Consider the following 288,358-nt stretch of genomic DNA (forward strand, 5'->3'; position numbering starts at 1 on the left):
TGAACATAGGGATTGGCACAGGTCCCTTGTGATACCAGCGACAGCTCTACTTTGTCAACTACCTGTTATTGACTCTTTGCTATCTGTTAACCTTGACAGCAACTGTCCCCCGTACCTGAGGTTCAAAGTCCAGACGGTCTTTCCCTCCTTACCTTTCACCACTTACGAGAGTGTATCCCGGGACACGGTAGAAATCAAGTCACTAACACACCTGTACTTATCCTCCCTTTTGACACCTCCTGGACAGCAGCTAGGGCAGGAGATTCACCCGGCCTCTTCGTGCAGCGAAGAGTGTCCCTAAGGATGTGCACCTTTCCCGCCGGACCCTGCAGCCGCTCTCTCCCGCGCGGTACGCTGCTCGCTTCCCAGCCGGCCTGTCCCTGCGTCTCGCACGGGGGCGGCCGCGGGGCCGCTGCGTTTCTCCCGGGCGGGCGGGAGGGGACGAGGCCAACAGCCCTTGGCGGGACTTGGCCAGGGCGGGCGGTCGAGTGCTGGGCAGTGGCGGACAAAGCTGCCGGCGTCACCTCAAGCTCCCGCCTCCGCGGGCTCCCCGCGGCAGGCGCCGGCCTCCTGAGGGGCGGGAGGTGTCGCCCCCCACCCGTGCCGGGGCGCCGCGCCTCCAGCGGCCGCGGTGGCGCTGCCGAGCAGAGCCGGGCGCTGGGCGCCGAGCGCCGGCCGCCAGCCCGCCCGCACTCCCTCCCCGGCCGGCCGGCTGGCTGGCTGCGCTCACGGCGAACATGGCGGCGACGGTGGGGCGGGACACTCTACCTGAGCACTGGTCCTACGGCGTCTGCAAGGACGGGAGAGTCTTCTTCATCGAGTAAGGGGGAAGGGGTGGGGGGTGGCCCTGCTCCCGCAGCTTCCCGCTCGCCTTTCTCCCTTCCGCCCAGCCGGCCGCACGCAGTCACTAACAGGTGCATGTTTTCCGCTTCTCCCTCCCAGCGACCTGACCCGCACCACCACCTGGCTGCACCCTCGCACCGGGGAGCCCGTCAACTCCGGCCACATGATCCGCTCAGGTGGGTGCCGGGGGGCGGCGGGATGGCTGCACCGCTAACGGCTGCTCCGCTCGTCCTCCTCGCCTCCCTCCCCGCGGCCAGGGGACCTCGGGGGCCGCGGGCGAAGTTCTGACCCGTCCTTTCCCGCTTTCTTTCTTTCTCTCTCCCCGCTGCCTTGCAGACCTGCCCCGAGGATGGGAGGAGGGCTTCTCGGAGGAGGGCGCCAGCTACTTCATCGAGTGAGTACTGCCCTGCCCTGCCCCGCGCCGGCCTCCAGCGGTCGATGGCGGGGGGCGCTGGCGGCGCGGCCCCGGCCCGCCCGCCGGGACGCCTCAAACGCCGCGCCGCTTCCGTTCCCCCTTGTGCCCCCCAACCGGGCACGTCCGCCGGTTTCATTAAAGATCAGCGCGAGGGAAAGTGACATCGCCGTGGGTGCGATGGGAAAGTTGGCTGCGGGGAGCGGAGGGATGTGTGGATCCCCCTGGCTGCTGCGCTCTCGCTGTGGCTAGCAACAGGTTTCCCTGGAGGCAGCTCTTCAGTTTGCTGGGGTTTTTGTGCATTGGTTTATCCCCCCTCTTCCCCCCTTCTCTCTTCCTGGTATTTAAAGTGCGGTTTGTGGCAGGTGGAGCGACTCGTTGCTGAGCGCGGGTCATGGTCAAAGGTGGATGGTTGGTTTGGGGTTTTATTTTCAGCGGCTCGTGGCTGTGGGTGCAGCACTGGGAAGTTTTGCAAGCAAAAAGCTTTTTCAGTGTTTCTTAACACGGCTGAACACATGGAGTTGACTTGTCTGAGCTGGTGGTGGCCACCGCATCTTTCATGTAGCATATCTTATTCAGAGAACAGTTAAAAACTTGAGATGTTCTGCCTATTTAAGGCTCTTTTACTCTATGAGATGCAAGCAAGTTGAAATAAAATAGGATAATTAAAAGAACTTCTTTCAAACATTACATATATAAGGCTTTTACAGATGTGAGCACTGATGTAATAGTGGAGGTTTAATCGAATCAGTAAAATTCTGTTGCATCCTGGATATAAGAGTTGTGTGTCAGTTATGATGTCTTCGTATTTTCCTTTGAAAATCTGAGTGCATGGCAAATTCAATGAAACTGACAGAAAAGGACTGGGAAACAGTCTATATTATTGCTTCAGTGCAGAATTGGAGCAGTTAACCCAGGTATAGTCCCCTATAACTGCTGACAGCTGTCTTGCAGATGTTTGCTTTTGAAAGGCCTGCAGAGCGTACTCCAAAACCTTTGATGAACTTCAGGTTTTTAGTAAAGATCAAACTTCAAAACTGTACTGGGCTAGGTGAAGGAAAACATCATTAATAACCTCACATGGTAGGATGTTTATTAAATAAAATTTCCCATGATTCTAGAATGTTGGTTTTTTTTTTCCCTATGAAGGACAAAAATGGTAGTCAGTCCCTCTTTGGCAGAGCTAGAAAATTCCTTACAGTGCTGGTCTGGGCAGTTAGTTTAGCCCTCAGTTTGTGAATAGGAGATAACAGCAAGGCATTGGAGAGCAGTTGAATACCACTTATAGCATCCACCCTTTAACTGTGGCCAGCCTGTTGAAAGAAAGGAATAGAATATTCTTCTGGTTCTATAGGTGGCCAGTGGAAATCTCTATTAAGATAACGTAGGAGTCTGTAAATGTAGTGTAAACAGCTCCTTTACACAGGTACAGCAACACAAACTTCTTTTCTTTGTAGGAATACATCTATGTGGTTTTAAGTCCTTTCTAGAGGCTTACTAGCGCAATTTTAGAACAGTTTAGATGCCTTTTCCCAGCTGCTCTATCTGGAAGACCATTCTCATGCCTTGTTTGTCAGGCAATTATGAAACTTTAAATTTCTGATTTATGTTAAATGTTAAATTACAGTTGTGTGCAGCACATTGTCATAACTTGTGCTAATAGCATTCTTTAGCTTGGGCTGGGATTGCTGCAGGAAAGGCAATAAAGAATGGAGAGTGTATTTTACAGAGTAATTGGATAAACTTGACTATCTTTAGCCAAGCAAAGTTTTGTGAGGAGCAGTAGCATTTTTTTTTACATAAATCTGTTCATCTGTGCTACTTCAGACCAGAGATTCACCTGATACAGTATCCTCTTCAGCAGTAGTACTTCCCCCATAGCATTGCTCTAGCCTCTCTATTTTCAGCTCAGAGGCTTTCTGAGCCTAGTGGAGTTTCTCAGTTTTATTTCTGTGAACCTATTGAGCTATCCTTGTGCTCAAGTAAACATCAGCATCCTTAGATGAGGCTTTCTATACCTCACTGCTCTGTTCCTTTCTCCTATGTTGTTTCCACGTGATGAGTTCTCAGCTTACAGAAAAGGTTACTGGTCCCTAAATGCATGATTTCACATGTTGTACTATTCAGTTTTCTGGCATTCCAGCTCACAAACCCATGAGCTCTCCCATGTAACTACCCAGTCCTCCTTATACTCGTGGTAATTTCCAGTCTGGTGTCATCCACAGAAATTTCATGAGCACATTGTCACTGCATGGCTACTAATTTATTGAAGAGTGTCAGGAGGAATGCTACAGATAACCCCTCTCTCTTGTGATAATTTCCACTATTAATACAACCTATTGTAGTTTTTCCTCTTTGGTCAATTTCTTTATTAATCTTATAAGTCTTATTTCTATTTTAAGTATTATTTATTATTTCTTTAATGAAATTATTTCAATTTTAAATAATTTCATGTGGGACACAGTATCAAACATTTTATGTAGACTAACTCCACTTACATAAGTGATTTCTGGTACAGAAATCAAAACATTAGCTAAAACATTGGATGTGAGCTATCTTTGACTTAAAATTAATGAATCCTATGTCCATTTTCCATGTCTTTATTACTTTATTTGGTACTACGGACAACCTTGAAACATCACATAATAAAAGAAAGGTTTATAAGCTGATCAAGCTTAATATCAAAACCAGGTACACTTTTCTTTCCTTTCCACATACTGAGAATTTGAAAATTGTCGGAACTCCACTTCTGTGGTAGAAGCTTTCCAAATTAATGAGCTCTGGTTTATAATGGTTTTTGTATCTTAGTGCTGTTCTGTAGTTAAGCAGCTGTGTTGTAGTTTGAGGGGGACTATTTTTCATTTGGTTATTTGCTTGAGCTGTTTATCTGAAATCACATCTCTTAGTTTTGTTTTGCCCAGCTAAATAAGCTGTGTTCTTTGTCCAGGCCTTTAAAAAGGACCCTCTGTCTGATTATCCTGTGGTTATTCTCTACACCTCTTGCAAAATTGAGTCATCTTTGTTGTGTGTGAGTGAACAGAATCATACATTGGAGTGAGCTGTTGTGAGACTCTTAAGCAGCAAAAGTGCTTTCTTGGCTCTAAAAGTTTCTCAGTTTTCTACTTTTTAGGTTGTTTGCCTATGTGGGGAAGACACCCACACTGACACCACATGTGAATGCTGTCAGTTTACTGACAGATCTTTCTGACATCTTTCTTTTCCTTTGCTGCTTTAACTTTTAAGACTGTAATTTATATTAGGAAGCCATCTATAAAGCTACATTCTAGTTCTTCCCATATATGTATGTGCATGTCTTCCTGACTGATTTTCTCTGTTCTTATTCTTCAAGTTTTCTTAGTAGTTGCAAACTCTATTAGTGCAGCACGTCCTTTTATCCTAAAATCACTAAATAAAACATTCATAAATAATGTATAAACTGATTTTTCTGGATCTCCATTTAGTAGTTTTGGTAAAGTCTCTATGTCTAAAGGTATCATGGGTGTTGTGTTTTCTGATTTTGAGTGCCAGGGAAAGCTTACATTACTCTTTTCCATTTCATTTGTTTGTTTGTTTGCTGATGTTTTTAAGGGATCTTGCATTTGTTGGGCAATGGCTTTATGTTACCAGTCACTGTAGAAAGGTTATTGCTGAACATATGTTGAATCGAATGAGAAACTGACAGTGCTTGGTCTGGTTTGTTTCTGGTAGTTAGGTTGCCAATGGGAAGTGGTAAGTGATTGGCAGACTCTTTCTGGGGAAGGAGATGTGACATGCAAGAAAAATGGTGACTGATGGAAAAACAGTGCATGTATGCATTATTATGCAGGCTTTTGTTTCCATTTGCTTTTTATCTATTCCTGATCATCCAGAAGACGTAGGAAAGTCTGGAATGGTTCTTTTGTTACCTTCTTACACCTTTGAAAGATTGAGATGAGTATTGATGTCAAAGGAGCCATTATTCCAGTATTCGATACCTAACTGGCTTGTATTAAAGTACGTTAAAAAAGTGTACTGCTACTAGAGAAGTTGTTTTAGGATGCTGCAATAATACTGCACATGTCAAAGGTAATACTGCATTCAAATTGTAGCCTAAAATAAAGAACAAGAAAGCGGAAATTAGCATTTAAATATCTGAAGTTAACCCATTATTTATTTATGAAGTTTTTTTTTTTGGTCCAACTTGGCCTCTTCCTTAGTTTGAGTGGATGACCAACAATAAAACTTTTTATGAAATCACTATTGTTCATGCAATAGTCTCTAGCTCTTTGCAACTGTTATTCTTTAATTCTTTTATTTAGGTTTTACTTTGCTTAGAAAATACAAGTTCTATGTGTTTCGTAGAATTGTAGAATCGTAGAATCGTTAGGGTTGGAAAGGACCTTAAGATCATCTAGTTCCAACCCCCTGCCGTGGGCAGGGACACCTTACGCTAAATCACATCACCCAAGGCCTTGTCCAACCTGGCCTTCAAGTAATTAGAAATAGTAAAAGAGCAAAGAACACCCAAATTGAGATCTGCCTTTGTAGCTTTGTTTCTGCCATGCCAAATGCTTACGTTCAGTACCAAGTCACTGAAAACTATACAAGGGCTCTGATTACTCGGTGTGGGCTATAGATGATACCCAACTTATGATTATTTAATCACAGAAGCCCAAAGGGAAAGATACCATCTGAATTATTGAGTTCAGTCCTTTTGATTATCTAAGAAGATTGTCTTGGAATCTTATTTCTAAATTTAATCAACAGGTTTCTTCTGCCCTGCAGAAATTCCTGTCTTCCCCACTCCTAGTTGGGTATTGAGGACCGTTTCTTTTTTGTGGTTGCTTAGGTGGGTTAAAGCACTGCTTACTGTATTACCTACTTAATGTGTTTCATGGCCTGTTGTAAACATAAATCATGTTTTTGGTTTTTTCTTGCTCTGTTTTCCATGATGGTTATCGCTGTACAAGCAAAAGGTACTGGAACATTTAACTACTGTAAGGAGTAGTGATGTCCTTCATCATGAGATCTTCAGTATAGGTTATGTCCTTTGTAGTTCCTCAACCCATGTTTAGATAAAAGGTCTCAATTTTTAAGTAAGTACATGAACCAATACGAAATTCACCTGTGAGGGACTGGCCTGTGAGGTACTTCACTTTGATATTGATGTGTATAACTAGTTTGAGTTGTGTGGAGTTCCTGAGGTGGAATAAAAATTATGTAGCTGGAACCACATGAAAACTTCACCAGCCAGGAGTGAAGATGTTTACATCATCACTAGCAAATTTGAGGACAGTCTCTGACAAAATGAAAGGACTTTGTGTGCTGCAAAATGTCATGGAGAAACTTTCAGGGAAAGAAGCCTGGACTAGTTCCACAGCAATGGGTAAAGCTCTAGTTGGGGTAAATCTTGATGGGCACCATCTGCAGCAATTCGTAGGTTATGACTGGTTACTAGAATTAAATCAGGAGTTGCCCTTGAGGGGATTAGACTTCATGGAAAAGCGGGTATGAAATTGAGAAGTGGAAGAAAAATGCTGGAACTGTGTTGAAGGAGGAGGGTAGGGAAGCTGTCCCATCCTGCAGTTCTGAAGCGATGGATGGTCTTGAGCGGCCTCTACTGGTTCACTGGCAGGAAATGAGGCAGCCAGAGAAAAGCTCCCACGATGCAGGTGAATCTGTGTTGGTGTTTATTGTTACTATTTTTTAATTTCTCATAAGACAGTGTTCCATTTGGGCAATGGAAGAAAAAGGAACTATATGCAGTAACAGTAAATAGTATTGCTTGCATGAATTTCTCTATATCTCTCTTCTTGTCCTTTATTCTCTGGTTCTGGGCTTGATCAGATATCCTGTTCGATAAATTGTGTTCTCCTGGGTAGTGAACAGAACTGAGCTGGGAATATTGGACCTGCTGGGTAAATAGAACAGCTCTGTTTCATTCAAGTGGTGTAAACAATTAAGTGTCCTTTTTCAGTGACAGTTAAAATGAGAGATTACTCAGTAAAGAGTGAAGTAAATGCTGATAAATTTGTACTCATGCAGAGACTGCTGATGAATGCAGACAGCAAAAGAAGTACTTTGTAGTTTAGCTCCCAGAATGCAGGAAAAGGGTATATTCATGCTGCCTGAATTTCAGAGCAACCTCTGGAAAACCAAGCTTGGAACTGTGCATAAGGAAAATGCCATGCGCGGTTTGATTCAGCGATGTATATGAATGAAGAGGAGTACTGTGTACGTTCCTTGTGAGAGGGAGGAGTGTATAAGGGTAGGTGCTGGGTTTTGTTTGTTTTTAAGGAAAGGCTGCATCAAAAAAAGTACTTAGCTTGGTTTGTGAATCCATGTTTGCCTTCCAAAATACATGTGTTGGAAAACTGAATTTTTACTACAGGGAGGCCAGCAAGGGTAGCATACACTTAAAGCATAATTCCCATTAGATTGAGGTGTTTGAGTGTTGAACACTTCTGAAAATCAAAGTTGGCAGGGAAACAGAGGAACATTCTTTTGTTCTGGTTGGGGTTATATGGCTTACATGTATTGTAGCTCAGAAACAAGGGTATGAACTGGTTCTTCAGAACTGCCAGCATCCACATTTTGTTCAGTATGCATTCTAGCTTCTTTAACATGAATGTGTCCGTCATTCATTCAGCCTCTTTGCCAAAGTAGTGTCAGCTTCTGCTTTCATTTAATCTTTGCACAGGTGAACATGCGCATATGTTTTAGGAAGCTGCATGTTGCAGTGAGGGTTTTAGTATTTCTGAAAATGTGTCTAAAATATAGAGATTAGAAATAAATACAGTTGTACTGAGTAGGTATTACCATAATCTTAAAAATAGTTTTTTAATAATATTGTATTACATTTCAGACTGCTTTTAGAAGTGTGCAATAGTCTACCGCATCAGATGAGGAAATAATCTATTCAACGCTTTTAATTTTGTTTTACTTTTTATCCATTATCTACCAGAATAGAGAGAATCTCAAATATTTGGGATAGCAGAATCTTGATATTAATACTACACGTTTTGTTGAATACTAGTGCTTCTTCAATATATCAGTAGCTGTTAAACACTCTAGCAACTGGACCTAGCTAAAAGGATTATCTGTCTACAGGCAAATGTATCATGCAAGATGTTTTTGTATTTTATAATGAAGTACCTTTTCTAGGCAAGTGAGGCAAGACTAAACAGTCTTAGCAAGTGCTTTAGTGAGAGAGAAGTGCATGCTGTGAAGTACATGGATGAATTTTTGTTTTTTTTTTCTCCCAGGTTCTATGCCCTGCATTTTCCCATCATCCTGTTTGCTGCAGAGGGTTTATACTAAAATGAGGGGTTTTTTACCTCACAGCCGATCAAAGTTTGCCATCATCTCAAATATTTACATTTCATCAGTATAGATTAATGTACTGCTTCAGTACTGTACTGCTGCATCCCTGCAAAGGCCAGCTAGAATAATGTGGTGTCACATCCAATTCTATCCAGTATGACTGTACTTTCTAATTTACTGTTAGATCTAATTTCTTTTGTCTTTGCCTCCTAGATATGCTGTTTTTTTAAAAAAAATGGTTTGGTTTGTGGTGTTTATTTATTTATTTTTGACTTTGTCTTGAGTAACAGTAAAGGATGGGGCTAAAACCTCATTTTATTTCTAATTTGTCTTTTCCTGCAGCATTATTAGACAGTTTTATGAAGTCTGCTTTGAGATACTGTCCTTAGAAACAGAAGTTTTAATTTAAAAGCAGATTTATAATTAAAGATGTTAAAATCTAAGAAGAATCTGGTCACATGCCCAACCCTTTTTTTTTATTGCCTGCCATGTAGTATTTGGCAGGAACATCACGGGCTTGTCTAGACAGTTATAAAAGCTTGTTACCAATGTGTACTAGGTATGTGATTTTCTGCCTGAAGTTTTCTGTTTAAACCCTTGTTTTCCTTATTGCTTATCTGTGTCTTTAAAGGTTCTATCTTTAGTTTAATAGAAAATACAACCAAGAGTGACAGAACACTGGAACAGGCTGCCCAGGGAGGTTGTGGAGTTTCCTTCCCTGGAGACATTCAAAACTCACCTGGACACATTCCTGTGTAACATTATCTAGGTGTTCCTGCTCCGGCAGGGGGATTGGACTAGGTGACTTTTTGAGGTCCCTTCCAACCTCTAGCATACTGTGATACTGTGTGATACTGTGAAAACCACCAAAGCTTCTGGAATGAGATTTGGATACACTGCTGAATTTGGATACACTGCTAGATTTTATTTGCAATTCTTTGATAAGTGAGGACTTTTATTATGTTTTCTTTCTAGAAGCCAAATATCCTGAACTAAGAGCAGAGTACTGAGCATTTTGAAAATACATGTTGATTCTGCAACCTGTAGGTGATTTTTTTTTTTTTCAGAAGCTCTGCATAAACTGTGATTGTCAAGTATGACTAAGCAGAAGAGCTGCTGTTAATTTTCTACTTTATTTAATCTGAAAAAGTGTAGTTACTGGCTTTTTGCAAACTCCAATTGTTTCAAAATGTCATAGTTTCACAGTCATCCTCAAACAGGAAAAATGCTTGAGCAGCAGCTTCCATTGAATTTTGTGTTTACTCGGTTCTTTGCTCTTTGCAGTTACTCCTCTGTCCTTTTTCTAGGCAGAAGACAGACTCATTTTGATTAATGTAGGATATCGATATTAATGTAATGGAGAGAAATGAAAAACTAGAATTACTTTGTTTGTGAAGCAGTATAAATCAGAGTGCAAAAGTCAAATGCAATTTTTTAAAGTGTCTTTTTAGGCTAATTTTTAGGTGTTTTATATGTGTGCTCTACATGTTAACCTTTTAGGGCTTCAGTTCAATGCCTGCTTTGGATCAAAGGAAAAGAAATAAGGCTTATACTGATACCTCAAATAATATATCTCTTAGATCTGTTTCAGCAGAATGTTTAAACACATCTGCAGACAGAACTAAGCTAATGAGTGTGATTCGCTGTATGTGATTTTCACTGATTGGTCAAGCAGCATTAGTAATATTTTCTTTATATTTTTCTTAAGATCAGGAGTTATAACATTAGGTGTTTGCATGGTGAGATAAGACTGACAAAATCTAGATGTAGGAAGTTGTTCCACGTAAGACATGGTGGTTCAAAACCATGTTCAATTGCCTGGGATAACTTAAATTAATAAAAATTAGCTGCAAAATGGTGAAAACTCTTTTTCTTAAAGGACGGTTATCACATACTTCATCTTTATTGTTACCACCTCATGATCCTTTTATTATCCTTTTTATTTTTTATTTAAAGCAAGCACTTTGAGAAACATGCCATTTTTTTTTAATGTGAAGTTGTTGCTTGCTTTCCAGTTAAGACAATGATATTGTCAAGTGGCTTGAATAAATATTTTTATTTCCTTCCTTGCAAATCATAAGTTGATGCTGTTCTTTAAATGCTACTTTTGTGCTTTGTTAGTGCAAGGATTTATTCCTTCAACTCTGTGCATATTATTACTCCTAGTATTGAATTTTTAAATAGCCTTTTGCTTTTCCAGTTAGCTATGTAGTGAGTTGCTGTTTGAGCTCATTTATATTTAAAAGGAGAATAAAAATCAATGACTTATTTTTACTTGCCACATGGGAAATCATTAAATGAGATTCTTTTAATGAACAGATGACAGGTATCAAGTTAGGCTTTGGTATGCTCCTTTAACAGTGTATTTAGTCCTTTCAGTTGAAATATGAAGTGATAAATCTTTACTTCATCATGGTGTTAGAATTAGTGTAATAGATATACTTCAGTGTCACTGCCTGTTTTTTCTCCTCTTAATGCTGTTTTGTTTGGGAAGGTGGACAGTCTCCAGATGAAGTCTTGAGAGTTGCATTTCCATGCCTTTGGAGACTATTGAATTGTTGAAGGAAACATTGAAAGAAGAGAATGAAGGAAGGATAATTGAAATTACTGAGGTCTATGACAATGTCCTTTGACACAAAAGTAAACCAGCATTTGCTTTTATGACTTTTCAGTCAGAAGCAGTGTTCATGTTAGATACTATAGGTTGTTTCAAGTTTATGGGGGAGTTACAATAGCCCCTTCCCTTAAATCTATGTCCTCTTTCTGCAACTTTTGCTGTGTGAGTACTGCTTATAAGGAAGTTCATGGTGTTTTCATTTTTTGATTGACCAGGTGCAACAGTCAGCTATTTTGCCTGAAATCCTTGTCATTTCACTGATTAAACATATGGTTCTGGTAGTGTAAAGGTAGCTGGGTAATGAGGTACCCAGAAAACTGCAGAGATGAGCAGGTGAGGCTCAAGTGAACGATGGAGCTCTATATGTATCAGCCACTGCTGGGGAGAATTAATTCTTGAGTGAGTGATGGACAGAATGTAAAATTTAGTGATGTTGAAGGGTTGGAAAGCATTGGCTTAAACTAGCTGCAAATAAACTATTAAATGGTATTGATAACTAAGGTGGGTTAAATACAGAAACCAAGGAGGAAAATTGAAGTTTCTGTGTATGGATAATGTGACTTTTCCCTCATCAGAAAAGTAGGGGAGCTACAGGAGCCTAATTTTTTACAGCTCATCTTCCTCCATAGACCTAATAGAGGAACTACATTTAGCAATTTGAGGGGTCTCTCTGATTAACAGTGTGCTGCTCCTGCGTAACTGTGGTAGTCAGACAGCAGCAGCAGAAGCTGACGTAAACTGGTTTCTGGAAGTCAGATTAAGTGTTGCCTGAAATATTCGAAAGAAGTAGTTGTAGATTGTGTTTTTAAGTAGTGAGTAGTGTAGCTACAAGAGTTTTTGAATTACTGCTGTACAGAACAGAATTTTGTTTGGTTAGGGAGTTGAGAAGAGTGTTTAGTCTGTCTTACGGCTATTTCCTGAGTGGTTTCTGTAAATATGATGAGAAACATTGTAAATAGGCCTGCTTTTTTTTTTTTTTTCTCCTTTTTATTTTCCTTTTTTTTTTTTTTTCCAGATAATGGCCTGAGTGAATAATGTTTGCTTCCTTTAGAAAGAAAATTTCAAATGATTTATTTCTGATTAATTTTTAATATCTCTATGATTAGAAGTACAACAATCCATTCTATTAATGAGATGACTAAACTGTGAGAATTCTAAATGCGGTATTGCAGAAAGAGTCAGTTTTCCCCAGAATGTGAATGATAAATTAGCTTTTTTTCTTTTCATCTTATCTTTTAGGAATTTCATTAGTGATAACAAGCAGGTTTTATACCTGCTGTTTGGTCTGTATAAAGATTTTGGATGAAACTGAATTAGTGAGACATGCTGAAAACGCTGTTCTTGGTGAATTTTGGCATTTGTAAAACATGTAGGTGAAAATACAGAATAAATCTAACATGATTATATGTTCAGATGATTTAATGAAGTTCTTAAATATTCTGTCACAAGGTTTCTTCATTCTGCAGTAGTACAAAAATCTGGGAGACTGGTGAGACCTCTGGAAATATATTTAAAATTCTACTGTGTTATTTTCTGTGTTTTATTCAGCTCAGCAGCTTCCATGCCAATTAACTTGACATTCCATTTATTTTGCTACTGAAGTTTGTAGTGAATATGAGAAACTGCAGTGTCTTTTCTACCAGGAAGGTGAATAGAAATATGAAGAAGGTAAGAATTCAGAGTGATATGGTCTGTGAAAAGTACCCATGTGAAGAATTAGAGTGGAGAAGTAGTGTTAGGAAAGCTCCAGTCTTTCCACCTGATTTGGAGGTAGTGTGCTTGTTTCTCAGTTGTTTTGTGACCTTCTTTATGTTGAGTTCTATTTCAAAAGCTACAAAAAATATATCTGGACATCCCATGTTGGGATGGATTATTGTGATTAAAAATGAAACTTTCTGGAAGCTTTTAACTACTTGTGGGATAGACAAAACAATTTCTGACTAATGGTAAAACTTAGTTTTTATGGAGGAGTCAATAAAGTTGCCATTAGTTTAACTGCTTCATTATATCTTCATAAATGAAATGCTATTTATGAGATATACTCTGCTTAACCATTGAAGAGCTTTTGCTTTGGGGTTTTTCTGAATTTTATATATGAAATCCTTCAGTGGGTATTTCATGTCACACATGTGTTTCCAGAAACAAATGTCTGTTGATCTGGTTAGAGGTCACAAAGCAACTTACATTGTGGCAGGAAATATGTGGGTCCCCCTTTGCATTTAGCTTCTGAAGTGAGCTAAAATAAAATGTCTCTTATTAGTATGTGATAAAAATGATGCTTTTTTTTTTTTGAGTGCTTCAGATAATTTTAAGTAGCAAATCTTAATTTAATTTTCTATTTTCAAGCTGGTTTTAATCTAGAACCATGTAATTTTTTTTTCTTCCATTCCTAGTGGATCATAAATTGCAAAAAGAAAAAGCAGGTTGTGTTCCTAGTATTTTTCCTTTGCTTCTGACATAGCTGTTAACTGAATTAGCTGAATAAGAAGAGGAAATATTTCCTCTGTGCCTGTCCAGAAGCTAAAGCATTAAAGAGACTTTTGAAAACTGTTTAGAGGTACAAGAATTACTTTATCACAGTATCTTATGGGCAAGTTAAATTAACAAGGATGGTGTTAAAATGCAGAGTTTGTGATACAATAGGAAGGGTTTGTATTGAAATAATCATAGAATCATAGAATAGTTAGGGTTGGAAAGGACCATTAAGTTCCAACCCCCCTGCCATGGGCAGGAATACCTCACACTAAACCATGTCACCCAAAGCTCTGTCCAACCCCATCTTGAACACCACCAGGGATGGAGCATTCACAGCTTCCCTGGGCAACCCCTTCCAGTGCCTCACCACCCTTACAGTAAAGAACTTCTTCATGTATGCATGTATTTTGAAAAGCTCCTGATATGGTCTCATATAAAGGTCTTGAAAGCAAGTCTTGACACTTCATCTGCTCTTAGGAAAAAAACAACCACACACCCCCCCCCCCCCCCCCGGAATTTTAAAGGCTATATGTTAAAATTGTTATTAAAATAATTATTAAAAATTAATATTATTATATCTTTGTCGTTCTACCTAAGATTGCTTTTATAGTGGCTTCCATTCTTTAAGAAAGATGCAGGCTTCTCATCTTGGAAGATTTGGACAGTGAAGATATTCCCTCTACCTAATTAGTTTGTATCAAAGTGCATTTATGTTAAAACACATTTGTAATGATGTAGCTAGCATCTCCTACCCAGGCAAAAGGCTCAAGCAGGTCACATACTGTCTAGTGGAGGGTTTCTTTGTATCTCATGGTGGATTAATAAATCTTCTGAGAGATGAACACTTGCTATTTTTGTAAAACAACATTATAAATATGCTACTTATTGAGACAAATGGCTTTGAGGAAGTATTTCTGTAATGGGTATTTTTCTTGATGCCAGGAAAAAACAAGTTGTATCTCTTTTTGAAAAGCTTTGGAAAATGGTGGAGCAATTCTGTCATAAATCTTTCCTGGAATTTATGCTGTTTCAGCTACTAAAAGGTCAGTCTGAGATTTACAGTGAACTTTTAGCTTGCAGATGTTGTTCTGTTGTTTTCCTTTCATTTTTAAAGCATGGGCCTTTACCATTGATTGGGGTAAAGATTCTTTTCGCTAACTCGATACTCAGATAGACTAGGGTCACTGTTACAGTGAAGCTTAAATTAATTTTTTTTTTAAATTTTTAAGGTGGATACTTGTGAGGATGGCTACTTTCTTGACAATAGATGTAACAATTAGAAGAAGGACTTTGTATTTATTCCTCTCCTGTCGTGTTTCAGATTGTCCTTTAGAGTTCTCTAGCTCTCAAGTTGATACCTCCTACACCCCACCCCCCCTGTTGAAAACAGTTTCTACAGGGCATGAAAAACGGCTTTAAGTTTAGGTAATACTTCTCTGGAAATAAACTTCTACATGACTATAAGAAAAGCAGTTTTTAGAGATGTTCTGTTTTGGAATGAAGCTATTTGCAGGTTTGGAAAAAAGGCAGAGGAACCCACTCAAGTGGGCTACTGCTTAGTACATAATAATAATAATAATAATAGTAATAATGTGAGGGGTTTTTTGTATAGGCTTCTCCTTAGATTGCCTGCTAAAGAAGTTTACCTTAAATGTCATAGCTGGCTTTTTGAAGTTGACTTGTATAAGGATATCCTGTGTACTGTGTTGTCTTAATTGCACAGAGTAGCTGCAAACAACTAAGGTGCCTGCAGAGCTGAATACTTGCCTTCTTTACACAATTGGTACTAGGGATGGTGTAGATACTATAACTGATGGGAAAGGGTTCCTAGTTTCAGGAGAACCAAGGTACTTGTGACCTGTGTAATCAATGCCATTTGTTTAAACATGCATACACTGAAGTGAAATTGTAAATGACAGACCTTCTTAGCATTCAAGTGTTCAGGGGTTATGAGGAGTTATTTCCTGTAGGGGTTGGGAAATGGTGTTCTCTGCCAGAATGGGTAGGCTGGTGCTCTGGAGAGGAGATTTGCTGAGTCAAGATGGGTGGGTACAGAGATTGAGAATTTCCTTCCAGGGTCAGAAGATAGAGAGACTAAGAGAGCTGCAGACATCCTAAGGCATCACTTTGTTAGTGATTTGGGGTAAATTACAGAGAGAGGAATTCTTGTTAGTATATTCCTGAGGAAGGCTGGTTGAAGAGGAAGCCTTACATGGCTGCATACCACTGACTGGAGACTTCTCCCTTCCCGTCTTAGGTGTGGCTTAACAGCTATTCTAAGGTAATAAGGAAACATGCTGATTTCTTCCCCAGCCCATACTGCTCCTTTTGTATGGGTGTGTGTGCATACATGTTTTCTTATATTCTGCAGGCAGTAGAGGAAAACTGCATACAGCTGTATGGTCTGCAGTGTTGATAGGTTGGGATCTTGACCAGATAACTGGGTTTGTAGATGTTCCTGTGGCTTTGTTGGCTTTTACTGAGTTTCTGATAGTTAGTTTTCCTTTTAGGTAGCAAGACAAGGATGTAGAAATAGACACAAGCTAGGATAACTCTAGGAGGAAATGGTGATTTATTGGTTTAAAAAGGGATGAAAAGCTTGGTTGTACCAAAAACCACCACCAACAAAAAAAACAGCAACAACAAAAAATGCTGTTGGGCTGTAATACTGGGAAGGATGCAGCTTAGTGACTCCTGATTTTCTTCCCTTTGAGAATCTTTACTGGAAATGCCGCATGAGCAGAATGATAAAAAAATACCTCAAATCCTACTCATCTCCCATGTTATCATGCTGTGCTGGTAAACTGTCTCACCATAATCCTGTGTGGTTTCTGAGCTGTCTGAGCAGCTTTGCAGTGTGGCTAGCAGGGCTTTGTCCTGAGGAATCTGCACTTACGTTCAGTGGCAGCGGTGTGTGTGTTTCCATGACCATTGTGTGAAGTGTTCTACAATCTGGGGTGGGGGGGGGGGGGGCAGACTGATACAGAAATACGGGTTTGGTGCATGTATCTGACTCCTCACAGGGCGTCTTGCATCTCAGGTACATACAAACCGAGTTCTGAGAAAAAGATCAGTGACACTTGTCAAAAAGGATTTAATTTTGTAAAGTTTACATCTGTGCTCTTACAGGTGAAGTAATAGTGATTTCACTAAGGACTGAATGACTGCTTTAAAAGGCATTCTTTTCATAACAAGTATCTCAAAAAATTTTCTGGGAACTTGAAATTTCAGTTGTGAACTTTGAAAATACCTTTGTATAAACCAAACATGAATGGCTTCTCTCTGAAAAGAGAAAGTTTCAGGTACTCAAATGATTAAAATGTTTTGTTATTTTCTATTGTCTTTCTATTCCAAGTGGAATTTTGGGTTTTTAATAGTTTGTGAAAGTATTGTGGGGTTTTTCCTCATTTTTAACTGTTGCACTGAGGTAAAAATACTGGTTGAATGTTTTCTTGTCTGACCAAAATGCGGTGTGTTTTTTTTTCTCTCAGATTTAACACTTTCAAATTTGCCTGCCCACTCCCGCTGCCCAGTGCGGCGTGTATATCCCCACCAGCTCGCTCTGAGTGCTTGTTAGAAGCAAGCATCCGTGAAGTATGACCGTGCTCTGGGTTGTTACACATTAACTGGCAGCTGAAATATGGTATTCCTATGCTTACAAACAATTGTTCCCTACTTGAACTGTGTCTTTCAAACACAAAGTAACACCTTTCACAACCGGCTGTTTTCACAGGAGCGGGACGAGGGAAACAAGCTGTTAGTGACTATCCTCATGAATAATCTGGCGGGCTGCCCAAGCAGCCCGAATTGCCATCGGGTGGGAAAATGCAACCAAGAGTGATCTGTTAAAGAATGTGCTCTTAACCGTGCTGTATTGTAGACGCAAGATGTAGATGCTAGACTCCCCCCTCCCCTGGCTAGACATTAAGATTTTAGTGCCTGGTGAGGTTTGGCCTCAGTTGAAAGGCTCTCTTAGTGGTTTTTCCTTTCGATTTGCTTGCAAATGAACCACTAAATTAATGTTATTTTTGGCAGACTAAGAGTTAAAAAGCAGCAAGAAGAAAACCTGTGTGAAAAATGCTGCTTTCAAATAAGGCAACTGTGGCTGCCACAGTCACTTTTCTGTTAACTGGAAAGTTTGTCGTGGGCTAGCTTTGTTCCATGGGAGGATAAATCTGCTCGATAGTTGTCTATGATTGTAGTTGTCTTTTGATTTTCCTCTTAAGTCCACTGGTACATTTCTGAGAATCTGTGATCTATGGGGATGAGAGTGAAGCAGCCTTGCAAGTTGTCGCCTATTGTTGGAGATGTCAAAGTGCACAGATATTTCCCAGTGAATTTTTTTTTACATGTATTCCTTAATACGAGATTCAAACAGCACAGATTCCCTTTTCAGGAATGTGCCGAAGTGACAGTGTTCTCTTCCCAGAACAGCTTTCACCAGGAATTTGATTATTCTTAGATTTATGGGAGGGACCAGATCCTCTCACACTAAAACTCAAAAAATGGAAAGTGAAAGAGCCACATAGCCAAACTGGGTTCAGGCACTAATGGAAACTCTGAACAATGCCAGCAGTTCTAGTTTAGCTTATTACGAGCTTTTCTTTCTCATTTTAGTTTCAAAATAAGCCTTGAGTAATACAGTCTTGTCTTAAAACTTACATTGAAAAACCAGAGGGTGGGCTCTGCAGGGTTCTGCTGTGCCACAAGAGGGCAGTTTTGGTGCCAACTGTAAAGCTACTAAGGAATAAATGTGCTTTTAAATGTCTCACTTTGGATGAATTAATCTTGAAAAACAAAATTGAAATGATACATCAGTTCTCCAACCTCCTTAGTTTCATAATGAAGAAAGTTTGAGATCTTTGTTTTCATAGTTTACATGGAATTGTTGAATGGGTTTTGTAATTACATAAAGCCTGAGAATTCACAATAGAGTTGTGTTAGATTCAGTTTTTGTGTATGGTGAAGTTTATTTAAACGACCTGTGTAGTGTTGATTGCAAGGAATTAAGTTGGACACTGAAGAAAATAGGATGCAAAACTGTTTTCCTTTTAGAACCAGTAACTTAATGTGGTTCAGTGTGGCAGATGTGATTATAAGAACAGTTTATACTTTTGTTCTGTTTATATGAAATACAGGACCAATGAAACTAGGTGAAATGTACTGTAAATACAGCACCATAAAGTACTTTAAATAGGGCAAGATATTATCATGCTATTTTGTGGAGTTTGCATTTTATCACTGAAGATCAGTGATACTGTAAATGAGAGAAAAAAACATGCATAGTAAGTTCAACTTGCTGTTTAATTCAGATGCCCACCCTTTGTAGTGGGACAAGCCACAGTTTCAGTAAGCCCCAGAAGACCTATCTATGCCAGTTGCTTCCTCCTTCTACATGAGGATGTCTGCATGAGATTGCTTCATCACAAGCTCCTGGAACATGCATGTACCTGTAACCTGTGAGTGCATATCCTCTTAAACAACACGGAGGCATTCTCCAACGTGCGCTCTTCTCAGGTGAGAGGCCACATTCATGTACTTCAGTTGTTTTATCTTGATTCTGAAACTTGTCATGTGATAAGGGGGCTGTTTACTCATGAAAGAGAGTTGCAGGAGCAGGATGCCAGGAAAGTTTATTCAAGTAGGAATACGCCTGCCTTTAAGCATTCCTCAGGAAATATGGCTGCAAGGAACAGCATATAAACCAGATGAATTGTTCTGGCAGGTTCAGTTTGTTATGCCAGCTCAACTAATCTTCAGGGACTTTCCAATCTCACTGAACAGAAAACATAATTGTGGTAGGATTTTGTTTGTTTGTTAATTTTGTAGATTGTGGCAATTTAAGCTCATGCTCTTAGGTTGGTGGGCCAAACTTGGGATGAAGACATTAACAAATACTGGAAAAACACCATAGAGAATTTGGAAAGTTGATCTGAAAATTTTGTGGCAGCAAAATGTGGCTAGATGGTTTTAATGTAATCTGTTCTCCACCAAATTCACACTTAAAATAAAAAAATAACATTTCTTTAATAACCAACCCATGCATTATTAGCTTCAAAGATAGCATCAGGTCTCTGCCTGTAAAAACTGAAGGTACGGGAATACCTTTAGCTTTATTTACTTCAATCACTTGGCATTTTTTGCTGTTGTGTTAACATACTAAAATACTCCAATTCATAAATAAAATTGTACTGAAGTTGTGCCTTTAAAAGTCAGCAGTATGCTGTGTGTCAGGAAAACAACTGTGTTTTTATCATTTGGTTCTGCATCATGTCTGCATGATAATGTGAGGGATGGTTGAAGCCTTCTGAATGCTTTATGTGGAGGTGTGTGGTGACACCAATAATTTTTGTACATCAATTAAATAATGGGGATGATGCTTTTTAATAATGCTATTCATTTGGATTTGGCATGGTTTGTATTGGGAAACATGAATTCTTTTGCTGATGTAGTTTTCCATTGGGAATTTTTAAAATTGTGTTGTATATTTTCCCTGAGATTTATGTGCTTTTGTATATGATGTGCCTGGTTTTGAGGCTGGCTTGCCAATAATCAGATTACTTCATTGCTTTTTTTTTTTCTGTAAAAGAAAATTTACCTCACTGGTTTTTTAAAAAAAAAAGTTTGTGCAAACACTGTTGTAATGTGTGCGCTTTGAAAGAGGAGGGAGAAAACCTGAATGTTTTTTTCTTGTGTTTTTTCTTTTTTGGAACACAGTTCTGCAGTGCTCCTTCATTTGAGGTTGTTAAAGAATTTTTATCTTTTTGCAATAAGAAGGTGCAAGTGCTGGTAACTCGTGTTGTTTACCCTTAAGGAAGAGGGTTTCAGTTGTTAGAGTTTATTAACACTAGGATGACAATTAAAAGCATTTTACTGATGTTTATTTTTAAACCTTTCTAGCTTGTTTTTGCATAGAAATGCAAAAATAGCTAGTTCCAAACTGAAGCTCTGTTTTTTTTTCACAGTGTTAGGGGCAACAATCAAAAATGCAGAAAATTGCTGGGGATTTGGGGTTATACCTTCTTGTAGAGAGATTCTGTTAAATGAATAAAGGCCAAGTATTTGCAGTCTTTGTTTGGCTAGCCCTTCTTGGATTTATAAGGCATGTTCATATAAAAAGTACTGTCATAGTTGGCACCAAGTAATTATTGTTTTGGAAGTCTTAATTGAGGTTTGGATTGGATTACTCATGGAATCTCTGTTGTTTTCCCCTATAAATTCTGCTATAAATTGGTGTTGAACTGCAGGGGAAGCTGGTAGAAATCCAAAGGTATACAGCTCTGCAAGAGACGTACTTGCCTGCAGATACATACGTGACTTGGAACTCATATTGCCAGTAAAACACTTTTGAAAAACCCTTCTGTCCTAAATCTAGAGTCTAGGAAGCATGACAGGTTCTGCTAGCTGTATTTAAAAACAAACATACCCTCCCTCTTCCCACACATGCACATGTAGAAATGACAGAACTTAACATTTGCGTCAGCGTAGAACTATGGAAGTTGTCCCCATACACGAAGAAAACCCATGCAGGTCAGAAGTCATGTTTTGGATGGTAAGCTTTTGCAAAGATGTTGCTAGTATAGTAAATATTTCCAGTGTAGACCTGTCCAGCAAATCAAGCAGTAGATTCTGGGGAAGTTCCATTAAAACTTCATGGTTACTTCAAATTAGTAAAGCTCTTGGATGGTACGATAAAGGGCCTTTTGTAGTGTAAAGTATTTGCAGTCAGCCTTATTCAGACAAGACAATGATTGCTTTTGTTTGCATATGTAATGTAAATGGCACTTTTCATGTAAAGATGTTTAACTTCTGGTGCCTTCAGAATGGCTAAAATGGTGGATTATTGAATAGATTGTAATCTACAGACTGGATATTTTTCATAATAGAGAATTTAATATCATAACTTCTATAGAAAAGCATTTGTTTGAAACATCTTAAGTCATACTTTTTTTTTTTTTATGTTTTTGAACTGTTAGAACAGTGAATGGTGTGTGTATGTGCTGCCCAAGAAATTTTTAGTTGTTTGCACTTTGTAATAGAAGAGGGAAATAATTGTGGAGGGTTGTGTGCAGAATGAGCTTTTCCAAGAAATTGTTATGAGATTGTTGGGCTGTTTACTGGTCTGTGAATGAGTAAACGTTAATCTCCACTGTTATGGTTGCTGTATTACTTGGCATTGAAAAAAATACAGTAGTGACCAAAACAAACAATATAGCATTATAGGATATAAGTAGAACATGTCTACTTTGTGGCTTAAAGCTGGGGCCAAATCCTTAATTTGGCCACAATGCACATGTTCTTATTTGCAGTGCTTTTGAATATGTCATGTGCTGACATTCTGTTGTGGACAAAATTAGTGTAGAGAGCACAGTACTTAACCATGGGCATCATAGTTCTGAAAAATCCTCTAGGTGTGAGGGTTCCTCTATGTCCAGGGTTTTAAAAAGGAGAAAGATATTTAAGCTGGAGAAAATATCTGTTTGACTGGAACTAAATATTTTTTGTGTGTATTCCTTAAATACACAAATGGCTTGCAATTTCCACACTTGAAGTAATAGAACAAAACCAAAACAAGTAATAACACCATATATATGAAAGCTTTGCTTCTTTATAAATTCTCTCCTATGAATACGTAAGAACTAGGAGAATAATAAAATTATTAAAACCAATAAAAGTTGTTTTTTGTATGACTTAGGACATGTAGTTGTTTTTTTCAACTTTATCTATGAGGGTGGTGAGGTGCTGGAACAGGTTGCCAAAGTGGTAAAGGCTCCATCCCTGGCAGTGTTCAAGGTCAGGCTGGGCAGAGCCTTGGGCAACACCGTCTAGTGTGAGGTGCCCTCTGCCCATGGCAGGGGGTTCAAACTAGATGATCTTAAGGTCCTTTCTAACCCTAACCATTCTATGTATCTATGATCTCTACATTATTTATTATATTTAGTAGAGATATAATAGATAACCAGCACAAAATAAGGTGTCTGTACTGTCCATATGCTAGTTATATACACTGTTACAGATGTGTGCAGTTATTTACTGTCCTGTTTCCCTTATGGTTATTATGGGAGGGCAGATCTTGAAATATAGTAGGTGATGTCTGGATTTGTTAATGAATATAAACATTATTTAATGATGATTCAGCTGGTGACCTTGAGAGTACCTTTTTACAAAATGAGATTTCTTTAGCAGTTAATGTTCAAACTTGTTATTCATTTTGAGGCACTGGTTTCGGCCTTAGGTTTTTAAGCTAAATGATTAAATTAGTTGGTAGATTATTGCTTCACAATTTTGCATGTTATCAGAGTTGGGCTTCTGTCAGTACTTAAACCTACCAAATTTATATAGCTAAGCTACTCGAAGTAAGGAAATAGTTCTTGTTTATTTCTGAAGAACATAATCACCATATGTATTTCTTAGGTAATTAGATCCTAGTCTAAAACTTTGTAGAAAGATAGTGTGTTGGTTTTGGTTTTGTATACATGCATTTAATTTTTTGTAGAAGACTTAGATAAACTACCTTGCTATGGCTTAGATTACTATGCCTTATGGTAGTACTGATGTTCATCTTTGTCCTGTCTTACCTCTTTGAATGTCACTGTAGTATACTTGTTGCTTTGCGCATTAGAATTTGCTAGGTCTGTGTAATTGTTACAGTAGCTGAGGTTTTGTGTGCCCATAAATTTAGTTGCATCATGTGAATATAATTAACTCTAATTATGTGTGCCTCAAAAGTTCCATTCAGTTATCTGAGTTGTAATCAGCTGAAAAAGTAGTGGAGATAGTGTGTTCACCAGCTACACGGAAGAAATGTAGGAATGTGTAAACACTGATCTGACTTATATTGGGAAGTGCTGGACCTCAGTTGCCCGCATTGAGTAGCCCTCCAGGACAAGAAAATCAAGAATCCAACAAAGATGTAATAGTATCAGTAAGTCAGAACAGTATTGACTGGCACTGCGTGTAGAGGGAAGCACATGGGAAAATGTTAACAGTGTAAAGGAGCAGGATATTTTATAGCATTTCTTCTTATTAATTCTGTAGCTATGGATGTGCTTATTGCTCTCCTAAAATGATTGCTGAAGTACTCATCTCTTCACCACACTTCTGAGATTCACAACCCTTCTCTTTAGTGAGTTCTCCTTGCATATGTTTTTCCAGAATGTGCGTCATCCTTTCTGATGGATATCCTACCAAGTTACCCATAAACAGTGAGTATTAGCAAATAAATGTGAAGATAGGAGGCAAAAATTGTGTGGGGGAGAGAGGAAAACTTTGACGAACCATGTTTACTTGCATGCTAATAAATTAGCATATTTAGATGATCCACTGAATGATAATTAAAGGCTTTAGTTTGTAATCTTTAAATCTCATGCACTTTTTCCAGAAACTGTTTCTGTTATCTGAGGTAAGCTCACAGTATCTATCCTTTTCTTTATATGAACTTTAAACAATAGTCTTTCAAGTATGCAGAGTGTGCTGACAGTTGTGAGAAACTGAGAATGCTTACTGTCAAGAGTTCTGCATTGTAAAACAGTAGTTTTTAAAGGAAATATGATTTCTGTTTTATGTAGAAAATATTGTACTTTAACATAGCCAAATATCTTGATAAAGAATTAAGTTTTCAAGGTGGAAATTGTAGCAAAGTCTGTGGTTGCCAGTACAGTTCTGTTTTTTAATTTAAAAAGGTCGAGAATAAGTGAATAAGGGACAGGAAGGTATTTGGGGAACTATCTTAAAGCCAATATTTTTCTATTTTTAATTAAGCTTTGAGCAGTTTTTATTTATGCTTGTTATGTGTTTGCATGCATCTCTGTTGGGAAACATAAAGTGAAAGTGGGAGCTATATAGAGTAAGATTTATTATCAGGCAGAGTATTTGTTATTCTCTGTTTGCTTCATGTTTGGCCTCCTACCCCATCCTCTCCTCTCCCTCCCCGTTCAGATTCCTTTTCTCTCTCTCCACACCAGATTTTTTTGATTAATAATGTGTTAAACAATGCCATTCCAAACTAGGTGTATTTAGACATCTTTTCCTTCAGTGTGAAGACTAAATATTTTGGGGGTCTTTATGTGTTTTTTTTTTTTTTTTTTTTTTTTTTGGGGGGGGGGGTTTGCTTGTTTTTTTTTTTTTACAGTTTGAACCAACTCTAAATATTTGAGGTGACTTTATTAGAGATACAATCTAATACTCAGATTATAATTCAGTGTACTCCCCCAATGTGTATTTGGAAGTTACACAATGCGTAATGCCTTCTTTTTTAAAATCCTTTCCAAATTGGAGTCCTGCTATACAGGACTACTGTACTCCCTGCTCATCTAGCACGAGCTGCCGTGCTGCCTTAGAAAATGGACAAATGCTCCTTGGCATTTTGAGTTCTCAGATTTGGCATAGATAGTTCTAATGGTGTCCACTTCCTTTATGTTCTTGGATGTTACTAACATAGTCTGATCCTGAACTCTCTAACAGAAGGTAGCAGAAGAAGAGCATTTCTCGGGCAACTTCAGCTATCTTAAAGTTGACATCTAAAGTGTTGTCTTTCTTAAATTCATGTTACTATTTCAAAGTGTGTGGTTGCTTCTGTGTTGTTACATTTCGAGGGGTTTGCTCATTTACTTGTGATAGTGTCTGCGATAATCCAAGTTTTGATTGTAAATAGAGCCTGAACACCGATTCGGATGTGCTGTTTTTCAATGTTCAGTTTGGCTATAAAACGTATTCTGCCTGTAAACTGTTCAACAAAGTCTCTAGTTTTGCTTCTCATTTAAGACAGTAGCTGCTATGAGCTTTCAGATTCCAAACAGCTAACAAAACACTGTCAGTGGCAGTATCTAAGTGAAAGACAAAGAACTGGAGTTATTAAAGTCAGAATAAAGCATTAAGATTACCTATTTTGGAAGTTACATTATTAAAAGATGCTTCCTCGTTTTTCCTTCAATAGTTGTCTTTGTTTACCTTTTTCAAGTTATAAAAGTACAAGGAAAAGAACCAAGACTTTTGAAAGCAACTGACCTTGGGTAGTTTTGTACTTTTGTCTTCTATTTGGTAGCGTTTCCCAAGTCCACTCCCCACACCCCATCCTAGGTGTGTGCATTGTGTATTCTGAGAAGTTTTAAATGGTGCCCTGTAAAGGTTCTTCTTGCTTCTTAAAATTTGGAATTAATTTCTTTCTTAGGTTACTGTTTTTGTTGGGGGGCTGTTATTTGCTAGTTGAAGTAGTTGTTGCCACCAGACAGTGGGCTACTTATATGCAGCATGTGGGAGTGGAAGAGTCAAAGGAATTAACATGTGCCCATTTCTGAGCATTTCTGTAGAAACAAAGGACAAGAAAAATAAATGATGTGCTTTCACCACTCCAGGTCATTAAAGGTCTAATCTGAAGCTTGCAGGTTTTAGTGAGTTTTGGATTACTTTATGACTGAGTTAGAGGCCAATTAATTCAGCCTTTTCAGTTTCAGTAGAAGAAAAAGTTGTGAAGTCCTATCCTGATTGCTGTGAATGAGAGGGATGTGAATAGACAACCTGAGTTTCAGTAAGGGCTTAAATTAATCTAAAAATGAGCTGTCAGTGAAAGGGATGCTAACATTTCTGCTGTATCTTTGCAACCCTTTCCTGGCCAGTCCTGGAACACTTTTTTTAGCAGTGCAATGCTCCAGCTCACTTCTGTGATCTAGCTGAAAGACATCCTATAGGAGACTGATTTCAGCTAAGCAACTTGCCCTTCACGTTCCTGCATGACTGCACAAGCACCAGTGCTAGTGCAGAGGAAGCATTGGGAAGGCAGGAAGTCAGATTGTGCCTTTCAGGAGCAATGGGATCTTAGTTAAACTTAAGCTCTTCAGAAAAGTATACATTCAGTGGAACTGCATGACAGGAATAAGTAGAGCACATATTAGCAATTTAGACCTCCCAGGAGATTAGACATTCCTTGAAACAGCTGTCCTTTAAGAGTTTGGTTTATATACTTCCCAGCTGAAGTAATTTATTTTATGTTGATTTTTTTTTTTTACATTCACTTACTTAAAATACCTCTTACCTAACCTTTGCTTTTTATGCCTGTCGCGTCCCTGAGCAGAACTAAAATAGCTCCAGTCAAATAAAAACAATGTGTAATTAAATAGTTTTATCTGTGAAAGCTTACCTTGGATTTCATGTGAATTTTGAAATGAAGTTATTATGCCAAAACTTCTTTGACAGAGAGAGGAAAAATTAGCAATTTACTAAATGACACCTATGTTGGTGTCATTGGAAGAGCATTAAGCTTTTGTTTTAAAAAATGAGCACTTAACAAACTTATAGACAATGTCTTACAGAGTTCTGAACACAGACATTTATGCATGCTTTTAATGTAATTTAGGCTTTAAAGTACCATTTATGGAGTCTGCGTGTTATATAAGGATATATGGGCACCCAGGCTAGATCACTGATATGTTCTGCTACATATTTATGGGGCATAGACTTCCCTGGGGACATGTGATAGTGTTTGGCACTTGGTTTGTTTTGCTACCCTGTAAGATTGGGAAACTGAGTAAATTTGCAAATACTGAGACATTGCTTTGGTGCATGGAGAGTTAGTTACTTTTGTAAAAAACTGGGTATTTTTGTCCTGTTTTCCAAACAAGGAGTACAAAGGAACATTCAAATCTACAGCTGTGGTGGGAGGCTGTGGTTTCTGCAGGGACACCATGTACATTCCGTCTCATGGAATGCGCTTGGTATGACCTTTAACAAAATATTTTGCTTAACAGCTTCAAAAAAGACTGTCTTAATTGTAAAGATGTATGCAATGGGGACAATTCCTGCAAGATGACATGCCTTTCGTACAGTTCAGCAGGGGACATTTATTGCCAAGGTAGAGAACGGGACTGTGGTGCTGGAGGGTGTTCTTGAAGTATTTGTGGTTTAAACCAAACAGAAGGAGGCATGCTTCTGTGCATCCCAGAAAGCAGAAGGATTACCTTGCCATGTATAGTTCCTGGTGAGCAAATTGAAATGATTCAATTAAATAAATAAGATGAATTGTTTATTGTTCGTCAAATGTTTATGTAGTCATGTTGAAAACTCCAGCTAATATGCAATCTTCTACTGTGTGCTTTTTATGCTAATATGGTGTTATTTGCAAAGGTCTAGGAAGAAAGCCTGTTATTGGGCTTATTGATCTTTGTGGTATTGACTGACTGCAAAATAGCTTCTTTAAATGGCAAATCAAACTGATATTTCCAGCTTGAGGTGGTGAATTTGGATGTTGTCCTACTTCTGTTTCTTAATGAAATTCAACAAAGAGCATAGGCATTGTGAGTTGGTTTTTGATGTTTTGTTTAGTTGATTGTTTTTGTTATAACAAACCTTACAAAATGTTTGTTAGCCTGTAACAGTTGTTTGATAGTATGTCTATTTTTGTGGTTTTGGGAAGAGGGAGAGTTGGTAACAGTAACTTTTTATTTCCAGAAACCAGCTATGTGGGTAGTATGTGGTAGTAATTGTGGCAATTATGTAATCACTGAGAGATAATGACAAATTTAAGCTCCAGTGTATCAGTTGTGAGGATTTCTAGATAGCAGAATACCGTTTAATATACAAGTAAAAAATTTTATAGGAGTGATGGATTTCCTAAGGGTCTGCCTGCCATGCACTCTATTACCTGCATTTCTTCCTCACTGGAAACATCAGATGGTATTTAAAGCAAGATGACAATTGGTTTAGGTGTCTCTGTTTTGATGAATTTTCAATATTACAAAAATAGTTCCAAAGAATTTAATAAAATTACAGAAGCAAACAAGATAATAAAAATTAAACAAAATATTTTCAGAAATGGCAGTCAGGAAGAATTTAAGAATTGGTGTTTAAAAATGTGTTTTAAAGACTAGATGTTTAAGCCAAGAAAATTTCTTGATGGATCTGTAGAATACAATGGTGTGTGGTTATATCCAGGGTTCATGAGTATTCCTGAGGCACTGGGAGAACAGCAATAGTAAAATAAAATGTAATGTAAAAAATTCTTATTCAAGCCTGTTTTAGAGCAGTATGGTGTATTTTTAAAGTAGAAATACCTTACAAATCTTCATACTTCAAGGAGCCAAATGTTTGTACCTTTCTCAGATAGGCAATGATTCTGTGTGATTCTACTTTTGCATTTTTACCTTTGTTAAAGCTTCATCTTTATTCCTAATGGGAACACTCAGCTTCTTGAAAGTAATGGAGGTGTGCTCTGGAGAGTACAGCCAAAGAGTTCTGTGTGCGAGCAAGGTCTTTTTGGAAACTGCAGAAGCTGAACGTTGTTGAAACTGACTTTTGTCAGACCTGTTTCCAGGCGATAGGGACAAAGAACTTAGACTTGGCAAAATATATTGAGGTTTTCATAGTTGTTTTTGTCAGCCTGTGCTTTTCTGCAAGAGCATGTCAGTCCTTATTAGTGAGCGACCTTATTTTGATTCACTAGTTCATGGTTTGGAGACAAGGGCTATCCGTTCCTTTTCTCTGTTTTCATGGTAATGCTTGTTCTAGAAAACTTAAAATGTGTGTAATAATGTCTTGGTGTAGATTCTGTCTTTCATTGTTTGTTTTCTGCATTTCCCTGTTGTAAGGCAGTGGAGAGGTCAAGGTCTAGAATGAAAATTGTGTTATAAATAAATTGTGTTTACCTTCTCAACCCAGACCCATAGGTCCCTTTGTACAAAGCTGTTTTCTAGCCAGTTGGCCTCCAGTCTTTACTGCTGTATTGGCTTATTCTGTCCCAGGTGAATGAGCCTGCATCTGTTCTGGCTGAATGTCACGATCAGCATGGTCAGCATATCTCCCAGACCTGTCAAGAGCCCTGCCCTTCAGTCTAGTGTCGTTTAAAACTGAATTTTTGTAGTAAATTTAGATGGTTTATTAAGCATGGCTTTTGGTGAGCTTTTGCATTGATTTCCTCTTTAGTTCTGTGTTATGAAGAATGGCTATAACTAAGTGTGGTAAATTGACAGCCTTAAGGCAAGCCTGAATTTTAGCATCTTATTGCACTAGTGGACAAAGTGCTCGTCTATTCTGTCTCAATTTATTTACATAATATAGTATAAGTATGGCACTTTGTAAATTGGACAAACAGAGAAGATGAATGCTTGGTGTATAGGACTTTTTGATGTGTATGTGTTGAAAGAATGGTAGAGAGCTCTGTAAGATTGTAAGAGATTTGCTGAAACCTTCATTGTTCATTGTGCTTTTCTGTGTGTGAGCTAAGATACTTGTAAGTAAATACTTAAACTTTAAAAAAATGCCTCTTTTTATTTTTTTCTCTAATCGAACCACTGTTATTGAAGAACTCTGTTACTGTCAGTGATACCATAGCAAAACTTCAAGCCAAGTTAGAAATGCTGGTGCAGGCATCTGTGATTCTCTTGCTCTAATTACTCTTCAAGACTTGACTGTGCTTGGCTCAGCTGCTTAGTTATACATGTGTGTGTTTTGATCTTCATTGTGAAGGACTACAACAGCTTTGTGAGAAAATCACCAAATAGGCTTTGTTTGTGCACAGAATTTACTTGAATGGAAGTTCTTGCACTGCTTATGCTTGCAGTTTAGATGGCTTGCTCATTTTTGTGAGGTTATATAGTAAATTAGGGGAATGGAAATGGGGGGGATGCATAGAGCAGTTGAGAAACAGTGCAGCCAAAAAAATGTTCTTATTTTATGGAAATTCACTTTGAGTTTGAGTCTCTAGAAGGTCAGATTTTGATTTTGATTTTGGGGGGGGGGGAGGGGGAGGATGTAAAAAGAACACACAAAAAAGAAATGGTTAAGGTTTAAAAGTTATGAAAATCTTCTAAGTAAAATGCAAAAAAAGAGAGGATTTTTTAATTAGCATATTTGTGGACCTTCTTATAATTTTTCTGTGAACAATTCTACTATATTTCTTGAGTAGAATGGCATAATGATTTCTAGATTTACTGGCTCTTACTCTCTATTTATACCCACATATTTATATCTGTTTCCTGAGCCTGTTCAGAACCTGTTTTTTATCTCTAACTATAAGTATCAGGAACATCCTTATACGATGAAAGCAGGCATTCTTAAGTCCTTACATGATTGCAAGAGCTGGGGTTTTATAAAGTTGCATAAATATCATTTCTTTTTTGCAAATGGCAGCAGTTTACTAACTGCCAACATCTTTTAGTTGCATTAAAGGCATGGGTGGCCCAAAATCCTGTAAATGTGTATATCCCTGACTAATGCTTCTATACATTGATCTTCTTGCTGAAGTGCTAATGAGCAAGTGCCTCTTTAGCCAAATATATTTTAGTATGATTGCTCTTGTCAGCTGTTCTCAGGCCAAATCTGGTACTTATATTGATTTGGTTAAAAAATATATTCATATTTAACATAATATTTATTTCTAGCATAGGTAAAAGCTTAGTGAATCTCTTCTTTCCCCCCCATATTTGACAAATGCACACATGAGAAAATTCATGCATGTCAAGGGTTGTGCTTAGGTGCTTTGAGGCTTGAAGGGGCTGCGTAAGCACTACTCTCTACCATGCAAGTATAGTGTTCACAAGCCTTCACTGTCATCTTCAGTCAGCCAGGAGAGGTGATTCTGCATTGTGAGAACAATTAAACATTGGAGTAGGTTGCCTAGAGGAGGGGTCAAATCTCCCCTGCTGGAAATATTCAAGGCTCAGTTTGGATTACCCTGGATCACTTAATCTAAGGTCTTGCTTTCAGCACAAGGTTGGACCAGATAACTGCCTGAAACACCTTCCAGTCTAGGCTTTTCTATGTCTTTGTGATTCTTAGCTGGGAAAGGGTAAGGCTTACACACCAAAGTCTTCCTCAGATTAGTTAGAGGCAAGATTTTGGGTATTGCTAGTTGTCTTTTGATGGATGAAGCAGGGTTTTCTTCTTTTCTCTAGATATAGTTTGATCATTTGAAGCTTTTAACATTCTTTTCTTAGCAGGTCAGGCACCCTGACCCTGTATGGGTTGGACTGCAATAAAATAGGTTTTATATGTTTGTGATAATTTAATGATTCTAGAAGAAATTGTGATTCTTCACATTCTGGACTTAGGATCATATCAGAAGAAGGTATATTCTTAATGAAATTGTGACTATTTGAGGCCCTACTTTACCTGACATAAGATGCCCTTGTCATTCATCTCGTTGGAGAGGCAGAAGGAGAAGACTCTAGTACTGTTGCTGGAACCAGACATACATTGCCTGATTAGTAGCAGTGTGTGTAAGTAGGCTGTTGTGGACATAAAGTAATTGTTTTAAGAATTGAAACAGTTTTTAAGTATTACATAATGCAATGCCTTCACGACATAGGAAAACAATTTTTGTCTGCAAACTAAAATGGAACGTTTAAAGAATTTGCTGACCTCTGTTCTAAAATAATGCTTGTTAGCTCCTGCTTACTGCATATTTGAAGGGCAGTTTAAGAAAAAAGAGAAAAAAAAAAGAAAAAAGAGTTAAATCTTAGTTTGCATAGTAGCTTAGCATGGTAAACTTCTAACAAATTATCTTCCAGTATGCCACAGATCAAAGACTTCTTTTGAATATTCTTGATTCAGAAGTTTCAAAGTTCACAGGTCGTATTTTCACAATTGGAGAAGCTTTCAGGCTTCAGAGATATAGAAGAATCCAGGATATTTATTGATATTTACAAACGGCCATGAATTCTTTGCATGAACATCGTTATGAAATACTAATCACTATATAAATTACCTTTTGTTTCTAGTTTTCCCAGACAATGGGCTGGTGTCTGCAAGCAAGTATTGACTCAATCATGTCTTCTAATTTTCACCACATCATTTAAACTATCTTATGGACTGAACAATCTGCATCTGTTTCTTTCTGTGTGTTTGCAATTTGTTTTCCTCTTTTTTCCTGTACCTTCTAGGTTGCATTAGAAATAAAGGAATTTCGGGAACCTTGTTTTAGTTCTGACTTGTATTAACAAGTGGCATTCTGGTGTCCGTTGGACTCCTGCCATTCCTGTTGTTTGACAAAGGCAACTTTCCAGCACCTACAATAAATGCTCAGAGCAATGTAGAGATATTCCAGCCACTCCAGCCAATGAGCTGGCTTCATTTGGAGCTCGGCTCAGATGCCTGTATACAAATGCCTGTAGCATGGGGAAGAAACAAGAGGAATTAGAGATGTGTGCACATCTACGGGGGTATGATATAATAGGCATCACAGAAACATGGTGGGATGGCTCCTATGACTGGAGTGTTGGAATGGAAGGTTACAGGCTCTTTAGGAAGGACAGGCCTGGCAGGCGGGGAGGGGGAGTTGCCCTTTATGTTAGGGATAGGCTGGAGAGTATGGAACTCTGTCTGGGGACAGGAGAGCAGTCGACAGAGAGTTTGTGGGTCAGGGTTAAAGGGAATATAGCTATGGGAGACATTACTGTGGGGATCTGTTACAGACTGCCTGAGCAAGAAGACTCTGTGGATGAAGCACTCTACAGACACATAGGAAAAGCCTCACGCTTGCAGGCTCTTGTTCTCATGGGGGACTTCAACCACCCTGGCATCTGTTGGAACGATGGTACAGTCCAGCACAAGCAATCCAGGAGGTTCCTCGATTGTGTGGAAGACAACTTCCTTCTGCAAGTAATAGCAGAGCCAACAAGGAGAGGTGCCATGCTTGACCTCGTGCTCACCAACAGGGAAGGGCTCATTGGAAATGTGACGCTCCAGGGCAGCCTTGGTGGCAGCGATCATGAGATGGATGAGTTCTAGATCCTCAGGACAGTGAGAAGAGCATGCAGCAAGCTCACTGCTCTGGACTTCAAAAGAGCAGACTTTGGCCTCTTCAGGAGCCTGCTCAGTAAGGTTCTATGGGATATATAGCCCTAGAGGGCAGGGGGGCCCAAGACTGTTGGTTGATATTCAAGGATCACCTGCTACAAGCTCAGGAGTGTTGCATCCCAACTAGAAGGAAGTGCAGCAGGAGGGCCAGGAGACCTCCTTGGATGGATAAGGAGCTGCTGAGGAAACTTCGAGGGAAACAAGAGTCTTATGAAAGGTGGAAGCAGGAACAGGTGGAAGGCAGCCTGGGAAGAACACAGAGATGTTGCCTGGGAAGCTAGGGACCAGGTTAGGAAAGCTAAGGCCCAGTTAGAATTAAACTTGTCTAGGAATGTTAAAGATAACAGGAAGGGATTCTCTAGTTCCATCGCAAATAAAAGACAGACTAGGGACAACATGGGCCCTCACTGGAAGCTATCGGGAGAACTGGCTACACGGGATTTGGAGAAGGCTGAGGTTCTGAATGACTTCTTTGCCTCGGTCTTCACTGGCAAAAGCTTTGACTGCACCACCCAAGTCTTGGAAGGCAGACGCAGGGACTGTGAGAATGAAGACCTTGGGCCCACAGTAGGAGAGGATCTGGTTCAAGACCATCTTAAGAACCTGAATGTGCACAAGTCCATGGGTCCTGATGAAATCCATCCGTGGGTCCTGAAGCAGCTGGTGAATGAAGTTGCTAAGCCACTGTCCATCATATTTGAGAAATCATGGCAGTCAGGTGAAGTTCCCGATGACTGGGAAAAGGGAAATATAACCCCATTTTCAAGAAGGGGAAAATGGATGAGCCAGGGAATTACAGACCAGTCAGTCTCACCTCTGTGCCTGGCAAAATCTTGGAGCAGATTCTCCTGGAAGGCATGCTAAGGCACATGAAAATCAACAAGGTGCTTGGTGACAGCCAGCATGGCTTCACTAAGGGGAAATGCTGCCTGACCAATTTGGTGGCCTTCTGTGATGGGGCTACAGAACTGATGGACAGGGGTAGAGCAGTTGATGTCATCTACCTGGACTTGTGCAAAGCGTTTGACACTGTCCCACACGACATCCTTGTCTCTAAATTGGAGAGACATCAATTTGATGGATGGACCACTCGGTGGATAAAGAACTGGCTGGATGGCCACACACAAAGAGTTGTGGTCAATGGCTCAATGTCAAGCTGGAGACCAGTAACGAGTGGTGTCCCTCAGGGATCGGTGTTGGGACTGATCTTGTTCAACGTCTTTGTCAGTGACATGGACAGTGGGACTGAGTGTGCACTCAGCAAGTTTGCCGATGACACCAAGCTGTGTGGTTCGGTTGATATGCTGGAGGGAAGGAATGCCATCCAGAGGGAACTTGGCATGCTTGTAAGGTGGGCTGATGCCAGCCTCATGAAGTTTAACCATGCCAAGTGCAAGGTCCTACACCTGGGTCGGAGCAATGCCAGGCACAGCTACAGGTTGGGCAGAGAAGAGATTCAGAGCAGCCCTGCAGAGAAGGACTTGGGGGTGTTGGTCGATGAGAAAATGAACATGAGCCAGCTTCAGTGTGCGCTTGTAGCCCAGAAAGCCAACCGTATCCTGGGCTGCATCAAAAGGAGTGTGACCAGCAGGTTGATTGACGTGATCCTGCCCCTCTGTTCTACTCTCGTGAAAGCTCACCTGGAGTACTGTGCACAGTTTTGGTGTCCTCAACATAAAAAGGACATGGAACTGTTGGACCAAGTCCAGAGGAGGGCCACGAGGATGATTGGGGGCTGGAGCACCTCCCGTATGAAGACAGGCTGAGAAAGCTGGGGCTGTTCAGCCTGGAGAAGAGAAGGCTGCTTAGACACCTCATAGCAGCCTTCCAGTATCTGAAGGGGGCCTATAGGGATGCTGGGGAAGGACTCTTCATTAGGGACTGTAGTGACAGGACAAGGGGTAACAGGTTAAAACTTAAACAGGGGAAGTTTAGATTGGATATAAGGAGGAAATTCTTTCCTGTGAGGGTGCTGAGGCACTGGAATGGGTTGCCCAGGGAGGTTGTGAATGCTCCATCCCTGGCGGTGTTCAAGACCATGTTGGAGAGAGCCTTGGGTGTCATGGTTTAGTGTGAGGTGTCCCTGCCCATCGTAGGGGAGTTCAGACTTGATGATCTTGAGGTCCTTTCCAACCCTGACTATTCTATGATTCTATGACTCTGTGGTTCCCTTCTCTGGTATCTTTATTATCTATTGATTTGTTTGTTTTTAAAAAGAGCAGTCCTACACCCTACAAAATAAAGTGTTGAATATGTTTCATGTAAATACTGTGTGCTGTGTATTGTACATGAGGCCCAGCTCATATACCTGTGTCGCACAATACAAGTCATAGGCATTAGTTTTCAGCCAAAAGCAGTATAGTCATGTCTGCATGATGATGTGCCTGGTGTCTTATTGTGTTCCATCTTCAGTCGGTCTGGTTCAGACACTAGCTTGGCTTGCTTTGGCTCAAGTTTCTCTGCTTGTGCTGCGTTTCACAAAGTAGAGGTGCTCTAGCTTGTTGCAAATGACAGAGAACTTAATGTGTCCCGATCTCTTTCCCAGATACAGAAAGCCTTTTTTACATGCACCTATTTGGTGTTTTCTAAATCAATGTTATCTAGAGTCATGCATGCTATTCTTGATAAAGTCTTGCTGAAACACTTATAGTTAAAGGCTGCTTGAAATATTTCCTTGTCCCTTCTGGAAATACCTGTCATGATGTATCTTGGCATTTAATGTTGTCTTTCACTGCCATATTACAGTGGTGGCTTATGCCAGGGTACCTCCTGCTTACTGATCAGTTTACTGTCAGGCATGCATTATGCATTATCTGCATTTCTGTACTTTCAGGTGCTAGATCATACTTTGGATCTAATTTTGAGTGTTCCATTTTTTTTTGCTTTTTAAAATTTTTGAATTGTTTCCTATATGGGAAGCCTTTTGTCTGATAATTTAAAAAAATTCTTCATGCTGTATTTATTGCATAGTTAGATCTCTGGAAAAATTAGTCTTTTCTGCTGGTCTCTAACAATGAGAGACAAGACTAGAGGAAAAAATAATTTGGGAGTGAAATTTTGTCTTGTCAAATACACCTTTTTATTAGAATTTTTCTTTTTTAGTTGACAGGCTGTCATACAGTTCCCCTTCCTTCTTTTAAGTTGGTTGTAGGTTCTGCTGTCACAATATGGCCATGAATATTTCATTATATGTTTGAAGAAGTGCCTTGCTGAAAATGGTGTAAGTCATGGTTTCTAATTACATCTGGGTATTTCTTTTACGTAACTCAATTGACCTCATTGTGTTTCTTGAATTAAAGGACTTAAAGGAACAAGAAGCTGTTAATTCAGATAGGGCTTCTAATATAACATTGTTGTTGTTACATAATAAAACCCACAAATGTACATACCGTCAGCAGAGTCTTGATTTCAGGCTGTAATTTTTAAACCTACTAACTTGTCTTTTAGATGTAGTACTTGGCTTTTTCCTCTACTTGATCTATTCTGTTTGTTGCTACTAGTAATGGGACAGTTCTCTTCTGAAGCTCCAGCTGTTCCCAATATTTGTTGCTCATTTGAAAAATCCTGTTAGCAGAGGAAATGTGGTAAAGATCTGCTTCTGTCTTAGCCAGAATAGGTGTACTATAAGGGTGTATGGAGAAGAAAAATGTGAGGTCTCTGGAGGAATAATGATTCTATTAGAAACCATAAATGTTCAGATGGGCTTTCTTTATAAAGCTACGTTTTCTTTGATGTGGTAAATGTTTGCTGTGCAGCGAATATATTGCTTAGAAACAAAGATGCTGCTGGTTTGTTTTAACCTTCTTATTGTAAACCCTCAAATTAAGATACATTCCGTCTTTTCAGTCAGTGTAATCTGAATTTGATTTGAGAAAATTGATGTTAACCACTCTCCTTACTGCAGTGGAAAGAAAACTGCCAAGACTTGAAAAGAGATAGGTGAGGAAAAGTTTAACTTCAGCCAAAAAACCTCACTGCTGCTTTTGGCTGTTAACATTTGTGTGCAGGCATGTTCATTTGCTCTGTCCAGGAATACCAAGCCGTGTAAACTGCCTAGTTGTTCAGGCTGTGATATTGCAACATGGGTTGCAAAGTAAAATTTTAGAAGGAATAAATCCATTCTGCATTTCACAGCTTAGAAACCCATTTCACTTGTGTTTTTCCTAGCTTCTATTTTATCTATATGAGACTGTTCTGTATGTGTGTTGTGGATCTTTTTCCTTTCCTTCCAAATATTTGTTCTTTCAGTCTTCAGCAACATCTAGAAATAGGGTGAGTGGCAGTTTGGCATCTTCAGTTTGAGAGAGTCTCAAGATTGCTTCCTTTAAGCAGTTGAGAATTAGTCAGAGATGGTGTAAAACTACAAATAGTTAAGGTTCTTAGGTGTATTTAAGCATAGCTAGTCAGTAACATGAAGATAAAATAAATTAAGATGCTCTTCTGATGCTTAAATTGTGTGGGGGTGTTCTAAGAGAGGAAATGCTTAGCACACCTTTAAAGGCTGTAGACACATATGAAGCTTGGAACTGAGCAGGGCAGTAAGGTGGTCACTCATTCTTAGCTGTCTGTCTTTTCTCTGTCAGGAGTTTGCTGTCCTCTTGGATCAGCCAGCAAGACTGTGTGTATTGCCTCTTCCTAACCAGGTGTTTTAGTGATGCAGGTTACTTTACTGCATGGTTTAAAAAAACTAAGTTTATTTTGGTAGAATTGGGGTAAGGAACAACTATATGTACAGTTACAGTGGCTGATCTAAGGGGGATATTAACTGAACTTTTGAAGTGTGCTGTGATGAGCTTTTTGAGGTAGCAGCTTCAGCAATGCCTCATTTGCAGCATAGTCTGAAAAGAATGAATTGCACTAGTAGCAGCCTTTAAACAAAGACTTTCCAAACATGATGATCTTTTTATCTTGAATCTATTCTAAATAGACTTAGACACAAACTTAATTACTACAATTTATTTATAAGCAGGAATCTATGTAGATTTTGAACTAAGTGTATTTCATAACTTAAGAAAGTATAAACTGGCTATAAATACTTATAATTTATAGACTGTGGAAGGTCAGTAAGATACAAAGCAAGGTTTTCAGAATCCTGTCTGGTTTTGATATTATTGTTACTTCCAGGAAAATAAGGGTGTCTTTGGAGTCCTGGTATTGTCATCTTTGTAATGCAGAAACATTAAAAGCAAACAGAACTTGATTGAAGATCGTTCTTCAAAAGAGTTTCATAGATCATGATTGAAACCTCTACTTTGTGATTCATACAAACGCATAGATGGTGCAGTTGTCATAGACATTTCAAAGTAGAATATACAAATAACACAAAAATCGAATGGAGCATATGGGGTAGATGCATAAAATTATTGTTAAAATATTCTGTAGGGTGGTGCCTTTTCTTTCTTGGTAGGTTTTACATGGGGAGTACAATAATACTCCTGTGGGATTCTGGGGACTAAATAAGAAGACTGAAGCATTGTTGAAATAGCACTTTGAAGAGGGAGAAAATTAAAAGTAGTGACCACTATTGCTGGAGCAGTTGAGATCTGACTGTTTTGTGTGAGCGGGAATGTATATTGTCATTTAGCACTTCATCAGAATGGTTTATGCTGCCATCATGAGGAAATTTTATTGCAAGTAGCTGCTGCTTTCTTTCACCACTGTGGTACTTGTTCATGATTTATACCATTCTAAGTTAACACTGTTGAAGCGCCTTCTAAATTTCCTTAAGTATGCCTATGGAATTAATAGCATGCTTTGAATAATTCTGTTAGTTTTAATTTTTGTTTTTTTAAATCTGTCAAGCGCACGTATTTGCAAATAAGGTGAAGTATAAAAGTGAATCTGGGTATGGCTGGCATTCAGGTTTCTGCATTCCTGATGATCTTTATTTTTCTTGAAGAAATTCAGAGAATCCTGCAGTACACTTATCTTCTGACATTTTGAATTAGAAACCACAGGACTTCTGTAGTCTTCATATCCTCATTACGCTGGTTCTAGCCTCCAGTGCAGAAGGAAACATCTTCTAGAATAATACCACATCATTTATGATGTGAAGTTCGCGATATGTTTTTAGGCTGAACAAACACTTGGAAACTTCTGTAATGGAATTGCAGTGCTTTTATCTGACTTAGATGGCAAAATTAATCTGTTGGAACACAAGTAATGTGGGAATGGCTTAGACATTTTAGGCTGTTAAATCAAGAATAAACCAGAATTTAAGGTATCACGTATGATCTTAGAGGGCAGTAGTTTCACACAGTCTCTGGTATCCCAGCTGTAATTTCTTTATAGTACCAAACATGTCATGCATCAGGGGATTTGTTCTCTTGGTTTAGAGACGTCCATTGGAGCTTTTTTTGTGTCTTGTATCATTGGAGCCATGATAATTTTAATTTGAACTTCTTACAAAGTTACTTTTTCTGTACCAAAAGCTTAAACATTATGAAAGCTGTTCACACAGCTTCACATAGCTTCAAAGTGTTTCTCTATGCAGAAAAGCTGTTTAGCGTATTGAAACTTCCTGGGTCTGTTTCATTTTAGATGTCATACCAGAGCTAGAAGACAGGCCCACAAATCATCACAGGCATCTTACGTGTAATCTTGTCCTCTTTACAGGACATCAGTAACACAGATCCCATAGTTTAAGGTTCCTATCTACTAATTTATTATAATAGCCTTTTGAAAATCTGAAAATTGTATTTCATTTTATGCTTAATACTTCCTTTCTCACCATTAGTGTAAACACTAATCTGTCTCCCCTTCCTCCTTTTTTAGGTGAGAAAAGTGTTTAGGTATAATAGAGTAAACATGAACTAAGTTTGAGATCTTGTTGAATCTAAATGCTGTGGGAAAAGAGGTGGTCCTGTTTCATGGGATTTTTTGCAGTATATTTATTAACTATTCCTTTTTATTAGGGAATAAATTAGCATGTAAAAAGTTGAGTATTTCTTGGTAATGAGGCAGTTCTGATTTTTGAAGAGTGGTGAAGTGGTGAAGATATGAAACTTAACATTTTCCGCAAAGCCAAATTAAAGCTTGAAACAGGTTGAGAAGAAATACGTCCATGAGGATTGGTGAGGATTTCTTAGTCTTGTATATGAATAAAAAAAAAAAAAAATCTGATTTGTGGATGCCTGAATATGATAAGAAGATTTCAGATTATAGACAGTTCCTAAATTTGAAAGTTGTCAGGTACAGAAGCAGCAGCTGAAGTAATGGGGAGATCCAAGGAATCTAGAAAAAGGGAGCAGGAAAAAAAAAGAGTCACCAGGGTGGTAAGTTGTGATAGGGAGAACTGGGAGAATTTGGGAAGGGAAGTGGTTACTTAAATATCCAAAATAAGTGGATAGAGCAATCTAAAGAAAACATTACTTAGCAGATGTGTTGAGTAAAAATTTCTATAGGTAAAAAGACTGCTTGCAGGGGTTCTAAGAATTGATTTTATTAGTAGCTCAGTGTGGAGAAGGCATTTGTGCCTGGTTCTGAAAAGTGATCAGAAGGACGTGACACTGGGATTTCAGCAATTATGTGTACCACTGCAACAAGAAATCCATCCCCTTCTGCCCCATGAGCAATGTGGGAACTGGTATCAGGTTATGTGAGTAATTACTGTTACATTTGTATAAAATTGGAGAGTGCAAGTTTGTCAGCACTGTGCAGCTGAAATACACCTTCTTTCTGATGTTATTCTAAACCTTGTATGTGCTTGTTTCTGGTTTGATGTACCCCTAGGAAGTATGCCTGGGATGTATTTGCTGGTGTGACATTACGTAAATACTGCTTTAAAGCAAAAATAAGTTACTTGTGACTCATTAGTGTTCTGATTCCAGCTTAAAATATTTTGAGACTCAGTGTTATTTTGTTACAATTTGTGAGCACCTGCTAGTAAATGTAAAGTAATCAAAAACAAATGTTGAATTAGGATGGATTGCCGCTTACTAGATCTCATCATCCAGTAGGTTTTAATAGAGGGACTTGTATAGCATTTACTCCTAGAGCCACTTCTTTGCATGTATTTTCATTCTCATTTATGAGGTAAATAAGGAGTAATGGGAGTATTTCCAAACTTAAGGTTTTAATCTCGTGGTGATGAGTAAAATAAAAGCTTAGGAAAAAGTTTAATTCTCACACGTATGTTTGGTGAACTGGAAAGGAAACTGAAGGCTCATAGTTTCACAGTTTTTTAAATTTTATTTTACCTCATTTTAAAATTATATCCCTTAGGAAAAAGAGCATAGTAATTTTGCCTTTTATTCTTTGCATTGCATTTTATTTCAGTCAAAACACTTATTTTTAAATGTGTACTATATGTAAAAATAGCTAATACATGCTATATGTATACAAGCTATAAAGATGGACCTCTTCCAGTTTTGTGTCATGCCTTGTGTCTTGCTGTTTTAAGCACAGCCATAATACAAATACAGGAAACAGTGAAGATGACAGGAGCAGCAAAGAGCATTTCAGTGATGAGAGAAAGTTATAGCAGCTTAATGAAAAATAACACCCCTTTCAGCCCCCTTCTCTTCCTAAATATGGAAGGAATTGCAGTTGTGTAATTATAAATGATGGTATTTTCACAAAGGCTTCTCTATGTGTCTCCAACATAACAAAATTCATCTAAAATACATGTTCTGTCCTTTGATATAACTGGCAGAAAATGTGTTCAGTCTCTCAAAGACTGTGGGTTGCCTAATGTATAATTTTAAATGAACAACTTTTTAGAGAAAATAAGGCAAACACTTCTCTTCCAATTAGATTTATTAGGAAGAGCTTTAAAGCAAATCTAATAGAAACAGTATGACCTAAATTACCACATGTTAGATAATTGTTTTAACACAGCATATTGTTGAGACAAAATTTAGTTACCGAGAATAGGGACAGTGCATTTTCTTACTGGTTTGTGTGGAAGTTTGTTACAGAGGTGTTTTAAACTTGCTGAAGTTTTTGGACCAGAAGTCATTTTGTGATAGGCAGTATTTTGAAGAGAGTTTTAAAATAAAGCATAATAATTCCTGATAACCTTTGAAGTATGAGTAGTGGAACATGGAAAGACTCTTTGATAAATTTAATACTCCACAAAACTGCAGAGATTTTTAATTCATACCACTGAGCAGAAATTTACAGATTTAATCCTCCCATCCCAAAAGTGCTCCAGTTTTTTAAGAACTTCCATTGAAGTCATGCTTGCAACAATGGTTTCGGCTTTTCTTTGAATAATTAATCTGAGGAGGGATATTTTCTTGAATGGTTGTATGTAATTTGGCTTTTTATAACAAGATGATTAACTTGGTCTAGATGGGAAGAAACTCAGAAGGTGATTGTCTGCAAACGTAATTATTCAAAGCTGCTGTCATCTCAGCCACAGAAGTTGTGTGGCCAGCGACTAATGTTGAGAGCTAATTAAAATAATGCATCATTTAAATATTAATTTCCTGTTTTTAGGAATTATCTGGGGTATAATATAATAATTATAGTTTCTTGATATTTGGTATTTAAATTTATTGCCTGTCTCTCGAAACATGCAAAAGACTGATGGCAGTAAGTTGATGTGGTCATGTTAGGGCATCTCCAGGAGCAAGTGGTTTTAACATTGATGTAAAATCAACTAACACTGAACTTAAATCAGTTAAGTAAAATGAGCTGATTGTGGTTTGTTTCTCTTGAGCCAGTCTGAAGCACTGAAACTGATTTATAGACCAGGTTTAGTCTTTTTTTCTATGTGTGGATGACCTGTTGGGAGGAAATGATGGCAATGAGGCAGGCGGTATTCAGTTCTAATCATCTTCCCTCCCCTCTAATCGTCTTCCCTCCCCTTTCATGCCTTTCCAAGGCAGAAGGAGTGGAGTGAAGGCGTTAATGATTTTTTTCAGCAAGTGGGGAAAGGGCAAGCTCGGTCCTTTTTAATGACCATGCTTTACTTTTGAATACTTATGAATGCTTTAGGCTTAATCATGAGAACAGTTAATGACTGACTGAAGCTGACTGTAACAGTGCTATGAAATAGTACTATCTTAGGTATGTATCAGTGTTCAGTCCTTGCAGAAATATTGTAATGTTTAAATAGAAACCCTGTATTTTTTCATGTGTTTCATGTACTGAATGCCAGAGATAATATAAGGATTTTGTACTTATTTCTCACTAACCCTTTTGAGTTTTCCATCCTGTAACTTTAAATGTGCGGTATTTACTTAGTACCATGTTTTTCAAAGTTTGCTTTGTGTTTAGAATACCTGCCTGAAGGTTGAGTACTGTTATCTTAAATAATTAGAGCGATGCATGTTGGATATTCCTGGCACATACTGTTAACACTGGCTTTCTCTTAGTAGTTACATTCCAGTTTTGTGAAAGATCCTGATGAGAAAGGAAGAATGTTTCTTGGTCATTGTGGACTTTACCTTCAAACTGATTATTAATTCTTATAAAAGAGAATAAATATTTGTATTATTTCAAAATAATATCATTGAAATATGCAATATAATATCATTTAAACAAATGTTATTATGAGGAATTAAGAGTGGAATTATTTGTAATGCCTTCTGAAGTAATGAAATTGATCTAGGAATCAAAAGCTCGGTTAAAAACAAAATCATGCTTTATCTTGGCTATTTTTAATAATGGCAAGTCATAGGTTTTACTGTCCTGGTTTGAGTCTATATCCTTTGCATTTTTATCCTTGTTATTCTTGTGGGGGTTGGGGTGGGGGATGCCCTTTTGTTTTGCCAAGCACCTGAGGTTAGTCAGGTGTTGTAAACATGAATCAGGCTTCAGAAGATTAATCAGTATATAATTAGTGATTTTTTTATTTGTGTGTGTAAGTCAGTGTAAATTTCGTCTGCTCTGTTTTGCATAGAAATGCATCCCATGCCCTTGAAAAGCACATGGCCCCTGTTTCCTTGTACACTGCCATTCCTCTTGTTCCTAGGTATATTTGTGTTTCCATAAATCTCATTGTTCTTTTAGAATTCTCTGCAGACTGTTCGGTTTAAGAATGTGTGATTCAAATGTGTATTGTATATTTTATCATTTCACAGTTAAGTTTAATTTCTACCATTTCAAGATTGTGTATGGTAATGGAAATCATAAAAATGTTACAGAATACAAAGGATTCTTTAGCATTATATTTTTCCTGGAATTAAAGTGACCTACCAAAGAACATGCCAGAAGTAAAAAAATAAGTTCTTGCACCAGCAGAGAATTAAGAGTTTAAATGACTGACTGTTTAAAAAGACTCATATGAAATATTTACATTTCAGAGAACAGGTTAGATTTTTATCTCTACTTCAGTTTGTATCCCTGCTTCAGTTTGTAGTGCTGAATGGCCGTACAGTGGCACACGAATTGACCTAGCAAATGAAAAAGTTTTGCTATGCAAATTAAATTTCTTAAGTTCAATGAACAAATGCAAGTATGATAAAAAGTGCCATCTGTCTAATTAAACAAATGTTTCTTCAGGGAGGCTGAGATGACATGAACTATGTATACAGTGTTTCTCTTTCAACTAAAAAACACAGGCTGCTTTTTAATAGTCCAGGTGTGCGTGTGAGGACAAATAAGTAGAATTCAGGAGAACTAATCCAAGAACTGATGAATACATTGTTTCTTTTTTTAATGCTTAGATTGATACATTAAGATGATAGTTATAAATAAGCTCGAGCTAATTGAAGTACAGAGTTCTCAAAATATTTTGTATAGTGTAAGGGATGAATTTGTTATCTTGTGTGTCTGAACCCTGGGGGTTTTTTCATCCTCATAATGACCTTCAACTGGTTTTAATATGCTGGAGTTGATACTAAAAATATTTTATCAAGAATATTTCAGATTATTTATAACAGTGCTAGTAACTGAATGCAAGCCAGCTCTGGTTCAGAAGCCTTTATTAGGAAAGCTTATTTTGGAAGTAGTTTCATTTATCACCCTGACCTCAGGAGTTTGTACACCCTACAGTTTTTCTTTTTACTCTTATTCTTTTGAGGTACATTGAATTACAAAAATGACTAACTTTAAAGTGAAATGACTGTGTTTTATTTGCCTCTAATTGTAACGCTTTTCTGTAATCTGATGCATGATTTGCACAATTTACAAGGCTACAGTTTATTTGCTAGTAAGAATTTTGAATAGGTTTTTCTTATAGATTAGAATTTATCGTGATTGTTAACATCAAATCTGAGTTAAAAAGGACACTCTATGACAGTCCTCTTGATATAGAAGACTTCATCTTATTTATCCCGATGATCAAAAATAGCATCTGCTTTCCGTATTTGTAATTCTACAAGACGGAGATTATATATTCTGGAGTTTCATCAAGGGCCAGCAAGGTGAAGTTTGGATGCTATTAAATAGGCATTTGCTTAGATTGTGTTAATGAGTTGTGTCTGTTTGAGAGAGAAAGTTGCTATGTTCTGGTAGCTCAAGCAAATTAAGACTTATTTGGGTCATAATAGAGAGGAACCTGACTTTTAAATTCAAAGTAATTTTAAAAATTCCTCATAAGATCATTTTTGCAGCTTCTGCATATGTTTGTAGTGACTATTTTTATTAAATCCCTTCAGCCCAATTTACATGCATCCACACTCAGTGAAATACTAGATTTCCTGTTTGTTTTTTGTAAAAGTTTATTCCTTTAAACTTTACTTGGCTGACTCGGGGGATTTTGTGTTTTGTTTTGTTTTTAATTATTTTGGTTAGTTTTCTATTCCATATTTTCATGTCATTTGGCTGTAAATATTTGTCTCTATCCAGTATTCATTTTTAAGTAGGATAAAGTAGCTTAATCCCATTTCAGACTCTGCTTTTTTATATATATATATATAGTAATGTCTTCATGAATACTTTTTTCTGTTCTTTAGAAGACTTATTTCAGATTTAAGAATATGGAATTATTTAACAGAGTGAGAGAATGTAATATGATTATGTGATTTTCTTTGAACTGAAATGTGGAATACCTGCTGATTCTACAGCACACGAGATTTTTGACTCCTGTGTTTACAAATGCAGTACGCAGAAAATGGAATGATCTCTCCCAGGATGGTCTTTAAAGATAGTCAATACCTGGTACAGGCCTTAAAAATCTTTGCTCTGTAGAACTTTTTGGAAAAGTCTTGTCCAGATGGGTTAAGTTGAACTTCCTTTTATTAACTCAGTGGGATTCTGTTTTGATTTGTGCTTCTTTAGGTTTTGGGGGGGCAGGGGATGAGTGGGGAGTGGAGTGTTGGGTTTTGCTTGTCTTGTTTTGGAATTCTTTCCTCTTTCTGGCCAGTGATGAGTCTGGCATGGATTCACAGCCTTGCAGTTCTGATGGCACTGGATTTCAGACGTGAATCCTACAGCCTTTCTCCACCAGACTGGTATCCCTGACATGAGCTTCCTCAGTGTATTTTTAGGTGGCAGCGCTTATGACTGTGTATACTGTAACGCTGAGGGAAGAGGTGTTCAGTCCCTTAGCTGACTCCTTCCAAAGCCCATGTGAGGGCAGTGCAAGGCCAACCAGACTCTGTTGAAACAGTCATTGATGCTCATTGCTGCAATCTGTGCTGTGGCCAGTGAACCTTTTGCTTTCCAGAAAGAGCAATATCCCTCTTCCAGCCTACTGACAGATGGTGAATTGCTGGTAATGGTTGTGTGTGGCCAGGTGATAAGTTTGCTTTGTTTCCTGAGTGAGCCTCACGGGGATGAAACAGAGTGAACCTGATGGTGGAGGGAAACACTTCCTACTAGCATGGAGGGTGAGATCATCCCCCAGAGTTCACATAGGTTAGACTTCAAAGATGTACAGTACAGACTGTTCATGTGTACCTCTGACTGTTGGTACAGCTTAGGTGAATCCTAGAAGTTAGCTTCAAATTGCAGGTTACTTACAGCTAACTGTTTCAGCTGGAATTGCAGTTAGAGAGGAGGCAAGGTCTTAAGGAGGGTACTTTCCCCTTCCTGTCTGTGTCATGGTCAATGGCTTTATATCTGTGAGGTTTCATGACCTGCAGTAGGTTAATTTACAGCCCAGGTATTCTCCTTCTGCCCCAGAAGAGATCCTGATGCTTTATCATTGACCAGAATTTTTCTTTCACATTCTGCAGATTGCTGTAGGGCAGAATGGCTTGGTTGAGAACACAGTAGCTGGATACATAGCAACTTCATTGTACTTCATTTTAGGTTTGCAGGCAGGAGGATTCACTGCTCTAGCTCAACAAGACAGGATTATCTCTGACAGGCAGGATGCCAGCTCTTTTCAGTTACACATGAATCAGTTGAGAACCTTTGACCGCAATGATGAGCTGTTTAGCTTCTGCCTGGACACTTGCTAAACAGTGAAGAAACATGCACTGGTTATCTGACATTAGATCAAGATTCCAGTTTATTAACTTCAGTTTAAGTGTGTGCTTTATTTCATATTTGCTATCATGCAATATTTGTGAGAGCTGTTGAGAAGTCTTGGCTGACTGTTGAAGTGTCTGGTGGTAAAAGTTACCCAAGATGTAGAACAGGTGAAATACGTCAAATGAAATTTGTCTGTTACAGCTTCAGGCTCCTAAATGGTTTATTTTGGCCTATGAGCTTTAGGGTTTTGCTCACAATTGCTTATTTGCCCATCCAGCCTGAAGAAGGTTCCTGTCTTTTGAGCACTCAGAGGAGAATACAAAGGGTGGAGCTTATACTTATAAATGGGGAGTTTCAACTTCCAGGAAGAGTGGAAGAGGCAAGAGAGAAGGGAGATCTGCCACCTTCAGTTTTCACACAAAGGCTGAGAAGATGTGCTTTGAAGTACTAATGGTGATGTGTGATTAGTACTTAAGCTGTGATTTTTGACTTGATGTAGAATTTGAATGCATAAGGTCAAGGGAGACTGTACAGGCTGCTCCATAACTGCTTCCAGTAGGAATAGCTTTAGGGTAATGCTGTTCAGATTGCCTTGCAAGTCAGGACCCTGGTGCTGGACTTCTGAGCATCTTTGTAGCTTATCTAGGAGTGAAGTAGCTAAAAGCAATTTTGTGTTTGGGCTAAAAATATAATCTTGTTTAGATGGGAGTTTAATATTTTTTTCTTTTTTATTCCAGATTGGAACAAAGGCATCACAAATATTATTTTGCAATCCAAGTAAGAATGGAAGGAGTAATGTAGCAAGAAGATGTCTCTGTCTTTGTAACTCCACTATGGATTCATAGATACTTAAAGTAAATTCCAGGCTTTGCTTCAGGTGTAAGAATTTTTAAGATCTAGTTTCAGACTCTGACAGGAAGACTCAATCCAGATACACTAGTTCTTTAAATCTACCAAATAAAGTACTCATTGTGGAATTCTTCCAAATCCAATGTCTTTTTCAAGTAGTATTTAGCTTTTTATTGTATGCTTTTTGATGACTGATTCCTGGAATGATGTTGAGAACACATCATTCTGAACAAGCCTCTGTCTGTCTAGAGGACACCTAGTTTTAAGCCAGTGCTGATGATGTCTCTATGTGACTTCTGTGTTTCTGAAGAGGAGCATGGAATGAAACAGGTTTGCTTTCACATATGGCATCTTAAGATTAAGCTTCTGGGTGCAGGAATGTGTCTGTACCTAAAATAAAAAAAAAAACTATGGGAAACTGGAAAAATAAGTCTTTGCTCAGTTGTTTGACTAACCCCTTTAGGAGTGCAGGAGAGGTTATGCATTGTCAGTGAACCCACTAGTCTGCCTCAGAAAAGACTGAAAGACACCTTCAGCAGCTAGGTTAGATCGTTTGCTCACATAGATGTTTTTTCTCAAGTTCTGGTGTTGTTTTTAAGTCCTCTTTCCTTCCAGTGTTTTGTTGTTACTACTTTGGGTTTGGGTTTTTTTTTGGTTTTGTTCTTCCCTGCATAAATATCTAGCTAGTCTTTAGCTTCTTCAGTTTCAAATTTGCCATTCTTCAGTGTTATTGAATATTTTCTTATTCTTGTGTTTCATACTGAAAGGAAGAAAAGACTTTCCATTGTGTCTTCTAAGTACTGCTCATTATATCAAATATCTTTGTAATATGTTCCTTGTAAGTAATAATGTTATTTTCAAACTCCAAGTAATGATTTTCTCTGCATTTCCTATATTTTTTTTTCCTTTTTCCTTCTGTTTTAATGTTTAATGTATTTCTTAGCAGGCAGGGAAAATACCAAATTTAATTTTTATGGAAGTAAATTATTGATTTATGGTATTGATGTTACAATAATTTCTACATGACATTTATTCTGTTTTTATGAATACTAAACATTTTATATTCATTTTGATATATCATGACGTAACTGTCTACAGTGTGCCAGCTTTCACTCTGAGACTTGATGAAGTTTATTTAGGTTCCAGTAATGAGGTTAGTTTCTGTTTCTCCTTCAGTCTGCCTGTTTAAACGAATTTTCCATTAGTTCATGAAGGGTGCTGCTTGTTTGAAATACCTAAAAGTGGTCATGAGCTTTCAGTCTATCCTTGCTCTTTGAAGTGCAGTTACACCTCAGTTAAGTATTGCATAACAGGTCAGTTACTTCAGTATTAAGGTCACTGTAAATTCTGGAACACACAGTATTTGAGCATTAAACTTACTTTCTTTGTTTAATTTTGTGCCAGCAAAGTAGTAAGTCCTACATGGCACGCTATGCCTAACAATACTAATGTAGTTACTTTAAAGTAAGTTTGTTGGCACTAAAACACAGAAGTAAAATTCAGACAAACATGACTACAGTTGGAATGAAACCCACTTGTCTGTTTTATTGGAGGTGATATTTGGCAGGTAGGTCTGGATCCCAGAAGTAGTTCTTTACTGTAATTAAGCTTGCATGTGGAAAAAAATTAAAGGAACACTAGGTAAATGTTTTGTATTGTTGTGTAGAGGCCTTCTTTTTGCTCTTATCAGATTTTTCTCTTCCGTTTTTCTTCCTATTATGCCATACTTTCCCTCCTCTTTCTAGATCACTAAACTGGTGTGATGCTTTCCAATGAAGGGTTCTGCTTCTGTAAAGATCATCTTAAATTCAGTTTTTTGTCATCTCACTTATCCCTATCTTTAAATGCTGTGTAATGCTGTTAACCCATCTAAAAACTGTCTAGTTTTCACCACATTTTAAAATTTAAATGGCTTTTACATTTAAATTGAAATTTTTTAGCAATAATGCTTCTGTTGTGTAAGAGCTAGGAGCAGGAGACAAAGAGAAAGCTCTATTCTGAATATTCCCACACATCTTTTCCCTCAAATGCTACAGCTGTTTTATCCCTTCATAAATTTTTAGTCAGAGGATTTCAGTACTTAATTACAAAAAAAACCAAAACCAAACAACCTCGCATCATTCCTTTGCTGCCAGCCAGTATTTTCCTTATTATGTGGATAAGTTAGGCATTAAAGGACTAAGTGATTTTTGCAGTATGGCATAGTGAGCCACTGGCAGCTTCTAAAACTCCTGTTTTATAATCCTGTAATCTGCTGATTTGACATGAATGTTCTTTTCAGCTGGCATATCAAATGGAAACACCCTAAATACTGGTTGGGACTGAGAAGAGTTATTCTGAGATAAGAATTACTGCATAAATGCGTTAATACTATGATTATCATTGTCAAGGAGTTACCAAATAAAAAAATGAGTGAATACACAGAGTAGAAATGTAAGTGCTTTAGGGATGTGCACGCAAGATGTCTCAGGGGACCCAACCACTGCAGTGTAGCAAAATGACTTACATGGCCCTCAAAAGATGTGGCAGTGGGGGTGAAAGCTAACAGTACTTATCCTAGCATCCCCAGTTATGTGATAGGGAAAGGTGTCTTGAGCAGGCCTGGTAAGAGTTTTCCTCTCATATGCACACAACTATTTTTGCTGTTACTTGCATGGCTTTTGTGAGACGTGGGGTTTGGAATTAATGCTCCATACTATACGACGTAAGAGAAATTCTGCTTATAGAAGCTCCTTTTCCAAGTCTGTTTGTAAAAATTCAGCTGATACCACAACATCATTTGTGCTTAAATTGCCTTTTCAAGCTTTTTCTTTACATCTAAGGGAGATATAAAAAATTCTGCAAACTGATGTGCCTAGAATCTTGTTTGTTTTTCCAGACACATCAGTTGGGCTAATAAAAGAAAGTTTACTTCTTTGGCCAAACTGTGCTCTCCTTGTATTATCCCGGCGTGTTTATAGGCAGAAATTTGTACCATAAGCAATGACCTGTGGTACCTGCATATTATTCTGTGTCGAAGTGTATGTTGCATTTCTTGTATACACTGGCCTGTGATTCCCCAAGTTGTAGGTAGTCAGTTAATGGCCCAGGCCCTTATTCTGTAGCCTGTGATTGTTTGGGTGATTTTTGTGATTATTTTCCCTGCAGTTTCATCTCCCTTTGAAATGTTGTTACCATATTTCACTAATAAACTGCCTGTTTTTTTATACCTTGACAAATAGGCAATGGAAAACATTGCTGTTAAAATGCTGTAGAAACAGTTGAGTTATTTGAACAAAAAGCTAAACATTTCACTGAGATCGGATTTAGTTTTAAATTTAAGATACTTTTCAGGTAGAAGAACAAGCTTCCATTCTTTCAAGTTAGACTTTAAATGGTACCTAGAATAGTGACAGAGTTTTGTCCCATTTTCTACTAACTGAGATGTTGATTATAAAGTTGTGACAAACCAAATGAAACTGATGAAGTCTTTTTCCAAAACAGAGACAAAACAAGAGTAAATAGTATGTTGTGGGGTAGAGCTAAATGTTAAATTCAACATTCTAATGTTTTCCTGTGCAACTAGCACAGATAATGAAATAATTAAAAAATCTGTTTTATTTAATATTTTGCTTGAACTAAGCATGTCTTCTTGTGAGGGCACTCTACACCTTCTTTATTACAGGAGCATTACTTTAGGTAGATAATAATTCAAGTCTACTTGACATCAGTCATGCCTCTGGGCTATACTGTGGCTACTCACATGTCTTCCTGCTTTCCAGCTGTATTTTCCTCTACTAAAAAAGGCATACCCAAATAAACTTTCACATAACTTACCATTGTGCTGTATATCAAAAGAAATCTGGCTTTTGATATTTCTTTAATTTAAGCTGTAGTAAAATACTACAGGAATGCATGTGCATAATTTTATTTCTATATTCAATAGCTTAAATAATGTGGTTTAAGATCCCATCTCCTAGTCTTCCCTCCTGCTTTCCCGTGGCTGAGACTGTAGCGTGACAGGTTTTTGGTTTTTAGTGGTGGAAAACTCAGTGTGCTTTTTCACACTACTGTGATGTGAGGTCCAATCTGATGTTGCTTATAAAATAGTCGTATGCATTGTATATTATACTGAAATATTTAAAAGATTTGTCATTAAGCTCAAGGTCATGGATCTTGTGCATTTTCAAGGAAATTGTTGTCATGGGCTAAAATCATGCTTCACCTGCAGTCTGGCTCTTCGTTAGCTGGTAGGAGGGATTTGCAGCATTGGCAATAAGTTGTGCTGGCTCTGGCTGTCTGCCAAAGCAGGGCTGCTGTTTAAGACAGCAGGTCTCGCTGCATTTCGCCAGCCTGAAAGGCACGGGGCTTTCAGGAGGAATGCAGTGCAGGATTTTGTGTCAAGTCAAAACCGTCAGGCTGTCCTTGCTTTACTGAAACAATTGCGTGTTTATGATACTGTAGTATGTGATGTCATGAGGGTGTTGGCTTTCAGGAATTTCACTACTGAGGAAGCAGTTTGAAATGCAGGCAGAATCTTCAAGACCTTTGAAAATGTACTTGGTTTCTTTTTAGTTAGCTTTGAACAGATGTACAGATGGATACATACAAACTTTTTTTTTTTGGTAAGAAATTAACATATGGAATATAGAAGCAATTTAAGTGGATACGATACCTGAAGGCAATGTCGAGTCAGTCTGGATTTTCAAACTCTCTTCCTCTACCGGGATATCCATTCTACCAGGTGTCGTGCAGGTATATCGTGTTTTAAGTTTTATCTTTTAGTGCACTTGCGTAGAGAGCTGCAGCATGATGCTTGTGTTAACAGATATTTTGTTTCCATTTCTTTTTTCTCTGAAAAAAATATGAAATCGGAGAATGTAGAAGCTGAAAAACGTTAATACAGTTTTAGAATGCTTTGTGCCTGACTTTATAATTTGGTTTGCATTTATTTAAAGCAAATATCTTTATTTCAAACATACTAAATATATTGAGAGTTTTTCCAACTGGAAAAATGGGGTAACCTTGGAGATTTTTAAAGTGAGTTATGTATTCACATATGTTCAGTTATTAGGAACAGGTATCTACAGTATTGAGAAGTGGAAATTATACAGGTTTCTAGAATCATGACTAAATTTTATATCTTTTCATGTTGAATTGCATAATGCAAATAAATAAGAGTACTTATTATGCTTATAAGATAATTTGTAAAAACGTGCATGCGTGGAAAGGTGATAAATGCTAGCATTGTGATAAAGCTTAATCATACAAGCTTCTCATTGTTTTGTCCTTTTGACTCAACAGTCCAGTTTTATTAAAAATCCTTCCTTCTGAGAGTGCTGTGTAACAGTTCCCTAGTGAATGGGTTGGATTCTAACCATGAAATTACTGTTCCTGTTGTGGAAGACTGTAATATTGCATAATAATTAGAGGGAATGTGTTACAAAATTCTTTGGCTGAAAGATCTCAGGTTTCTGGCACACCTTAATAAAGGAATGTAATCTCTGTTTATTGTGTCTAAAGCTGAAGTCCCTGACTCTCGTGCTGCAACAGTAACAGAGGGAGGGGAAAATTGGAGTTAGAGCAGGAGTTTTGTGATATTACTCATGTTTCTGTAGCACGTTTGAAGAATAGGATAAGAGAATAAGTTGTTAATTAACACTTTCTTATCCAGAGAATGACTATGACAAATAATGGTTATAAACTGCAGCACACACAGTGGTGTGGGTTAGTTTTGTAAGGCTGCAGGATAGTCATTTTTGAGCAGAAGCAAAAATGGTTCTGCAGAGTTCCTTTAACCACTTTTCTGTGTGTTTCTTGAAAGAAATTCCTGCATTTATTTGCATATTTGTATCTCTGTAGCACTACCAGGCTTTCTGGTCAAAGGTACCAAAGGGTTATAGAAGCCAGAGTTACATATTTAGAGATCAATCACAGTCATTGCTCATGGTTGTTGTCCTTTGGCCTAACTTTGGAGAATGCTGACATCTAGTAGCCTTTCTTTTTCCTGGGTTTTTTTTTTTTTTTTTTTTTTTTTTTTGGTTTTGGGTTGGTTTTTTTTTTAATTGGTGATTATAGGCATGAATAAGCTGGAAATTTAATACAACAGAAATTTAGTAAAAAGCAGCTGATGTAAAAGGCCTTCCCTTCTCAAAAGTATGTTAGATGCTTGCTCAAACAGACACCTTTCCACTCCTATTCCTTAAGATCACAATGACCAGAGCCTGCCGCCCAACTCCCTGATTTGCACAGTGGCCTTGTGGACATAAGGAAGGTCTCATGAGTGAGTACCAAATCCTCACCTTTCTCTTGTGAAAAGAGGTTGAAGTTTCTGAACTCTTGGATCCCTGTTGTTTAACTGCATTTTGTGTTTTAGTCCTCCCTCTCTGTTTATTACATGTTTTTAAATAGTTATGCTGCATCTCAATGAAGCCCGTGTTTAATAATTTTCAGATAAGGAGTTTCTGTGGTACAGAACTCTAGAGTATTAAATCCTGTTTTATATATGTAGAATTGGGTGGACTTCCTTTCTTGACACCAAGTCAGCCTGACTTTGCAACTTTGTTTCTGCTCTGGTACCTATAAAAAGAAATTTTTTACATTGTGTAAAACTATTGAAAACTTAGCAGCTCCAGCTCTGTAAAGTTATCATCCTGCAGTCATTTCAGAGCTCATCTTCAGTGCAGAATTTTCTTTCAGAATGGTAACATATGTCAGTTTCTGTCTGGGTCTGTAGAGACAGAACTGAATTAGGAGTTGTATTCCACTCTAGTTGTCATATTCTGGTGATTATTTTTGAGTAAAATAAGCAGGCAGTGAGACTGCTGTTTATCGTAATTGGTTTGTGATCTCTATAGAATGGGAAACTAAGTTTATATGTTGGCAGAGTCATTCATCTAATGGCAGAGACTGGGGTGGTATAAAGGTCTTGAACAGAGCTCTGGAAAAGGTCTTTCTGCAGGAAACTTTGCCTTTTGTGTAGAGAAGATGAATTTTCTAGAGATCAGATTTATCATTGAAATTGCATGGTGTTTGGAGTGGATTGCATTTTCTATTATGCAAAAGGAGTAAGAGGTTTGGTATGATATTTTTGTGGAATTGTGATAGGAAGTATCGATGGTAGCCTGTTCTGGGGGAGTGTGTGATAAGTATCTTGTTCATTTCTGGCTTTCTAAAGATTGCTGGGAATATTATTTATACTTCATCTTGGAGATGACCAAGAGACAGTCTCCAAAACTAGGTCACTCAAGGTGGCATGGTCACTTGGCTGGCTGTGAATTATGGAATTGCATAAATCAGGAGTTTTGTGTGGGGACTTTGAGCCACATTGTAACTCATTTTTGGTGTCCCTGAAATGCGGAATTGGAGTTTCATGGGAGCACTTCCATGTTTGGACAAAATTTACAGATTAAGAGAATTTATGCTGAGGAAGATAAAAAATTTCTTGTTTCTTTCATGGCACAACATAGGAAATCTGATCTAGATATTGATTGTAGAAAATACTGCGTGTGATTGCAAAAAACTCACTCAAGTAATTTATCATCTTTGTGTTTTACAGATTTGGTGTTTGACATAGAAGTTGAAAGAAAATATTACCGTTTCTGGTTCCTGTAGTAGCAACAAATTTAAAATTGGTGTTAGTGGTTAAACCTTGAATGGTAGTCAAAGCATGCAAGTAAACCTGTTGTGTGCCATCTTAAAGAGGCTAGAATGGCATCAGCAGGGTAGCTTGCATTTTTTTCACCTGCTTAATGTTGTAATGTTACTTTTCCTTCATATATAGTGTAGAAGGAAGTCTGTTCAAAAGTCTTTGAAAATACGCTTACAATGGTTTGATTTTCATAAGCTTAATCAGTAGAGATTAAGAACAAAGGTGCTCATGTCTTTTTCCCAGTTACCCTGGTATGGCAAAAGACATTTTTTTCTAAGAACATTTGCTATTTCTATTTTGCTAGAGGGATATGGTAGCCTTATGGATTTTCCTTTGGCAAAGAGAAAAGGAAGAGATCTAGTGTCCTATTCATGTTTGACAAGAGAAGCCAGAGTTTTCAGCTCTACTGGGGTATTAGCAGATTGTAGGCGTTTTAGCAAATGGTTATTGCTTTTGTTTGCCTCAAAAATACAATTCAAAACCATTTTTAAGTAGGAGGACTTTTTTTGAGTAGGAGGATTTACACCTCTTTCCTCACATGGAAACATGAGATAATGCAAAACCCAACCCTGCCTCAGCTACAGAGCAGTTACTGTTGTTTCTGTGATGTAGATGGAGTTCTGCTGGTGAGCTGTAGTACTCTTCATAAGGTGATTCCTCCTTGGGAAGAATCGGACTGTTTCTGACACAAATGCATAGGGGTCAAGACATGGGTGCACTGCATAGCTTAGAGGTCTGATCATTTTCAGTAGTTACATTCAAAGTAGCAAAACAGTGTTAGGGTCTGTAAGGGCTGTCATAGTCCTTTGGCCTAACCAGCATCAGAACCTTCTGCAGCCCTTTATTATACTGGAATTTCATCTTCTAGCGATGTTGACGGAAACTATGTTCACAACTAAAGGCTGCTCTTCAGCTCAAGACTTCCTTGGAATCACGAATGCTATTACACTTTTTCTCTCTGCTAAAAAAAGAAAAGAAAAAAAAAAAAAAGAAGCTATCCAGCGTGGAAGAGTGAATTCAGGATCATAGAATCATAGAATAGTTAGGTTGGAAAGTACCTTAAGATCATCTAGTTCCAACCCCCCTACCATGGGCAGGGACACCTCACACTAAACCATGTCATGTAAGGATTCATCCAAACTGGCCTTGAACACGGCCAGGAATGCATCATTCACAACCTCCCTGGGCAACCCATTCCAGTGCCTCACCACCCTCACAGGAAAGAACGTCTTCCTTATATCCAATCTAAACCTCCCCTGTTTAAGTTTTAACCTGTTACCCCTTGTCCTGTCACTACAGTCCCTAATGAAGAGTCCTTCCCCAGCATCCCTATAGGCCCCCTTCAGATACTGGAAGGCTGCTATGAGGTCTCCAAGCAGCCTTCTCTTCTCCAGGCTGAACAGCCCCAACTTCCTCAGCCTGTCTTCATACGGGAGGTGCTCCAGTCCCCTGATCATCCTCGTGGCCCTCCTCTGGACTTGTTCCAACAGTTCCATGTCCTTTTTATGTTGAGGACACCAGAACTGCACACAGTACTCCAGGTGAGGTCTCACAACAGAGAACAGAGGGGCAGGATCACGTCAATCAACCTGCTGGTCACACTCCTTTTGATGCAGCCCAGGATACGGTTGGCTTTCTGGGCTACAAGCGCACACTGAAGCTGGCTCATGTTCAGTTTCTCATTGACCAACACTGCCAAGTCCTTCTGCGCAGGGCTGCTCTGTATCTCTTCTCTGCCCAACCTGTAGCTGTGCCTGGCATTGCTCCGACCCAGGTGTAGGACCTTGCACTTGGCATGGTTAAACTTCATGAGGCTGGCATCAGACCACCTCACAAGCCTGTCAAGGTCCCTCTGGATGGCATTCCTTCCCTCCAGCATATCAACCGAACCACACAGCTTGGTGTCATTGGCAAACTTGCTGAGGGTACGCTCAATCCCACTGTCCATGTCAGCGACGAAGATGTTGAACAAGACCGGTCCCAACACCAATCCCTGAGGGACACCACTCGTTACTGGTCTCCAGCTGGACATTGAGCCATTGACCACAACTCTTTGTGTGTGGCCATCCAGCCAGTTCTTTATCCACCGGGTGGTCCATCCATCAAATTGATGTCTCTCCAATTTAGAGACAAGGATGTCGTGTGGGACAGTGTCAAACGCTTTGCACAAGTCCAGGTAGATGACATCAACTGCTCTACCCCTGTCCATCAGTTCTGTAGCCCCATCACAGAAGGCCACCAAATTGGTCAGGCAGCATTTCCCCTTAGTGAAGCCATGCTGGCTGTCACCAAGCACCTTGTTGATTTTCATGTGCCTTAGCATGCCTTCCAGGAGAATCTGCTCCAAGATTTTGCCAGGCACAGAGGTGAGACTGACTGGTCTGTAATTCCCTGGCTCATCCATTTTCCCCTTCTTGAAAATGGGGGTTATATTTCCCTTTTCCCAGTCATTGGGAACCTCACCTGGCTGCCATGATTTCTCAAATATGATGGCCAGCGGCGTAGCAACTTCATTCACCAGCTGCTTCAGGACCCACGGATGGATTTTGTCAGGACCCATGGACTTGTTCAAATTTTTAAGATGGTCTTGAACAGGATCCTCTCCTACAGTGGGCCCAAGGTCTTCATTCTCACAGTCCCTGCATCTGCCTTCCAAGACATGATAAGAAAAGGGCGATCAGTTGTTCTTAGATGCTTCTTAGATGGATAATTCCTGTTTCAGGATTTAGCAAGAACTAGTGAAGAAAGGCGGTGCTGCTGTCACTAGCTCCTTTATGTCTAAAAAGGAATATAGTAAATTCAGATTTAAGTAAGAGAGGGAATGATTAAAATCTAAAGGTGACAATTTTCTGTAGTTCATCCTCTGCAATATTTAAAATGTGGGAAGGCTATTTTTTATTAAAATGGTTTAAACATGCTGTAATTGCTTTACAGGAAAATGTAAAGTTTGCTTTTAAGCAAAAAAAATTTTTTGCTTTTTTTTTTTTTTTTTAATTTTCCAAGGGGCCTCATGATTAGAATGTCAGCAGTTACTTGGGCTTGACAGAACAAACAACGCATTAAAAAGCTTCCCATAATAAAAGGTAGCTCATTAAGCAAGATTGAACTTGAAAAAAGAGTTTTGCTTGCAGGGAATAAATCTTAAGTACAGGCTGATTTCTGAGAAGACAAAAGTGGTAGAAAACCTGTTAAAGATGAGGCAGGTCACAAGATCACCATCTCTAAATTTTGTCCAGAAGACACAGGCACAAAACTGTGAGTGAGAAATGTTGATGAAGGTGTAGGCTGGTGTTGCAGTTCCCTCCTGATTTTCCTCAGTTGCTTCCTTGAAAGCAGAGCTGGGTAAGAAGGCTTTTCTTCAACAATGCCTCTGATACGGGACGTCTCTTCTCTCTTCCTTGTCGCGTACCTCTTGTTTTCCCCCAGCACCCCTTTTTGCCTCACTCTGTTCACTTCCTCCCCCTTTATTTTTAATCTCCCCTGTTTTGTCATATCAGAACTGGAAATGGAAAAACCTCAGGGCTGCGCAAGTGATCGGTAGATCTGCACAATCCCATACATGGCTGCCTTGTGATTTGCAGGACCAGCTGTGAAATTGCACATGTATTGATGCTGTCCCAGTGTTAAACTGAGCCCTTGTGAAACTGTTGGCAGGGGTATGTTCCTAGTTTCACCTGTGTTGAGTTAGACTGGGTATTCCCTTTCTTTAGGCATGTGTGTCGCTTCTGGCTTTCCTAACGCAGGATACCTTCTGGCTCCTGAGGTCTCTTTCCACATTCCTAGCATGGCTCAGGTTATGCTTGTTGGGTAAGGGTGTAATCAGATGAATGTCTCTCAGATTGCAACAATTCACTATAAATCATTCTGTCAGAAAAGAGGAAACTCTGAGGGAAAATGTGAACATTATGATAATGTTACCTATTAAGTGTCCTTAAAAGGACACAAGAGTATAAACTGCACATGGTGCAAAGCAGTAGCTCTGATGTGGATTAGTTTTCTCATGAATTCTGACTGAAACTTTGAATATTTCTTTTTGTTTGTTTTGTGATATCTGGAATTTCAGGCTCTTACTCACAGAAATGTAATTTTAGTTCTGATGACATTGATGTTTGGCCAGCATAACCAGTTACAACAAGTTCTGCGTTACTTTTTTTCTTAACAGCTATTTTCTAACATACTCTTCATTATTAAAAAAGGAAAATGTCTAGTGTAACTAGAGATGCAGATGTAAAATCTTTTGTATTTTCATTGTTCTGAGGATATCAGCATGGAAGAGCAGTTTGTTTCCTTATTTTTGGAACATTGTGCATTATTTCTGTTGTTTTAGAGGAATTTGTGCATGTGTGTGTTACAAAACAAAATTGCTCTGTTGGTATAAACACACACTGACTTGTTTTCCTGAATGATGATGGTTGTTCAGATTTCTGTTCAATTTTTCTTTCCATTACTGTTTCTGTCTCAGCATTTGGCTAATCTACTTACGGAATTATCAGAGTTCTTAGGTCAGTAGTGTGCTTCCCAAGATTTACACTGTAATTGCTTCTCTTAGAGTTGAAGCTGCCTGAATACCGCTTGGATCCTTTTAAAATCCTTACAGGGGTGTGTCTGGAGGTTTTCTGAGATTTACTCTCTGTATTTGGGGGTTCAGGTTGTGCAGCAAATTGTATGTCAAAGAACCATCCTATAATGCTGAAACCAAAGAGGTGGTAAATGCTCCATCCCTGGCTGTGCTCAAGGCCAGGTTGGACAGAGCCTTGGGAGACATGGACCTAGTGTGAGGCATCCATACCCATAGCAGGGTGGGTTGAAATTAGATGCTCTTAAGGTCCTTTCCAACCCAGACCATTCTGTCATTCTATGATTCTTAATACATTGTGTTTGAAATTAAATATGAAAACTAACTTTGTGTCTTAGAAAAAGACCCTGGAGAGAAATACTGTGCTTTCTAGTATACGTAAAGGAAACATTGACTAGTACTAAATCCTGTAGTTAAAGGATGGTCCTTGAAATGGTCCTGGCTTGCACATCATTTAGTTGATAATATGAAAATGTAAACTGGGAATTTGTTACAATTTGGTTTGGAGAAAAACTTTGAAGAGCTGGCAGGAAATTTGAAAAGCATAAATTTGCAAGTTTCTTCTTTATGCAAATACGAAACTTATTAAATCAGAAATGAGGGCATTGCAGAAGCTTAAAAGTTATTTTCAGAACAATTAACTATAGGAAAATTATAACCAGTACAGTAATTTATGTTAAAATTTGAATAAGTGTCAGCTAATATTTGAATTACAACAAATTGTTAAATACAGATAGTATCTATGCAAATAAGTAGATTATATTTAGTTTCACTTTTTATGCTGTTACTTTGGCAGGTGTATGATTTATGACATTGTTAATCCAGTTTTTTGAGTCCTGCAATTCATTTGAAGGACATCCTCCAGCACAAAATGAGCATAAATTTGAGCACTTAGTAAATAGATACTTATATATTCCACTTTTAGATTTTTTTGTGCAGAAAATAGACTAATTCTTTCTCACATGCTGAGGAGAGCCATCTTAAATTTAAGACACTTAATTGAAACAGACGGCCAGTGCTGTTGACGTGTAAATGCCTCTGTACACTGCTGAGATGACTGCAATGCAGATAATGCTGATGGTGCTAGCCTTTTCAAAATTTACATCAGATTTTCAGCTCCTGTAAGAGGTTTCATTTACTCAGAACTTTAGGTGAGGAATAATCATCTGCTGAAGACAATTACAGTGGAAAAGATTGTAGTGGCTGAGACAATGACCTCATGTGGGGAGGCTGCCAGGGCACTGCATAGCCTTTCTGCTTCCCCAGCGTGTCTGTCTCGGATACAGCTTTCCCCAAGTGACAAATCTGATGGCATAGAGCACTTTCTCAGAAATTAAGACCTGAATCATTTTCAGACATCATGGTGCGTTATTCTCATTCCTTGTAAACTCTTGGATGTTGAGTTATTATGTTTATGTTTTGCTTGCTGTGACATTACTGATATTAGTCTTCCCTGTGGCTTTCTGCCTTCTCCCAGTGTGGGACAGCGTCTCTGCTGTTTTGTTTTACTGTTCAAATTCCAACTGTGCTGCTTCTTCCCTAAAATGTGGAAGACCTGTCCCTTTTCCCTTAGGGTTTACAGAGCCCCCTCTTAGAGGACTTGTACCTCTGCTGGGTTATTGCAACTTCTTAGAGCTCTGTAGCACTTTCCCTCCCCTTCCTTATTCCAATGTAAGTAATCCACATTTTACCTACTCCTTTAACTACATCATCCATTTAAAAAATCTGTTTCTTGGCTCTCCTGTTAAACTGCATCAAGTTCAAGCTTGTCTTGCTTGCTTTAAGGCATGGCATTAGCTCTGTCCCCACTCTGGTTTTTTACCAGGTTACTCCCCTTCTGTTTAAGTCTATTCAAATGTGTCTGTAGTAAAAATGATTTGTTTTACACTTGTCTGCTGTTGCCTAGGTGAAATTTCCAGATTTAAAATATACCCTGGTTTGCAGAATTTGTAACTCTTGTGGTATTAAAGTAATTACTGCTTTGAAAACTTCTTTGTCTTTCTCAGCCTATTTTGGCTTTTACTGATCTCTCTCCCCTTCTACTGTCTCAGGAAAAAACTAGAGTATTTACTTTCTTTTTTCTACAGCCATTCTGTCTTTTCCATTGCTCTAGAAGTTGCCTGAAGTAAAGGACAAAAAGCATTACCCATCATTATGGAGTCTTTTAAATGTTACCTTTGTCTTCTTCTGGTGTGATGGGAGGGAAGATGGGTTCCAGGTGATGTCAGAGATCCAGCAACATTGTTCACAAGAGTTTCTCTGTTGTAATTGCTCACTCTAATGAAAAGTCAGCATGAGTATATCGATTTGAGAAATGTATGTATATTGTCTTGATGGTCAACTGGATTTTAATTAGAATAATTTTCAAGTGTGTCCACTAGATACTTCTGATTTAGTGAGCTGTTCTGTGATGTCTGAAGAATGGTATCCAGTGTTGATAGAGCTTTTGGATGGGGAAAGATGCAATTCAGTCTTCTGTTAGGATTCTGGCTATTCATGTGGAAATCTTACAGGCAGGTTTATTTATTCCCTGTGCTGTCTTCCCAAGGATGAATAAAATGCAGAATATTTAGTACATGGCCTGTGTCAACTGGTAATACTAAAATCTGAGTTCACAATTCACAATTGTTCCAGTTGAGGAAAAGCAGCACTTATGTACTAATGCTTACTAAGTCTTTTATGTTCCTTCACTGGCAGAGTGTTTTTTCTTTTATGGATTTATTGTTGCTGTCTGCCAGGCTAGCCTTCTTTCCATGTGCTGAAAACATTAGGCAAATCTGCAGTGGGTTTGCAAATGTAAACTTTTCTATTGCTATGCACCATGGACCTTGATTTCACTCTATTGAGCTTTCTCTCTATATTCTTTTCTGCCCACTTTCACCCTGCTGGGTCATGATTTGCTGTATTTCAGATGCTAAAAGCTTCTAAAGATAGCCCCCCTCCCCTTTGTATTTCTTTAAGCACAAGCTGTTCTGAAAACCTCAGTTGCTTAAATGTCATAATTCTTCATAGTTAAAAACCTAAATTTTTTCTTACCAACTAAGCCATTGATTATTTGTACTTAGTAAGCTTTCACAGTCTACTGCAGTGGTTTGAAAGAAACTTCCTATGTAGTTTACTAATGTTAACAGTACTCTTCTAAAATATTCTCTACTCTTTCTGGATTCAGCTTAAACTTGATAGAACATGGTTTTCCAAAGTTCACAAGCATACTCCCATAATATACTATCTGTTGTGGTGTTTTGGTGTTTGTTTATTTGTTTGCTTTTTGGGGTTTTGTGTTTGTTTTTTTTTCTGTTTCTGTTTTTGTTTTTTGTTTTTTTTTTTGTTGGTTTGGGTTTTGTTTTTTTTGGTTATGACTGAGGTTTTATGAATTGGAAGCATTATAGATACGTAGGAAGTTGCAGAATTTATTGTTTCATACTTCAGTACGAGGTGGGTCAGAACTGCTGTAAGTGTTTGGGCTTAGATTTTTTGAAGCAATGCTGTTGCCTAATTAGTTCTGTTAAGTAGTTGTGTCCACACGAATCCATTCTTTGATCTGTTATTTTTAAACTATTGCCTCTTCACTGATTGTTTTTGCAGTTGTGAATATCCTCATGCTGTTTTGTTTTTCTTGACAGTTTATTCAGGTTCTCATTGCATCACATGTAGCAAGCATGTTAAACCCAGCTTGAACACCAGCCAGAACTTTCTTAGTGGAATGATCATTGTTAATCTGCTGATCATTGTTAAGTGCACTGATTTGAAAGTGTGGGTCTGCAAGTGTTAGGACATGTGTCTCAGTTCCAAGCAGTAAATGTTTATATACTTCATAGAAATCTGATGCAATATTGGCAGCCTTCACTGGAACCCAGCTGGAGGCATTGTGCATTTTGCAAGCTTTTGTGGTTAAAGGAGAACCACATTCATTTAGAAATGTAACTCAGATGGTTGAATTTATTTTTTTCAAAGAAAGATTCCCTTTCTGAGCAATGAAAAGAAAAACTGATTTAGAGCAAATTCACAAACTCATATGGCATCAATTGTCCCATATGAATGTGCAGAAAGTAGTTTGAATGTAAGGGTTGCTTTTACTGGGCCATTCTGTCAGCCTTCTGATACATGATAGTATGTATCTTTAAAACCTGCAAGTCAGAGCTATGCAAACAATGATTGGTACTCAGTTCTAAGGATATCCTTTTGAGTTTAAAACATTGTCATTAATTTCCAGTTGGCATTTGTTCCTTTCAGCTGTTGACATATTCTGGATTCAAAGTTGTCGTGATGGAGCTCAGGTCATGATTCACTTATTTGTGCATATTGGTGTGTTCTTGTACGGAGAATTCTCATGTATACAGAATCATAGAACAGTTTGGGTTGGAAGGGACCTTAAGATCATCTAGTTCCAATTCACTTGCTGTAGGCAAGAACACCTTCTACTAGACCAGGTTGCTCAAAGGCCCGTCCAGTCTGTCCTTGAACACTGCCAGGGATGGGGCAGCCACAGCTTCTCTAGGCAACCTGTCCCAATGCATCACTGCCCTCCCAGTCAAGAATGTCTAATCTAAATCTACCCTCTTTCAGTATTAAACCGTTACTCCTTGTCCTATTATTTTACTTTCTGATAAAAAATCCCTTTCCAGCTTTCTTGTAGGTCCCCTTTAGGCACTGGAAGGCTGCTATAAGGTCTCCCCTGAGCCTTCTCTTCTCTAGGCTGAACAACTTTTCTTGAAGTTTTCTTTGGTGATAAAGAAAGGGCAGAAAGCAGAAACAGGAGATGTCGCTGTGATAGAGGTGACTTTGCAATCTTCATATCAGACAATGCATAGACTTCAGTGAATATTTTCACAAAAATCCCACCGTAATTCTATTGCCTTGGTCAGATGTGATTGGTAATTTGCTTTTGCCTAAACAGGCATCCTCTTGCACTCTTCTGGAAAAATGCTCACAAAGTAGTGAGGGCAGAAGCAATAACTCAAATGGTGTTTGAAGAAGAAATTAAGTTTGTTTCCCTGCATCCTGCATCCCTCTGTCATCATGCTTCCCATCCGGTTTGTTCTTCGTATTCTTAGTGGTAAACTGGGTTTCTTGGGGTTTTGTTTAAATGAAAATGGTAATAATTTAGTTTTATTTTTGTTACATGTAACACATTTATTTTGTGAAGTACCAATGCCATGCAAGCATGTTCCAATGTGTACTTTGTTGCTGCCTATTTGCATCACTGAGTTTTGGTGCTAGCATGTGAAATTGCATGGGAATCTAAACTGACAGTAAATGTATGCAGTTACTGAGTAATCGCTAGGAACCCTCCTACTCGGGGTATCATCAGATTAATCCCTTGAGGATTTCTTTTGTTGCTTGATTAGTGAAGAGCAACAGATTTTTAAGTATGATTTATTGTGGATGTAGAGCCAAAAGGGCTTCCACATGAGAAACAACAGTGTATTTGAATATGCTGATTTTGTGCAGTAAACAATTGAAGAACTTTTTCTCTAAATATTGGAAGTACTAAGTAGAACACAAACCAGACTATTCTTCTATTTGCTACTTGGAAAAAGGCAGTTAGAATTTTAACTTGGAACTTGCTTTCCCTAAAGTTATAGCACATGCTGAATTTTTGCATCGTTTAATCTCTAATATTTGTATTTTGCTTCTAGTATGCTACCTTGTCTTGTGTAACACATATCCTGATATTTGGGAATTTGGAATTTCTTTGTTTTTATGATTTTTCAGGAAAAAGATAATGATTGAAATACTTTCGGTAGCCCTTGGGCTAGAAACAGTCTGATTAATACTGCTGGTATCTGGAAGCTGTTGCTACTGAGTCACTGCTCCCTTCTGCAAGTAAAACTAGTGTTTTTCTTTCTGATCCAATAGAAACTAAATGCTTTTATGTATAGTACAAGTTGTAGCATAAATTGGAATTACTAGCTTTTATTTGTATTTATTTTTAGTTTAATATTATGAGTTCATGTTGATAGTTGATACTGGCTTCCATCACTTCATAATTTTAACAATCAACTTTAAAATATCAAGAATCCAACATGAAAGTGTTGCAGAGCACAAATGTAGTTAGATATTGCTAATAGATGAAGTTCCTCCAGAACAGAGGAAAGCCAAAGATTGCAGTGATGGAATCTTTCTTCTTATCCCTTGTATGTGTTATGCATATATGTATATGTATATCATATACAGTATATGATTAAGGTTGAAGTCAAAGTGCTAAGGATAGGGAGCAAAATGTTTAGAATGATTTAAGCTAACAATTAGGTAGTCAGCAGGATTAAAGTTTATTCCTTTATTTTAGATATGACTTTCAGGAATGCTTCATTTTCAGTTAATTAAAGGTGTAGTAAATCTCCATGGAGCTAGGATTATTTCTTTCTCACCTGACTTGTAATACTGATTAAGCTGTATTTCTTTCTAATAAGCACAGCTGTGAGTGATCAACTCTAAGACAAATAGCTGGTTCTGACACTTCTTAAAAAGGCTTGGATTTTTCAAATGATACTGGCAATTGATATCACTTGAGGCTTTTGTGATAAGGATTGATTACATTAATATTTCATAAAAACCTCTATTCAGGCACTATATGTTAGTGATTTGCTGTGTTTATTGACCCAGTCTGGATTCAAGATACCGATGTAAATAATTCCACTAGTCCCCCAAAGTAATTTGGTCCTAGTAGGAAACTTGATTTATATCAGTGTTGAGGGTAAATCCTCTACAGGTTTTGATAATTAACTTCTATAGTGTGATGGTTTAAACAAAGTAAACTGGTTATCAATGGTATTGATTTTTATATAGTTGATTTTTCTAATCAGTATACATGCCAGAATGTTTCTTTTTTTTTTTTCTTCTGATTTAGAACAGTCTGCCTGTAGAAGTTGTTGTGTGAATAAGCCTGCCCTTATTGAATGATGCATTTGAGAAATGCAATCAGCACTCAGTATTGCTTGCTCATGATTTGGAACAATATGCAGAAATAAAGGGCTTTGATTCTATACCAGTACTTGCCCTTGCAGAAATAAGTAATTCAAAACTAACTCTTTGTAGAACACTTTTTTGTTGTTGTTTTTGTTTTTTAGGAGAAATATATATGGATTTTCTAAGAACAACCAACTGCATTTTTGTCCTTTGCTACTTGATTGAGTGCCTTAGCGAATTCTGGATGACAATAGAAATGATGTCCTTGATTTAGAAAAAATGGCAAACCAAACCATTCAGCTGCTAGGAAATTAAATACTGAGAAGAAAAATGTTTTACATACTGTATCTAACAGCAGTGGACTTATTTAACATGTACTGTTCTTTCTTTTTCCATCTGTATCCTTTTAATGATTTAGGGATTTAGGCATATTTCTGTGCAGAAGTTCTTGGGATGTTATTGCTAGACAGATTTGAGGCTTCTGCAGTACAAGTGAAGTACTTTGCTTCAGTGCTGCTTTTGACACTTCCGATCAGGTTTTCTGAGTATATGTGATTTTAGTGAAACTGTTTATTTGGTTCATACTTTAATTCCTCAAATGCTCAGTTTCATGCTTCCTCCCAAAATTTTGAGTTTCCTATCATCTCTGTTATGTTCAGGAGATCAATAATTCATGATTCTCTGTGTAACACTACCTTCTCATTGATGTGAAGATCTTACTGATCAATAAAATCTTACTCTGGGCAGGAACAACCCCAGGTTCCAGTATTGGGGAACGACCTGTTAGAGACCTCACATTTTTGTTCTCCTGGAACTACTGACTGTGATACTGTGATACTGTGATGTGAAGATCTTACTGATCAATAAAATCTTACTCTTTCTCACTATATGGAACACATTTTTGTTCTCCCTACTGAACTTGAAACTTTTCAGTTTTGGTGGTTTCCAGCTATCCTTCTTGAATATTTGTTTTAGAAATCTTTCACCAGAAGTGCTTTTCTAGATTGAATCCATATTTGCTATTAGGACATTCTGTAATATCAAAGTAACCTTTCTTTGTTCCTGTGTGTTTTTCTTTTGTTGCTTTCTTTTGGTCTTTGTATTGCAGTTCATCAAGCTGCTGTAGTCTGTGCTTAAAATGTTCATCTAGGTTTCGTGCCGTAGAGAATTTGAATTCATTCTTATTAGTTGTGTCTTACTCGTCATCTTTTTTATTCTATTTTTCTTTTTTTTTCTTTTCTTTTTTTTTCTTTTGTAAACAACTGTTGTTAACTTGTTTTGTTGTTCAAGCAAAGGGATTGAAAATGTCATGTGTTCACATATTGTGTAGTTGTTACACACATTTCTGTCTGTGTAAATGTACACATCAGTGTATAATAGAATGGCTTTTTGCCATCCATGAATACTTAAGAATCTGTCTGAACATAACTGTTATACTTCAAATATGTATGCAGTATTAAAAAAACATGGGAGGAGGAATCCTTCCACTTTACTGATTAGGATCACATATATTCCATATGAACTTATTTGCATAATCTAAATTTACATGCCTAGTGGTCCAGGGTGGTGTGGTGGACTTTTTTGTCGTGTGTGTGTGTGTCCCTAATCCCCTTGTGGTGTAAACAAATGTCCTTAATATCAAAATAAAAAGTAATTTCTGTTCCCTGAGCAATCTAACTACATTTCCAGTTGATTCATTTCCCCTATTTGTATCTTATGACACTTTTAAGCAATGTGTTTACTCTGAAACCTGGTACTAGATTTTCTGCCCTTTTGCATTTTTATCTTCACTTATGTATTGCATCATATGAGTGGGTTTGTTTTTTTTTATGTTTCCTGGTCAGACATGTCATGGTGGATTTAGGCCAAGAAGTAAATTTTTTTCCTTTGTTCCATGATATAGCCTGATGTTCCAAATGTACTTTAAATATGATTCTCTGATGACAGGCTGTATTATCTGAACAGCTACAAATAATAGCGAATTATGAGATTATCAAGATGTATCCATTTGCCGGCTTGTTAGAGAAAAACATTGCTGTGTGGTCATACAAAATAACTCCTGTAGTTTGTGTTTTGTGGTAGCATAGGGAAAAATTACCACCAAGTGCTTCCCTCTTTATCCCCTTGTATATTTTTGTCAGGGAACTGAAATATTTTCTAATCTCCAGGATTGTTTGTGCACACTGTGACTAATGAATAGCCCTGTCAAGTTAGGGGTTTCTATTAGAGAATCTGCAGGATCCAAAACGTGACGGCTTTTAAGTTATTTTTTAAATAGTATCTAGCATATTCTTTTTAAAAAACCCACAACAGCACTTAAGTTTGTCTTTATTTTTCCCCAAAGCTAAAATGTAGCATTCTGTTGGGGACAATTAGAAAAGCCATGAGATGCCTCATCCACTGCTGCATCTCCAGTCTTTCGCAGTTAATCCGTGTGTGGTGATCTGAGTTAGCTCAGTCTATGAGAAACAGTTGAGCCTTCCTAGTGATGTGCCTTGCAAGCCTTACAAAACTTAGTTTGCACTGACATGAAAAGAGTTCTTTCTGCCAGCCATCCTAAAATTCATATTCACCACAGTATTTGATAAATAGCAACTGTGAAATCAAAACATGGGGAAAAACATAAAGAGCAGGATGTTTGAGGTGAAAAAATCCTATTATTCTTGAAATCTTACACTGTGATTTGTAGTGTGGGGTTTTTTTGGTTGGTTTACTTCTTTTTTTCTTTTTAAAGTAGAATTTTGTTTCCTTCAAACTGTCAGCAGAATGAATGTCAGTAATTCAAATTCCCATTCTCTTCTCTAGGCATGAAAAGGTTTTTGTTGTCATGGTGACAGTTGAGTGACAACTTCAAAGTGAGTAATTGCTGCTGGGAGCTTCATTATGAACACTTACAATGTTTCAGAAAGAATTTCAGGACAAAATAGGATTTCTTTACCGGGCTTTCAAAACATCTTTTTTTAATCTGGTGGTTTTGTATAAAGAAATAGTGTCTAGATGACTTTGTTTCAGAAGGTTCTTCTTAAAAACCATGTGACATCACTGCTAATTGCTTTTTCTTGCCCTGCTCTGGTGAGAAGGGGCAAATTCACAGGAACTATTAGCTGATACAGTTGTTTAGAATCTGCAGTACCCTGCAGGTCCTCTGTATTGAGCTGTTTTTGAACACCTTTTTACGGCAGGGGTGTGTTTCATCCAAGAAAATGCATGTTGTATGCATGTGCAGTCTATATGTATCGTGTTGTATTTACTGCCTTTGGATGATTTGTGTTTCAGGTGCTAAGTTCTAATGAAGAGAATAGCATTGGGTTATAAAGATTTTCTTATGTGTACAAAAGTTACATGAATTTATTTTTAAAAGGCAGGATTGGAAAAGTCAATTTAGAGTTGTACTTGCTTTTCAGAGCCTAAAAAGTTGCTGTAAATTCCATCAGGGAGTTTTGTATTCTTGATTTTACAGTTTCCACAGTACTTTTACCACTATCAATTCCATGATTTTAAGAATGCCAGGGGAAGTGAGATTTACAAGGTATAAGGAGGGTATTTGCGTTAGATAGTGCTGCACTAAAGTGTGCTTTTGTCTTAAAACCCTGCATGCAACAAGTATCCAGCTATATGCATGCTTGTTACCATATGTGTGTTTTTCTTGAAATCTAAGATACTTTATTAAGTTCTGACATTTTTGTTGGGAAAAATTTTCCTGATGATCATTATTATATTTTCACCAGGCTGTCTGAGTTTGTGTTCTTCTTAACACTGGTAAACACAAATTAATTTCTAGTAGCTGTACTGATGTATCAGCTCTCTGATAATGAGTTGTATTAAAGCTTTCTCTTAGATTTTAACTGCTTCATTCTGTCCTTGATAGTGCTTCTTAGATTTGTGTGCTTTGATACCTTTATCCTAAAAGGTGGCAGGTGTCCGTGACACCAACCAAGGGGAATGAAATTAGATGATCTTTTAAGGTCCCTTCAGTCTAAACCATTCTGTGATTCTAAAAGGCATTGTAATTAATTACAGGAGCACCATATAGTCTAAACACACATGCGGTTCCTAAATATGCGAAAGATCAACTAGGTGAATTTTACTACTTGTAATCTTCAGGAAATCTGCCTAACTTCTGATGTGTCTAGAGCCTCAACATGAAAATGAGTATGAGCCAGCAGCGTGTCCAGGTGGCCAAGAAGGCCAGTGGCATCCTGGCCTGTATCAGGAATCATGTGGCCAGCAGGACTAGGGAAGTAATAATCCCCCTGTACTCGGCACTGTGTTCAGTTTTGGGCTCCTCACTGCAAGGAAGACATGGAGGTGCTGGAGAGTGTACAGAGAAGGGCAGTGAAGCTTGTGAAGGGTGTGGAAAACCAGTCTTATGAGGAACAGCCGCAGGAACTGGGATTGTTTTGTCTGGAGAAGAGAAGGCTTGGGAGGAACTTACCATTCTCTGCAACTACCTGAAAGGAGGCTGTAGCGAGGTGGGTGTTGGACTCTTATCCAAGTAACAGAACGAGAGGAAATGGCCTCAAGCTGCACCAGGGGAGCTTTAGATTGGATTTTAGGAAAAAATTCTCAATTTTGTCAATTGTCGAGCATTGGAACAGGCTGTCCAGGGAAGTGGTTGAGTCACCGTCCCTGGAGGTATTTAAAAGCCGTATGAATGTGGTGCTTAAGGGCATGCTTTAGTGGTGAACTTGGCAGTGCTAGGTTAACAGTTGGACTTGATCTTAAAGGTCTTTTCCAAGCTAAATGATTCTATGAATCATAGAATCATAGAATAGTTAGGGTTGGAAAGGACCTTAAGATCATCTAGTTCCAACCCCCCTGCCATGGGCAGGGACACCTCATGCTAAATCTGTAAGCTCAGTCAGTGTATATGATTTTATAAGCTCAGTAGTTTAGAGCACATTCTTACGTGAAAAGCACTGTTTAAAAACAAGGTTGAAGGCATTATATTATGAGCAGTGAGGTATTTTTTTACTGCATTGTAAGCTTTAAATATCATAGTTTCTGTTTTGCAAGTAGACTTACACTTTATAAGATTACCTCTTTCTAACTCAAGTTCTTAAGTATGGTTCTTAATATGTCTTTTTACAAAAGGGTTCATAAGAATCCTTTATAGACTGACAAAAGATGACATACTGGTTCTTCTGTTTGCCTATTAAGTAATCTAAATATTTTCAGTTAGACTTTTAGGTGATGCCATTGAGAGGTTTGAGCTATGAAAAGGCTGTTATTGCACTGCTGTAAAAATCCTAGGAACTTGTGGCACCTGTCACTGCATAATTTTTTTCTTCCCCATGAAGGCAGCGCACTTTCTTGTTAATCATTTAAATGGTATTTTGTTTGGTTTAAACTATGTTTTGTAAATATGTGTTTTATTTCCTAACTAGCAAAATTGCTTCTGGTACTATAGTCATAGTGTCTGTTATAATTAGTTTATGTTAAGAGAGCATTTGGTGTGATGAGTCGTTTCTAGGCATTTTAAGTACTGGTTCAGAAAATACAGTGGGTGATTCTAGTTTTGTCTTGGCTACAGAGAAGAGAATGCACACAGAAGTTTGTTATTTAAAGAAAAATAAACTGAAGTATGTCAAAGCAAAGTTTCTTTTAATATGGTCAATATATGCATTATGAAACAAAACAGATTTGTGATCCAGTCAGCAAATGGTATGATCTTTGCCTTTTGTGTAAAATAACCGTATTTCGTGATTGAATATGATAATAAGGGCCTATAACCCTAGCCTTTTCCATAGTCTTATGTAGGAAATCTGCTTCTTGCCAGTTAAATAATGTGATTAGACATTTAGCTGCAATAGATTAGATGGACAAAAGCTTACACAAGCCAAGAAAAATTGTCATCTTGCATGTTCTGCCTTAATCTGTACTTTGCTATCTGCATTGTGGTAATTCTTGATTTGTGATCAGGAAGTGTTACTACAATTCAGGTGTCTGTGGATGTTTAAGTAAATTAAATGGATTTAGTTGTAATAAATTTTATTCATGCTTTCTAGAAGTATTAGCTGTTAAAATTTGTTCTTGGAAACTCCGCAGTGGAAATACTGAGATGAGGTGGTACAGTTTTCCCTCTTAGGTCATTCTGTGTTTTCAGTAAGAAGAAAACATTTGTGAACAAAACCACCTCAATATATAAAATCATATTCTGATAGAGATGAAGAAAACAGAAAGGTCAAAAGAGATGTGTCTTGAACTTCAGCTTTTTTTTTTTTTTTTTTAAAGCTACTGTGCGACTCTGCAATCTGTCTGTCTGCTTCTAATTCAGAATTTCTATGGTGACCACAGGGGTAAGACAGGCTGGTTGGACTAAAACTGCAAATCCTGTTAGGAGGTGAATAGTTTAGGGTGTCTGGGAGTGAGAAAGCCTCAAGCAATACGTGTACAGCATTGTTGTAATATCTGGAGGTAGGAGTGTCTGAAACTTCTTATTTACAAAATACTGTAAATACAGGCCCTGAGAAAATTTAAGACAAAAAGTCTTCTAAGAGTATTGTATAATGGAGGTTGCAGTAGAAGTGGTGCCTTGAAGACTGAACCGAGAATTCCATATTAATTATTTCTTGAGAAATCTGCTAATTGATACCGTTGAGATTTGTTAAAACAACTGCTGCTGCTAATGGCCCACATTCAGCATTGAGAGTATCCTTCATTTTAAAGTGTCTGCACTATCTGGAATCTCATAGGTCCATTAATACTTCGGTTTTGATTCTTGAATTTATGAATACATAGTGATCTTGATTGTAAAAGTTGTATGATTATATATGAATATAACATGGTTATAAAATGATTATAATATGTTTTTACATTAGTTATTGTGTGCAGAAAAGGGCAGGATATTTCTTTGGAGAGCTGGAATTACCTGTATTTCCAGCTGTGGGGAACAGTTGGGAGCTCAAGGAACAGAAGAGGAGAACATCTCAGTTGTACAGAGTTAGGAAGTAAGGAAAATCCCTGTAGTGCTTATATGACTTCATTGCTGGAATTTAGTTTGCCTGAGGTAAAATCCTGTGAAAAGCCAGTGGCCTGGGCTGTGTGTTTTGCAATGCCATGTGCCTTTTGAAGAATATACACTTTCTTGCTTGACCAGCCCTTCATGTGGTGATTTTAGGTAGTAGTTGGTTTCTGAGCTTTAATGATAATTTTCCTGTAATAGAACCAGAACTCTTACAAACTTTTGCTTTTAATTCCTCAATGGCAGCTGCATGTAATTCATTTTGTCACCCTGTATGCATCCTTCCACTTGCATGTGCTGTACCTTATTGCTCCTGCATCCTCACTCTCCTTTGCTCAACTGTTTGCACTGCAAGATAGTATAACACGAAGAATAGGTAAAATTAAAAATCTCTAGCTGCCTTGAAGATGTTATGAGAAGAATTTGTGGAACACCTAGTTCACAAAATACACATAATACTTGGATATTTTTATCAAGTATAGGAAATCCTGAGCCATCTGCAATACAGTTGTTACTGATAAGACTACAAGCAGACAATTTATGTTAAGTGTGCATATTTTTAACATAGGTAAACACTGGTTAAAATACATTTTAAATTAACTTCATGAAATTTCAGTGGGCAAATTTCAGTAGCTAGCAGGTTGAGGGAGGTGATTCTGCCCCTTACTCTGATCTGGTGAGACTCCACCTGGAGTACTGTGTCCAGGTCTGGGGCCCCCAGCGTAAGAAGGACATCGACCTGTCGGAGTGAGTCTGGAGGAGGGCCTCGGAGATGATGGGACGGGCTGGAGCACCTCTCCTATGATTACATCCTGAGGTTGTTCAGCCTGGAGAAGACAAGGCTCCAGTGAGACCTTAAAGCAGCCTTCCAGTACTTAAAGGAGGCCTTCAAGAAAGCTAGAGAGGAACTTTTTACAAGAGCATGCTGTGACAGGACAAGGGGGAATGGCTTTAAACTAGAAAGAAGGTTGATTTACTTTAGATATTAGGAAGAAGTTCTTTATTGTGAGGGTGGTGAGACACTGGCACAGGTTGTCCAGAGGAGCTGTGGCTACTCCATCCCTGCCAGTGTTCAAGGCTAGATTGGACAGGGCTTGGGAAAACCTGGTCTAGTGGAAAGTGTACCTGCCTATAGCAGGGGTCTTGGAACTAGATGATCTTTAAGGTCGATTCTGGCATAATTATGTTGGAGTGACATTACTTCCTATGTATGCATCCCATTATATTGACAGAATTTTAATAGAATCGAGATAAAAAGGTGTGAAATGTGTGGCCTGCAGCTTATCAGTACACTGATTGTGGAGCTGCACTGGTGCTGGAACCATATAATGCTGTAATTATCTCATGGATTGAGGTAGTTTGTTGTCTGCAAAAACTTCTTAACAATTATATAAGGTAATAATGGAAATAATGTAAACTTGATATTTTAAGTGGCCTCTTCATCTATTCTACAAGATACATGGACAGCAGTTCTAGAAGCATGTAATGACGTCAGGTTGTGTAAACTGCTAATATAACTTAAAGGACAGTCCCTGAAAAAGCTGTTATTCCCTTGTATTTATTTGTTAATATTCTTATTAATGATTTCATGAAATAAATCCTTAATATTTTCTCCTCTTTTGTTGGGAAGCAGTTAGAAAACTGGCATCTTGCATGTGTCTTAGATACATGCCACATGGCATTAGGTGAAGTTTCCTTGCTTTCAAAAATAGTTGGTGTTATGTGTCATGTATATGGATTTTCTTCTTTTTCGTATTTATTTTTTTTTTCCTCTTAAGAATATGCTCTTAACTGTAGCTGGAAATATTTTTAAAATGGGACTATGGTCCTTACACTTTTTTCTTCCTTCAGATAAACTTCTTCAGAAGACTCTTAAGAAACATAACATGATTCTTGGCCCTGCTGTCAAGGATATATTTTTTTGTTTGTTTTGTTTGTTTGTTTGTTTCCTGCAACAGCACTTCCAGATAAGATGCAGGCAGGTGATCTCACAGTTCACAGCAAAGTACCTGACTGATTTCTTATTTTTGTCATCCATCCCTATAGGGCATCCTGACTAATCGAAAAAAGTGTAGGAACTTCAATCAGTGACATTGCTTATTTTCTTTAAATCATGTTATTTAAAACAATAATATAACTATTTCAAAGTAGAACTCTAGTATGCTTTTTCTTCCCACAGTAACTCTCAATTGTCATTTTCTAATGCATCAACAAAACAGCTTTTGTGTCTAGTTTGCATGCAGACAAAGTTTACATTCATATCAATAACAATATTTGAGAGTGAGAACAGGTATGTAGGTATGTAAGGAATGTAGGACCAGACATTTCAAGGTGCCAGAAAGTTTGAGCTGCTTTTTCTCGATGTCTCAAGAATACAAGGTCTTACTCTGCAACCTGTTCATGTCAGAAGAATGTAAAACATGCCCATGGTATTTGCAGAATCCATGAGCTGTCTGAGTTAAATTCAGAGGTATTAAAACTTAAAGTCACGGGGTGTAACATGAAGGTCCCAAAATGCTGGATATAAAACAAAGTCTGTGTCATACAAGATAAGTATAATTATTTTATTTTTCCTAGAGCAATGCTGGGGATAGACTCTTCATTAGGGATTGTAGTGACAGGACAAGAGGTAACAGGTTAAAACTTAAACAGGGGAAGTTTAGATTGGATATAAGGAAGAAATTCTTTCCTGTCAGGGTGGTGAGGCACTGGAATGGGTTGCCCAGGGAGGTTGTGAATGCTCCATCCCTGGTAGTGTTCAAGGCCAGGTTGGACAAAGCCTTGGGTGGTATGGTTTAGTGTGAGGTGTCCCTGCCCATGGCAGGGGTTGGAACTAGATGATCTTGGTGTCCTTTCCAGCCCTAACTATTCTATGATTCTATGAGTCTAATTCTTATTCAGAAACAGGGCATTTTCCCTCCCTTCACTCTCATTTGACAGGCATTTGCATTACAATGTAGTTATGCCTTTCCAATGTTGTACTTTGAGATGGATGAATATTGCCACTCATCACTTCTGGAATTTAATCTATTGTATTAGCATCATTAATTTAGATTCTTACATTGTTTTCAAGGAACAGTATTAAGATGAGAGTATGTGGTACCACAAAAGCAAACATAATCTGGGGCATGTTAGCCTAATTTGATGTTTCAATGCAGTTATAAATTGTACCTGGGTGAGTTAAGTTGATAGCAATTAGGTGGTAATGAACAAATTAGGTGGTAATAATGAACAGAAAGATTTTGATTAAGTACTGTAGGGAAGTTAGTCTCTGAGTGAATTTTTTGGGGGGGAGGACTTACATCTAGAGGCGGAAGATTTCAGGTGGCATTGATTAGTTCAGTTTTAAAGAACTGGTCTGGCAATTTAATCTTGCCAAATAATTTTGTCAAACTTGCTTTCTGGGTATTATATTAGTGGTTTAGTGGTGATCTTGGCAGTCCTGGGGTAATGGTTAGACTTGATCTTCAAGGTCTTTTCCAATCTAGTTGATTCTATGATTCTATTTTTGCCCCAGTATGGTACAGGCTTGTATTGTGGTTTACAGTGTGTTACCTCACAGCTGTGAAAAAGTAGACTAGTATAAAAGGCAACCTTATTCTTCCCACATCCATATGCTTAGTACTTAAAGTTAAAAGAATAATTAATGTAGCCAAAATGTTGTCTTCAGAATAAAGGTGATTTTATGTTTGATATAAGTATTCCAAAGGACAAACATCTGTGCATTGGAAGAGATTTGCTGTAAATCTGTAAACAAACTTGTGAAGCAACAATGTGTCTTGTTGAGCTAGATTCAGAAATTTCAGCCTGTTCTTGCCTTCCCTTCTTTAGGAAGATCAAGTTAGTCCTTTACTCTGTTGAAAAAAAAATGCAACTTTTGCTAGTACGTTCTGCAGTATCACCCCAGAAGATGCATCTGAGGTCAAGACTCTAAATTGGTAGAAGAAATCTTTTCTGTCCGTAAAGTCTTAAATTTTGATAAAATGGTGATTTTACAAAAATAGGATTACTCAACAAGAAGTCTGCTTCTGAGCTAACACCTGAATAGTGACCTCCCAAATCCCAACATAGTAGTGCCAAAATCTTTTATCCTTTAATGATGCAGAAAAGCTTACTGCAGTTTTTGTAAATTTAACCACTTCTTTCTCTCTTTCTTGTGGGGGAATCCCATTTCTCTGTAAAGATGCATTTCCAAGTCCTAATCCAGTATCCAAAATAACTGAAATGTCATCACTCAATAAATTCAAATTGTTTCAACTTTATAATGCAAAACTGATTAATATAACCTTGAAGCAGAATTACTCTGTGAGTCAGCGACGACTTATTTGGTAGAAATCAGTCAATCTGAAGTCTTACTCTTCTGTGCGACTTACAGATTTATTGTTTTTTTTCAAGTCCTGTAATTGCGGTGTCTATTAAGTTATGTTTTAGGAATAAGCATCATTTGTTGGTCACTTTATTAGTATGAAGTAAGTATGGGCAGCAAATGTTCAGAGTAGTGATTCGTGACAGTGATTAGTTCCAATAGCTGACTGGGAGGCATTAAAATAGAAACTAATTTGAAATTAAGTTTCTGTATGTAGAACACAAGAAGAAGGTCCTCAGGAAGAAATAATACAGGGTTTGCCCAGTTACTTACTCATCTTTAAGAGGAGCTGTTCCCTATCTGGAAGTTTTGACTTTCTCTAATCAGAGAAAGTCCCAGAGAAAGTGAATGTGGCAGTTACAGCTAACCAGCTTCCAAACAACAGGTGTGGAGCTTTTGTTGGAGGTTATTGCTATAAGCTGCAGCTTTTTCATAAGCACGCCAAATTCATGCGTCAGAATGAGAGGCCAAATAAGTAGCTGTACGGGCAAATTATTTTATTCTTTGTAACTACTTAGGAAAGCAGATAGGATGCTTGCAAAAGATTAGTTAGCATATTTTAGTCATGCAAAGCAAAAAAAGCAAACAAACATAAGTACATTTTGTGAAGTTAAAGCTAAAAATTTTTCATGTAGTGTGGCACGCTGTCCAGGGAGGTAGAAAGAAATCTTTGCTTTGGTTTCGATTGCTGTAATGCCAAATGCAGTTTTGCAGAGGAGGAGAAGATCACGCAAATTCTTGAGAAAATTCTTAACAATGTTGTGGTGTGGTGGTGGTTTAATTGTACTGAGGGGTCAGTGTGCAAAGCAAAACAAACGCACCAAAGAACCCCGAAACTGAAATCTTCTTCTGCAAATAATTAAATTGCTAGATTATACATTTATCTAAGTGGTTTTTAAAACATTGTGCATGTTCACTAAGTACTAAATCAAAATGCAACTGAAGCACTGAAAACATGAAAAGCTACTGTGCTGCATGTAATGCTCCTGAGCGTATGTATCCATATAGTATTCATCATGTTGTGCTCGGGGTTTTTTGGTTTTGTTTTTTTTCTTTTTCTTTTTTTTAAAGTTAACATTAAATAAAACCGTTTTTACTAGTGCTGGTCTGAACTTATGTGGAGTGTCTAGCTCTTAGTCTGTTTCTACTCACTCATGTGCTTTGGAGCGCTTTATTTTTGATCTTGCTGCATCTGAAAGGCAAACAACTCTTTTAATCCCTTGAATAGTGAAGGACTGTTTAATATCTATATTTCCAAGAGGTTACAGAATTTTCTGTAAGTGGAAGATGCACATTTTTCAAAGGCATTCTGTCATTGTATGTACTGTTAAATAATTACCTAAAGAACAAATATTATTTCATGTGAAGTTACTTCACCGTCATAGCTGCCAAGTTTCAGTCACATGCTTGTTAGAGCCTTGCTCGGCATTGAAAGGATTTAATGCAGGATCTGAAGAAGTTTTTGGAATTTCTTTCAGTCTCTAATCCTGCCAGCGCTCCCTGTCCTCACCCCAGGCCTTGTCAGCGTTGTGAGAGCTTGCCCGCTCCCAGATCCTCTCGCTTCGGGGTTGCCCTTGCCTGTGTGTTGGCTGACCGGAGGAAAGCTGCTTGAGCAGTGAGACATGAACTAGAGCACTCTAGAGTGCTCTGGCCATGTTATTTGACAACAACAAACAGTGGAGGTACTGTGAAGTCAGAAAATGAACCAGCGTTAGAACTGTCCTGCCAGGTCACTGCCCCTTTTGGGGAGATGGCAAGAGAACTAGTCCTTGCATTACAAAGGTGAGAGGTAGGTAATACTGGCTGGGCATATTTCTCTGATATTCAGCTAAGAGAACTGTTGTGGCGTTGTGTAGGCTGTGAAAAACCTGGTGATAAAGCAGCAGCAGAAGCAGTGCTGTTGTACACTTAGAGCTGTTATCTGTACAGGCTTCACTTTGGTGGGAAAGAAGTGCTCCAGTGGGGGCTTCACTACAGTGGAGCTACAGGACGAGAACCAGACAAAGCAGCCATAACATGCTGCTCCAGTGGTGCAGGAGGAATGTAGCTGATAGATCTACTATATATAGCCACGTATTAAGAACTACATTTTGGCTGCATTTTGCTGCAGCCTTGCACCCTGAACCAGAGTTAAGGAGCCTGATTTCATCTGGTTTGGCTGTTAAATTTGGCTGTTGACATCCAGTTGTTGACTTACTGTGAAAGGTGGTAGTTGCTTCATCCTTCCAGTTACTTTGAAAAATAATAACACTCTTCATGCGTTTAAGGGAGTAGTTTTCATCTTTCCTGATGGGATAATGTGGTTTCACATGGAGTTTAATTCAGACCTGATTTTGAAGATCCATGCTGTCCCTGGACGATTGCATGCTAGCTATTTGGTATTGCCTATTGATGTTTGCTGATATAAATGAAACCTCCAAACCACTTCATAGAAGCCCAACAAAGTAGTTTTAAAAATGTGTTTGCTAGCTAAAGCTGTTTTTTGTGATGGAAAGAGTGAAAATTTGTTTCTTTATGCATTCCTTGTGCTGTTTTCCTTAGCCATTAGATCTTCATATTGTCATCAGCAGTGTCTACTGTGAGCTTTTTTCTGAGCTGGCTGGGCACTGTTAATGTGTCTGCTTAGTGACATTAAGAAAATGCAAATGTTTCTTCCGTGCCCGGGTTGTTTTCAGTACCGCTTTTCTCACAGCTGTATTTTTTATTGTACTTTAATATTTTATTCTCAAATTTTCACCTTCTGGTCATGCAGTGTGTGGGTTCAAGAAACTAAACTGAGAATGTGATTATATGAGAGTGTTGTTAAAATTTGTTTATGTTTGGTTTACATACTGAGATATTCAATATGCTAAACTTAGCATAATTTCTGCCAATCATGTAAATTGTTATTAGCCCATAGCTACAGGTTATGTTGTGACTTAACATGCTTTGATTACTTAGTCGTGGATTTGGGGTCTGGGGAGGAGACACTGGATGACTGAAAATAATTGCCTTTGTTCTGCAGAATTCATTCATTGGTTTACGTTTAGCAAAGAAAATTCTGGTATTACACACACTAAAAATGTTCATTTTCAAAACAGTTTGCTTGGGTTTCTGCATTTAGTAAAATAAGGAGTATTAAAACCAGAAAAGTTTTAGAGATTGGAATTGTTTTATCCAGTGTTGAAATTCTTAATACCTTAATGGGTTTTGGTTGGTTAGTTTTGTATAAAGGTTTTCTTAGTAGTGTTATGTATATTTTATCATATTTTCCATTTTATAGATGCCAAGGGGAATACTTTATAGCAAAATATCTGTGATTGTTTGGAAATGTCTTAGGAGTTTCTCTGCTTTTCTTGGGACTCAGAGCCACTGAGTATTTCTGCATCTCCATAAGGATGACTTATTCCTTTGAGCAAGTTTGACTGAAGTCATCAACAACTGATAGCTTTTTTTTCTGTTGATGTTTTTGGATTTAAAAGACATTTGTGTATAATTAATAAACTCCATGCATAATCTAAAAGGGATATCTTCTGTGTCTGTTTTACAGTTCCAGTCCCTAAACTGTTAATCTGGAATTAGTTTTAGGCTATGAACTGTAGTGGATTTCTCAGTCCACTGTGGGTAACTTCTATGATAGAAACATTTGGGGAAATAACATTTTATTAAGGTTTTATCCACTTTATAGCTTTGGCCTAAGAACCATTTTATATATGAGGTATGAGTGTGATTAATACACAGTAATTGATAATAGTGCATGATTAATCTGATTGTTAAATTTTATTTTAATTTAAGAATTACTGGTCTTTGACAGTGCAAATAATTGCTTAAATTTGGCTCTGGGTTGGCCTGGATTTGTATGTGACTTACAGCAGCATGGTTTTCCTATGTGTCAGTATTCCAGTGCTGTATGTGCTGGGCTTCTTTGGAAAGGAAAGAAACCAGTAGGTGTGTAATGCAAAGCTCTGAAGAGTATGTTAATTTATACTTGTTGCTCTAGGCAAGATGATCTTGTATTGCTAGTCTTTTCAAGCAAAAGCTTGATGTTACGTGCCTTTCAGGAGTACTGTAGTCCATTTTATATGAAGATTTGATAAAAAATGTTTTACAAATGCATTTAAATTTGGAGGAGATGCATCATGTTTTATCCAACATAGTGAATTGAATGAGATTGGGTCTGGAGAAACTCCTCTTAAACTGTGAGGAATCACACAAGCCAAAGGAAATAACTTTGTTGCCTTTTTTTTTTTTTTCCTGGTTTAAGCTGAATATGAATAGATTTTGAAGTGTTCCAGAATCAACCATAAGATAGGCTGAAACAGTTAGTTACTAATGAAGGAACTTTTATTAGCATGTGTGCCAGTAAACATGAACAGCCAACCCACAAGAATAGGTGTGCACTGTGGGAATTGTGATTTCTTCATATTAAACTGTATGTCAGCAAATATGATACTAATGTCCTTGTTTATTCTTTGTCCTGGTGTCTGAGGGATTACAGTCAGTACCTCAACAGCATTGTGAAGCAGTAGAGGGTATCAGTAGGGCTAGAGAGGGACTGAGACAGACCCATGCCTGTTTTGAATGACCTTAACTACAGGAAAGGCATTGGTTGGAACATGGTGTCCTGTAAGATAAGAAGCACATAGCCGCAGGAAGTCAGGCTACATAAATTCTCTTCCTTCATGGAATACTTATTAGTAAAATGTAGACTTTGGATTTAATTATTTGGTGATAAAGTTAATTCATTCAGTTATTAAAGGTTGAAGGAAAAAAACAGGTTTTAATGTAATGCTGTTTTGAGTTTTTCTCCCTACGTGATGTGGAGTTTTTGCATTATTCTATTCTGTGAAACTTTTGTGTGTGTGTGTTTTGATTGCATGGGTTTTTTTGGTTGTTTTGGTTTTTTTGTTTTGGTTTTTTTTTTCCCACTTTGTGGTAGAAGCAGGAACTATACCCAACCTTATGGTAATAGGACAATTTGGTTTGGGTGAGACCTGAGGAGGCCTCTAGTGCTCCTGCTCAAGGCAAGGTCAGTAGTGAGGTCAGAGAGGATTGCTCAAGTCTTTCTCCTTCAGGTGTTGAAAACCTTGTGGAGGCTACACAACCTCCCTGGGCAATCTGTTCCAGTACTTTACCATCCTCATGGTGCATCTTCATATCCTCATGGTGAAAAACTTTCTCCTACATGCAGTCTGAAGTTCTCCTGTTTCAATTTGTGCCTGTTCGCTCTTGTACTCCCATTGTGCACTACTGTGAAGAGACTTCTTGATTACCTCCTTGCAGGAGGCTGCTGGTGGGTCCCCCTGAATCTGTTCTTTCTCCAGGCCGAGCAAAGCTGGCTCCTTCAGCCTCTCCTCAGCACTCCTGACTGTCTTGGTGCCCCTATGTTGAATTTGCTTCAGTTTGATGATGCGTTTCCAGTACAAGGAGGTTTGAAATTAGGTAGAGTATTCTAGACTGTAGGCCTGAGAGAACTTGATGGATACCAGCTGTAATTCTTAAATTCTGTTCTAGCCACATGTGATTTTGTAAGAAAATGGTGTTTGATTAAAACTTCATTCCCATGGTATATGTTGTAGATAAAACATTTCAATTTTAGGGAAAGGGGTAGTGTGTTTCCACATTGTCCAAGGGCACACCACACAGCAAGGTTCAGTCTGCAGTATTGTCCTCTGATAATCACTTTTTCTTACTATGCATCAGAAGTGTGCTTGTCTTAAGAAACTGAAATCTGTCTTCATCATTAAAAAGCCGATGAAGAGGAAATATTTTGAGGCTATTATTACATGGCAGAGGAATAAAATTTTTTGGAAGCTGTTTTATTCAGTTTTCATAGATGTTGCGTTAAATTGTTTCAACTTTCTTCACTGTATGGCTTGTTACTTAGATGAAAGCTGAATGCTGGAAAACTTGTCTTTGTTCTCATGTTTAGAACAATGTGGATCATAGTGTCTATTATTATGTAAGTCTTTGCAGCAAAGTAAAATGTGTTCAAGTAGGACTGCTGGGGGAATTTGGTGTCTGTTGGGAATTTTAGATACTATGCATATGAATATCTCTTTTATTTTGAACAGTTTTGTTATGGCTTAAAAACTGAGAGAAATACTTTTTTGTGTGTAAAGCTTCCCTTAAGTACTTTTCCCAAAATACTATGCTTATAAGGCAATCCCTGTTGTACTGCTTCCTCACCAAACTCTTTAAATTGCGGTTGACATTGGAATTTGAGGGTATGCTACTTTTACCCAGAGTGTTTTAATCATATTACTTAGTGACATCATAGAATAATTAGGGTTGGAAAGGACCTTAAGATTATCTAGTTCCAACCCCCCTGCCATGGGCAGGGACGCCTCACCCTAGACCATGTCGCTCAAGGCTCTGTCCTACCTGGCCTCGAACACTGCCAGGGATGGAATCATTACTTTTTTTGTTGTTAGTAAATTTATTGATTTAGTTTGTGTAGCGGATCCAGAAGAAATAAGTAATGTCACATGTTGCTCTCTGTATGTTGTTGCCTTGTGGCAGGGTTGGTTTATAGCAGCATTTCACGTCTAACTGTTCTGCAACTCTGCTGCTGTAAGGTGGTTACATTAGGTTTACATAGTTCTTTTGTGTGAATGGCTTTAGGGCAAGTGCTGCTTTATGTGTAGTACAAAACTGAGTAGTGAAAAAGTTAAGTTGCTGCTTTCCTGTCATACCAGTGACCCCCGGTGGAAAATCAAATACCTCCATACTTCCCAAAATGTTTGATTAAAAAAACAAACTTGCTTTCTACGTGAGCATCTGTCTTCAGAGTTGCTGCATGAAATTGGACTGCTGGGATCATTTGTCCCAACCCTTTAATCCTATGGAAGTCATAGTTATTGCTGAAATATCTGTGCCAGCATTGGACACAAGAGGGGGGTTGTGTGTGTGTATGTGTGTGTGTGTATATATATATATATGTTACACATTATTTATATATATTATACACATTATTTATCTATATATACACGCACATTATTATTGTGACATTAGTGATGTTTCATTGTCTCTAAAAGATTGCTTTTGTTAGGTAGTAAAGTTCCAAATTAATTTAGATAGATAGTTTTAAAGGTACTAGATTTTATTTTGGAGTTTGATGGAGAATTGCCTGACAATCTTCAAATACTTTAGTGGGAAAGACAGAAACAGTCTTAAGTGAGTTTGAAGCCTGAATTAAGATGATGTGATATAATAATGTGAGGTTTTACCTTTATAATTTTATTTTTCTGTGATCAGAGAATTTTTAGATTTAATTTGCAATTTTGAAGGCAGAGACTGTAATTTTCCTAAACTGCAGAAGTAAGGAAATAGAATCAAATTTCACTTTTCAGGAATGTTCTGTTTTCTAAGGAGTTCCTTGTCTTTAAAACCTTAACACACTTCCTTAATTTCAAGTTACTTGAATGTGTTTTTTGTGAGTTAATAGAAACCTGATGATGCCTCCTGATATGCATCAAAAGGAACTGAGAATAAGGAGATGACTTCAGCCTGTATTACTTATGGAAATCTGTGATGATCCTGTGATGATAGTATATTCATCTTTTATCTATTCTTTTAGTGATGAAATATCTCTGTAGTGATTCTGTGGCATTTTTCATATTAGTTTACCATTGATTTATTAGATCTGTTCTAACAAGGATGTTCATTAACAACAAAACCTTTCCTGCCAATATTACTATTGGGTAGTATAAATTATTTTTTGTAGTTCATTAAGACAGGAAAAAAAGATTGACTTAGTTCCAAAGAAACTTGCAGTTCATTTTTCACCTTATCATAAGTGAGCTAGGTAGAAGGAAGGATGCTATGTGAGAGCATGACTGTCAGTTTACGATCTAATCTGATGTCATGCCAGCTGTCCCCTTAACTGTCTGTATAAGCACAGGCTCTTGTGTTGACTGATTGTAGTCACAGACATTGCTGCTCAAGATAGTTCCAGAATTGTATTCTCAATAAATAACTGAACACTTGTGAATTCTCAGGGTGATAGCATAAGGAGGGTGTGAGATTTGAAACAATCACTTTGTGATTCTCATGCAGTAGTTTATAGGTTAAAACACTGTATAAAGGGGTGAAATTTTGGCCCTAAGAAGGTCTTCCAGACGCTGATTACAGTGCAGCAAGGATTTGAATGAAATTCTGAGGAGACACACTATTATTTTGAAATGGGGATAACATTTAGTATCTTGAGAAGATGGGGTTTTGTGTGCTTCCAGCTTGAAGTGATGCTATTGCTTGTGTAATACAATTTTTTGGTTTTGTTGTCAATTCTTCCAAATTAAATCTGTATTACACTGCATTTTTCTTCTAATAACATTATTTGCAGAACTTTGATGGCACTGATTTCGTTGGACTACTCATTGATATTCTTTCTAGCTAATTCTGAAAGCAAGTATCTAAAAGTTACTCGGAAGGCAATGCTGGAACTATTTTGAAGCTATTGATATATTTCAGAAATATGTTATGAAATAAAGCATAGTATGCCTGGCTGTTTGCCTGGTTGGATGCAAGCACTTTCTCCTGTTTGGAGTAACAGTTTCCTGGTTGAACAGCAGTTCTTCACTCTATGAGTTCTCCTTTTATACCAGTAACTCCCTGTAGAAGTTTGGGTGCTCCTGCATAACTATCATCAATGGGGAATTCAATATAAAGGTGTTAACGCTTATCTGGTCTTGCAGGTAAGTGTAAAACCATCAGCCTATGTGGAAAATAAGTACTCTAAAAAAGGCTTATAATAATTTATAGAGCAGTCTGTCCAATGACAGCATGAATTATTCTTGCAACTATAGATTTGTTAATGTGATGTAGATTCAATCAGTAGTTGATTTGTACATTTCAACTTCATCTGCCTGGACATGTAGATTACTCTAGAGGCAGTCTATAAACTTGCTTGACTTCAAATGAAAGGTCATCAGCATCAGTCATGTCCAAAAGTTAATTATTAAAACCTGGCTTTGACTTCAATACAAAATGAAATGAAAGAAAAAAAAAAAAAGAGAAAAAAACCACAACCCCCTGAATAGGTGAAGTCGTGTAATTAGGAGTTCTGCAAAAGTATCCATGCAGTTAAAAATGCCTGCCTATGTCAATTGCACTATAAGAATGGAGACTAGATTGTAATTGTGTGGTTTTCCTGTGCTTAAATCACTTAAATTTCATCATATTGTAGGTTAGGTTAGTGCAAACAAAGGATTGGCAATGTAAAATTTGCAGACTTAATCAACACCTGAGAAACGTTTTAGGATGCGTGCTGATGGTGAGCAGAAAGGTGTTATCATATCATCACTCCCATCCGCCCAGCAGGAGTAATCATCCACTTTGTAAGGTCATCTGGTTCCACCTCCTGAACCCAGGGCCAACTTAAAAAATTACATTAGGTGCTCAAACAGCATGCTTTCACATGTGGCTAATGTTAGCCAGATAACTCTGTTCACGTCTTGAACGTCTTGAGTCTTTCTAAACTGCTACAGTACATCGGTCTTAATGCAGTGGGTGACTGCCCACACTTATGTTTGTAAGTGTTGTGTACGCATGCTGTGAAATGGTAGAATTTGTCTTGTAATATCTAATGAGAAAGAACTGGTGTTTGAACTGTGACTCTGTTATGAAAAGTCTGAGTCTTAACTATTACAAACTGTCATGGTTTAAGCCCAGGCCGTAAGTCAGCCACACAGCCCTTTCGCTCAGTCCCCACCTTTCTTCCCCCCTCCCCCCAAGAGGGAGGGGGAGGAGAATCAAAAGAACGTAACTCCCACGGGTTGAGATAAGAACAGTCCAGTAATTAAGGTATAACACAAATCACTACTGCTACCACCAATAATAATGATGATAAGGGAAATAACAAGGGAAGAGAATACAATACCCATTGATACCCAGCCCGACCAAGCAGTGATCTAGCCCTTCCGGGTAACTCTCGATTATATCCTGAGCATGACGTGCTGTGGTATGGAATACTTCTTTGGCTAGTTTGATTCAGGTGTCCTGTCTCTGCTTCCTCCCAGTTCCTCTCCTCCCTGGCAGAGCATGAGACCCAGAAAGTCCTTGGTCAGACTAAACGTTACTTAGCAACAACTAAAACCATCAGTATTATCAGTGCTGTTCCCAGGCCGAAAGTCAAAAACACAGCACTGCACCACCTACTAAGAAGGAGAAAAAATGAGTGCTACTGCTGAACCCAAGACACAAACCAAGAACAAGCCTTGGAAAATGGTGTTCTGTAGTTTTGAAATTCAGAAGTACTTTTAAATGGTCTATAGTGTAATTTAATAATGATGGTAGTGGTAGATGCTTGTGAATGTAATTTTTGCATGAATTTTTGATGTTTTCATACTTGCTTTGCCTTGGTGGTTAAGTTGATTAATAATTATACAAAATCAGAGTAATACAAAACTGTTACAATTAAAAGATGATTACTAGGGAAAATGGCATAATTTATCACATGGAAAATTCATAGTTTTACTAGAAAAGTTAGCTTGGCATTTCACATGAATGGTGGTGTACCGATGCAGGTTACACAGTGTTCAGAATTCACATGGTGAAGCATCATAAGCTTTCCCAGTTTTGTTTTCTCTAGTGGGAGATTAAAAAAAAAAAGGGGCATGAAGAGTAAAGCAGCACATTGTGTCCTTTTATTAAGGCTCATTTATTGTGCCTGTTATAAATGGTAGATTTCTGGACAATAGAAACACATATAGCAGTTGCTATTTGAAGGAACTACTGAGAGTCTTGATTGGCTGATGTGTCTGGAGAACAACTGGACTAAGTCTTTTCTTGGTTTGTGCTTGGAAAGGAGGGAGAACTTTCACTGCAACAAGTTTACTAGGTCACTACCACTGGAGACATTATTGTAATTATTTTTGTGTAAGCAGGTATTACTGTGAAGCAAATATTTAAAGGATATGAAAACAACAAAAACCAAAATCTAAATCTGTAAGTCTAATACTACAGTTTCTCTTGTTCTGATCAAAACGAGGTACTACTGATATTCTCAGAATATGTTTATTTAAATACTGGGAAGGCTTCAAAGGTATTTTAAGATTTAAATTATATTTGCAGAGAAGGATGGAGGGAGCAGCAGACAGAACAGAATAGTTTAAGTTGGAAAGAACCTCTGGCCCCATCTGACCCAGCTGCTCCTGTTCGCAGCTAGGCCAACTTAAAGTTGGAGCTAATTTACAAAGTCCGATTCAGTTGCTCAGGGTCTTACCTGGCCATGTTTCAGATTTTTTCCGAGGATGGAGATTCCACAGTCTTGCTAGGCAACCTGTTCTGTGTTTGCCTGCTCTCATTGTAGACAAAAGTCTCCCTGCTATATAATTCCTTGTTGCAGGGCATTAGCCATCTGTTGCATAGATTGTTTTAAATAGTATTGCTTATTCTTAATGAATCCTGCGAGGCAAAACACTTAAACTCTCACTTTTCAAGTTCAAATAAACCACTATGTGTCTGCAACACTAACTATTAGTGGCAGTGGTTTAATTTCTGTCTTCCCAGTCAAGTCCTAAGTATATTGAGGCTGCAGATTTGCAGAAAGTTTTGGGTTTTTATGCCTTCTCCTTGGCTGGGAATCACCATGTGCATTTTATGTAGTAAAGAAATTATCCTTCTGTTTCACTGCTCTTACTATTCAAAGTGCAAAACTTGTCCCAAAATGCAGTTGTTCAGATATTGAAGAAATGTATGCTTTCCAGCTGTAACTTTTATTATTGGCAAGTAATATTTAGTCTGTTAGTAATTTCAGCAACAGGACTAATTCACCTTTGGAAGGCTTGGTGAATTTAGAAGCCTTCAGATGAGAGCTTGTTGACAGTTTAGAATCATAGAACAGTTAGGGTTGGAAAGGACCTTAAGATCATCTAGTTCCAACCCCCCTGCCGTGGGCAGGGACACCTCACACTAAACCATGTCATCCAAGGCTCTGCCTAACCCGGCCTTGAACACCACCAGGGATGGAGCATTCACAGCCTCTCTGGGCAACCCATTCCAGTGCCTCACCACCCTCACAGTAAAGAACTTCTCCTTATATCCAATCTAAACTTCCCCTGTTTAACCTGTTACCCCTTGTCCTGTCACTACAGTCCCTAATGAAGAGTCCCTCCCCAGCATCCCTATAGGCCCCCTTCAGATACTGGAAGGCTTCTATGAGGTCTCCACGCAGCCTTCTCTTCTCCAGGCTGAACAGCCCCAACTTCCTCAGCCTGTCTTCATACGGGAGGTGCTCCAGTCCCCTGATCATCCTCGTGGCCCTCCTCTGGACTTGTTCCAACAGTTCCATGTCCTTTTTATGTTGAGGACACCAGAACTGTACACAATACTCCAAGTGAGGTCTCATGAGAGCAGAGTAAAGGGGCAGGATCACCTCCTTCGACCTGCTGGTCACGCTTCTTTTGATGCAGCCCATTATATATTTGCCTCTAGAGAATAAAGCTGACAAGGTACTTTCTTTTTTTTAAAGTTAACAATGTATCTGCATTTTAGTTAGTACTCCTGGCCTAAATATCAGAGGCTAACAGACTGCTTCAGTCCTGATTTGAAAGACTTTCAGCTTAAAATGGGATGGTGTGGTAAATGTTATTTTTATACTTAGGTATTATTTTCTTTGAAAACATCTTCAAGTTTCTGTTTATTTCTTTGGATATATACCCAAAATTTGAATATGAACTCACATAAAAATGCTTGTTTCTAAAACAATACTCCTCAGTCCTTTTGTGAGAAAAAGATGATGGTTGCTTTGTACATGTTACACTGCAGGCTTAATGGAAATACTTTCTCCTGATCTCGGATTTCAAAGGAAAACTGAAGAGTTAGAAACTGCAAAGGAACTTCATTAACCCACTTCTGTAGCAGAGGTCAGTTCTCACCAGCCTAGGGAGTGAATGCTGTTGCTGGTGCCATGGGGTAGTTAATGAAGTAATATCTTGTTCACAGTTTTTAGTGGCTATAGGGTTAGGATTTTTGCAATAGGTGAGGCTGGAAAAAGTCCTTTCATGTAACATAAGTTGTCACAGCTTTCAGTTTATTATTGAAAATGTTTGCTTTATTGGTCCCTTATATACGACATCTCGTAGCAAGGCATATTGGAAAAAGGGGTGAAAAGTTCATAACACAGAAAACATCCTTTGCCATTCATGGTGTAAGTGGGACTTTATGTGAGTAATTTGTGGTTTGTTTGATTTTCTGGTGGGTTTTTTTATTTGTTTGATTTTGGAGAGGGTGTTTTTGGAGGTGTGTGTGTTTATTGCATTCGGTGGTTGCTTTTGGTGGTGTGTTTTGCTAGGTTGTGTTTGGTTTTTTAAAATCAAGGCATGTTCTGAACTATTTACATTTGAATGTTATGGCTGCGTGAGCTGTTTGATTTTTAGATGTCCTTTACTGAAAAAGTGTTATTGCTTTGGAATTTCATTACTTTGAAACCCCGAAATATTTTTTTTATATCTTATTCTATTCCTGGTGGAAATCCTGCAGTGCTAGACAGTTAAACCCAAATCTTCTCTAAAATGAAAAAAAAAAAAAAGAAAATGATGAAGTGTTCATTTTTGGATCTTTGAGGTCTTACTATGTTTGTTTTCTGAACATACTCAATGATATTTTTCTGCATTTGATGGGAATTCTAGTTTTGGATGTTGTTTACCTAACTATTGTGAACTAAACCCATAAAAAAATCAGAACCTTATATAAGTGAGCTCTCGGTTCATTACTTCGTATAATTCTAAGTCTCCTTAACTGCATGTCAGCCGCAACCTTTCTAATTGTAGCCAAAGTAAGAACTTTGGTTTCTTATTTCTTTAAAATTTGTGATTTTCACGGGTTTTCTAGATGTTTCTTTTGACAGGCCTGCATAACAAAGGGCTTATGACGTATGAGAATCTAGAAATTGTCTTGTGTTCTCTATACAATTAATTGAAATGACTGACTTTGGAGGGGAGGGAAGACTATCAGTTTATCTTGAAATAAGCTTTCTTCACTCTGTATTTTTGCATTATATGAGTACAGTTACACAGATACAATAATTGTCTTTAATAGATAGCACTATTTCTCTGAGCATTGCAAAACATCTAGATAGTACTCTGAAGGGATAGTTGATGGAAAATCCAGACTCTAATTCAACTCAGATGAAATGAAATACTAAATTATGTTTATATTCGCCATGCAGCTGAATGGCTAAGGTTATATAAACCTCTGCATTGAGGTGTAAGGGAAATAACATTGAAGAAATTCCATACTAGAGGAAAAAAAAAAGCATGCAACAAATAGCTTCTACAAAATCTGTCAGTGATCTTATTAAATATTACAAATTGTGTAAAATGTCAAGTGACATTTTTAATTATTTTACTGGTTCTAGTCTGTGACATTTACAGAAGAACAAATCAGTAATTTATGTGGTGTCATTTCTATGTTATGCTTAAATAATTTGCTAACCATCAGGTGTAGATAATCATAAATTCAACTGTGTCTCCCTAACTAAGGATTGCAACTAGCTTTCTTTTAAAACATTAACCTGTTTAATAATTAAATGGTACAGTGTGTCATTGACAAAGGCAACAAGAATGCAGGAAGGAGCTGAAAACATTTCTTAAAAGTACATCAGAAATATGTTTCATTTCTGGAGTCGCAGCAGCAAAGCTTCAATGTAAAAAGTTCTTCCTTTTAGAGGTCATAGATATATTTTGCCATATTTAGTAATATTAATTTCCTTTTTCTTTTCTTTTTTTTTTTTCTTTTTTTTTTCATTTCAGCCATAATCAGCAGACCACGTCATTTAGACATCCTGTGACAGGACAGGTTTCTCCAGAAAATATTGAATTTATTTTGCGAGAAGAGTAAGTAGTTTTACCTGCTGTAGTTTAGTATTTTGGCAGTTCTTCTTTTCGTAGAAAAAAATGTCATTGATATGGTTTATGCTTAAAAATTTACTTCTCATTGTGATGTTTTTGATTTTAGCACTGTTCCATGCTAGGGCTTGAGAGAAAATCTTTACCAGATCTTTATAAAAAACAAAACCAAAGAACCGCCACTCCCCAATAAGCAAGCAAAAAAGACAATATAAATAGGATACTTAAGCAATGCTGCTTTAGCCTTATAGAAATATCAGACATAGAGAACATAAATGTAAAGTGTCTTTAGAACAAACTGGTAGGTTTGTACTGAAATTGTAATGCACAAAATATTACTTGTTTCCATTGTAATTCCATGGTTTTCTTAGGTTTTAGGTTTTCTACATTCCCTATCTTGGGCTAGTATATAAAAAAAAAAAAATAAATATAAAGGTTGATTAGGCATTTTTCAATGTATTCTAGAGCAATGGAATAACATCCATGGGTTTCCAGCACATTTTATCTTGATTGTCTGATTATTAAAAAAAAAAAAAAGAAGAAATGCATGTGTTCAAAGTGGCGTATCTGGGCATTTTGATGGTTCACTGGATCACTCCCTGTCTACTCCTATCATCCTGCATGCTAGATTGCTCCTGTAATCCCTTCTGTAATGGGATGACTGGATATCTTCCCTAGATGGAGTCTAGGAGAAAGTTTTACATTACTTCTAAAACCACTCCAAAGGGCAAGAGAATGGGACAACACCAGATAGCTTTTCCCTTTCCAGCCTAATCTTCTAACACTATTTAAGCAGCCTTCAGCCCTTCATGTGTCACAGAGGCTGGCAGCAGGCTGTAGTGGCCTGGATTGGTGGTTTGTATGGCTGACCATACAATTCTTAATGCTTTATGTTTCAAACCGTGTAACATCTAATTCGCTTTACATTTAATTTAAAGCACTGTAAAATCAAGAGAAAGGAGGCTCAGAGAAGGAGCATGCAAGACTGCCAGGAGACTGAGGACAATGTCTTCTCTTGTGGACTTGGAGAGAAAAGTAGAGCATGACTGCATAGGTCTCTGCTCAGAGGTTCTGGAACAACCTTGAGACACTGAACTGCCCTTCCCCAAGCCCAAAACAAGTCCAAGGGCCAGTGCTATGTTAAGGCACCTGCTGCGAACCAGTGTGATATAGGATGTTGAACATATTTTGCAGTGTATGGAAGAGGCCTTTGCACAAAGACTGCAGGACAGCTACCGAGCTGGAGGTCACCCCAGGTGTTACATGGTATGCGGATGGCTTGCTGCTCGGAGGGATTTGGCTCATGACAGGTATCCAGAGGAGCTGCTCCAATTCATTTAGTGAGGAGAACAGGTATCTTGGAATGGAGCAAATCTCAAAGGCAGTCTGGACAACAGCCACTGTCCATCTATGTTCCAGCTTCCACCTGTTAATTGATTTTTTTAATTACTCTGTTGTAAAGGTCCAGTCATATTTAATACAAAGAAGATTTGTACATGTGTAAGGAAAAACAGGTGTTTGGCTAAAACTCCTCTGAGTGCCTCCCTGGGTTTGCCACACTGTTTCTGCTTTTGTAATCTCAGTAGCAGATAAAATATTACAGGCAGAAGTGAAAGAACAACGTGCTGGTGATGACATAGTTTGAGTGACTTTTTGTGTACGGTAGAATTTTTTTTTTAAGAGAAATGAAGGTGTTTATTTGGAGGGCAGTCAGATGAATGGGCACAACTTGTCATCTCTAGACTTTAGTTACTCATACTGAGATGGTATCAAAAGCAGGAAAAATCTTACAATGTAGTAAGATTAATGTTCTAAAAGATGAGGGAATGGGTGAAAGGATATAGAGAGGAGTATGTGTATAGTGACTACTCAGGAGACAGTTATCGGAAGAACATTTTTCTAAGCTTTATTATTGGCCTGAAGTACATACAGAGTGTTTTTAAAATTAGATGGTTTTAAGATATCAGTTAAAATTGCTTTAAAGGTGTCATTTTCAAGTGTGTGGGATGCTCTGGTTTCCTAAGTTTTGTACTGCTTCTATGCGACAGTGTGGGTTTTACACCAGTGCTGTTCATCACAGTTGTATCTGAATTCCTGTCCAATGACACTGTTGACGCATTGTGGGTGTCTGCTGAAATAAGGAGCTATTAGCACCTCCCTGTCTTTAGGCCCAGGAATTGTAATGGAGTTATGCCATGTTTTCAGTTATTTTCCCTCAGGCATCAGGGATTTGTGTGGAAATGGTTTTGGTGTGTGTTTGTATGGATTGTATATTAGTTTGGAATCAGTGTTGCAGATCATACCTTGTGATGAAATGACTTTCACAAACAGAACACGGTTGGAAGGATAGTCTCTGGATTTACAAGGTCTGTGGAAACTTTCCATCATGGGATCCTTTTGACCAAGTGTACTTTTGTCTTACAGATAAAGAATCCTCTCTGAAGTAGTAGGATTTCATAAAAGGCAATTTGTTCTTCAGTGCTGTTGTGATGTTACAAGTTGATTCTAATTTATGATTAATGACAAATCCAGGAGTGGTCACAACATATTGACTGGGAATTAGTGGTGGGTGGGATGGGGTGGGTGGGTGGGCTTAAGCACAAACTTGTTCAGGCTGCAACTAACTTATCTATTGAAAGGACACATTTAACATCAGAAAACTAATTTACAGTAATTAGGAATGACAAATGTGTGGACTGCTCTGGCCATTTGTTATCCAGGAAGCAATCTTCAGTCAAAAAGATTTGAAAAGAAGTTTTGGAAAATGATACCAATAATGACCAGGTTTGACGAGGCCTTGGGTGGCATGGTTTAGTGTGAGGTATCCCTGCCCATAGCAGGGGGGTTGGAACTTGATCTTAAGGTCCTTTCCAACCCTAACTATTCTATGATTCTATGATTCTGTGTAATTTTAGCTTGATTATGAGTCAGTTGTGAACCAGATGCCCTTGCTTCACTTGATGAAATGACAACTTGGATACTTTCAGTAGAAGGCTGAGACTGTATTTCACTACTGTTTTTCCTAAGGCATTTCCCTTTTTAAGTAATATCACATCAATTCTGCTTTTTAAGCCAAAATCTGATTTCCTTAACTCTGTTGTAACTGCAGGATGAAAACATAGCACATTGTCAGGAATCTGTAACTTGAGCTGCGTTATCTTTTGCCCCGTGGAGAAGGACTTGGGCATGTTGGTCTATGAGAAAATGAACATGAGCCAGCGTCAGTGTGCATTTGCAGCACAGAAAGCCAACCATATGCTGGGCTGCATCAAAAGGAACATGACCAGCAGGTTGAAGGAGGTGATCCTGCCCCTCTGCTCTCCTGAGACCTCACTTGGAAAATTGTGTGCAGTTCTGGTGTCCTCAACATAAAAAGGACATGGAACTGTTGGAACAAGTCCAGAGGAGGGCCACGAGGATGATAAGGGGACTGGAGCACCTCCCGTATGAAGATAGGCTGAGAAAGTTGGGGCTGTTCAGCCTGGAGAAGAGAAGGCTGTGTGGAGACCTCATATCAGCCTTCCAGTATCTGAAGGGGACCTACAGGGATGCTGGGGAGGGACTCTTCGTTGGGGACTGTAGTGATAGGACAAGGGGTAACAGCTTAAAGCTTACACAGGGGAAGTTTAGATTGGATATAAGGAGGAAATTCTTTTTTGTTAGGGTGGTGAGGCACTGGAATGGGTTGCCCAGGGAAGTTGTGAATGCTCCATCCCTGGCGGTGTTCAAGGCCGGGCTGGGCAGAGCCTTGGGTGGCATGGTTTAGTGTGAGGTGCCCCTGCCCATGGGAGGGGGGGTTGGAACTTGATGACCTTGGTGTCCTTTCCAGCCCTACCTATTCTATGATTCTATGCTAAGGCTGCTGGACAGGTGTTAGATTTACTTTAACCACATTGTTACATGTGCATTCCTTTGAAAAGTCGATGATACAGTTACTTAGGTTAGGTGTATGTAATGTTTACATTTCTTCTCTCTTATCTTTCTTTAAGTAACAGATCTTTAATAATTGTATACCAAAAGGAAGCAGCAGGCACTTATAGCCATGTATTGAATTGTACCTGTTGGTAAATACTAGTAGTTGTGTATTAGAAGCTTTACCATGTATCTGTAATAGTATGTTTGCAAATGAGAAGATAGCACGTTAAAGTTAAAAAAGGTAAGATTTTAACATAAATGTAAAAAAATAGGTAAAAAAATATTTTGTGCTTAATCCAATGAGAGTCATCCTCTTTTTTTGCGTGTTTTTCGTGCAGCTGCTAAAGCCTGTGTATCACCTCTGTGGAGAGAGCTGTCTTATTTTGTCTATTGCATTTTGTTGCTATAGCAGCAAAAATATCAGGTGGAGAGAATGGAGGAAACTCAGCCAACCCCCAAAGAAATATCTGCCATGTTTACATGTATAGAAATACTAGGACAGATTTTTTTTTTTTATCTAGTTGAATAGTAAATTTACTAGACTTAAAACTAGATTGACATGATATTTTTGAGTTGTATATAGTTCCAACAAAAGAAACTTTTTATGTTGCTGGTATGAATGTGGATCTTCTAAGTCAACTAATCTTCATGATCTTTTAGAGACAAGGAGTGTGTTCTGTCGTATTTTGTTCTCATTATGGGCTACTGGTGTATTAAATTTTTTTTGTTGTTGTCATTGTTCAGTGTTTGTTTTAATAAGCCAAATATTGGCCATGTAGATATTTTAGGTGGTAAATGATTTCTGTAGCCTTACTAGCATTGTTTAAGTAGATCAGGATGTTGCTTGACAGGAGGTACAACATAAAGTGTTATTTTCAAGTATTTTAAAATATTTAGAAGGGACTGGATCTCTGAATGTACATACTGCAATTTTGCATATGTCTGCACACCCTTGGGGGAGGCAGTAAACAAACTGTCCTGCAAATAGACAAAAACATCACTATGACCAAGACAGAATGAACTGTTGGATAACAGATGTTATCAAACATCATTGGTAATGGTGATTTGAACAAATGTTTCTGAATGCAGAGAAATAACGCTATAGTCACTTATGTTTAAAGATGAATCCGTAAATACGGTCAGAACAGTGTTAACTCCATTAACATCCTGGGATATTTCAGGTAATTCTGCATATTTTTATTTGCTTTCAAAACCAGGCTGAGAGTATTAATTAGCAATTAAGAGATGTGAATTCATGAGTTTTGTTATGTTTTGATTTCATGCAACAAATCTTATTTTATCCTTGAAATAGCATATACAAATAATTAAATTAACTTCAGTATTGTTTAGGGTTTTCTATTACATATCATTTATGGAAAGTTTGGATCTCAAGTGTTGGCTGCCAGAAATGTTTTGTAGGAGAATAATAATGTGTTTTCTCTTTCAATGGACTTGCTGTCTCATTTTCCTGACTATTTGAGTTCTTCCACATGGCAACAACCTCACATTTTTTAAAAAACATCTTTTCCCTTGTGAAGTTGAAGTTCGTCATTAATCTTGATGCTACTAGAAAAGGACAGCATGATTTATTGGCAGTGGTCATTTTCAGTAGCAACTAGAAGAGAAATTGCTTAAATGTCAACATTACAAATGCTAGGAAATTGAATTTAGTGTTCTGTATTTCATTAGGATTTTTTTTATAGTGATGGTCTTGTTAAAAACGTATAAAGCTTATCTTCCTCTCCAGTTCTAAATTTTTTACTGTTTTTCTTTAGCTGCAGTATTTTAACCAATGTGAAACAGTATCTTTTGGAATAATGAAAATCTGTGCAATCAGAGTTGAACTTGTAGATTAAACCCATTCCTCTGGGGTTATTTTTCTTCCCATATTAATTCCCATACAAATAATTTATTAGAAAAATTAATTCAAATTTGTTGAAGCTTAAATGTTATTGTTCTTTTTTTGTCTTTCCTGAGACAGTTGGTTCTCTCTGAAATAGCTACTGGTAAAAGGAAAAAAAATTATTTAACCAAACTATTGTTCTGGACATGTATGTTAAATCCTCTCTCCTCTTCCCCCACTACTTTATTTCCTCCCTCCTTGCCACAGTGAGTATCTGGACAGTATCCTGTGACTGTCCTACAGAACAAAACTCAGTAGTTTGTATTGTGGACATTGTAAACAATATAAACCTTAAGGAAAGAAGAGAAATTTTGTGTCTTCTAAGCCCAAACCTTTTCCTTGGTTATGTTTTGTTTTCATAGGTTTGCCACTCATTTCTAGTGGCCTTATTAAAGATATAAAATCTAATGCTTTCAATTGATCTTGAAGCAGATTAAAATTCTCTGTCACATCCCTGTTAGTGTTCCTCCCTTATTGAAATTCCTACTCTCAGTTTAGTTGCCTTGAGCAGGGAAATGGAACCTTTTTGATGATAAATATTAAGAAAAGCCAAGTAAGATGCGGGCATGTTGCAAGTCTGCATTTTCTATCTGTTTTGAAAGTTTGTAAAGTGGAAAGGGAACAAGTAAAAACAGAGTCAAAGCAGATAATAAAACTGGTTGATCAACAGAAATAGCTTAGGCAGCATTAGATATGGGAAGTGTCTTAATCTGCCTGTTGCTGAAACTGTATATTCCTAAAGTTGATTAAACACTGAAGTAGGAGACTTGGTCTATGGGAGGTTAGGCAAATTGACTCAAACTGATGTAATGAAGCTCTTGTGCATTGAAGGCTGGCCAGGGATTTTAGGGACTTGCTGTAGCTTGTTCTGGTATTTTGGACTTGGACTTATGTATGAAAGTTAGAAAGAAGGAAGGGATTCATGACAGATAAGGGAGGCATAAAGGAAATGGGATCAAAGTTGTGTTATTTCCTTGCAAGCTTAATTGAAACTTTGTGGTCACAAATGGAAAAATATGCTTTCCCTGACACCAAATCAATTATAAAAGCTTTTGGACAGACAATTGTTTAGGTTGTAACTGAGGAAGAGCAATGATGGCAAACACCTTGTCCTCAGCTAAACCTTGTGTTGAGCTACCACAGTCATGAGTTCTTCTCTGTTCTTATGAGTGGTAACTGCTCACAATTACTCTGTATTAAATGGCTTTGGTGAATTGCTGAAATGTGAAAAGGAAAATCATAGATGTTTAATAGTTTGATTTGTTTTGGTTTTCTGATGTGACTGTATTGCTACTTGTTCCTTACATATAATTCACTAAACTATGTTGTTACTGATTTTTGAAAATACTGCCTGTGGGTTTGGTTGAAAAGTTGTCAAGCTTGGCTGCTGAGGCTTCTCTTCACAACCTGCATGTGGGATTCCACAGGATTTTGCACTTCTGTTTATCCCCATTTTGGCATGTAGCTGTTTGTTCTGAATTCTTACACATTGAACAGGTACTTATGGTAGGATTAATCTCATCTATGCTTTAAATGGGTATCTGCATCTGAGCTGGTTTCTTAAATCTTCGTATGACTCAGAAGTTATTTATTTCTGATAATACCTGCTATTAATTGTGCCATCTCACTTAAAATGTGTTTTAATAATTCATTTTTCAGTATGAATCATATGTTGGGAAGATTTAAAGAGCTAACATGAATTTAGTGAAAGATCTAACAGTATGCTAATATATTAACTAAAAAGTTTGTTATTGCAAAGTGCTGACTCCTATCATTCCCTCCCCAGTACTGGCTCTTTCACATGTTTGCAGCCAAAACTCTAAAATTGGCAAAATTTCGTTTCTCTGCATTAGACTTATCTTTTCAGAGTGGTCTTTTTTTTATCATGATTCTCTGTTAGATTTGGCAGGGTTTTTCCTCCTGATACATAGAAAAATGGCAATCATCAAATGTCGCTGTCAGGATCTGCTAGAAAAATACTGAAATCAAAATAATAGGGGTAGTACCAAGGAAGCTGTGGATGTGTGGGAAATGTTTGTGTAGCCTGTCATTCATTCGCTGACTGTGATTCTTAAATATGAAAAGGCAAAGATGACTGTTTGAAACAATGTGCTTTTGATTATCTGGTTTTGTTTGTTTTCTAGGCAGAATTCATCTATGTCCAAGCAACAGATAACCCAAAGACCTTCAAGCATGGTCAGTGAAACATCCACTGCAGTAACTACATCTGCTGTTGATACAAAACCTGTCTCTAAGGTAAAGGAAGAATGCTATTGTTTCAGCTTTGTGAATAGAACTTCAGTCACTTTAATCCAGTAATATTTTAAACCTAATTTTAATAGGGCTATGGGCTTAGGCTGGGAGTCTAATAACTTACCTCAAAGAAGAGGTATAGGAGCACTGTGTATCCACATGATAGTGTTGAATGATAATTTGAAAAAGAGTAATTATTGTGAGGCTTCTTAAGAACAGAAGTAAGTATGTGTAATACTAGTATTCCAGCAAGTCTTTTGACAGTCCAGTGTATACGTCAAAAAGTTCTAGGAATAGTAGGAATTATAATTTGCAGTTATTACTTTTCCATGAAATCTTACTGCTGTTCCTCTTTCTAGTAACAACTTGGATCCCTTTCTGCCATCACTGTAGTGCACGAACAGTGAGGACACCATTTTCACACACAGAATGTTTAATAATAGAAAAATCCATTATTTATCATTACAAAGGGCCTGTGTTTATTACTGCACAAACTATAATCGAGCACTGTGCTTGAAGTGTCAGCAACTATCTTAATGCTTCTTTGACCTTACAATATGTTACAGTACAGTAAGAATAGGAAGGGGTTGGATACTGGAAGAATTAGCAGAAATAAGATTTCTTAACTTTGTCTGCAGTTTTTCAACTTCTCAGTTTTGTTTTGTTTTGTTGAAAAACTGCAGTAGTGCAAAGCCTGTTAAGTAATTTGGTTGAAGATAGGACTTTGCCAAATTGGCTGCAAAGATATTTTATTGAGTTGAAATCACTTAAAATCTAGTGTTTTGATATGCTTGGGTGAATATTGGGGAAGATTAAAACAATTCTATGAAAAGCTAAAAAGAAAAATAAAATAAGTTTTTTTCTTAGATCTGAAGTGTATAGGTTGTTGGATCAACACAAAGACTGTCATGTGTCAAATCTCAAGAAGATATTTATCTTTAATGTGCTAAAGTTATCACTTAATGTGATTAAATTATCACTTAATGTGATAAAGTTATCCATTTCTTTTTGATGTTCTAACAGTTGAACTTACCAAAGTACCTGGGACTTGGGCACTTGTATTTGCTGTATTTATGCTCCTTATTCTGATTTTTTTTTTTTTTCCTGAAAAAACAAACCCCCGAAACCAGCCTTGAAAGCACAAGGCTTGTTTTTTCACTCTTCAAATCAGCAAACTTAATGGGGACCTGATACTGTACTTTCAGCTGGGGATTTCTTCATTGTCACACTTCTGCCAAAAAGCGTGCATCCTCTGTCACCTTCCCCTCTGCTTCCCTTTGTCAGCATATTTGCACTGATACAATCAGGCTTTGCAAAGCAGTGAAATCAGAAATGGTGACTGGATAAAACTTACAGGGTCACCCGTATGCTAAAGGCTAGTTCACTGAAGATACCAGAACCGCACAGCTAAAGGAGATGGAGAGCTAACGTCCATCTTATACATGCTTTATTTCATCACTGCATGTATTTCCAGGCTTGAAATCACTCCTGTTGTTCTGTAGAGTTGGAAGATCTGTTGAATTCCTAACGCAAAATTTTAACTGAAGTGAGCTGGCAATGAGAACAAAGGCTATAAAGTGAATAACCTGTGTCCTCCATTTTGAGGTTGATTCTTGGCACATTGAGTGTAGATTTTAAGATGCTTTTTTCTATTTCTGAATGTTTTCTTCCATAAATTCTGTAATCGTTCTTTCAAAGACTGAGTTCCCAGATGCACACTTGAGACACAATCTCGAAGCCAGAGACATATTCTGTCTTTCACAGCAAACGTTTCTAGCTACCCATAGCTAATTATTATCTTCTACTAAATGCTTTCAGAATTTTGCCCTGCGAATGCCATCACAAAACCATGTAGGATTAGTGTTGGAATCCCAGCCAAATTCAAACTGATTTTTATATAGAGCTATGCACACTGAAGTAGTGCCAAATCAGAAAATGCAGGAACAGGTATGCGGCTTTGCACTTGATTCTTCTGCAGAAAGTTGACAGCTAAGGATTACTCCATTTGGGATGGAGGGTGAAGGTAAGCTGCCAACTGTACAGGGGATTTGTCATTCTTAGTTCAAGATGAAAGAGATGAAGACATCTGGCTTGCTTGTTGCAGTGTTCAAAGTCTGAATTTGGATTTAATAAAACTTCTGAAATAAATAATTTTGTGGAAAGAGAAATTAATGTGTTCTGTCGAAGTGTCACTTGAACCATGTACAACAATAAGAGCATGTTGGAAAGAATAAAAAGAAAAAAGCCAAAATGTCATGTTTCATTGATGTGTGTATAAATACACAAGACATCATTCTGTAAGACAGCTGAAATGGGCTGTTCTGCAGAAATACACATAGATTTTTTGGGTGAGCCTCACCGTTTTGATGCTGATGCTGAGTAAGTTGTCTGCAGACTTTATACCAATGTAATCTACCCTTCCTTTTGAAATTTGAGGAGTTGAGAGAAAAAAAGCAGAAGAACAGGCTGATAAACCACAATTGTTGTCTGTCCCAAAGATCTGCTTGTTCATTGCCAATTCAATTACATTATTAACCATGTTAAAAGCCATTTATATTGATTACAGATGAAGGATATGTAGGAATAAAGATCTATTTCAGTTTGAGAGTAAGGTATGTTTAGAATTTAGTCTGTTAAAGCATCTGATGATCTGAATGGAAACTTGTAAATGTTACTGTGCTACGCAGTACTTTGGCCAAGTCAGAAGCATAAAGGATAGCAGTGTAATGCGTATATTATTACTTACATACATTGATATGCTGGAGGGAAGGAATGCCATCCAAAGGGACCTTGATACGCTTTTGAGGTGGTCTGATGCCAACCTCATGAAGTTTAACCATGCCAAGTGCAAGGTCCTACAGCTGGGTCGGAGCAATCCCAGGCACAGCTACAGGTTGGGCAGAGAAGAGATTCAGAGCAGCCCTGCCGAGAAGGACTTGGGGGTGCTGGTCAATGAGAAAATGAACATGAGCCAGCTGAGGAAGTTGGGGCTGTTCAGCCTGGAGAAGAGAAGGCTGCGTGGAGATCTCATAGCAGCCTTCCAGTATCTGAAGGGGACCTGCAGGGATGCTGGGGAGGGACTCTTCGTTAGGGACTGTAGTGATAGGACAAGGGGTAATGGGTTAAAACTTAAACAGGGGAAGTTTAGATTGGATATAAGGAGGAAATTCTTTTTTGTTAGGGTGTTGAGGCACTGAAATGGGTTGCCCAGGGAAGTTGTGAATGCTCCATCCCTGGCGGTGTTCAAGACCGGGCTGGGCAGAGCCTTGGGTGACATGGTTTAGTGTGAGGTGTCCCTGCCCATGGGAGGGGGGGTTGGAACTTGATGACCTTGGTGTCCTTTCCAGCCCTAACTATTCTATGATTCTACATTTTGAGAGTGTGTTTTGGGTGGATTCTGTGGAAAAGAAGCAATTGAATTGTCAACGGTGCTGATTATTACAAGTGTTTTTCCAAGATGAGCTGATGAGGATTGCAGCAGTTAAAAAAAGAACGTGTTTAACAGTTAAGAGAAATAGGCAATGGTGCCAGCTCTGTGAGGCTGTCTGAAGCTGGAGTGTAGAACACAGTTTAGTTCAGAGCCACTGTAGATGAATGCTCAATGTCAAGAGCAGGGATTTCTGAGAGTTTCAGTTTTAACTATGTGAAAATAAAGGATTTTTTACTAGTTTTCTTAGAGATACTAGAAGGATGCATGAGTTCATTCATCAGTGAAACACTGAGATTATTTTCAGTGGAAGAGATTATGATTTTGAAAGGTGGGCTGGTTTTTGGTGTTGTGTTTTTTTTAATTCCATGTAGGTTGCAAGTTGAGTGTTCTCTTATGTGTACATATTTGCATATTTTTACCAAGTTACAGTCTTCCTTTTTTTATTTAGAAAATCTGTTCCAAGGGGAAGGCTGTCTACATTTGGGTTTTTGGTTGTTTTTTTTTACTGTCCGCTTTAGAAAAAACAATAAATTCCATTTTATAACTTAAGTTATTAACTTCCCTCTTCAGCTAGAGGTTATTGTAAAGAAGCAGTGATGAAAAGGAGTTTGAAAATTTTGGCTCTTGACATTTTTGTTTTTTTACAAAAACTTACGAGTCATTCACAAACAAGCCAGCATAACACATGTACTGAAGTCAAAAGCAGCTTCTTTGTCTTCAGTGACACAGGCAGCTGCTCTGACCTGCATTTTCAAAACACATGACGATGATTTCAGAATATTTTAAATTAGGAAAAGGGTACTGAAGTACAGACAAATAGTTCCAAAAATATACATTTTCTTTTAAACTATCCTTTTATTCTAGCAAGGTGTGACATTCAGTATCTGTTACACTGTCTTATTCCAGAGCATAATGAGAGGATCAGTGCTATATATGATAGGAAAATGTAAATGATATAAAGCATTATAGAATTATTCTTTGTTTCTACTATGGATATTATATTGATACAGAAGGCACACCTTTAGGAGAACTTTTCCTTCTCCTATGTAATAGAAATTGGTCGGTCCTTAGACCAAGTCCAAGGACAACTTTTCTATTTTGTGGTCTCCATATTTTATTTTATTTTTTTAAATTAAGTAAGGTCAGAGAATCCAAGTGCTTTATCACTGACAGGTATCTGATAAAAAAAAAAATCAAATTTGAACCCTGCTCTATGTGTAAATCAGCCATACTTTAGTTGTACCTCAGTTAATTCATCCTTCATAGGATAAATATGAGAAAGAAAATTCTGTACCTTTTGTAAGCTGATTTCTGTTCAGGTGCAAAGCACAGATTTTTGACTTTCAAAGCCATAAATAGTTTGGGCCTTGTTTTTCATCACCCTTGTAATGTAGCTGTTACATCTAACATTTTGCAACAGGTTTTTTAAAATCTTGACTCAATTGATTCTCATTTTTCTCAAAAGAAAATACATATGACTTAGCCTGACAATCTAGAGCTTGGCTGTCCTCTTTGTGTGGTCATTTAAAGCGATCTTTGGACACAGGTTCACATTTGAAATATTTTCAGTAGCAAACACGAAATCCAAAACATCTTTTTTCTTTCTTCCTTTAGTGTCAGATTTGCTGCTTGTAGATCTGTTAGTTAGTACTGAGAAGTTTTGTGGTCGTAATTGACATGCTGTATTTTCACAAAGCTAGCGCTCTACAGCCTGTTAGCTGATGCCTTAGCATATGCATGGCAGAGAAATGGGCTGAGAGATCTTGGTGATACCATTCTCAGCTGGCTTTTACAGTGAACTAGTTCTTGCCAGCCGAGTGGCAGGGGCAATGGCCATGACTAACTCTTGGCCAGACTCCTCTGAGGTATCAGGTAAGGTGTCTCCGAAGTGTCACAGCATTTCACAGAAATGACCATGACATGTGGCTCACCTGACTTCTCAGCAGAGCAGAAATCAGCATGCTATTTCCTGGTAAACACACCGCAGGGAAGCTATCTAGTAAAATCTGCCCTTTGATATCTCCTTACAAGTGTTAAATTAATGTTGCTGTTATATATGCTATAGCACCAAAGAAAAAGTGGATTTTTTTTTCTTACTGATTATTGCCATTAACTTAATCCTGTGTTAAGATGTGTGCTTATGTCTACTGAAATGTGTGAAATTCAGTGCAGCTTGATAAAGTCTGTCATCAAAATTATCAGAATCCATCTAAAATTATCATATTTTGCTAGCACGTTATTATATATGCTGTCTTCTGATCCAGATGTTGTTTGACTGGCAGGAGGCAGTACACTGAAATATTTTTATGGTGTCACCCCTTGCATCAGATTAAAGTGCTTGTTTCCAGAGCTGCTGCTTGCTTGTAGATGACAGAGCGTCAGTACCCTGACCAGCTGGGAGGAGAGATTCAAACAAAGGAGAGATATTGTAGGAAGGAAACAGCGAATCTGGACAGCTGTTTCCTTGGCGTGAGAGCAAACGTAACGGTGGTTTGTGCACCTGAGGTTCCTAAAGCAACTGCAGTAACAAACTGTGCTGAACTTGGAGAAGAACAGGCAGATTATTCATCCAGAGATTCTCGCTTTTTCCCGGACCAATAGACTTTCCTGGTTTGTTTTTGAAATAATTTTGCTCACGCGTGTCAAAACTGAGGTTGCAGTAAAACACAAACCATTGCCTAGTTTGTGATTTCCACTTACTGCCATCTAGGTTTCTTCCTTAACAGCATCACTCTGTCTTCTCCTTTTGTTTGCCGGATCAAAGTTCAAACATTTATTAAGCTACCAATATTTGAATTTGAACAGGAAGGAATACAAAAAACAGCCAAACCCCTCAGGGACAATGAAGAGCAAGAGTAGGATTCATGTGCATAAAGTCCTGTTTGTAAGAGACTTGTACTAAGTTGCAGAGAGAAACAGGCATGCAGCTCTTGTAGTACAATCAAAAATACTTCCCAAGCATACTGAAACTTCAGCAGTGCTGCCTTTCTGACTTGATTCACCAGTGCTGCTGCTGTTCAGCTGGGAGTAAGCAGACCATCCTGGCACTGATACATTGATGAAAGTGGAAGATTGACTTTGCTATGTTGTAAATATTGTTGTCTATTTACTTGCCCTTGAAAATGCTATAAATACTTTGTTTCTGTGTAATGAAGTATGAATTATTGCAGTGAGGCTATTTGTAATAAGAAATTAGTCTCAGTACAGTTTTAAAACCTCCACTACATTATACTTTTTTACAGGTTATGAAGGCTGGAAACAAAGTTCATAGCTTTGGAAAGAGGGATCAAGCTATCAGGAGGAATCCCAATGTTCCTGTTATAGTAAGAGGCTGGCTACATAAACAGGTATGCATGTAATCATCTGTTTCTATTCATATACCACATCAAGCAAAAGTAAGTGCCTTTCATGTAACTGCAAAACCAGAAGCATGAACATTGGTGATGCAAGGCAGCATTAGGTGCTCCCACAAGCTCCTGTCATGAGGGGCTTGTGCTCAGCAAGTTTGAAAACCAAGTTCTATGTACAGGTTTGTTTCAGAAGTGGAAACAGTGATAAATGGACATGAACATCATGGTTAAATGTTGAGGCTATAATTTTGTTGTCTAGATCTTGTTATTTTCCCTGTTTTATCCTGTCAGCTTGCTGCCATGCTGATCTTGGCCTCCCTCAGAATGCGCTGTAAACCTGAGGTTGGCTGTAAAGCCCTTATTCCGTCTGCTTCCTTATGCCCTTATACCCTGATCAAAGGCTTAATTCTAACCCATACGCCTTTTATTCTTTGAAAACTGGAGGGACAAAATGAAGGGAGATGGGGATCCATTCACCACACATTGCTGTGGCCATGACCAGTATCCAAGCAAAGGCTGTATTGTAGGATTTCATCCAACAAACAGAATTTTACAGCTGCTGCATCTTGAACTCTTAAGCTGACAGTAGCACATCCTTGCATGCAAAAAGTAAAACAAACGGTTGTATGAGAGTACTTCCCTTCTTCTAATTTGGCAGTCTGCATCCATCAGATTATCACCAGAGATTCAGGGGCTAGGTTTAGGGATGAGGAGGTGAAGGCTGAAAACTGAGTCTTACAATTATGATTCTACATATACATGAAAGTGTAATCGCTGACAGCCGTTGGCTTCCTTCTGCATGGAGAACTGCTGTCAACTCTCTTGACATCCACTACCCAAGTCCATTAGTTTTCAGGACAGAATCAGAACTCAGATACAGTATGTGTTGACAGCATTGTAGCATGAAAAAGGAAAGAGAAGAAAGTACTTGCATACTTAATATGACTGCAGAAAGAAGGGAAATAGTATCTGCAACATTGCTCTAGCTATTTCCTTCTGTCTTCTTACGTCTACTTTTAAGCACTTAAAGACTGAAGACACTTTCTGTGCTACTGGTTTCATCAAGGCCTACCTCAGCTGAATAAGTTGTACTTGCTTAGGTTACAGTCTGGCAATTTTGCAATCTTCCAACATTAATTTCAATGTAAATATTACTCATTTTGACAAGGTGATATATATTTTATCTAGAGAGGGAGGCATAGATCTCCACAGGCATATTATATTATATTTCATTAGAATTTGCACATTATGCAATCTGGTTTATTTCCTAAGGAATATTTGATTAAATTAGATTTTAAGCAGGGGTAACATACAGGAGAGTGACTGTAAAATTATAGGGGATGATTGAAATCTAAGGTCATACTTCTCAGTGGTGTAGTGATTCTCATCTTGGTCTACAGGCAATCCTTGTTGGAGTTTGTGCCACCCAGATGCAGACTTTTTTTCTTTATTGAAGATAAATCTATCTAGATAAAATGTGTTTGTTGTGTATAAGGTTAATCTGAATGCTGTTTGGGATGCAAATTTAATTACTTAATGAAAATTAGCAGTTTGAATATTCTACTCCGATTATTTTATAGCTGTATGTTTTGCCTCTTACCTTTCTTAGTACATAATATTTTGCTAATGAAAACCACTTGTTTTTGCAATTAGTACCATGTTTAGGTAAACTTCTGGTAAACTATCCACTAGTACAAAATTGTTTGATAAGATGTTAGCTTTCCTTAAATGAAAAGTATGTCAAATTTCTTGAATTTCAGGATAGCTCTGGAATGCGGTTATGGAAAAGAAGATGGTTTGTGCTTGCTGATTATTGTTTATTTTACTACAAAGGTGAGTAGATACTAGCTCTTTTGTTTAGTTCACCTGTTTAAATCACATTGCAAGCATAAGCTAATTGAACTTTTCAGATACAGTTAGGTATTCTGAGAAGATGCATAGTGAAACAATTACTTATCCATATGTCTTTAATGTAAAGCGAATTTCACGCCAGAGTTGGTAAACAAGGGGGTGCTGTATGATCTTTTGTCACATCAGTTATCCTTGATAGATGCCAAGTTTTACGTTGCAGAACATTTGGCAGCAATACCAGTTTAAGATTTATCCTATCTGTGGCTTGTATTGTGTAGCCTACTTGGTTGCACTTGGACAGGTGATTTTTTTGAGAATGCAGTATGGCCCGATCTCAGGGCATTGGTTCATCTTTAATCCAGGGCTCAGTGTAAGAGTGAGAACTTCTGAATCCAGTATTTCTACCAAAAAGAGATTAGATGTGATCTTAGGCTGAAGTAGGAATAATGGATTGCATAAGGTTATTATTAAAGTTTTGAATATTGTGTAGTGTGCTACAATTTTTGGAAAGCAGTATGGAATATGAAACTCAAATTGATGTTTCTAGGCACTGCATTTCTCCTACTGATCCACTTAGAGCCAGCAGAAATAGAGGTTTCCTGATTATAGCAATTAGCCTAGATGTAAAATGCCAAATGGAAGGTCCATCACATTATTCAGCCTGTCAGAGTTCATTTGTCACAATAAGCTTTATTTTCAAAGCATATTATTCTGTATGAATTTAAAAAATTACCACCCAAAAAACTCCATAACACCACCCCTCCACCCCCAAATTTTCTTTTTAAAAAAAATTCAGTCTTGTTTCTTTAGAAATGAAACATTTTTCTCCATGTACCATTGGTGTTGAGTCATAAAATTCAGGTCAGAATGGACTTCAGGAAGTGTCTAGTCCAAGTGCCTGGGGAAAGCAGGGTCAGGAAAGAAGTCAGCCCAGGTTGCTCAGGGTTTAATCTAGTCAGGCATTGAAAACCTCCAAGGATGGAGATGGCGCAGCCTCTCTGATCAGCCTGTTCTGCTGCTGCCCTGTCCTAATGGGGAGAATGCTTTCCTTTATATTCAGTCTGAAGCCGCTCTTTTTTCTGCTTAACGCCTGTTGTTATCCCAGAATGTATTGTTACCCCACTGAAAAGTGCAGTGAATTAGATTCTATTTTTTTTATTCAACAGACAGCAGAGAAGAATCTGTTCTGGGTAGCATACCATTGCCTAGTTATGTAATATCTCCAGTTGGACCTGAAGATCGCGTAAATCGCAAATTTTCTTTTAAGGTACAGTTACAAAGCTTATTAGCTAATCATGTTTTACAGTGTTTATTTGCACTAGAGAAACTGCTGTTGTAAAAAGAAACATTATCTGCTTTCCTATTTATTTATTTTTCAAAGAAGACAGGTTTATTGACTGCCTGTCCAAATGTGACGGCACTTTTTTGTTGCTTATGAATTGACATTCATTAATAACATGTCTATAAGTAAAGATCCTGTTTCTAAACCCAGAAATGAGTATTGATAATTTCTTTCAGTACTGTATATGGATTGAAAGGAAAGTTGTCTCTTTCTCTTTATAGAATACTTGATCCCATTGTGGACTGATGGTCCTTTGCGTTTTGTTTTGTTGCGTTCTTTTAAAAAAATAAACTCATCAGCTCAGTTCTTGCAGTTAGAAAATGACAACGCTGTAGCTTTTAAGGTTTAATTTCTTCATTTCAAGGGTAGAAAGTGGAACCAATTTTTTTCTCCTTTTTTGGGAGGGAGAAATAGTTGTTGTAAAGGACATGGACTTTTTCAAGGAAAAATGACTCTGATATAGTTTGAGGTTGGTTTTGTGTTTGTTTTTTTTAAAATAGTTTAATTTACCGTTCTATGTTATAAAAACATACTAAAATTAAATAAAACATACATCCCTTCTTGAAAGTGGAAAAACCTGACTCCAGTTGATTGAATTGCAGCAGTAAGGCAAAGTTTAGAAACTTCAGTGTACACTGCATGTTTAAATTCTACTGATACTTGGAGCAGAAAACCTGTTCTTGTATCAAGCAAATGAGATATATACTTAAAAATAATTTAGAAATCGGGTTTTGATCTGGTACACTTACGAGATCTGGAAGGAAACTTTCCATTTGAAACTTTTCTTAACTGAAATTCATCTGCTCAGTTTACACTTTCTCTTGCATTTTGATTTTTGGAGTGTTTTAAAATTATAGACTGCCTTTTGTTAATTTGGATTCTATCTTCAAGTGGGTAATGGTTTTAAATTTATTACACAAATATTAACTTGGGAATATACTGTTTAAATATACTGTTTAAAAATGTAACTGTTTAAAAACAACCCAGTGCACTTTGTGGAAATGTTTATTGTGCTTCTTCAAATGCATTGAACATGAGATAGAAGGATAATCTATAAAGGAACCTTTGTTTAAGAAAAACATTCCGCTCCCGATATTTAATGAGAGTTATTCATAAAGCCCTCCTCTTCTAGAGCCTTTTCCTAGGAAGAAGCACATACTAAAAGAGGACCCAATGTACTTCTAGGCTTCTACTTCTCTTGAATAACCAGGGAAGGTTAGTGCAGACAGGGAAGGAGATAAAGAAAGTAGTGATAATATCTAGATGCTTGAGAGTTTGTTTTTTTTTTAAAAATCTGCTTTTTATTTTATTGAAATAGTGTTTTTGAATGTTAATAAAATGTATATTGGGATTGTTAATCACTTTAACACTATCAATGATAATGGCAACAAAACCCCTGTATGTGATATGTGAACATACACGCACATGTTTTCCAAGTAGTATGTTCTGTAGGCAAGCTCTGAAGTCACCATTGCCAAGTTATGCCTCTCCTTTTTTGTGGACTATGCTGTGATCATGATTAGTCCTTTTCAGAAACAAGTGCAGGCTTACGCTAATCCTTTTAGGGTATCACACCTATGTGAGCTCTACCAAGTCTTCAATCTGAGTCTTTTTCTGAAAATCAGCATGAGCCAGTAACTTGAGACTTTCAACACTGGGTCATTACTGAAAAGGTGATATATAAATAGGGCAGTGATTGCAAAAGAAACTTTGTGGTAGAAATCTATATAAAAAATGCCCAACATACATTTCAGGTATTAGTTTGTTGGACGAACCTTAACTGTGCTTTAGGTGTTTGATGATTGAATACAGACTTGATGCTGCAGTTTCATTTTATTTAGAATCAACTCCTGGGGCAGCAGGAGGATTTTGTTATATTCCTGTCACATGGCCCCATCCAACACTGACATTCAGTGGTCATGGAGCTGGCTCTGGGCATTCTATCACTCACCAGCCATTGCCTTTATCTAATCTCTTCAGTACACTTTGATATCCAGAGCCTAGATGGACATTCCATCTCACGGCATAGTGCAGCCAGAAATAGAAAACACAAGCAGATTAAGCCCAAAATAAAGATAAGACTTTTTTTGCATTGAAGTCCTGAATGAGTGGGAGAATTTGCCATGTCAATTTTTACATTTGGCCTGCCATTTATTTAGATTGTTGTAAAGCCTCTGTTACAGTAGTATTGGCTACCATTTTAAGAAGTTGTTTTAAGTTACAATGAGTTTTTGATGCTAGGGAAGCAGTCATACTGTAAAAAATGTCAACATTTTGGTTTGTAGAACTAAAGGAAGGAAATTTACTTAGCAAAGACATGGATGCTTTTTGCATATGATTCAGTTAGAACAAGTTTTGTAAAATAAATGCTCTCTAGGATGTATTTTAAATCCTACTAACTGTTAAAATGACCACCACAGGAGTCTTCAGAATTCTTTTCCTTTCGTATCCTGAGGTGCAGCTTTAAGCTTTTGTGTCTCTTTAGGTGTTTAACAATTACAGGCCTGCAGAACTGCACACAGGTTGTTCAGATGCAATCAAAAACCTGCTTTGAAGTGTAGCAGTATGTATGTTGAATTGTTCTGTTTAGAAACCCTGCTTTTGAGTATCTATCATGACAATTTTTTTCACATGGTTTGTCTGTCCCAAGCAAAGTGCTGTGACTAACTGTAAGCTACTGTCATTATGCTGTGTGGCATCTTTTTAGAACTCAGGATCCTTGCTGCATATTTAGTTCAGTAGCTAACATCTTAAAGTTATTTAATCTAATTGTTACATTTTTTTTAATACAGTAATTATTTGCTGATAAAAATGTAAAGGGGCACAAATTCAATGGATAGATTTTAATGTGAAAAGGTTTGCACAGCATCAATATAAAGCTGGAAATGCTCCCTGTCATTAATAGGGAATTCACTGTACTTTTTAGTAATACCATAATTTTAAATGTAAATTATATCAATTTATGTCCATGTCATCACAGTCTCTTTAGAAGGCCCATTGTCCTCAGTCATAAAAACTCTTTTTAATTGGTCTTATATGTGTTAAAACATACAAGAGAATACTGAAAGTAAACTCATTTGTATGAATCTGACAGTAATACAAATTGAGAAACATGGGAGGCCTACCAATGTTCGATGTAAAGAAAACACAAAACTTCATACAGAGGCAATGTATGCAGGTATACATTTATATCTAGGGGTGTTCTGATGTTGCTATAAAAGGTAGGAAGTAGCATTGGAGATATAAATTACTCCTTATTACTTTGAATACTACCTTTTAAATATTTTCAGATATACACTCATCCAGCCTGAGGGCATTCAGACCCTAGGAAGTCAGGCCAGACCATTACTTTCAGAAGATGCTACTACAGCTTGATTTTAAACGTCTTTTCATTATTGGCACTCTAAGACTTACTTAATGGCAGTATCCATTCATTGCTTAGACCTGCTGGGACCAGGGCAAACTTTTTATCTGTTTCTTTGATCTCATTAGTTTTCTTAAGCAATGTTGACATAGTTTGTTTGTTTATATTCTCTGGGTCATTGTTGCTTCCTTAGGCTCCCATAGTGCTTATAAAAATTCTCTGGGTCTGGGGATTCAGGTGAAGAAATGCCAAGGGCTATGAATTGGAGGTGCCATTTTAGAATTTGGAAGAGAGAAACTTTTAGCTTCTAGAAGTACTGAAAAAGCTTAATATTATTTTTGAGTGAAAGATGAATTGTAATCCGCTGTTACTGTGTTTTATAGTGATGGCTCAGAGTCTTGTTTCAATTTTTGCTCATAAATGGTTCATAAATAACAAAATTCAGGAGAAAGAAGATTTTCTTTGTATATTATAACTTATTGAGAGGACAGACTTTGAAAGATTACAGTTATGAGAAAACTCTTCCCCTCCTCATCTCTTTGTCCAAATGCTGTGGCTGCTTCTCAGAATTTTGAATGACTGGAGGTGAACATAACAGCTCTAGGCATTAGTTACTTTTAGTACAGTCTTTTGTTAAGTATTTTCTTTGGAAACATGAATCTTTTCATGATTTTAACTTGTTTAACTTTTTGTCCTTGTCTTGTCCTGTTGATATGCTCTTGGGGTTTACTGTCCATTTCTCCTTCTGTGCATTATGGGAGAGAGACTGCTTTTCTTCTCAGTCTGTCCAGATTAAGGCACCTGAATGCATGAATAGGTACCAGTATTATTTTTTCACTGTTGTGTATATGGTGTACGTGTGCTGTGTTTGTAGGCTTTTTAGTATGCTATAGTCATCCTAATAGCTACTGCTTTAAAAAAAACACCACCACCAAAAATCCCATCTAGCTTGCCTCTGCTAGCAGTGACAGCTGCAGGACATTGGCACAAAGTGGCGTTCTTGCATATAAAACATGCTACTAATAAATAACTGAAATGTATTTGAAGTTTCCTGTAACCAGTTTTACATATTACAAGCTTCACAATGTTGTGTTTGCTGATGACAACACACTATTTGCATTACCCTTTCTGAAGCTATGAATGTTTATGGCTGTGACAGCTTCAGTCTCTCAAGGGAGAATGGTGCACCATACTTCGCTTTTTTACACCGTTTTCACCTCCAGCCTTTCAGGCAATGCTTTCAGATGTGTTCATCATGCACCACTGAAAGAGAACTGAAAGAGAAGTGAATGAGTTATCTTGATCAGGACATAGAGGTCAATTAAAACAGACAGCTGTTAAATCCATTTATTGGTGTGTTACGCAATCCCCATAGTTAAGTTACCCAAGGTTCTGTTTTTTTTAACAGCAAGTATATAATGAATGAATGGTAGGGTCCTACTGTGTCATCTGCGGTGGGACAGTCTCATTTTCTGCAGGAGGCACTTCACTTCTAAATTCTAGCATCTACTTCTATGGGCTGAACATGGTCTGCGAAGGAACCCTGCAGTCATAAGATCTAACATTAAAATCACGATTTTACTTTACATCTGGAGCTGCTAATTTTTCGTTTCTTCTTTCACTGGATGGTATCTGTAAACAGCAATGAATTCAACACTCCTAAACCATATCTCTTCATCAGGAGACTGTAGCAATAGGACAAGGCGTAATGGGTTTAAACTTAAATAGGAGAAGTTCAGGTTAGATATAAGGAAGAAGCTCTTTACTGTGAGGGTGGTGAGGCATTGGAACAGGTTGCCCAAAGATGTGGTGAAGGCTCCATCCCTGGCGATGTTCAAGGCCAGGTTTTACAAAGCCTTGGGTGACATGGTCTAGTGTGAGGTATGGCAGGAAGGTTGGAACTTCATGATCTTAAGGTCCTTTCTAACCCTAACTATTCTATGATTTGTTTTGATCATTTATAGTGGTCTCAAAATGGGGAAAAAAGAAAACCCCAATGCCAAAGAAGAAAACCCAAAGAACTTAACCAGGCAAACACGAAATCATAGAATAGAATCATAGAACAGTTAGGGTTGGAAAGGACCTTAAGATCATCTAGTTCCAACCCCCCTGCCGTGGGCAGGGACACCTCACACTAAACCATGTCACCCAAGGCTTCATCCAACTTGGTCTTGAGCACCACCAGGGATGGAGCATTCACAACCCCCCTGGGCAACCCATTCCAGTGCCTCACCACCCTAACAGGAAAGAATTTCCTCCTTATATCCAATCTAAACTTCCCCTATTTAAGTTTGAACCCATTACCCCTTGTCCTATCACTACAGTCCCTGATGAAGAGTCCCTCCCCAGCATCCCTGTAGGTCCCCTTCAGATACTGGAAGGCTATTACACTTTTTCTCTCTGCTAAAAAAAGAAAAGAAAGAAAAAAAAAAGAAGCTATCCAGCATGGAAGAGTGAATTTAGGATCATAGAATCATAGAATAGTTAGGGTTGGAAAGTACCTTAAGATCATCTAGTTCCAACCCCCCTACGATGGGCAGGGACACCTCACACTAAACCATGTCATGTAAGGATTCATCCAAACTGGCCTTGAACACGGCCAGGAATACATCATTCACAACCTCCCTGGGCAACCCATTCCAGTGCCTCACCACCCTAAGAGGAAAGAACATCTTCCTTATATCCAATCTAAACCTCCCCTGTTTAAGTTTTAACCTGTTACCCCTTGTCCTGTCACTACAATCCCTAATGAAGAGTCCTTCCCCAGCATCCCTATAGGCCCCCTTCAGATACTGGAAGGCTGCTATGAGGTCTCCACGCAGCCTTCTCTTCCCCAGACTGAACAGCCCCAACTTCCTCAGCCTGTCTTCATACGGGAGGAACTCCAGTCCCCTGATCATCCTCGTGGCCCTCCTCTGGACTTGTTCCAACAGTTCCATGTCCTTTTTATGTTGAGGACACCAGAACTGCACACAATACTGCAGGTGAGGTCTCACAAGAGCAGAGTAGAGGGGCAGGATCACCTCCTTCGACCTACCTGCTGGTCACACTCCTTTTGATGCAGCCCAGGATACGGTTGGCTTTCTGGGCTACAAGCGCACACTGAAGCTGGCTCATGTTCATTTTCTCATTGACCAACACTGCCAAGTCCTTCTGCGCAGGGCTGCTCTGAATCTCTTCTCTGCCCAGCCTGTAGCTGTGCCTGGGATTCCTCCGACCCAGGTGTAGGACCTTGCACTTGCCATGGTTAAACTCAAGTGTGTCAAGGTCCCTCTGGATGGCATTCCTTCCCTCCAGCGTATCAACCAAACCACACAGCTTGGGGTCATTGGCAAACTTGCTGAGGGTGCACTCAATCCCACTGTCCATGTCACCAACAAAGATGTTGAACAAGACCGGTCTCAACACCGATCCCTGAGGGACACCACTCGTTACTGCTCTCCAGCTGGACATTGAGCCATTGACGATAACTCTTGCGTACTGCCATCCAGCCAGTTCTTTATCCACAGAGTGGTCCATCCATCAAATTGATGTCTCTCCAATTTAGAGACAAGGATGTCGTGTGGGACAGTGTCAAACGCTTTGCACAAGTCCAGGTAGATGACATCAACTGCTCTACCCCTGTCCATCAGTTCTGTAGCCCCATCATAGAAGGCCACCAAATTGGTCAGGCAGGATTTCCCCTTAGTGAAGCCATGCTGGCTGTCACCAAGCACCTTGTTGATTTTCATGTGCATTAGCATGCCTTCCAGGAGAATCTGCTCCAAGATTTTGCCAGGCACAGAGGTGAGACTGACTGGTCTGTAATTCCCTGGCTCATCCATTTTCCCCTTCTTGAAAATGGGGGTTATATTTCCCTTTTTCCAGTCATCAGGAACTTCACCTGACTGCCATGATTTCTCAAATATGATGGCCAGCGGCTTTGCAACTTCATTTGCCAGCTCCTTCAGGACCCGTGGATGGATTTCATTGGGTCCCATGGACTTGTGCACGTTCAGATTTTTAAGATGGTCTCGAACCAGTTCCTCTCCTACAGTGGGCCCAAGGTCTTCATTCTCACAGTCCCTGCGTCTGCCTTCCAAGACTTGGGTGGTGCCAGTGAAGACCGAGGCAAAGAAGTCATTCAGAACCTCAGCCTTCTCCAAATCCTGTGTTGCTAATTCTCCTGATAGCTTCCAGAGGGGGCCTATGTTCTCCCTAGTCTGTTTTTTATTTGCTATGCACCTGTAGAATCCCTTTATGTTATCCTTTATATCCCTAGCCAAGTTCAATTTTAACTGGGTCTTCTTTCCTAACCTGGTCCCTAGCTTCCCGGACAAAATCCCTGTACTCTTCCCAGGCCACCTGTCTTCTTTCCACCTTTTATAAGCCTCTTTTTTCATTTGAATTTTCCTCAGCAGCTCCTTATCCATCTAAGGAGGTCTCCTGGCCCTCCTGCTGCACTTCCTTCTGGTTGGGATGCAACACTCCTGAGCTTGTAGCAGGTGGTCCTTGAATATCAACCAACAGTCTTGGGCCCCCCTGCCCTCTAGGGCTGTATCCCATGGAACCTTACTAAGCAGGTTCCTGAAGAGGCCAAAGTCTGCTCTTTTGAAGTCCAGGGCAGTGAGCTTGCTGCACGCTCTTCTCACTGTCCTGAGGATCTCAAATTCGACCATCTCATGATCGCTGCCACCAAGGCTGCCCTGGAGCGTCACATTTCCAATGAGCCCTTCCCTGTTGGTGAGCACGAGGTCAAGCATGGCACCTCTCCTTGTCGGCTCCTCTATTACTTGCAGAAGGAAGTTGTCTTCTACACAATCGAGGAACCTCCTGGATTGCTTGTGCTGGACCGTACCATCGTTCCCACAGATGTCAGGGTGGTTGAAGTCCCCCATGAGAACAAGGGCCTGCGAGCGTGAGGCTGTTCTTATGTGTCTGTAGAGTGCTTCATCCACAGAGTCTTCTTGCTCAGGCAGTCTGTAACAGATCCCCATAGTAATGTCTCCCATCGCTGTTCTCCCTTTAACCCTGACCCACAAACTCTCTGTGGACTGCTCTCCTGTCCCCAGACAGAGTTCCATACTCTCCAGCCTATCCCTAACATAAAGGGCAACTCCCCCTACCCGCCTGCCAGGCCTGTCCTTCCTAAAGAGCCTGTAACCTTCCATTCCAACACTCCAGTCGTAGGAGCCATCCCACCATGTTTCTGTGATGCCTATTATATCATACCCCCGTAGATGTGCACACATCTCTAATTCCTCTTGTTTGTTCCCCATGAAAAACTCCTTAAATTCCTAAATGCACAGTTGATCAGGGCTACTGTTTTATATATGTAAATCATGGCTTTGTTTCCTCTGTTTAAGATAGGTAGCTAATGGTGGGAAGGGAGAAGAAACCACCTTGTATTCCCTTACAAGCCAATGCTTTGGGGATAGAGACACTTTTCTCTTAGCAGGGGAATCCCTTGGACTTCTCTATGTAAACCCTTCCTTCCTTTCCTTTTCACCTCCTTTTTTTCTAGCTGGCTGGTTTGCTACATTCTCAGCCTTTCCACTGCTGGGGTGATGGCAGGCCAGGGAGTGGCCCCTCTGGAGACTGTAGTACCAGAGTTTTCAAAACAGAGGCTTCCTTGCTTGAGGTTCAGAAGGGAAAGGCCATGTTTCACACATTCACAGATTTTAGAGCACTGTAACAGCAAGCAAGTATTTTGCTCTTTGGAGTTGTTGATATGGGTCTTTACGGTTGTGGTAATTTGGAAATTTTAACATTTAGGGAGGCCTGCACTGGATTAAATAGCCTGGGTTTTGTTAAAACTATCGCTGTGTATCTGAAGCCACCTGTGATTGTAGAGTGTTTGGGTTTGGTTTGTTTGTTTGTGTTATTTTACTTTGGAATAATGAGAGTGCATTTAACTGCATAAAAGGATCATTCATTTAGGGAAGATTTGTGAAAGATATTTAACATTTAACAGAAGTTGTAGACAAATTAAAAAGTTAAGAGAATTTTTTTTCTTTAAAAATCTCCAACAACCCAACCCTGCCTCAGCAGTGTTTCAATGCCATTAGCTTTTGTGTGGGGTAGCAGAATTAGTTTTATAGACAGCAATTTAAATTACTAATTTTATTTTAGTATCATTACAAGAGCTTTCAAGCCAACTATATTCTCTTCAGTTTTTTGGAAAGTAAGTAGATGAATCTTTCCTTATTAAGCTGAAGTACATCTGTACAGTAACTTTGAGAAAATACAAGAAAGTGTTTCAGGACTGATACGACTTAGTAATATCTATATTATTGATTAGACAAATGTGGATGAGATTTGATTAAATTCAAGTAGCCTAGTGTTACAGACATTCCACATTGAATACGTTTGAATATAGAGGAATTTCCAATATTCCATAGTTTGCAGTGGAATTTCATAAATTATTTTGGTGTGCAGAAATACTTGTAAATATTTTATGTGCTGTAATAATTCAATCAGTGTTACTAAGTGTATCAGTAAGTTTTGTGGTTTTGCAGCTAATATGGAGGTTCAAGTGCATGCTTTAACCAAAAGCTCCTAACATGCATTATAATCGGTTCTTAAATAAGCAATTTAATTGCTTGAATTGTAAGATACTGTCTATGTTTTGTCTGAATAAATTGCTGTATTAAATGAGCTGGGAAAATTGGCTTGCTTATGCATGTCTCAGTGAGAATTTCTTTAATTTGTTCTATATGGTATTTATGGCAAATGAAATGTATCAGTTAAGTGAAAATGAAAAGCTGAAATTTCTTACTATGAAAAAGACACACTGCACTTTTAGTCTTAATAGTGTGAAAAAATGGTAGGGGAATTTCAGTAAAAATCAGAGAGTGCCTTTAGAGTTTGCTGCGGTAGCCCATTGTGGCAGTGTAACAGTTTTACCCAAAATTCAAGAAACATTGAGGAACCTGAAAAGGTATTTTTAAAGGTGTGAAGAAAAGTTACAGTAATTTTTTTTTTTTTTTTGGTGGGGGGGAATGAAAGGGCTCTCTGACTTCTTTTTAATTTCCTTTACAGGCTGTTCATACAGGTATGCGGGCATATATTTATAATAAGAATTCTGTTATTGGCTCTCAGGCAGAGCATTCAGGGATGCGGACATACTACTTCAGTGCAGATACCCAAGAGGATATGAATGGCTGGATCCGGGCTATGAATCAAGCTGCCCTTATGCAAACACGCTCTTCTTCACTGAAGAGGCAAGTTCACTACAGAAATTGTTAGCTTGTAAAATTTTGTCATCTATTTTATGCATATGTATATAAAAATCAGATTGGTGATTTCTGTAAGTCTGTGCAGGAAAGCTTTATGCATACATTTATAAATGTGTGCATGAAACTCATTCCCATTTTAAGGAAATAATTATTTTAAGTTTACATTCTGTTGCAAAACATTTAAATTAAGAAAACCTGGTGTTCAGTATTTGTGTATTTGTGTGTACACTCAAATTGTGTGCCCACATTTACTGACATGGATTAATTTCTGTGTTTATATAGTTTTTTAGGGAATCTCAGTTAAAAGTTGCAGGTCTTCTGAGCAAATTAGTACATCTTCAATAGCCAATTGGTAGCCTTGAGGAGAGGAAAGTCAAAAGGGAAAGACAGAAGAATAATGAGTTGTTTCAAATGAACTAGGACTTTTAGAACTAGGATTAAAATGCTGTTAAGAGTGAAAGAATGTTAAAGATGGGTAAATTGTGAGTGCATGATTATGGATGTTAAGTAATTTCTGAAGGTATTAAATGCTTATTTTTCACTTTGGTGGCCTTTAGTACTTGTAAAAGGCTTTTTTCTTTTTTTCTGTGTAGAAACAAAGCACTGTTACAAAAGGAGGATGTCCTTTGTCCTGTTATTCTTAATTAGTGCTAGAGGCAAACGAATTCATCTGTGCCTTCATGTGCTTCCAGTTTTTCCCTTTTCTTAAAATTGATGTAGCCTTCTTGATGTTTTGACTTAGGAATGTGATTCTTTCCCTACAACTCCTTGTGAAAGAAGACTCTGTACTGTAGGACAACCTTGCTTTAACCACTGGGCCTGTGAGGATTAAAATGTCAGGGTGCAGTTTCTTAGAGTATCTTACACTGCTGCTTGCTCTTTACAAGTGAAATATAAGCAAAGGTCCAACATCTCTCCCACAGCTTTACATCTTGTATTATTTAATATTAAGTGTTTCTGGATTTAAATTCCAAATAACACATAACCTGTTACCTGTTTTTTCTTTATATTCTTTATAAGGATAGAAGTAGTTGAAAGAAAAATTGGGGAAGTCTGGCACATTGGAAGTATTGATCCAGTGTCCCTCCCCCTAGTCGACTCTTCATTTTGAGACTGAAGTGAAAATCATTGCTTGATTAGTTAGTTTCAGAGAAGATGAGGTGCTACTCTGAGATCAATAATACTCCATTGAGTTGTAAGAGAGAAAGAGAAGTTTATCACTATAAGAAGATGAAGAAAATGGCAGATTAAGTGTGTTATGTGTCAAAACCAACATAAATCTTTCAAGATCCTTAGACATTATATAGTGGATTGTAAGTTTAATATCAAGGTTTCTGGTACAGATTTTTGGAAACATTTATTCAGTAAGGTAAATAAGCAAAATGGTGGCCATTGCAGCATGTATTAGGAGTGATGGAGACTATTTTTAATTTTATTTTTTGCAGGAATAGCTTCCAGGTTAGAAATTCCCTGGACAATGATAGTACTTACTCAAATGCAGATACTCTTCTGTTCTGCTGGCCAGAAATGAGTAGTCCCTTAGGCATCTACAAAGATATGACAGACTTTTTTTTACTTTGCAATGAGCAATTGGCAGTTTGGTTTTGTTTTTTTTGGCTTTCAATGTTTCCTAGGATAGAAAGGCTTTCTTTTTTTCAGTTTTTTGACACAATATTGCACAAGTTTAACATTTATTTCATACATTATTAGTATTTTCAGTCATTTTTACAGATGCATATAAATGATTTCTGCTTCCTTGATAGCACTGTAAAGATAAATTTTGTCTTAATTGGAATGATAACTGAGCTTTGCTGAGCATATTTACCTTACATGTCAAATTAAGCAGAGCCTGGAGAAGGTGCCTTTGCAGGTATGTTTTCTAAAATAGTAACAAGACCACATCAACCTTTCACAGTTAAAGTGTTCATTATTTTCTTTTCAGAGAAACTGAAAAAGTGAATCAGCAAGCTGTTCCTCAAGTCAATCATGTGGATGCCTGTAAAGAGTGTGTGAAGGCAGAGATTACAGATACAAAAGAAAGTTATCAAAAATCAGCTGAAATCGTCAGATATGATAAGTGTGAGGAGATAAGAAGAGAAAAAGCAGAGGAGGAGCATTATGTCCACAGAAAAGAAACTCCAGAAACTAAGAAGGAAAAGGCTAAGCATGCGTTAACAGAAGCTGATTCATTATTTCCAGACTTAAGGAATGCATCATGGTCCCGCTCTCAGCCAGCTGAGAAGAATGGAACACTTCCTAGTTCATTAAGTATGAGTGCTGGCCTAGTGGAGCAGAATGGTACCAGCTCATATAAAAGAGGGTTTGTTCCCAGAACAAATCCAGATAAACAGATTCAAAGAAAAAGTAACATGGCTCAAGTGGAGCACTGGGTAAAAGTCCAAAAAGGAGACACAAGAAGGTTAGTAATAAGCCCATCTTTAAGTAGACTGCCAAGTGGCATTTTCTTAAATGCAAGGAAAATGTGTATTAGTAATATGTTTAGTGGAAATCAGAATGATATATAAGACAATTTACTTACTCCTCGAGTGCAGAATGGTATTTTTGAAATGTTTATCTCATGGGAAGGTTCAGTATGGAATTGGCTAATCAAATAATTTGAATGTTCTCGCTATATTGCAACTAGAAGAAGTGAGATTAAAGTGCTTTTTTTTTTAATTGTTTTTAATCACTATAGTTGCTTAAAACTTAAAAAAAATTGCTACAGTTGAAAAGCCAGAAAGTGAAGTGCAGCCCCCAGTTACTTCTTATTCATAAACAACTACACAATACAAACTGTAGATAATTGTTTGTTTTCCACTTAAAAAAATGCTGATTTTTTTTTTCCTCTGCCTTCTGTTCCTGTTCCAAGCATCCATTCAGTCTTCTGTATCAGATCACTACACTCAGAGTCACAGCGTGAGCGTCATATATTAAAAGATCTCCGCATATTTATTTAGTTAATGAAGAGGTCTTAGAATGTTGCCATGGTCTCCAGGATTCTCTTTTCCCTTTTCAGTCCCTGAAAATTATAGACATTGTCCCAAGAAGTGGAAGATGCCCTGGAATGCTTTTGTAATTTAAAAATCTTAAAATTGCTTTAAAGTGTGCAGTCAGATTAGGTACCAGTTGAAAAAATGAAGTGATGTCTGTATGTCCCTGTTCAGAATGTCACCTTGTGTCAAGTGTCTAGAAAGACAGTTCGGGTCTGTGATGCATGTGAGAAGTTTTCAAATATACGTAATCTACTCAATTACTACTTCATACATTTGCTAAAAACTAATTATAATATAGAATATTAGGAGACATTAGCATGTGGGGTTTAGGAGGGAGAAAACATTTGGGGCATTTTTTTTTTTAATGCTTATTGAAGCTCACATTTGTCATTTTGCATCCAGTAAGAAATTTAAGGCTTGTTAGTTCTGTTTGGAAGTCCATTCTTGTACTCTCTTATCTTTGGAATTACTCCTGAAGAAGTTTTCATACTTTTTATTATTTAACGTTCTTCTGGATTGCTAGAGTCAATTTAGGATCATAGAATAGAATCATAGAATCTTAGAATTTTTTGAATTGGAAGGGACCTTAAAAGATCATTCAGTTCCAGCCCCCTGCCACAGGCAGGGACAAAACTTGCTTCACTTTTTGCAACATTTTTTACTTGGATACCAATCAAGGCTTCCCGAAAGAATATGACTAATGACAAAAAGTACTTGGTATGTTAGTTCCTCTTACATGCACAGATAGATTAGTGTAAAATAATACAGAAAAATACTGAATTAGCCAGTGCTTAAAAAAAACTTATGTTGATGTTTTTCACATTAAAAGTGCAGGCAGTAATGAGGCTTGACTGATAGCTAAATAAGTACTGTTTTCTTCCTAATTACTTTTTCCAGTAAATCAACTTTAGGTGTGTGTCAGGTGTAGCGTTAAGATAGTGCGGTTGTAGGTGCTAGGTTTTGTTCTAGGTAAAACTAGCTGCTCAGCTGGAGCTGCTAAGCATTCAGTGAAACTTTGCAGGAGTTAACTACAGTTATGTAACCAAAGTATACCTATATATAAATATAGAGAGATAAATGTTCTTCTTACCTTAACAACTTGCTTTATGTTCTGTTTTAGTTCAGTTGACCTTGTTTTCTTTGTCTTTCCCTGCCAAATGCTGTTATATTTGCTATATTCAGAATAAATTTCACATTACCTTCCTGAAAAGTAATGGATCGATCTTTCAAATGACACCTTCTCTTAAGGTGCTGAAGTTGTTGCAGTGCATTTAGCTGATGGATAGAAGTTGCATGCTAGTTGTCAAATGTCTTCTTGATTACAGGATGTAGAAATTTAAGATAAGGATGATAATCTGATTGACATTCCATTTTCATTTTAATAAATATGTGCATTAATTTCTTAATGCTCCATGTTGACTGTTTCCAGCTGAAATATTACAGATGAAGAACCTCTGAAGTGTTAGAAGCCTTTATAATTTTTGAACACAGAATAAGTACAGTTTTACTTGTTTCCTGTCAGGTGTATAAAGTTGCAATGCTTGCCAGCAAGTTGATTACAAAAGGAAGAACCCTTCACACAAATACAGCAGTTGTTTGTGTAATTATTTGCAGGGATTGCACCTTTTATGTAGATATTTAGATATTTCAAATAGATATTTTACTAGCCCTTTTTATAAAGCACTCAGAACTGTTTGCCTATTTGGAGATTCACTTCTCTTGGACAATGACACTACAGTCAGATCCAGTGTAGTCATCTAACCCTACTCTCTCAGCAAAGGAGAATACCTGCTTTATTGAGGTTCATGCTAGCCTTTGAGAGAGATCTAGAGTATTGGAAGAAGGTTTGAAGGGAGGCTTTTAGGAGATTTTGGTTTTGAGTAATTAAAGGTCAGGACCATTAAAACAGCAGCTGTCCAGAAACCATTAGTCTTTGAATTGATTCCTGTGCCTGTATTGACATAGTGAATAGATAATTGTAAGAAATTTGCTATTTCTAGCAGTTCGTTTGCACTCAAAAATGTATACAGAAATCTGATAAATGCAAGCTTAATATTTCCCAACTAAATGCTGCCATGTTGAGGAATTTCCTTCCTTGCTGCAAATACAGTGTTAAACATTTCTTGGTATGCAGAACTTTCCATTCTTTCCTGATTTGCCTAAAGCAGAAACATGTCTTTGTTAGCTTCTGTTCATTCCTGTGAATGGGCATAGTGTTTCCAATAATTGTATTTGTTTTCTTTTGAACATTTGTTTTCTTTTTGCAATATCTACTATGTGGTTGTTTCCCATTGCAGACTCTTGATTTTCATGGCCAATAATATAATATGGCATGAAGCCATTTTTCACTCTTCAGTGTCTGCTTTTTTATGTTCTTTATACCTCATTATTCAAGTGATGGAGATTCTCAAGAACAGCTGCTTTTGCTCACTTTTACTCTTGATCCCTGAGAAAACAATTGTCCACAGTCAATTGTGGACTTACTTGGGTCATCTGGGACATCGTTCCTTTCCTATTACTAGGAATTGGTATATCATCTTAGTGCCTATTTTTATATAACGCACATTATTTTTAAGGGTCTGAAACCTTGTGTGGTAGAGATGCCACCTGCTTGAAGCCTGTCATCTTAGCTGGAGGCTTCTCCCTATTTCGTATACTGAGAAATTGCAACTTGCCTATATGTAGGCAGTTGCCTCTAAAGCTCAGCTTTGAATATGACTTTCCCTGTGCAATGTAATGCATGTGCATTTCCCAGCTGCTCCGAGTGCTGTTTCCATCCAAACAGTTTTTAATTCCTCTTGTACAAGTTCTTCCTTTTCTAAAAGAAAGGCATGATTTCCACCACCACCCGTGCAAAAATAAACCCCACACCCTTCAAAACCAACAACAAAATAAACAAAAAACTAAAACAGACCAACGAAAAATAAACTAAAAAACCAACCAAAGAAACAAAACAAACAAACAAAAAAAAAACCAAACCAAAAACCAACCAACCAACCAACAAAAAACCCCCACAAAACAAAGAACCTCTTAACACTCATGGGGTCTTTGATGTTTTAGACTGTTTTGGCTCCTAAAGCTGTTAGGCCTGATGGCTTTATTGACTCGCATTAATTCTGGGCTGGTTTCAGTTCTTCACCGTTTCAAGTCCAATTAGAAAATAACCACACACAGATGGTTTGCAACATTTTCCCTGCCCATGGCAGGGGGGGTTGGAACTAGATAATGTCCTTTCCAACCCTAACTATTCTATGATTTAATAGTTTGGCAATGCCTTCATAAAGGCTGCATCAGTTTGGTGTATAGGAATGGTCAAGCTCTCTTCCCCATTTTTCCACAGAGAAATCACCTAAAGGATCTGTCATGCCTGTCTCAGATGTCATTTCAAGGCATAACTGGCTCCAAGCTTTCTCAGCTCTCATTCCTATGTAGAGAAAACACATTTCTACCAATCACTGTGATTTTTCACGTGGAAAGAATTGGCAGTACAGTGCAGAACATACAGAGTACCCATGAGGTAATGAGCTAGGCAAAGAGGTTACTTAACTGCTGAAGACTCATCTTTTGGTTGCCCCTGTTCATACTACCTGCCTGCCTTCACTGTGAAATTTGAAATAGTGTCAACGCTCTGTGGTATGAGAGAAGAGCTTTTACAGATCTGTAATCCTCCATGCAGTACAGGGCAGTTATTCTGCTTTTTGGCATGAGGAATTATGTATCCTTTCAAGAGCATCCATGTTTCAAGACAGCCCAACAGTGCCAAATCCTGCAAATAGGAGGTGGGGACAAGTACTGGGCAGCAGTTACTGGTAGAAATTCTATTCCTCCTGCTTCTGTTAATCTTGGATGCTGAACGGAGATGTTACTTTCCATCCTGTCCTTTCTTTTATGTGGAATTTCTGTAGAGTGGTGAACGTGGTCTGAGTTTCTGCATTTGTGGTTGGTTTTTTTCTTGGGTTGTTTGTCAGTTTTTGGGGTGGTTTTTTTTGTTGTTTTTTTTTCATATCATTGCTCTGTAGCAAGTCTAGCAGAATAGCTTCTGTCTGGAGATCCTGAATTAATGGAAGAATGACTGCATCTGCAGAGATCCCAGATGTTTAACTGGAGAATCAGAAATTAGTTTATGCATGAGGCTATGGAAAGATTTTGACTTCAAAGTAGGAGAGGGAGCTAACTATGGTTTGTCAAAGCCTTTGCTATCTTAACTGCCTACTAAAAGATATAATTTCTACACTTTAAGTGTATGATGGATGCAGTACTAAAGCCAGGATGTAATGCCTCTTTATATTCTAGTCTAGTTTGTTAATGAGGTTTGTTGTAAAAAGCCTTGTTGCTTAAAACAGTAGAAACAGTAGCATTAGGTCAGATGAAGGTAAATCATACAGACCTGGGGACTTTGAGCTGTTTCTTACCTTCTTTTTGCTTCATTTATGTGAAGAAAAATTATCTGAGGTACTCATTCTGTAACTTGTGAGATTTCCTCTTGCCCTTCAAGGTAATTTTTTCCAATGAGCGTGCATGTGTTGTTCGTGAACTGCACCACCTAGTGGCTTTCGGTGGAAAGAAATATTTTTGTTTACAGGTCTGCTCTTTAAACACAACAATAATTCCTTTCTTCATGTTCTCGACATTTTTTTTTTTGGCCTAAGCACATAATACTGCTGTCCTTTAAGTTTATTTCTAGTAGGTCAACCTAGATTAGCCACCAAGTTAAAAGCCTGTATTTATACTATTTGCATCTTTGCATGAATACAGTGTAATGTTTTTGTGCAGGTTAGATTTCATTAATTATTACTTTTTTAATATTTTTGTAAATTCTTTTTAAATGGCTTTTGTGTGTTGTGTCTTGTAGCTTCTCTACTAATGTCATTAGAGATTTTACATTTTTTTATCATTCCCTCCTGTTCATGAGTGTATGCTAAAATTTGCCCTTTTTTACCCGCTCCATTACAGTCTCGCTTCTGATCAGACTCTTACACGTCAGGGTCCCAATCCACCTTTTCCTGAAAACTATCACACTTTGCCAAAGAATACCCAGCAGCCTTCAGGGAGCTCACCGCCACCACCAAACCGCAGTGTGCCGAGTGACTACAAATATGCACAAGATCGTGTCAGCCACTTGAAGATGTCCCAGGAGGAAAGGCAAGCAAATAAGGATGGAACTGTGTGGCAGCTGTATGAATGGCAGCAGAGACAGCAATTTAAACATGGCAGTCCCACTGCCCCACTTTATGTAGGGTCTTCAGACTTAATTGATCGTGGTAAGTCAAAAAGTTCATTAGATGTTCCACGATCAATATCTGTTCCACCCTCTCCATCTGATATTCCTCCACCTGGACCTCCAAAAAGCTTTCTCCCAAGGAGACCACACACTCCTGCAGGAAGGCTTACAGTTAAACCGTCTGATGAAAGACAGACTACAGATGTTCCTTTTGCTGGATCGCCCAGGAAGACACGAAGTCATGCTGTAAAGGTTTGTATGCAGTATAACTGATTTCAAACTATTCTGCGTGTGGTGCGATACACTGATAATTTTATTTAGTGATTTTTCATTGCACAGAAGTTACAGAAGTTAATACAGCGGATAATGTTCTCCCAAAGCCCTTAATCTTCCTGATTCTTTCAGATTTTTTCGGGGGGGGGTGGGGGGGTGGGGGTGGGGGGTGGAATTCATGGCACATCACATTGGTTTGAAATTTTTATTAAAAAACTGAAAGGCATATGTTTATATGTATAAAATATACAAATTGAAGTATTTTAATGTATAGAGTAGGTAGGCAAGAATTTAAAACTCAGCAGGATGAATTCTTCATGGATTATTTACTTATGCTTGTAGCCTTTATTGTTTGCTGTGTTTGTTTTCTCTATATGTTTTTTTTTATTGTAGTTAGTCTTACAGCTGATTCAGATTTTAGTTATGGCTAAAACCATAATAGTTTTTCATGCATTTGATAGTTTAAGCTCTTTACAGAGCATTATCGGTAGGCTAACCAAAATCAAATAGTGTTAGTCTGAAACTTTAACCTTCTTCAGAGTTTCATTGTGGGTTTTTTTTTTTTTTGTAAGCACTGTGCTGTGTTGTAGGTACTTCTTAATCAGAGGTGACAGAGGTTTCCCTGCTCAGTACTCCATGTAGCTCTCCTTGCCTAAGGAAACTGGGGAAATTCAAGATTCAATCAAAGTAGGATTTGCTTGTCTTGGTAGCTCTTACACTGGAATAAGTGAAGATGAAAGCCTCTGTATTCTTTAACAGAACCATGGGCTCTGATGGCAAAAGTATTTGCAATGAAAGAGACTTGTAAATTCACATACCCAGCATAGGTTCAGACCCATGACTGTAGGTTGCGTGGCAGTCTCATGCATGGTTTAGACTTTTTACCTAGCGTATATGTGTTGTAGGTGTCAGATGTCTTTCAGCACTTATAGATGTATAATACACCATCAGAGGATTAATTAGTGATGTGCAGCACTGGAAATTAATTATTTTTTTTTTCATGCCTGGTATTGTTTTCTCTGTGTGTAAGTTGAAGAAGCATTACATCCCTTTCAAAGGAATGTACAGCAGTCTTTTCCCTTCCTGTGCAATGTGGCTGCATATATTTTACTCATACGACTCTTTTATGTCATCCTGGTTTTACTAATATAGGGAAACAGTTTTCCTCATCTGTGAAACTTTTCAGTGAAACTTCTTCAAAAGTTTCTGGAGAAAATGCCCATGTTTCTGTATGTAAGCACCCAGTGTCATTTTACATTTAAATGTATATGTTTTCAGAATTTTGTGATACTCCCTCCTCTGTAGAATTCTTTATTAAATTCCATTCAGTTACATTTAAAAATAAAAATTAAAAAAGGCAGAACAAAATAGCATTCAGTGAAACTCAGGTTCAGGAATAAAAATAAATCATGAGACATTTAGTCTGCCTTGAAGAAAGCCATCAAAGTTTTGCATTAAGAGAAGCATGAAAGGATGGATGTGCAGTAGGTTTTCATAGCAGAAACGGGCAGGTCAAATATGATTATTTAAAAAAAAACAGGTATTAATGGAACCCATTGCCACAAGGTGTCACTCATGTTAGTAGCTTAGTGTTCACTGGCTAAAAGAGGCCATTCACAGTTGCTGTGTGGAGTACAAACCTGCATAAGCACACCAGCCTTTCTCTGGGAGACAGTAGGTGGGTGTGTGGTGGTGGGGAACTTTATGAACATTTTCTTTACCTGCTGGAGGCCACTTTGCATGTTCTGCTGAAGCATCTTGTGCTGCCAGAATCCACTGATCTGCCCAGCATCGTAGGTGCTAAATTTGTGTTTGTTCATTTGTAAGTTTTACATAATCATCAAAGGTCCTGGCTGCTCCATGAATGTTACCCTCATCTAAGCATGCCATGAATTCAAATAGGAAATCTGTGGCAGGGGTGTATATCTTCTGAATTTTCCCTCAAGTTCAACATCCCGCTCACTTGAGACAATCCTTACAATTCTGGCTGTGGCTTCTTACAGAGCTCAACTCATATTGATCGACGCTCTATGCCTGCCATGGGCTACATGACACATACTGTGAGTGCACCCAGTTTGCATGGCAAGTCGGTAAGTTGAGAGAGCAGATACTTTTCCCTTTTCCTTTTGTGTCATCATAGTACCGCAAGGAAGTTTTAAAATACTGCTCATTCCATAGTAGTTGTATTTTTATTAGATAAAATATTGCTAACTTAGAATCATAGAATGGTTCAGTTGGAAAGTACCTTAAAATCATCTAGTTCCACGCCCCCTGCCATGGGCAGGGATGCGTCACACTAGACCATGTCACCCAAGGCTCTGTGCAGACTGGCCTTAAACACTGCCAGGGATAGAGCATTTACTATTTCTTTGGGCAACCTGTTCCAGTGCCTCACCCCCCTCACAGTAAAGAGCTTATATCAAACCTGAAGTTCTCCTGGTTAAGTTTTAACCTGTTACCCCTTGTCCTATCGCTACAGTCCCTGATGAAGAGTCCCTCTCCAGCATCCTTGTAGGCTCCCTTCAGATACTGGAAGGCTGCTGTGAGGTCTCCACGCAGCCTTCTCTTCTCCAGGCTGAACAGCCCCAACTTTCTCAGCCTGTCTTCATACAATTTGAATGAGAGCTTAATCTTACCCAGCTCCCAGTAAAGCCTGTAGGAATTTTCCTGTTATCTGCAATGTGAACAAGGGTGAGCTGAATAGACTCTTGAGCTGTCTGTTATACAGGACCCAACATTTTTATGTTTATTTGACCAAATGCAGTTAATTAAATAATTGCTTAATCATCTCAAGTAACTGCTTTCTGGGCACTGAGGTGAAAAATGTAATTACATTTACTCCCCTGCTAATTTCCTCTTTACAATGTGTCTAAATACCTGCAGCCTGAAGAGCTAACATTGCTTCTCATTCGATTAAGGAGACATCAGGCTAAGTTGGCTAGTATACGAAATTACACAATCGCACAGTTACTGCAGCACTTGCCAACTAATTCCACCTATCAGGTCAGCTGCTGCGTGGCTCATCTGTGCCGTATGACATTTTGTGACTCTGCAAATGCTTTATTAGTGGCATGCTTGAGTCTGTGCTTTCTTGCCCATTCTTTGGCATTCTACAATTCCCAGGTTTATTTGTGTTTTTTCTTTGTTGCTGTATTTGCTGTAAAAGATGAGCATTTTAAGTTTCAGGGCACCCTGCTTATGTTTCAGTGTTATGTATACTTTCTTTTTATATTATTTCTGAAAATACTGCATATTCAGAAATGTGGGTTAAAGTACTAGATAAGTTCATTCTAAAGCAAAACCATTTCTTTGTGCTGCTTTCATGATGAGATTGGCTTCCTGTGCCACATGCTGCTTCACCTGCCAGTTGAAATGTGTCAGCCGGTCTGTACATTCATATGAGCTTCTAACTGTGTCAGTTCTGCAGGTGAATGTTGGTTCATAAAAGCTCAGAGGCATCTTGGATTATCAACAGTGCTCTCTATTGCACTCATGTATGAGACTTTTAAATGTGAGATCAAACAGAAATGTACTTCTAGAGGTCTTTGGTTCCTGTTAGAGCCTCAAAAATGGATCCACCTGGGAACAAAATGTGGTGAATTGGAATTGAAGGGTTTATATTGACCCAAAACAAAAGCAATTTTTTTTTAATTTGGAAAAGTTTAATTTCCGAACTTACCTCACCCACCGAACAATTGCACTAAGATGGAGATAGTAACAGGGATTTCTCAGAAAATGGCAGACTTTCTAGTCTCAGCCAGACTTAGAAGCTGATTGGACAAGAATTTCAAGTGAACCCCTCTAAAGAAATGCAAGTGTGATCTGTTCATTTTATGGCATAAAAAGTTTTCTTTCCTTTTTAAACTGCATGTTGTTATTGGCTCAAAACTTGAAAAAAAGTTCTAGTTGTGTTTTTCTTTTAGTCAGAATTTTAGTGTACCGAGAATATAAAATCTTGTCAAAATAGCAGTAAAACTTTTAGGAATATTGGGGAATTTTGGCTGAATACAAGCACATTTTTAACAGTTAAAATTTATTTTGTTCTGATATTGCAAATAAAAAATACTTTTCAAAAAAGTAGAAGTAACTTTTTTTACGACTTCTGTGCATGCTTTTCTTGAAGTAACTAATGAAGATGTTGCTAGATAAACATAACTATAAAATTAGGGTGACAGCAATTACAGGTGAGCCAATGAAAAAGATCAAGTTGAATACTATTACTGAAAAGACAAAATAGATTCTCTAATTATGTAGTTGAGATCTTTTTCAGTATTTTATTCACCTAACTTATTTTGTACGTTTCCCTGAATAAAGGAATTAATATCTTAAAATGTGTATGAAATATGATCAAAGTATTCTAATGATTTGTTATATGATGGCTTCTAGTTACATCAGACATTCAGTTAGGTACAAGTATTCTTCTTCTAAGGAGACATATTGTGCTGGAGGACAGCGCAACTTTTTCAGTGAAGGGATAGTCATTGGAAATTGATCTTGAAAAAATAACTTTTGAAAATGTACTGTTTCAGGTAGTTACCTATGTCATGGGAAATGGAAAACTCAAATCTATATGTTTGGAGAGTGGGCATGGGGCAGTAATATTCTTGGGAAACATTTTGCCCATTTTTCAGCTGTAAATAGCAATATGCCGGTGGAGCAAATGTGCTTTTTCTGTGTACTTCCTACTCTGTTATTTTGTTTCCTCTTTCATCCATTCTCTTAACTAATCGAGGTATTCCGAAATTGTTTCAAATATTCAAATACATCACATTATTTTTTCCCTATGTACTTACCTGAAGGCGGATGACACTTATATCCAGTTGAAAAAGGATTTGGAATATTTGGATCTAAAGGTAAGATTTTATAGGAGTCTACTTCCATCATTTTTTTTAACCCAGTGATCTTCTGTGTATCATCTTTGTACCTGCAGGTTTTCAAATTACTGTCTGTTGAGAAATGGAAACTCTTTGTCTTTTGCCAACACTGTTGTGCTTAGAATATTGAGTGTCTTTGTTGTAGCACCTATACCATTAAAGTGCAAACTCAAAAAATGTAATTGCTTCAGTTTGTACGAAGCACTTGTGTAACTAATAGTCCAGATGAATGATATTATGTGGGTAGTGAAATCAGATAAAATTGGTTGGACATGTTTCACTTCAGGCCTTGTTTTTCTTATGTTCGTGTCTTTGCCAAATGTAACTGCTTCCCAAGCCGTCAACTGAATTTTATGACAAATTCCAATTTAAAGGGGCTCACACTTTGAGAAGTTCATTAGTAAACATAGTGTTTTGTCTGTTATTAAGCACAACAGTTTTCACATTTAAAAGTGTCCACAATTTAAGTGTTATATGCTTAGCAAACTTATTAGGATGGGGTTTTAAATATTTAGTGGATTCCATCCAGATTGATTTGTTGCAGTCTTGGACATGAAGAGCTATTTGGTCTCCCCGAAGCTCTCTTTGTGCCTTCCTATAGCATGTGTAGCACCTGACAAATCCTGCCAAAAAGAGAAATGTGTGAGGGGTGCCTGATGTTTCTGTGAAAAGAAACTTACTTTTAGTATTAGTTCCCATTTGGAAATCTTGACAGCCAAAATGTCGAATGTATTTCCATAAGAATGATGTAATTTTTCAAGATGGGCATTTCTTAATAACCTTTCACTACTACTGGTCTGGAAATGTAAAAATTCACATCAGGTTGCTGAGAGATTAAAGAGGCCATGTGAAACTTGAGAAGGCATCTGTGTTGGTTACATTTGTGTTTTGCCACTGAATGTAGAGATTCTTTGTTTTGCACTGTAAGGAAAAGAATAATAGAATGCTGTATGAAACTAAGCAAATTACGTATTGATTTGGTAATGGTGGAATATGGCAAATTCACAGTTAATATACATGGTATCTTTCATTTAAGGCTTAGACAGAAACCCTATTAATTCAGGTCTCTCTTTTAATTTCATTGGACTTTGAGTTAGACCTACTCGGATTAGACAATTTCAAATAGGACTGAAGATTTTAGAACTGGAGTTAAACTTTTTTCATTTCATTAAATCCATTATTTCTGAAGATCCCTTTAGAGGTTTCAGAATATAACTTTCTAATTTGGAATAGTGATTAATTGTGTAATGCATGCTATAGTACCAAACCTGACTACAGTAACTGATTACACAACATTTAGCAATTTGTAATTACTCACCTGTTTTGTCTTCTTCTAGCTCTTATCCTTTTATATGAGCTGATTTTTTATTAAGAGTTTAAAAATATTATCTAAGAAACAATTCATATGTTAATATCACGATGATATTGTTCAACATTACAGTGAATTATAAATTAAGGATAAATGAAATAAAAATGCTCTACAGGTACTAATCCATTTCAGTAGTTTTCTGTTGCATGTGAGCTAGTTCTGACATAAAAAAATAAAGTCTAAAGACTGTTTACTCACACTATAAGAAAAATTGTTGATACTTTTGAACTTGCTGAATACCATACATTCTGGAGGTTTCCTTTAACAATATTGCCCTTACATCATGAACATTTCCCCTCAGCAAAAAAAAAAACAACAAAACAAAAGAAAACTCTTGCAATGACTGTAATTCGTCTTTCACTAATGAAATAGGAGTATGTGGAGCATGAAGGAAATGGTGTACCTATAAGCTAAGTTTAACCTCTTCTGCAGATACATTCCCACAGCTGTTTCCAAAGTTGTTTTTTAATCTCTAAAGTGGATAAACCCTGTATTAGAAAAGCAGTAATGAAAAGCAAAAGAAATAAGACCGTGCTTTTCTGCACAAGCTTCTGAGATGAGTTTGCAAATAAGGTGAAACACAAGTGCTGAAGCAAGCTTCCCTTTTCATGGCTGTGAAATCATGTTCAAGCAGGCTATAGGAGGGATGGATGGGCAGCCTCACTTCTGGATAATTTATAGGAATTATTACAGCAGGAATGGATGAGGAATAAAGGAAACTTTATGCCACCAAGTATAAATTGTGCAGCCAATTGAAGCAAATCTGTGGGCCTTCTCAGTGGTTCAGCAGTGGTCTTGCTTTATTCTTTTCCAGTCATACTGTAATATCTGAAGCTGTTTAGTTGAAAGAGGTTTCCAGTGCAGGCTTGTGTCACATATAAAATGAAGGAAATAGTGCATGGCAGGTACTTGTTATGGGAGGAAGGGTTAGTGTGATTGAAATACCTTTTTTTACTGAGGTTTTAACTAGGTTGCTGACATGACCAATATAGACCTCTTGGTGCAAGCATTGCTACATATTACATGACAGAAAATTTCGTGCTGTAATTCCCAACAGTCTTAAACTGCAATTGGACACGGCTGAGCAAATTTATTTTGTGCTGTGTGTTTGTTTGTGTGTTTTGCAAAAGTAAAGAAGTCCTATGGCTGGATGAACAATCTACCCACAATATAACAAGATAGGTAGATACCTAGTTGTAGCTTCCATAATGGCAGATTATATTATATACACTATAAACCTTAAGGTTGGTGTGACATAAAAGCATGTGATTATGGTTGCTCACGGAGTTTTGAGTTGTAAGGTTTGGGGGTTTTAATTTTTACATCTATAACAAGCTATTACTAAACTTTTGTTTGAAACAGATAGAAAATAATGGACCTCTGATCAACATGATATACAAAGTGCTGAAGAACTCAGCACAAGGGTTACTATCCAGTATACATGTAAGACTGCTTGCATCTGAAATGTGCTCATCCCATTGCTTTTTAAAATAGCAGTCAATGTTTACACATTCTGGCTTTTACAGGTATCTTATGGTAAACAGTAACGCTTTTTGTAAGATTTTACTTTTTCTTTCCTTCCCTTCCCCTCTTTTTTTTTTCCACCCTTTTGGAGTCTGTACGCAAAATTGTGGCTGCCCTTAGTGTTTGGTTTCATTTTATCATCTTTTGAAAATTACTGTGTCAAGTAGAGGCTCCTATGTGTAATTTTGAAAATGTGTAAGCATGCTTAAACTTCATTATGTTCTCATGTTCATTGCTTGATAATTAACAAATTCTTTACATTTCTGAGTATGTAATTTACAATATCTCCCAAATCTGTGGGCTCTTTTTGTTTTTTACATTAATTCTGTTGCTTTGAAAAAGACTTTTGCATTCTCTTAGCTTGCAGATAATTAAATATGCAAAATTTTTACTTTGACATGCTAATATTTATGCTTATATTTACTTGTTGCTATTATATGTAGGATACATAGGATTTAGCATTTAAATAATTCCATTAATATTTTTGAAAGAAAGGATTTTTCTTATATAAAACACATCTTTGTTGAAAATGCAACATCTGAAAATTCAAAGTTTTGAGACCCAGTAAATGCTTTCTGTTTTGGTGGTGGGGAGGTAACATTTCACCACATGAAACCTTATGATAAGTCTTTGAATGGAGTCTGCCAATGGAGGAGAGAAGACAGTAACCATAAATGATGACCATGCTCTTCTGTCTTAAGCCTACTTTGTTGTTTGAAAATACAGTGTTTAGATGGCTAACTTCATGTAACAGAGAGAAACTGAGGTTGTATCAAAGATTTATTTATACTTACAGCAAGAATTAATGACTTTAAGAAAGCTAGCATGATCCTGTAGATGCCTGCTAAGTTAATAAGCAAACCATGTAATTTTGAGTCTGGAGATTGCCAGTTAGTCAGTACAAAAGTAAACTACCCCTTCTACCCCACCAAAAAAGCTAACAACTTCTGTTCTTGTATTAAAACCTCTGGTCTTATATTATTAAAGATAATATTTAAGTGAATATTACTTCATAAACTCTTCACTGTGTATGACTAGAAATATACCATATATGACTACTATACTTCTAAACACTAGATGTTTCTTTGGAAAGATAGTATTTGCTTTAATTAATTCTTAAAAATATTCTAATCTAGTAATATTAAGTCATTAAAGTTTAAGGCTTTAAAAAACTGTATGATTAATGGACTGTATTATACTGCCATTAGCTTTATTTATTCACAAAAAGGGTCCCACATAAACAGTGGAAATAATAAATGTTATAAACAGAGATAGACATGCCTTCACTTTAAGATTGCTGTTAAGGTTGAAAGTATGATATAGTACAGTTTCTGTATTGATTTAAAAACTATGTTATGTGAGAAGATAATCTTCTTACCAGAAATGGAATATGAAACTAGTGATTTATGGAATGAGAGATGTGGTATGTTGTAAACATGTCAAAATAGATTAATTGCGTTTAATTCCACTGTAGCATTTTTATAACAGTCTGTCTTTAATAAAATTTACCCTGTACTATGGAAGAGACTATACTTTGTAGAATGAAATACTTGCCAAAAAGTTGTAATTTTAGTCATTAATTAATGCTGTTACTCATGCAACCACACATTTAAAGGAAATATTCAAGTCCTGTGGCTTCAAGAAACCTATTAAATCTGAACTGTTAAAACTATTAGGTTTTGCAGGAACAGAACCTTCATAACCATAGACAGGTGGGATTATGCTATTTTGTACAGAATTTTAGGCTGCTGTAAGAGTTATTAAATAGCCTAATATAACCAGTAAACCTTTCTGATACCATTTTTTAAAATAAAACTAAAGCCATATTTGAAGAGTTGTATCCGACATTTGATTAATCTTTGTTAATAACCATGAATATTTAACAAAACTTTTCATTGCTGAAGCATAATTAGGTTTTGCTTGCAACAAATTTCTCACATCTTTAAAACCTGTTCCTCTTAGATGACAGGGCGTGACACATTAAAAGGACGAAGTACCAAACCTGTCAAAATTGCAGAAAGTGATATTGATGTAAGTATGAAATACCACTTCAGAAGCTCCTGTACTATTTCGGCTATTTATGGTGTACTGTAACATGTTACGTTCTTTGGGGTCAATATTACTAGTGGAGACTTTTATTATCTGACATTTATTCATATATTTTCATTTTCAGGTCAAGCTAAGTGTTTTCTGTGAGCAGGACAGAATTCTGCAGGACTTGGAGGACAAAATAAGAGCTCTTAAGGAAAACAAAGTAAGTAGATTAAAAACTGGTTTATAAAACAGTAACTTGTATTTAATAACAAAATATAGAATAACAAACAAAAAAGTCAAATTGATAAATGCTGCTTGTATTGTAGTAGTTTTTTGTGGACATGTGTGTAAACTTACGTAAGGCAAAAATCAGTTTCTGTGGTAGGATTGAGTATCTGCTTCTAGAAATCATGATTTTGAAAATGAATGTTTTAAAAATGTATACATTTACTTTTCTGGCCATTATTAAAAATTGGGGTACATACACTTTTCTGTGTAGTTTTGCATTATGTCTTAATACATATATGGCTGGAGGCTGAGTCATGTTTCATTTGCAGTTCTTCCCACCTGCACAAACATTGTTTGCATAAATTGCAGTGTGTTACCATACTGGGCTCTTGCTGTAACATGTGGTGACTTGTATTTTGGTTTTGTCTTTTTTTTTTTAAAAAAAAAGGAAGAAAAAAAGGAAAAAGGAGTGAGAGAAGGAAGGGAGATTCAAGCTTGTAGTAATTTCAGAAACCTATGCTGGTTTAAATACAGTGCTGTGAACTTAGTTATGAGGACTATGACTAAAATACTGGAATATCTTCTGTGACAAGTTTGTAATTGGAACCCACAACTTTTCCTCTGTGCCTGTTGAAGTCAGAGTTCAAATAGTAAACAGTAACAAAATTCTTTGCCTTTCCTTGTCTTTCCTTGTTTTTATGGCTAATTCAACTATAGCAGTGCATCCTTAAATAAACAGGTAATGCCGTGCTGTCACAGTTCTATACTGCTTAAGGGGATTTTTCTAAAACTGTAAATTTAAGTTTTGTACAGACTGTAAATAAAATTCCTCTCTCAGTACTTTGTGTTTTTCACAATTTTGGCTTCTTAATGGAAAGATTTAATGGAAAATATCAGATAAGTTTGGTTATAGTAGTTAATTAAGACTATTGCAGTTTTTCATTTACATCTTAGTCTCTGCAACAGGAGGCCAGTCCTAAACTCTAGTGGCTTATAGGAAAGACTGAGGGCATGGAAAACAACTTTTACATTCCCACAGGTTCATCCACGTAAAAATTCCATTTAAATACTATAAGCTTACTGCCACCTTCTTCTTTGTTAGGATCAGCTGGAATCTGTTTTGGAGGTTTCTCACAGGCAGATGGAACAGTACAAAGACCAACCGCAACACGCAGAAAAAATTTCTTACCAGCAGAGACTTTTGCAAGAGGATCTCATACATATCCGAGCGGAAATATCTAAAGTTTCAACGGTGTGTGGTTTGTGGTTTTTCAAGGAAATGATAACTAAAATACCAGTTAAACTGTATTGTTTGTTGGATAGGGCTGTTAAGGCCTGTTCTGAACTGGTTTGGTGAAGGTACAGGATACTAAACCAGAACAAAAAAAATGTTAAGCAATCTCTCCAGCTTTCCTTTTCAGTGCTCCTCCCTGTTATTCCCCTAAAGAAAGCTAAAAAACCTTTTTTCTACCTTTTACATTTATGGATGGGACATAAATTGAAAGTCCTTCCGCTGGTCCTTTGAAAATATATATGTGATTCCAGTGTATTTTTCCAGGGAAAAGGAATTGGGAAAGTCTGTTGAATCTGTTGATACTATGACTTAATAAAATTCAAGTGCTATCTGATATTAAATTTTTATTAATAAAAATATTTCTAAGAATTGGCCATGAAAGAGAGTATATTAAACCTGGGTGTTTTGTACTTACTGTATTATTCCTACCTATTAATGAGTATGAGACTAGCTCTTCGTAAGATTGTTTTTAGAATTGCATGAACACCTTTCCTATAGTAAGATCTGACCATAAAAATTCCAATATTGTTTAAATGTATATATGCAGTTGTTTGTGCCTGTCTTTCACAGACAGCATTTAAAATTTAATTGTGGGCATAAATAGCAAGTAATTGTAGGAATGCCTGTACTGCTCCAGTCCAAGGCTCCTTCTAGCCCTGGGTTCTGGCTTCAGCAGTGGGCATCAGCAGATGCTTAGGGAAGAGTAAGGATAGGAGAGGTGAGCACTATTTCCTGTCATAACCAGTCCAGCTTCTAGCTATTTTCTGTTCAGAGAATACATGAGGTTGGTATTATTTTGTCTATTTAGTAATCGTCAGTAGATCTCATTTCCAAGAACCTGTACTGTCCCCTATTAAAGTCTGTGAACCTTTTGCATCCAAAACATCGTTTGGCAAGGTATTGCACAGATCTTTTCTCCACTGAGTGGACAAACACTTTTTTTTTTTTTGAGGCTGACTTGTGCATGTTTCATGTGATAGAACCTTCCTACTGCATGAGAAAGGATTCGGAATGGTCAGTCATTGTCTACTCTCTCCATGTTACTCATGGTATCATAAACCTCCATTATTTCTACCCCTCAACTCCCAAGTGATCTCTTTTCCAGAATTCATACAAAAAGCCAATTCCGTCATTCCTTACCTAAAAATGCTTCAGACACTTGATTTTTTTTTCAGTTTGGGGTCAGAAGGCAGACTATGGTGGCATGAATGCTGGAAATAACGAGTGTGATTGGATAGCCTTGTTTTCTAGGTGTCTGCTTGTGTATTCACTTATAATGCCATTACAACACAGTCTGTAGAACTTTCAAGGGACATGCTTTGTGTTTCAAAATGTGAGTTCTGGTTCAGGTGACTGAATTTTAATTATAAACTTGTTTATAATTAGATAGAGGAGTAAAGGAAAAGGAACTGGAATAGGCTTGATTCCTCCATAGCATATTAGTCATAGTTCAGATTCTATTACATGCCAGTTTTATGCTTAAGAAATTGTTTTGTGTGAGGAAGCTTTCCAAAGGTTTTTTAACTAGGGATTCTTGACTTGATCTTGCAAGCTATAAAGTGTTTTGAAGTTTATCCTCAAGCCTAAGCAGAAGTGTGACTACAAAATAGATTTTTCTCTTCTTTTTATAATAGAACACCACTATCTTAAAAAAACTTTGGTGCTTAATTAGAGAATTTATAGAGGTATTATGAAATTTATTGTAACTTTTATATTAGAGTATTCCCTCTGTTAATAGGAAATGGAAAATGCTTGGAATGAATATCTGAAATTAGAAAAGGATGTGACCCAGCTGAAAAAAGCCTTAGAGGAACAGATGAATAGTTCATTGGTATCTCAGGTGAGTCCATTTCCAGATGCTGTTTTTTATATGAGGTGATTTTGTCTGAACTTGAAAGCTATCATCTGCTAAGAGAAATTCTCTGCAAGTTTTGCACTGTATTCAGCTGTCATGTAGTGTAGTTTGCAAAGTTCAGACACTGTCACAGCAGAGCTGTGCAGTAACTATCTTGCAGCATATGTAATAGTTTCTCATAAGTTCTCTATGCAAATTTGTCATTATTTTATTATGTTTTTATTACATGCTGACATCTTGACATTGATAACGTATTTAATTTATCGCAATGTGCAGGACTTCTTAGTCTTCCATTTATTTGATCTGACATTGCTGGCTTCTTTACCCATTTTTGAGAACATCAGTCACTGGCTCAGTATTGTCATTACTTGTTCTTTGTCATGTTCTTCTATTTATGGAAGATTTATCTCTGTAGATTGTTTTGTGAAGTGGAATAAGTGTTTTAACAGCCATCAGTAATTGAAAGGCATATCAGTTTTAAATCAATTATTCAGTTTTCAATTTTACAAAGAAGCTTTGTTTGAAGCTAAGTTATTCTGTTTGCTGAACTGAATGTGGCACACCAGATTATTTCTACATACCTGCTTACAACTGGTGATTTTATTATTAAAGCAGGGAATATAGTCCAAATAATTTTTCCTGTGTTTAAGCAGAACAGTTTTATTTAAATGACAAAATATAAGGAACAAAGCTAACGTATATATTTTGCTGAAATCTTAGTTTACTGTTCCAAATATCCTGACCAGAAGAGCTCACTAGTTAAAATTTATTTATTTGCAATAAATATCAGATACAAATTGAAGTCTGTTTATTTTCACTATTAATGGATATATGTTTTGTGTCAAAGCAAGAGCTGTAAAACTTTTAATTGCATCATGCTTTAAAGTCCATTTTCATTTAATTATGGGCAGTGGGGGAGTCATTCAGTTTCTAGAGCCAAAATATTGTTAATTCAACTCAGCTGTAGAATCCATCCTTCCAAATAATCCCAGGGGTATTTTAGAATAAAATCATCCCTGTATAAAATTATTTCGCTTAACAAAGGGAAATTACAGGCTTAATCAAAATACACTTTATTAAAGGAACAATTTCCCATTCTGCATTGAGCATGCCTAAAATACTGGATGTGTGGTATGTGATTCAGCAATGCAGTGAATTAACCGAGTTAATTCAGTTTTATTAACACCTCATATTGTCATATGCATGCATACTTTTAACAAAATGCACATGCACACACACAAACATGTGCATGTTGTGTGTTTTGTGTATGTTTATGTATATGTATGTATGTATAGATGTTTGTCTAAGATATAAAACTGTGTTTCTGAGTAAGTTTTTTGGAGATATTAATGAGAGATAATTATTTCAGAAAGCACTGAATATTCTTAAAACTATACTCCTTCAAAAACGTCTCACTTGAAGTATCCATAATTAGAAGTTTTTTAATCTCTGCCGAAGGGTATGTGGACTCAAGGTCATTTATCTAGTATTTTCCAGCAGTACTACATTAATACATACTGTATTTTTTAAAAATGCAGTCTGCCTGGAATATTATTAAAAATTCTGTAAATTTACAGGCTCAAGTTGCTGTAGTAAACAGTTAGTGTTGTTTCTATATAGCATTAATTAAGAGGTTGAAAACTGAATGTTTCAAGCAGCTTGGTCAGAGTAAATCTAGGTTATAAGTGTAGGTTCATTGTCTTTTGCTGAAGGGTTGGGGGGATCTGAGCATACTGAAATGAACAGATGTATTTTGCCAGTGATAACTTTTTAGCTGGTGTTTCTCCTCTTGTTTTATAAATCATTCTGGATTATGTTTCTATGTGAAGGAAGCTAGAGAAATCAATTTATCTCTCCAAGTTACCTTTTAATGCTTGCCTATAAAATATATTTATACCCTTTTGTAAAGAACAATCTTGGCTTTTGTAATTTAAAAACAAATTCATCTGTTTATCTTTTAGATCTAGTCCATTTTTGATCTAAAATATTCTCTTCACATCAATGTTTAACTAATGGGAAGAAATAATATTAGAAGATATCCTGGCTTTCGTATATTACTAATAGAACATTTTCTGAGTAGTTTCAGAAGCAGGATTTTTTTGTACACATGGGTTGTTTTGTTGTGTCTGGTTTGGGTTTGTTTTTTTTTTTAACCAGTTCTGAGGCTTGATTATTGTAAATCCATCATTTGGTTCCTTGTAGTATGATTAATCTCAGAAAAATGAAATGAAATGTGCAAATTTATAGTTTGTATTCTGGCAATCTTTCAAGATGCATCCCATCTATCGAGTGAGTTTACTACAGGCAAATGATGTTTTCCATCATTTAAATGTTTGTGTTCTTGGCACCCTGCTTGCTGATCTGTAACCTGGCTGAACATATTTTCTGATCAAAGACAGAAAGTGGAAAGCAATTTATATGCCTTCCTTAGCTCTATGAGGTGTAAGAGCTTTTACTGAAGTTTTTCTCTTTCAGGCTTATAGGATTAATTAGTGGTTATTTTGCAACTCATGGCAAGTGATGGATTTCTAGAGTTCCTGAGCAGTTTGTAAAGCAATTCTTAACTGGAGTGTTTCACTGCCTTCTGCTTTCCTTAATAATACTGGTTTTGTCTTGATTTTACTAAGTTTATTCTTAAAGTAAATTTTTGAAAGCAGAATTACCAGGCTTTGATGAAGTAGATGAGAATAGCTATTTATGATGCTTGCAGTGAACATCTGACTGAAGTGGTGGCTTCAGTAGCCAAGGCCACTAGCTGCAAGATGCAATCAAAGGCAGAGTCCAGACTGTAAACAGAGCTTCCCTTTCTTTCCTCCTGGAAATCTTGGTAAAGCAAATACGATGCAAGATGACACCAAATCCTGGAACAGCAGCAGTATATTGTTTCAACCTATAATACATTATGGCCAGTAGGCCTAGCAACTCAAATATAAGAAGAAATTAAGTTTCTCAGCTCTTCTGAGTTAATTCTGGTTTTATATTTCATCCAATAAAAGGAAGTGCACAGCAATATTTAGGGTGACTATACTTACTTTTTTCCTTTTTAATGTTGGACACTTCCTCTAAATATATTAAGATGAGTTTGGTATAGCTGCCTTAGCAGTCTCAAGTGTGTTAGTATAGGATTTAAGAACAAAATCCAAATGAAAATGTTCTGTAAGCTCATTTTGTGCAAAACATTAAACTAGGGTTTTGTAGCCTGCATAAGATTGTAGAAGAAGACGTAGAGGTCTCTCTTTCCCTGAATCTTCCATAGGAAGTCTTCCAAGACTCAGAAAATACTCTAATAAAGTTTATGGGCGAGATATGTTGGTTTGTTAATGGGTTTTGGTTTTGGTTTGGTTTTTGCTGGGTTGTTTTTGTTTTTTTTCTTTAGTGGTGGGTGTTTGGTTGATTTTTCTTTTTGATTTCTAATTTTAAAATAATTATTTAACTGATTTCTAGACTTCTAAGTTTTTATGTAAGTTCTGAAACATTAGTTTGGTTTTCGTGTGAAAAGGATAAACCCATGATAAAATAACATGGAGATACAATTGCCTTTTCTTTTTTTTTCTTTTACTACAACCATCAGGAGAAAACACAAATACAAAAAGACTTGTGGAGAATTGAAGATGTTACAGCTGGTTTGAGTGCAAATAAAGCAAATTACAAAACCATAGTAGACTCCATCAAGAATCCAGGTAAGTAGAACATAATTAAAGCATAAAAAAACAAGCAGCTGAATCTGTGGGTCTGCACAAATAGTCTAGAAGTTTGTTCTACTGCAGAAAATCCAGTTAATTTTGCTATTGGTAGTGTCAGTAATCTCTGTTGATTGAGCACATTCACCTGGTGGTATTTTGTTGAGGTGGCAAAGAGGTTTTTAGTTGTTTTTTCTTTTATATACTGGTGAACAAAAATGTAACAAGCCAGAGAAAGGGAACAATAATAGTGGTCTAAATTCTTCAAGTTTCAGAAAGAGCTTCTGTCGTATGCCGGGCTAACACCAGCATAGCATCTATTCTGCATTCTGCCCAGGGGCTGCTGTGTTGATGCAGTTACTTTCTCCCTTCCTCCCCTTTCAGGGAGGTGTTTGGTGGGCAAAGCAACAACATCAACTATGGAAGGAGAAGTGTGTGTGGTCTGCATTTCAATTACCTTATGTTTCAAAGAAAAGACCTAAGCATTGGGGCAGCAAGACAGTTAATACCTACTGTAAATTCACTTTAAAGTATCTTTGCTCACCTTTTAGATACAGAGATAAAATAGTTCTGAGATGGTGAGATTTTATTTAAGGTATGACTATGAGTGTTTTGCCTTGTCCAAATCTGTAGATATCATACAGAATCTGTTGCATGGGGCCAAATGCAGCCTATGAACTGACGTCATATGACTCTTGGGCTTTTCCTTCCTTCCCTCCCAGTACCATCTCCAAGGAGTTTTACTGGATGATATTAAAGTGTGTGTTTTATATTTATCCTGAAAGAGTTGTTTGAATCCTCATCAAGAAGATGTTTATACCCTTCCTGCAATCTGACAATCAAACATTTTTATATCAACCCCCCCACCCTCCCCTGTTTGTGATCAAAGCAATGTGCAGAGTATTAGGGCCATTTTATGAAGTCTCAGAATGTTAATTGCTATTCTTCTGAAAATTATTGATAAGAAACAACACCTAACACATTTGCATATTTCTCCCATAGAGAGAAAAATAGTGCCTTCATTTTCTCAGCCATCAGTGCCTTCCTTACCAGCTTCCCTTGCAACTGCAGATAGCAAACTTTCAGTTCCGCAAAGCCCTCCACCCAGTCCTGTTAAATCGTCTCTGGAGGTTAGGCTGTATCCACAGCCTTATTTCCAGACCAGAACACAGCACCAAGCACAGCAGCTGAAAAAAATCGAGCCACCTCTTCAGTCACCAATTAAGCTCAAGCCAAAGGTTGTAAGTACTGCTCTTGTGAGATTCCTTCCCCAAGATTTCCAGGTACATCTGGCAGAAACAGTGAAGGTTTCATGGTTACAAAGTGCAAACACTGTGGAGGCAGAGCAGGGAGACTCTTAAGGTATTTGTATTGAAATTGAGCAATAGCACTTGCAGCAGAAGAGATATGTCCCTAATCTAGAGTTTTATGCAGTAGCCATATGCTGGTTTAGGACATACCAATACAGAATCTTCCTTGGTAATGCTTTGTGGTTGATTAGTTGTTTACTTTCTTGGGTCTTGTTTGCTTTTTAAAACCTCAAGCTGCTGGTGTGTTTAGAGGAGAGCATGCTAAAGCAGTCACAAGTAACTCATATAATGTAGTAAAATTTCAATCAGTTTATGCCAGACTGTTTTCAGATTGTTTGCCAAAAACCTGTGTTTTCCTGTTACCAGGAAGATGAAGCACCGCCCAGACCTCCTCTCCCTCAGTTGTACAGTCCTGATGATCAGCCACCAGCTGTTCCACCTCTCCCAAGAGAAGCCACTGTCATCAGACACACATCAGTGAGGGGCCTGAAGCGTCAGTCAGATGAAAGGAAAAGAGACAGAGAACTTGGACAGTATGTAAATGGAGATTACAGGGTGAGCACTCATACACCTAAACACCTGCACTTTAAAGATGCATGACCCTGTTATAGGTATGAACCTATAATAAAATATATTACTGTCTGTAAAATACAAAGACTGATGAGTATTTTTCTGTATAGGTGGAACTGCGTTCATACATGAGTGAACCAGAACTGGCAACAATAGGCGGTGACCTCAGCCAACCTTCCAGTGTTTTAATAAGCTCTGACAGTAGATACCAGACATTACCTACCCGTGGTAAGCCAGGAATTTATGTAGTTGATTTTTAACAGTACTTGTAGTTGATTTTTAATAGTACTGTGTGCATAGGAGCTTTTCTCTCCTAGGAGTTTGTGAAGACGGTCTTTGTCATCAGACCATTATTTTTAGATTAAATATACAATGCTTTGAAAGTCTACAGATTTTGTTCATTTTAATGGTTTAATGTTACAGACAAGCAGACTTCTGCAAAGCAACTTAATATATAGTGCTTAAAAAACAAGAACATAGCAAACCATGAAATTAGCTATTAGAATGTTTCCTGTATTCCGAGTGAGTTTTCCTCATAATTTCTGTGTGATCTTTTACAAACTTAAGTATTTTATAAAAACACTTGTATTGTCATTGAAATGAAAGCAATAAAGAATATGAGTACAATAGCCCCAGACACTAAATGTGACTTAACATTCCATCCCCACTGTGCTACAGTCCTGTAAGCTTCACAAATGAGGATAGAGGGGATACTTGGGGAAAAGAAATTAATTTCTTAGCCATTCTCTTCTTATTTCTTTCCTGTGAATGTTGAGGGTTGATTTTCTTCATAGATGTGATTATTTGTATGGCTTATCTACTGTTGTACAACTGAGTTCACCTCGTACCTCATGTAATATAACCTTCTAAATTACTGTATATCTTTCTGAATTTTGATCAATAATGACCTGAAATATTACTTTAGGCTGAAATAAAGTAACCAGAATGTTGCAGAAAAAGCATGATAACTTAAACATCTGACACTTCTTTATGTCTGTAATTTTGGTTTAAAGCATTCTCTTTTTCCTGATAAAGGTTTATCTGGATCAACTTCCAGGTTGCACCAATCATCTACCATTTCATCATTTGCAACACTTCGAAGGGATAGGTCCAAGGTAAGTTTTAAAATAACATCTGTAGGCAAATGTCTGAACCATTATAAATTTTTAAGCCCAGAGTGTATTTTGCACTGCAGGAAGTGGGATTGTAGTAGCGTGGGAGATGGCGAACACCTGTGATCTAATAAAATCTCCATTTTTACTTTCTTAAATGAATTGGGAAGACAGACAACTTAATGCATTTGAAAGAGACATATAAAACAATGTTTAGAACCAAAATCAGCACTATTAACAGAAAATGTAGGGTTGAAAAGAACAAAATCAGGTTAATTTAGTAATAAGGTAGGATAAAGAGTTCAATTTTTGTATACTTCGTATAAAGTATTGATTACAACATGTGTTTTGTGCGTATTGTGACTTCTACAGGAAAGACCAAAGAGTGCCTTGGAACGTTTATACTCTGGAGACCACCAAAGAGGCAAGATGAGTGCAGAGGAACAACTAGAAAGAATGAAGCGACATCAGAAGGCATTAGTTCGTGAACGCAAGAGAACTCTTAGCCAAGGAGAAAGGCAGTCTGTTTCATCTCGATCTTTCATCAGGCCCATTTCTGCAGACATAGGCTCAGTATGTTAGATGTGCCTTAAAAGGACTAAACTAAAAATATCTTTGTTTTTTTTTTTTTTCCTAGCAAGCACTTTCACTTGAGTATGTGTGATGCTTCTAATCTAATTAAATTAGTGTTATACAGTATAAAATGAGTTCAGAGAGTGAGTAACAGATGATCTTTTCTTACTAGTAGTTACAGTGTATGTAGCAGGTTCAGCAGGTAAGTTGGTCAGAGGTTAGTGTGCTGAGTGATTTTAGAGACATGGTTGGTTTTTATTGGAATTGTATTTAGAAAGTGTAAGAAGCTTGTACAATTTTAAAAGTCCTTCATAATGGAATGGGCCTTTTAGAATGTTCTTTTTCACCATGGGTATTTTTCTTTCTAATTCATAAATCAGGCTGCAAGATAGTCGTGGTAATACCAGACACAGGTAGTGTTTGTTTTCGTAAAAAAGCTTATAAATGTGTAATCAACTTTAATCATGCTGATTGGAAATTTATGTAAGAGCTAATGTGTTTGATACAAATTCTTCTTTAAAGCTTAAAATGTAGAATATTCTAATAAGGCTCAAATTTAGGCTGCTGAAGAAAAGTATTTTTGTTGCGTTCTGAGGTAAAATACTGTACAGATGATAAGTTTGTAATGATACATTTTGGATACTAACCAAAGCAATTCTAATTGGTGAAGTTACCCAGTCGCTCACTTGGTGCTAAACCAAGATTGTACTGTAATTGCACTTATGCTGTGGTCTCTTAAATTATTTTTTTATTTGGTCCACTAGAGCTTTAGAATGATCACCTTGTTTTACCTAATTCATTGCACAAGATCTCTTGCTTTTAGATTTGTCACTCATCATACCTAATGCCTCTTTTATTTTTTTTTTCTTTTGTTTGCTTGTTTTTAATTTGTAGAATTTTGTAGTTATTTTAAAATTTCTAACTGGACTACTCAATTTTTACCAGGCTTAATTGCATTTAGTATGTGCCTCAACTGCTAGCATTAAAACCCCTGTAATATTCAGCCTTTCATTCCCACTGCTCAGTAGCACTAATTTACAGCCAGTTATTTGTATTTACTTTCCCAGTAAATACGAGTGCACTACTGGGAGACATTCGTCAATTTTGTCTTCTGTTTTGCAATCATAAATTTATTAAAGATAGCGCATAATGTTCGGGAACCTGTAGAAATATGGTATCACTCTTATTTGCATATTTGAATTAGAAGTAAATCTGAGCTTTTTCTGTTTCCTGACTTACATAACATACACAAGTTGAATTTAAATATTTTTGCATCACTCATTAACATTTGTGGCAAACGCCTTATCTATAAATTTGGGTGCCATCTTGGTCTTTTTCTTGCTGTAAAAATTTAAAATAGAATCTTTGAGCCCAAGCAATGTTTTGTAGAGCTCATCTCTTGTACCTGTAGGGCTTCAATACACAAAAAGCATGTTTGATAGCACAATTACTTACAGCATTACAATTATTTAGCAGCCAAAGTGGCAAACATTTAAATGTATAATTGAAGTGCTGCTCAGTATGTAACATTTGCTTTAAACATACATTGTACGTGTAACTTTAATTTTTAATTGGTCAGTTCTCAAGTGTAGTATGACATTTTAAGTATTGATCACAGTACATGAATTTATTTGTTATATGCAATGCCTTTTTAATGTAAAATTGCAACATCAAAGCCAATAAAAATTCTGCTTCATAAGAATGGTTTGATGTTTTTCTTATCTATATACAATAACTTGAAAGCAATACTGTGTATTTAAAATATACTATGTCAATCAGGCCTGGTTCGAATATGAGTAGAAGAATGAGTTTGGAGTACTTGTATGAGAAAACATTTTTTTCTCTTTTGAATTCTGTAAAGAAAAAAAATCTTAATTTTTTGAGATATAATTGCCTTTTAGCTATTTAACTTTTAAAATATAAATGGAATATATGTATCTTCTGAGTGAATATTGAGAGCTTGTGCATGAATAGGTTTCAATTAGATGTATTGATGCAGGTAGCATAATGAAGTCTAAGGACTTCACATGGAGTTCAAACTTCAGCAAAAGATTTGTAGCAGAAATCCTGGAGATACTTTAAGGAAACATAATTCTTCTATAATTCTCTTATTGATACCCTCAAATGCTTGAGGGGTAATTTGTTTGTTGTTGTTCTTTTTTGTCCCTTCTCTTTCCCACTGCTTTTAATACTATGCTTTAAATCTGTATGGCAAAGCCGATGAGATCTGCTGGATGGAATGATGCTACAACTGAACTTAATTTTTTGAATAAGAAAGTGTTGGTAGTGTTCTTAAGCATGAATTTATATGCAGCTGCATTGTGTGTAGTTGTGAAGGAGCTACTATGCAATGATTTGGGAACTAAATTATGCTGCTTAATTTTAATGTTCCGAATTTATTATTGCTCCAGACTTACCTTGTAAAGACTATGTGAAAGATTTTTTTTATCCTTGCAAGTAGTTAGATACTGCTTTTTAGTAAAGTCAGAAGAGCTTAGAAGTTACTAAATTTTTATTTTTGAATTCAAGGCAAGTTAATGCTAGTACATACAATATTATCAGTTTTAAACACTAGGTATTATTCTAAAAAGATACATAAAATTTTCAAGTTTTAAGTCTCAACCTGCAATATAAATACCATTTCAGTGTAGTGATTCAAATTCACACTACACTGCCTGTTTAGAATGCCTAAGATTAATCTGTCAGTCTGTAGACACACTTGTAGTGACATTTGGCTTCCGAAAATGTTTGTGTGGTTAGTTCCGTGTTAATCAGCTTATGTGAAATTGTGATTAATATATTTGTTAGAATTTAATACTGCTGACCATTAACTACAAAATTAAATAATGCTCCAAAATCTGTGTAGCATAGCTAAATATCAAATTTCCTGCCTGCATATGCCAAAAAAGAGTTGTATTTTCTTTTTCTTGTCAGTTAAGGGGTTTGCTCTGTGGATTCTTTCAACAATATATTTTAGCAGTAGTAATGTACATTGCTAAATGATGAATTTGGCAGTATGGTTGAATGCTGTTAATTGTTTTGTATCTATTACCAGTGGAAACGAGAGCAAGAATTTGATTTGCAGTTACTTGAGAGGGCAATTCGTGGAGAAGACAAGGATGAAAATGAATGGTTAAAAGTTCAGCCAGCAGCAGTGACAGAGACAGACCTGGAGCCTCAAGACTATGATTTAGATATTAGCAGAGAGGTAACAGTCACAATTTTTTGCCCTCTATTCTATGCCCCAAAATATTAACCTTTCAAAGTTTTAGGCAATGAATTCTCTTTTCTTTCAAAAGTTAGCTGAAAATTTGAACTAAAAGGAGTCTTTTGGGCATTAAAAATTTATAGCCTGGCACTTAGAATTTCTGCCAGGTTTGTGTTCATGTTGTGTTTTAGCAGAAGAAATCGAAACATTGGCTCTACTGTTTGAAACATGTATTTCAGGAAAAAGTGATTAAGTAAGGGAATATTATATAAATAGAATAAATAGGGAAAAAAAAAAACAAACCTCCAAACATCCAGAGTATTTGAAAATAAGAAACAGCAATGAAGGAAAAGTTAGTTCCCCACAGCTACCTTACTCTTCATGCTGATGGTAAAATATGGTAGAGAAGAGGGAGAGCTGCTTTATTCTGGTCAGAACAGAAAACACTTTTCTGTCATCTTTTCAAATTACTTACTTGGTGTTCTGGCCAGTAATTCTTTTTCAGCACTACTAACGGTGTAAATTACTTGTTTGAAATGCGATTGAGCCATCTGGTGGAAAAGAAAGAATATAGCAAATGGAAAGATTTCAGTAGGTACTATGCATTGTGTAAAATCAGTAAAATTATAGTAATTACACTATTGAGCACTTATACTCTTCTGAAAGATGTTGGCAATTTATGATTTGTAAGAGGTTGAATCTGTGAGCAATTAGCTGTTGATCTCTATGAATTAATGTATCTTTCAGTTAATCTCTGTACATTTTCTAGAGAAAATGCAGTGCTCCTGTAAATTTCAGAAACTGAAAATATACTTTCATTGTATTGCCTTCCCTTGTTGCACTTTCCTATTAAATTTTTTTTTTCCAGAAGGCCTGCAGGGCTATGTGAACCACATCATACATCTGAATTAGACCTTAAGCCTACAGTAGGAAACATTTTTGCTTATAGGCATTTCTGTTCTACTTCAGAGAAACTGAAACAAGTCTGAAGCTCTGAATGTAAAACTTTTCTCAGGTTACCCAGGTTGTCTCCTTTTCCATTTCATGTACCCATCCTCTTCACCTTACAGACATTTCTGTACCTGAGGTATTTCTGTGTCTCATACGGAAATGTACTCAGTTGTGTCCTTAAAGCTAATAAATCTGCTGTTCATATGGTAACCGAGTTTGTTATTCTTGAAGTGGCAGGATGACCTGATCTGGCTTATTTATAGTATGGAGATAGTTATATAAATTTGTTTTAAATATATATATATATGTATTATATATATCTACAGAGCTCTGGAGGGGAGTTGGATTTGGAAGTAAGGAAGTGTAGTGGAAATACAGGATTTTTCAGGAAGCATTAGCCTTGGGTTTACTGACAAAGAAGTGTAAAAATTTGAGGTTGTGGTTTTAATGTGGTTGAGGGCGCATGACTGTATTGTGTGCTTTGGGCCTATGATTGCCTGCAAATTACTGAGCCTAATCACTGGGGGTTAGGTCAGACCACTTTACATATGCCATTGAATTAGTGTGAGCTAAAATCAGTAGTGAAAAATTTAGAATTTTTTTTATTTGAAACTTTGAATTTTGAGAAATTGTCACTTCATGAGCATTCCAACAAGTATCCAAAGAGGACAAGAGGGTTCTCATTTATTTACTTTTCTTTATTCACACATGCTCTATTTGTGCTTTTCAAAAGTAGTATGTTCTATAATAAGACTTGGTCTTCAGAGTCCATTTGTAAACTGAATTTGCATTGGGTGATTTAGTTCTGTTATGAGTAACAAAACTTTCCCACAATGAAACTGATCCTAACAAAAACTTGTTGCTAGCTTTTGTAATGTAATCATATTAAAATTTTCAATCTACAGGATTCTGTGCATGCAGTATGTTGTTAAAATTGCACAATGTTAGTGTTTTTCTGGGTCAGTTTCCTAGGCAACTTCTGAATACCTAGGATTTCAGATTTTATAGTCCAGGTATTTCCTCAGATGATTGCAAATTACTGTTTGTCTTTCCCTTCCCCTCCTTTTTCCTCCTCTGCTGCTCATAGAAGAAGATTATACAGTCTCAAAAGAATGATACCCTTGGTTAAAACTCTAATTGATACTTCTGTTCAGTTGTAGGAAGTCCTTGCTGGCATGACATAAATATCATGACATTAAAATCTCAGGTTGTCCAGTCAGTCTTGTAGTGGTTGCTTCTTTGTACTGTAACAGCTTTAGGCAGTTTCCAACTTTGGGCTCTGTGCCTCAGCTGAAGAAGGGTTCCTTGTTGATTCTGATTTCTTTTGTAATCCCTTTAATATTTGTTCTTCTAAAGTAAAATGAATCAGAGGTAAAAGACACCGTTAAAAGCGCAGCAGCTCATATCTAAAGGGAATGTTTAGCATCAGGTGCATGTACTGACTGTGAAAACCCATGCCTTAAAAAAATTGAGAATTCATCTCAATTTTTAAAAAAATCTTTATTATTAAAAAGTTGATGCTTTTTTTTTTCTTTCCTCAGTTGTCAAAACCCAAGAAGGTTGCAATTCCAGAACGCTATGTTGAACTAGAGCCAGAAGAGCCTCTTTCTACAGAAGAACTGGCAGCAAGGCAGCGTAAAGCAGAAAAGATAAAGAATATTCTTACTAAATCAAGGTTGGGTTTTGGTGTTTTTCCCAAATCTTATGTAGTGCCTGGTGTTAAACATTGGGAACTAACTTCATACAATAGTTTAATTCCTATTGGATCATCTAAGTGTAACGTGGCTTTTAGAAAATGCACTCAGAATTTATATAGTATACTTAAAGCTCCTTTGTAAAACAGGGTGACAGAGATCATGACGAATTTTGTAAGTGTCCATTTTCTTGTTCAGATCATGCTAAAATAGTAGCAAGTCCTTACCAAACAACTGGTAAGTGAGGAGGATGGAAAGGCCAGATCTGGCCAAAAGAAGAATAAAAGTCAGTGTGAGAGCAAGTTCCTGTTGTCTCCAGAGAGCTGGAGTTCTGAAAGAACACTTTTGGCTACTTACAGCTAATGTAGAGTCAGCTAAAACATTCAAGAATTTGATTACCTCAAGTATCTGATGTCTCTTTGGAAGGCAATTAAAGAGGATGTGCCTGAGGACAGCCAGGTTATATGCATTCTCCTCCAGGCACTACAAAGACCTTTTATGAACAGCTTCAAATAAATAGCATTTTTGGTAGTGCTTTCATGTAAACACCGTATTTACAACAAGGGACTTTCAGGTGTAATGAAGGCTATGCAAAAATTGTGACTGAATGTGTAATGTCTGCATCATTTGTCTCTGCTGTAGTCATTAACATACAATATCTGACACTGCTTTAGAGAATGTTAATAAAATACGGAGCTTGATAGATGAGATCTGAAAACTGCTGTATGAGTTCAAGCTTGTTCTCATCTGCATGGTAGATTCTTTTTTATGTTTGTGAATGTTAATGTTGTTTTGCACTTTCCCACTAGTATGCACAATCTACAGCCTACTGTTGCCCAGGACAAACACAACTCGGTTGATTTAGATTCACAGCTGCAAGAGCAGGAGCGCATCATTACCATATCATACGCTTTGGCTTCTGAAGCCTCTCAGAGGAGCAAGGAGGTGGCAGGTAATACTTAGTTATCTACAAAATAACAGCTATTTCTTACCAGCTTCTAAAGTTGTGTGGGGTTGTTGCTGAACTCCTAGTGAAAGAGAGACTTTCAGTGATTCATATTCAAAATAGTGAAAAGTGTGTATAGATAACGAAAGAATTACATTGAGTATTTGGCCTCCAATAGACAAAGCAAAGATGTGTACTATCTACATATCTAGAAGCCAGTATGATCAGTAAGTTCAGAGCTTGGAAACTTGCTCTTACTAATAAGATTAAAATATAAATTTCAATTAATTAATATATTAAATATTTCTATATTCATTTTTAAAAAGTAAATTGAACTGTCACTTAAAGAAATCAAGACAAAGGGATTTTTAAACTTTTTTAACAGAAGGCTTCCCTGGTGTGGTGATGCAGATTAGAGTGCAGTCATTTGCAGCTTGAGCTGTAAGACAACAGGCTAGAGAAGACATTGTAAAATAGGTACCGACATGTTTCTGTCTGGTGTCCAGGATTAGAGGTCAGAGCAAGACGCCATTCATGAATTCTGCTTGATGCCTGGAAATTAATAGATCCTTTCAATATGTTACTAAAAGTGATAATTTCACTCTTGATTGCTTTACAGTTGAAATAAGTAAAAAATGTCTAGAGATTTGTATCACACAGTAATACATGCAGCAGCTATTCTAGCAAGTATCTGACTGGTCATTTATAACTGGCACAGTTCACTGTTCTGGTAGAGAATGGAAATAATGGAAACTTCAACTATGATGGAGAAAAAATACGCACATTTCTCATCTGAAGTTGTCAGTTTAAACTTACGGCACTTGCCACAGAAACCCCTAAGACCTTCCCATTAAAGACAGATTATTCCAATATCCAGATGCATAACATGCATCTGTGGTACCAGACTGTTGATTGATAGTGGCTGTATACTCACGGATGCAGTAGCAGCTAAATGTGAGGGGAATGTGATTTTGAGGGATCAATTTCAAGATACATCTGGAGACTTCAGAGTTCTGTGGGTAATTGACTGAAAGGGATAAAATGGTTCACTGAGGAAACTAGACATTATGAAAAAACCCAAAACAAGCAAACAAAGCCAGAATTGTGGAATCTTGGGAGCATTTCAGTAATAACCTTTTGGTTAGTCAGGCATCTGTTTCAAAAGTCTTCTCTTCAGGCAATCTGGTCCCAGTTCTAGAAGCCAGGTCCTTGTAACAGACTCGCACTCCTTGGTTGTGGAGTGGGACTTTGTGTTTCATGAGGTATGACCCAGCGCAGCATTTTGCCACATGAGTTCTAGCTTATACTGGGAAAATGTAGCACCAAAATCCAAATCAGCCAGTATGAATGCTGACCATACTTGAAATTCTTCCTTTGTGTTAGTACAGGAGCAGAGTGCCTGCCACACTAAACAGTCTTCTTGTGGCTAGTTAACCTACTTCTGGTGTGCATGAAGTTGCAATAACTGCACACTACTAAAGTAGATTTAATCTTTTTATGTTGTATAGTGAATGTAGTAGCTATGTTTACTACAGATTTTTTTGTAAATACTTTCATTTTTGTATTGTAATTATTTCAAAAGTGTGATCACTGCATATTCTTAGGTATCCATAACCACAGGAATCTTCTTAATTCTTTAGTTATCCTTTCAGATGCTTAAAAAACCCTAACATAGTGGCCAATTTGATTCTTTAAGGAAGCAGAAACCTTTATGTGCATGCACAATGTTCCTTGTCACACTTGTGTCTCAGGTCTTCAGTTTTTGTAGCATGTCTCGTTTTGATTTCAATTATTACTTACTCCTTTAAAAACAAACACCTTTCAAGGAATTCTAAAAAAAATACAACCCACAGTGGTTTGATTTTGATAGAAAATATACAAACCATAAAAAGAGTTCAGGTTTTTTTAGTTACAGCCTGCTTTCTGATGATCTAATGTGATCAAAAGGAAAATATATTTGATGCTTTGCACATTACATTATACATTCTCATTTATTTGAATTTCACAGATTCCTTCACATTTTTATTTTTGCAGTTTGATTTTTAAAGTGTGGGTTGTCATATGCTCCTTGTTGACAAAGCGGACCATATCTGAATACCCAAAACTAATTACTACATTTTTTACAAAGATTTGCTTATAAGAAACACTGTGAAGCTTAACTTTTCCCATTTTTCAGGAGGAAGTAGTTATGTTAAGATACTATGATAATATAAATCTTTTAATATAAATTGTACATTTATCTAGTCCTTGTAAAGTAGCATTTTAGAGTTCCTCTGTTCCTAGTAAGAAATCAACCACCTAAATGGAAATCATGCCAAGAATCTGGAAGATTCAAATCAAATGCAGGAGTATCAAGAATTGATTTCCTAAATTGTGTGGTTTGGAATTGGGTTTGCCTTTGGCCCTCCAAAATGTGAAAGCAGGATTTAAGATTGAGTTTCAGTGGCTTTAGTTTTATGATTATTGTCTTTAAACACTATACCATTACTCATTTTTATAAACAAGGATAGTTTTAATCAGTGTATTCTTTATCCTGCAGTTTCATCTGAGACCTGAAAATGATTTTCTGTATCAGGCACTGTACTAAGCAAAATATGTAAAATTTTTTGTAATTTTTCTATATATTCTTTTTATTTCTGCTCATTGGCATATAACAGTGGAAATTTTGAAAAGCTGTACAACCTCAAGTGAAATCTTGAAATCAAATTAGCAAAGATAGGTGCTATTCCAAAAGTGCAGTTTTAAAAGCAGGGCTGAATTGGAGTATATCAGTGTTGTGTGCCTTAAAATGTTCCAGTTAAACTTTGCCTTTAAGATAGATTGTCCATATTATCATCAAACAGGAATGTTTATTTGCATAACTTATGCAAGTAATAGAAAAAAACAGGAGGTAGAAAGGTGGTTGTTTAAATTGTGCTCCATGTAACTATAATAGTGTAACACCTCATTGTGTTACTAATCAGGTTTCCTGTTCATGTGGTAGAAAATTAAGGTCACTCCATTTATAATATGAATGTTTGATTGTGCAGTCTAATTCCTGTATGTGATCCCTTCTAGCTCAGCAGTTGACCTATCCATCTAAAGCACCCTCACCTTCTGTACCACAGCCACCTCACTCCCCCTTAAGCAATGGATTTCACTACACATTTGTTTAAACACCTTAAAAGTAAGAACTAACTGCTCTTGGCATGTCTGATTTGCCATTGTGCCTTTGCTGTGGCTTGCTAAATTTTAACATTTTTACTAAACCTAAATTAGATCCAAATGAACGCATGCATCTATTTTTCAGAAACCTTTTATTGTAAATACTGCTTCTAATGAACTAACATATGATATGGGCTGATAAAGTCTTTAAATAACTGCTGTCACTCTACAGATAAGATGCTTCCATAATCTTACTGTGGTGAAGGAAAGAGACATCTGTACTCTCAGTAGCGTGTGGCCAGATTTTCAGCAGCATTTGTACTCCGGTGGCTAGTGTTTGTGACTCATATGGCTAATGTAGTGGTGCATAGGTATTTTTGCCTGTGTGCGGCATATACAGTTGCTCCTCAAATGAATCCAAAGTGCAAACTCCTACAAGGAGGGGATTCAGTAGTGAACTGCTATCTTACACATGAACTAACATCGGAGTCTTAATTGAGGTGAGCTGAAAATTTGGCCCTTTGTAACTAATTCTACAATATTGTATTTGACTTTTTTATGCCTTTGATATGGTTTTCATTGAATTGTGTAACAGAAAACTTGATATTTGCCTCAAGTTACTTTGCCATTTCAAGTATTAAAATTGTGATAATTTCATTGTTCGTATAAAAGAAGCATATCTTCTCTTCCCTGTAGTATTTTCAGGATTTTTTTCTCTTTGAACTAGGAAAACCTGTAAATATTATACTTGACTGTGAAGTGTGCCCCTAGTTAAGGCACTCACCATGCTTCCATAGTTTCCTTTGAAATTATTCTCACCCTTCTGATTTCCTTGGGCCTAATTTTATTGCCTGATGTTGGAGAAAAAGATAAAACGTAAATTAAGTAGAAAAGAGGGTTGATTGAGTGAAGAACTCAAATAGCATTAACCTTTAGATAACCTTTGTTTTCATTGTCACTGATCTGAGTCAAATATCTGTGTAAAAAAAAAAAAATCTAAATAAAATTGAGCACATACAAGAAAGGCCCAAACAGTCAGTGACCAGTGACAAAAAAGATAAATTTACATCAAGATATGTATATAGACATTAGGAGCCTCTACAGAGCTTGATGGAAATAGATATTTGCTTTTCTGGTTCAGTTTATCTTTCTGAAAACCAGATTCTACCATTTTTGTTAGGTCTGAGTAACACCTGACTCATATCCAGGGGTATGCTAATTGATTGTCACTATCACTCAAGATCTTTGCCTGTGAATAGGGTACCTATGTATGGCCTCAAGAACCCAGAAAAATAACCATATGGTCCCAGGGTATTAGACTTGAGAAAGGGCTTGGACCAGATGACCTCCAGAGGTCCCTTCCTACCCCAACCATGCTGTGATTCCAAACTGAGTTTAAAACATGTATCACATATCTATATAAATATACATACATGTGTGTGTATAGTTACATATTTACATATATATATGAAAACATACATTTTCTTCAGGAAAAAATGTGAAGAAAATAATTGCAATAACCAGTGACATGCAGGGGTCACAGGAGTTTGAGCATCGGTGGCATCATAAGATAATCATTCACATGTCCATAGGACTTGTTCATTCTGTCAAACTGCAGGCGGCTTTAATAAAGAAATATTTCCTGCAATTGCTTACTGCTTGGCTTAGTGAGCTCACTTGAATATTTAACCATGTTTTATTTCACTTCATGCTAGCCAAAGCAGTGAGTGAACACTTGATGTAAGACTCAAAACAAATCCCTCCTAGTGACACCATGTGGAAGGAAGAGGAGATTCTTTACCACCTTTGAAGATGCACATCGGCTGATGACATGTTCTTCTGGAAATACATTGAGAATAATAGGAGGATTTTCTAGGAAAATGAAGAGATTTGCAAATAATTTTATTTTTACTTTCGTTTAGTTCAGACTTTTTGTATGAATAAAAGGCACTTTTAATAAATTCTGTAAAATACTGACAATGTATTTTTAGAACAATGTATTTTAGATTTTATTTTTTTTTTAATCAAGGGCTGAATTCATTTTAAGAGAAACTACTTGCATAGATGTTAAAAGATGCTGTTACTTCCCCCTCAGGCTCAGATGCACAATGTAAAGTTTCATGGAAACAAAAAAGAGAATTTGAACAAGCTAGAAGCACATTCGTAGGTTATGGGTAGAGCTAATGCAAGGGACAGATTTGCTAAAAGGGTATTTTGGATTGAATATTTTTGTAGACTTAAGCACCCACCCTTTTGCTCATGAAGTAATACATTGCAAGAACTTTTAGCTTGAATTTCTAAACATCGGTAACCACTGTATAGCTGAAGTTTCCCACAAAAGCCATAATGGAAGCCAGTTTTAACTCCCATTTCCTTTTTTGATCCCATATGATTAACTTGGTGGTATCACTACACAGTGTGCTTGGGACCCCTAAGAAACAAACAGCTGGCAAATTTTAGTTTCTTTGGAAAGATATGAAAGAAGAAAACTTTTAATTAAATATGTGAAGCAATGAAAAAACAATAATAGCATGTGTCATTTCGCTAGTAAATATATATTTTTCTTTTGATTTTTTTTTTTTTTAATAAACATTACCGTATAATGTATTGACTACTATTTATTCTGGAAACAGCAAAACTAATATAATGTGGCACCCGCTAATTTCATATGTATGGTCACCTGTTGCTCAACTTTGCCAGACTTTGAAATTCAGTGTTTTACTTCTGTACAGAGCAAAGGGTGAGGTAGTTACCTAAGGAGAAAATAAGATTAAATGAATTGCTGCAGCTATGTTACTTGAAACTTGTGCATGCATTGAAGGCAAGACATGAAAAAAATTCCCAATATTATGCAATTATTAGTTGAGTTCAGCTCTGGATGAGAAATTACTGAGAAATACTTCTGCAGTATTTTGTGAAACCATTAACTTGTTTATTTGTTGTATCCGAGTAATAGCTACAAAACTCTTGAAAATGATTGACCTACAAGATTCAGACTTTAAGACAAATCATATTACATTAACACTATACTCAGAAATATTCTTAAACGTATGTATTTAGCTAATGCAATCTACTTTACCTCAGTACTGCCAGTATCAATTTCAGAATGTTTTGCCAAAATAATGATTTATTTTTGCCTTTATAAAAAGTTTTGAAAGCAGAAATGAGTATTTTGCAAGAAAACATTAATTTAAATAAAATATAACAGTGTGGAAAATGGTATATGTACAGATTAAAATATTAACATAACTGCTTCCTTTTGCCTCTGTCTTGTCTGCCATCTTAGCAGTGTTCATATAGTTGAAAATCCAGAGTCATTTGTGCTGTTACGTTTTGCTCTTCTTTGGTTCAAATCCTCATGAAGTTCCCCAGTTTTGCATTTATTTCGCTGGCACTTGGATCAGGTTCCCCCTACACCAAAGTGTCATCTTTTTTTTTTTTTTTTTTATATCTAGAAATGTTTCTTAGCATTTGATTAAATCTGTCTTTATTCTTGAATAGAAGGATTTTCCAGGGTTGTGTCCTATACATAATGCTACAGTGCTGTCCTTTCTGTCTCATAGGTATGTATGTTTGTCTGATACATTCTTAGCCCTTTAGTTTCTGGTGAAATAAAGTACCCAAGGTAACTTCAGTTTAAAAACAGACAAAAACCTGGAGGCATCACACTGTAGCATGGGCACTGTCTGTGAGTGGGGTACTGACCAGCAGGGATTTACATGCTAACAGTTCTCTCAAATTACACCAGTTTGATGGAGACCAGTGGAAATGTTTGATTCTTCTAAAACTTAACCTCTAGAACAAAATGTAAAGAAGCAGTTAGAAGTATTTCTGTGATTCTCCAAACTTGAGAGTGAATATTTGAGACTGTGAGTACTCGACCTTTAGATGCATGCAGCAGAAATTCAGAGCTGAGCTGCTTATGACATGCTTGTCCTCTTTCTCAGGCACACAAAGATCCTTTGACCACATGTTGCATGGCTCAGTGGAACTGCATTCTTTGTACAGCAGCTTTGTTAGGCAGGAGGGCAGCCTATATGCCCGTAATTGTGGGTGAGGAGTTCAGCCCATGGGATCTTGGACTGCAGCAGCCACTGCCTCCAAATTCTGTCTGCTGTCCTCACAAGGAAGGGAAGGGGTTGCAGGCACTTCTGCTCTGCAGGTTGTGGGAAATAATAATTTTCTTTGATCACACATACAAAATCTGCTCATACCAACTTGCACGAAAGAGGAGGATTTTGCCGTATATAGAATCATAGAAAAGTTAGGGTTGGAAAGGACCTTAAGATCATCAAGTTCCAACCCCCCTGCCATGGGCAGGGACACCTCACACTAAACCATGTCACCCAAGGCCTCGTCCAGCCTGGTCTTGAACACTGCCAGGGATGGAGCATTCACAATTTCCCTGGGCAACCCATTCCAGTGCCTCACCACCCTAACAGGAAAGAATTTCCTCCTTACATCCAGTCTAAACTTCCCCTGTGTAAGTTTGAACCCATGACCCCTTGTCCTATCACTGCAGTCCCTAATGAAGAGTCCCTTCCCAGCATCCCTATAGGCCCCCTTCAGATACTGGAAGGCTGCTATGAGGTCTCCACGCAGCCTTCTCTTCTCCAGGCTGAACAGCCCCAACTTTCTCAGCCTGTCTTCATATGGGAGGTGCTCCAGTCCCCTGATCCTCTGGACTTGTTCCAACAGTTCCGTAGTTATACCATTAACATTGTTAACAAAGCCAGTCTTTCTAAAGATTTTGGTCTGTGTCTATAGGTAATCTCCTATTTGGGAAAAAAATGATGAAGATAATTTTTTTTCCAAAACTTTTTATTAAATGTGTGAAATTCTGTTCTCCAGTCCATTTTACACATCCATCTTTTTTGTAGGGATGGGTGTAGTTTTTAAATAATGAGGGTTAATTTTCCTATACATACAGCATTTGGTTTGGGTCAGTTTCCTTTTTCAATTGTTTCTTTTAATCAAAAGGTTCTTTTGTAGGTGTAAACACGACTCTCTAATATTTATGTCTACTTGCAGATCAGTATCATTTTGACCTGAAAGTAACTTTTTTTTTTTTTCCACCTCTGTTATTAAGCAGTGTAAGTGTTTGGGACTAATTATAATTAAAGAAACAGAAACACGTTAGAAAGCAGCATCAGTTCTTCTTTTGAAGGCACTGTTTTCTAATTGGTGTTTTGTAATGTTATACCAAGCAAGAATGATGCAGACTGACTTCTCTTCCTGTATACATCTGATTTCAATTTCTTCAACTACAGTTACTATGATTTTACTGCTGAGCTCAGTTTATAAACCTACAGCCTGATACTCCTAAGTAGCCCTGCTTTCACCTTTTTGGACTTGCCCAACACCCAAACCTCCCCCTCCCTGTTTCTCAGTACTGTTAACTTAGAGTTCATATGTTTTGCTGGACTGCTGGGAAATCCTGGTAGGCTCTAGCACTGGTGCTTGTCTTTGTGCATCTATATAAAGCTATTTATTTTGAAGTACTGGACAAGCAGCAGTAGTTGGAGGCATCCAGACTGGTTTGGTAAAAAAAAACCTCAAACTAACAACTAGATAAAAAGATTTTTGAGGAAACAACTGTACTAATAGATTCTGTTCTGGGAAGTTCCTTATGTGTGAAACTAAAAGGTACTGAAAGATACAACTGAAGTTGTGTGCTGCTATTTCAAAAGACTGTTAAAGGTCCAGTGAGGTCTCAGGTACCCCTTGGTCTCTGGAGAGAGACCTGGGCTGGTGTTCGAGAAAGCAGAGCCCTCCCAGTGTCGTTTGGTATTGTTTACACCTTTATTTTCTACCTGCATCATCTACTCCTCTGCTCTCCAGATCTTTAAATGTATGTATATGTGTTTTAGATTGGTGTCTGTTCTCCTCTGTAAAACCTCAAATTTCCCAAGTATCTTAGCAATTAACTCCTGGGTGTTATATGAAGGAAAGACCAGATTTACTTAGTGTTGAAACTTGGAAGATATAGAAGGCATGGTCTGATGTTACCCCTCTTGATTTCTGGCTGTCTTTGGGTATTTTAAAGGTTTTGCTAGTGCCGCATACATGTCTCTGTGTCTGTGTATTGCGTAGTTATAAAAAAGAACAAAGCCATGCACAAGAAAAACATGAAAAAACGCTATATTTTTTACACCCAGTAAACATTCCTATTGGTTATTTGGCTGTATTCAAAAGGCTAAGATTTTTATTCCTCTACTAGCAAAAGCAACCTTTCTTCATAGTGGAGCAGTACAAAGAAAGAGCACAAAAAATACACACATCACAGTGCTGAAATTCTGTTTGAACAAGTGTATTGATTGGGTCTGACCCCTTTACATTTTTTTTTCCATTATTTGAAAAGGTGCATCTAACTGTAGCTGAATTGAACCAACTGAGATGAACTTTCCATGAAAACTTCTGGAGATACTTCTTTAGTTCAAAGCTTTGGAATTTTAAAGAGCATTTTTAATACAAGTCTGTTGAGGTATTCTGTGCAACAACCATACTTTGAATGTTAAACTACAGGTAAACCTAAGAGAGAGGTAAAATTATAAAGCCTGCCACAAAATTACTGAGAGATGGCAAAATAACTTCAAGTACTAATTATAGAAGTGAATAAAACCAGAAAGTATTGCATATGTGCACATTTGTGCAGTGTTTACTTGTTATTTACCTGTCAGTGCTCCCAGTTGCCTTACAGAGAGTGTAAAACAGCCTCCAAGGAAAACACCTGAGAAACTGAACAGCATTTTTGGAGGAGTTATTGATGAAATAACTGCTATAAGATGTAACCTTGAAGGACAATGATGTTTTTTTTTTGCCCACTAGAAGAAGCCTTTTCAAGGAGCTATGGCATAAGGAAGCACAAAAGGAAGAAAGAGCTTAAGAAAACAAAGGTTAGTAGTGAGTTTGTAGGAAATAATGGCAGAGAGGTATCTGCAAACAAGACTGAGTAAAAGGCTGAGGGTGAGAGTGGAGAACAGTCCAGTGGTTAGAAGTTAAAGACAGTAAAAAGTTGAAGAAGCTGGAATACTTGGACTTGGACAGAAGCAAGATGTTTTAACAAAGGGACTTGACCTAAATTGTGGAGGGGAGGTAAGAAGAAGGAATAGCTGGCAAGTGTGAATACAAGTCTGGTATCCTAGTACAAAAAATACCTTATGAATGGGAATCACAAGATAGTAGAGTGTTAACGATGTCAGTGGGTGAAGGAGGGAATCACTGATGACTTCAATGTAGTGTTTTGGTAACGGGACAGTCATCTTTTCTGTTGCCAGCTTCTGGGCTCTGTTCTTTTAAGCCAAATTACAGTTGAAAATGGCTAGCATGTGTGAAACTCTCTTTTCCCTGTAGAAACATCTTGCACCAGTGCCAGGGGTGAAGGTCAGTTCTCCTGGCACAGAGCCTGGTCCAAGTGAGGGCTTCTGTTTGTGCGGTTGTGATGTGTTAGTGCAAGACAGGGTGTTGTGTGGCCTGCTGCAGCCTCTGGCCACAGTTCTGTTATACTGCCAAGGGGTTTGGGCTGGCTTGATTTTTCTCTCTAGAGCCAGAACTGAGAAAAGCTTTAGCATTGTTTTCTGGTTCATCTCTTGAGACATGGAAGATTTTTGGAGTTTTTTTTAAACCCTGGCTGATGGCTTATGCAAGATGCAACCTTAATGAAACAGCTGGTGACAGTTACAGTGATTTATACCACTCTAGGGGAAACAGCTGACACTAAAGAAGTCCCTGCTAATTCTGTCTCTTGTTATTAGATGGATTGTTGACTTTTCTGACTACTTAGTTCACACCGAACAGTTCTTCTATGTCTCTGCTCTGCTTCTTCTGTATTGTGCCTTTGAGCATCATCTGCTCCCAGTATGGAACAGGATTTTGTCTTCTGCTCAGCACAATTGCAGGGTGTCTGTGTATGTGTTGGGCCGTGAGCACATATGCACACACATTGAGCCCATTCTCTTTTCCTTTGGTGCTGAAGAACAGGACACACAAAAGCTGAGGGACCACAGCTGAAATGAGCAGCAGAACTGGCTGCTCTGCTCGTTTCCCATGTCCTAACCTGGCTGAGAGTCTTGGGTAAAAGAGAGCAACAGCTTGTGAGTGTAGCTGTGTCCCATCTTCTCAAGACCCAATGTGTGCCTGAGGATGCTTCACTTATCTTCACTGAACCCAGTTTAGAAGTTAATTGGCAAATTATTTTATCTGCAGATTTTATTCAGTATCGGTAATGTCTTCATCGGTTGACTACTGAATAAGCTTGATCTTTAGTTTGTGTGCGTGTTTGTGTATGACTATGTTAAGAAGCCTTTTTGACAAGAAAAAAAAAAGTTGGAAAGAGATGTTCTGCTACTGAATCCTTACAAACACATGACAATTACTAGATCTTAGAGGGTGTCATGGAAAGGAGGCTTGGCCCCAACCAGTTAAGGATGAAAAGCTTCACCTGCATTTGCTTTAAAGCTTTAGCAATAAATACAAGGCTGAAAAGGAACCAGGTTATCAAACCTTTCTGCAGTCATTAATGCAGCTTGATATACTTGAAATGAAAATTTACTTATTGTACACTACTTATGGTAATGGTTTGAGAGAATTTCTCTGCAGGTCAGGGTGGGCAGCTGTGAAAAAGTTCAAAACAAGGAAGTTGGTTTTGTTGGGTTTTGATTTTTTTTTGGTGTTTTTTGTTGTTTTGGTTTTTTTTAATATGAGCCCCTGGATTGCTGGATTGAAGATACAAAGGCCTCTTCTGATGTGTGTCACTTCTCATTCTTCACTTTTTCTTCTCAACTAAATCTTCCTGAGCTATGGACACCATAAATGGTACTGGATTTGGATAGGTAATAGCACAAACTTTGTGTGACCTAATTCTGCATCTGCACATCAAAATCAAATCAAATTAGATTAAGTCAATAAGAAGTACTTTGTTTCTTTCATGCTGTGTAAAAACTAAGGAAACTTTACCTATTGGGATACTGTACATCTGTGTACCACTCAGATATTTTTCTCAATAGAAGTGCAGTTGAGGTGGCAGTCTTAAAAGCAGACAAACCCAACTTCTGCTTTGTCCCTTCAGTGAGGGTACCTCGGGACATGTCCCTGCTCTTAATTCCCTGACAGCTTCCAAGAAGCTGATGCAAATAATTGTGCCAGGCTTTGATTATGAGTTATTGCACTGCCACTTATTCTCTTTGTCTCCTGCAGTTTACAGAGGCAGCTTCAGTGCATAATTTAATCCTTGTACTGGGGACTGTAGCAAATCCACAGAGATTTCTACCAACCATCCTCTCTGGCATCACAACATGTGCATGTCTCCTTTGATGTGAATTCCCCAACCAGAGCCTTAGAAGGACCTATAGCTTTGAAGCTGGCCTATAAATTGTGCTTTCAGGAATCAAGTTGTCAGCCTCCTCTTCAGGAAGAAAGGGAGAGTAAACTGTAAAGCAGTTGCATAAAGCTACAGGGCAACTTATAGACCTGGTTTTCTTGGCCTTGAAGAATTCCTGTACAATGTTGTGAATCCCTTTTTGCCTGGCTTAGCATCCTTTTTTTGTGACTGCAGGACCCCATGGGCAGTGGTCTGTGATGGTGCTTGAGTTGAGGGATTCCTATGCCAGGGCAAATGGAAGGGGGACAGGTGTGCTGGGGCTTGTGACCTGTTCAAGTGGTTTCTGTTTTGCAAACACAAGCACTGATAATGTGCCTGCACTGGCCTTTGTATATGTAAATTGTCTGCATGGTTTACAAACACTAACTTTCATCAGGTGTTTCCTATGATGCAGAACAGGCAGACTTCTGCCTTTCTATTGAGACGGAAATAAGCTGGTCTTTGAGTTGAGGAATTTCAGTGGCTGAATCTAATCTGAAAAGACAAATACAGTTGCTCTCTTCAGGATTTGATGTCTGCTTATGTGTTCTGCTGTCGTCTCTGGGAGCTCTTTCTATACCAGCCTGAAAAAGTGAAGAGCTGTCTAGAATCAACCAATGACACTTTGTTTTTTTTCCTGTGTTCTCTGTCTCTGACAAGTACAAGAGCTGAAACCATTCTGCTACTGTCCCTGCCACTGCTGCTAATGTCATTATACCAAACACTACTAAAATTGACCATGAATGAAAACATTTACTTCACTGAACTAATCAGCCTTTCTCTATATACAGAGAAGCTTCTTAGCCAGGCTCCTTCACAGCTAAATTAGCAAGTTATTAGTGTGTTTACAAATATTACACAGAAACAAGACTTGGGTCTGCTTCTCCTGGGTCTTTCCAGGTTGGTTCCAGCATGGAGAAAAGCCCTAAGGGGACGTTTTATTGTGCCCTTGCAGGCTAATGGAAAAGCAGCAGGGTCCTCAGCCCAGCAGAGCGAGTCTGCAGCAATGGATTTCATTGCCTCCTGAAAGTGAGTTACTGCATGCATGCTGCTGGGGAAGGTCAGAGATCCACATGGATGTTGAGCAGCTGCAGAGGGAAAGGTTGTGAGAGCTCAAGGACAGGAGGCAGAGGTGTCAGTGTATATGCAGCATCTTGCAGCTCATGCCTTAATTTGGTAATGGCCCTTAAGGCAATAAAAGGCAGCAGCTGCACCTAGAAGAACCTAACAGTGAAATGCTGGTTTAAGGAAGTGAGCTTAAGTAAGTGTCTAAATAGGAACAAAGTTATATCAGTCTATTAGGAAACTTAATCCTTTATCTTTTGGGGAGGGTGCCTCTCTTCCTAGAAAGAGCAGCTTTCATAAGTCATGGTGAGGTTTCTTTCTTCAAAAGGTGTACAAGGAACTTTAGTTTCTATGTATTAGAAGCTGGCAGTATTAAGAAAACAAAAAGAAACTTGTACAAATCACTGTTAGTAACTGCTGTAACATTGACCTTAAACCCAAATTACTTTTCCAAGTTTTACTTCAAAGAATTACTTCGAAAAACTTTGTATTAAATGCAAATATAGTAAACCAAATCAAAATCTACACTGTTTTTATTTACAATCATATTACTTTTATTTTTTCAATATACCAAGTTCTCCCCCAGTAAATGATGCTGCTGCCATGTTTACATTCAATAAACCTATACACTGATAGCACATGCTGCTGCTTTCACATAAGCAAACTGGCCTGCATATGTTGTCTGCATGTCATAAACTGTATATAGACATGGAAGATTCTCCACAAGCATCCAGTGTTTCCTGAAACACTGTTGTGGCAGAGGTACAGATCAGCTGTTCTGCTTTCCCAGTACAAACAGGCAGTTGATACGTCTGATGTAGTAAGAGGAAACTAAGTCTAAAAAGTTACAGTATTTTACTAATTACTTGAATGCAGTAAACTACAAATTTGCAGAGGAATGGGTGTGCTTAATTCTTGCTGGAAGGAGTTACTTGAACTCCTGACTCTGTTACCAACTTTACTTGAGAGGTACAACCTTTTCATGGTAACTGACTTAGACCTCCAAGTGATGCAGGAATAAAAGGAAGAAGGGGCTTTAGTACTTAATTCTGTATTCTCTATTTTTAAAAAAGCTACATTTTTTGAATCTCTTTTTCATCATCAAAGTATATCTTCTCTTTCAAAGTAAATTGGTTTCTTCATGACAAGTTAATTGTTCATAACAGCTCAGTGCTATAACCAGGAGACAGTAATTCAAAACTCACTCTTTTCTACTTAAAGGTATAATGAACTACAGCTTATCCTCCTCCTTATAAAGCCAAAGAAGTAATCAGAACAATCTGTTGTATTATGCATTTCTACAAAACCTTCTCCTGTGCAACTCCTGTAAGACCTCACGTGGATGCAGTGATTAACACTGTCACAAAATTGAGCGATTTCTCCTCTTAACCCTGTAAACACTAGCATCTATAGACAAAATCATTGCTTAAAGCTTTAGTACATCACAGAATGGTGCTGATACCAGTATTTTACAACTAATGCAACGGCAAGTAATTTACATGTAATCTTAACAGATAAAAATTCAAGACTAGGGTACTAACTAAAGAAACCACTAACATGAAGTTTCCTTATCTGGTATGGAATAAGGGGAGGGAAAGTTTAGATAACATTGTAGAGATTGGGCAGGAACAAAAACTTTATTACTCCATCCAGTATTTTATATGCTTTACAAAAACCAGTAATATCACTGTGCCCATAAAAATGTTATCCATGGCAACAGAAAGCAAATACTAGTTTGTCATCTAATGGGGTCTTTTTAAAATCATAATACAAAGGTTTGTGCTGTAGCAGTCCTCCACTTTGCACTGTAACAATAAGGCTTACTGTACTTGGAATACAAAGCTGTTACATCTGCAGTTATGAACCACTGGCTTTAACAAACATCATTTTATAGTTGCTTTTTGCTTCTTTTTTGCTTTCTGGAACCTCAGCCTCAACATGTTTTTCAGCACCTTGTAGCTCTTCTGCAGACTCCTCTTGTTCAGACTCAGAGCCACTTTCGGAGTCCTCTGAACTCTCTTCAGAGGAGTGCCCAACTGCCTCTTCTTGTTCTTCACTTTCCTGAAACTGGAAGTTCGGATTATGAGACAGATAAACCATTATTTCCTGGCAACTCCACTGCAGCTTTTAATATTTCACAGTGAGCATGTTTTGCTTAACGGCTCCTTTCATTTTACTACTAGAATGGGCTCTGTTGCTAAACCCAAGTCCTTAACATACAAATTGGTACACAGAAAGCAACTCCACTAAAGTGGTTAACCATATACCAACCATGACACTCATGGCTTCACCAGCCACATTCTTATTTAGTTACAGCAGAAATCCTAAAAGCACCATTAAGTGAGTTTGAAAAGTCTCAGGTCACATCAGTTAATACTTACTTTGGTATATGCAGTACATGACACCTGAACATTTGTCATGGAGAAAACATAATGAAACGAACAGCCACACCACCAAGAATTCACATTTGTGACTGATCCTTGAAATTAAGTTTTGCACACTGCAGCATGAGGAATGCTGAAGTAATCCAATGATATTGCTATCAATCCCCAAAATGACATTTTGTTCATGGTCCTGATGAGCAAAGCCTCCACAGCTGTAACATTAAGAATTCCCAGCATTGCACAGGTGGTTTTACTCACTCTGGAAAAATAAGCTATATTTTTATGTAGTAATTGGTATTAACAGGTAGCAAAAAAATAATTATTGCATCTTTCAATCAGCAGATGAAGACATGTTCCAAATAACCTGATTCTCTTGGGTTTTGTCACTCTTCCTGCTCACTCCTATGGAAATCCCTGCAAGTACAAGACCAGCTCACTGAAGGACTCTGTACAGCACATTCCCCTTGTCTTGACACCTCTAGTCAGTTCCATTTCAGGCCCAAAGAGGTATGTGCCTCACCACAAGAAGCAGATACAAACAATTAGCGTTCAGTAATGATGCAGATGGTTATCCTGTCTTCTTATGTATTACGTGGAAAGACCCTGATCTTTGTCACCTTCTGTCCTCATCAGTCTTGACTACTATGGAGCAGTACACGTCGTATCACTTTTCAGAACAATAAGAAACATTAATAATTTTCAGGCCACCACAACATACACAATTAGGGGTAAAGGGCCTGCAGTAAGTTTCTCTTTTAACTTAAACTGCAGCAGTTTGCCAGCAGTTGTAGTGATGGATTTTTAAACCATGTATCATCTTGTCTTAGTGGACTGAAAGGCAAATTGTTATGGAAATAAACAACTTACTACCTCACTGAAACCAAGTCCACAATGGCGGCGGTTTCGTCCAGACATCGTGCTGTCCATGCTTTGTTGGTACTGAGACTCCAATTCTTCATTCATTTTCTTGTCTTCTTCCCCTGCATTGTCCAGTGTACTTTGGTTATGGTTCATTCAAATTAACAAAGACATCAAATTACAAGAAGTCACATTTTCAAAGTTTTATCAATATATTTGTGAAAAAAGTTTAAATTTAGCCATTTTAAACTACTGGACTATTACTGCATACAAACCATCATATTCATAAGCAATCACATCAGTGTCCAAGCAAAACTGCTTTGATACGGGTTTGTAAGTTTCTAACAGCTGATGCATTCAGAGAGATGTGCTATGCCATGGCTTTATGTTGTACTAAACCAGGTAAATGTAACCGATATAGCTTCTCTCTACTTCCTGACAATACTACAACATGTCACAGCAAGGAAAAAGTTTCTGACCTTCATTTCAAATGGTTCTATGATTAAGCCATGAATAATATATAGCAACAGAAGTTGGGACAATACTACCACTCTCGTATATAGAGATATACCTGAAACTATTTTATGATCCTGAATTACGAGGGGTGGTTATTACATCTCTGTGTTTTTCCCATATTTAGCAATTAGCAGAAAAACTGGTTTTCATGAGCTACTTCTACATGCCCTTTTTACTTACTTGAGTATGCAAATAAAGAATCATTTTTACTGGGGAAAATATGGTCTAAAATAGTTAAGAAACCTCTTTTCTTTTAAAGGGTAGGAATCTCTAATTCTCCCTCAACAGGTCTGTAATAGTCTAATTTTCAAATTTTATCTCTGTAAAATAAAAAAAAAATAAAGCTTGTATTGCAAATTAGTATTTCCTCATTTGGAAGTTAGAGCTATGTGTTATTATAAAAGGACAATAACTGTATGATGGACAAGGAAATGTTAAGAAAATAGCTATTCTGATTTTTTGTGAAAAAACATTATCTCAACTTTTTGCTAATGACAAAGCAGTAGTGATTTCTTACAGATCCTTAGGGCAAACATCATCTACTTTCTAGGAAATTCAGGTATAAGGAAGTGATTCTCAGTCACTCTGCAAGCAAACAGCAGAACCTGGAACAAATCCCCAGGCTTCTTTTGGTGTTTTGGCCCACAGATAATTTTTCAACTGAAAAGTTACTATTGGAATGTATCAGGGAAAGGAGCTTTCTGGAACTCTGGCAGTTGCTATTCTACACAGGTTTATCAAAGCGTCTCTCACAACAGTCAAGCTCAGCCTGGTTTCAATGTATTTTGACTTACTACCTAAACAAGCATGATAAGAAGTTACTATGGTCATATGTCACATGACATCAAATCACTGCTGACAGCCAAGATGACCCTGCAGATCTTTTCAGCTTCTACCTCACTGCTTTAAGGCAGAGATCTTTCCATTCAATAGGTAATCAGGTAGGGGCAGAAATCAAGCCTGTTCTTTTCCATGCCCAACAATTTAGGAAGTGTCGATATGCATTACTGACAAGGAAGAAGTATAATACTGCTAGGTATCAATAGCAATAAAGCTTTACTTTCTTATTTTGACAGCAAAGTAAAACTGAGGACCTATGGGCTGATTTCCAGGGCACTTGTACACAAGTTTAACTGACCACCAGATACTTTGCTGAACCTGGATTTCAGAAGACAAGAAAGCAGTTAGAGAAACCGTCAGCAATCTAACAAGAAATTAGGAACCTCTACAAATCCACAGCCTGAACTGTCTTCAACTCCAGCCACAAAATCTGAAGTCTCTCCCTGCAGTATCTATGAAGCTCAAAGTACTGATATGCTCCTAAATAAGAGTTAGATTTCCAACTTTGCATCAGCTGTTGGATAAACTGACCTGTCCTGAAGTGAGAGGTTGATCTGTGGTCTCCGATAACAAGGCGGCCAGTATGTTCTTTCTAAAAGAAAAGGCAGTTTGTTTTGGAGCTTTAGGGTGCACTGATAGCTCTGCCAACATTCTGGAAATCTTGAATGGACAAGGTTTGCTGCCAAACCTTGATAATGAACTATAGAGCTGTAAGTTACACTAGCTAACTGCTGCCTCTTGATGAACTTGTTTCACCTTCAAATTTTCTGAAAAAGTAACCCCAATGACTAAGTACTTCTTACTCTTCCCGCACCCCAAAGGTGGTATTTTTCTATTTCTAAAACTACTTTGTTCTGCTTCTTGCCACTGATATGAAAACTACACTAGACAATGCTGGACACGTGTCAGTTTTGGTTTTGACCTCTTTTTCACTGGTACTATGCAATACTTCAGTCAGTGCAGCTCACAATGATCCCACTTTTAGCCTGGTCACAATATCAAGCAAGACCTTCACAGTGCTCATTAATTAACTGGGTCAGCAGTTGTTCATTAGCAAATGTGTTCCTATAGGCAAGAACTGGAATTACATAGCAAGCAGCATTAGCTATCCAAGCAGATATTGTTAAGATTAGTGGTAGTGGGATGCTTTAATAGGGCATTATATTCCTGTCCCCTAGAAAGTATAACTTTTACCTCTCTAATACAGTAAAATATTCTAACTTCCAAAAATACTCTATTCAAGCATAATAAGCTAGTACAAGTGAAATTATATTTCTTGTAGGTATGCAGAATTGCAATACTAAGTATTTTTTAGATGGAAAAAGCACAATTATATTGTTTTTCCTCAAATGAAAGAGAATTTTACAGACCTAGTGTACAGGTTTGTTGATTTATAACAAGAATTCTCTCAAAAGTGTTAACAAATAATTTTATTAGCTGGTCTGAAAGGATGAAGGTGTGGGAGGAAGCTGCACGGCAGACACTAGACTATTTAAAACCTATTTTTTGCCTTAAACCGCTGCCGGCATAAGATAGGTGCGGCTGTGAAACCCAAATCCTCCTTCAAGCCCAAAGCAGAATTGCCTTTGAGTGTTCTCTTTTCCTTCTGAGAGCACTGCTACTTGCAGCAAGCCTCCTAGGGAGGTTTAGTTGCAACGCAAGTATAAAACCCCACGGAGCCGTTGAGGGGGGAACCTCCTCCCACTCGGGTTCCCGTGTGCTCGCGGGGCGCAGCGGAGCATCCTCACCTTCCCAGCACCCATGAGCCGCAGGAACTTCTGCTTCCGCTCCTCGTTGCCAAGGTCCGCCGCCTCCCAGCTCCTGGAGCCCTGCGGGAGCACACGCTAACTGCGCCCGCCCGCCCGCCCCCTCCGCTGCGGTGGGCGCGGTGGGCCCGGCGGCCCCGGGCAGCCCCTCAGCCCCTGCCTCCAGCTCCCCCGTGACGCCTCCAGCGCCGCTGTTCCTCGGACGGCTTTTAACGCGAGGAAGAGGGCGTCTGGGAAGGCCACGGCCTTCCCCGCGTCCCGCGCTAGGTTCGGAGACCGTACCGGGACTCCGCCACAGTTTCCCTCCCAGCCGCCGCCGCCGCCGCCTCCTCCTCCTCCTCCTCCGCCCCCCTCCCGCCGCCCCTATTTACATCAGGGGAGGCCGCTCGTTTGCGGCCGTGGTGGCCCTGTGACTCCCTGGCCGAGCTCATCGCTGCGGCTGGGTGACCAGGCCCCTCTGCAGCCTTTCTGCCGCAGCCGCTCCCTCAGTCAGCGGCAGGTCACGGTGCCGCGGCAGCCGCGGGGCGCGCCGGGAATGGTAGTTCTCGCCAGGCTCGTGGCGTCACGGCGAAGGCAGGCGGGGACTACCCGTCCCACAGGCCTCCGCGGTGCCGGGGGCTGTCTCTGCCTTCGCTCTGCAGAGAGGCGCTGGCTGGGCAGCTGCGCGAGGGCGGCTGGAGGCAGGGGGGGGAAGGAGTGACGTTGCCGTGTCGGTGCCTATGGAGTTGTAGTCGGTCGCCGGGATTTCGTCTGGATGTGGCGTCAGGCTCGGCGCAGCTGCCGCTCAGGCGTGAAATGCCGCTGGGGGAATGAGGGGAGTAAAAGGGGCTCCCGCCCCGGGGATTGTGCTTCTGCCATCCTGTGAGCGCGGGCGGGAGGCTGCTGGCTTGAAGCCTGAGGTAATCCCTGCTATGGGACGGCGAGTTCTGGCCGTCGTAGAGACAGCGGCTGCTCCCGCCTGGGTATGCTGCTGCCGACGTTTCAGGTTGGGTTACAGTCGCCTTGGAGGCAGCGGTAGTACCCCGCGCCCGCTCCGCGCTCGCTTCTAAAGTAGCGGTCGTGTCCTCGAGGACACCGCGAGTTTCCTGCCGCTTTCCACACCTCAAGGCGCCTCTCCCAATGGCGTTCTTGTAACCGTCTGTGTCCCGTCAGCTCTAGACTCACCAGAAACCTCACCACCACACCCGAGTAATGGGCTCCCTTCCCGCCGACCGGCACAGCCACCTCGTGTGGAGAGCGGCAGCTGATGACCCGTGTGGAATCCTGTGTTTGGAGCCCCAGATGTTTCCACTTAACCCTTCAGTTGTTCTGGTCTTTCCCTGTCACTGTCATTCTTGGAGTCCCAGCTCCACATACGCCGTGTGCACAGCAGAAATTCACTTACTGACCCCAAGTTAGTATGTTCTCACATACCTCTGCTTCAGAATTAGATTAATTTGAGAGGTTTGCCATTGAACATTAATATTCTGGAATTTTTGCCTCTGTTGGATAGGAAGCAGTACACAGTCACACTGTATGCCTTCTGACCTTCGTGTGAAAAAAAGCCCCTTCCGTTTTCTTTCCTCAGTGGCAGTGACTCCCCGTGATAAAATTGCAGAAGCCCTACTAATTCCAGGAGGTGAAGGTGCACATGCTGAAATGGTGTGTGCCAATTCATGTTGCAGCTTAAACCTGACTAGTTTAAAGTTGGTTGCGTAAGGATTTTCAAAAATAACATGAGGTAAACTACTCAAGAGGAAAACAAGTATAAGCGCACGTAAGTGTATGTAGTCTCACTGAAACTTCCTTAACAACTGATTTAAAACAAATTCTTGCAATTTTCTTGTTTAGGCTAAGAGCTAAAGTTAGTGTCTTAAGATCTTTTTTGAGTTGTCAATCAGTATGTTCATGTTGTCTGTGTGCATAAAGGCAGTCACTTCAGCCATCGACTTCTCATCCCCAGCAGTACCTATAAATTATGTGTGCTCGTTTCCTCAGTCTTCTTCTGTGCTTTGCACATACATTATAGGTAGTCAGAATATGCCCCAAATTTTCAGTTCTTCTCAATAGTTAGCTTGAAAGAGCTTTCTTTTAAGTAGCAATAATCTAAGATGCATTTCTTTGCATCTGGTTATCGGGTTATTTGTTTTTTTGTGGGGTTTTTATTTGTTTGTTTTGCTTTTTGGTTGTTTTTTTTTTGGGGGGGGAGGTGAGGTTTTGTTTTATTTTTTGTTTTGGGTTTGTTTGGCTTATATTATTCTAACCAGAAGTTTTTATTATTATTTTTATTGATTTTGTAACTACAACTTTAGATTTCAACCAGTAAGTTTATCTGCCCACCTGTGTAGCTCAGTGCTCCATCAAGGAAACTTTTAGCTTTTTTTTTTGGATTTTGAAGGTTAGAGGGAAAGAAGGATGAGGTAGGCTGTTCCTGCTAATGCCAGGTGTAGTCATTTGCAAAGGCAAGAGGACCACACTCTGCAAAGAGTGATTGGGGCAAAGAGATCATTGAAAAGATACCACATAGGTCCCATAACACATAGGTCTACACACAGTGTAAAGATGCCAACATATCTCATAAAGGAATAGTGTTCAGTTCCTTGCAAGGAACTTCTCTTTATGCTGAAGAAGAGTCCACTCTTGGAGTGGGTGATGGTGGTAGATCTGGTTTCTTTAACTTGCTTTTTGCTGAGGTGATCTGGCTGCTGGTCAGAGCTGAGTTCATCTTTCAGACAGTTTGGGGAAGAACCTGCAGTAGCTGTATAGTTTTCTGTATGCAGTTTTCCTATGGTGCCCCTGTAGCAAATGGAAAGTTCCTGTAAGACTTTAAAACTTAGGCTTCTGGTCTGTCTGTCTTTGAGAGGAACCTTTGTGCTTGGGGAATGAGTTGCTCCTAGCTAAATTTCCTCCTTACAGAGCTAAAAAGGTTTAATTACAATGTTTTTTGTGTGTATGGCAATTAAGCTGCTCTTCAGTCACTTTGATACTTTTTAAGAGGTTCCCTGAGTGTTGTTATTCAGGTGTTACCCATTGTTCTTTTATAGGGCTGAAATACAGTGAAAGAAGAGTTGTTTAAGAAAATATTCTGGAAGATGGAGCACAGAAGTTCAGCAGATCTAATACTCTAGAGATGTCCTGGGTAGGTAGATTCAGAGTTAAAGACATATGTAGGCTGTCATTATTTTTATTATTATTTATACAGAACAGCACTAGGACAGTGATGTTTAAATTCATGTCCACATATATTGCACTGCTTGAGTGTGTAAAATCAATGGAAAGGCACAGCTGTTACACCTGCTTTCTACAATTTCTGTAGTTATTGTTTGGCAATCATTAAGAGTGGATGGGAGCATAGGTATAAGAGAATGGCATATTTAAAGCTTTAAACATCATTTTAATGTATTTAAATATATAGCATATTACATAATGACTGTAATAGTATATTAATTTATATTTCGGTATTTAAAAATTATTTCTAACTCGAGTAAAAATGCAAAGCCTGTAAAAGTAATATAAATTTAAAACTTTTTTTTTTTTGGAATAGTATCTAGGAACATTTTTAGTCTGTTGACTTAGTAGAAATTGTGGTAATCTAATACCAGTAAAATTGCACCTTTTTTTTTTTTAAGTTAAAGTTTTATTACAGTTTCTGTGGTGTTGTGCCTAAAGACCTGTTCCTTAATAAAAACAAGTGCGAAATTTTAGCTTCATGGCTACACAAAGTTCCCTTATGGGACAAATTGAGGGGGTTTGCCATTGGAAAAAAAGAAAAAATGTGCAAGCACTTGAACTCTAAATCAGCTATTAGAATTGGGTCTATATTTGTGGCTTACTGTTAAACTCAAGTTGTTTTCAGGGCAACTAAAATGTGCTAATGTTTATGTGGTTTGGTAATTTTGGCTTTGTTTACATTTTGAATAATGATATGCTGATGATATTTTAGTAAGAGTTTTTTTCTTTACCTCTCTCCTCCTTCTTCCCCCCTTCCCCCAAGCCCCCCCTACCCCACCCCAAAATGCTCTGCAGAAAAGAGGTACCTTGGTAAACGAATACATCCCTTGCATTAAGTGGCATCCATCTACTCATGGGTTAACTTAAAAATGAAGTGGTTCAAATGCTAACAAAAATGTGGAGTCTCTCAGTAGCAGGCTGGTTATGTAAAGGTTTCACTTATCTTTATTATTGATATCTTTATATTACAGATAATTCTGAGGATGTGTGACTCATGAGCTGTATATAATTCCAGTAACACCAGCAAATGATAAAGGAGTTCTGAAACTCTTGTCAAGCTAGAATTCAGTGTTATATTTGCTGTATTGTTTTGAACAACTGGGAAATAAAATGATTCACAGGACAACAAGATATATTGGGTTTCTAAGAAGGAACCTTGTCTTCTCCAGTCTGTGATACTGTTTGAGAACATAAAAAAAAAAAAACAGAAACATATGGATCCTGGGCATTATTTGTATGAATTTTCCACATTTCTTTCACATAGTTCCTCTGAAGATACTATCCAGAAATTAACATTCAGTTCACAAGTGAGATTTTTTTCAGGAAGCTGAAACTGGTTACAGTGCAGAAATAAGACCTCAACTATATTAATGTCTATCAATATAGCTAAAGCACAATAGGGAGGAATGTTGAGGTTTGTTGGTAGAAATTAGCAAAAATAGCAAGGTGAGAGTGAGTTGAGGTGAAATGACAAACAAGGCAACAAAGTTATTCATTGTCATGTACAATTATACTCTGTCTTAGACTTTTCTATACATTTCTGTTTCTGTAGTGAGCTCCAGTCTGTGAATGGGAACCATCGCTGGGGTTGAGGGTAGGTGAACACCAGCTCTGTAACAGGAAAAACCAGAGAAACTTAATGAAGATTTTCACCTTTTTTTCATCCTCAGCAATCTGTATTATAATAATTTTCAGGCAGACAACAACTTAGGAAAGCTAGGTATGGGAAAGCTGAAGCTTAACTAGATCTTGCAGAAGCAGTTTCATGTTTGAAGAACCTGATGTAGAATCTTCAGGTTTTTATTTGACTTTATTTTTTGTTTGGCTCTATGTGTAGAGTTAGGCTAGATTAAAGTAGAACTAGGTCCGACAGCCAAAAGATGTTTTTCATTGTGTAATGTGATAAGGATGTCTTTGCTGTGCAGTGACCAACTATGCTGCAGTAATAAACCTGTTACATGGTGACCGAAATATTGGACAGTTCTGGCTTGGAAGCCATGGATTCGGAGTTGATGCTTCCCCTGTTATAGTCCTGGATCCACCCAAGACTAAGTAGCCTGTGGCAAATTATTTCACCTTTCTTTTTTATCACTGAAATTAGGACAATATTTCTACATTCCACTGTTAAGAATTAGTTGAGAGTTGCACTGTGTATGTTCAAAGCAATGTATAAGTGGTAAATACTTGCTATAGTGTAATTGGACTACTGTAATTTATAATATGCTGACATTGGCATATTAAATAGGATCAACCTCTTCTCAAGTGCTGTAAAATTTTTAATTGTTACTAATGGACTTATGATACTCAAAGTAGCTATCACTGTGAGACAGGGAATGCTGCCAGTATCTCTAGGAAACCTTAACAAGGAAACTACCGATTATTTTTTCGCTTGAAATAAAAAAGGTACATATGTACACATGCACCTACTTTATGTGCACAGTTTAAATTTATTCTGTTTTAGGCAGAAAGCTTTATTTCTTTAAAATAGAAACAGGATATTACTCTAGCATTTCAAAACTGTTTAATCTCTTCCAGCATATTTTAAGCTGACAATGCTTCCTGTTTTCTGACCAGATTTGCTTAGTAGTTGTCACTGCGATATATAGATGTTGCCCCAGAGAAGAGCTGAAAATATTCTGTATATCACTGGAGGTGGGGAAAGAAATTTTTTTATTGATATCTGACTTATGCAACACACTTAGTTGGTGTGTTTTAGTGGCTTGATGCCTGCCAGAAGTTCAATTCCAAGCTCTTGCTAAGTTTTGTTTTAAGGGGTTGGGAAAAAGGAGAGACAAGCTAAGAGCAAACAAAGAGATGTCAACAGAAGGATTGCTGAGAAGGTAGCATCAGTTGAGGAAAGGCAGTCATAGATGTTAAATTTAAAAAGCCCTTTCAAGGACTAACAAAATAAAAGATAGAGATGTACTCACCCTGAAATGGCTTTTATATTTCTGAACCTGTTATAAAAGCTTTTCTTACAGCATTTCCCTTCTAAAACCAAAATAGTTTCTATCATAAACAAGACAGGCAGTGCATCAATACAAAGACTATCTTAACTTACCTTTATTTCTGGGCTAGCAGAACAGGCCGTTATTCAATACCACAGGAAAAGGAATTGTTGCCTCAGTTTAATGAATGAAGAAAATAAAGAATGAAGAAATTATGGGCTTGATCTAGCACTATGCAAGCTGCCGGTATCATTGCATGTATTAGGCTTTGTCCTCAATACAAAGATTTTTAAAATTCCTGCATTTTATCATCATAAAAGGTATGTTAGGACACCTTTGTCTAGGTACAGCCATAGTGGCGACACAACCCAGTTAGTTTTTATACAAGTGTATCAGTCACAGCCAGCCAACCATGTATCTCTTTCTTGGAGTTGGTGTGAAACCAGCTACAGGAAAATAAGGAAATATAGCACTTTGTTTCCCCTAAGATTTTACATCATATTAGACTGACTAGGCCTCTTCATTTACCGCCATATATGTACAGTGCTAGAATATTGTACCTGAGTAAAAATCATTTTTATTGCAATGAAGATACAGCTTTATGTATCTCACCTTCCCTTCTTTTTCTTTTGTGCTTGCTAACACATAAAAGCACCAATAAAGGCATTTCACAGAAATTGTGTGCCAAATACAGTAATTCTACTGTGAGTCTGAATGATGAGAAAAAAATCTTCAGTATTATCAAAATGAATTGTGTTTAGCGTGAAAACTCAGTAGTTACTTCCTTTGGTATGTCTTCCTTTGGTATATCTTCTGTTTCATTCATCTGTGGTAAAGCAGAATACTTTAAGGAAAAGGGGATCTAACATCTGCTTCTCTTATGGAATTTAAGTTGTTGGGTAATATGAAAATGGCATGGACAAACCTTAACATACTTCAGTCACTAACACTCTGAACAAAATTAATATTGTCCTGTTTTGAGTCATGCAGTGCTATGAAAACCAGTCTCTGAAGTCAGGTGAAAGATGTCTGTATACAGAATTTGTCAATTCATAGAATTAATTATTCTTGTTCCTAACACCTTCAAATCTTTAACTTTATTGGCAAAGAGAAATTAGAAGGAAATGTAATTCATATGGGAAAAACAGTGCTCTGTGTGTTCTCCTTCCTAATCCTGTATGATTGTAGTAGTTGCTACTCCTTAGGGACTTCAGTAACATTTGTGGAAATGGTAAGTGGAAAGGAGTAAAAAAAGACACCAAGTGTCTTTATACTGCTGATTTTCACTTGATTCAAATTGCTTTGAGAAAGATTTTAAAGGTTTGAAAAAAAATGGGTGTGTTAAAACTTTGGTGTATCTGCATAGCTCCCAAGTCAGAGTCCTTTTTGAAAAGAAGTGTTTCTGCTTAACTTTCATTGTCAGTGGAGCACATAGATTTTTCATGTGCAGTCAGTGTCCAAATAAACTTTGAAGACTGCTGAAGATTTTTATTTTCTGACTATCTGCATCTCCATGAGAGAGCTACATCACAATACAGTCTGCTGCCACTGCATCAGAAAGACATTTTTCCTCCTGCAAAAGCATTTTAATGCATTTGTGTCCTGACAGTATATATTCCAAATATGTGATCATTCATTGCCCTTCTTATTTACAGGAGCCTATAGGAGGATTAATCAGGTCCAGTAGCCAGTTTATATGTGTTCTGGTGACTTGTGTTTCTTAAAACGTAGGCAGCACGTCTCCTTGGCAATGCTGATTTTTGCTTATTTTAGCTACTGGAAGACCTTTACATACAAAAGGACGTACAAATACATATTTGTTTTGTCCATGTAGTGGGCTTATGGATTATTAATTGTGTATCAGTCACAGCCTATTGGCTTTGACTGACTGTAATAAACACAAAAGTAAAAGGGAGATTCATTACCCGCTTTTACCTGTTTAATACCAACATCTTATTTCTTACATAAGGTCTTTAAAATTAATGTGGTGATCTTTTCAAGCTGTACACTGTTTAATAAACTATAAACTATCTGGCAACTTCGCTAGGAACCTACATTGCTGTCCTGGGTTCAGCAGTAGCAGTCATGTTTTAACAAGGAAAAAACATGACTGCTACTGCTGAACCCAGGACAATTGCATTCTGCCTATACTGAAGTTACTTTACCATTTTGATATTCTCATATAAGTGACATTAAGTTGCAGGTGCAGTAGTGCAGCAATTTATGTACATTTTGACTTCGAGCATAGAAATTTGTAGCCCAAGCATCAGGATATTTTTAATAGTCTGAAATAATAAATTTTAAATAAATTAACCTAGTCAGGAAAGATCATGTTCTCTTAACATCATGATATTTATGGTAAGTCTGAGGCTGTCATGGAATTGTAGTATCCTGCCTAGAGGCAGGACAGTATCATTTACATTAGGACATACATGCACAGTGTGCCAACAAGAAAAATATGCTGTTCTACTGACTTTATGCCACCTTCCTGTTTGGTTCACTTTTTTTTGGGGGGGGGGGGGGGGGGGGGCTTGGGGGATGTTTTTGTTTGGGTTTTCTGTTTGTTTCTGGAGGCATAATAGGTGCCCTTTTCTATTTTTCTGTTTTAAGTAATGCGTTACTTCTAAAGCATATAGAATTTGAAGTGAGAAGACTTAGTATTCATGCTGTGCATGATGCTGCATGATGCTGTTAATTTACTAGAAGTAAGTTCTGTACAAAACACTGAAGCCTTTGTTTAAATGAAAAGCTGAGAACAGCAAATGTAAGGCTCTATACTGTCCATAAAGTTCAGAGTGAGATATTCATAAATATTCCTGTATATGGCATTTTTAAAACTGGTGTGTGTATCATACAAAATCCTATCACATATATCATAGAAACAGAATTATGTAGGTTGGAAAGGACAGCCAGGGCTCGTCTAGTCCTACCTCTTGCTCGATGCAGGACCAATTAGAGCAGGTTGCACAGGGACATTTCCAGTCAAGTGGGAATACCTCCAAGGATGGTGATGCCACAGTGTTTCTTGACAACCTGGCCCAGTGATTGACCACCCTCAAGGTAATTTTTTTTCTTTATACTGAATTGGAATTTCCCATATTGCAGCTTGTGTCCATCGCCTCTCATCATGTCACTGTGCACCTCTGTGAGGAACCTTGTTCCATCTTCCCTACACCCTCTTAATTAGGCAGTTGCAGGCAGCAGTAAGCTCTCACTGTCCCCAGGCTCTGCAAACCCAGCTCTCTCAACTTACTGTGTATCGTGCTGCAGCCTCCTAGTTGCTTTGGTGTCTCTGCCGGACTTGCTCCACTGTTTCAATACGTGTCCTGTACTGGGAAGACCAGAGCTGAAGGCATTGCTCCTGATGCAGTCTCACAAGTACCAGAAAGAGCGAAATTATCAGGTCCCTCAATCTGCCAGCAGTGCTCATGTTAAAACAGCCCTTGATGCTGTTGGCCACCTTCGCTGCCAGGGCACACTGCTGGCTCATGATCATCTTGTTGTCCACAGGGACCTCAATTTTTTTCTTGTAAACGGGCTTTCTAGCCAGCTGGCCACCAGCCTGTATTGTTGCATGGGATTATTCTGTCTCGGATGCAGAACCCTGTATCTTAATATATTGAATTATAATTGTAGAATTCAATGTATTGAGTTCTAATTTTGTGCTAGTAAGAATTAATAGCTTTGAGTGTGTCATTTGAGAATGGCAGTGGCGTGCCTTCTGAATAACCGAAAAAATGCAGAATTATGCATAATATGACTCATTTTTGGATAGCTTAACAAAATCACCTAAAGCTGATGATACATCAGGTGCATCCTGAGATAAATTAATTACAGAAATCATAGTAACTTACCAAAGAAGGGATAGTGAATTGTTTCCTGAAAGCAGTTAATTTTTTTAGACTAATGATGCTTCATTTTTGGTTTGTATATTTATAAATAAAGTAGGCTATCGACCCCAAACCAACATTACTTTGTGGTTATTCTGTTTATTGATCAGCTGAATATTTAACTTTTTTTGTAAGATTATACAGTGTGGAATATTTTCACTAATGAAAAGGTTCAAAATATACTTTATTCTGAGGATACTAAAACACCATTTAATATTATCCAGTGTTGTCACTGGATGTTGAATGGTTTTCATAGAATAGTTGTTCATGACTAGTGTGCTTTCATGTGTACATAAATTCTAAAACCAAAAGCTAACTTAGCTTTTTATATCATAAATCAGTTTTCAGAATAAAATATTTTATTATCTAAGAATTTTAGAATTATATGATGGTTGGTAATAAGTGGTTTTGGTTTAGGTTTTTTGACAGTCATAATAAGGTAGTTTTCTTTGTAGTGTTAGCAGACCCCCTTAGAGATAACACAAATCTTTACTTATACCTTTCCCCCACTGTTAATTCTTTTTCCCTTTTAACTATTTTGGAATTTGTCAGAAATGAGTCTGGGAGGATGAATTCAACAGCTCTCTGTCCATGGTCTGCTGCAGCTTTCTCAAAAAAAGGCTGTATGTCCACAATGTTAGGAAAATTTGGCGTATTGTAAATGAAACCTCAGTGCAGAGGAATCTCAGCTAGGAGACATTACACAGAAAACCAGCATTGCTGGTGCTGCCTATGATTTTCAGCTGATGACCCCCTTTACTAATGAAGCATGCAATCCTAATTTGGCATGGGTCAGAGGTAGGACAATCTTCTTGCAGGTGAAATGTCATTTGCCACATTTTGCAGAATATTAGTCTGAACCTATATTTGGTTGGCACCTGTGCTCCAAAACTGGCATCCCACCTTGTGAGAAGGCAGAATGCCACTCTGACAGATGGGGAGGAATGCAAGCATGCCAGCAAACCAGTGTATGCATCAAGGGGTCACATTTCCCTCCAGGAATGTTGAAATACTGATACATGCAGAGCTTCTGTATCTGAGGCACACGTGTTTCTTGGCAAAGACCAAAGTTCCTGCTGAATATCTTGGCACAGTACGTAAGGAAGCTTAGTGAATTTTCATGGCTTTCATAGGGTTTCTACACCATGGGAGCCTGCATATAATTTCTGCTAAGAATGGCCCTATGAATATAAACAGAAGAGGGAATATATTTTGTAAATTATTCTTTCTTATTAATAGATTAAGAACTGTTAAAATGCTATCATAGCTTTCATGGATAATGATTCTTTTGATTAGTTAATGGTTGGTTTATCCTGGTCTGAGAGCAATAGAACGTGTGGTTTGGCAATCAACCTGAAATGTGAATATCACAGCTTGAACTTCTACAATTTCTTTCTTGTATTTTATTTTAACTTAAAAGTAAATTCTGGGATCCCATTACACTTTTGTGCCTCATCAAGAAATTAGGGATTTTTATTGTGTTGACCCAAATAATATAATGTATTACAATTAACTCTGGGGCTTTCTTTTGCTGAAGGTAATTCTAAATAGTTTATTTCAGTGTTTTTACTTTTTTGCCTCCAGAATTACTGTAAAGCTTTTCTATTTCATCCATTACAGCACAGTGTTTTTCACATTTCAATAGCTGCATCAACATGAATCCTTTATAAGGACCTTAAAAACAAACTTTGCCAAGTCCCAGAATACAGAAGCTAATTCACATCGCAGTACTCAGCTGCCTCATGAATAAAGGCGAGTCTGTGCCTGACACTTTGAAGCTGTAGCTGTTAAACCATACAGACTATTTACCTCAATAAATCATTATAAGAAACTGAGGTACAATTATACCCACAGAGAAATAGAATTCAAAACACTGATTTATGTGGTTCAGTGCCTGTTCCCTTTTCCATCATGTTTTGAATTTTATGCATGTTTGTCATCTTTGGCTGCTTCCATGTATCTTTAAACTAATGGGTCTTGCTTTTTTAACATTCCTCATTAGGTTTGTTATTTTACTTTGACATACAGACATGATTTGCACGCTGTACAAAGTTTTGCATTTAAAATTAACTATCTAATTTCTTATGCTATAGACCAAAAATGGAAAATGTGAGTAATTTGTTTAAACTAACACACACCCTTCTCTGGTTAATTTGTGACCATCTAAGCTGAAATTCCATATTAGTTAAGAATATTTTTGGTGTTTATTTCCGGAATCTGAAGGGAAACACTGTACAAAGGAATCTGTCATTGTGCTTTTCAGAATATACATGCTAATCTAAAGGGTTATCATAGAAGATGGAAGTCACATGAAGTTACATTTGGAGTTAGTGCCTCAATTTCTTTATCCCTTGAAGAGGCAAAATGAATCTAATAGATAAAAATTAATAGAATGAAAGCACTGTCTCAGAGGAAGGTATGGTGGAATGAAACCGACAAATAATTCCATATGAAATAGTAAAGTAAGGTAAATATATCTAGTGAAGTCCGAGAGCAGCCACAGGCTCTGTTAGGCCACCCAAGCCTTTAAGAGCATGCGGTGTTGTCCTTGTAGAGCGACAGGATGGGAAGTGATTTAATAACCAATAAATGTTCCTTAATAAAACTCCAGAAAGTTACAAAATATTTAAAAGCAGATTTAAAATATGAAGAATAGTAAATACACTACAGTTCCAAATGCTTTATGCCTTCCTAATAACTTTCAGCACTGATGCTTAGATGGATCTAAACAGTCCTGAATGAGGGTGTATCATACAACCTGTCTGATCCCAGTGATTTGGATTATAGTAGCACTTGTCTGCGCTGTTGAGAGAGAGTTATAAATCCATTATTTCTGAAGTGATTTATAACATGAAAGTTTTTAGACCATGCGTAACATTTATGTATCTACTTAAGGATATATCTTTTGAAGACAGGTTTGGTCATTTCAGACTATTTTTACTGTACAGTGATTAACAGAAATTAGAGTGAGAAGCCTAAATGCTCATCTGTAAGTCTGTCTGTCTTTTCATTATCTTGCACTAAATTTCATATGATACTAAATTCATACATGAATATGCATATATACTCTGTATAGACTACATGTGTAACAGCACATGATCTTTTGCATGCACTCTGTCCTTTACATTTATACCTAACCCTTACACTTTGATGTGTTTTTTGCCTCTCTGAATCTACAGGCATTTTGTGAGGAAATAGTATTAGACCTATAATTTTCTATATGCCAACAGTGTTGTTTATCCAAAATAGAAAACTCATATGAGACATTCCATAAGCTGTTGCCCTCCTGCTATTCCAGGAGTGAATAACATACTGCTTTTACTATCTGACAGCATTTAAAATGTTTCTGGCATTTTACCCATATAGTTAATACTGGGCTTATGTTACTGAAGTAGACTCATCGATGGTGGTAGAATTTAACAAATCCATGGATCTAGCATTCTACTATCAGCTGTTGTGTTTGTACAATGCAAGACCTCTTGTATTATCCAGACGAGACAAAGATAGAAATCTGGGAACAGAAAAGCAGGACAGCCACTTATCTCCAGAAAAAATAGATAGATGTGTATTTCAGTCTCGTTTCTGATAGAAACACGTCTGCCAGTTTGTATCTCAGAAAACACTGTCTGATTTCAATAGAATTTGACAGTGGAGCAGTGTCTGAAATGTTTCAAGTGTTACGAGCTTCAGAAAAACTGGTGACTAGATAGGAAAAGAGTGATGCAGTGTTCCTCCCTGTGCAGCTAGGCAAATGCAGCAGTATCTATAGCCAACAAGGCTGCTTGGCTTCAGTTCTGTATGAACCATGTGTTGCGTCTTGCCCAGCTCCTAGCTGAGCACCCAGCTGTGTTCCCTGGTGGAGTGCTAAAGGAAATCAGAGCTCGTGCTTTATCTGTGGTCAGGGGAAAGTGGAGGGAAAGGCCACAGGACATACATGCAGCAAGTGGCAATTATTGTGATTGGACCCACATGAATGTGGTGCAGCACAAATCAGCTGGTAGCCACACCATGAACATTTCCATTGCTGACAGAGGAATTTGTTCATTAAAACAATTTCTATCTGCTGAAATTCTGTTAATTAAACTACTTATTCTAGGGCTTTAAAATAACTAAATGTTGTTTTTCCTCTGTTGTTAGTGTCCTAGAATGGAGGTCCCTGCTCAATTATAAAAATAGCAATGTCATCAGTGATTAAATTTTCTTATTAGAAATTTCCATTGAGAAAGTTTCAAATTATTGTTTCACACTGTTCTTATCATTCAGTGCCAGTGCTACCATGTAGCAAAGAGCCACTGTATTTCGCAAAATACTGAAAAATCTCATCCTAAGTTGTAAGAAATTCTGGGACGTTTTCAACACCTTCTGAAATTTCAAATGCTTACTAGGATTTTTTGGCTGCGGTGACCTTGTATCTTCAGTCTTTCAATTTTCTAAGCAACAAATATAAGTACATCCTGAATGCTATTTAAAAGCATACAAAGTTAGGGATTGTTTATTGTGAAAATTGAATCACCTTCTCAGCTATTGAGATGAAACTTAGGAAGCTGGTTCTACCAGTACTCATGCCATTTTCTCTTCTAATTGAGACTGACCATTATATCTGTCACTTTACATCAGCTTTAAAGTAGCACACATCAGAAATTATAGAGTATTTACATTCCTAATGAAACTTTTCGCGAAATTTCTAAGGACCATCCGTTTGCTTTTTCAGATATTCTGTTCTAAATATGGATTCTAGAGCAGTGTAAGTACTCTGGCTATGAGTTATGCTGTACTGAAATAATCATGCAGGTGTAACCCGGATGTGGATGCAACTGTAATAGTATAAAAGGGCCCTGTTTGTCGTCCTTAACAAGAGGAAGTTCACACATAGAAAGCAACCTTATGATCTCATCACAGTACAGGGCTTGAGCCGATTAAATTAAATCAGCATAATTAAGCATATCTGTAGAGGAACCTTGAGCATTGCATGAACAATTACCAACAATAAACTTGCTTAGTTTACAAAACAGACTTTTAGTCTATCACTCAGATAGGGAGAACAGTTTCTAAGTAAACTTACTAAGTTAATGATGCAACTCTCTATGTGTTAAGAAGGGCAAGATATGTCCCAGGAAAGCGCTGTGAATGTTATATTCAGCACCTGAACCAGTTTGTTGAGGTTATCTGGCATGATTTTTTTGTGGCTAGTTTGCTAATGTAGTAACAGAAGTGAAGTACAGTTTGCTGCAGTTTTTTTTCTAAGCTTTTCTTCTATTACCAGATGCCTTTCACTCACCACAACTTTAAGTTCAAACAAAGGTTCTTTAATTTTAGCAATGATTCTTCAGGACATCCAGGGATTACATATAATAGATTGTGCGTATAGCATGAGCAAACAAGGCATCAGTAATAACCTTCTAGCATGGTTTTATCTGGATGTACTGAATTACAAGGAAAACAGCTTTGGATTTTTTCCTAAATCTCATGGATTACAGATTGCATGTTTAAAAGTGAAAAGGGCGTAGCCAGACAAAGGAAAAGAAACAACATAAAAAGCCTTAAGTTTGCATGAGTTACACTATGCTGAAATCCTGACCTCAAATCAATAAGAAATCCTTTTTCTGACACATATTGAGGGATTATAGACTCAACATTTTAGAGGATGTGTTTGAACAGCATTGACATCAAAACCTTCTGAAAACACCAGGTGGATTATGAACTGTATACTGTTTATATCTGTAAGTATAAGCAGCTGAAGAGTTGTTTCAGTCTGTGCTACAGTTTTTGCAAGTGTGCTACATTTATTTCTTAGGAAGTAATTATTAAGGAGCAGGGAGGTGTTTATGTTGGTCGAATTCTGAAGGCCTAAGGACTCAAGAGGTCAGTTTTCCTTGCAGTTATGCTACAGACATTCTTTGTGAATGGGGTGAATCAGGTCCTCGTTCTATATCTCTGTTTCTCTGTAGGTACTGCAAAGATGGTACACTGGTAGCACTTGATGGGATATTACATGATTTGGTTTATTATTTTGAAAGGTGCATGCAATTACTTTTAAAGATACAATACGGATGCTTCAGATGTTGGGATTTCAAAAATATTTCATAATGGGCAATGCTTCTCTTCCAAAAGGTGATATCTTTCAGTAATTAATGCTTAGTGAGTCTGAAAGCCACACTAATAGCATGCTGTTTAAGTATTTGTATTTTAGATGTAGCAATATGGGCTGATCTCTGCATTTTAAACTGATTAAATTTGTTTTGCTGTGAAGAGTGTTAAAGATACTTCAATGCAGTAGCCATTTATTTGGGTATTTTGTGAACTATATAACATACTTTAGGACATTTGGAAAAGTGTTTATTGGACGAGCTTTTGCCATATATTCTGAGATTTAAGAAAGGGAATAGATCCAAATGTGTACTAAAGTAAAATCAAACAAACAAACAAACAGAAAAACCAAACAAAAACCCAACATGAAAATAGAAGGAAAGGAAAATGACTACAATAAACAAGCCATTGGACTATCTCTCGCATGTTATGATCTTGTGGAAAAGTGTAATATTTGATTTAGGAGACACCCATTTTAGAAAGCCTTTTGCAGTCTGTGCAGTGTCCTGTCAATTATTTTAACAGTTCCAACCCTCTGTTGCCTACTGATGGTCAGCTGTCATGGAGAAAAGTGGGTGACCTGGACATTTAAAAAGGAATGTAGATAATGAATGTCTATTGTCCCCTTGATATTTAGGAGGAAAATGGTTTGCATTTTGAAAAAAAAAAAACCTGTGTGATGTACTTCTAGAAGGATATTTGTAATATACTTAAAATTAGTCTTCTGTTAATTTTTCTGTCAAATGCAGTAGCAAAGAGGTTTACCAGTGGCAGCAATCTTGTTAACACAAATCAGGAGAACTGTGGACTAGTTAAAGAAAAAGGAACAGCACTGGATCTGCTGTGTGATCCTGGATCCTTCTGTTTGACACGTCTATGCATTTTATTTCATATATGTACTTTCAGGTTTTAGATGAAGGAATGTTCTCCTTCAGTACCACTGAGAAATAGGATATTTAGTTCTGGTTTACAGTCATGGCACTTTAAAAAGAAAGTTTTAAACCTAGATTTGCTTATGTCTGTGTCAGGATAAATAAAAACTTTCTGTTTTAAGGACTGACAAAGTTCAAAAACATTCCATTCCTGATGAGGCTTTAGCAAGTAAAGTTTTAGCATGTCCAAGGCTGTTTAAGGGGAACTTATTTGGAACTGTTTATTGTTCTGGCCGGTGCCTTTAGGCAACAATAACAGCAAAATCTCTTCTAGACAAAACAAAGAACAAAACATATAATTAGGTGATATGTCTGTTACAGCAGTGGGCCTGCAGAAATATGGCAGAAGAATAAGGATAGGTTGTATCTAAAAATCTTACCTTTGGTTGAAAGACTGTTCTGAATTTATCTGTCAGGGAAAGTAGGTACAGCACTGCAGAATCCTTTCAAGGTTTTGGTGGCTGCAGTATTATATGGAGGTCCTCAAGAGAATAAATAATTTATCCTGTTTGGCATGTCCACTGAACAGTATTGCCACTATTTTGAACTATCAGTTTGTGTGAATACCTGCCCTTAACACCAGTTTGATGCCTGTGATACCTGTGCACATGTGAAGCAAAACAAAAGATGTTGGTCAAAGATTACAACACAGAGGCAAGAAGGGAACCTTTGTCTGAAGCTGTGTTAAAGCGCGGTGCTGGGTTTTGGACTGGGCTTTGATTTCCTTATTTGCATGTGTTTTTTGACCTTGCCTGAGAATACATACAAAGTACTGATTGGTTTTGCTTTGACCACCACAAAAGCAGTCGCTTCTGTCATGGAGGCAAGGTTTAGGATTAGAAAAATAACAAATGAAAGAGGCTGCTACACAGTCTGACATAGGGAGAGTGTGTCAGAAAGACCATAAAGAACCCAACTTCTTTTTTTGCTGTTCTGTCCTGTTAGCTCTTTTTATAATAGTGATTGATTTCAGTCCAAAGTGGTAGAATGCTATGAATTGTTTTTACTTATGCCGGTATTATTTTTGAGATTACAAAAGTTAAGGCACTTAAAATGATATATCTATTATTCAGATAGAAGAAAAATATTTAGTTTATATTAGTCGAAGTCTGCTGGACAAAGGTTTTTCTTTAAAAAAAAATCTTTTGTTTTCCTAAGAAAAGTCTGAATTAACAGCTAACAGGAAATTACTGTGGTTAAGCAAGGTATTTTTCACTTTCAAGAGGTTTTGATTTCTTCAGGAAGTATGCTTATCAGATACTATATATGTATTTGTTTTCCTGTGTCTTCATGCATATAAATATATACATATATATATATAATCAGTTAAGGATGCAAATGCGTGTGTACTCTAATGCAATTATTATAGTGCAGTGGAATTATATGTACTGTATCCTATGTATTACTTGTTAAGTGAATGTGTGAAATAAGAACTAAAAATGCACTGCAGACATAGGATTAATGCTAGCAATTAATTTCTTTTGACATAGTTATGTGATCTCCATTTCAAGATGTCAAAGGAGTCTTTCAGATTGTATTTTCTTCCTTTACTCACTGGATGAAAATCTGTCACTTTATGGTTTTTTTCATACACACTGAGTGAAAAAAAGCTATTAGTAGCAAGTAAGGGACAAGCTTACATTGTTGTCTTGACAGGTGATGCATGGGACTTCCTGCTTACCCTATTAATGATCAGATTTTAATTTGAAGAAGTTAGTAAAGGTCCTAAATATCTTTTTTATGTCACTCTGAGTTTTAATAAGGCCTAAGATCTGGAGAAAGGCAAGCAAAGCCATATGTATACAGACAGGAATTCTTTTGTGTTAGAGGGCAATGTGAGATCTGGTGTAATTTGTGGCTCTGCCATGGTCTTCCTCTGTGACCATGAACCATTTGCTTATTTTCTCTTTGCCCCACATTCCATACTTTTATTGAGGTATTACATTTATTCCTCACACCTTCTGTCTCTCTTTTCTGTTAAACTTCTGACTGTTCAGGACAGAATCTACCTTTTATTGTGTATCTTCTCTCTAAATGAGTAGTGCCTGTCAGAGTGGGATGCAGTTGTGAGTTGGGGTTTCTAGTCTGGTCATTTGGTAACACAGCTAAAAATGGCTAAATTTATTATGCTGGATTCTGAAGGTTGAACTGTTGAGCAATTGAACAGAGATAATATGATCTTTTAGAGATGTGATGAAATTAACATAGAGGCAAAGTCTGGTTTTTATTTTTGATGGTAGTTTTGTTATTTGTAATGTACTTTGTTGTTCTTGGATAGCAATATGATTTCATTTTGTTTTCAATTAAACTAATATTTACAGTATTATTAAAAGAACAATTATTTTAGTACTTTATATTTTTTCTTGGTGAAAAAAGGTAAATTCTAAATTTAAGGTTATTGATTACTGGCTTGGAAGTGTGTGATAATATATTGAAGATAATTAAAGCTGAAACATGAAAGGCAAATATTGTTGTATTTTTTTTTTTTTTGCAGTCCACTTTAATGAAGTCTCTGTGTGCAGTAGGTACTTGGAAGCGAGGGAGAAAGTCATTGATAGTGAAATTGTTTACTTGACTTATAGACCACCTTTCTAACTTTAGTTCATAAACTTCTGGTCAGAAAAATTTCTTGAAAATGTTGTTCTTAGTGAATAGTGAATAAAGTACAGTGCCTACTGGAATTATGTACATCTGTTATTTTTGTATGTTATGAGTACCAGATTGGAACCATAACTGTTTCCATTTTAAAGTACAACTTTTCAACATGTAAATACGCAGCTACTGTATTTTTAAAATTACTTTTATATTGTAAGACACCAAAAGACATTCTGTAACTCTGTATAATTTAATTAAGAATTCTCGACTTCAGATGTTAAAACTTATAATTCCTGAGAAGTGTGCAGGACGTATGTTGAAAGTACTTTTAATAGTTGTGCAGAAAAAAAGGTATTTATGCCTAGTACAGGACAGCATGCATGAAAAATGAACCTTCAATGTGGAACAGTTTTAAGTTTACCCACTGCCTATAAGCAACTTAGTTCATATTCTTTCATTGTAAACAGTTGATTTGTAATCCTGGTGACAATTTAGGATGGAGGAATTTGTCTGCATTGCTCTTTGCTGTCTAGAGATTTAAATGTATATGTCTTTCCTCAGGAGAGCTAAGATTTTGAGTGAATTGAACATTACTTTAGTCTGTTTAAAAAACAAAAAAACAAATAACCACACAAAAACCTCCAACCTTAGTTTCTAGTGTCCTAGTATGTTGATTATCTACTTCATGGTTTTTGTAAGGCAATTCTTACTTGCTGCACTGATATGCATTTGTAAACCTTAAATTCACTGTGATTTTTTCTTTTCTAATTAATTGCCTTCTTTTGGCACCAAAACATCTAATCAGGAAAGGACGTAATTCTTAGGGTATTACAAGAGGTGAGTGACAATCCAGCAGATTTTAAAAGATTGCTGATTACCCATGAATTCTCCCAGTGACCAACATCCAATAAAGAGGGCGTTTGATATTGTGAACTGATTACAAAAGGAGACCAGTGATAACCCCTCAACTAGTAGCAATCTTCTACATTTTAGGTAAGGAATGTGTTACTGTTTTGTAATACTAAATGTGATCTAATAAATTAGGGTGGTTACTTCATAATTGTATTATTGTAATGTTTTCTGTATGCGTATTGTGATTTATTGTGATGGTAGGACTGTGAGGAAGCATGCTGGGTTGAACAGCTGTGTGGTATACAGTCCTGTGTTCAAGTTGTATCGTCAAAGCCTGTGTTTCCTTTTCCCAGCCTCAGAGATGCCATCCTTCCCTTGCCATATACTTTTCACTTCCCAGGATGCTCTCTGCTTGCCCAAGAAGACAGAAAGTATACCGTAGCAATGCTGCTTACACCACCACCAAATAATCAATATACATCCAAACTGGATTAACCCAACTAGACTTTGCTTTTATTATCTCAACCAACTCTAGCTTTTATTATCTCAAAACAGGGCAAGCGAGTAATCAAGGCTTCAGAAAACGAATTCCTTACCTTCCCTTCCCTCAGTATCTATACATGGGGCCAGGTGACAGTCATACATAAACCTTTTATTTCTGAGAAACTTTTATTGCTAGAAAAGTGTCATCCAGTAGTTCTCCAAATATGAAAATGGATAGATTGCAGGTGAATTACTTCTCACTTTTCTCTTAGAATTCCTTTGACAGCTGTTTTCTAGCATTTTCCCCTTGAAGTATCCTTTACACTATTTCTTTGTGGCTCTCTGCTGCTATTTTCCAGAACAGGCATTTATCACATCATGTATTCAAATGTTTGTGTTAACCTTTAACATACCTTGACTATTCTACTTAACTTTTGGAAATCTTTTTATGCATTCATATCATTTATATTAATTTCCTAAGTTATCAGCAGAGGACCCTAGAACATTTGTAATTCATTAAGGGAAGATACTACAAAAGTAGGAGCACAAATGTGTCTGTAAATACTGGTTTATCCTAGTTAAAATCCAAGAATCTGCCTGCTAGTCGATGTATATTCATGGGAACAGAGATTTCACAGTCCGTGTGCCACTTTGTTGTCTGTTAGTTCTTCATTCTGGGCCTTCTTAGCAAGTCAGGCGGTCAATATCAAACATCCTAGTATTTTCTTAGATGTTTTTCCCTAAATTGGTGACATTTTTTTCTTCCTTCTAACTAGTACAAGCAGATGGGAAATCTAAACCTACTAACTAGTATCTGTTTATTTATTTATGTACTTGCATACTAATCAAATATCTCAGTGGTTTGGGTCAGTCTCCATGAGGCTGGACTTACTGATGTGATCAGAGTTACTTGCAAATACCCTATTCTTTTAAGAATGTGACATGCCAATCCTCTATAGCTTCCTTTTAGCTTTTGTCTATAATTTCCAAAGCTTTAAGAAAATCTATGTTTTACAGAGATTTTTTTTTCTTAATATTGTTACTGTAGCCAACATATTAGACTTTGTTTCTTTTATTTATAGTGTGACTGCAATATTAGAAATCTTTTTGGTTTTGATTTTATTTCTCCTTGAATAAAGATTTTTCTCCTTTCTTTTAAATTCAGTTTCCCAGTACTTCAACATGTCTACATAGTTGCCCTTACACACTTATGCTAGGTCAAATATGTTTTTTCTATAAACAAGTGACAAAACAGTCATGGTTTTGTGGATGCGGGATAGCAGAATTTAGATGTTTGCATAGAGAAAAGAAGTCCTGTCTTGTGCAGTATTAATTTTCCAAATGCTAGCTCCTAGTGTTCTCAGTTTCAGTCTTTTCCAGTCCTTCTCAAAGCTGTGTCTACCTTATCTTCTCATCTCCATAACTATTTCATTGCAAAGAAAAAAAAAAGGAAGTAGAATAATATGTTTTATACTGATGATGATATGGAGTCCTGTGAACTACAAATAATGCTTTATGAAGACACTGCGAATGTCTTTCTGTCAGCCAAAAACTACACAATGAAGGCTTAGAAAGCAAAAATATACTGAAAAGTGTGGTCTGTAGAGCTGCAATACTCCAGTCAAGAATGATTTGTCTTTGCCTGTTACATTCTACAGAAACTCAGATAGCTTTTTATGATCATGTTCTTTTTTCTTGCTTCATGCCTCATTCAGTGTATAAGTGCCCTGATTTTATTTCTTTGGCATCTTGGTAATTTCAACTCTGTATACTTACTTATTCTATCATAGTGTTTTCAAAGAAAGTGCAGAAGTTTTAGTGGAAGCTTGTAAGCGGTCAGGCTGGCTCTGGCTCTGGCTCTGGGTCCATCACAGCTGGAGTTGATCTAAGTTTGGGCTGCTTTGTCCTCTTCTCTATTTCCTCTGGCTCTGTGTTTCCACCTTCTGTGCTGTGCTGGCACTAGCTCTTGTCTGATCATTCTGTGAATTGCTCCTTGAAGTAGGTCTGCCTGAAAAGTATTTTTGTTTGGTTGTTTTTTCCCTTTTGTGGGGTTAGCTTCCAGACAAGTCACCTCCCTCAGCTGGCTCCTGCACACTTATGTGGGTGTTAGTGCTGATGCAAGGGAAAGAATAGAAATGCTTAGTTGACAGAGAAAGGATGTGAGGTAAGGCTTTGTCAGCCTGAATGTTTGTTGGTTTAAGATGCCATAGGATCCTACCTGCAGGCTGCAATTCCACTCTTTCTTTAAGCTGGTATGGTCTCCACACCAGGACCCATTCACTCACCACTGTCCTCTCCTGTGCCAGCACTAGTTTTTGTGTATCTGCATTACTCCAAATCACAAGAGACCTCCTCTCCCTGTCCCCCAAATCCAGAGCAGTTTCTTCAACTGACTGAATATGTAGCCACTTAATGTTACTCTGGCAGTGAGGATGAGGAAAGAAAAGTAAATTCTGTGGTACCAGCCTTTATGCTATGTAAAGTAACCATTGAATTGCAGCTTGTAAAGTATATATATTTCATTTTACAAATTAAACCGATCTTAGCCTTGATATGACTTCTAAGACTGTTCTTATACGGAAGATTGTTTCCCCCCACCTCCTCCTCCAACATATAACTCCCAATTTAAGTCTTTTGACAGACACCTGTAAGTCTGTGTCAATATAAAGCCCAGATCTGGCATCGTTCATATTCCAGAAGTTTATTTTTTTTATATATATATATGTACTCCATTTTTATATACATAGAAAATTAAGAAAACAACAGGGTTATGAAAAATAGGGCTTTAGGAGATTTTAATTGAAAATACTTTTATATGCTTCCCTGACGTGTGCAGCTGAAGGCATAGGAATGGAATAGGCAAAGCTGCATATGGTGTAAATGATTCCTTTAGCATTTTATCTAGGTGATGGCCTGCCCCAAGATTCCCATTCTCAAGTAGCACAAAGCAGGAAAATGACAAAAGGTAAATGCTAAGACCAGACAAGGATTGCAGTAGTTGTGCAAGACAGAATTAATCTCATTTGCTTTAGTCACAAGAAGATAGGTATCTAGCCTCAATTAATTATTTTACAGGTCCTTTTTAAGTCGGGAGAAAGGGACAGACTCCTTCAGTGGCCAGTTTGTTGCTTTTACTTCACTTACTTATGAGCAAAACAGAGCAATATTGAAACATGTTATCCAGATACCTCAATTTGCTTAGACTAGAGATCTACTTTTCATTTCCGGAATGAGACACAACTGAGCCTCAATGTTAGTTTATCATATGTACAATTTTATTCCCTTTAAGTATAGAAAACCTTTATATGGCTAGCTTTATATGTTTTTTTGTATTAACAAATTTCAATTATTTCATCAATTTATCAGTTACTCTTTACAGACAGAACTACATCCATTTTAAAGAACTTTTAAATTTGTACAAAGTGTATTGATTTGGCCAAGAAAGAAATTCTAAGCAAACATCTGAGAAAACATTATTTTTAATGTTTTCATACACAAAAAAATCTAAATTAAAATAATGCTGGAAACTTAATTATGTTTTTATCATAGCTTGGTTATTGAATGTAGAGCTGTTTATTTTGTCCAGCGAGTATGTTCATGAAACCTCAATGAATTTTTGAAGTAAAATTTGCAAATAGCATAAGGCTTTATCTGGCTAATAATAGGACATCATCTGCATAAGTGTTCTAAAAAAACACCAGATCTTAAGGAGTAGTATCTCTGCATCTAAATGGCAAGAGTCTAAATCTGAATGTAAGTATAAAAGCTGGAAAAGATTGAACATATGCTATTTCCCACCACCACAATATTAAATGCAATTATTTTCTTTCTGCTAAAATCTTGAATATATCTTGCAACACAACCTCAGAGAGTCCCCTGCTGCTGTTGATTATAGTGAATCCCACTTCCTGCCACCCAGTAAGTCTTTGCAATTTTCTCTTTTTCGCCACCCTGTGGAGATAAATAATGTATATTAATGTGAAAGTACCAACAGTAAAATCCCTTAATATTCTCCATAAAATAAAGCTTCTCTCTAAATCAAAGGATTTGTATCTTTCATTAAATTTTTTTGAGAAAAAAGAAGCAAGTTCTTCATGTAAAGGCTTTGAAAAGTTTGACTCTCATTCTTAGAAAATAAGTGTGCCAAATATTATATAGGAGAGAGCTGGGGGGTTTCTAGAACTGAAAAAGGATTTGGTGTGGTGTACTACATTTAGAGTGCAGGTATTAGTCTTTTCCTAACTCAGTCTTTCATTAAACAGGCCTTAACAAATCTCTGTTCCACCTCCTTTGACCCAGAACCTTAGAACATATGTCAGAGTACTTTGTGTTGTTTCTTAAGAACTGATACCTGTGCTAAACTCAACAATTACAGAGGATATTTTATAAAAGGTTCATCATGTGTGGCTACAGTAGATGCATGCATTCAAATCTGATACACTGCTAATTACACACTCGACTCTCCCCAGTTTTGTACATTAAAACCCAAAACATGACAAATTTTCTTTGCAACTCAGTTCTAGAAAGGACAGGAAAAAGAAAGGCAAAAGCTATGACAGCTTGAATATGGCTTTACAGTCTAGGTTTCAGTGTTTATGTGGAAAACCACTGTACTAAAGAAATCGTTACTTGCTGATCCTAAGAGTTGGGGATTCGGGGTGTGTGTGACCATATTGTTTCTAAAGTGCTCCCCCTTTACTCAGTGTATTTTTCTTTTTAATTCCAACTTCCATGAGCATGGGCTTTTTTGCTGTACATTTCCTAAGTTAGATTTATTAAAAACCACTATAAGGTTCACCTTGGGCATACCTTTCTATTGCATAAATTAGAAAGCTAATTGATAGGTGTGATAGAAGAAAATTAAAAAAAAAAGAAAAACCCATAGAACAGAAACCTTAGTCACAGACATTTCAGATAGTCTGAGAAAACTAACCATTCCATATTATTAAAATGCCATCAAATTAACAGCAAAATACTGAGACAGAGACAAATTGTGTCCCCTCCTCTGTGGTTGTGGCAGGCCAGCATTCAAGGACCCAGCCAGGAATACAGTTTCTGTGGGAAGAAGGGGAGGGTGAAGGGAAGATACCTTTTCTGTCTCTGGGCTGAGGAGCATGGTACTACAGAAAAAAGGACAGTTATGAGCTGCATTGTATTAGCTGGTTTGGTACTTGGCATTAGTGCAGTACCAGCACAGGCTGTTTCAGACTGAGGGAGAGATTATTTCCTTCTTTCACCTCTCTCTGCTCTACCAGTAAAAGCTGATGGAAAGCTATTTTCCCCATAGTGTTTTTTGAAAGGTAGACAAAATATTTTCAATTATGCCTTGCTGCTAGATTTCTGTGTAAATAATTTGTGTTACAGTAAAAATCCATCCAAATCAGGAAGACTGTTTGCTACTTTCAGCCCCAATTCTATAAACATTTATGTGCGTGTTTAGTTTGAACCATATGAGCAGTATCCATTTGGGTGAAGTATGGCTGTAGCTGCAAGTTGGAAACTTGACCTACTTTGCATATCATTATGTATTTAGCATAATTTTAGTCTGAGAGAGTAGCCTGTAGATGGGAAGTCTTGCGGAAGAGTCCATCGAAGAAATGAAATATGACCAACTAATATGAACTAAGTATTTTTGTACTTTAGTGTAATATATTCACTCACAACTGAATAAACGGTAGGAATAGCATAACCACTAACAGAAATCAGAATTTATTCAGTGTTTGAGGCAAAAACCAAAACCAGCTTGGATGGTGGCAACACACAGGGATTTATAAGTACCTTTTATGATTAGAACTGAAGGTTTGGGAATTGTTTTACACATTGCAAAGAGCTTTTTGTTTGTTTTGAAAATGTAGATAAGGTAAGATAGCAAAATTTTGTTAATGTCAAGTCAGTTATGCATCCTCTTGCTTGTAACTGAACATTAGAGAAGCAGTATTTTTAAAAAATCTTTCTATTGAACGTGATGTAGGGCTTTAAGCATGTGAAGCCTGAACCTCATTACTAACTTGTATGAGTATTTTTACACATTATCTATTCCATTAACATAGTTCCTGATATTGCAGAAGTTTATACGCCTAGAATTATACATATAATGTATATGAGTGAATAATTCTATTAGAGTAAATTGGAAGACTACAAATGTGTGAAGTGAAATGTGCATATGAGTCTTTGCAAGGCTGGGACTTTTAATGGTAATCTTGTTACGCATAAATATAATTGATATTTGAGGAGTCTTTTATGAATTAAATATCCCAACAGTCTCTTTCCATGTAGAAAATAGGATAAAATGAAAAGTCCCAAAAGGGTAGGCCCCAGCTTTTCAGAGACGTATGCCTACATTCGCATACATCCAATATAAGCAGATATGGATCTGTCTAAATTGAGCTTGAGGCATGCATTCTTTGAATTTTTTCTACTCAACTGACTTGGTGTAAGTGACTTGTTCAAAACACTCTGTAGCTTTGTAGCACAGCCAGGAACAGAATCCCACATCTCCTGACTCACAGCTATAGACCATACTTCTTCCTAAATTTGTGTGAAAAGTTAATTTGCCATGTTTCTATATGAAAGGGAATTTATTAATATTGTTGCTACCTTCCAGTGTTTCATAACTTTTTTTAGATGATCCCATTCAATAAAGGTGTAGGACTAAATGTGGCCTTACCCTGGGTAGATGCAGAGCATCTGGTTTATACAAATGGTTTCCTACTAAAAAGGAAAACTTGGAACTGTAGATTAAAATGCACAGTTCTTGTGCTGTTGCAATGTTAAGAAGTCCTTGTTGTTATGAATGTGCATTATGAGTATATTGTACACAGTCCTGGTATGCAAATGTGTAGCATTCAGAGAAGTGAAATAATTCTGTGTTATTATTATCTTTGTAAATTGCATCTTAAGAGTTTGTTGAGGACTTTACGATGGCAGTTTTCTATAGTCACAGCCATACAGCACAAAGTGTTTCTTTCATTATTAACAATAACTGAGCCAATGAAAATGCTTTTAAATATACACCAGACAAGCAGTTATCCAGCTCTTCCTTCTCACCATCCACAAACCATCTTTTAGCATCTTACAAACGAGCATGTAAAATAGCTTTGTAAACATCTGCTTTTCATTGTTAATTGTCAGGGAAAACTAGAGATTTAAATGCTTCTTTTGTAGCATTCCTTAATCCTATCAGAAAGGATAGCTCGAGATGCTTCTCCTTTCTCAGTGCAGATATCTCCTCTAGGCTATGGGTTTGCTTTTTTTTTTTTCTTCTTTTTTGTTTTGCTTTTAATATTGATACTTCTTATTTACTTACAAACAGCTTGTTTTGTGTGTCTCATTTTGGAAGGTCTCGCATATTGTAGTCTGTGGGGCAACTCGGTAAATTTAAACAAAAGATACTATGTAATTATTGATTACTGTGTAAAATGCGTTGAAAATCTACGTTTTTTGCTCATTAGGATCTCCTTAGTATTTTCTTTCATGTTTAAACTATCAGATTACATATTGTATCATGCATATGCAATAAGAAAACAAGAGTACATGTTCATACTTTCCTAAACCAGCAAAAATAAAGAAATAAGTTTTATACTGCTACAATACAATAATTATTAAAAAAAAACCCAAACCACTGTGTTTATTTTGGTTAGCTTTTCTGTTCTAATAATCGAGTCACTAATGTCAGTTGAGTGTGTCTGGCAATGATTTACCTAAGGTAGCATTCATAACACACAGTAGCTGCATTATACAGGAAAAATAAATCTATTTGTGTTACATTTTCTACCTTTAAATCCGTTTGTTTTAATTTTGTATTATGTTCTTGGATTTGTAACATTTGACTTTTTGCTGCTTGCACACACTAAAGGAACATTCATGGTTAAAACTATTTCATGTTTTATATTTCTTGAACAGGAATAAATATTTTTTTACATATTTTTCCAAATCTGCTTCATTGGGAAAAGATAGAGATTGTTTTGGGTTGTGTTTTTTTTTTTTTTCCAGTTAGAGTTTAAATGTTTCTGTAGCTTTTGGGTTTTAATTTTGGTGGTTTTGAAGTCAAAGTCTGCTTAACTACTTTCTTCAGCTTGGTTATAGTTTTAAAAGAATTTAAAATTCTCCCTGGTTTGCTAGTTAAATAATAACTGAAGTGGGTACTGTTGCCTATTTATATTTTTATTCCTGTTTTCAATACTTACTTCTAGAACTTCTTAAAAGAATTGTTAAATGGACCTCAGCATCAGTGCATGTAAAATTAATTGAAATTACATATTGTTGCAGTTTCTATGACAACCATATCATGATGCTGATGCTCTCAAAAATTTATAAACTACAATTTCAACTCTGCTAATATCATCGAGTGGAGCTAACACTTATTTACTTAATATTCTTATTAGAATTAAGCTTTCAATACTTCATTAAAAAAAATCAGAAAAAGGTGTATGTCAGCATTTTTCACTTTATTTTTTTTTTTGTAAAGGAGTTTTGTTTTTTAGGAAAATATTTCAAATTCTAGCTCAGGTATATAATGTTGATGAAGAGCTTATTCACTCAAAACAAAGAAAATGTATGTCATCAGTCATAAACTTTTAAACATGACATTCCAAAATAACTCTCACAGTGTAATCCACTGCAGTTGATTTACAAATAGTCTTGTTTTGCTAGTGGAATATTTAAAGCCAATTTATTCCTATTCTTATTGTCCGGGACACTAAACCTCAGATGCTTGTGATATGAGAGTACCGATTCACTGGCATGACTTACATAAAGTCACAGAATTATAACCCCCCTAAAAATATTTATATGTTACTGTCTCATTATATTGTAAAAGTTAAAAAGGTTTGCCTGGTAACTGGAATTTTTTCTTTTTTTTTTTTTTTTTTTCCCATATTAAATATATACCTTTAGTATAATCATGTTATTCCATCAATCTGCAGGCTTTTAGAAGTTAGCTGATTTTAACAGTTTGACAGGGAACTCTATTACTCAGGCAACACTCACATTGGAATCAATGACTGTTTTAGTTGAGTAAAGAATTTAGGACCAATGTAAGATGCCTTATTCAGGTTACTTCATAATTATATAGATTTCAGTGACCTAAAAAATAGTGAGTTTTGCTCTCAAAACATAGTTATTTTATTCAGTCTAGCTTGCACTTATTAAAAAAGTGTGGTTTATATTTAAAATGCGTGATTCTCAGGTATATGAGTTATTGATTATTGATTCAAATAGGAAATAAAACACCTTGATCTTCAGTCATTTGTCTTAGGAAGATTCCAAAGCAGCCAAATCACATTTACTTTACCTTGGTCTTAAATTTGATATTATGTTGGAAAAACGTTTTATATAATTGAATGTTCAAATATGTTGAGATCATAGTTTTTAGCAGTCTGAATACTTTCAGCAGTTTCTACCCAATGTTCCTGGTTTAGTAAGCTATATTTAAACATGTTTTGAAAGATTTATACAGTGATTTCCTTCTTAGTCAACTTTGTTGCAAGAAGTTACTACTGTGTATTTTGGTTAGAAAATGTGAAGTGTTCTAAGAGGTGATCAAAGGGAAGAGACAGCCATACCATCCATTCAGTATGCCATGATATTTATAAGCTCCAGGTAAAATGGGACAGTCTGAAACAACTTTGTACCCCAAAATTTCTTTGTAGACATTTTGTCTTTTGTCTTGTTATTTTCTAAACAGCTTATCCTTTTTTAGCATCATCATTTTGATCCTCATAATAAGAAGCAGGCACTTTACATGCACAGGACTTGAGCTTCTGGGCAAAGCAATTCACAATGACATGAGCCTACAAGATTAGGCCATATTATCACAGATCTACAAGAATATCTTAAAGTCAATGCAATTTATAAATGCACAGCAGTAGTAATATGAAATACAAAATAATTGGCCTGTCTTGAGGGTTCCTTGCATTTCTGTTCATGTGGCTTAGTGGCAATGCATTTGTTTGCAAGGTGGACCAGTCCTTGGGTCAAACAAAGCTTTGTATATTTTTTCTAGCCTTCAGGGTTTTGCGGGTTTTGTTTATTGGCTTTTTTTTTTTGGTTGGTTGGTTTTGATTTTGTTTGACACAGTATCTTGTTTGTAGCATGATAGCTTGGTCAGGAACTTTAAAAATTGTACTTTTTTGTTGGGATTTTTTTTTGGGGGGGTGATGAAACAAAACTAGGTAGGAATAAATACATGTTATAATGTCTATACATTACTCTGTTGAACTCCAACACATGCTGCCATTGCAGGTAAAAAAAAGAAAAGCCCTGTGGTGTGCCGATAAACTCGTACAATACTTCATAGGAGGTTGCAGTCATCATGTTTAGCAAAGGTTTTTCTGACTGAGATTCTAGGGAAAAATATTTGGCAACCTTTGTGTTTATACCACTGACCTATGATTTACTCTGAACTGTAATATAAAATAGGACTCCTGTGAGCTGTAAGAGGGTCTTCTAGCATGTGTCCCCTCACAACTCCTCAACTGTGTGGGTAGAGACAGGCCAGCCTAGCTTTCCATCCTTCCTCATTCACAAGCACAGCTATTCCCAGTTCTGATTTCCAGCTGAAAATATCAGTATAATACGGAAGGCCACACAGGCTCAAGGAAGAGATGCCTCAGAACAACTGTGATGATTGCTATAAGCATCTCTTGTGTGGTTTTCGGTTACTTCTGAAAAAGTACATTTAAAATCATTGCTAATCTTGAACTGCTTTTTTATATGTTAACAGTGGTTTAGGGTCATCCTATTATAAAGAGATGGGAGTAGAAAAATTATTGAGATGACAAGTAGGCAAATACAGCTGTTAGGTGAAATACCTGGAACAGGAGGAGTACTGCAGTGGAAATGTTTGCACCTTCCACAGCCATGCTACTGGTTTTCTTCTTTTACTCCATACCTTCAGAGTATCAGATATCCAATCTTAATGTGATTTCTAATCACAGCTGCATGTAATATGTTTTTTTGTTTGTTTGGGTTTTTTTTTTTTTGAGCTTGTTAGTGTTGTTGAGATTCATTTGCAGAGCTTACTTTGGCAGTGCAACTTGTGTCCAAGAGTTTGGTGACTTCCTCTGTGGGTGCAGTTAAGTGCTTTTCTGGGTGCCAGGATGCCCTGATGTGATGATGAATGCTTTTCCAGTGGCTGGGGAAGAGCTGCTAAAAGTCCATGTGAGAAGCCTTTCCTGAGTTAAGGCTTTTTATGGGAGTAGGGCTAGCAACAGCAGCGTATTGTGATGCACTGTGCCCCTATATGCCAGGATCTGTCTCCTAAAGCTGATCCATCCCTATAGCTTTTTTCGTGCCTGGCATGTGCCTGAGGAACTCACCATACTGAGTCTTACCAGCAACTTTTAGCAGTGTGACCCCAAGTACTGTTCATGAGTAAGAACAAGCTAGTCTTTTTTCTTTTTTTTTTTTCTTTTTTTTTTTTTTTCCCCATTCCTTTACATTAAGGAAAACAAAACAAAACAAAACAACCAACCAAAACAAAAAACCAAAACCCCACAAACTCGGGTGCAACATAAACCCTAGCCTCTGACTCGAAATCATCTGAAAGACTTGAGACACAAAACCCTCCAGGAAAGCCTGGGCAGTACAAGTGGCCTGACTGTGGCCGGGAAGGAGGCACAAAGAAGCTGGGAAGAGGAGCCAGCAGCGCTTCCTGGCACACGCCCGCGGAGGAAGCTGCCCTTGAGCGGAAAAGACGGATGCGTTTGCGGGGCGCGGTGCCGGGGAAGAGGGGCCGCAGAGCGTTCCCGCATCCGCAGGGTCCCTTTTCGGGCCGAGAAGGCTCCGCGCAGCGCTGACGAGAAAGGTAGAGGAGGAAGAGGGACTCCGGGCAGACTGCTAAGGAAACACCGCTGTTGGGGTCTTGCTTTGTGTATCCCCATCTCCCTAAATTCGCCTTAAGTTCTACCCTTCTGTTCGTGTGCTCGCCCGGGTCAGAGAAGACTGCCGGGCGGCGTTCCTGCGTGGAACCACCGGCCCCGCTCTCGCCGGCAGCGGATTCTTCGATGACTTTCGCGCTGCCGCAAACGCTGTTTGTTTTGCTTTGCGAAGTGCTAATCCGAGAGCTCCTTGGCAGGCGGTTGCTCTCACTGCTTTATTTGCACTCGCCTCACGGTGGCGTTTTAAGCACATAAACAAAGCCCAAGTGAGCGGGAGAGGCAACTGTGTTTTTGTAGTTCACCTTTATTAGAATAACAGTTCCGTTAATGTTTTGGATAAATCAAAACTGTCCATTAAAGCGGTTCAAGTATAGGAGATGCGCTATGTTCTACGTCAGTGGAAGGTGTTTTAGTCTTCCCGGCCGGCACAATGACCGGATGAATTAGGGCGAAAGTCTCTGTCATCTGAACTGCACGCTCTCACCTGGGGTTGGTTTCTCCCTCTCTTTCTCCCTTGTCTCTCTCCTCCCCCAGAAGTTTACAGTGACTGTGATGGAAAGTGTAAAGCAGCAGATGCCGACGTTAAACTCCAATTTGACTTGAGTGTAACGATCTGAGAAGCAGCCCTGAGCCACCGCCCTCATTAACACAGAAGCATGCCCCTGGGACCTCAGTTACCCGGAGAGAATAAACACAATATAGAGTCGTCTTACCTCCGAGCCGAGAGAGTAACGTTAGGGGTAGGAGAGGGCAAAGTGTGGCTCTCCTCCGTCCTACCTCGGCTGGTCTGTGAAGGGCTCCGGCACTGCTGCCGCCGCCGCCCGCCCAGCTGGGATCTGCTCCCCAGCGCGCTCCCCCCGCCCCCGGCAGGCAGTCTCCAAACTCAGCCCGGCTCAAATCCAGAAGTCAGGGGCAGCTTTTCGAGTCCATCGGTGCCGGTGCAAATACCCCATGGCTTCTCTCCGCCAGAGCGTGGAACAAATCTGCCGGTTGCCCTGAGGTTTTTTTTCAGGCTTTATTGGCAATGTAGGAGCAGGTAAGGCGGCTGCTGGCTGCCAGCGATTCCCGTTGCACTTGCAGAAAGCAGCAGAAGCCGGTGGAAGTGGGAGCGTGGTCTGCTCTTCATTAGGGAGGGGGGAACGGACCCTGGAGGTGATGCAGTGAAACACTTCTACTTCCTTGCATTATGATTGTTACAGATCACGGGCGCTCTCCTTTTGTAACATTCACTTCAAGCATTCTCAGATCCTACCGGAGTAAGTTCTGATTCTCCCCTTTAGTTTACATTGGGGTTGTCAAAGGATTAAATAAATGAAACTTTATTTGACCGTGGAGTTTACAGACCCTGGGATCCCTGCGCGCTCTGGCCTTATTCTAATTCTATAGCGGTAATTACCCTTCGTTTCTTTAAGTGCAATAGATTTATTGCCTTAGAGACTATGCACAGTTTGATTGAATTATTCATTTTTTTTTTTCTTTGGTGTAGACTGCATCTGGGGACTGATGTGACGTGTAGATATTTTTTTTTTTTTTTTTTTTTCCCCAGGAACAAAGGGAATGTGGAAATGAAAGAGAGAGGGAGAGAGAGGCTGGCAGATGTGATGAGATGCGGTGAAGGTGTATCCAGCTTGGCACTCCCACTCCTCTCTTCTCCTCTCATTGCAGCCCTGGGTGACTCTCAGGCTAACACAAACAGCTTTTCTTCCGCAGCCTGCCCTCTGTCACTGTAAGTACAACAGCCTTCTCTTATCAGCATGCAAATTCCAGCCACACACTACCTTATCCTGGTGTTTGCACTTTAGATTTACAGAAGGGACGTTTAAAATGAACTTTCCGAGACAGGAAGGGGTTTTCATGCCGAGCTTGCTTTTATTTTCTTTGTAAAAGTTTATGTGTTTTTTTTTTTCAGTTCCCCCCCCCCCCCTTTTTTTTTTTGGAACGGGGGGTGGAGTGGGGAGGTTGTTGCTGTGGCTTTTTTGTCTCCTTATCAAGATGAGGCACAGTTTCAAATGAAATTAAAATCTCCTTGATCCTCTTTCTGCCAGGACAATACATTGTGTTGGCAGATGCTGCTGTAAGGAAATCAGAGTTTTTGTTTTCAGTCAGATCTTTAGCATTGGGCGTTATAAAATGTAAACCTCCCCTAAATTTTGAGGAAATCGCCAGAGGTTCTTATTCTAGGGGAACTCGGACCAGCTGATGGGTTTGATTATGAAGAAACGTGCAGTACTTTCATCTAGTCTAACAAAACTTTCTCCCAGTCGGATGATCAGGCTTTAACTTCTTTTCCTTTAGCTTTCTTTCAGATGCTGTAGATTGTTTTGCAAAAGTTTCTCTCAACATCTCTAGCAATCCTATAAAAAGTCTTCATTGTCGGGGAGTGTCAGTAGAGGGAATTTATAAATATGCCTGTTAATTGTCCGGCATTAATTGGTGAGAGGGGAGTTTAGAATTGGATGAATGACTTTTAGGGTAGACTTTCTTGCCCTTTAAATCAAGACTTCCAAGACTGTTCCACCAACTCTACGGGAGTTTAGGTTTGCTCATCACCTTAAAGATGCGGCAAGTAAAACAACACACAGGTTGCTTCTCTTATTGAATGTTGCTTTACTTTAACGTATTTAATGAGGGAGACGACGAAAAATGCAGTGACAGCTATGAACAGGTAAGTGCCCCGACGTGAACTGAGCGCCTCCGATCCCTTCCCTCTGCAAGGACCCACAGCAGTTCAGCATCCCATCCCAACATCTGCTTGCGCTCCCTGCTCCGGCTGCTTTTAGCCTTAATGAAGCAAAACCAAGGGAAGTAGTTTAAAACGCGGGCTTTAAACGTATAATAATGCTAAAAGTAAAAGCGTTTTCTTGTTTCTTGGCACGTGTATACGCTTCTACACGGGGGGTGTTCACATATGCAGACAGAGGGGACCGCAAATATTCCTGTGCAGCGCACATACCCGTACATTTACATACAATGCCCAATGAACCCTCTTCTACCGCGGAGAAGTTACAGATCTCTGGCGCTGTATGTTCCGTCTGTAACTTAATTGATCACACAGGGGAAGCAACAAGCTGGAGTGTCTACTCGCGCTCCTCCTGGGATGTGTCTCCGCGGTATTCTGCCCCAGCAAATGTCACTCGCTGCAGAGGGCTTGCGGGAGCGCAGCAAGATGCTCCCCGATTTAGAGCTAGGTGGGCAGTAAGATTTGACGCCTTAATTATCTCTTGTCCCATTACCGCCTCGTATTTAATAAGGAGGACGCTACATCTTGAGGAGTGTTTGTGGGGTTTCTGTCCCCCCTTTTTCCCGTTTATTGAAAGAAAAAAAAACAACTTCCAGTAATAAATTGATGGGGTTGCAAGCTCGGCCAGGGTAGTTCATCCTTGTAGTCTGATTACATCCCTTTTCTTACAGAGTTCTCTTTCTTTTCCTGCGCCAAAGCTACTAGTTATGCAAAAAGTCAAGGTGTTTCTTTTACTTGCAGCAGGCTTAAGCTTACAAGGAACGTGTTAGTGACCAGTCACGGGGATTCTTGTAATTAAAGATGAAAATGGACATAGCAAGAACTGAAAAGGCAGCTATTTCCTGTTGTTAAATCCATAGTCCAGATAACTGCAGCAAGGTGAATACTTTGAATTAGCTGAAGGCAGGTGAATACAAACTCAGTACTTACAATCTTACAATTTATGCCGTATCTCCAAAATTCAGGGGTTTAGTATCCTTTATTAAAATTGAAAGAATGCACAGAAAACAGCTGTTGTGCCCTCGGCCAGCTAATTTGATGATAAAGATTTACTGGATAATTTCAAAGTTCTGTTTCAAGCTGTTTGCTGCTTGCCGAATAGGACATGATTGCTCCTTTCATGTAATGGAATTCCCCAAAATACTGTCTAAAATAGGTCCACTACTCCAAGAGGTTCTGACTTAAAACTCATTTTCCTTGCACTCGACTCGAGAGGGGCAATAATACCTCGGATAGCAGGGTAGAGGATGCAGTGTGCACGACTCCAGAAGTGTGTGGAGTTTTACAGCATGTTAACAAAATGAAATAGAGCCAGATCAGATCAGTCTTGTGCCATCACGTCCATGCTCAGTTTTCATCACGCCCTTATGAAGCCAGGCTCATTCACAGTGGGGCTGAGTATGCTTCTGTGTCTAAACTATCCCGCAAATTTCTACTAGAGAGAAGAGGAAAGCAGAATCAGGCTTTCTCCTCTTCTTTTTTGGCCTCTAAGTTATGAAGCTATTTTAAAATTAAAAAGTTTCTCTGTTACTAGCTGTTCCAGGCGCCTTCTGGAAAATGGGGAGAAAGTGCCAAAAATACAGAGATGAATCAACAACTTCTCTCTCTCTCTCATTTTGTGGGCTTGAGGTTGCTTCCCGCACTCCCATCTTAACAACAGTTTAGCCTAGGTGTGAATAATATCAAAAGAGGGAGACATTAGCTTCGCAGCACTGTTTGCCCACCTGACCTGAGGGCCCCTGACAGTTTGAAACACTCTTTTCTGTTTACCTTTGGAATGTAAAATTACAGCAAAGAGACTTCTTGGATTTGCAATACTTGTGCCACTGGTTGATATTCTCCTCGGCTCCTTATAGTTTTATCTTTTTCCTCCCAGATCCCTCCCCCCCCCCCCCCCCCCCCCCCAATAGCACTTCCAAGGGAGCGCGAGTTCCTAAATTGGTATTCAAGCTGATATTCAGTAGGCAGAGATATTTATATATTGCCGCTGCTAAAATCTCTCGTTCTCACCACGAGAATCCCAACTTCGGCTCCAGTCCGTCCTAAATCAGTTTTTCTTCTACAGTCATACCTGTCTACCTTTTAACGGTGCTCACGTTTTACCTGTCTGTTGAACGCATCTCTAAATAGTTTGTGGGCTCCGAGTGTCTCCTCTCCCCTGGGTCCCCGTAGCTGGACTCCTATTTCTAGTGTAATTTACACTTTACAGTTCATTTGGTCATCTGTTGGGTTTTTTTTCCGTGTTTTTTCCTTTTCTTTTTTTTTTTTTCACCCTGACGGAGCTATGGGATCGGGCTCCTCAGAGCCCCATTTATCAACTGCCAGTGAGCGCTCGACGAGTACTTTCCTCCGCGCTTCCCCCTCCAGACTTTCCCATGTCCTGCGAATAGTCTCTTTCCCGCTACCCACCCCCCCTTTTTTTTTCTTTCCATTATCTGGGAGCCGGGTCCCGGTAGGACTTGTGTGGCGGGTGCCTCCCCACGCACTCCCGGGAAGCGCCGTGCCGGGCGGGGAAAGGAGGGAGGGAGGGCCGGCTGGTAACATGCTACTGCTCCCCCCCGCCCACCCAGCGCAGCCCTGGCCCCTCGAAGCGGCTCTCCCGGCTTTCCCCCCCCCACTCCGCCCCGCTCCCCCTTCTCCTTTTCCGGCCCCCGCCTGCCCTCACCGCCCCGCCCTCGCACCCCCTCCCCGGCACAACTTTCTAGTACCTTTCCTCACCACTCCGGGCAATCAGTGGTCATTAGAAGAGAGAGGTTTAGGGTTTCATTTGTCTAACAGCAATGTGAGTGGTGATAGCTTCTCGGGGATGCGGCTGGCAGCCTGGGGTGATTTCACTTTCTGTTTTGTGCTCACTTTCTCGGCAGTTGTTGCTTTCCCCGCTCGCTCCGAGTGTCTCTCTCTCTCTCTCTCTCTCTCTCTCTCTCTCTCTCTCTCTCTCTCCCTCCCTCCCTCCCTCCCCCCCCGTGTTGTCTCATCTTGCCTGTGCTGTCTGGGCGGGGGAGCTCTGCCTCCTTTTGCCTTCCTCAGATCAATGCCCTGGCCACTCACTTTCTGATGTTGCACGACGGGAAATGCTTTGAATACTTACGACATGGCCGCTCACATTGATTGCCAAGATTGACAGCAGTTAACCATCGCCTTCACTTGTTTCAGGAGGAAAAAAAAAAATAATAATGAACCTGATTGTAACCAAATCTCCAGGCAACCCATCCGCAAACTTCTAACGATCGGGATCCTGCACCACATCCATGGCCCGGAGAAACACCAGCAGACTCTAGTTAATTTATTTTTATTTTGCCGAATTGCTCCCCATTTATTCCTTCTTCTCTTCCCCTTTCACCTCCTTCCCTTTTTTTTTTTTTTTTTTTTTAATGAAAATTACCGAAGCGCGTTGCAAAAAAAAAAAAAAAGGAGGCTCTCCTAGTGCTTTGTGCCACACTGGATCCCGAGGAGGTAACCAGGAAAAAGAAGCCCTATTGTGTTGTATACCTGTTGTTTGCTGTGGTGTGTAGTGCTGCGTGGCTTGGCGGTGGCGGTGGTGGTTTAATGGGGTTTCGCTGGATTTATGTCGCTTTGCAGGAGAGAATCCGGTTCCCCCTGCGCTGTCTTTAATGGGTTATTAGTTGCAATTGAGTGAAGCAGCAGCGACCGGAGATAGATCTGTTGTTTAGCTTTCACCATTGTTGAATTCACCCCTTCCTCCGCCTCCCCCTGCACGATTATTTACTTTTATACCACGAGGGTGGTGGTGGTGGCTTTTTTTTTTCTTCCTCTTCTTTAGGGAAAAGTAGTTCTAGTCTCATCCCGGTACGAGTTTCCGGGGCTGCTCGAATCCCGAGGTTTCCGAGACGTTGAGGGACCCCAGTACCTTGAAATCACAACACTTTCTCATCCTTCCCGAGTAGAGTTTATTTTAAAATGTAGTGACAGATCAGTGTTGTATTTTAAGATCACCCACGGCAGGCGAACACATGGTGCGGGAAGATACTGTACGTAAGGAACTAACACGAGAGGGAGAAAGAGAGAGAGGAAAATTAAAATCTGAAATCTTTGCGAGCAGAGCGCTGCTGTCATTACTCTGGAGTGCTCGCGTGGGTTTTGCTTCACGGGTAACCCCAAAAGACACGAGGTGGAAAGAGGCGAGGGAAGTTCAGTGTCTCTTTTAGATTCCCCGTTAAGTTTGAGGTGGGTAAAGTGCTTTGGAGTTCGCCGCAAGCGAGTGCCAGCCTCGGAGCCCGGAGAAGCGCAGAGCTCCGGCGGGGAGGCGGCAACGCTGGTTTTGGCCACAGCGGGGCACTGTCCGGGGAGCTGCCGCTCCGGGCCGGCGCCTTATCTCGCCAGGCAGAGGCTTCGGATAAAGTTATACTGAAAACTTTAAAATTGATATCGCACCCTAATTTGTGATACACAGGGCGGGGGAAAGAAAGCAGTCCATCATCAGAGAGCTCTGTTTACACCCGGGAAGGGAAGATGTGTGCTGCTTTGTGGAAACGTTCGGCTTGGGATTTCTTGCTGCCTTAGCTCTTTGCCGGAGGTCATGCAAATCGACCTTAAAAGAATGCATAAGCCATAAATTAAAATAAACCCTTAGCCAGAGGCTGATCCATAAGTAGACAATACCTAACCTGGACAAAACGGCTTCCTTTGAGAGCTGAAAAAAAGAATAGTGCCTAAACTAAATGCAAAGTAAGTTTTCAGGAAGTATTTCGCTTACTATTACTATTGTTATTATGATTATTATTTTAAAATAAAATAGTGGCAGTTGCAGCAAGCCAGCGCAGCTGTTTACAGACGGTGCTGTAGGATACAAGCAAGGCAAGGTGTGTCTGGTGGAGAGCTTGTTCTTCTCCTGCTTTCACTACCTTCGAAGGTGTTTGGGTCTTGATGGGGGATAAGAAGCCTCTTAAACCGTATAAGCAATTTAATGTTTGATATCGGATAATGCTGAAGAGTTTACGAACAAATCTGGGTTGCCTGCAACTGTCACATGCGCGCACACAAGCTGTGTCTGTGTATAATAGTCTTGGGGCTTGTTTTTTTTTCCCGCAGCTTTTGACAATTGTTCCATTCATGATCCTGAAAGGAATCATCAGTGGGAGCTAATGAGTGTGTGCCTCCGCGGCTCGCCCTGCTCCAGGGCGGCGCGGGCACCGGCGCGGCCGCCGAGCCCGCTCGTGTCATGCCTGCACGCGTGTACCGGCGGCTGCGTGTGCATATGTGAGACAGAGTTATAGGCGTGATGTGAGCAGGTACTTCCACGCATGCATTAGCGACTACGCTGCCAGAGGGCTGCTCCTCTTCAGAGAGAGCTCCCCAGCTCCCTGCCCGAGTTGTGTGGAGCAGCGCCGAGCAGTTAACCCGCTGTGCAGCAGGGGTTGTGTGCTTCAGCAGAGCAGGGCCTTGAGGTCAATCACAGGCGCTGATCATATCGATTTGATTGCTGTCTTTGCTTACTGCGACCCGTTTCACAGGGGTGTGCGGGGGTGTGTGTGGGTGTTTGGTGTTTTGCTGTTGTTTTTTTTTTTTACGGACAGGAAGAAGTGTGACAACGTGCAAAGACAATTAGTGTTGTGTCTGAGTGGCGGGGGGGGGGGGCTGAAGGGAAAATCAGCCTGGTGGAAGCCTGGGGACGGCAGATTAGTGCTGTCGTAGGGGTGTTTCCCCAAAACATAGACAGTGAAAACTTTCTGTGATAAAGTAATATATCTTCGCCTGCTGTTTGCAGATAAGTATATGTTTATTAAGCTAATTCAAATAGCCTTCGGCGCAAGAGTGGCACTCTGTTCCTACTGTTTTCTTTTACCCTCGTATTAACATTCTTGGTATTTCCATCTCCAGTGCTGATCGAGAGGACAGAAGTTTTATCCAGTCCTGTGTTTCAAGTCCAAAAATTAACGAATTTCCCTTTCTATACTCGTGTAATGGAGTAATATTGAAACCTGTTTTGAGACTTCGACTTGACTTGACTTGTTTTATTGACGTGCTTGTGCCCACTCATTTAATTAAGCCATTATGCCATAAAGTAAATAATAAGAATGAATGTGAGATATGTGCATGTAGTCTGCCATTATATACAAATATTTCCCCGGAAAAAGACGCCTTGAAAAAACTTTTTTTCAGCACGGTCATGATTCTTTGGCAAGATCTTATTGCAGGTTTTTGTTTTGAGCCAGGATATTTTGCGTGTTTCTGCGCTCACAATGTTATATGCACAATATGCTCAGAATATAAACAGCAAGCGTACCTAGCAGCTCATTCTAGTAAAACTAAGAAATAATTATTTATAGTGAGTACATTTAAAAGAAAATAATGAGGTCATTTGGAGTATGCTGGAGTTTGAAGTAGCTTGACACCTGGCAGAAACTACATGCGCGTTTTCTTCAGACTCTGCACTATCCATAACTTTTCCTTATAATACATTCTTGTGTTAAGTGAGAAAGGCTGTTTGTAAAACAATCCCCTGGCTGGTTCCAGGGTTGGGTGAAGCTGATCCTGTAATGGCATTTTGTTTTGAACAGTTGCTGTAGTTGAAGTTCCCTCATAAGGTAAGGTGGCACTGGGTCTGAAAGGAGGTCCAAATGCCACATTTATAATTAGACTGCCAATTCAGCACATTGTATCTATTGCTATACAGGGATATACTGCTGTGTCTGGTCTCTCAATAGACTGTATTCAGAATTAGCCAATTCAACTGGTTAAACTTTGGAGTCAAATTTAGAATAGGCAATGAGAGAAGGAAAGAAAGAAAACAATAATGCTTTCTTTTTTCCTCAGCTAGCTATTAAAAGCCAAAGAATATACGGAAACCAAACCAGGCACTGCACTTGGAATCAATGCACCAAGCTCAGCCTGGCCAGCCTCGCCTGCAAAACCATTTCGAAGCGCGCTTCTCTGGGGGGAGGGGAAGGTGAGCCCCTGGGACCGCTCCGAGCACCGCTCTCCGGGCCGCCTCCCTGGCCGCCGCCGGACTCCCGCAGCCGGCGGATGGCAGGGGGAAGGCGTGGGGGCCGGGGCTCGGCTGGGTGCAGCCCTGCCCGGCTCTGCACCGGCCGCGCTGCGGGGCAGGGGCGAGTGCCCTGGTGCCGCCGCCGGCTGGGGCAGTGGGGGACCCGCAGGGCTGACCCGCCGCAACGCCCCGGCCCCCGGAGCGACTCTCGCCGGCAGTTCTCTTCCAGGGGCGGTAGGGGAACGGGGGGGGGGGGGCGGCCCTCCGCGCCCCGCGGAGCCGTGGCGGCTGTCGGAAGGGTCGCGCCCTGTGGCGGGAGGGGGCAGCTGTAGCCCAGCGGGGAAGGAGCGGCCGCCGCCGGGAGACCCTGCGGCTCCGAGGGACACCGGGCCGCGGGCTCCGGCCGCTGGCGTCTGCCCGCGTTGTCCCCGGATTTACGATTCCTGGCTCCTTTTCTCCTGTCATACTTTTTGTTTGGCTCACTCCGGCCTCCTCCCCTAGAACTTTAATTCATTCAGCGGTGAGAATGGAAGAGGTTCTTTGGTCTACATTCTCTCATCCTCTGCTAAATACATTATTTTTTTCTCTCTTCCTCACAGTTCAGTGCTGTTTCAGTACTGTTGGGAGACTTCGCTGGGCTTCTTCAGAGCTCAGTTAGCTCCTTTTGCTGCTAGATCATAGGGTGCAAACTAGTGCCATGTGTATAACACGTAGCATAAAGGGAGTGAGACAGATGGCTGTCTCTCCTTGCACAGTACTGATTCTCTGCTGAACTTAAGTAATTCTGCTTCATTTTTTCCTTATTAGGTTTACACACACAAGATGAGAAACAAAGTGGAGCCCATAAGTTTCCTTCGTAATGCTGCTAGTGCCTGACTTGTAGAAGATAATAACTGATGTCCAAAATTAGTTGCCTTCACTTGTCAGTCTGATTTTGTTCGCAAGTGGGAACTGCCAGTGCTTGTTCTCTAGCCAGTGGTTTTTAATATGTGGCCAGCAACTGTTCGTGGTCACTTCCAGCTGAACTTCTTTTACTCAATGAGGAAAAAAAAAAATCCCTTTGGACGTGGTTTTTGCATCTTTGATTGTATTTTTAGTTGAAAGTATCCTTGTATGTTTGCAGTTCTTAGAGGCCTTGGAATATCTTCTGTTAATAAAGGCCTGAACTTTGCCTGGTGATAGCAAACTGAAATACACTTTTTCTCAGTGAGCATTAGAAAGTTTCTTTAGTCATCTTATATCTGCTAAGCGCTTTTATCACCTTGGGAAATACCACTTCAGGAAGCATATCCATTAATCTTTCACACTTGGTTTGATTTCCCCCTTAAAAGTGTATAGATCATACTTAAAAGGCTTTCATCAATCTATTTATTTATTTATTTATTTCATGGAACTAAAATTACTTGGGAAAGAGAAGCCATGATGCACTTTCCTTTATCTCTCATACAACAGAGTGATGTATATTTCTTTTTCCATAGTGTGGCTTTAAAGATCTGCGGACTGGTTTGACAGAGTTTCTGTGTAAAGACTAACGTTTTAAAAGTTATGTAATAGGGGTGTTTGTGTATATAGAAGCTACATCAACTGAAGTGATACAATGACATTTTTAAAACATTTCAGTTAATATACTAAATCACAAAGACAGAACTTTGAAACTTTTCTGCATGATGTCAGAACCTGTGAGAGAAGTACAGCATTATGTTGTATTCAGTAGTTCAGATAGACCTTATCTGTCAAGTAGCAGCAAAACACAAAGGTGCATGTTTCAAGTTTGTGCCTTAGGAAGCCGTTTTCTAGCCATCTTTTTCAGTGGCTTTTTATGTGATTTTATTTACATAATTTTCTATTTTCTCCTTAGGTAGAACAGCAAGAACAGGAATTTTAGGGGACTTGTTACCTAACCACTGAAACTGCATTTGCTTTTATTTTTTATAAGCCATTCGAATTTTTTTAGACACATGGTTCTCCCACAGTATCGATTGATGTATCGTTACAGACCACAGCATCGTATTGTGAAAACAGCAAAATATGGTAAAATATGTCATTAGAAAGGTTGTGTACTGGACCAGTGTGATGCCTATATGAAATACATATATGCTTATTTAGATGTAGTTCTGCTCAGAACGGGTGGGTGATATGATTTAGCGTAAGGTGTCCCTGCCCACGGCAGGGGGGTTGGAACTAGATGATCTTAAGGTCCTTTCCAACCCTAACTATTCTATGATTCTATGATTCTGTGTTTGCTGGAAAGCAGCCGATTTCTACAGTGATAAAACTGGATAATTACATGTTCCCAAAACCTTTTCAGCACAGAAGTAGGTGTTCTTTTAAAACATTAATCTGTGGCAATAACAAATATTTGTGACATCATTGTAAGAGGTTTCCTGCCAATTTTTAGTTTACTGTCTTTCAGAAAGTCAAGAGTTCTTTGGCACTGGTGAAACTGCTACATGCACTATCATATATTCAAGTATTCAGTGAAGTTTTAAATAATTCTCTTTCAATTAGTACAGCAGGAACCTGAAAAATGGATTTTCTCTTAAAGAAAAAAGAATCAGTTCATAGACATTTCTTTCCTTCTCTTGTATATTTTAAAATACTCATATCAGTTCTGTTTATTGTTTTGTCTCCTTAAATTAAGAAGAAAGAAAACAGTATCCCAAGTTTGAAAATCACTGCTTGGAAATTAGTGTAATCAAATATTTCTTGAGCTTTGTGAATTGGAAAGAGTAATATAAAATTAGATATACTGGTAAATGAGGTTAATCAGACTCATTCATTTCTAGTGGAGAATGAATATCTGTCAATCGATGTTTTTTTTTTGAAGTCAGGCGAAACATCCCTTCAAGTTAATGTGTTTAAGGGTATCATATCAGGGACAGACAGGTACTAGAAGTGATAAAAAACAGATAATCTGCAACAAAATGATTCACAGATGGGTCATTATCTTCTATAGAGAGGTTACACAGATCATATTCTTTATAAAAAGCAAATGTAATTATGTAGAGCTAGGAGTATTATCTGAATAGGTCTGAATATTTAATGTTTTTTCTGAGTGACTAGTAGAATTTGTCAAAGCAAAATATTTTTGGCTTCTTAGAGGCAGCATATGAATGTAAGGTATAGAAAAATACTTGATAAAGTAAAGCTAGGGAAACATTTTGCTTCTTCTGGTGTGAATGTTGTAGCATGTACCTTTAAAATATGCACAAAAATGTTATGTACAAATAAAAAAAAAAAGCTGTAAAGTTAGATATTGGTGATTTATTACATTTCAGAGCCTGTTTCATACAGTGAATGGCTATGTGGCTTCTTTTATATCAGTCGTAAGACAGGATGTCATTTAAATATTTTTTTCTTTCTTCTTGAGCTAGACAGAAAGGTGTGCAGTCAGTTGTTTCTCCAGTCACTGGTAGACTGACATAAGGCAACAGGAAACTCTGAAACCTCAGAGGTGCAGTATTGATTTGATTCCTAACTGCAAACCCTTCATATCATTGCTCCAAATATCTAACTTTACACCAATATTACCCATTCTTTTTATAGTGACACCATGCTTAGTAAAAAACTTCTAAGCACTGAGGTCAGGTGTTGAGATTGGATTCTAGTTTATTTTTTATGAATCAGATAAAGATTTCTGTGCATGAGACTGTATGTGAAGATGAGAGAACAAGAACATTTCCATATCAAAGGCAATGTATCTGAGGCTGCATAGTAATTAAAATGCAGTGGTTTGGACTCTGTGCACTAGCACTTAAGCAGAGCGTTGTTGGGACCTTGTGCCGCATGCAAGCGGTTGTCTCTTGCATACTTCTAGAAATACACTTATAATTTTGTACAAACATTTATGCCAGTCCACACTTTTCTGTGGATAATTTGTATTTCATCCAAACCATTCAAAGTAGAAGTTATTTTTTGAGCAACCCCCTCATTATGGCTTTTGTGCATCAACTATTTTTATTCTGGTTGTTTGTATTTCCTCTTACCAGAATGATGGCTTGTTTATAGTTGTATTTTTTGTGTGTTTCTCTGAGACCCCTTCCATATACCACTGAAATTTTACTACTTGCTTGAAATATCTTGTATTAGAAACAAAAATGCCACTGTCTTTTTAGATTTATTGAAGATGGTGTGATTTCTTACATACCATACTTTTATGGCAAATTAAATGCATGTGCTGGAACATTATATTTTTAATGAAACAATATGTGTTTACACATTCCAGCTAACTGTCACACCATGTAAGAATTAATACATTACACCATGAACCTACTGATGTGGGAAAATCAATATAAAATACTGTAGGGCTCTCCCTATCTGGATACTCTTTTCTGGAATAAATGTGATTTTCATTTCTGAGTAGATTGCCCTGGTGAGGAGCTCTTCCAGAAAGGCTGCTGTTGAATTGTTTACTTCATAAACTGTATTGGTCAGTGTCCCAGTGTGGGGGAGGCAGCTAGTGCTGCAAATTTTCTTATTACTCATAGATACTCATTCTACAGAGACTCCATCCATTAATGCTCCAAAGCTATTTAGTTGGAGCATTTAGGAAGTCTTCATATTTAACAGATGTTTCTACTGTGAAAGTATTGTTTTACAGCAATCTTGCAATCTCACTTCTTCTTGTCTAGTTTTGGATTACAATTGGTGTATGAAGTCCTGAGTACTTTGAGCTAGAGTATCACACTTTCTGAGGTGGTTCTGTGTGCTTTTTACATCTGTATTATTGTTGTGGTTGGGCTTGTTAAACTGAGTTCCTGACCATTTGTGGTTAGTAAAAACCCATGGTATTTTTGCACGAGTAGGGGGGTTAACCTCAATGTCATGGCTTAATTGCAGCTAAGATAGGACGTAGTTGCCCATCTACATTCTTCTTACAGTTCTAACTGGCACAGTTAATCCTCACTTCCTTTCCTCGGTGTGGTAGAGTAGTGTGCTAAGGACACTTGCAGCATTTTACTTCAGAAGTACCAAATCCAGCTATTGGAGTAATATGTGGAACTATATAACGAATTACATTTTGGGAGCTTTCTGGATAAGAGGGGTGCCAAATGCCTAACTGGCTTATTATTATTAGGATTAACATTTTGAAGGTTTTAATATATATGTTTTTTGAGTATTGAGCTATTTCAGAAGAATGTTTTGATATTTGATAGATTCTCTGCCTGTATAACTCCATTTACTTAAGTGGAAGGGTGCCATTTTCCCCCAGCCACAGGTGCATTCCTTAGGACGCAATGCAGTTCCTTCTGGATTCAATGGAACAACCTTTCTGTGATGCTGCTGGGAGGGGTGTGGGGTCGCATGTGAAGGCCCTGTTTGCGTTGGATTCACTGTAGAAAATAACTTGGCTTCAGTTAGAGTGGAATCAGGTTTATCCACATGATGTTGCTCATGGCTTTAGGATGACATTAACAGGAATTCATCTCACATAAACTACATATTAGATCAACTATCCTTCCATTTCTCATCTTCCAGTGGGTCTTCTGATACAGTATGTGCAGTGTGTGGAGATTCTGACTGCTGACTTACTATAATGGTGGAGGTTCTCTTTTTTCTTTCAGTCACACCTGGTCTGCCAAAGGCAGATTATATTCCTGCAGATCCTTTCATATTTTTCTTCTGCTGAAGGATTCATGTAGGCCACTACATTAAGAATGTACTTTATTCAACCTGTAGTGCAAGTATAATTAGATGTGTGCATGTTTTTTTTTCATTTACATAAGTAGACATGTTTCAACATATTTTTAGTAGTATTTTTGTTATGGTAGTGCCTATGATTGAGATTTTGTATTCACCTCTGATTTACATGCGTACATTATTACATTCTGCTATCTGTATCTGTTCTTACTGCTTGCCCCAAGGATCAAAGATAAATTCTAGGAAAACCCTTTCACGTTTTCTGGTTACCTTCTATAGGCTCTAGTTCCCATTATACTGTCCATTCTTTCCACATAGAAATTATGGTAACTATGGTATTTCTCTTTGAAAGTAACAATGGAATCTTTTCATTTATTTCAAAAGAAGTTAGATATAATCAACTTTTTATCTTGATTTAATGAGCTAGAAGATAGTTAACTGGTGTTGGGATGAGATGACAGCCACACAGGCTGTGAAGAGTAAGTTTAGAGAAGTGTAGTGAGATGGAAAAATGTGAAACAAAAGAGATCAAGAAAGAAAGGTATTGTCACCTAATGTTCTAGAAAAAGGAGTAAGATAAAACTTCTCATTTCTGCTGACCAGTAGTACAACAGATCTTTTGTGCTGTTCTTAGTGGTGTTATTTATGTATTTCGATCCCTGTTAGAATACCCCAAGTTACAAATGTGTCAGCATACCTGCCAGCTTAAAAAGGAATGTTCTTATGCTAGAAGATCTGCCTAGATTTAAAGTACTGAGTGGGCAATCACTTTGCTGCCTTAAGGTGTAAGAATGTGCTAATATTAGCCGTTCTGGCATCTGGCTACTTTGGATTTGGAGAGCAGATTAGGCCATTAGCCTTTCTGCTTCAAAGTTGTTGTTGCTGCAGGTAAATAATCACAGGTTCCCTTTATTCTTCAAGAATGACTTACACGGGTCAGGGATATGTTAGTTTATGTGGTATCATGCCTTTGGGCTTCTGCACCATTTGCATGATGCTCCCGAGAGATGGCAAGTTTAAGGTAGCCGCCAGTAGGCATAACAATCCCTCTAAGTTTGCGCACTTCACTGCCTCTGTATATTAACTCTTATAGACATGGTGGAATCAATTCAGGTGTGTCTTTATGCTCACCCACATCCTCAACCTAGACTTCAAGGGACTATGTCTAGTGGGTGTTCCAGTAGTTAAGTGGGTCTTTGTTCCCTGCTTTGCAGATCTTCACTCAGCCTTTGGTGAAGGCCAAAAAATTCTGGCTTGTGCATACAGCCTTTCCTTGTGATTCCTTTTTTTCTTCAGTCAGTGAAAACTCTCATATTTTGATCTTCACCATTGCCTCTAAACAATAATGATTCAATCTGTAATGTTTATTTTAAGAATGTAACAAAAAGTCTTAACTAGTGATGGTTGTGGAGATGCACCGCTCTGTATTTAGTGCAGATATACTGCCACACATTTTATGGGTTGAATGGCTGTGTCCACTAGCAGTTGATTTGAAAACACCATTGCACACCACTCTGTGATGGAAAGGGGATTGAATTACAGACCCAAAGTCATGGTGTAAAAGTGAAAGGTTTTGAATGCTGTGTCACATATTCTATTCAGGGAAAGAGGAAAGGTTGATAGGAGAGAGAAGGTAGCTGAGGGACCTAAAGAGTAATTAGTGAGGATTAGCTGGAGTTTCTAATTTATGAAGCTCTCCCTTGGACAGGCTGGATTAAATTTTTCATGATGTAAGTATATTGTCTCATATAACCAAAAGGAACAGGAGGAAATGGTTTTGATGAATCTTATGTAAGGGAGATTTCTCACAGAAGTGAAAACTTCAAGGCATGAGCTATTGCCAATTCTATTTCTGATGTTTGGGTTGGGTTCTTTTTTCCTACCTTAGTTGACGTGGCACAGAAATGCCTATGATAACAAATAACCAGTAAGAGACCAGTAAATCCAGCCCCAAATTGTTTTTGATTGCTGCATTCCTCTCGTGGCAGACTTTCTATTTCAGTAATTCAGTATGGGATAATTAGATAAAGAAGGTGAATGCTCGTTTCCCCTCATGTTGTCCAAGAGTGGCTCCTGCATGATATTTCCTGTCTTTCACATATTGTCTCTTTAGTATCAATAGCAACTAGATGCAAATCAGCATGGCATCTGCTAGTTTGTTTTCAGCTGACTGGGCTAAACAGCACATATGGACTTTATCACCAGGAGGCTGTGACCTCATCACAGACAAGTGGCATTCCCACAAGTAGGTAATGAAGCACCCCTATTGAGTGTAGCTAAAAGTCCAAATCCTCAGTAGAGTTATTACATATTCACTTTAAACAGCTCTCCCAAACTTTAAAGCTATCCCTTGGTTTTTTAAAACCCACTCACTGCTGTAGCTGGAGCGGCAGCTGTTGCCGGTCTCTGCTGATGCCACACTGTATTGAATCGGGCCTTCTTGAATGTGTGGGAGAAAAGAAGGGATGAAAAAACAAAGGGAGAGGAAGAGGAGGGGAAGGGATATGAAAGGATAAAGATGGCAGGGAAGAGAAAATGTGTTGAACTGAATAGTAACTTTAATGCTCTTACTGCTGTTGATCATACATATAGAATGTAGTCAGTATTTGGTAATAGCTTGATATATTTAAATTATTGAAATTCTCTATATAGATGGTGTAATGCTATCTTTTTAAGAAGGTAACCTGCAGTGGTCAAAAAAAGTCCCCTCTAGTGCTTAGTGTGTTCAAGACTGAACTCCATATTCCTTTTCTGTTGGTTATCAAGTTGTTCATGACAAATACTTTGAGAGCCAGGTTATCTGTATTTGCTGTCTGAGAAAAAGTGGATCAGTTTGAGTGGACCAGTTTGGTCATTCATTGGTATTTTTTAGCAAGTGGACAGAAATACTATTTTATATGAACAGCCTGTGAATACCTAGCATGAATCTTAAACATTTATGTGTTTTACTGCTCCTTCCAAAAATGATTGATAGCAAATATTGTTGAAAGGGTTTAGAGATTCTGAATGATCAGTATAAATTAGTAATCCCAATACTCTTGCACACCAATTTGTGGTCTGAATGTTGAATGTGAAATGAAATTGTATTTCATGTCTTTTTGATCTTGTTAGCAATGAAGGTTTGAAACTAGCTAAAAGCAAAGCAGAAATTAAATAGATGCTTTAGAACCTGCAGTAGTCAGTTTCTGTGGATAAGAAGGGAGGGAGAATGCTTGAATGAAAGGAAATGGGGGTTGGGGAAGGAAGAAAAAGGGTAGGGTGAGAACCAGAGACACAGAAAAAAACCTAGGATGTGCGGGGGCAGCTCAGCATTGGTGGATGTAGCCTTTCAAGGCATACTTAGTGACTTTATTTTTCTCTTTCTCCTGTACTCTTCTACTTTCTAAGAAACTGAGGATGGGATATCAAAATCAGCATTTTTGTCACTCACAATCAGTTGGGATATTAATTGAGCTTAGAGTGGGAGTACTGACTGAACATCTGTTGACAACTGGGATGTATAACCTCCAGAAAGGGGAATATTTTGTTATGTAAAAGGGAAAAATAGTTTTCCTATGTTCTCAGCTTTCTGGAAAGTTGTGCAGTTCTTGTACTTTCAGTGTGAGGATTTTTTTTTTTTTTTTTTTTTTTTTTTACATGATAGACAATTCTTTTAGACAAACTAGACCATGGCCTGTAGTCTTCCATTTGTGCATGCTAGGCTGTTCTGGGCCTGCTGCGCCATGTTTAAGTAACTGTGATGCAGGCTGGCCTGCTAGTTGTGTTGTAGGGGTAACAAATAGGGAGCCAGGCCAAAAATATGAGAAATTTGAAGCTTTATCATAAAAGGCATTGAGCCACTGAAACTTCCAGGGAAGGATATGTCCTCAGTATCTCTCCTAAGAATGTCCACGGTTAGTAGGGTCATCCATTACTGTGGCTTGATGGGAATTCTTGAGCACATAAAACTATGCCACAGTGCATGTCAGCTCTTTTTCTTTTTCATGTCAGCGGTAGACCAGGGTTTCCCATAGCAATGCTCTGTCTACTTAAAGCTGGTACATTGAGGCAGTTGGCTGTCCAATAATTTTAGGGTCACTCTATTACTGGTTATACCTGTTCACTATTTCATTTCTGTGCTATAAGGCAATATACTTGTCTAAATGAGGCACAGTACCCACTACATAAAATAGTTTTACACTGTTTGTTTTGAACCTTTTTTCACACACGAAGATGCATGTGATTCTTTCTATTCCCTTTAAGTTTCTTTGTGCAAATTCTCACTTGATTAATGTATCAGCATCTTATTCAGCTTTTTTAAGAATTCAAATTCTAATAAAATACCTTTACTTGTGTTTAAAAATATTTGATATGTCAGTTTTTCTGCAATGAATAGGGCCCTGAAATAAAAATATGAAAAAAAGGCAGAACATAAACCACATAAAACGAACAACCCCTTTTGCAAACAGATAAAAGGCTGTTTAATGCTAGCCATTACTACTTTGATGTGAGAAATTAATTTATTTGCATTTTTGTTCTTCTGCTGTTTTGCTTGCCTGAAAGCATGCTTGGTGTCACACCAGTTTTCATAGGTCACACTTGACCTCAGTCTCCTTGTGGTGAATTCCAGAGCTGTGGTAAAGCCAGTTGCTGGGTAAAAGATTCTCATTTGCCAGAAATAATTAATAGCCACAGACTGCCTGTTCAGTGGTGTTGGAGCTGTAGCAAATCTGAAGAGTGTGTGTGAAGAGCAGTTTGTCTCTTATTACAGTTTTTGTATTAAAGAGCAATGATGAACTGGATAGTTGGCATTAATTCTCAATAATGAAGATTCTTACAACTGAATTCAGCAGCACATGTTTTTTTCTCAGCCACAGGACCTGATGGGCTTTGGTCCTTTTTCTCGGGCTAAAGGAGAATCTTTGGGTTTTTGTTTTTGGACACCCAAACCGAAAGAAAATGCTGCAGTGGACCACAGGAATAGCTGCTTGGCCTTCATTCTTCTACTTGTGATTGTGGAAGAATGGTAATCTGAACTCATAATCTCTGAAAGGTTCACGTGTTTAGAATAAAGTTCAGAGTTACTGACTAAGGCAGGTAGAAAATTAATTTGCTTGAGCTCTTTCAGGTCCAGCTGATAATATTCAGGGTTCAAGTCCTGGAAGATACCAAGTGCTCTGGTCGTAGTTCAACAGAGTATATAAGCACACGCTGAGCTTTAAAGCTCTAAATCTCAATGGGAATGAGACTATGTATATGCTTAAAATTCAGCATGTAAATTCAGTATTTTATTGGACTGGAGCCAATGTGCTTAGCACTTTGGAGGACTGAATCCTTATTCACTAGTGCTGGTTTATATGTTTTTTTGGCTTATGAATTTCTTCACTGACCTGCTCCTTTGTTTAATGGTCAGCCCGCAACATGGTCAGGATTAAAAACTTCTGGGGCTTGTTTTGTCTAGAAGGCTATGGATAATCTTTAGAGGGAATGGCTCATGTTACATAATTACTGATACTAAATAAATGTTCTTTATAAGCAACTTATGTTTAATATGAAATTGCTAAGATTTTTGATCTGGAAGCCAGTGTTTGACCCAGATTTTACTTCTTTCCTTGTTTAGAACTATGTTGTTTATCTGCAGAAATTAATAATGTGTATGTACAATTAGTATATCAAGTTCTGAAGATAAGTTGTCTTTGCTTATAATGACTTGTTCTCAAGTTCTCTTTGCTTTCTACCAGCTTTTTTTTCTCATTCCTTAAGAGTGTTCTTCAGGCAATAATTAGCAGTGGACTTTATCTGAACTGAGATCTCTAGGCAGTTCTGTCAGATATTTGTTCTTGACTCAAAATGTCTTGGACACATAAGGTAATGATTGCAATGGTTTTCTTCCTCCTCTCACCTGTTCTGTTACAAAGCATAATATTGGCACTACCTCAATGGTGTTACAGTTATAGATGCCAGAGAATATTTTTCTCGTTTTGTGTGATTATTCCCAATAATATTTTTCAATTTTTACCTGCATATTTGTCTGCAAGTTAATGACCAAGCATCATAAAGGATCTACTGAACAAACTGAATTAAAAAAAACAAACAACTTGGCAAAATCCGAGATATCAAGGGCAAAGGTGACGGGTGCAGTTTCTCCTCAGCAGGGACAAACCTTGGTCTTTTCAAACCAGTGAGGAAAGAGAATTCCGTTGTCTCTTTAAGAGTTTTTTGCTTGTTCCCATCAAGATGGAATAGGAGTACAATTAAGTGCTAGTTTAAATCTTGATTCTTTGTCTTTCTTTTTGTTTTCCATCTTTAAAATAGCTGAGGTAAAATGTGTATATATATATATATAGCTTAGATTAGAGTGTAGACAGGCATGTTGTTGCATATCTAGCTGGAGGGACAGAAGAAATCATATGTTTAGCTCTTCTTTCTTGCCTCTCAGCTGAGGTGCAGTAAACGTGTGAATGATTCGAATGTAATGTCACTGTGTGGCAAAGAGAGTTAGTTGAAACCACAGCTCAAACCATGTGATGTCTAAGTGGAGGGACAGTAAGTTCTTAGCAGGAAGAGCAGTGGCTTTTTAAACAATTCTAGTTGCATTCATAATGGAACAACACATGCCTGTCGTGTAGCTCAGAGAGTGGTGGGTGCCTGTACTTAGGGCTCCCCTGTATTTAGGGAGGTAGGAGAAATTGGCGTTACCTATTGTTTTGATGGTGCCACAGACCGTGATTAGAGATTATGCTACTTACAGTATTCTTCTTTCCTCTTGTGTAATCTACTTAGACTATAAGGTATAAAGTATGCCTCTAACTCAGTGTTTGCACCATGGATATCGTATTTAAGTGTGTTCTGGGAACAAATGGTAAGAGTTGCAAATATATGAGCAGAGACCTTTTAATGCTGCTGTGTGGATGTGTGCTCTGAATCTACACGAAGAACCTAATTTCCAATTCAGTGTCAGTAAGGTCCTGCATGATTAAAACGCTATGAATTATTTTTTGCCAAGTACCAGAGATTCATTGAAGGAGGATGGTTAAGCATAAATACTTCTAAAAACATTTATCACTTCATGACTTTTAAAATTAGATGGCCCAAGAATGCTTTTGAGAAATTTGAATGATAAAAATGTTACCAGTTCTATATGTACTACCAGACACATCAAAAAATGTGCCACTGACACTTACATATCTCAATCTGATGTCAGTTTTCTGTTAATGATGACTGGGGTTTTTGTATTTTTACTATTATTCTAAAGGTTTATTCAGCTTGACAGTTGTAGGATTAAGCTTTACAAACAAAAGGATAATATATCCCATGTTTACAAGTTAGCCAGAGGCCAGGTTTTATAAACTTTAAATACACCTATTGCTAGTTTATAAAATAGACTAGTCAGTTTTCCAAGAGAGAAAGTAAATGCAGCAATGAAGTTGATTTCTATGAGAGCTTGATACTCTCATATATGATAGTATATTTTGACCTAAAGCAATGTTACACACAAATCCTAAAAATGTTTCAAAAGAAGTAAAAATAAGGAGTGCAAAACAGAGACGTATGGGGCCCGATTCTGTATTTTATACCTCCTGTCAGAGCCTGTAGTTACATTGTAAGGGGCACTGAGCAAGTGACATTCAGTACCATTGAGAGCAGGGCCCATGTAGGATTTTGGAATCTGATCTTTCCAGTGATCTCTGTCAGATGCAATGGTTTTCATTACTTAAAATCTGATACTGAGTTCACGGGCAGGCCTGTAATCACCTGTGTTAGCAACATAGAAAAGTATTTCATGTTTTCTGCCATCTAGCAATACTTTTAAAAGAGATTCAAAGGTCATAACAAGAAAAATAATACATTCAGGAAAATAATTTAGGCTGCACTGGGCAACAGAAATATTTTTTATTTGCAAGCTATGAAATTTCAAGAAATTCCACATGCACGTATGTGCCTGTTTTACAGTTTGCAGCATAGGAATAATTCATCTTCACATCAGAACAGTTGCATGTACAACAGAGAAGAAGAGAACGTCTCAGATGAACTATGGCTGCAATGCTGGGCATTTTTATTTAGTGTTTGGGATTTTTTTTTTTTTTTAATCATGGTGATACATTTAAAATAATGAAATGGAATTTGCCAATGACACTGGTGCACAGGTCTCCTGTAGCACTGAGGAGGTGCTGCCCTGTTAGTTCTCAATCTTGTCACTTCTGGGGAACAGCAGTGAAACTGTTTGTTCCTGACAGCAGACAGCCCCACTGCAGGGCCCTGGTTTCATGTTACATTAAGTATTAGTGCTGTTCTTTCAGGAGCTATTATGCTGTGACATCAAAGATTTTCTGACAGGGCAGTTGTAGGTTAGCACTGAAGTTGTCTACTGAAATTTTTAAGAATGGAATTAAATATATATGATCAGATTTAATATGAGAAATCAGAAACTGCATATAAAATGGAGTCAGTGGTTAAAGAAAGCTGCAAGAATAATTATTTGGTTTGGCCTATTTGTCCTTTCTTGTCCAAGGCAATTTTTATTGCCTTTAATTTCTACAGCAGTTCCAAAAATACTGCCATATGTTAACATTTTTGTGCAACTGCTTATTTTCTGAAAAATGTTGTGTGGAAGAGGAGAAAAAGGACTTCTATGAAAGTTCTCAGTATAGCCCCTGCAGTGCATATATAAATTAAGCCTTGAACAATAATTGTAATAGCCCAAATTCCTTTTTTACTGGTTGCCTAATTACTTAAAAGGATCAAGATACATTTTAAATGGTAAGAAAGCAATTTAAATGGAAAGCAGAACCACAATAGTGATTCTGGAGACTTGAGTCTTTTTGTAAGAGAGAAACTGTAACTGTGTATAGATTGCAATTTCAACTATTTTTACTTGGAGTTCTGAATCCAGCTTCTCTCTGACTTAAAGGGAAGATGATAGGAATTTGAAACTAACTTGCTGTTCAGGACAAAAAAAAAATAAATTCTTGAACATGTGCAACTTCAAATGTTCCTGTAGATTCTTATGTGATGAAATCAGCATTGCTACAACTATAAAATTACTATAATGCTCTGATGAGGCAAGTTTAGTGACAGGAAATATCAAAATTAATTTTGGAAACACATGCTGCATATTTTTGATTACGTTACTAAGGCATTTGTTCCATTTAGTATCAAGCAAGTGAATCGTCTATTAAAAATGAAAATACATACAATAGAGTAATACTTTCCCGGAAAAAAAACCAAAAAAACCCACAATGAAAAAGTTGAACAATACAGCGTAGTGATAAACAGGACAGGAACCTAATTTGTGCTATGTATTTAATACTGTCAGGCATGAGAAAAAGTACATAAAGAATGTACCTCTTTCTTAACAGTGTGGTTTTGTTGTTTTTATTTTTTTCCATATAGTGAGGAATAAGAGGTATGATTCTGAGGTCATTGCTCAGGTAACAGGTAATTTGATTCTTTTGGGACTGTTTTGTTAACTAAAAGCTTGTAGGGTCAATCCTGGAGTTTATATTGTAGTAGAGTATGCTATGTATGCTATACTAATTGACCAAAACTAGCTGTAGGATAGCTTTGACCAGGCATAGTGATCTTGGTTCATTTGGATGACGCTGCTTGACTTCTTCTTTGGTTTCCCTACATTGCAACACACCTATCAGCGAATCAAAATCTTTATGGCTGAACATTCAAAGGCAGCTAGTTTAGAATGAAAACTCAACCCTTTATACAGTATATACTTTATACTGATTTGTGAAGCTATGGGAATGGTGGTACTACCTTTAGGAAATACTCATTGACAGGTGGCAACAGTGGTATACAAAATTATGCTTTTAGGTCTAGAATCTCAAATCACAACATTTAAAGTATATGTAAGAAAAGAAAAATGTGGGTAGTAGAGCTGGGTCTTGCAGAGATTTTTTTAAGTGATTACAAAGGTACATGACAAAATCTGTTTAGCTACTGTGTCTAAACTATTTGTTCATCAATAGTTTTCATTCCCTAGAGAATGTAAGATTGTGGATAGATTTCCTTTCTTCCATGATTTAAAAGTTATGCTGTAAACCTGTGTTTTTTTTTAAAAAAAACAGGAAACAATATGAACTATCAGGAATCCATTTAACTATTTTAGTATTTTGTACAGAGTATCCTTTTATTTGGTTTGCAATCACAATGCCTAAGGACTTTGATACATTCAAGTAATGATGCTTACCAGTGTATGTGCACTGAATCTATTCTGGCAGTATTTTCCTTCTTGCAGCTTCATTGTGTTCTCCCCCCCCCCCGCCCCGAGAAGCTACTGTACTTCAGAATAGGAAACTGTTTAGGGAGGACTTGTAAAACATTCTCTCATTATAGGAAGGTCTAGAGCCCTCTCAATTTCCTGCATAGATTGCCTGGAGTTTGCTGAACAGCTAATATTTCAATTTCTATTTAAATAAACGGCAGTAGAACTGACTTGATAAGTGTGCCACTAAATAGATCATGTTACCACTTAACTTAGGGCTAATGCTTAACAGCCTGGTTTGCTCCATTTTGGTGCCAGTATTCATGTAAACGCCAGGCAGTTCCAACAAAGAAACAAACAGTAGTATTATATTGTATTGCAGCAGCAATTATATTTGGTTGTCTGCAACTGAAAAAAATATCTAGCATGTGAATGTACATTAAACAATTTTTTAATTAACTAGAGGAAACAAAGACTAATTCTATTCTAAATCTAAAACATATTTAAAATCTGTGATTGCACGGATCCCATATATCAAACACTAGGAAATCTAACCTTCTGATAGTTTAGTCTGCCATTAGCTTTTCCTGTTACAGAATGAAAATGAGAAGTACCAAGCGATTAAAGGTGTGGTGTGTACGCAGACAAACAGTATTCCTTGGCAGCTTTAGACAGATAGCTCTTGATTTTCCTGGCTTCTGTTAGACTCCACACAACTTAAAACACTTCTGAGAAGTTGCCTCTGTCTCTTCTTTTATGCTTAAAATGCCTAAATACCACCAGGAAAGCACCAGTAGAAGCCGATAAAGTTTCTTCTTTCAGCCGTTTAGTTTTGCTTTAGTAAATACATAAATAATGAAAATGTTAAACCTGTACTGTATTATCAGGGTCATTCAGGCCTTGAGAAAACAGAATCAGATTCTGTGATGCTGATTCTGTAGTTGCAAAATGTTTGCATGTATGTTGCACATGAGCTAGATGTGTGCGTGAACAGTTTAGAAATTAAGTCAACGGAGAGTGGCCACTTAAGGGTTCCCATTTTTGGAGCTGCCAGAGATGCTGGCAATACTGTAGACAGGTCCTGGAAGGAAGTTGCAAAAACCTGTGTACACCATCTTCCAGAATTGAGTCTGAACAGGATCTTTAGCTGTATCCTGGTATGGGAGAAACTGTGGTTGCTTCAGGTCTTAGACTTTGAATGGCTGCTGAGCAAAATTGAGTAGTTCAGCCCTGATGGAGTCATGATAGGTCAAATGTTGGTATCTGATAACATTATATTTATAAGTGAACAGAAATTTGCCTCTTCCAACTGATTACAAAGCCCAAAGAACTGGCAAGACAATGCTTGCTATATATGCTAGGCAAGAATGTACCATCTGGCATCTATGGACCAGCAGACATTGCTGTGCAACCTATAAGATCAAAAAACAGCGAGAGAAAACAGCCTGGTGTATGTAACCATGCTGGGAGACGGACAGATTGTTTCACCCTTTCTTGCTATCCAGTTCTGTATTACTTGTCATTGAAAGCTCTGCTGGCTTTTGTGAGAGGTACCTGAGGGCTTCTGATGACAGGCATGTTCCTCCAGGCTTAAAAGAATGTTAGTGCTCTTGTAAAAGTAAGATTCAGAAGAAAGTAAATGTGGACCTTGGAGAAGCTTTACTTTTGATTCTATATACCTTTTCCATGCAGTTTTCTCTTTTCCTCTGAATCACCTATCTAATCATGTCTAGGTTAGAAAGTTGTTGTACGTAAAAGAGAATATAGGACTGCTATTTGCCTTTTACGTTTGTTTAGAGGGGATAAGGGGCATTAGAACTTCCAAATAGACCGGATACTAGTACACTGTTTAATTAATCCTCCATTCTTAAGAGAGAAATACTGTAGGCAAGTATGTTTATTCTCACTTTTCCAGTTGGGAAACTGAAGCAGGAAGGTTTCAAGATGGTTTGGGTCCTAGCCAGAATTCAAACTTGGAAGATATGGCTCGTTTCCAGGCCTGTGCTTAAATTCCAGACCATCTCTCTTTCTTTTTCTTATGCAATATTTTGTAATAAAGATAAGAATTTTTATACCATTACATATGCAGTTAGAAATAGTTCTTTATATGCTTGGATCTGCCTTTTCTCCATGGCTTTTGATGGAGCATATGTCTGCTTGATTCATGCTCTAGCGAGGATGCAGACTGTTCATAACAAATCTGTCGTTTATTCCTGTTTTCTTCCTGCCTGAAGGGGACTGCTCTCTTACGCAGTGGGCCATGCCACTTTATAACATCAGTTGTTCTGTTACAGTGAATTCAAGATTACAGCAGATTCTGGCAGGCCGTGGAGTTTACCCATCTTGCTCTTAGTTAACTAGCCATGGGCTCCCACCATATATATAACTGAACATCTGTATCTCTCTTATTTATGGCTATGCAAGTAAGGCCTGAAATACAAGCCCACTCCTTCATAGCACAGTGAAGAAACAAGTTAAGTTAAACCTCCAGAAACTTTCTTTTAATTCATTTTGTCCTTGCATTTTTTGGCATTTTTTCATCCTGTCTTTCTGTTTTACGACTCAGCAATATATTCTGTCTTGAAAACAACATTAAGTGTAGTTACATGCACACACACTGAGAGGAGAATATCCCCCCACAGTGTTTACAGCAACACCTCTAGGTGACGGCAGGCAGTAAGCTTTCTTTTTATAGAGCTCCAGACTACAGATCATTAGCTTGATATGGTAGCTCAGTGGTGCAAAGTCATTTGAATATTTATTACCCTGCTTCAGACTTTAGCTTTTCAAGTGGGAAATGTGATAAGACCCCCTTTCTGTCCTCTTGCCTGATATGTTAAAGCACAAATATATATAATGGATTTTAATTGTATTTCCTTGAATCTCTGTATTAGAGACCAGCAACTTGGATATCTGTAAGCAAGCAAAAACGTGTGTTGAACAGCTTCTCAAGTTACTCAAGTTTGCAAAGTCTTTTTACAACCTTCCCTCAAAGTCTGATAGGATATTCAGCTCCAGAAATGAGAATTGAATTTTCAAAAATTAATATATAAATATTAATGTATAATATACAAAAAGGCAGCTTTATAAATGTGTATTTGAATGGGGCACTGTTACTTAAGTATAAATTTAAAGACCCCTTAAAACTGGACTTTGCCAACAGTAATAGATTTTGAGAAATAGCAATAAACCAAACATTGTGTAAATGAAGGTTTGTGGGGGGAAAAAAGCCAAGCCTATTACAATATGATCAGCAAGACAAGAAAGCCAGCAGCAGGCAACAGAAAGGCAGAGGCAGGCTCCTGAATATATTTTAAAGGTAGAATGTTGTCAGTGTGTTTTCATTTAGCTGTTTTAAGATGTCCATGTTTCACTTGCTACAGTCACAAATTCTGTGAATAATAGGAATCATTATACGTGTGTAAAGGCTATATTGACTATGTTTTCCAGGCTCAAACACACCTTCCTTGTTGGCAGGGGAAGGCAATGAATGAGGCATTTTATTAAAACTGGTGCTTGTGGTTCTAATCAAAGGTCATTGGTTAGCTCTCAGTTTTCAGTCTCAGATTTGTCTAGATGTTTGATCAGGGGGCTGCAATGAAATTATTATGACAAAGACTTTGTACTGGGCGGTATCTGTCTGCTGAAACTTGAAAGTCTTTGCCACAGTGATGCTGACAGTATGTGAATGCTGGAAGAATGTGGAAGAAATGTTATGTCTTAAAGAAACCTTTACTAAGTATCATCTTCCCTTTGTGATACGTTTGAAATCATTTCAGTTGCTATTAAGGTACGAATGAAAAGGTGTTTCATTGATTAAAGGTGGCATGTTTTGTTTTTTTTTTAAGTGTACTGTATGCTTTAAGACAGTCTTCCCGTTACTTACTCTGCTCAGTCCCTGCTGCACACAGCAAGTTCATTAACATGCAGATATGCAGTGATTGAAGTCGGGTTGCCTTTTACATTGGAGTTGTCTCGATATAATGAGCTTCTCTTTAATGTTCAAAAAACTGTTGTTACTTTCTAAAAGGGGTTTGTTTGTGAATTTCATTAAATTTAATTCCATCTTCAAACAATTTCAGTATTGTTCATGTTACTACAATTAACATGCTTGCTGCTATGAAAACTGTTTTTTTTTTTTTAAACTTTTAGGCAATGTATGGTGGGGGTGTCATTAAAGTTGAATGAGACATTTCCTGTTTAACTCGTGGATTCAATATTTTAATTGGTGCCCATGTGCAAAAGTAGTAGAAAAAAGTAGGTTGGGGTTAGTCTAACCGTTTTTCCTTGTGGACTAGATAGGCAGCATTCAGTCAGGGAGAAGGAAAACCCCACTTACTATGCCAGCTTTGTTTTCTTTGTTAGATTAGGCCAGAAAAATGGAGAAAGAAATGCATCAGTCAGATAATCTGTCTTTGTTAAAGAGAGCATTATATGATGCAGACTTGGAAGGGATTTTTGTAATTTTGTCCTCAGTGTTTCTGATGTAAAAAGATTTGTTCTTTCAGGAAACATAAGGTAGAAGCTTACTTGCTATGAGGTCAAAAGACAGTGAACATCCAGTTGCTCAGATTTTGAGTCTGAGCCCTCAGTGTAGTTTCACAGTTTATTTGATGCCAGTGCCTCTTGGAAACTGTCTGTAAAAGAAAATGAGACATAGCATTTAAGAAGTGGTTTGCTTGGAAAAATGAAGGTGATATCAGACCAAAGGTGGAGTGGGAAGCAAAACTAGACTGGAAATACTTTCACTTTTCAATAATGCAACTTCAGCACTCTAAGATACATTGTTATTGTCCTATAAGTCTCTCATGGATTAGAAACCACCTGACATTATATATGATAAGGTGGATTACAATAGGGTACAGAAGCAAACAGAACCAAGTTCTTTAACTTGAGCAAATAGAGCAGGGGAAATAAGTTTACATCTTGCCATATTAACTTTTTAACTTTGTTTATTTTTTAATAAACTTCTAAAGCTCTGTTGCTGAAAGAGTTTTGTATGAACAGTGTCTATTTATAAAATAGTGGCATTGACAATTGGCCTTGATATGAAGGTAATGCTATCACCTTAATTTTAATTTTCAGATCTACATGAAGGATTAATTACAGATAACTCAGGTTACTATGGTACAGGTTTTTGGTCTTGTGAAGAGTCCAGAGATAACGAAGTGCTGAATGTGCTTTGGACAACTGAAGAAGCTCTGGTACTGGCTTTGGAGCTACTAGCTTTTGGAAAGTTTTAGATTAACTTCTAGGTGTAGCTAGCAGAAAATCTGGTACAGATTAAAGATGACAGTATTTTGTATGCATATGGAATTGAAAGCAGTTTGTATTTGCAATAAAATGGGATACTACTTTGTTACTATTTGGATACTATTGCAATACTTTATAGAAAGAAACATTTTTATTTCCATTTGTGCTATTGTAACAAATGGAAGTGATTAAAATATTCTATGACTATTAATATAAAGTTTCATTATTATCACTGTAATTGCAAAATATCTGTTTCTTATACATTACACCTTTAGTATATTTTTAAATGTTCCATGGAGTATTTGGACTTTCACTGCTATCTCTGGGAAGACGTTCCTTAGGTTGATGGATTTATTGTCACAGTCTGTTCCATCAGTATTAAATTAATTTCCTTTACTTAACTGATTTCTCCCTTGGTGAATCTTCAGTAATAACCTGAGCAACTTATGATGAGAATCTGCATTTAAAATTTACTGAAACTTCCAAGACTAACTTCTCTCAAAGTGTAGTTCTTAAACATGTTCTAACTCTGTGTTTGTGTTTTGGATTTTGTTTTTATAGCACTATTCCTTTTATTTAACCTGAGGGTTTTTTTTCATTTATTTATTTTTTCCTCTTGGAGGAGCTTTGTTGTCTTACAGTTGAAAATATTGTCTGTGTAGAAAGCACAGTTTATCTGAACTTCAGGCTCTTTTATGCAGTGAGTAGAAAGAGAGGGTCTCCTATTTGCATTGCTTTTATGATTCTGGGAACGTGAGTACAGAAAGCCCTAGCTCCTAATTTAGGCATTTACACTAGACATCTGAAGTGAAGTGGTGTGAATATTCCCTGATAAGAATTTATCAATTCCTTGGTAATGATAGAGTGTGAGAGTAGCTTTATTGCTGCCAATGAAGTTGATGTTAGTGAAAATTTCCAGGCAAGTAAGAGTAGCAAATGGGGCATCTTAGTTATAGAAATTTAATTTCAATACAGACATCTGCTGAAAATGAAAGACTTGATCTTCATGAATGTTCTCCTTATCTGTTACAGGCCCTTAGGCACATTATGGAGTCCCATTAAAACCAAGTAAGGCTTTTTTGGGCTCATGACTCAACTGTAGTGTAGTTCCAATTACAAAATCAGACCATTAAATGAGCTGGGCCTCACTGATTTCCTTTTTTTTCCTTTTTCTTTCCTTTGAGAGATTTTTCTCTGTTTTCCTCACTCAAAACCAGTTAATACATTGCTCAGATCAGTGATCTCTTTGTTTTGCCTTTCTGGTTTATCACCATCCTGTTTAAATGTGTTTTGTTTTTTTTTTTTAATCTTAAAAATGTTTACATGCTTGCACAAGAAAATTTTGTTGAAATAAACTAGAGACTCCAGGTAGACCGGTAGCTGCAAGGATATGCAGTGCCTGCTTGAAATGGCTTATAGTTTGTTAAAATCAAGTGACATTCAGTACGGATACTATGAAGAGAAAAATCAAAATAGACACCTAATTATAATTACTTTTTTTCCTGTCATTATATCCGTACGTGCAGAACAACTGATTTGAGATCACAACAGCTCAATTCGGTAGGTACAAAGGTTTTTCCTTCCTTTTTCCATCATCAGCAGGATGTAATGTAATTTCTTACACTGACCAAAGTCTGAAACTTCCTAAAGTCAATGGGTATGCTACCTGAATTAGTGGAATTAATTAATAGTTTATGAATGCTATTTAGGTTATAGACACTACAGATTATTTATACAAATAAAATCCAAAGGCTAAGCCTCTGATTTGGTCTCATTTTTCACAGATGGCTCTTCCAAGTGGACACAGTTGTGGTAGCATATACTTTCATTACTATTGAGGAAATGTAATTGAGGCCTAACAGCAACACTTAAGTGAAAGGGGGTAGGATACATTTATGAGAAAGGCTTTGCAGTTTTTGAATTAAGAATCCATTGGATTTCTTCCAGATTTTCATGATCATTTTGAAATTTTAGTCCAGTTCCTTTTGTTAGGTGAAAAATAAGCTTTATTTCTGAAACTAGCCATTCGTGTCTGTAACTGTGTAATGTGGGGCAGTCAAGTAGGATCAATACAGGACCACTTCAGTCTGAATCTTATATAGTACAGAAGGACTGAATGCAACAGTTGTCTGTCATCTTTTTCATGTATTTTTGGATGGAGTGGATCTGTTTCCCTAGAAAGGGGTATCAGCTCTGAGCCTCTCAATACAAGAGAGACATTGAGGTGCTGGAGTGGGGCTAGAGAAGGGCAATAGAGCTGGTGAAGGGTCTGGAGAACACATGAGGAACAGCTGAGAGATCTGAGGTTGTTTAGTCTGGAGATGAGAAGGCTCAGGGGGGACCTTATTGCTCCCTACAACTGCCTGACAGGAGGATGGAGCCATGAGGGGGCTGGTCTCTGCTCACAAGGAACAAGGACAGGAACAGAGGAAACAGCCTCAAGCTGTGCCAGGGAATATTTAGACTGGAGATTGGGAGTAATTCCTTCCCCAGAGGGTGCTCAGGCATTGGAACAGGCTGCCCAGGGCAGTTGTGGAGTCACTGTCCCTGGAGGTGTTCACACACCATGTAGATGAGGCCCTCAGTGACATGGGTTAGTGGTGGCCTTGGCAGTGCTGGGCAACAATCTGACTTGATGATCTTAAAGGTCTTTTCCAACCTTGTTGATTCTATTATTCTGCATAGTACTTAAAATCTGTGTATGAGTGGGCACATGCATGTGTGTGATATTGAAGGAAATGCTAGGTTTGTTGTTAGATAACAGCTTGTTTCAAAGCTGAGCCAAAAACCCCAATTAGTGTCAGATCAGTAACATACTAAATACAGGGGCATGTAAGCTCCTGTATGAAAGTATAGGCGGTTGGGATGGGTGGCAGAAATGAGTCTGCTATGGTATGTATTGATCAGGGAAGGTCTCGGGGGAAAAAAAGACTAATCATATGCTGAAAATACTGGCTAGGGAAGTAGTACCAAAATGATCCCATGGACACTGATGTTCTCAGAGTAGGAACATCTAAAGTTAGAGCTCTGATTCATGTTGTCACATCAAAGTGGATGTGGTTGACTTCTGAAAGGTATTCTCCTCCTTCCTGATTCTAAGGGAAAAGTTTGCCAAATGCCTCTGAAAATCAGGCCCCCTGTAACTTGGTATGCATCAAAAGGAGCATGACCAGCAAGTCGAAGGAGGTGATCCTGCCCCTCTACTCTGCTCTTGTGAGACCTCACTTGGAGTATTGTGTGCAGTTCTGGTGTCCTCAACATAAAAAGGACATGGAACTGTTGGAACAAGTCCAGAGGAGGGCCACGAGGATGATCAGGGGACTGGAGCACCTCCTGTATGAAGACAGGCTGAGGAAGTTGGGGCTGTTCAGCCTGGAGAAGAGAAGGCTGCGTGGAGACCTCATAGCAGCCTTCCAGTATCTGAAGGGGCCTACAAGGATGCTGGGGAGGGACTCTTCATTAAGGACTGCAGTGATAGGACAAGGGGTAACGGGTTAAAACTTACACAGGGGAAGTTTAGATTGGATATAAGGAGGAAATTCTTTCCTGTGAGGGTGGTGAGGCACTGGAATGGGTTGCCCAGGGAAGTTGTGAATGCTCCATCCCTGGTGGTCAAGACCAGGTTGGACGAGGCCTTGGTGGGTGGCATGGTTTAGTGTGAGGTGTCCCTGCCCATGGCAGGGTGGTTGGAACTATATGATCTTAAGGTCCTTTCCAACCCTAATGATTCTATGATTCTATGAATAGGAATTTCAGAGTCTTCCTTTCAGTGCTCCTGTTAAAGCTGCTTTACCAGTTATGCATTAGAAACAGCTACCATGGTGCAAGTCTTACCTTAACATTATCTTTAATTCACCCTACACTTAAAACAAACCTGATTACTAATGCAAGAACCATCTATAGTGCAGATGGGACCATACCTGTTTCTAAACCATTTGTACAAATGTCTCCCATTTTAACTGTAACATAGATAACTCTCTGATGTGAGCACTGAAGAAACTAAATGTTCAATTTAGTGTGCCAGTACCGTGAAAGATGTAGAAATAGCTGAATTGTAAATACTGTAAATCTTTCAAAAGATTGTCCAGAAATTACTGACTTTTGTTAATCATATAAATCGTGTTATTGACATTGAAAATTTTCCTCAGATGTTTTTATTATTTACATTAGGCTTTCTATATAGAATGCCACCTACATATCATGTTTTAGATTAGGTTCATTTAGCTTTACACTTCCCTGGGATATGGGATGCAAAAAGCCTTTTTACCACTTTATCACTGTGGCTTTAGATAATTTGTCAAAAAGTACTAATTTATCCTGAAGTTTACAGAGATAATTAGAGGACCTTTTTTTTTCTTTTTTTTTGAATTTTATTTTTTTTAAACTCCTTTCAGTACTGTGCCCACAGAAATGTAAGCAGAAAATGAAATACAAATTCGGTTATCTAAATTGATAGGTTAAGCAGAAAGAGAGTGAAACACGTTCTGCTTGGTCAGACTGTGCTTTCAAGATGCATTTTTTTCGAGTCTAAATTATTTGCCTTATTTGCCTGCCACTACTTTAGCACTTTATAGATAAAGATTTTGGCATACCCTGTAAACTGGAGAATACCACACATTGTGCGTCTGTATCAGATATACTGTAACTGAGGAGGCTTTCTTTGCTGACCTGAAATGCTTGAGATCCTCTGTACCCTTGCCTCACCCAACATGGAAATATACTTACTGATTTATGGTTTAGGATTTTTAATATTAGACATCAACCTGTGAGGTGGGAAGAGTAAGGTGTGAAAAAGTGTGAAGTTGCAGCTTAGCATTTTCAGGTCATGAGAGATATTTTTTTTTAAACCTCTTAAGGAAGCACATGACAAAATAGTCTGTCAGAAGTGCCAGCAGGTGTGGCTCTCAAAAGAAATGCATTGTCCTAAAACTTATAGGAATGGGGGACTTCAGAGAGTGAGGCTCTGCAATGGCTGTGGCTGCTCTGCTGCCAGAATGCAAGTCACTTTGCAGACACAACATGCCCCAGGATGAGCTTTGCACATTTAGGTGACAGACTGATAAGCAGCTAATTTTTTTGGAACCAAACTCAAAAGTCATTCTAGCAGTAGTATTTTGCATTCACAGATAGCTGTACATTGTTCCATGCATTTTCTGTTTCCAGTAGCACATGTTGTTTTCTGATAACAAGTTACTGCTTTGAAGACCAGGCCTTCTCTTGCAGTAATATCAACGGGAAGGCACTGGACTGTTACTGCCGCTGCCTATAACCTGTGTTATTTTGGAAAATAATGTTTTAGGAAAATGGAAATATATTTTACACTTTTTGTTTTCAGTTCTGTGTTATATCCAGCTATGTTCATCCTAAGATGGGGATGCAGAGCAGCAAAAGAAGGCACTGAAGAATAATGTAGTCAGAAAAAGCTGAATAGAAAAGCCAATTTACTGATCATTATTCAGCCTAGAAATATTTAGGAATCGTTTAGAAATAAAGTAAAATTTACGTTAAAAATGTTTAAGGAAGGAAGCCAAAAATGTTAACCATTTTCTCTGAAATAGATGTTAAAAGCATCTGACTGATGTTCTTTTAAATACAGGCCTTTAATTTGTATTGAAATGTGTTTAACATGGATGGTATACCCATGAGAAATCTAAACTGCAAAAATAAAAATGCTTTCATTACATGCAAGAATTTGTTATATTTACTTTACACTATACACCTTTGCTGTCCATGCTGGTGCACTGATGAGAGTACAGGTGTGTATGTGTGTGTACATACATGTGCATTGCAAGCAGAATGGAGCTGGTCAAACAGTTTGTCCTGAAAACTGCTGTGAAAGGGTCTAATATGGTTTGACTTTTTTACAACATGTCTGAGTTATGACTCTACTTTAATTTACCATCAGGACTTGAACAAGGTGTCTAACTACTTCTAGGTACCATGATTTGCTATTATACTAATGACAGGAATTACTAAAAATCTTTGCTGCCTTATTGACCATTTAAAGTGCTTAATATTTCTAAGTGAACTCACGCTTTGAGGAGGTTTGTCCAGAAAAACATTTCAAAAAGCAGTTCAAAAGAACAGTGTGGAAATTTACAAGTCAAACTGTGATTTATAATATTATTTTTCTAAGTAGCAACCACAAAAATAATCATGCTGCTGGAGCCAACAGCAGTATTTTGAAATGGTAGGATCTAATGTATGAGGTTATTGCATATGAATGGAGAGATATGTTATTGCAATGATATATTTTATTACTTGCTTCTGTTTTTATTAAGGATAATGAAAACCTTCTGTTTGGCCCTGTGAACAAAACTAACGTGACCTTTCATGTGACCCACCTGTTGTGCTTTCACAATTGATAATAGTTACCTCATGTTAGGGTGATCTGGAAAATAGCAGTGTGCTAGCACCACAGAAAGTAACATTTGTGTTTCTGTAGTTGGAATTTGTATTTGCCTCAGAAATTAAGGAAAATATAGGTTATCTAACAAAATGCTTAAAAGGCAAAGAATTATTGTAAGAGCATTGTCTGTGTAACTAGCAGATATGTTTACACAGGCATTCAGCTGCTGAATCGTAGTTGTAGATCTGCAGAATTGGCTTAAAATCTGTAATTTTTAATGGTATCAAAGATGGTGGGAAAGTTCAATTATATATTTTGCAAGTTAGGAGAGTACATGGATTAAAAAAGTCGGTGTATCTATAGATGCAAGCTTTCCTGCTTATTAATTTAAAAAATTACTTTTTTTCTTTTCTGTTTCATGTAGTACATGACATTTATTTATTTGGAGTGGAAATTCCTAGAAGGCTATTTCTAGACATTATTTTTCCAGTTGTATTTAGATCTTGATTCTGGAAACAAACATTTAACATGGATAGTGTAATGTTGTTTTTCCAGGGGTGTCTGGTAACTGTATTAGACTTGTGTTGGGATGACTTATAGGTTATAGGCATAAGGATTTGCAGTATCAGGATCCTAATTTCAAAGAGGTTTTCACATGTGGGTTTGAAGTACATGTGCTACTGCTGAATTTGCTCAACAAACCAGAAAGGCTCTTTCCCTTTGGAGCCCTTATGGTTTATCTTGTCAGTGGCTTTCAAGCTAAGAAGGATTTACACATTGGATCAATGATCCATGAAATAAGGGGGATTTCCACAGCGCCTGTCAGTGACAAGTTAGTGTGACCACACAGTACGCATTTTCAGAATTAACATGTATGCAGAAATAATATAGCTGTATAAGGGATTATTATGCGATATTGCCTAATGGTCAGGGAAGTAATAATGTATTGTGTATTAGAGGGAACCTTGTCATTCCCCCATTTCTTCTGGCTAGATTAAAAAATGTGTGTGTACAGTTTGTGCCAATAGTATCTGTTGTTGCAGATGCATCAACAAAAATTAGACCCAGTTAACACAAGAGGTCTGTCAGTACTATTTTCCTCTAGTCATGTCAGTGAAATTTTTCACTTCTCACCAAGTAGATGTCTCAGGTACTAAAGATCAGCAGTAGGCTAGAGCTGCAAAACTGGTCATATGTCCTTAAATGAAAGTGTTCTCTCACCGGCACCTTTGTAGTTAAACCATGAGACTGTCAGTTTGAGTGCCTCCTCATGGCAACTGCTAAGTTATGACATGGGGAGAGAGGTATCCTATTAAGTAGGCAGGGTTTGATCAAAAGCCCCTTTGAAGTCAACAGAAAGATTCCTATTGACTTAAACAGGCTTTGGAATAAGTCGTTAATTATGAGATACTCAATCAGGCATGTAATAAGCTTCTTATTGCCTAATTACGTACAACGGGAACTTTAGACCTGTGACCTGTCTGTAGGTTGGACTCCTTATCTTCCAAAAGCTCTGTACTACAAACTGCAAGAGCAACATCCCAGGTCCTTTTCCGTATGTCCTTTTCCTTATGTCCTTCCCTTGCCTTAAGGATCTAACCCTAAGCTGCAGTTCAGCTCTTCTGTTTTGAGTCGGCCAGCAGGCTCATACCTTGTGTTCCCTATTATTGTACTGTAGTGATGAGGATAGGGACGAGACTGTACAGTAAACCTCAAGTCTTGTCCATAAACCTGTCAAAGTTCTTGGGACCAGCAGCAGACTGAGCATTGCCATGCAGAAACCCTGCAGGTCTGGATCTAATCTTTGTCAGCATGCCTGTTTCAGCTATACTAGCAAGAAAACTTTTTGGTTAGACTTCCTCATTACAGAGGAAGCTAAATGGTGCAAATGCTGCAGCCAGGAGCTGCATTGTCTGTTGTAAGGAGTCTCCATGGGAACATCATCCAGGGAGGTGATATGAGCCTGTCTTGGTCTTCTGCCTCTTCTTCAGCCCATTTGTTGACTGCCTGGTATGTACAAGAATGCCTCTGGGGGTACATAGCTAGGGAAAGCAAATATCGTTAAGAAAGATAAATGATTCTTGCAGAAGACACTTGACAAATAGAGTTTTACTATAGTTTACCTTGAGCAGTGTGTAAAGGATCACCGAGTATTTGGAAATAGGAGAGTGTTAGCATCAGGATGAGCAAGTTCTATGTTGAAAAGACAGCTTATAGGGTGCCTCAACACAGCTGTTTTTAAGTCATCTGGATTTCAGTATTCCTGGTTAATCTTTTGCGATCTCTCTTAAAAAAGTATTTGCTGTTGAGACAAATTTAAGTCATGAATTGGCACGCATGTCGTACTACCCCCCCCCCCCCCAGCCCAATCTGTAGTAGGGTATTTTGCAGCTGTTTTTCAGTAATGGTGTAGTTCTGAGACTTTATATCAGAATTTTTCATGACTGCTGGCAGTAGTGCTCTTAATCACAGTGTTAAATAAGTATGAATTTAGAGAAAGCTTGGAAGAGAGGGACATGTGAAACAATCCTTTTTACAAGTTTTTAATGGGCATCTATTTGGTATGTTTGGTATCTGTGAGGTTTAAGGGTAGGGTCAGGAAAAAAAAGAGAATGCCAGAGATTTGTATTGTGCTTTTAACCTCTTTCTTTGCATTTTGTCATTACTTGTCTTATCAAAATCTAATTTAGATTCTTAGCTGCTTATATTCCAAGCAATCTATGGCAGGACTTGTGTCTTAAATAAGGGTTTTCTGGCAGTCTGATATCCAGAAGGTATCTTGCACCACTAGTGTGTTGTTTGGTTTTTTTTGAATTCTGAAGAGACATGTATCTGTTATTTATCTTCAAAATACTTAGTGCCTATTGAAGATAATTCAAGAGGAGAGTACAGATTGGCATTTTCACTTAGGACAAGTAAACAGCATTAGTTTTTATGCTTTGAAAAAATAATACTGATATTTGGTTAAAAAAATCCGAATGTTTTTCATATACTAGAAATATTTCTGTCAGCCATTCATCTAACACGTGTTATTCTCTTCCCAGATCTTTTCTCTGTCATTTCCTTATTGCAGCAATCATCAAAACCATTTAAAGAGTTTAATTTAAACTGAAATGATTCTCCATAGAATAAACAGAATATCTCACCTGTGAAGGATGATTACATTTTCTAAATCTGTTTTAAAAGGAAGGACCTTCATGATTCACAGGAGTTCTACTTGCAGTTTTTATGGTGGAGAAATCTTGCGTACTTTAGGTCTGAAAATAAAGCACTGATGTATTTGAGTGCTGTTAGCAATTTAATCTTTCATATGTTTGGCATTGAAAGAGTAAGGATCAGCATTTTGATTTGAGCCATCACCTGGCCATATATTGATATTCTTTTATTTTGAAAATATATGTATTTTTCCTAATTATTTGAGTACTTACAATGTGCCTTAAAAAAAAGGACATTTCAGGTGTCTTCAATAAATTATATACATTAAAAGGCAGTTGTGGTACAGATATAGCTTAGACTAGGCAAAACCAGGGATACCTTGTTTAAGTATTAGCTTAGAGTTCTGATGCATCTTCCTCATGTGTGGGTACTTGTCATCCACCTTTGCATATAGCTGAGGCTATTGACTTGGTGTTTAAGCTTCTCTACTTTGGTGAGTAGTTCATTTAGGCATGTCACTTGTGCAAGTCTAAATGAATGCATTTAAGGATGAAGAGTCAAATTCTTCACCTGCACACATTCTGACTCTCCCCAACAGCAACACTGGTACATATTTGCTTTGCAAATAAGAGTAGGCTTGCCAGGAACCGTGCAAATAAATTTCCATGACATTCATGGCAAGAACAGAATCAGAGGATACTGTGGTATGTCTCAACTGTCTCTTGCAGCCCCTACAGAAGTTGAATGGCTTTGCTAGCTACTGAAGCTGAAGGTCCTTAGTGATAGCCTCTGACCAGGCCTGTGGCCCTACCAACTCTCCTATTCCTCCAGAGCATCTCAAACTATGTAGCATACACAAACAGCTAATCCATTTATGCAGCAGCATCTGGCTACTCCAGATTTCCAGTAAGAACAGGGTCTTTCAGTAAGATTTCAGTTTCTCTGATTTGTTAAATACCCTATGCTCTCTCCTCTGTAATTAAACAGATATTTAGATATCGTATTCCACATATCTGCATCTGTGAAAAGATATGTTTCATGTATTTTATGTCTGCCTGAATTTGTGAATTTCCTTCAATTTCTTTAGAGGATGGAAACCTTTGCTAAGGGCTTGAAACAGGCCAAATATGCTACTGTTGGTATTTCTCAGACCTCTTGCATGACCCGGCTCTTTTCTTATGTCAGTTACATATTTTTTTTCTCTCTATAAAGCTGTATTAAAATTGCATACTTGAATTAATTTGCTATGGGTTGATTGTTCCTTGTATCTGTTACCTACCTTTCAAGTTCAAGGAATTTATTCAACATATTTCAAGCATCTCAGGAGACATGAAATGTCAACATTTTCAATGCAAAATTAGTTGTGTGTGCTTTTGTTTTTAGGCTTAAACTGGAGACTATAAAAGCAGTTTTCAGCACCACCTTTAGGAAAATCAGGGTTATCTCAAGATGGAATCTTACAAAATTAGTGGCTACTTTAAGAGCAGATTTACTTTACTTTTAAATACCAGCTGCAGTTTGGTACAGTTGTGTATATTATGTCAGCTTTCTTTTCCTTGAAAGACTCGACTATCCTTTTTTTCTGCATATTCAGGATTCCCTGTGTCTGTGCTTCTCTGCATTGTCTTCTCCCTTTTCACAGGATCAGAGTTCTGTTCATCCTGTCATATTTGTTCTGTATTAAAAACAGCATCCAGAAGTCAAAGAGCAGGTTTGAATGCAGTAGTCTAGCCAAAAATATATTGGTGTGACAGGATTTCTGTTCATAAAAAGGGAGAAGAAAAATAAATGGCAGGGGGAGGAGATGAGGGAGAAGACTGAGCTTATACATTCCCTTACGATTTTAGAAGTTGAAGAAAGGTAAACAGTCATGTTCTCATTTTTCTTGAATCTCTCTCAATTCAGGAGTATTTTGCATGTAACTGGCTGGTTATGATTGTAAATATATGTGTTTAAACATGTTTTATAATTTGAAGTTATATAGTCTGTTGACTAAAATAATACCTCCAAAGCAGCTGGTCTGTCATAAATGACATAGCTCAGCTTTTATGTCCCCTGTTCATCAAAAGAACCAATGAAAATTTCATTTTAACTGGCAGACAAATAGCTTGAAAAATAAACTAAAGGCCGCTGATGCCAGAGCGTAAGCAACACAATAATTTGCTAAAACTAATATGGCTGGCTGTAATCTGATCACATTTGGATCAATTGATTATAATCTAGATTAATTTATCATATGACTGACTCACAGTTCTAAATTCCAGGAAAATATCTACACTGGGTTTAGTGGAAAAAATAACCATATTTAGTTCAATATAGATGTTTTGCAGCCATACAGTGAGGGGAGTGTTTCCTAATAACTACACAGGAAGCTGAGAAACACGTATTAGAATAGGATATTTTGTATTGGCAGTCTTCGGCTTTTTGTATTTGAGGTTTACAAAAAGGTGATAGCTTTCCCCATATAATTTTGTATTATACTTAATTATTAGACAAGGAGGAACTTCAAATGCATTCAGAACTGAACAGAATGGAATAATTTTGACCAGACGCTGAAAAAAAAATCTTTCTGGCTATACTGTTAAGTATTTATTTCCTTATCCTTTCCTTCCTTTTTCCTCTTTGTTCCTTCCCTGTTCCTTGCCCATAAATGGAGGATTGTTTTAATTGTCTAAGGGAGAGGGGATTGTGAATGCTTCTGGAGTGTCAGCTTTAGTACCTAAGCCATGCTGATTTACCAAGCTTTTCCAGTTCACTGATGCAAGTGCAAGCATCGAACATTCATATACAGCTCTAATTCCAACTTATTTAGCAGTTATTTCTTGAATGGACTAATTTTACATATGATTAGGTTTTAATTCTTAAATCACAACATAAACTGTGTGTATTATATTACTATAAAAGTATGTTAATACAAAGGATATGATTAATTTGAACTGTGAGTTCTGTTTTTCCTGGTACACCAGTGTGCACTGTGGCTTCTGTGGGAACTCCTAGTTTGCAGCTGAAGGCAGAATTCATCCTCAAGCAAAAAAAAGTTGGTGCAGATTTTTAGGATGTGACAAGAATAACATTACAAGATATGTAACTATAGCAAGGCATAACAAGAAAATGATGTTTCTGTGAAAAGCAGACTGCATTTATTTCTGAGCTGATCCTAGTTTCTGATTCACTGTCGTGAAGGCCAAAACACAGAAATGCATATATTTGTGTGTGGGGAGGACTTGGGAATTGTCTCCTGGGTCCTGTTCCCATTTGGGTAGGTAAGAATGGGGCCAGACAATAGATCTTGCTTTGCTTTTATCCATCAGCTTCTCCTCATTCGCATTAGAGCACAACTATAGAAACAACCATGAACTGGGCTCATGATTAGCTCCTAGGCTTTGCAAAAGCTGTCAGTTTTTCAGAACTGGCAACTCAGTCTTAATGTGCTTGAGAAATTTAGGTCTATTACTATTTCATATCACTGTTCATACAGAATTTGCATCAAAAATATGCCAGAATGCATCACTGTATAAATGGTAAACTACTAGTTTTGAAGAAAAGGTAAAGCAAGGACATATTATATATGGGTTTTTAATTTTTTTTAAAGTGCCATGGAGATGTTTGGTTGCCTCTTCTCTGATGTAGACATTAGACCTCTTTATCTCATAGCAAATGAGACTCCACTGTTTCTGTGAAGTTAACATGTGATAAAACTGAAGTAACATGTTAGTGAACCTCCTTCATTGTTTGGCCTTGTTCTAGATGCTGTGAAATTTAAACCAAAATGTTAATTCTGCTATCCTGAAAGGACTAGCATCTTTCCCTGTGAAAGTTTCCCTGATATAGTTGCTCAAGTTTCTTAAGGTGTAAATTGGCTGATCTCTCTTTTACTTTTTATGCATTTTGACTTGATTATTCCTTTTTGGGTGGTGTATTCTCACCACATTGTGGTTGTTGTATGTTGCTGCATGACAGTAGTTGAAATGAGACACCCCATAATGCTTTTGTAAAGTGGCAGTAATCTGATTATCCTTCCTAAAAGTAAATACTTCCAAGCTGTTGATAGAGACTTAAGAAAGCCATGCTGATGCTCAAAAGATACGAAAATATGACTTGATAATAACTTGCTACTTGTTACAATATTGTTAACCACAATAAAATTAAAGGGAAAAAACTCACAGGAAATATATAAAGTGTATTTGGTTTTGAAATCTCTGATAGGAAATCTGCTCTGATCCTGTATAAAAATAAGTATGTAATGTGCAGTTTATTTTTGCCAATAAAGGAGATATGTAATTTTTGGAGTGTCACCCAATGAGAACGGCACTCTGTGTAATAAAATGTTTGTTTACTTGCCCATATATTCTATTTTGTCTGTCTGTTCGTTTGTCTAATAGGGATAAGTACAGTTGTGATCCCTCAGATTGCTGTATGCACTCATCGATCTCTTAATCAAATTCACTGTTTCTGATTTCTCACTTTCATTAGTTCTACTGCCCTTTATTATTGTGCAGATATATTTTAGTGTCATTGCACATTTTATTCATCTCTTCTTTGCACTTTATAATGTCATTAGATTTTTTCTTTAGAATGTTGTTTTGAAAGACTAACCTTGCAAAGTTACTTGTAATAATAGCTTGTTTAATTTCCATTCAAATTTCCTTATAATTTTTTGTTTGTAAAATTTTGTTCAGTACTCTGTGTCTGCAATTATCTAAACTTTTACTCTTTCACTGTATCAGTCCAGTTTATATCTTTGAAAATTCTGATGGGTGCAAATCCATGTCCTAGTAGAATCATTTTGATTTCAAAACCTGTGTTTTCTGGTTTATATGGTACTGTGGTACTTTAAAGGTTTCCATACAATATGGAGTGCTGCAGCTTATTTGTTTGCTGTGGAACTTGTAGTTGTCATTTGGGTTATATTTTCTACACTGTGCTGTTTCTAAAAATATTTGCATATTGTTTGGTTTTCTATTATTTTCATATATATATTATATATTTTTCATATATTTTCACTGATTTCAGAGCAGTTAACCCATTTTGACACCAACCAGACTAATAATATGTATATTCAATCAATTGAAGTCCTTGAGATAAGCATTTTATTCTACCTGGGATATTAATGTAAAGTAAATTCCTTAGAATATGTGCTCCAATAAGTTTGCATCATTTTGTGTCCTTGAATAGGCGATACTTGTAGGTGAGGGACATTAAATGTCTAGTAGTATTCAGGAATTGTCCATATTCCTGCCTTCTCCCTTTATTTTTCAAACTTTCCTACATTTACAGCTGTGCTCATATTGTTATTGTATGTGCAGGGACTGAAAAAACTGTAATGGGAGAGTCTGATGTGAAATATTCTTCATACTGCTTTTCAGAGTATTATTGTGAAATGGCTTTGTTTCCTTTTACTTCTAACAGTTTAATTTCTGGTGGTTTATTAGCTTGATTTCAGAGCCAGACATCTTAAACCAAGCTGAGCCTCAAAATAGGTGCAAATCATTTTACCCTTAATCTGTTAGATAATGCTCCTAATAATCATCAACATATAGAGGAAACATAGAGTAATGAAATTGGTAAGAGCTGTCTTGTATATAAAGGTGAGAACATTAGCTGAAGGTGAAGACGATCCTTCTTTCTATCCTGGTAGGACTTCCTAGTCAGATTATAGTATGTTGTAATTTCCTTCTATGGCCGTGTTTTGGCAATGTAATGTCTTGTTTCTGATAAAATGACTAAAATGTCTACCAAATGCAAGTGCCAAGTCAAAATATGTTCTGTATTTTGGTAATTGTGAAGAAAGAACACCAGATGGTTCTGATGATGAAGTGCTTTTGGTGGGATCACCAAGTTTTAATGGATGTCAAACTCCAAAGCCTTAATTACCAACCTATCCAGCAGCATAGTTTTTACCAGAGTGGACGAGTAATTTTCAGAAACAGGAAAGAAAGAACCGTGTATTTCTTTGCATGTAGCTGAATAAAACCCACTTAGCTTCTCTATGGGAGTATCTGAAACTCAGAATACTTGGGCCTAATAGAAAGGGTGCTAAATTATGTTTCCAAAGTAGAAAAACTATAGTAGGAACAATACAGGTTTTGTTCAAGTAGGTTGATATTTTCCCAGCATGCTCGATTTTCACAGTGTGCTGTTAACGTGTAATTCTCCTACAATATGAATATATATCCTACATTTGGGTTCAGGTGTATAATGATGTGATTAATTTTCCACATCCAGTCTGAGATGGCTCAAGAGTCGTGTGTTCTTTTAGAAGATTTTCCCATGTCCAAGAATTTGGACATGCCACATTTGAAGAGAAGAAAAAAAAAAATAGGAAGTCACACAGCACGTTTTATAACTCTTGCAGTGTTGCTTGATTTCATGAAGTCCATGCAAGTTTGGATTTATTTCTTCTGTAATGTTAAAATTTGACTTTTAACACCTTCCAGCCAGCCCTATGAACAGGTGAATATCACAGCAGTAATTTGTTTGCTGTAATCACAGTGGACTATGTACATATTTGAATTAAGTGTTCTGCATAGGATTTTTTTTTTTTTTTTGTCTTGCATTTGTATGATATGTTTCCTAAATCCTACTGATGTTAGAGAACCTAGTGATGCTACTATTTTCTTTCAGTTTTTATACTAGGACCCTTGTCTGAAACTCTAGTTGTTATTTTCATTGAACTCATTGAAAGTTTCACTATTGACTGCAGTGTGATTATAGGGTCAGCTTGCTGAAATACATCTTGGATGAGGCATAGTTGAGATAATGAGGCCAAATATAGCCATCACTTACAGCATTCAAGTTTTTGGCTTCTGTAGGATTGGACTGGTGCAACTGTGAAATGCTGTGAAATTTGAGTTTTATAAAATGTGAGAATCCTGCTTCTTATGTTGCCGTACAACAGTGAACAAAACCAGAAGAGCCTCAATGGGTATGATTTTAGACCCTCAATCTGCAGAAGCCAGGTTTTAAATATTGTTGGGACTTGCTGTGGAACACAGCTGCTTCTCCAGGTAGGGATAGATATCAAGGAGAGTATCATATATGATTGACGGGAGACTGTCTTGTTGGCATTGAGCCACTTTGTGAATTTTTTTTATATAATTATCTCTTAATTTTTGTACTTGCACTTAAGCAACTGGTAATTAGTTCGTCTTAAAATCGGAGTCAGCCTGCTTACAGAGAGGATTCTGCTGACTTCTGAGAGTAACATTTTTTTTTATTACTTACAACTTTTAAATTGTTTTAGAAGTATTTTCACTGAATTTTGCAAGGCTCTGCATGGCTTAGACCGGGATTCAGCTGTCTCTGACCTTATTGAGTAGAATATTATTTCCTGATTTTCAAGGAGGGGATTTTCTGTTAAGCTGTTTCTTAATTGTACAAATGACCGCAGTACAGGGTTTCGGTATTAGAAATGTGCGTTGCTTGATCTTCCTCCTAGATCCTCAAGTTACAGTTTGAAAGTTCCACAAACTTCATGTTGGCATTCTGTACAGAGGAAAATATCATCCAACTACAGTATTTTTAAGTATTTATTTTTTTGGTAAGGTACTTCAAAATTTCATCTGGACACATATAGTTGCAAAATATATTTTTGTCATTAATATTAGTAGTGTCTTGCTTTGCAGTGTATTACCAGGTATTGATAACTCAGAGAAGTTCTGAAAATTTCTAAGAGATTCATTCCGTCACTGGGGTGGCAGAATAAAGAGCAAAATCATACATCCATTAAAATCATTGTTCTGCAGCAAAACAAATATAGTTGGTTTTTAACCCTGTGTTCCAAAAATAGCCATGCCTTCCTGTGAGTTCAGGGGAGTCCCTAGGGGTTGCTATATTTCTTTGAGGGACCATATTTATTTGCACCGAATAATGTGGCTGGTGATATTTTCAAAATGCATGCCCTCTTAGAACTGTACACTTTTAAGACCCTTTGCAACCATGTACACAGCACTGAGAGCAATGGGATCTTGAATAAACCTGCAACCTGCTGTACCATCCTACTGTACGGTCCTTGGTTGTATCTTACTGTCCTCATTAGTCCTTAGTTGTAAAGAAAGTGGATTAAGTTATTTGGAAGCAAAGACTAGTTAGCAAGAAAAGAACTGAAATTTTAAACATATTTGTTGGAACTCTAACCTTTTACAGTTTCTTAAATGGAGAGAAAAATAAGGATTAAAATCTTTGTCAAGTGGGAAAGATCTTCTGTGAATCTGATTTTGGTTCTTGAGAGTGGCATTAGCTAAGATTTTAAACATTTTCTTTTTCCTTGATTTCCTAGGAAGATTTCTTATATGTTCACTTATACATAAGTAAGTAACTTCGCACTGCATTCCAAAGGGTGCATATGCCAGAGAAAGAGGGCAGGGTCGCCTGGAAGAAAGAAAATTTCTAGCTCAAAGAAGCAAAGTATGCCTAGTTAAAGTAAAACAGAGGAATCAAAAATATTACAAAAAAAAAAAAACAACAAACCAACAAAACCTACATACTTTATAGCTACCAGGGAGTAGTTATAACTTGTGTTCTAATGATTTCTGATGGATGTTGCTGCAGTGTTCACTCTGGTGTTCATTAAAAAGTAAATGGAGAAAACACCGCCCTAAAATTCCACAGCAATAGCTGCTTCATTTAGCACAAGACAGAAACATATTTGAAGCACTTCCTAAAGAACTTTCTTTTTAAAGAAATAGAAATCATTCCCTGTATATTTTTCTTTCCTCCTTCGATTCCTTTTGTTTAGTTAAACCAGTGATAAGATCTTCTAATGAGACCTGTCAGGCTGATGAGTTAATTTGATTAATGCCAACTTTTAGAGTGTATGATTTTATTTTTTTTTTAGATCAGTATTCCATTTACATCTTTGAAAATATTATATGCAAAGCACCTAGTAGCTACCCCTCTAGCCATCAGCTTTTCATTGCTGCCTGTCAGTATCATGCTGAGGGCAGGTGCATATAGCCTGAGGCTCACAGATGTTGAGCAATGCTGGTAAATGCTTGGAGATACGGTTTTATATGACTGTCTAAAGAGGCTAGGAATCATTTTCAGCATGTGAAAACCAGAACTCTTTCCCCAAACTTGCCTTTAAATTTGTAGTTTGTGACAGTCTGTCCTAAAGTGCAGGGCACCTCTGACTCCAAGATCAACAGTTTACTAATATGTGATCTCTATACACAGTACAAAACCCAGGCTATGAATGTAAGGCTTACCTTTATGGACTGGTAAGAAGTAGTGCTTTAGCATTTTAACCTGCTTGATTGTTAGTACCCATGATTGGGCTTATCATAAACTGGAGTTAAGGGTTGTTGTATCATTTATTTGATGGGCAGTATTGCCTGTAAGGATTTCTATCAGTTATGAAGATATTTCAGTTCTAGTTTCAAAATACCTTGCAGAGGTGAACGTTTCAGAAGAAATAAAAAAATCAAAATCTTTAGGTGTTAGGCAACAAGAGCAAGTATTGTTCAAAATCACAATCAAGATTTTGACAGAGATGACATAGGTGAAAATGAGAAGAAATTAGGGCTTTACCTGGTTAAGTCTCCAAAACTTGAATTATTATCAAACTGATAACTTTACCATTGAAAGCAAATTTCTGTTTCAAGGTGTACTCTTTCCTTAATTAAACTAAATTTTTTGCTTTTTTTTTAAGCTAATGAAGTAGTTGTGTTAGGAGAGACTGAAAGGAGTCTGAGAAATTTTTATTTTGAGGCCTTGGTATGGTAACGTGGTTCATATTGTTTCATGTGATTCATTTGTCCAGCAGGTGAGAGTTAATTATCTTCAGGACTGATCGTAGTAGATAATCACAAATAGAATGGTCCTTTGGGCAGAATACAAAGCTATATCCTTACTGGTAACACTCTGTGCCCTCATATTTGGGGAATGATTTTCTGACAGAGAATGCATATGTAAGATGGGTTTCTAATTGACTCAACCGATCATTGAAGAAAGAATCTTTATTTACTTACGATTCTTCTAAAGTGGAATTAAAATGAGAGTAGTTGGACCTCCTTTTCTCTGGTTATAGTGTCAGGAGAAATGAATTTCAAAAATGAGAGCTGAGAAAAGAAGTTACCATATGAGGTCTCTAAAAAAAAAAATAAAAAAATTGACTTAAGCTATAATTATTATGTAGTAAGAAGGTTTTGTCCCTCACAGAATCCAGGGAAGTGGACCTGAAGGCAGACATTCTTCAGGCCTTCTAATTGTTTTTCATGTCCTACTTAACAAGCTTTGAAATCTGAGCTTTAGTAATATGGTCCTCTCCAATAGAGAACCCCAGTATTTTGTCTTGATTAACACTACCTTCTATGGGAGCAAGTAGCACACATATATGTAATATTACAAAATGAATTTGTCAGAAAAAAAATGGTAATTTGTTTACAGCTGGCTTAACTCCTTGCCATTTGGCTCACAACCTCTTACATTAAATTCTAAAGGTAAGGGTAGATCGCTGCATTTTTCTTTTTCTTCCTTTTTTTTAAATTGAAACCACCAAGGGTTTTTTGGTTTGTTTTGGTTTCTTTTTGTGACATTTTTTGTTTTGATTTGTTTAGGTCCACAGTAGTTGTGACAGGTTGAGTCTCCAATTTTCAGGGAATTTTCAAATGCAAGTGCTGTATGGTATATTTATGCTGAAATTTTAAATATGTTCATGTGTGCCCATGCATCAGTATTATTGTTGATACTTCTAAAATATCAGCTAGACATTTCAGCTATCTTACCATTTGTAGCTCTTGGAAATAACTGCAAAAGTGGGCTTTCACAATTAGCACTTCCCCTCCCTCTTACATAAATATCTCTTTGCTTGAGGGCTTTAGTTTCCTGTTTAAGAGGTTTCTTGTTATTCTTCCAAGCCTTGCCTATGCATATGTAGGTGTTACACTATCAAAAATTATACCAAGGAGTTTGCACCTGGTAAATGTAGCACAAGTTCAATGTAGTAGATGTTCAAGTCAAAGTCCAGTGAGAGAGCTCAATGAATATGTGTTCTAAACACTTTCCACGTTGTACAATGACTGAAATCCTCCCACATTATTTGAGTGCTTCCAATGCCACATAATTCTTGGTGCTTTGTTAGCAAGGGAAGGACAGTAATGGAATTTGGTTTTATTTTTCATTCCAAAAAGACCATTTATTTTGCTCAGAGGAGGTTAGCAGTTGTAGATAAAATATAAAAATATAGAGATAATAGATAAGAAAATTGGAGATAAAATTAATATGTATCTGTAAATATAGATAGTTGATTTGAATCTCAGATCAGTGCAATTCCATTCTGTTGTGTAACTGAATTTCAATTTAGTACAATCCAGAGCTCATGAAGCTCGTTGGAGAGACTTAACTGCATGCTAAATTACAGTTTGAATAATGTTTTATACTTTTTATACTGTCCTTTTTGGTCATATGACTGAGCTGGAAGAACTGTCTTTTAAACAAAGTAAGACAGTTCTTCAGTAAAATTACATTAAACATTGATCTGAATCTGTAAGGGCAGTGAACCTGACGCATTACGTATGCCAAAGATAAAGGGAGTCAAAGACTACTAACAGTACTTTTAATTTTAAATCAATTTGTTAAGAAAAATTACCTGAGCGTGGTAGGCTAGCAGCTTCTAGTATGGGTGTTGTCCTTCTTGCATAATGCTATCATTACATAATGACATCATTATATAATAAACAAAACCATTGTTATTTTGTGTTAGAGTTGTATCCAGGGAGCCCTTGTGAGATTGTATTACAGCAGCACCCTGAGACCCTGTTAGGGTTACAAGTCCCTGTACACATAAAGTAAGAGAAGAAAGAGCTGTCATTTCAAACGGGGGAAACTAGAGTTGCAGCACAGAGAGAGAGATAAGAGAAATAAATTGGGAAGTACTATGATGCAGGTCAATGTGAGAGCTGCCATATTGGGCAGTGAGGTTTTGTGGGGTTGATGTCCATGGTTCTGTAACAAATGTGAGTCTCTGCAGAGTGACCTTGGATGTCATTTCCAAGCCATGCTGATTTGCTAGGTGTAGAAAGTGACTTTCCAAGTGCAGTTTGTATTTGCTGTGAAATTTGTTCTGTATCTGAGATATCCTTCTAACAGTATTACATCCTGGAAGGCTTTCTGGTATTTGGAACACCAGTCATACCTCTTAGTTCTTGTAATGCTGCAACTTTGCATTCTGGGCTTTGTTTGCCTTGTACTGCCTTCAGAGTTTGGATCGTGAATGTGAATGCTGCGCAATGATACCCATTTTGAAAGCTTTCTCTGGTTTCCTTAATTCAGTCAGATTGATGAGGAATGATCCAGCTCATGGCTGTAGCTTACATGAAGTTCAGAAGTGTTTCTGTGTCATAGCTGTATCATGTGAGTGGCAGTGGGCTGGTGCAGGAGCTGCTGGGAAACCTGAGTCCCTTGATGTGGGAGCAGGGAGCCAGCGGTGCTTATCAGCCCACCGCGGGCCACTGAGGAGCCTTTTGCTATCACTACCCCATGAGTTATAACTGGAGTTCCACCTTCAGCCTTCCAAGCAGTGTGGTGTATGTCTTGTGGCCTGTATCTGCTTGAAAGTATGCATACAGAGCTTATCAGATCTGGAATTCTAGACCCTTCCTTTTATATGAAAGAATAAATACACATTTACATATTTCTTTCATCTGCACAGCAAACTAGGCAGTTTTGGTGTTTTCAAGTGTAATTTTAGTGGGAGATGTAATAATACATTGAAAATAGTTGTTGGACATGTTCAGCACTTTTATCATCAAAATCCTTTAGTCTTAACCTGATGCAATGCTGTGAAGCGATACAGCCCAAAGACCTTAGTTTTGTATTCTGTGCTCAGGTCCTGTAGTGATTGGATGCTTTATAGAAATGCAGGCACACAGCAGAGAAATCTTCACAAGCTGCCTGTTGAAAACATAACGCAATTTTGCAAATGCATGGACCTTTACAGAAGAGATCACAAGGAGCTCTTATATAATCTAATGCTGCCAGGTAATGTGCTCCTAAAGAGTGAGATCTCTTTAGGAGAGACAGGGAACAACTGTCTTGTGAACCACCTGTCGGGTTTGGCGAAAGTGATGATGCTTATGGAACTCCTTTTTTCAAGAGGCAGTTTGCAGAAACACCACCTATTGTATGTCTACGTTGACATGCTTTTTGTAGGCAGATGTGAGGTTGTTCTAAACTGGAAGTCATGTAGTTTACGTAAGTGCTAACCATAGCTAAACTGAATTAGAGTGGGTTTGTGGCCAGTCATCTCTGAGTGTGGGCAGAGTGAGCTCATATCTGCCTGTGAAATGCTGTGGAGATGTATCCTATTTTAGGTATTTTTTGAGCCTTGTTTCTGTAATAACGACATCACTGCTTCTGGTATGTAGAACTGTAAGCCATCAGTGTTGCAGAAGGAAGAAATAGTAGCTCCTTTTTGTGAATAAGGAACTAAGAAGCACAAAGAAGCTCTTCTGCTGGCGGTTGAGCAGAAAATTTATAGCAAAGGCAGTATCAGAGGACAGAGCTTTGGAGACCAATTTTAACATTGTTTGCACTGTGTTGTTATTACTTCACTGTGATGCAACGTGTTTTAAAATGAGCACTTGCATAACAGGTGGTATGCTCTGATTCCTTCTTTGATAAATCATTTCTCTGCAATCTCTGTTGCAGAAATCCAAGTGAGGATCATTGCAGAGGGACTATTCTAAAATGAAAAGTATGAGGGAAACAACATTGTAGTTGGTTTGGTTGGTTTTTGTGTTGTTTTGGTTTTTTCCTCCCCTTTGCCTGGTTTTTGTTTCTTTGCTAATTCATGGGACCAAGGAGAGTAATGTTTAAGAAACAAGCCAGCAAAGGCAGTAAAATACAGTCCTCATCCATTGAAGAGTAGTGACACAAAGGGAAGATAACAGGAAACTCCTTGTCTCTTTTTTAGAAAGTTTCATCTGTAGTGGTCAATTGCTCTATTTACTTTCCTGTTTCAAAATGATCATGTATGAAGTGTTTTCCATGTGTAAACTATTCTTCATTAAATCATCTTGAAACTGCAAAAGATTTCATCATGATCAGACTGCTGTTACCTCCTTTTTGCGATTGTGTCTGGGGTTCATTAATATTTTAATTGTGAAATTTTTCACATTTCAGGGTATGAAATTGCTATGTGATTCAGGACCTAAGTGTATAGCTTAATTTCCTGTATTATTCCTTTTTCTCATTCCACATAATGCTATAATTCTGAAAATAGTTTTTTAACAGTGTTGAATGGTACATATTTTGGTCCCAGCAGCCCACAATGATAGGCCACATTCTCAAATAATATAACATGATGCCATGTTTTTTACTAAGTAACTGCTTCCATTTTTTACTTGCAGGCTCCTTGATGCTCACTGATGACTGTTCACAGAAAATGCAGACTACTTGTAGAGGCTCTATCTTAGAAGAATAAGAATTTTTTAATTAAATATTTTATAGAATGACTAATATTATTTTCTTTCCTGAAAATAAAATCTCTAGGAATTATTACAGCTGATGGTGCTTGGGCAAAAAGCTATTTTATAAGTGGCATTTGGCTACTTACAGAATTTTCTTTGGTTTATAACATATAAGGCATACAAGATCACACAGTCATTTAGAGATGTACATAATTTAAGTCCACCATTCTCTTGGTGTCAGTGTGAGTTTGCAAGTCAAGCAAAAGCTTAGCTTTTTGAAAAGTGAGTTATTTTGAAGGATTCTGGTTTTGAAATTGTTGGTTGATTCTGCATTATTCTTAGTCAAGTCAGTGAGAGAGGTTTAACTTTATTAACAATTCTTTTAAGCCAGGCCTGTGACTTTTTTGGTGTTTGCAGATATGACCTTGGTCTTATTTCATGTTACTTGATGTTAGGACACCTTTGCCTGTTTGAGAAAAAAACCGAACAACTCCAAACAAACAGTCAAACCCATGAAAACTACTACCATGTTTGCTTTTGAGCAAACATTTTCACTTAAGAGGTAACCTTTTTATGGTTTACTAAAATGGAATTTTTGGGACAAACAAGGAGAAAATCAACCTTTGCTATTTTCATTGAAAGTGTGTTGTCTGAACCCTTAGGTCCTTTTCTAAATCCCTGTCTTTAAAGTTTCTTGTTCTCATGGCAGATTGTGTTATTTAGTTTTTTTTTTATTCTGTTTTCCAAGACTTCGTAGTCCATTCCAGTTGTTCATAGCTATTTCTGGTCAGTTAGATTGTTTTCAGCATTATACTCTGGTTGTGTTCATAGACTACTGTTATTACTGAACACTTACTTGATTGCATGTTTATTGAATTTATGAAGGCAGTGTGGTTGAAGTCAGTTTTGCCTGAGGTACTAAATGCAACAGTCTAGCGCAAACGAGTCCATTTAGAAAGGTCTGGTCTGTTTGAGGTTGGGGTTTTTGGTTTTTCCACCTTGACTATCTTCAGAATGGATAAGCCTTGCAGCTGATTCCCCATTTTGAGGTGTTATCTGAGCAACAAGCCTTCATTTGCTCAGGATCTCTGTTTGGCCCTCTCCCTCACTTGCACTGTTGCTGTAAGGATCAAGGCTTCACGTGCACATTATTCTTCAGGATATTTTACCAAACTGAGCTTTTTTCCTGATAGATTAACAGAGTGCTAGAGCTAAATTTAAAATTTTGTATATTTAACCTTTCCCCCTAATTGCTTGCCCAGAATAAAGCTTTGGTCCTTTGTTCCTAAATTCTCTACATGAGGTGGTGTGCATTAAAGTGTATTTATACTCTTTCAGATTAATTAACTGTGACCTTATGAACCACTGTCCTTGTTTAATTGGTGGCTCCAAAGCACACTAATGGCATAAATCAGCTGATAATGAGATTCAGACTTGCTTTTAAAATATATAATAACACTGCGTTGATATAGCAAATGAGATTTGTTGACTCTCTGTTGGTATTACAGGAAAGAAGACACAATTAAATGTGTACTTTCAGGATGGGGGAGGGCTTGGTTGGAATGAATAATATGCACTTCAGTGTGGGTGTATGAAATAAGGAGGATATTCTACATCAAGATAAGTTTGGTATTCTCTCCTTGTCTCTAGGCACTGTGCAGTACTGGCTGGTGCACTTTAGGATACAGAAATGTTGTGGGAAGGTGTTTCTTAAAGATTACTGGAGGCTAACAAAAATGATGATTTCATCTTAAATATAGTTACATGTTTTTAAACTGAGCTTACACCCACTGTTTTATGAACTGCAAATTAATCAGCTCCCAGAGAACAAAAAGGTTTTGACCTAAACTAGTTGCTTAGGCTCCATTACTATTTTCAGTTTAATGTTACCCATATCCATCCTCACATTTTGGAAAGAAAACAAGGACTGTGCAACAAAGTTTCTTTGTTTTCATAAGAACTAAAAATGTGCTGTATGTAGACCAAACAATAAAAATAAACTACTGAACTACCTTCTAAAGCATGGGGGTTCTGGAGAGAGGAAACCATGGATATTTAGAGGTACAATGTGAGTCATTGTGCTAGTTAAAGGATTTTATAAGGCAAGCTCTGTGGGTTTGAGTTGCATCTGTTACCTCTCCAGCTAGAACTGAGGGATAGGAAGGAAAAAGAATGTTGGATTTAATCATGCCTTATAGTGAACACATTGTACTTAGGCTAAGTTTCTGACTGGGATCTAGACTGTAGAAGAACAAGTTAGTCTCTTTCTCTATGAATTTTGCCTCAAATGGGTTTCAGTTAAATGCACCTAGGCCATATTTTACACCAGTTTAGCTGCAAAATGCTGTTAACAAAATACTTTTTAAAAATAATGAATGTTCTGTAACATTTGAAAACAAAATACCAAGCAAAACCCTCAATCAGCCAAAACCCCCCTCACAGCTGTTTTCCTTATTAAAAGATAACCATGCTTACATTTATGATACTTCTTAGAAGCCATAATGGACTGGGTTGCTATGGTGTGAGATGCAGAACAATGAAATAATTGTTTCACTTGGTATTGGCTTCCTGGAAACAAGTTCTGTGTAAATCACTTGCCTAAAGACTGACAACAGGCTTGTGTTTTGCTTTATTTAGTTCATAGTTAAAAATTCTAACTATTCTATAATGATAAAAAAGTAACATTTATCAGTTCTGGGCTTTCTTTTGTTTCAACTTGTTTTCCTTTTACATTTTCAGGTCAGTTTCATGAATTCAAAAGCAACTTACCAGTGATTTCTGGGAGCTGGGGCTGATTTTCTTGTGTATTTGTAAGTATTTAATGATTGTTTTTCTTGTTATGTTCATCTTTCTAATACTCTATTAACATGAAGAGCGGAAGCTACTTTAAAATGTTGCTGTCATACCATGGTTTTAGAATGTTGCTTTTATTAAGAAATGTACCTAACTATAAACTTATAGGTTTTTTTGCTATCAACTTATGCTTCAGCTATTTGGAAGGACTTTTAAAGCAAATGCTCCATGTGTTTATTGAGGAAACACTGGGACCATGAGTATCTGCTGAACTGGGAATGTATTTTTATATATGCTGAAGAAAGCTGACCTTTATGGTTGCAGCAAAAGTGCTAAGACTGTAGTCATTTAGGCCTAGCCCAAGAGCATATTTCAGCATCTGGCCAAGTTCAAATAAAGCAAATGGGACTTGCTAGGCCTATGCATAAATGCTTTGAGAAAGAGAAAGAGAGGATCTGCAAGATAGTTATTAACACAACAAATAGAAAGCTTTCAGAATTGCTGTTTTGAATAGCCGTTTGCTTTAGTCAAGTATAATAAGGAAAATCTAATGGGACTTAGACTTGGCATGATATAAATTATTGCTATACCTCTTGCATGATATAGTATAAATGAAACCAATCTATGCAGCTTGTTCTGTTAAGTCACAAATATAGTTTATGAATAAATATTTATTCAATCATTTGTGGAAAAAGATGTTCACAAAACTACATTCATGAGGGAAAAATATGGCTGGTTCTCCTCTCAATATGGAAATATGCTCAATTTGTACTAACCCTTTCTCTTTACAAATGTTCATTTTCTTATATGGTTTTGCTATTATGTTTGCAGTTCCCTTCATTTACAGGTCAGCATATTTTTAATAAGCACTGTCAGTCAAATTTAAAGAAAATATTATCAAATAAAATAAACAATTTTTAAAAAGTACTACCACTGAAAAATAGTTCTGAGAAGGCAATGGTAAAGTGATTACTGAATCGAGAGAGGAATTTATTGTAACTCTTCCTGGCTTTGCCACTGCATGTTTTTTTCAAGCAAGCAGGCTTTCTTTGCCTTGTTTCTCTCATCTGTAAATGGAAATAGTAATATATCTATCAATACAAACAATACCTCTTTATACCTCAATATGGAGTATACTTTCTAATCAAAGCAATGGAATAAATGCAATAGTATATTCATGGTGAACTTGTTTGTGCATATCAGGCTAATTGGGTAAGGACCTGTATGTATTGTTTAATTATTGTTAAATGTTCATGTAGTATTATAAACATATAAAGAGCTTTAGTAATTTTTTTGTGGACTCCTGATATGAGCCCTGCTTTTCCTGGTTGACAGCGACAAAAAGCTGTGGTAAAAAATTGGTGTAAAAAGTACTTTGAAAACAATGTTTGGTTTTTAGGTGAATCAAGTAAGTACTTAACCTTTAATGAGAAGTGTTGACTGTTGTTACCACATTGTTATCACATGACTGGCTTTTGCAGAAAAGTTAGTACAGTTGGGACACCTTACATTATTGTGACCATGAGAGTTGGGAGGTGGTTCAGCAGCCCTGCCAATGAAGACATGAAAATTACTATACAAATTTTATACAAATGAATAAAATGAATCACAGTCTAGTCTTCTATAGGTATTCTCTGCAACTCAGAGTTTAGTCACACTGGCATGAATATCTGGAGAAGCTAACACTATGGTTGACTGTTCTTGTTCTCCGATTAAAGGAGTTATTTTAGTATTTAGCACAATGTATCTAGGAACATATGCAAACCTTGAGTTCACATCAACTGAAAATAAAATGTAGGATGTACAACTGACTGATTCAGTCCCATGTTTCCTCACATACCAAAACCAGGATTGAAGTATACATTCTACAGTAATACAGGTTTAGATCTTAAGTCATCTCTATTGTACCTCTCCAAACCTGCAGATATTTTGTAGGTAGTATACATTAGTTCAACAAATAGAGACTCTTACTATTCGATAACAGTAATATGAACAGTGCCATAAATTTCCACTGTGCTTTGTAGACTAATAGGGCAGGTTGTTACCTCAAGTATCTTTCAATTTAAAGGCTTGATTTCTGCAGATACTTATTCATGTGAGGTGACTGTGGAAGCTGATGAAATCAGGATCAGGACTTGAGGCTGAGCAAAAAGGCCCTGAGCAAATGAGACCATAAATGGGAGCCTCGGGGGGTTGGTATGAAAGACAAAACCTTTGCATATGTAAGGAGTTTTGAGAAGATTCAATTCTAAACATCATTTAAAAAATGCTAATGAGAAATGTATACCTTTTTCATGTTATGCTATAATATTTGGTCATGTTTTTATAGTGTGTTTGTTTGATCCATACTCCAAATAGAGGGAGTGTAGATCAGTGCTCGAAAGAGACTGATCTTTGAAACTGTACATTTTTTTTTTTTATATGGGAATACATCTCAGGATCAGTTAAATACTGCTATAAGTCTATACCAAAGCTGTTTCAACCAGGGGCTATAATAACTTTTTCCTCAAATTTTTTTAAGTTTTGTCATAGATGCATTCTGCTGTAACATGTAATTACTTGGATCATCCAGTTCAGACAACTTTGGATGTTTTGGTTTTTTTTTTTGTCATATTTGTCTAGTTTTGTTCAGGAGAAAACAGGATTGATGATTCATACAAAAGTAAATTTCATGGAAAATGTGACATTTGTGCTTTTGTGTTATGCCCACAGTGTAATTGTCCTAACTAAAGGTTACTTTTTTCAAGAATGTGGTCTTAACATGGTTTAATTTAATTGTTCTTCTCAAGTAGGTTTGTCCAGTAGTAAACTGCAATAGTTATTTAAAGTTACAAGTGGCAAAATAAATGTCCTCTAGTAACACAGCATTTAAAACAAATTTTGCTTCTACATCAGCAATTAGAAATACTTTTTTACTAGCAGCTTGGTTTCTGTGTAAACGTTTTATTGTGATTTGACTACAAAGTGAAAACACCGACAGAGTCCCTCCCCACTCCAAATGAGTGGTGTTAAAGATCATGAAACTTCAGTGTCTTGTGAGAGCAGCTGTTCTGTGAAAATCAAACTGCTTTATAAACAAATAGCAGCATCTTTTTTTAAGAAGGTTTAAAAACAAAAATAGAAATGCTGAGGGACACTCACATGCACACGCATTACAACACAAGAAAACCGAGATTGTGAGTAAGTAAACTTTATCTTTTCAAACACTTATTCCAGTCAGCCCATCATCAGGGAGAATGCTTTGCTTCAAACTCAAGACTTGATTTTTTTCTTTTCCTCAATCTTATTTTAAAGGCAATATTTATTCTTTTTTGTTTTATTTTGGAATGGTTCTATTTAAAACGTAGAATGTGTTTATTTGCACCAGAGAGCTTCTGATTGGTGCTCTGTATTTGTACCAGCTTATTTAAAGGGAGAAAAACTATTAAATTATGATTATTTACATGATAAAGTCAAAGAAGGTGCAGCTTATTCGGAACAAGTGAAGACATATGAGGCTTTGGCACTATTTACCTTTGCGGGTTTAACTGACAGCATCTAAATGTTCTACTGAATTACAGTTAATCTGTTTGGTAAAATATGGTGTCTACTTTCTAGAAAAGCTATATACAGAACTCACTTCTTAAAAAGTTGATCTCTATTTTTCTCTTCATAAGGTATAACTGTTCATCAGCGTTTTGGTCAAGGAGGTGTTTACCACCTTATCAGTTCTTTGTAGAAAAAGCTGTTTCTTTCAAAATTCCTGTTAAGAAAGTAAAGGGATGCCTTACTAGAAGCTCTATTTGCTGCTACATCCATACTTTTCTGGCATGTATGTGCTGGAAGCATCATATTTGAAGCTTTATTTTCTTTGGATTATTTTATAAATGATGAACATAAAATCTGTTTCTAGTGGAACACTATCTTACTGGTTTTATGCAATGCTTACATGACAGTAGCACACATATTTTCTAAGAAAAAAACAAAGTTCCAGTGTATAACGTGTATAAATAAATACATAAGTAAGGCACCTGCCTGGAAGAGTTTTCTGTCTGAGAAAGGTTCTGTAAATACAGTAAATACACATATTTTAGATGTACTTGGGAGAGTCAGATGGGTAAAAATAAAATGGAATGGGGAAGGGGCATTTCTTTACACTTGACTAATACCTGGTGCATAGATACCCAAGCACATTTGCTAGTGTAGATCTAATAGAAGCATAGCTGCATCCATCCAGAGCTTTGTAGTTGTAACTGAATAGAGGAAGGTGTGAAAAAAACACTGAAGGAGAGAGGAAAGTGGCTGGGACATTCATCTGCTAAGAACAGGACAGAAGTTAAATCAAACCTATGAAAAGTTCTGTTTGGTTTTCAGTATCTGAAGTTTTCTCTCCCATGCTATGCTTCTAGCAGGGATGTTTCATGGACTCCCTTGGGTGAATTGTTCACAAAGCTGTGTGGCTGTCGGAAGTCATCTAGAGACTTCTAGTTCTAGTAGAAGTAGTGTCTGTTTCAGGATGCTGGCACAGAAGCATCTGAGTTCCCATTTACCTTCTGCCTGCAGTAATCATTGTTTTGGCTGCTTCTCTGTTGACTGTACAGACTGTTTCTCGGTAGTAAGTAGATAAATTCGTAGATATACAGAATGTTCACATTGTGGAAGCCATATGCATTGTATTCATTTTAGCCACTTTTTCTTAAAGGCAAGTAGTGCACTTAAGCTACTTCTAAGAGATTTTTGTGCTTAATGTAGCACAGAATTCTTCAGGTCTTTATGAAGAATGAAATGTAGAGAGAAAAACATACAAAAGAGAAACATACAAAACAGCAAACATACAAAAATAACAGTTTTGATTCATAGAAACCTGAAGGGTTTCATGCTATTAGACTCTAGCATTTACTAACATGAGGACACCGCCGAGTGTGACAGCGCTATCCAGCTAGGTTCTGACACCCTGCACAAAGGCAGAGGCCACATATGTAGTGTTTGCTTTACCTTTCGATGAGGTTCATTTAGTGAAGCTGCTGCTAGAAATGTTGTTTCAGAGGATTGTCATGCTCTGGATATGAGAATTCCTTGCTCTGCTGCTGCTCCATATGTGTGCTGGATGAGATCTATGTAATGCACTAGATCCATCTGCTGTCTAAAAAATTCTTTGCAAAAGTACTAAGCAAGAAATGTGAATGCTCAGCCAAACAATTATACATGCTGTTGCAGTTGTATGCAATGCTTGGAAGAGAGGAATCTTAGCAAATATTTGTGCTAAGCTGAATTAAGAACATGGAAGCAAAGTATCTGTGCATGTCCATACCTAGACAGAGTTTTATAGGTTTGCTGCAAGTGATGGGCATTTGCAGAGCCAAAATATTTTTAGAAGAAACAGTTATTCATCACAAAATGAAACCTTTGGGTCGCTTAATAACTACAATGCAGGATCTTAGAAAGGCTGTGAAGAGGATTTTCTGTAAGCTGTGCTGTGAGCAGTAAATTATAATACAGTATTTCTCATTCTATGGAAATTACACAAAGGATTTCTTATTCTGTAATATGGATGAACACGAAGAATTGATGTTGGCGTTAACTTTTCAAATCATATTACTTAAAACGGTGAGGGTTATAAAATGTCCACAGACAGCTTCATTTTCTCTCTTGTCTTCCTAATGCACATGTACCAATGGCTGTTTGATTCATTTATTGACATAAAACAGAATTGCTTAGAACTAACCACTCATTCATCATAATCACAGTTACCAGAGAGCGTGGGGTAAGAGGTTAACTGCTTGCTAGATGTATCAAGATCTTTGGTATATACCAAAGCCTGACTCGATAGAAATCTGATAATGGTCTGTTGGAGGTAAAATGGAAGTGTTAATAGCTAAATAAAAAAGTTGATAAAGACTGTACTGTAAAACACTCACATTTCTGAAGTTAATTAAAAAGAGCTGATCAAAGTGAAGCTTCCATTAAAAATGTTACTTTAAGGTATTAAAGATAGAGCATAAAGATCAATTTTAAAAATCAGTGTGTTTTCTTTTTTTTTATGGATTTTCCATTATATTTTTTCTTCTTGGAAGTACCTTCATTAATAATTAAAATATAAATAATTTGAAAAAGTTCATTTTAACTTTTAGTAGTTTATGTTCATGTACAGTGATGATGAATTGATATTTTGGGGTATCTACATTAACAAGACATTGAACAAAATAAATTTGAACTAACTGGGAGCAGCTTCTGTTTTTAATACATGCATGTGATGGATTCAGTACTGTGCATCATAAAATATTCAAAAATTTCACTTAATTGTATAAATACCATATTATCTTTATGAGTTTATTAGAAATTACTGTATAATCCTGGTTCTGAAACAATCTGAAAGATGCTCCCTGCAGGAGCCAAAAAGCCCCAGGGAGTAATTAATCCAACTCTCTGATGCTAAAACAAAGCAGGTTACCTGAGTTTTTGAAGTTTCATCTCTCACTTTTGCCTTCCCCAGTGAAACAGTTCACAAAATGTAAGATTTGATTCGAACTTCTTATTTTCAGTATAAAAAGTAAAGTTTGATGTAGAAAGGGAGATGATTTTCATCTGGAAACTGGCAGGAATGAGGGTCTGACTGAGACACATGGTCCTGCAGAAGATCTAAAGTAATGTAGGGCACCAGAATGAAAATGAATGACTAGCTAGCAAACTGGCTGTGTGTATGGATTCCTACCGGCTTACTGTGAGTTTTCTACTCAGATGCTTTAATATTCAATGCATAATAGTTTTCTTTCAAAGACTTGCTGAAGTGATCATATTAAAGCCCAGGAACCTGAAGCCAAGCTTATCATGATGAAAATGAGGTAAAAATTTAGTTCCTCAATACGTCGTAACTAGCTACCTAAAACTTGAGAGGTGCTTCCACAGCAGGCTTAAGGGGTTGGAGATATGGTTATTTCAGAGTGTGTGAGAATGCCCGTTGATTCTATTTCAGTAGAAGCTTGATGAACATCAAATTAGGCTCACGATTGGATAATCCATCAGTGGAAAGTAGGCAGCCCTTTGCATTTCAGAGACAAGTGTTCCAGAATGTACTTGGTTTATTAAACAATTCTGTGAAGTTCACTGACCTCACTTTTATTTTTCCTGTATTTCTGAGATACTTTTTAGACTTGATCACCTTAAGAGAACATGCACTATTGATTTATTTAAAGATATGATTTTGTCTTTAGTGTTTATTTATACTATTGATACTTAATTTCATTGTTCCTTTTTACCAAGTGAATTTATAAAATCTATCGGTGAAACTAAATAGCTGAGATTTTTCTTTCTAAGATGCAATGTTCTGTTTTTTTTTTCAACACTACTTTTTATGTCATTTTGTTGCTTCTTAGTCCAGTATTTTTAAAGTATGGGTAGAAAGTCTTGATTTTATGGAACACTTCCTTCTCCAAATCATGATGCAGATTTTAATATAAATTTTTGAAAAGCCATTTACCCCACAACTGTATTGAATCTCCCCTCCCTCCCTCTCCCTCCTCTATCCACTGAAGAAGTTGTTAGAACTCTCTTCTCCTGTCTTGCTTGGATAAAATTTTATCATAGCTAGGTTATTTGCCTTTTAAAATTGATTATATATTAAGGTAGCATCCCACCCTAGCAAGTACTGTGTTCGTTAAAGCCTGACATTATATCTATGTTTGTTAAGAAGTGTGAATGGGTTTGAAAGGAATCTTTGGCCCAAAGGTTTGTTTGGTATGAACTGAGGTACATTCACTTGCCTCTGAAATATCAGGTGTTGACTGCTGCCTACTCCAAGACTTTTCTAACCCAGTATGGAAACCTAATATATTCTTAATCTCTGTGTCTTGAAATATGATAAAGGAACAAACAAGCTCCTTTTCTGATCCTTCACAGCCCCATTCCTAGACAACCCCTGCTAGGAAGTGACTATTGCTACCATGTCTGTGTATAACTTTTCTGTAGTAAGTTAATTGTTTCGTTATCTTTTGTTCTTCATGATGATTTTTATGGACATCACTGTAACTTTTAGAGAATGATGAGGGGAACATAACCATTCTGTTACCTTTTTGCCAAATTCTTCAAAACAGCTGCAAGATCTTACTCCAGGTTCCTAGATTTGCACATTAGATAACGTTTATGCATTCTCTTCACTGGCCGGTTTACTTGAATAACTATATAATTATTGAACCAAATATAATATTTTTTCTCTTCCTGTTTTATTTTTTAAACTGAATTTATAATTCTTACTGCCACAGTATTCATTAGAGATTTGATTCAGTTTGTGGAATATTCAGCAGCAAGCTATAACAAGAATCAATGTTCTGTCTTCTGCCCTATTAGAAGCATTTAGATGGAGTTGATGCCTTCAAAGAGTGGTGTTTTGGGTTTTTTTTTTAAGGCTACATAGATTCTTGTACTTTACCCCAGAAACATGCTAGCCTTTCTTCCTCCCCACACTCTCTCTTTTTAACTCTGGTGGTTTGTTTCTGTGTGTGAATAAACTCCTTCAAAACAGCCTCCCATTTGAGATGGCTGTTGTTTATGGGCTTTTCCTCACCCACCCATCTGCCATTAACTATTTGGTTACCACTTGAAATATTTCATCATCTTCATCATCAAGATTCAAACTCATTGTCCTGTGGCCATTGTTGCTTAGCAGAACACCCATGCTTGCTCTCTACACAAACTCACACAAATTAATAACTGAGTGGAACTCCTCCTCCTCTGTGCTCCAGAAGGAGCTGCTCCAAAAAGAAGCCATTTATAGTAGCAATAAGCCGCTTCTCCAAACCATGTACAGATGTGTTATTCAACCAGTTAATATTGGGGTAGTTAAAATCACCCATTATTATTTTTCTGGCAGATTTTGCCACTTCATTAATATCTTTCAACATACTGAGTTGCTTGGCTGTTCCTTCTTTTACATGGCTTATATCATATCATGCCATCACAGCATATTCTGTAGTTTTGAGTTAATTGCCCAATTAACAGTGGTATTCATGAAGTGCTAGGAAAATTCCACAACTAATGATTTGGACAATTTCAAAATAGGTTGGTATTTCATAGTTTAAAATGTCAAACATGCCAATAGCTGCAAGCTTGACTGTGCAGGCTTAGAACCCAATAGCTCAAAAATTCTGTATGACAAAAATCATAATCCAGCCCTCAGGAAAAGGTTTCCCCAATATTTCCATTTAGGAAAGTTCTACACTACCCTCATTTCTCCTTGGACTGGTGATTTGGTGGTGTATTTTCTGGAAATGTGGAATAAATTACTTCTGGCAGTGGTGAATGCACGCTCACCCCCAGCCTGACCCTGGGTGTTGTTTATGGCAACATTGGAGAAACTATTGTAATAATGGTTGTGTATATGCTTGCAAAACTCAGGAAAACAGAGATGAGAGTGATTGGAAGGTTGTAGGATTTGCTAGAGGACTTTGTACTTTCCTTTCCCATTGCCTGGATTAGGTAGGGATATTAACAATGCATAGTTAGCTTTGATGGGCCATTGTTCCCAGATGCAACTGAGAGTTGCCAATAGACTCTGTAGGCAATGATCTGATATTTTGTTTTGTCTCACCAGCTGCCATGCAGAGATGCCAGGGAGACACTGCCGACCCTTTTTGCATTTTCTCACTACCTTCTGTGCCATTTATGAGTTACAGGACTGAGGTGAGGCAATGGACATAGTTTGCAGAGTCTGGGGATGGGCTGTGGCCGTAAAATAATTTCATTTTCATCACCCAAGGAAGAAATTATTCATTTTCAGGCTTGAAATTCAGGGTCAGAAACATGGATATGGTAAAGAAGTCATTTCACCTCCTGAAAGCTAAAGGATCACAGACTCATGAACATCTGGTATTTCCCTACTTACCCCGTATATTGAGACTGTATTGATGATCTAATGCAAACTGCTCAGAGGTATATGCATACATGATTAAGGCCTTAATTCAGCAACGTGCGTTAAGTACTTCAGGGTGCTTCCTTGCAATTGGCAAGACTTTGCAGGAGTTAAAATCCTGTGAATACTGAGATCTTCACTGGGATGGTACTGGTTATATTAGTATGGCTGCTGGATAACTGTTTTTTTTAAATTAATCTATTGAGATACAGCATTGTTTACATCTTTCTTTTAGTTCCTCTTGGAGTGTGGCAGATTCACAAGGGTATTGTAATTTACATTTTGTAACAAAAATATAGTGAATTGTCTTACCTCGTTCCTCTTGGGAAATCTGCAAACAATCATTAACACTTTCCATCAGTGTTCTCTTCAGAGTTTTCTAAACTGAACAGTATAGTGGTAAAAGCTCATTTTTAGATGCTGTTACAGCTCTTTCACGTCTTTATAGTACTGTAGTAAAGCTGAATTTACTAGCTACTCTGAGAGCAGGGTAAGGCAGCATTAGAATCTACATTAAAGTGATTCAAGACTCTTCAGAGAAAAGCCTTCTTAACTTGAGCTCAGATATGGTATGTGTTTTGGGGCAGTTTTCTAAGGATTTCTGATAAACTTAAATGCTAGCAACAGCAGCTGCTTTTTGAAATATTACTCTGTCCAGCTCAATGAAATTTAAGGGAATTTGCTTTGCTTTGTAAGCATATGTGATCAACATTAGCATGCAGGGGAGCTGCACCTGCAAATGGAAGGGAGGCTATGTCCTAGAGACTAATTTTGTGGTTTGAATTGGTAAAGATGGGAGGGATCAACTTAAGTGCACTTATTTCTCCGTGAAAGTTAGTGCAAATCTCCAGTTTCTCAGGTAGGTACCGTGCTCTGATGTATTTTTCCTAAACATTCTTCTTGGTGGCCATTCAGATTCTTTCCAGTTTGGGTGTATAGAGAAGATACTTGTTTTCATAAATGTTCATGAGTTATGAAAATGCAAACCCTTTAAGGTCATGCAGTTTGCATCCAGTCAGGTTGACCTGCAATAAGTGTAATAGTTACTGTACCTGGCTTTATGGTTCTGAACAGCTTACTTCATCTTGGTTTTCTTTCTTAATCTTTGACTATTTCACCTCTTTAAACTATAGTCTTATAATATATGGCAAAGCCTAGTGCCCAAAAAGAGGATTAGTGGGGCTCTCTAGAAATGGTTGTAATACTGATTACAATTACTAGTACAGTGGTAGTAGTAGTAGCAACTGCTACTACCTGTAGTACTGTTCAGTAGTGCAATTTTAAACTACTGAGATACTAATAACTTTAAAGCTTCCCACAACCACTAGGAAATGTCTTCCTGCTTTTAAGCAGGGTTTTGTGTGTTCTAATTCATGCAGGGTTCTGCATATTCTAATTGATACAGGAACTGTACATGTTTCTTACCTTGTTACTATTTTTCAGAAATTTTGCACCAAAAGCTTATTTTTCAGATTAAGCTTCAGTTTTGGAAATAACCACTTGGCCTATCATAATTTTAGAGAATTTTGCTATCATGAAATTAAGTGAATACCTTAAAGAAATCTTGCTGTTATAAATTAGTTAAACAAATTCTACAGAAACAGCAGGGATGTAAAAAGTGATTGATCATTTCTTGTTAATTTATTGGCAACGTTATCGACAGTAGTAACATACACAGTATTGCAAACTGTACAGAATGGAAGAAGATTGTTTTTTAACAAACATAATCACTATTTAAAAGTTAAATCTAAAGATAAATAATTTTGAAATAGAATGATGAAATAAAATATATATAAATAGTATAAGTCTATATCCAAGATCTAGAAATATTCTGTGTTTTATCCAGTTGCAAGATAAAACGTTTTTTGGGTTTTTTTTTGTTTTTTTTTTTCTTTTATGATGGAAATAGTATTTATAATAAATACATTAACCTTTGTCTTTATAGTTTATTTAAACTATAAAGACTATTCTTTGCTGATAATACTGAAGAATGCTCAAACATTTTGGGAATTAGTATTTAACCTTGAGTTAGGAATTCCCAAATAGTCAGCTAGAGCCATTAAAACAGGTATTTCCTTCTCCAGTGCTGCATATCAAAAGTCACTGAAATATGTCATAAATATATAGTTCTGTCCAGGGAAGGTATAAGTGGGTGGTATTACTAATAGGAACAGTGGTAGCCATTATCTCTTCGGCTCATCTAATTAATCTGTTTTTTCTTGCAAATTTACTTTCCAATTTCTCTGCCAAATTTGACCAGCCTGAAGGTCTCTTTGATAGTGTTGCAAAAGTCTGTTTGCAAAACCACTAAGCCTATAGGAAATGCTGAAAGTATTGAATTCTGTTGTCCTAAAAGTGGTCTTTCTTTCTTCAGGGATGTAGGATTACAGTTTTTAGTATTTCTGTGAGTGGAAGAAGTTACCTGGCATTAGGGAAAGCAGCATATTTTTGAGATTGTGGGTTTTTTTTTACAAGAAACAAAAGTCTTTTCTTACCAGAAGAATCCTGTGGAATAGCCTCTTTTGCAGAGTTTAAGGCCAGTACATTCAAAGTAATCGCCCTAAAAATGGGAAAAAAAGCCCAGCCCGGAAATGGACGATTCCTTATTGCAGCTATTTACTGGACAGTTTCTCTAATTTGTTGTCAAGTTTCTAAAAAATCCCAAAGAATTTACAAACTTTAAAGGTGTTCTGAGACACATCCTGTTCTTGGTTAAAGGTTCTGCTATATCACTGCTAGGACAAAAAAGTGAAGTGCCTTTCCACCAGCTGCAGAGAAAGAAAGTGATTTGAATGTTAATGAAGGGTAGAAGTTTCATAGTAACAGAAAAAACAGAGGCTCTACAGATAAGAGAATATTTTCCCAGGACATCTCGGTCTGCAGTTGTTGGAACCACAGGAAGTAATATTACTAAGGAAGTATTTAAATGTCTTTAACAGATATTAGATGATGGAGTAGTCATTATATTCCTATCCAAGCTCCAGTGCCTGAGAAGTCTATTGAAATACAGTCTTTTGAGAATAACCACTTACTCCTGTTTCTAGACTCCCAGATTAGTTTGGGCATCCTGTTAATCTATAGAGCTGCAACACAAAAGATTTCTCAGTTACTAAAGTTGCTGTTTAATGTGGCAATCAAGATCATAAGTTCATTGTCTTTATAATGACTCATATAAATTCATGCTCCCCCTGCTCCCCTTCTGCCCCAACTGGAAAAAAAATCTCTGATTCAACAGCATTGAAATTCTTTCCTGATATTTCCACATCAGGACCTGGCAGTGCCCTCGAATGGTTCATAGCTCTTGATGCAAACATAAGAATTCCCTTTTACTCCTGCTTGCTCTTCACTTATGATCATTCATTGCTATGTTTCATGAACCCCATGACACAATCCACTCTTTCTGAACATCTAATCCGTTCCCATAGATAGTCCTATGAATACAAACTGGCATTCATGGGCTTGCCATTCCTGTCAGAAAATTAAAAAAAAAAAAAAAAGACAGCAAAACCATCTGTGTCTTTGTCTTTTACAGTTTGAATCAAACTACTCATACTCTAAGGTAGTCAAAGGTTTGGTTATTATTAAAAGCACTGTCACTTGGTGTCCTCAGCAATTCTTGTCTACTATTAGACTGTGGTGAGTTGTTTGTTTTTGTTTTTTTTTTTCCTTTTTTTTGTATTATTTTTTCAGTAAATTAGCAGGAAAGTAGCACTGAGTGCACAACTGTACCACTGAGTTGCTAAAATCGCGAGACCTTCAGAGATGGGCCTTGAGCCTGTAAAGGTACAGCGTTCATCATTCTGATGGATGGCTTTTCCTGCCTATAAAATAAAGGAAGTAATCTGTCCTCATTCTCCTTAGTTCTTTCTAAACAGGGTTGCCAAACTCTGCTTTTCATTCTTCAACTAATCCCAGGGAAAAATGGAAATATGTTGAAAAGCCTGTGACGCTTGGTGGATGACTAGTTCTTTGCTCCCGGAGCACTCATCTATAGTGTTTGACAACTCTATGCTCTTGCTCCTATTTAGTATTTTGATGAAATTGCTGTGAGATCCATTGAGATTAACTTTTTGCCATACACAGGAGATATGTGTCTTTCTGGAATGATGAAACCCAATTTTGGCTGTCTGAATACCCAATAGAGAACATACTGAAGATCTTAATTTTAATTAAATCTTAAAATTGGCTTAAGCTAAAACCAAATAACGTACAAGGGATGCCCCTTCAAAATATCTTCCTCTGTTGTTCTCTGTTGACTATATCTAGCATTTACCCGCTAAATCTCAGATAAATATGAGCAATAATTGGTATCCAAGACAAAAAAGGGAGACCTATACCTGAGTGTTATTTCAAAATACTGATTTTGGGAGACTAATAGAACAACGAATTTTCTTTTCTCTTTGGAATCTGTTTTTTTTGTTTTGTTTGGGTTTAATGTTTTGATGATTTATTGTGGTTGTTTTTTGTTTGTTTTGGGTTTTTTGTTTTTTGGGTTCTTTGTTTTTTTTTGTTTGTGGTTTTGTTTTTTTTTGGTTGGCCTCCCTGTAATGTCATTTGTGTGAGATGGCAGACTGAAAACTGCCAATATTGTAGTCCATAAGCCTGTTGAATTTGCTTTTTAACTATCTTTGGGCACATACTATTGACATCATCACCATGATATCTTACAATATTTATTATTTTTTTTTTTTTTTTAGTGTTTTGGGATAATACTAACTTCTAGATCCCTTAAAAGAAGGAGGGAAAAGGTAGTTTTACTAACAGTTCTTACTCAGGAATGAAACCATACATATAGGGTTTTGGGAATCCTTTCTTTAGACTTATTTTAACACTGGTTAAGGACACAGAAAAATGGTTAGTTGTTTTTCTGTGTCCCCCACTGGATATATTTCCATTCAGCAAAGGGTAAATTTTAGCCACTGCTGTGGGGACTTTCAGTATTACCAGTACAGGATCCTTAGAATTAGTTTAAATCCGCTAATATACATTTAGCTTTACTAACTCTAAACTATATCCAAGTGCATTATATATTATATCCTTGCATTAATTCATTTAATGAAATTGATAAAATGTCAGCTGTGTCATGGGATAGAATGCTTAGATGCTCCTTATTTTTCCTTTGTTTTTACACTTGCACAGGGAGATGCTTAAGGGTATTTCAAGATGCTTAATATTAGAAGCTTAGAGAAGCTTGAAGAGTTTTGGAAGCGTAGACATGTCATCCTTGTTCTTATCTTTAAATATAATGTAGTCTGTTGTCATGTGTTAGTGATGTCAAATATCATCTAAGCATTCTTTGGGATATCTCTCTCCATGTGCTACTGGCACATATTTCTGTCTGTTTTCTAGGAGTGCATGCTGGGCTTATTCCTGTGCTGACATTGCTTCCCTCAATCCTGAATGCAAGCCAGCTCTGCCAGCAGAAGAATTTAATATGTTTCATATGTTAGTACAATGATGGTTTAAAAAGCCACTCCTTAATTCCTTCCAGCTTTGGTTTCTTCTTTTATTCTATATTACACTGTGAAGATGTCTTCTTTTGAAACAATTAATTTCAAACTGGTTTACAACTTCAATTTCATCTGCCAAGCAGTATGGGCCACACAAAAGCCAGGAAGCCAGGATGTTCTTTGGTCCAGCCTTCAGCGATGCTTCTGAGCAATTACTGAGATGATAGGAAAAAAAGGAAAGCAGTAATAATTCTTGATGCTTGTTTTCTTACAGTAGAAGATATGTGTGTAAATCAGATATGGATTATAAATCAGAGCTATTTTCATTAATTCTGTAGTTAAGGTTTTTTTCATGTTTACATCTTGGAAAGATCTAATTGTGGAGAACAGCTGAGTAGGAGGATCCTTCTCTTTAGTCAGGTCTGACTGATAGCTTTGAAGCTGTCTTCTGTCTGTGAAAACATATTCTGCAGTAGGCAGGATTTGCTGGATATGCTCTTCTGGAAGAAAGAGACAAGTTAGCAACATTTTCCACTGGCAAATCTCCAGGGCAAAATATTTGTTATAGTTCTTGTATATCTTTATGTTTCATCTGCATACTTTATTTTTTGTTTCTTAGTAACATAAGAACTCTAACCTGCTTGCAGGGTAGAAGTAACTGCATAGTTAAGAGTGGTCTCGGTTTTTTGCCAGTGAAGTATATTATCCCAGAGCACTTCTAAAGTATCCAAAGACTTAAGAACTGCAGTATCAATTTCAAAATACCAGTTTCACTGTGCACATCTATGGGATGCTTCAGATAGCTGCCTCAGACAAACCTGACAATAGACCCTCCCAGGACTTTTCAGGACTGAAATCTCAGCAGATTTCTGTCAGAGTTTTGCTTTAGGTTTTCAAGTTTGTTTACAGAATGCTGGAGTATCTGAAAATTCCAGTCAGTTCAATTTAGGAGTCTAAATCCTTCTGGAAGTTTATAGTAGCTATGCATATAAGTATCTAAATCACTTTTCAATTCTGACTCAGCAAGCCTAAGTGAGAATTATCACTTGTTGATACATTTGAAATTTTTCTTTAGGGTCTTTTAAAATACATTGCAGGATGTTTTCTGTTGAAAACAGGATGAACAGAGCTTTGCTAGTTGACTAATTAAAGGTTTAATGAGGTAACTGTACTTTTTGTATAGTCTTTCTGAAGCCTAATGCTTCAATGAAGATCAGATTGCTCTTTAAAAATCTGTTCGTGCATTAATTCCATTTCCTTCTTTTAACTTTATTTTGAATACAGCTTCAGTGTAATATGGTGACAGGGAGAGGGGCAGAGCTGCCTTGCTCTGAGCAAATAGCTGAATCCAGGAAAGGTAGTCTTTAGTGGTAAACTTAAGGGATGGGAATAAATGTGTTCTGAAGGATAATAAAGTTAGAGAAAGATAATATATTCTTTAATTTTTGAATTTCTAATGCCAAGCAGAAAAATTACCTTTTCGGTAAGTCTCGATATTCTAAATGATACACTTATGTGCATCAGTCCAACTGAAGTTTGAGAATTAACTTATGCTAAAGTGCTATAGTGAATCAATAAGTAGTCAAAGTATTCAAAGCATGTGTTTTGTTGTAGAATTAAAAATTAAGACATTGTACTTCGGGTGATATGTGTGCTCAGAAAAGCTGAGCATATATGAGTGACCTGAGGTTAGTAGCTTATATGCAGCTTATGTTACATAGACCTTTTTGTTTCTGGTTTTCCTTGAATTTTGTTAGCTGGAACTTTGATGCTTTGAAGTTACACTGTAACTTGAAAGGATGCAGCCAGAGCAAGGAAATGGATCCTTATCTAAATTTTAAAAATAAAAACTGAGTGGTCTAAAATTAACCAGGTATCTTAGGTGAGTCTGCAAGGGTTTCTTTTATGCAGTAGATCATGAAACTTAATATAAGCATACAGATAGTTCAGCAGCTTCAATTTCAGCATCCTTGTACAAAGTGTAATACTTCTCTTTGAGAGATCTGATTTGCTTTTGACCAGCAAAGTTGTAAAATCCAACTTGGCTTTCAGACATGGACTAAGCCTTGTGGATTAGGTATAGCTGATATTAAAAGAGAAAAAATGGACACTTGGCAAACCTAGCAGATATTTTGACACAGTCTTGGAGCTGATAAGAATCATAATAAATTTAAACTTTACCTTGCCTTGCACAGAAACCAGGCTTAATAAATGGCTTTGTATTTTTCGTGAATGACTGAGCACCCATTTTGACTCATAAGACTAAGGTTTTGGAAGGGGGAATTTGAGAGGAACAGGACTATGAAGGATGCTATAAGGCTACTGATGGAGTGTCGTATAATTTTACTAGTTGCGTAACTGCTTTTAACTACTAAACTCTCTCTGATTAAAATAACAATCGAGCTTGTAATTTTTCTGAGCAGCTGCTGCTACAGGGGGTCATTACCTTGGAGAGCTTTGAAATAATTGTACTCCTATTACATGAGTTATGTAGTCTCATGTTTTACAGCAATGCACAAAGTTTAAAGTCTGTAGTAGAATGTTATTTGAAAGCTGTCAAACCATGTTAAAAAAGACTGCATCGTCAAAGGCCCTTGTGGCCAGGATTCAACATGTAGCCTTGTCTTACTCATTATAAGATGCATGTTTATAAAGTTCCACAGAGCATCCAATTCCCAATTCACTTATATCAGCAAGACTTAACTTGCTCATTAATCTAAATTCTTTTGCAACTTTAATCTACATGTTTAATTAATCATAAAATGAGGCGGTAAGTAATTTCAGCAATGTGTGGCTTGTTATCAGATGCATTTAATCACTCTTCTGTGAGCTCATTTGGAAACACCTGAAGATGTCGAGAGCAGTTTGAATAAGCATAAATTATTCTTTGTCAGTGTACTTCACTCAACTAATAAGACATTAATTTAAAAGGCACTGTTCGTCATTTTTAGATCTTCACCAATATTTTTAGCTTAGCAGTATAAATCTAATTGTACATACTATATGATTCCCAACATAGTGCCCAACATTGAAAAGGCTGAGAGTTTTATTGAATTCATTTTTCTTATTTACATGTAATTATATCATGTAATCGTGATTTTAATGAGGACTAACCATAGGTATCAAATCTGTTAACTATTCAAATGTTTTTGGAATAAGCTGCTAATTACTTGAAATGCTAAAGAATATTAGATGGTACAAAGAGTTATAGATTCTTTTTTTTTTATAGATAATAGCTCTTGTCATATTTGGATCACTTGTCATATAGTAACTTGCTATAGATATACCTAAGTAGCTCAAATATAGGCAGGATTACCTTTTGAAAATAAAGAAACAAAGACTGCGATATTGCTGGGCATATTGCATGAATAACTGCTCTTTGACATACTTACACAGGTTTGTATTGAATAGAAAATAATATTCCCATTTTTCCTAGTCACTTAACTATTATGTAGTCAGTGATGGCATTCTAAAAAAATAAGACATGACCTCAGAGCCTGTAATTTAAAGGAACAGAGTAAGTCATATATCTCTTCATGTCAAGAAAATGGGAATAAAAATCACATTTTATTGAATGTCGTCACCTGTCTATGCTGTGAGAGGGGATGACATTCTATAGGAATAATTATTTCACTAGAAACAAATTTATTTGCTTGCCATGGAGCATCTCAGTTAATCTTGCTTTTGAACAGTGGACCACATTCACTAGATGTCTGGTATGTTCCACTACGGATCATAACAGGAAAGGGGAGGATATACCATTTTGCCATGAAGTACAAATCACTTCTTCACATTTTCTCAACTGTCTTTAATGTTTATGAATGAACTCTTGTTTTCTCTGAGAGTGCAGTGCTCTAATAAGAATAATATTGCTGTAAGTCCCCTGCGTCTGCTACCATGGTAAAGTTGCCGCACCTTTTAAACTATAGCAATAAATTGTGGCAGTCAATCCTTTTTCCCTGCTGTCTAGATGTTCCTTTCTACTACAATTTAGTTTTTATTTTTGTTCAGCTGCCTTTTGCAGATGGAAGTGATTGTTTGTTTCTAGAGTGCAAAGAGTTTGGGAACAATAAGCCTTTTGCAGCATCATATAGTACCTATCAGCAGGCTGGACAGTTTTAACAACGTTTTATGAAACCACAAAAAACTATGTACAGATTACATTTAGGGTCTGACTAAAATGCATACAAACAAGGAAATATAAGCTCCTTCTAGGCCTTCCTCCATGTAAACGTTTATTCTGACTTAATTTACTCTGTAGACAGTAATGAGTCCTTCACATGTGTTACTTAGCCTGATTTTGCCTACAGAATGTCTTTTGAAACATCTGTGGTAAAGTTTCAAGTTTAGGAAAAAAAAAAAGTCTTAGTTCAGTAAACTGAAGAATGACAAGTTTGATTTTGCTGTAATTGCTCCTGATTTAGAAAGTGTTATTGGTGCTCATCAGTCAGTGTTTCAGTGTGTGTGAGGATTTTGAGAAACCTTCCAGCCTTTTGCTGCATCCATAGTTTGAACCATTTTTACCTATGTTCAAGTAG

The 288,358-nt window shown here is 37.6% G+C and overlaps 3 protein-coding genes across 12 annotated transcripts in view; 2 read left to right on the forward strand and 1 right to left on the reverse strand.

The window, feature by feature from the left end:
- The first annotated feature begins 617 nt into the window (after positions 1 to 617).
- On the forward strand, positions 618 to 163,324 carry PLEKHA7 (pleckstrin homology domain containing A7). 2 transcript variants are annotated; one of them, XM_057418314.1, is made up of 29 exons: positions 618 to 820; positions 943 to 1,019; positions 1,180 to 1,237; positions 93,771 to 93,854; positions 101,829 to 101,940; positions 108,610 to 108,714; positions 110,478 to 110,550; positions 111,735 to 111,835; positions 122,295 to 122,476; positions 124,434 to 124,910; positions 130,438 to 130,957; positions 132,982 to 133,068; positions 135,778 to 135,831; positions 140,431 to 140,457; positions 140,708 to 140,776; positions 140,919 to 140,999; positions 142,110 to 142,259; positions 144,040 to 144,141; positions 147,728 to 147,836; positions 148,839 to 149,077; positions 149,513 to 149,701; positions 149,827 to 149,944; positions 150,752 to 150,831; positions 151,201 to 151,401; positions 154,457 to 154,609; positions 157,102 to 157,235; positions 158,064 to 158,206; positions 161,258 to 161,366; positions 163,060 to 163,324. In XM_057418314.1, exons 1-28 carry the CDS (start codon positions 738 to 740, stop codon positions 161,353 to 161,355), a joined length of 3,906 nt encoding a protein of 1,301 aa, XP_057274297.1. In that variant the 5' UTR covers positions 618 to 737; the 3' UTR covers positions 161,356 to 161,366; positions 163,060 to 163,324. The 2 variants fall into 2 exon arrangements, with proteins under 2 accessions (XP_057274297.1, XP_057274298.1); XM_057418315.1 differs by lacking the exon at positions 140,431 to 140,457 and having other exon boundaries at positions 619 to 820.
- An 8,973-nt stretch (positions 163,325 to 172,297) lies between these two features.
- On the reverse strand, positions 172,298 to 178,651 carry CUNH11orf58 (chromosome unknown C11orf58 homolog). Of its 2 annotated transcripts, none has more exons than XM_057418214.1 (5): positions 178,503 to 178,651; positions 178,114 to 178,194; positions 176,897 to 176,957; positions 175,022 to 175,131; positions 172,298 to 173,834 (listed from the first exon to the last, which is right to left on the reverse strand). In XM_057418214.1, exons 1-5 carry the CDS (start codon positions 178,560 to 178,562, stop codon positions 173,625 to 173,627), a joined length of 522 nt encoding a protein of 173 aa, XP_057274197.1. In that variant the 5' UTR covers positions 178,563 to 178,651; the 3' UTR covers positions 172,298 to 173,624. The 2 variants fall into 2 exon arrangements, with proteins under 2 accessions (XP_057274197.1, XP_057274196.1); XM_057418213.1 differs by having other exon boundaries at positions 175,019 to 175,131.
- A 34,060-nt stretch (positions 178,652 to 212,711) lies between these two features.
- The window catches only part of SOX6 (SRY-box transcription factor 6), a 371,657-nt gene continuing 296,010 nt past the window's right edge, over positions 212,712 to 288,358 (forward strand). The window contains exons 1-4 of one of the 8 annotated variants that reach the window (XM_057418201.1): positions 217,524 to 218,433; positions 218,797 to 218,996; positions 268,434 to 268,504; positions 278,053 to 278,141. The gene's annotated coding sequence lies outside the window, so the exon portion shown is untranslated. Of the gene's footprint in view, positions 212,734 to 216,734; positions 217,201 to 217,523; positions 218,434 to 218,796; positions 218,997 to 244,446; positions 244,466 to 268,433; positions 268,505 to 278,052; positions 278,142 to 288,358 lie in introns of those variants that run through there. The other 7 variants (XM_057418198.1, XM_057418197.1, XM_057418196.1 and 4 more) reach the window with 7 other exon arrangements.

This window comes from Pezoporus wallicus, unplaced genomic scaffold (genome assembly GCF_028554395.1).
Source record: "Pezoporus wallicus isolate ANWC-B61680 ecotype Strahan unplaced genomic scaffold, APGP_CSIRO_Pwel_v1 contig_2025, whole genome shotgun sequence".
NCBI classification, from domain to species: Eukaryota; Metazoa; Chordata; class Aves; order Psittaciformes; family Psittacidae; genus Pezoporus; species Pezoporus wallicus.

What these genes read in the sequence shown, in the direction of transcription:
- PLEKHA7 (XM_057418314.1), top strand. Translation starts at nt 738, where the DNA reads ATGGCGGCGACGGTGGGGCGGGACACTCTACCTGAGCACTGGTCCTAC. An exon ending in CAAAAAGGAGACACAAGAAG is followed by an intron (nt 124,911 to 130,437) that starts GTTAGTAATAAG and finishes GCTCCATTACAG; the next exon opens with TCTCGCTTCTGATCAGACTC. An exon ending in AAATATCTAAAGTTTCAACG is followed by an intron (nt 142,260 to 144,039) that starts GTGTGTGGTTTG and finishes CTCTGTTAATAG; the next exon opens with GAAATGGAAAATGCTTGGAA.
- CUNH11orf58 (XM_057418213.1), bottom strand. Translation starts at nt 178,562, where the DNA reads ATGAGCTCGGCCAGGGAGTCACAGGGCCACCACGGCCGCAAACGAGCG. An exon ending in AACGAGCGGCCTCCCCTGAT is followed by an intron (nt 178,195 to 178,502) that starts GTAAATAGGGGC and finishes GTGCTCCCGCAG; the next exon opens with GGCTCCAGGAGCTGGGAGGC. An exon ending in GGCTCATGGGTGCTGGGAAG is followed by an intron (nt 176,958 to 178,113) that starts GTGAGGATGCTC and finishes CTTTTCTTTTAG; the next exon opens with AAAGAACATACTGGCCGCCT.